Source organism: Panicum virgatum, chromosome 2K, assembly GCF_016808335.1.
Source record: "Panicum virgatum strain AP13 chromosome 2K, P.virgatum_v5, whole genome shotgun sequence".
Lineage (NCBI taxonomy): Eukaryota > Viridiplantae > Streptophyta > Magnoliopsida > Poales > Poaceae > Panicum > Panicum virgatum.
Window position 1 is genome coordinate 45,682,472 of NC_053137.1, and position 284,250 is coordinate 45,966,721.

Consider the following 284,250-nt stretch of genomic DNA (forward strand, 5'->3'; position numbering starts at 1 on the left):
ATGGCAATTGGGTGTTCTTCGTAGGTAAGACCTGGTTGAAGATCAAGTGACTCAAGGTCGACGGCGTCAGCTGGAACACGATGGCACTGCTTCAACTGAGAGATATGAAAGACATTGTGCACTGCGGAGAGTGATTGAGGAAGTTCCAATTGATAAGCCACTGCTCCAACTTTCTTGATGATTCGAAAAGGTCCGACATAGCGTGGCGCTAATTTTCCTCTGACTTGGAAACGGCGAGTGCCCTTAAATGGAGAAACCTTGAGATAGACATAATCACCAATCTTGAGATGGAGTTCTCGGCGACGACGATCAGCATAAGTTTTCTGACGAGATTGAGCAATGCGAAGATTCTCACGGATAATTCTGACTTGATCCTCAGCATCTTTTACCAAGTCTGGACCATAGAAAGGCCTTTCTCCCGATTCGGACCAGTTGATCGGAGTTCTGCACCGTCTTCCATAGAGAGCTTCAAACGGTGACATTTTGATACTTGCTTGATAACTATTGTTATAAGAGAATTCTGCGAACGGCAAGCAAGTAACCCATTTCTTCTCATAGATTAGAGCACAGGCTCGCAGCATGTCTTCTAAGACTTGATTGACTCTCTCGGCTTGACCGTCAGTTTGAGGATGATAAGCAGTACTATAAGTGAGATCGGTTCCCATAGCTTCATGCAGACTTCTCCAAAAGTGAGCAACAAACTGAGGACCACGATCAGAGACAATTTTCTTAGGAACACCATGCAGACAGACAATGCGAGTGAGATACAACTCCGCATACTGCTTGGCATGATAAGTAGTCTTCACTGGAAGGAAATGAGCCGACTTTGTCAATCGATCCACAATTACCCATATAGAATCATATCCTTGAGAAGACCTAGGTAATCCAGTGATGAAATCCATTCCAATTTCTTCCCATTTCCATGATGGGATAGGTAGGGGCTGAAGAGTACCAGCTGGTTTAAGATGCTCGGCTTTAACCCTTTGGCAAACATCGCACTCAGAGACATACCGAGCAATTTCTCGCTTCATGCGAGTCCACCAAAATCTTTGCTTGAGATCTTGATACATTTTTGTACTACCTGGGTGAATGGAAAATTGAGAACTGTGGGCTTCATCAAGGATAATTCGCCTGAGCTTATGATCCTTTGGCACCACAATTCGCTTCCCAAAGAATAGAACTCCTTGATCATCCGTAGAGAAACACCGAGCTTTGCCCTCATTCATTAACTCCCGAATTCGAGCCATACCCTTATTCTTCTTTTGGAATTCCTTAATTTGATCATAAAGATCAGATCTGACTGTAAGAGTAGCAAGATAGCCTTCTTTGACTATAGAAATTCCGAGTTTCCGAAGATCATCACAAAGAGTATGCACAGGAGGAGCTATGGTCAAGCAGTTGCATTGAGCCTTTCGGCTTAGTGCATCGGCGACGACATTCGCCTTACCAGGATGATAGTGTACTTCAATGTCATAATCCTTGATTAACTCAAGCCATCGACGTTGCCTCATATTGAGATCAGATTGAGTAAAAATATACTTGAGGCTCTTGTGATCAGTATAGATGTTGCAATGATTACCGAGCAGATAATGACGCCATATCTTTAGAGCATGGACAACAGCCGCAAGCTCTAAATCGTGGGTAGGATAATTTTCTTCATGCCGTTTGAGTTGACGAGAAGCATAGGCCACTACTCGGCCTTCTTGCATAAGAACACAACCAAGACCGATGCGAGAAGCATCGCAATAAACATCGAAACTCTTGGAAATATCTGGCTGAGCAAGAACTGGAGCAGTAGTGAGGCGATCCTTAAAGGTTTGAAAGGCTTCTTCACAGGCTGGGGACCACTCAAACTTGACCCCATTCTTCAGTAACTCGGTCATAGGCTTCGCAATTTTTGAAAAGTTCTCTATGAACCGGCGGTAATATCCCGCAAGTCCGAGAAAACTCCGAACCTCATGGACATTCTGTGGTTGCTTCCAATCCAGAACATCTTGCACCTTACTAGGATCTACAGCAATACCATCCTTGGAGAGGACATGACCAAGAAAAGATACTTCTTCAAGCCAAAACTCACATTTGCTAAGTTTGGCATAAAGACGATGCTCCCTAAGCTTTTGGAGGACAATATGAATATGACGAGCATGATCTTCTTTGGTCTTGGAATAAATGAGAATATCATCGATGAAGATGATCACAAAGACATCAAGTTCCTCCATGAAGATGCTATTCATCAGATACATGAAATAAGCCGGTGCATTGGTGAGGCCGAAAGACATGACGGTGAATTCATAAAGACCATATCTAGTAGAGAAAGCCGTTTTCGGAATGTCTTCAATTCGAATCTTGATTTGATGATAACCCAACCTTAAATCAATCTTAGAAAAATAACGAGCTCCAAAGAGTTGATCAAACAATATATCAATCCGTGGAAGAGGATATTTGTTCTTGATAGTGACTTCATTCAACGGACGGTAATCAACACACATCCGCAAACTATCATCTTTTTTCTTCACAAAAAGAGCCGGGCATCCCCAAGGAGAGGAGCTCGGACGAATAAAACCCTTGTCCAATAAAGTCTTGAGTTGTTTCTTCAATTCTTTCAACTCATTGGGAGGCATTCGGTAAGGCTGTCTAGAGATAGGAGCAGTTCCGGGCTTGAGCTCTATGACGAACTCCACCTCACGATCAGGAGGCATACCCGGTAATTCTTCTGGAAAGACATCCGGATACTCACAAACCACGGGAATATCTTCCAACGCCGTGGGTTTGGTACTCGCCAAGGCACATACACAAGGTTCCACCTTGGCAAGAGACAACACAACTCTACTCCCAGAAGGGTGCAAAAGATCAATGGTACGGGGCCCACATTTGATAATTCCGTCATGCTTACTCAACCAATTCATCCCAAGAATCACATCTAACTCTAGCTTGTCTAGAATGAGAAAATTGGCTCGAAAGGTAACTCCCCCAATGAGAATTGGAACCTCACTAGCAAAGTGTTTGGCAATGATTTCCCCACCCGGTGATTCTATATGGTATGGCACTTGTAGGTTTTGCATCTCAAGCTTGTTATGCAGCATAAATTTCTTGCTGATGAAAGAAAAAGTTGCTCCAGAATCAAAAAGAACCATAGCAGGGTGGGAATTGGTTAGGAGCGTACCCATGAGTACTTCAGCATTCTCCGGAATTTCTTCAGCGGTGGTGTAGTTAAGACGGCCACGTTTAGGAGCTTGTTGTGGCTTAGCTTCTTGACGCTGTGCTTGAGGCAGAGGAGTATTGGGCCTAGGTGCATTGAAGGCACCACCACGCCTCGGAGAGGGGCAGTCCCTAGAGATGTGGCCTAAGCCACCACAATTGAAGCACGGACCCTTTGCGGTCACACCTGGGTTGTTCCAATAAGCACTGACCGGCCTAGGAGCTTGTCCTTGAGGAGGTTGAGGGTGACGCACAATCCACATAGGACGTGGAGCTTGAGCACCCGGCGCCCGAGGTGGAAAAGGAGAAGGCCCCAGACGTGGACGCGAGGAGCTACCGCCTGCTGAGGTAGGAGCGGGGCGCTTGTTCTTTGCTTCCAGATTCTTCATCTTGTGCTCGGCTCTAATGGCAATATTCACCAAGTCATTGAAGTCTTCAAACTTGGTAGTAGAGAGCTTGTCTTGCAACTCTGCAGAGAGCCCATCGTACAGGCGTTCTTGCTTCTTGGCATCGGTGGCCACTTCTTCAGGTGCATATTGGGAGAGAGTGTTGAAGGCATTGACATAGGCCATCACATCACGACCTCCTTGAGTAAGATTCAGAAACTCCTTCTTCTTGATGTCCATGATACCCTTGGGAATATGGAAGGAGCGAAAAGCTGTGCGGAACTCCTCCCATGTGAAGCGGTAGTTGGCAGGGTGAGATGCCTTGAAGTTCCGCCACCAAGCCCCAGGGGCATCATGAAGTTGATGAGCAGCAAAGAGAACCTTCTCATGGGGCTCACACTCAATAAGATCAAGCTTCTCTTCAATCACATTGAGCCAGAAATCGGCATCCAGAGGATCTTTGGAGCCACGGAAGATAGGCGGGTTGGTGCGGAAGAAATCTCCGAACCTGTTCACTTGAGGCTCAGCTCTTGGACCATTATTGCCGGAATTGCCCAACTGATTGACTAGGTGTGCCATGAGTTCAGTTTGTCGGGCCAGGACGTCCGCGAGGTTTGGGTGAACTGGAGGATTAGGAAGGGGATCCTCGTTGTTGCGGTGGTTATTACCACCCGAACCACTGGCACCATCCCTTTCATTTCCCGAACGCAACACCATCCTGCTAATAAACAAAACGGTTAGCGGTCAGGAATGAAAGATAGAGGATGATACACAAAGGCAGGGTGGAAAGACAATGTGTAGATAAAAATCTAACACATGATCAACACCGGAATAGCAACTCTAAGAGATAGAGCAGATTTGGTCCACTAAGATTAGCAAGAACGAGATCAGCGAAAACTAGACCACGACACACTAGATTAGTTAGATGCAGGTTTGAAAACCACAAGAAAATATGCATGCATGAGAGGTATGAATGCAACATGACGTCTCCTCACAGCGTGAGCACGCCTTAACGTTCTAACACTCACTTACGATCCGCAACAACCGCATTGTCCAACAGCGCTACAACCCACCTACTAGCGCTCAGGACAATGGGTGATTCCCACCTTCTCAACTCCGGTAAAAAGGCTCAAAAGGTTTCCAGCAGGTGAAAGGGTTTTCCTACGCTACCGCTACTCATGCAGACAAGAGAGGTTAAGCATATCTTAATTAAACAAGTGAAGCATTAAGGAAGAAATAGCTCTAAGACCAAGGAAGAAAGGTAGCAACCAGCCTTAAATTCAAAGTTTTAGCAAAAGTAAACATTAGTGCAAGTGATCAAATTTTATTTGACTCTCAACCCACTAAGCAAATTTTAGGTTCACTTCATGGAAACTCAGCTCTGATACCCGTTGTGAGAACCGCCCAATTTGATACTATTTTAAACGAACCGCCGGTCATTATCACCCAGATGAGAGTTAACACGTGCTTGCCGTAGAGCGTGCCACGTGTTATCCCACATCTAGAGACACGAATAACCGACACGTCATTCATTCAAAATAATACCAAATCCGGTAGTCCCGGTATGTGCTCCAACATACGCCCAGAATCAGCATATGCACATACCGTATACAATCGAATACATAGCCAACAATCCACAAAGAGCAGTTATATAAAACCAGAGTTCGAGACTTAATATTACAAGTTCAATATAGGTGGGTTTCAAGCTTCACTTTACAAGCCTTGGGCTCACGCGAGTCATATTAACCAGAGATTTAGAGCTTATTGAAAGTACATGCTCTCCCGAAGCTCAGCTACGATACAACTTACTTAAGATGATGATGCCTTGCTCAAGGACATCACCACAGCAGCAACAGCCTACTCTTCCCCCGCATTAGGATCAGCGGGGTAGAAATGGCCGAACACCACTTCTGGCTCACCTGCAACTAGGTTTAGAAAGCACCCTGAGTACAAAAGGTACTCCGCAAGACTTACGCGATTAAATAAACAAGGATCATGCAAAGGCTCAAGGAAAAGCTTTAAGTTTAAGTACTTATTGCATAAGCATAAGCTGCCTAGACTATCACCTAGCAAACTTAATTAATCTTGCCCAACCCCCAGAATTTTAGTTGATTAAGAGAGTAACACAATATACTTGACAGATCCTCAACATGACATGAAACCAAAGCCAACAAAACCGAAACTCTCTATGAAGAATTCGACGAACCAAGAGCTTGCTCATATCCGAGAGCGCGGCAATTCGAATTGATTAAATCCTTGCAAGGGTGTACTACTTTACCCACACGACACGAGGACCATGCGACTCACCCAACCGATCACGCCGGGCAAGGGGGTACTCACGTCAACCGTTCCCAACAAGGCTCGATCATTGAACCTCACACCTAGCTTACGAGTAGAGACTTAGTTCCACCAGGGACATCTCTAAACTTTCCTACACATAAGTCCACCTGGGGACACACTAAGCCTCTCTGCATAGCCTGTAGCCACGTAGCTAGGACTGCACATCAATGATCAAGTCAAAGAAGGTAATTGGCTCATCCGTTCCATTATATTGGATATGTGGTAGCACGGAAAGGTGCTCAAGGCCGATGGCATCAACTCGGTCCTTAATCGATCCAAGCGGACTATGCCCATGTGACTTCATTCTCGAGGCCCTACTATTCCGCTCGAATCTCGATACTACCAAACTCATACCACTAAACCAAACCAGTGCGATCAAGGGTAACCAGTAAGTGTGATCTTCCAGACTATTCCTGTCTAGTGAGCAAAAGAAGTACTCTAAGCCGGGCTAAGCATCTAGTCAGATTATGTTATTACTGACTAACTAGTGACAAGGACATGGTTAACAATTCAAGGAAGATAATGCAGGAAATTAGGTATAAGAATGCAATACATACATACTATAAATAACCCAACATTACCCGGTGATATAACTAACTCAGCTTAAGTAGGAGCAAGGAATCATGCTTAGCTGCTTGCCTGGGTTAACTTCAGACTCGACCACGAACGGGACTCCGGGTTCGGGCTCCACGGACTCGGCGGGTTCCACGGGTTCGTTCTCCGACGATCCGGTCACTAAAATGCATGAATGCGATGCAAGAATTAAGAAATGATCTTAACAACATGCATAAATCACGAAACAATTTGAGCATGTAGAGAACAAAGCAAAGAACTCAAGAAAATTGGTTTTGCAGCAAAAACATTTTCCTAGAATTAACCATAAATAAAACCGTTTTCAGCTACTCTAAGCAAAATAAAACAGAAAAGGAATGCAAACTAAACTAAACAAATCCAAGAAAATTATCTTGGAAACTAAGCAGCAACACAAAGCTAACAAAACTGGTTTTGCTATTTTATCACTTTCCAGCAAAAAGTTCTATACTAAACCACCTTTTGGACAGCAAGCACGAAATCGAAATGAAACCCTAACCAACAGCAAGGAAACACAAGAGTAAGATGCACCACTGAAAACTACACCTCACAAGGAGTCTAACAAAATTTGGTTTGACATTTTTCAAGCAGCACACAAATAACTAAGTAATAAACTCACTTTTGCAAGATAAAACTATAGATCAATATACAGCAAAGTAACATGCAAAATAATATTTTTCCTAAGTAGATCTCAGCTAGAGGAATCCAACAAAATAAGTTTCATAATTTTTGGAGCTATACATGATTTTCTATGGATTTTGCAAGCTTGCAGGAAAATAAAACCTAAAGGAACCCTAGCTAATTCGCTAGGTACACCCGGATCAGGCCACACCCGTCAGCCAGAGGCCGACAGGTGGGTCCCACGGGCCAGCGACCCACCCCAGGCCGGGTCAAGGTAGGCTGCGGCCTTGACCGCGGCGTGGGCGCGGCCACGACGTCGCGCGGCGCGGCGTGCGCAAGCCGGTGCGGCGAGGCAGGGCGGAGCAGACCAGGGGCGGCGCGCATGGGGAAGAGGAGGAGTAGGCGAGCCTCACCGGCGGTGATGCGGGCCAGGAGCGGTGACGGACCGGCGGCGCGACGAACAGAGGCGGCGGCGGGCGGAGGCGCTCGTCGCCGGCTCTGCAGGGAGGGAGAAAAGGCCGGATTAGCGCCGGAATCGGAGGAGGACGACGCGAGGAAGCTTCCTACGCGACGAATTGAGACGATGCTCACCGGAGACAGCGAATCGCGGCGGCGACGGGAGCTCGGGCGGCGCGGCAATGGAGGGGGGGGCTAGGGTTTGAGGCGGGGAACGGGAACGGGCCGGGGGCGGATAAGGAGAAGGGTGAGGAGAGAGTGAAAGGGCGGCACGGCTCACGACGATGGCCGGCACGTGGCGCGGAAGCCGAGGATGGACGCCGGCGGGCGACGCGTGCGGGCGGCGCGCTGGAAACAGAGAGAGGGAGAGAGGAGGCGGCTGACAGGTGGGCCCGGCGGGGATTTTCATTTTCTTTTCCCCCCTTTTTTTTTCTGGGGTGTGACATCCACATCGGCGTCCAGGGCGTCTGGGACGATCTTCTTCAGCTCCCTGAGCCTCCTCAGCACCATGTGCTGGAAGGGCCTCGTCCTCCTCGCCGGCGACGCCCCGCCGCCTTTCTTCTTCCTCCTCACTGTGAACAACATGGCTTTCCTTCTCATGTCGCCCCAGAGAACGAAGCCGCTCGATCGGCTATAAACTTTTGTATGGTGTCGTGTAGATCAGGATGTGCGGTGTATGACACGGCAAGGGGACATTTATAGGTGAGAGAGGCGAAGGATTTTTCACTTGGCCATGTGGGAGATGAGAGATGACCTTGGTTCCAACCAGTAGACTGAGCTGTCAGCCTGCAAGCATAGCTCTCACAAGTCTTGGCTTGTTGCTGTGCTTGTCTGACATGCGTGGATAGATCAGGGAAACTATCTGGTGTGTATGTCCGTGAGCAATTCGTTCCTAAGGTATAGGTGATTCTTACATAAATGCAATTTGCAATTTGTCTTTGTATCGTTGGAGTTGCGGCTCTCATTGGTTTAGACGTTGAAAATGCACAAACATTTGGTGCTGATGAGCTTGATTTGCTCTGACGAGCAAGTAGGCGAGCTTAGGACAAATCCCTTTTCCTAATCATAATCATCGAACGGTTTAGCATTATTCGCAATGATTGCAGGAATTCCCATGTGATCTTTGCCAACTTGCGTTATGCGTGTAAACTGCAAGAAGCTGCAACTGGTGGATGGCAATCCTTCAATCCGGCCAGCTGGGGCCTTGACAAATCGAGAACGAGCATATCTTATTAGTGTGGGGGAAGAACTCGCTTATCCGTGTAATACATACTTTAATTTGTCGTCCGATCCCTTGGGCTGTCGATATATGCAAAAAAAAAGAAAGTAAAAAAAAATTGTGTCGATTTGATGGGATAGTTAAAAAAAATCAAAAAGCTATGGCCATGCTTAATTGTGAATTTTTTTCTAGAACATGCTTGAACATATTTTATTAGGAGGACAATAATAAAAAAGATATATAATAATTCTTAAGAGTTTCGGGCCATATATAAAAGGAAGGAAACTGAAAGATTGATGGATTGAACTGGCCACTGGGGACACTACATGTGACCCATACATACATCTCGCCACTGCTCTGTTGCTGTTGCTGGAGACTAGAGAGAGGAACATGCATGGGCTTGGAGAGGCACTGCTCGCGAAGCACACAAAGCCAGACGCAAATGCCTCTCGATCTGCATTTTCATATTTAAATACGGCGGAACTATGTGGCGCTTGTAGCCACCACACGCGTCAGTTCTGAGGTACACATCATTGGAGTATTTTTTCCTTTCCAATCAGATTCGTTGATAATCCTTTTCCGGCCCTGTGTAAACAGTTGGTGAAAAGTTGTTGATTTTGATACTGTAGCACATTTTATTGTTACTTGACAAATAATATCCAATCATGAACTAATTAGGCTTAAAAGATTCATCTCGTTCTAATCAGTTAGACTGTGTAATTAGTTATTTTTTTTCAACTGCATCAATGCTCCATATATATATCCGAACATTCGATGTGATGAGTACTGTAGAATTTTTGTTGAGAACTAAACAGGGCCTCAATCCTGATTCAGAGCTGTGTGCGTGGGTACATGCTAGCTAATAGCCACACCTGCTTGATGGGCCCTATTTGGTTCCCTGCACTAGAGAGTGCTAGGAAACTTTAACCGCTAATTCAGTTTACAAAAATAACTCCAGAACCCCTGTGCTAGGAGCTCTGAAAAATCTAATGAGGCCTTTGATCGCGTGATTAGAGGATGATTACTGTAGTATCACTATAGCCAATCATTAATTAATTACTGTCATTAGATTCGTCTCGAAAAGTTATACCCATTCGTAAAAAAGTTTTGCAAATAAACTTCATTTAGCACTTCATGCATGCTAGATTCTTTTCTAGACTTGTGTGCACTAAGAAAACCAAACAAGGCAATGAACAGTCCAGCAGAGCTCCTCCCGATGAGCAGGCCCGCCCAATCACCCCTGTTCTGTTTCAGACTAAAGCTGCGCAGTCTTCTTTTTTAGCGAACGTGGTTGGGCACATATTTCAATAAAAGAAGAGGAGAGTACAAAGTTTATCAAGTCATGAACAACAATTCATGACGAACGGAACGGTAAAAGAAATGAAAAATTACATGGTACCACTAGAGCGACCTATAGGACGACCAAAAGAGAACCCACAGCTTGAAAGAAAAGGTTCTAAAGTCTTGAAGCCTGCCTGCACCCATGCAGTAATCTCCTCAAAAATCGCATGAATGATGTCTTCAATCGGACGATTGAGGTGATCAAAAGTGCGCCAATTGCGCTCCTTTCGGATGATCTAGGAGGTTAGTATCACTAGGGAGTCGAAACACCTGCGATCAACTTTCCCAAATCTTAAGGCACCAATCTGTGAGGGTGGAGGCAGAGTTTTGTGGCGCCACCATATGCCAGTGACCACGCAGCAAGACTCGGTACCAGACTTGCCTCGAGAAGGAGCATCCTACTAGCAGATGTAGACATCGTCTTGCTGCAGATTGTCGCGTTTTCATCTCTCAGCAGTCCAACAACGATTATGTAGAACTAACCAGCCAAAAAAAATTGCATTTCCCTGGCGTCCTGGTCTTCCAAAGTGTCTTAGCGCCAGCTACTGATAACTGGCCTAGGAAGACAGCACGATAAGGGCAGTCCCAATGGTATATTGATGGTAGTTTCTATTCCTCTTAATTACAGCGACAGCTCAGCAATTTATTGATGTGGCAAAGAAGTTAATGCAGAGAGAGATTATAGAAACAAGAAATCGTTTTCTATCGGAGAAACGACGTCTTCGTGTGAATCGATGCAGTAAGAAACGAGTGAAAGGGGGACTGAGCCGTGTGCTACGATTCAGTTGGTAAGGGAAGCTGGTGTGCTCCCTGCCCGCACGCGTTCGAAGCCGTGCGTCGACGCCTGGTGCCCACCAGGTGATTTATTTCCTGTTTTCTGCGATTGTATCTTCAGACGCCTACGCTCCACAATAGGAGGCGATGTTCTTGTCGCTAAGCGAAGTCTGATCTTTGTGAATATATTGTAGGCGTGTCTCTGTGTATAAATTTAGATCTAGCGTGCGTTTTAGAAATGTGTGTGTATAAGGTGCGGGGGTTGTGTGTGGTGTGTGTAGGACGTGTGTTCAGATCAGGGTTCTCCTTTTCGTTTTTGGACCGAATCCCGCCATCCGGCGGAAACGGAATTCCGGGCGAAATTTCGCTAAATTTCGGTAATTCCGACCGAAATGGGTTTTTGAATTCGAAAAACGAAATTTCGTTGCATTCCGACCGGAATTTCGGTTTTCCCGACCGGAATTTCGGTAATTTTGACCGAAATTTCGGTTTTGTCACCGTAAAATGATGCAAATTAACAGAAAATGATGTGTACATATGGAAAAATTGAAAATTTTGGCAAAATTTCCCCTGATTATGTGTATATTGACAGTTTATAATGCATAACATATATATAACTCCACAAAACAATGACAAATACACCATTTAACACATAACTCATGTCCAAAGTCCACACATACAACGTAATACATCCAAAGTCCATTACAATTATTACACATAACTCATGTCCAAAGTCCACACATAGAACGCAATACATCCAAAGTCCATTAGAATTATTACAATCCAAAGATACAAAAGAGGCAAAGGCATAGTCCAGAATAATCCATGTAGCATATTCTCTGCATTTAAATATTTATGTGAAATAAATTAAATAAGTAGAGGAAGCAAAATGTATAGATAATTTCTGTTGATAGGATAAGTACCTGCATTCTTCAGTCCTCAAATCTCTCTCCCGGTGGTCCCTCATACGGCTCGTCTGTTGGTGGCAAATACACGTACGTAGGTGGGTGATGTTGCAACTGTGGAGCTCCATATGGTAGGTAGCCGTGATAATCCAAATAAGGCAATGCTGCAACTGCCTGCGGAAGTGGCGGGTTCACCACCCCTGGTGGTGGCCACAGAAAGCCCCCTGCAGGGGGAGAAGTACTGTAAGGGTTGTAGTACTGACCACTGGAGGCAGAGTTGGAGCTATCTTCATCATATGCAAGTGGGGCCTGTCGACCATGTCGACTTGTCGATGTTGTTTGTCGTTGTGAAGTAGGTGCTCCATGATCTGTATCTTGTGTTGCATGGGTGAAGTCCTCCTCCCCAGTGAACCTTATAGTAGGAGATATACGATAACCACCACTTTCGCCATCACCATCATCATCATCATCACCATCATCATCACCATCACCATCATCATCACCATCATCATCATCATCATCATCATCATCATCATCATCATCATCATCATCACCAATGTCCTCACCACCACTAGGCTCAGGTGTGGTATCGTCACTACCTAACTCCTCCTCAGTGCGTGGTTTCTTCCCTTTTCTCATTTCGGGACCAATCTTAGTCTTCCTTTTTCCCAGATGTGTGTCCCCAATTGTTTCTTCGGCCCATGTCTCCACATCTTCATCGTGACCATGAGAAGAGCCTATGTCAGTGAACATCTGGCTCGGCAATGGAGTGTCAGTGAAGTCTGAGTCTTCATCAAGTGTCAGTGAACAGCATGGCACGCCTTCGCCCATGCCCTCCCTAGAAGCTCTCTTGATGTCCTCCCCTTGACAGTCCATGGGCCGGTATCAATCCTTTGCTGCCGTGGACCACTGCTCAACCCTAGATGGTAGTCCCTAACCCTCTCGGGGACTTGTGACTGGCTCCTTCTGAACATCGAAGGCAGCGGTCCACCACTGCCTCCAACACCACCACCCGATCCGCCACCCCTATCATATCGTGGCCCAGCTTGCTGCATAAATTCATACTCTTGGCGGGACTGGTGTAAGGCCGCTTGTAGTTCTGCATCCTCGTCGAGCCCCTGGCCTTCCTCTTTCTCTAGATCAATGTGCGGCCTCCTTGCAGATTGGTCCCTCAGGAGCTTTTCTCGGGCCCTTGCTTTAGCTCTAGCCTTGTTCCTGTCCAACTGCTCACTAAAGAAGGCCTTAACTTCGGCTGGAACCGAAGGGCAGTCCTTCACATCTTTCCCCCTATGTGCCAAATGCTCTTTGAACCTTGTTGCTCCTCCCCCACTCTTCTCCTCCCTGCAATACTTGCATTTGAAACCACCCCTGATCTTTTGGCCATGCTCCCACACTAGGTCTGGCATTGTCCTACAATTACAGAAAAATAGTAAGGTGTAAGTTCATGAATAACACATGAAGTAGCAACTCATGTTCTTTTTGATGAATACCTACTAACAACCCATGAATATCACATAAACTAACAATTCATTAAAACTACCAATTCATACATTGAGACTAACATGAAAAAATTCATACATATCAACTAACTGATTTTTTCTATGCTTTCTATGTCACTTGGTCTCTAGAATCTCAAATCAACTAACTTAGATCGACATCAACAAGCATCAACATAAAAAAAAACCGTCTCATACCTTAGTTCCCGGAGCCGAGGCGAAATCCGGTCGGTTTCACCGGTTTTCCGCCGAAACCGCACCGAAATCCGCCCGGATTACGGATCCATTCCGACAGCGTCTCCCGGGAACGGTATCCGCTACACCCCGCCCGGATTTCGCCGCCTTTCCGCCGAAATTTCGGTGCGGGGAGGCGAAAATCGCCGCCGGCGACGGAGGGGACCAGAGAGGAGAACGTGGTGGGGAAAAAAGAGCTCGGGCGACCGTCACCCCTCACGCTGACGAGCAGATAAGGTATACCTTGTTAACGGGTTAACGGGTCCACTCATCGTTAACGGGTCCGAACTCATTTAGTGATTTTAACCAATCAAATCAACTTATATTTGAACGATTTCAAGTGATAGTCGCTCAAAAATGCACCTAGTTTTTTATCATAATTTTTTCATATTTTTTTTACAAATTTTTTTGAATTTTTGAATTTTGAAACGAAATTCACCGAAAAGTAGCGAAATTCCACTTCCCGGTAACTAGCGGAAACGGAATTTTTTCCGGAATTTCGCCGAAATTCCGCCGAAATTGTGAACCTTGGTTCAGATATTACAACTTACAACTTGTACTCTAGGTCCGAGGAATGAAAAAAAACGAGTGAAAGTCCGTTGGGGAGAAACGAGCAGTTTATATCGTCCCTCCTTCAGATCTCCTGCGTCCATGCGGAGCCGGTCATCCTGTGCGGCCGCGGGCGGCCACCCATCGCATGTGCCCACCAGCCTTGTGTTCTACGGCTCTGCGTAGAGGATCCTCGGAGTGGAGATGCGAAAACAGTGAATGATTGGTCAGAGTTTTATCAGGACACTGGGAGAGATTTCTGCACTGGAGAGACTAGTTTTCTAACACGATGTCCTATGCTGAAGAAACTACATTAGTTTTTTTTTATTGGACTGCCCTAAGCTGAGACAGTGGAGAAGTTGTGGTCCGCTGTCCACTTCTAAAGGAATTGATCCATGATCTTTGCAGATTCATGTTTTCAACCAAATCCCATATCCTGAGGTAGTCCAAAAGAACCTGGACGGTCAGGTTGCCGGTAATAACTCTGTTCTGCTGCAACTAGCAACTAGCCAACAGTGTTTTTTTACACCAAACTAGTACCAGCCACCAACATCAACTAGCTAGTAGTATTTTTCTTTCACAATAAATCAGCATCAGCCACCAGCCACAGATAGCCAAACATGGTGAATATCTCTAACCCAGTTCCGTTGAAAGCTGCGCAGTCTGAAGCTGAGAGAAATAACAACCGATCGACCAGAAACGATCTCTGATTCTCATTTCTCTGCTGCATCACCCTTTTGGTTTTAATAAATTACCATGTGGCCGGGTAGATCTAGCTAGTAGTTTAGTATAGACCTGGGCATCCTCCGGACCGGGTCAGGTTCGGGTCGGGCCAAAAAAACCCGGTGTTTTTTCTAGCGGCCCGTGCTCGACCCGACCCGGTGGCCGGGCCGTAAAATTGAGCCCGCACCCGACCCGACAACCAGTCGGGTCGGGCCGGGCCTATGTAAAATGTCGGGTCCTTCGGGTTTTTCGGGTTTCGGGTCAAAATTTTTAGCCCGTGCCCGGCCCGTCAGTCATACCGGGTCAAAAATTTTGATCCGAGCCCGCCCATCAAACTCTTCGGGTCGGGTCGGGTCGGGCTATTTTCGGACGGGTTAGGTCGGGTCCGTCGAGTCGGGTAGCCCATGCCCAGGTCTAGTTTAGTACTACTAGTACATGCTAGCCGCGCGACGCATGCGTGCATGGGCGGAGCATGTAGTGCGTCAGATTAGGGCAGGCAGCTGCGGCGTGCGAATGACAACTCGGGTTCAGATACGAATCTTCCAGCAAGCAAGATGCGCGCAGAAGGCTGGCTGCTGACAGCCTTTGGAGACACCGGGGAGCCATACTACTACTGGAGAGCGACGACGTGGATAGATCGTCGGCCGCCATCGCGCAACAAACAACGCACGTGCCGGCCGACGATCGATCTCCTGCCGGTAGTGCTGCTCCTCTTGATTGACGGATGGATCGATAATCGATCGCGCTGCACTTGCACATGTGGAGTTAATTATTACCCGATCGACGGCTACGATCACGCGGCTCAGTTCAACCTGCATGGCGATGCTGATGAGTGTGTGGTTCACACTTAGCTTCACTTCACACCCGTTCGATCTGTCAGCTGGCGACGGCATATGGGCTGCGAGCCTGTGATACTGATCAGCCAGAGGTTGAAGACTGTTGGGTGGACCCATGGGAGGCGGGCCGGGGCATGGGCCACCGCCAGCTGCAGCCTGCAGGGATCCGGCAGGGGCATAAAAGGGCATTGCCCGTGCACACAAAATATGATAGGACCATTTATGTTTCACAAAAAAATCATAATTCCTAAAGAGATTTTTTTGAGAAGTAATTCCTAAAGAGGATGTTCCAATTAAATTCTGATGGCACCGTACGTTTATTTAAATGAGATCTTCAAAATAAGACTGCACTTATGTATGTTTAGATGATACTTTCTTAGAAATAAACTTTACTATATTTCTTACAATCAGAAATAAATGTTCCACGCCCATAAGAAAACATTCCACTCTTAAGATAAGTTGTTCCAGCAATAGAGAACTGTTCCAAATGAAATATAATACCTCCAGTTCAAACTAAAACTATTTTCATGAATAAAATTGGGTACACCTAAAAAAATTATGAATAATTAAAGAATAAAATTTTGTGCTAAAAAATTGGAAATAAAATTTTATATTAGATCAAATCATAAGATAAATTATTCCCCCTATAAGAGCGAATCTTTTCTTCTATTATTTCAGCCACAGAAAAATATTTGATAAAAAAATAATATACACATATAAAAAATTAAATGCATTGGGGAGTAAAAAACTATACATATGTAACAAATCATTCAGAACAAAATATATATAGATAGAACAAATTAGAACTTGTGGATTTTTTTTGAACAAACCATATAAATCATGAAAGAATATAGACATGGAACAAACCATGAAAACTCGATACACCTTGAACGAACGAACAACTCATGTAACAAATAATTCCCTTTCTCTACTGTAATCCCCGGTTCCCTGCTACTAACATAGCCCGAGTGAGTTTCGCGGCCTAATGAAGTCTCAGGGGATGATGGCGGTCACCGGTCAGGGCCTCAGAGGGGTTTAAAGCAGGAAAACGGGCCGAGAACGACGCAATGAGGCCTGTGTCTGGTTGTGTGAAGCCCAGCCCACTAGCTGCCGAGCCCATGTCTTAGCGTTTGCTGCTGCCGCCTCTGCCATGGCGCCGCCGCAAAGCATTGCCGCCGCCGCCGCCCTCGCCGCCACGGCCGCTGCCGTCGTCCTCTCAAGTAATCTCGAGCCCTTCTCTCGACAACTCATCGCTACCCACGCGCGTCGAACGCCGTCCTCTCCTCCCTCACCGACGTACTACCTGTCCCGCAGGCCTGCTCTACGGGCGAAAATGCGGCCGCCTGGCCGCGCGGGTTCGCGAGCTGGAGGCCGCGCTGGCGGCCGCCGCGGAGAAGGCTGCCTCCGAGCGCCGCGGCAGGGTGCGCGCCCAGCAGGTGAGACCCGCAGACTCGCCGCGCGTTCAGGCTTTGCGCGCTTCCTCTTTTTATCCGTTTCATGCTGCTTGTTTGCTGAATCACGCCTCTTGCTTGCAGTCGTTGAGGAGGGCTCTGAGCGAGCGGGAGCCCCGCTCAGGCGAGGCGACGCCGGCCAAGGCCGCCGCCGCCCCGGTATCATACCCGATGGCGCCCATCGGCACTGTCCAATCTTGCTTCTCCACTAGGTGCTGTCTATATGCCTTCGATTTTGTTCCCATTTTTCACGCCTTGTTGCATTCATGCAATTTCAATTTCAATTTCAATTTCACTAGGAATGGAACACCAAGGCAACCTTTGGTGGTGACGCTGGCCAGGGCAACTGTGGCGCTTGATCCAGCTCGAGTCCCAGCTGCAGCGCTGGAGGGACTTGCTAGTTACTCGCATTGCTGGATCCTTTATGTTTTCCATCTCAACACGGATCTTGATAAAATATGGAAAGATCCTGCCAGGTCCAAGCTAAAAGCAAAAGTATGTTTGTGTTCGCTGTCCTTTGGTAGTTTCCTTTTGTGATGAAAAAGATTCTTTGAACTGTTCTAGTGGATACAGGCTGAACTTGATGAAATCTTCTATTTTCTCATGGAAAGGTAAGGGTACCGAGACTGAAAGGGGGCAAGATGGGAGTTTTGGCAACTAGGTCGCCACACCGTCCTAATCCAATTGGACTCAGTGTAGCGAAGGTAAGAGTAAGCATTATAGAACTGAACCAATACTCCTCTTGCCGGTCCTGTGGCCTATGCACCGCAATGTTGAAAATATAGTCTGAAAGGATCTAATATTTATTTACTTTCTGCATCACAAATTGAGGATGCCAATTTTAGGATTGAAAATATTCATGAATGGACTTGTAGGTAGACAAGAACCTTAATAATCATTAAAATATGTGTGTTGCTTGTTATGCGTTGTGTTGAGGATGGTTTTGCACACATCCTTCTCCATTGGGATAAGAAATGTTTTCTTCTGCTTGACACATGCTACCATGTCACTTAAACTTTAAGAAAATCAACTAATATGCTGATTGAATTTTGATTCACATAATCTCATTAACTTACATACGGATTGATTCTCTATGTATACAATACTGTGTACATAGGCAATACAAGTTTATTATTTTCTTTGGACTGTTGCTTAATATAATTGATCTAGTTCATTACGCTACTGCGTTTTGAGTTTTCCATTTCAACTTTTAACAGGTAGAGGCGGTGGATGGGCATGCTGTTTTGCTTTCTGGAGTAGATTTGGTTGATGGAACGGTACCATTTTAAGTGCTTATATGGTCCAGCATTATACAGAGGATTGATATAATTTAGCAATATCAGCTGTGAGCTCTTCCTAATATGTTGATTCCATATGGACAGCCTGTTCTTGATATTAAACCGTACCTGCCATATTCTGATAGTGTTAAAGGTGCAGCTGTTCCTGGTTGGTTAGAGGTATGTACTAAGTACTATGTTGCATGTCAAGTCATGCATTTTTTTCTCAATTAAAATATGGAATGGACGCCTTATCTGGATCACCTTCATTGTGGACATGAGTAGACAGCATCTTATGAGTGTCTTAAGACTGATATATGTTAATTTATTATGTTTACACATCTAAATAAAATTGGCAGCACCCATTCTGAGTTTCTGACAGGAAAAAACTGTAGTTACTGCTTTACTTTTTGAACAGTTCTACACACTTTACTAGCTTGGTAAAATGTTTCAGCCATGATAAGGGGTTTCAAATGATACATTACAGTAAGATTTGGGTCCTAAAAACGTGTTATATCTCATTTGGAAAATGTAGGCTTAGAGCCAACTTGTTCAACTGCACTGAATGAATGGCTTGCAAGATTTTGTAATCTCTTTAAGTTTTTTTTTTCTCTTGTCAATATAGCACCATGTAGTTGAAGTCAACTCCGGACCTTCATGGAAGCTGGCTGCCATGCTACAATTGGTTTACCTTCATTCTTCACCATGTAGTAATGTTGATTTTTTAGCAGGTTGATGGTGCATTAGCCGTGGAGTCTATCCATTTTTCTGAACAGTTCATTTCTGCGCTTCCCCTTTGCTGGGTGCATGCAGTAAGTGTACTCTCCTGTAACAAAAACCTTGTTCTGAGTAGCAATTAAACTACCACAAAAAAGAGTAGCAATTAAACTTATGCCTTACTTTTGGAAAGAGAGAGAAATGACACACTTTATATCATGTTCACTAGGTCAATTGTAAATAAGTATTTTTGACTTACTTTTTGGAACCCATTTATTTGTTTCAGCAAAAGCAGTCACTCTATGCATCAGCAGATGAGTTTCAGGATCTGATCAAGCAGGTCCTCTCTTGGGACATCAGATCCCTCTCCCAGCGGATCCGCCCCCATCAAGTAAACATTGAAACCGAAACCAATCACCATTATGGTGAAGAAGCTGATGAGAACCATGTGGATGGAGCGTGTTCTGGCGTCATCTACCACCTCCATCTCGAAGGCATCGATGTGTCATACAGGATAGATCAAGGCTCCAACATCGTCGTTGAGGACGCCACCCTTCTTCCTGGTGCCGGGAACCAGAACCGGCACGGTTACTTGGCGTGGAGGGATAAACTTGGTTGTAGCTGTTTGTAGCATGGCCGTTGTTCTCTCTGTGTTTTCTCATCCTCCACGTGTGGGTGGATGTTGTGATGCTGAGGCGGTGACGAATGCTAATCTCTGAACTGAAAAATGTTGAGCAGCTCCACTGTTGTTGCCCCAAAGTTCCTTGCCAAAGGTGCGCGACTGTTGACATTGGAACGACCAGCGTCCAAGAAATTTATCACAATATGGAAATAGTGAAAAATTGTACTTAGAGTGATGAATTTTGTCATCACAAATGGGCTGATCCCTTGTAGTATACGATGGCGCCACTATGAATTCTCCTCTCTTGTTGGTTCATTTTTGTTTTGTCATTGCAAAGGTTGCCTATTCATTTGCCTCGATACTTCGACACCGCTAGCCGCCTCAACCCAACCCCACCACGCGCAGCAGACGGCCGGAGGATCGTAATTTCCTCGAATCACAAGCTCGTTGTGTGGGGACGGTGGGCGTGATATTCCTTACTTCCTCCGGCTGCAGCTGCTTCTGCTTCCCTGGCTGGCTGCCCACCTTCTCGCTTGCCTTGCCTAATCCACCTGAAACGCCCGTGGCGCTGGCAGCCGTACTCCGGGCGCTCATGCTTCGCTTCGTATGCTTAGCACGTGACTGGAGCGGCAACTACCCGTGATTCCGGAATGTGCGTGCGCGGTCGAGATGTCGATGGATTGCTGTGGATAGAGCGTTGTGCAATCGGCTGCAGTTGATGCAGCGCAGGTGTTCGACGGAATGCCAACCAGACGATTCTGTTTCTTGTTCATTTGTGTTTTTCTATATATTATTATGGGATGCAGTTTCTCTAACAAGGAGTAGTGGATGCGGTTTGGTACCACAGCAGTTTTTTTTTTCAGATTAGTGTCTGCATAGGCAATTTTCAAGTTGTTATCAGGAGATTGTTTCAAGTGTCACAATGGAGTCCTGACCAACAGTTGAAGCCAATAAAATGCAAATTTATTCACTTGCAAGTTGGGCAACCAGCTCTTGGCAGGTTGTTTACAAGAAATTCTTGACTCCTAGGATTTGGTGAGTTCATTGGCTTTTGGGACTGAGTTCATTGGCGGCTGAACCATCACAAGCAGCTGTGCTTGTGTGAGGATTTCTATTACGCATCTGTTCTGAACCAGTTTCCTCATGCAGCTCTTGGTTTTCTTCTCCATCTCCTCTAAACTGAACACATTCCTCAGTTACTACTCGATTTCCTTCTTGAGGCTCATTATTTTCTTCATCTGTTCTGTTTTCCCCTATCTGCTTGTTATCATTTTTCATGTTTGTGGACCTGTGCTGCTTCTTGTAGGCGTAAATTATCAATGCTATAAAAAGAGAAGAAGTTGAAGCAGCTCCAGTTAGGATGAACAGTCCCCTAAAGTTGTCAAAGGTGAGGCTACTTGAACCTGTGACAGGACCTACGTTCTGGCAGTCATTTTGATATTCAATCCATTTTTTCTCAATTTGAATCATAGTATCTCCCCCTGTTACATTGAGCATTGCCTTTGAGAGGTCACCAAGTAGAGGATTTCCCTTTGCAAGTGCCTGGACAAAGAACATAGCCATTTTAATGACTCATGCTACTATGACAGCAGTGGTTCATGTCTTGTTTTATGTGATGATAGTTAAACAATACTTCATTTTTGCTTATGTCTAGACTATAGACATTCTGATAAGACACAAGAATTTATCAGGCCATAAAAGGCTATGAGAAAAACTATAGGATGTTGTTTTTCACATGAATGCTATGCCTTTTTTTCCCTTTCCTTTTCTAATTAGTCAACAGACTGACTCATTCATAGTATCTCTAGAGATGTAGTGTAAAAGAAGCATATTAATTTGATGCAATTCAACTTACATATCCAAAACCTGCAGCCTTATAAATTGGTCCAACCATAGTGTAACCTTTGCAGTGGTTTGCAGGGAACAGTTTAATATATGGAACTTCATGCGCGAGAGCAGCAATACCACCATTGCTGCTTCCTCTTGAAAGTGCTTTGTGAAAATCATCAGGGGTATCATAGGGCTTGATCTTAGATCTATCAAAACCTATTTCTTCTAAAAGTCCCTTGACATACGAGCCACGATGGTATCCTACATTTTCTCCATTTTTTAGGAGTTCTTGGATATGATTTACAGTAGGTTGAAGCTGTTGTACGGTCAATATTGATGTCAAGTTTGCTGTGTAACTTGATGTAACAACCAGAAGAAAACACAGCCATACAATCATCACTATCCGAGATAAAAAGCGTTCCACGATCTCTTTTGCAACAACTATGATAAATTAGTTAATATTTTTACCCATGTCAAATGCAACTTTATGTCTGCAATATACAGATCATAGCAATTCATCTGGTAACTTTTTGTAATTACAGGACTGTTCACTGGTGTGAATATTCCTTGGTATAGTGTACGATAGCCATCATGTGCTTGCTCTCTTTTTTGTTGGCTGAATATGGATTATTACTTACTAAACTACAGATAATACAAAGTTACTAAACATTTGTTAGCCATCATTTTTCTTTTTGTGAGAGCCATTTACTTACCATTTGTAGGCTTGTAACTAAATTTTTTCTTGTCCACTGTCAGTTTCTAGTTGTAATTTGCTGTGCTGACTCACAGCATGTACTGCAGCACCATATAGAAGTTTAGAAATGGTCACATGTATTTTCTATACTTAAGAAAGATAGCACTAAGTAACTAATGTTACTACGTACTATGGCTATGTTATGGCAAGTGGGCCGGTCCCAGCATTAAGTTGCCAGTTTGGCAGCTTCGGGATAAAGTTTATTAGTTTGTTCAGGTTTTGCTAGCAGATAGGATTGATTCATTAGTTGGATAGGAATAGGATTTATTATTAGGTCCCTGGTCTATAAAAGCAGCCGATGATTCCTAGGTTCGGCAAGCAAAGAAGAAGCTTAATCTACTTAATTAGGTTACTCAGGGCCTCCTTCATGAGGGCGAGTATGCTTCTGCCTCTTACTACCCTAGCCAACCTATCTACCACATCAGGCTAATTATTAAGGATAGCGTACCCGAACTGCATAACAAGTTAACTCTAACAACATGATTCCTTACTCCAGGAATTTCATTATGTTGTGAAAATTCATTTAGATCCATGGTTAGAACATAAAAAAATGTGAAATAAGATAACCTTCAATGAATAGTAATTTTGCTACTAGATTGCAGTTAGTAGATACTGAAATTTCATATAACATAGTAGGTCAATAATGTTTGTGAGTTTTGTGGATATCACAGTTTTGAGAAAACCTGGTGATTAGATAAGAATTCTTTTTATGAAACTTATTGCAAGAATCTTAGTAGTAAATAATTGCAGTTAGAAGAAACTTTAGCATTGCGTCAGGCTTAACAACATAAAACAAATCTGCATGCATGTTCATGAACTTTCTTTTTATCGGATTGCAATCTGTAAATTTTTGTGTTTTTAATTTTCCTAGTTAATGTAAGATAGACGCATACTTATCTTTTTGCTAACACCAATGTGTAGCTCTCTTAATTACATTATGAACATCCCATAGAGATTTTTCATCTTTATACTAAATGTTGTATTTCATGATATATTTGGAGGAAAAAACTAATGTGACAAGTGCACTCAACTCTCTTCAAATAGGGAGAAAAAGATCATAATCCCGAGCTGTCTGGTAATTGGTCCACGAACATTCTTGTTGTTGCCTAGAAACTCCAATGATAATACCACTACACCAGTGTAGATAAAGAACACGATGCTCCCAAGCCACATGCCAGGTGTTAGTGGCTTCAAGAAGATCCATGTGTTCTTGTTTACAGGGTCCTTCACAGGAACCACCATTGCTATCCCTGATTCTGTGTATGGCACAGTAAAGTCAGCATAGAAAGTTCGGTTATACCTGATTGTTATATCTCCAATTACTATATCATATACCTGTAAGGCATAAAAAAAAGTTTAGTCCACTAGTTAGAACAAAATGCTGGGCTTAATGGATTTTTATTAAATATAATAAAATAATGTCATATCAGCACTCAATAAACAATTGTAGTATATGTTGTTCTTATGAAGAAAATAATTTTCTATCATAGATTCTTGCTATTCTATTGGGTTCTATAATCAACAACCTAGGATCATGCAGCTGATGCTATGCAACTAATGTGATTTTAGCCTGGAGAACTATATAGCGTGCTGATTTTCTCTGTTATGATTTAACAACAAAGAATGAAATCAGTATACATGAAAAACTATGTGCAAGTTTGGCTGATGCTTCAAGGCTCCAATGGTTTACAGTTTACTTACTTACTAAAGAAAGTCAAGTAGGACACATTTTGGTCCTAGACTTATTATACCTTAAGATAAACTTGATAGACAAAATCATCGTAGCTTCCACTACTTGTATCCTCCGGAGAGCCAAATAATACATATTCATAAGGCACTGTGTATGGAAGTATCTTTACTGCCTCTTCAAATACGTCAACTGAAAGGCCAGTTGCTTTAGTTGCACCTGTGATTTGATCCTTCTCAACCTTTATAAATTGTTGATATCCACTTGAGTGTACACCAACTCGAAGTTTCTTCCCATTTGCAGGAACCTCAAAGCCTCGAGCCCTCGAGGTATGTCTATGGATTCTCCTGGCCAGATCACAGGATTAAGATCTGGCAGTAATCTTGAATGTATTTTTGTTGATTTTGATTGATTTAATCTCCGTAAAAGTCCATTTTGTGCTGTCCAAAATCCAAATTCTCTCCATCCTCTCCCAATTATATTTATTATTTGAAATGTTGAAATGGCCAGCTGCCTATCTGAAAGGTCAAACCTGCCACTCAAACCTATAAATTTACTCTGCAAGATTTCCTTCAAGAGTTCTGGACCATTACTAGATGTCTCCAAGGTTTCCAAGTCTGTTGATTTTTGTTTGGATATTGGTTTCTGAAATGTGGTATTGGCAAGTCCAACCTTTTCTGCAGCTTGTGCTAGTGCCCAGATTGTATCATAGCCCCACAGTCCAAATATGCTCAATTTCAATGGTGGATCCGTCGGGTTGTCAATTTGGTACCTCATATTCCACCTTATAGTGAAGTTGTTCAGTTTTGTTGATTTGGGAACATAAAATTGGACACCCAAGGCACCGTCGATTCCACAACAGAAGGATGCAGAGAATCTATGAGATTGGATACTCCATCAGTTATGATCCATACATATCCTTTTTCCATCATTCCTACTTCTTTTGCCTTTATGAAGAGGGTGGAGGCCAACGCCGAGGACATGTGCACAATATAGACCCTTGTTTGCATTGTCATTAACTTGTATAGTTCTTTAGAAATTTGTTCACTAGTTGCTGACAGAGGAATCACACTGCGGTAGGGAACATTAACATTATCTTCTTGGAGGACATCAACAAGGTATGGTATGATACCTCTACCATATTCAGTGTCTTCATAGATAGGCACCGCCTTTCTCCATCCATATGCCTTAATGGTTGAGGCAATGCAACTCACTTGTGCTGAGTCATTTAATGTTGCTCGGACAAAATATGGAAGACTGCTAGGGGATATAGTTGGGCTTGTTACAGTGAACGAGATGATTGGAACATGACTTTTAGTTCCAAGGTCTGATATAAATATAGCCTGTGAAGATTTCTCAGGACCAATGATAGTTTCTACTTTGTAATTCTCCAGCAAATCAAGTTTCTACTTTGTAATTCTCCAGCAAATCAAGAGCTGCAAAATAGCATACAAAGATAAACTTTGCTACAAGATCAATCGTTATCAATGAAATTATGAAAATATAGTAAGTTGCACAATAAAACCCCTCAAATACTTGGAGTTGATTAGGAACATGACAATCCATGTTGCAAGGATGCATGCCACGAGTGAAACAAATCATAGCACATAAGTTCCTGAACTGCTACATGCAGAAAGTTATTGATGCACCTGCAGTGTCGGAATAGGCTGTTTGCAGAAAAAAATGCCACTTCAAACAAATTTAAGAAAGAGAAATAGGTAATTAAGGTTTACTCGTCTGTTGCCACTATGGTTGACTGATTCAAAGTTAGGTTAGTTTATCTTCCCCCTATCATCCTATGTACCGTGGCCTCTCAATGGCTGCATTCCCAATTAGTTGTTTACCTTCTATGCACAGAATGATTTTTTTGGTCAGTCTTTCTATGATCTCATGAAGTAATGTATTGTCTGTCCAAAAAAATGTCATGTTATTGTTAGCGAACAGTAGTGCTTCTTTGCATGTGTGCTCTCCCATGGCCACTTAGTCGTGCTGAATGATTTTTTATGGATTTATGCTTTAAAATAAAAGGATTGTGGACAATGGAGCAATTGTGGGTGCAACTTTCCATTCAGCAGCACCAAAGTAACAAAGTTATGCAATGCGCACACCGCAAGGTTTTAGAACATCTACCTTCAGCTGCAGCTCGGACATCATTGCTCATGGAATCCCTGATGTGGAGAACAAGCTTTGTGCTGTAGTTTCGGTGGGCAGAATAGAAGTCTTCTAGAGCCATTGAAATGCTGGTAATTGCTATTTTGCCGACCAAGGACCCCAAGTCAAGGATGACTCCAACATGTACCTCATGTGCTCCTCCAGAAGCATTTTGTGCAACACCAATGCTGGCTGATATCAGGAGGAGCAGGATGATTCTGTTTGCTATCTCCATCTGGGGAGTTGTCAGGTTTGCAGAATCTAATTGTAACCCCTTATCAGTTATATAGACTGTCTGTTTTAGACTTTAGTAGTCTCTTTCCGAGGTGTTTCTGCTAGCACATTGAGCTTGTTTAATTTATACAGTACAATGTTGCTTCGAACTTAGCAATCACTTGTGGGGCCTTTGTGTTGTTGCCCCTAATTTACATTGCAAATGTGATTGTACCCTCATTTTCCTTTAACTTTGTGATTTTGCCCTTGCTGTTCACAAGTCAACGCGATTTTTCCTCTAGTCAACAGTCAAAATAGGGGCAAAATCGTGTTGACTTTTGACAAGCAAGGGTAAAATCACAAAGTTAAGGAAAACGAGGGTATAATCAAAATTGCACATCAAATTAGGGGGCAAAAACATCAATTTCTCAACATTGAAAGATGATGATGACCTAGATATTGAAAACTTTGTTGTCATCAATTTGACAACCTATTAACGTTTTCTTCGTTGCAAGTTGTTGTTCCTTGACCATGTATTTGCTGATATGCTTTTACTAATTAACTTATTATTGGTAGTTGATCACATAGAAAGCAGTGCGGTAGTTGACATTCATCTGCATAGCTTGGGTTTGGCTCCGTCATTTGTCCTTCTCAAAGTCAGTTGCCTCTACTCCACGCCGTTTCCGTTGGCAAGTGTGACGGTTGACTTGACTGATCAGCAAAGTTTAAATAGTGTATGCTGTTTTGGTTGGCCCAGTGTGATGTTGTTTTCCTCAGCTGGCATTTGATATATTTACCTTTGCGATCACAGTGACAGGTGCAATTTCACCTTGGAAGAAGAAGTCCACCTACAGCGTGATCTGGCCATAAAAAATTCAGTTCTTTCTCCCTTGGTGGTGTATGGTGAAACTTCGAGGCAAGGATTGGCGAGAAGGTCAAGGAGATGAACCGATGAAGCATGCAGGTTTATGTATTTTGAGTCAATAACTGGATCATGCTCTGAAAAGGAAGGGGAGAAAACATCTCTTGGGTATCGGCTTTTGTTTGTCAAATACTCAAATGTCAATTCTATCCTTTTCTTTTTAGGGAAAAGTTCAATTTTCACCCTTGAACTATGGCAAAAGTCTGATTTTCAACCTTTAACTACAAAACCGGATAACAAATGCCATCCAACTGTTAAAACCGGACAAATTTGGCCCTTGGAGTAGTTTTGAAGGTGGTTTTGTATTTTCTAAAAAAAATAAATAAATCTAATTAGATCTAAAAAATTAAAACTAATTCACTTTAAATCAGAAAAATATGAAACTAGTACCAAAATTTTTCTAAAAATGTAACCTATCTATTATTGCTCCATTTGAATCTTAGTTATTAAAAATAATAGGCATAACTGCAAGCAACCAAATATTATGAACATAAAAAAAGATCTGAATAGCTCACAAGTCATGTGACAATAGATAGGTTACATTTTTAGAAAATTTTTGATACCCATTTCATAATTTTTTGACTTATAATGAATTACTTATAAAATTTTTAGTGTAAAATTGAATATTTTTAATTCTCACAAAATAGAAAACCACCTAAGGGGCCAAATTTGTCCGGTTTTGACAGTTGGATAGTCTATGTTATCCGATTTCGTAGTTGAAGGTTGAAAATCAGATTTTTGCGATAGTTGTAGGGTGTAAACCGAATTTTTTCCTTCTTTTTATCCTCTAAGAAATTTATCTTTTGTGTGTGTGTGGAATGGGCCTCTTGCCAAATGAGACAAGGAGAAGATATCAAGTTCCAGCAGTCAGTCGTGCGAGGGGGGACGACCTCCTCGTGCCGGTAGCCTGGCATACGCTGTTCGTTCTCGATTTCCCTTTGGCGTTGGCGCTTCGCGCTCGCGGCTAAGTTAACGGTTCACCAATTTCGTTATGAGCCGGTCATCTGAGAATACGTTTAAGTTAATTTGCTTTCTAATATTCCAAAAAAAAAAAAAATTTGCTCTCCAGTGTAATCGCCAAGCTACTTAAATTTGTATTTAAGGATGTCCGCAATGATGCTAGCTAGGTAGCTAGCTGACGTGGAGGTGGGAGAGGTGGGAGATAAAAGACTAGTATTTTATATGTTTTTGTTCCAGTGGCTCTCTTAGATTTTCGGAATACGCAAAATAGCTAGCCATTGCGTTCAGCTTAGACCTGGAAGTTATCGAGGAGAAGAACTCTAAATTTAGTTTCTTAAGCATTGCAGTAGCCATGGCTGATCTGCATCGGGACTGATCGTGTCGATTTGCTGGATAGTCCTGCTCTCTTTTGCTATCTTTTTGTTCGGCCGCTGCTCACACGGTCACACCACTGACTGCTAGGTGGGGCGAGGTGGGGCCATATCCGGTTTCTGCGCCGTTGAGTATAGGAAATGTTCGTGCCTTCCACTTTAGCAAAACTTTCGGTGCCCTTGGATCAGTTTTCTCTCTACCTTGGCGTTAGCACCCGGCGGTCTCGAGGCCGCGGCGGCAGCGCGACGACCAACCCATGGAACGGGACGCAGGACGCGTCCGGTAGCTGCTCCGGCAGGTTGCGGCGGAAAAGGTACAACGCGAGGCCTACTCAATCGGCGAAATTTGATCTGGCTGGGTTGTGGAGCACCGTCGAGTGGTTCAATTGACAGCGCAACATGGGGTTGGCCGGTTGGGGACGGGAATGTGGAGGGCCTGAGAGGCTAATGCGGGCTAGGTGTTTGCTAGAATGCCTGTATACTGAGGGATGTAGACTAGAAAGAGTGGAAGACAGTGTGAGAGCTCTCCAACCAACCTCAACCCTGCTGCTGTCCGGATCCACCAGATGACGTTGGGGGAAGCCCTTTCATGTTGATCAGCAGCAGGTCTACCTATATGATGTCGTGGCTGGTGCGCCGCATTTTCCATGTCAATAACACAAAATATCATGTGATTAAGTACGTGTACACGCGTACTGACAAATTGAAGCCCTCACTTTTTTATCGCAATAATATTCATAAGCCACGAATAAAGCAGAGCAAGCCCAAAGTTCCAAATTTCTAATATGGAAAATGAAAAAACAAAGTTCCAAACCCTGTTGCCGATGTCAATTTTTTCGCTTGAGCTTCCTTTTCATGGCATCATGAAGGAATGCCGCTCAGCTGAGCTAGTAACAAGCTGAACTTGATATAGGTGTCACTCTTGAAGTAAGATTTTTTTCGCTCCTATAAACAACAGCTGAACCGGTTTCTTCTTGTTTTTGATCATTTTGATCTCCGCCTGCTTCAAGCCGGTCGTTTTCTTCAACTCTGCCTCTTTTGTTTCCATCTTGTGTTTTGTAGTTTACTTCTACTCCATCTTTATTTTGATCGCCTTGGATATTGGTCATTCGCTTGTTTTTCTTTTCATGCAAGTAAATGATGACAGCTATCAGAAGGGCAGAAGTTGAGACAACTACAGAAAGCATGAATGGTGCCTTAAACCTATCGGTAGTGAGTTGATCAGGAACTGATTCAGTGAGCACATTGCTGTACTTCTCATAAGGTACACGCCATTTATTCCCAATTTGAATAATAGTCTCTCCCTGTACTATGTCGAGAATTGCCTTTGAGATGTCTCCAAGTAGAGGAGATCCTTTTGGTAACGCCTGCATGAGAATTAAAGACTTTCTGTTAGCTATTATTCTAGAGATCCAGATAATTCCTATTTTAGGCTGCTGTAGACAATTTAATGCCTGACGCAAAGCAAGGTAAAGTTGAATCAATGTGGCACATACTCCCTCTAGTCATCATTTGGATTATTCTGCAATCAACTATTTCACGTTTTGATTACAAGTCCTCTTGATCGGTGGATATTTGGAAATAATACATTTAGATTTGTATCTGAAACTAGTTTCAGAAAAGTACACTTTTGCTATGCATTGCAATTATATTATGATAAAAAATTGTGGTCAAAGTTATGTTTTGGAGAAAGTGTGGATGTCCAAAACGTAGCTTTCTTGCGAGTGTATGACTTGGTAAGACCTAAGAAAACAAAAGTGGCGTAGTAGTCCATTCTGGTGATTTATCAACATGATAAATAATAATGTCCTATTTGATTAGGAGAGAAGTCATCATTCATCTTTATTTGGTTCATTAGTTGATATCCCCTGTTTACATTTATAAGCTGTTTTTTTTCTTTGCTTCTTTGTCCTTGTTTCTTCTTATTTTTTTATTATTTATCTTCTTAAAATTAGTTTGTTTAAGCAGCCTCCATAATTTTGACTATGCTAACTAATGAGTTGGGTCCTTGTCTGTTAGCGTCTTTTAGAAAACACGTAGCTTTCCTACTCACAATGCTTTGCAAATACACTGAAAAGGAAATAACAGTTGAATTAAGTTGAACTGGAAATGCATTCTAGCAGCGCAGAAAGTACTATTGATCTGTGATGGTCAATGATCAATTCTAACCTTTAAGATGCCATAAAAGAGATCGTGATAGTTATATGAGCAATCAATAAAAGTGTTAAACCATTCGTCAACATTTTATGGTTCCAGGTTATCAGTATTACTTACAAATCCAAAACCTGCTGTCTTGTAAAGCGGTCCAACCATAGTGTACCCCTGACTGTGCTCTGCTAGAAATAATTTGAGGTATGGGACTTCATGCACATAGGCAGCAATACCACCATTTTTGCTTCCCATTGAGAGTGCAATTTCTATTTCATATCGGCTGTTATAGGACTTGATCTTAGATTTATCAAAACCGAGTTGTTCCAGTAGATCCGCAACGTAACTGCCATTACGGTAGCCTACACGTTCTCCACTTTTCTGGAGTGCATGGAAATCAGTTACATTTGAATTTAGCTGTTGTATAGTTATCATCGCTGTCAAGTTTGCAGTGTAAGCTGACCCAAGAAGAAGGAAGCAGAATACCCATACAATCAAAACCATCCGAGATAGGACACGTTCCACTCTGTCCTCTGAAAATTTTGATAAGAAATTAGTCATTTTCAGTGATATCAAGAGAAATATTCAGGAACTACAGAATATACATCAAACTTTATCTGCAGCTTTCTGGATGGTGTACTTTTTAGTACTATTGTTAGTTTTGCAGTCCAAGACTCCAATGGTTTCTTGAAATAAATAATTGTAGTAAATAAAATATAAATATTTCAATGAATTTCACAATAAAGTAGCTAGCAATGTTAATGGAAGAAAATAATGCTGATTGTTTCATGGAAAACTATGAATATTTGTTCTATCTTATGAATATAGAAGATCCTTCGTAATCTTGTTCCAAATCTTCAGGATAATGGAGCCATCATACTCCCTTTCCCATAGCATAAAAAACCTTATGCTCCCATTCAGTGGCTTGCATTGCTGTTGCTTTTCTTCATTTATTCCTACTAGTCTATCATGAGTTTTCTTTCCATTCTGTTACTGTAACTGCGACCTCTCGTCCCTTCCATTCTATAGTGTTAGCAAGTCATTACGACAGTGAAAGCTGTTTCTCAGATTCACCTCTAGTGGGTTGGGAACTAATTCTGGATCCAAATTCTGTTTGAAAGTAATTACAATTACAAAGTGGAGATGGAAGTTGAAATGCTCGAAAATCAATAAGATAAATTTTGTAGCAGCTAAGGAATCATCTCAAGTTTGGATCTGAGTAACATAGCTTCTTGCCCTTTGCTTTATGCACTCCTAGGTTCAACAGCTGGAACAAATCTAATTTATTTCTCTGCACATTCTGTTGAACTATGGATGTTTCTTGCATATTTTCAAACTTTATGCATATTAGATTGCAGAATTTTTTTTAAAAGATAGATTGCAGAGAATTGACCCAAGGTTTATTCCATATATTGGTTGTATGCTGATCTAAAAGATGCAATTTTACTTGTGCGGTTGAAAATAAACCAAACAACCAGATGCATGTGTTCGGCAAGATTGCAAAATGATATCTAGCTATGTAGCCTGCTTAGTTGTACCAAGATTGCAAAATGATTCTTCAGGCAGATTGTTGGGCTTAATACGAAATATTATATTTATGCATAGAATATTTTGATAATTGCACTCAACTGTCTCCAAACAGAGAAAAGAATGCTGTAATCCCGAGCTTGCCAGCAGTTGGTCGACGGGCATTTGTCTTGCTGCCTAGAAACTCCAATAACCATACAACAACCCCAGTGTAGATGACTAAAAGACTGCTGCTGAACCACAGATCACGTTTTAGTGGCTGCAAGAGGATCGATGGTTTTTTGTTGATGCTGTTTCTCAATGGAACAACCATCGCCACTCCTGATTCTGTGTATGGTAGAGTGAAGTCAACATAGGAAGTTCGGTTAGAACTGATTGTTATGTCCCCAATAGCTATGTCATATTTCTGAAACAGAACCAGAGAGAGGTTAGGTAAAGAAAGAAGCTTATTCTCTATATATTTTCTTTTCTATGAGCAGTAAACAGGACTTTCGATTTGCATTTAGGACCATGAAAATGTTCATGCAATCTATGTAATAAAATATATGCAAGAAACCAATGACAATACAATTTTTTCTGCAATAAAATAATGCTTAAAAGCACAACCAAAAAAACTGTTAAAGTATGATAGCTTGCTTAAGGGTGACTGTTTAACCAAAACAAAGTATCAAACTATCTAGGAATCAGGAATTGTGTACAGGTCTTGACTATGGAGAAATCAGCAATTATGTACAGGTCTTGATTATGGAGAAATCAGGAATTATGTACAGGTCTTGTTTAACATATCTCCCAAGTAGCAAATGTTGTAGCATATAAATCAGTGTTTATTTAAAATCTGGAAGCTGAATGCTGAAATCCTATGTTCTTTTTACCTTGAGATAAACTTGATAAACAAAATCATTATAGCCTGAACGCCCTGTGTCATTATTATCGTCAAATGCTACATATTCATAAGGTAATGCATAGGGAAGTCTTTTTACTGCCTCTTCAAAAATATCAACTGAAAAACCGCTTGCTTTAGTTGTCCCTGTGATAGGATTCTTTTCATTTGTCATAAATTCTGGACACATACTTCTGTGCACTCCAACTTGAAGCTTCTTCCCACTTACTGGAATTTCCCACCCTTTGGGTATCTCTGTTGATTTTCCTGGCCAAATTACACTGTTTAGATCAGAAATTGACTGGTTTTGATAATCTGCTTTGCCATGGTTTAACTGCTGTGAAATTTCATTTTCTGATGTCCAGAATCCAATTTTCCTCCACTCCTTACCAATAACATTTATTATTTGAAATGTAGAGACTCGCAGCTGCCTGTCTGAAAGGTTAAAGTAGCCACTTAAACCTCTAAATTTGTTTTGCAAGATGGTCTTTAAGAGTTCTGGTCCATTTGCAGAAGTTCCCAAGATATCCATGCTTGTTGAGATTCTGGGAACTGCTGGTTTTTGGAATGATGTTCTATTATTTATCCAAACCATTTCGACTGCTTGAGCTACCGCCCATATAGTGTCATAGCCCCAGAGTCCAAATATGCTTAGTTTCAATGGTGGATCATTTGGATTATCTTTTTGGAATTTTCTGTTCCATTTTACAGTGAACCTTTCAAGTTCTTCTGATTTAGGAACATAAAACTTGATGCCCAAGGCACCATCCATTGCTTCCACAACTGAAGAGTTCAGTGAGTCTATGATATTGGTTATTCCATCTGTCATGATCCATACAAATCCTTTGTTCATCATACCAACCTGTTTCGCCTTTGTGAATACTTTTGAGGCCAAAGCAGACGACATATGTACAAGGAAGACCCTAGTTTGCATTGTCATCAACTTATAGAGTTCCAGAGTGATCTGTTCACTCGATGCTGACAGAGGGATCACACTTCGATAGGGAACATGGGTATCAATTTCTTGGAGTGCATCAATGAGATATGGAATGATACCCTTACCATAGTCAGTATCTTCATAAATAGGCACAACTCGTCTCCACCCATAGGCTTTGATTAAGGAGGCAATGCCATTCACTTGTGCAGAGTCACTCAATGTTGCACGAACAAAATATGGAAAACTGCCAGTGGAAATGGACGGGCTTGTAGCTGTGAAGGATATGACAGGGACCCGAGTCTTGTTCCCGAGATCTGATACAAATGAAGCTTGCGAAGATTTTTGTGGGCCTATGATAACTTGCACGTTATGATTGTTCAGCAGGTCGAGAGCTGTAAGTTTCATAGGAAAACAACCTTAGTTGAAGACTTGTGCCTACAAGACAGCTTTTACTACAAGAAAATTCTCTGGATACCTTGAGGGTGAAAAAGTGAAGAAAAATATTTGCTGATCTATTATCTATATTTGAGCTTTTAGAGCATCTTATTATATGAAAATTTGTGAGTAGCAGGACTGCGAGTAATAGATGCAGCTGTACCACGCATGTTCCAGATGAATGGAATTACCAAATACTTCTGTCATGTTTACCTTCGTATGAATTTTGATTACAACCTGTTGTCATACCTTATGTTATAGAGATGCCATGTTTTCATTGAAATAATATATTCCGCGAATGTTTGAGTCCCGGCCTTACTATATATCACTGGTATACTATGATCCATTGATCCTTTTGGAGGGATTCTCTTGTTTGAATTGTTTATAGTTTTTTCCAGGGAAAAGTCCGGTTTACATCCTCCAACAATAGCAAAAGTTCGATTTTCAACCTTCAACTACGAAACCGGACAACATAGGCCATCCAACTGTCAAAACCGGGCAAATTTGGCCCCTGGGTGGTTTTGAAGGTGGTTTTCCATTTTATGAGAATTAAAAATATTCAATTTTACACTAAAAAAATTATAAGTGATTCATTTTAAGTCAAAAAATTGTGAAATGGGTATCAAAAGTTTTCTAAAAATGTAACATATCTATTGTCACATGACTTGTGAGCTATTCAGATCTAATTTTTTTTATGTTCATAATATTTGTCTACTTGCAGTTATGCCTATTATTTTTAATAACTAAGATTCAAATGGAACAACAATAGATAGGTTATATTTTTAGAAAAATATCGGTACTAGTTTCATATTTTTCTGATTTAAAGCGAATTAGTTTTGATTTTTTAAATCTAATTAGATTTATTTAATTTTTTTAGAAAATGCAAAACCACCTCAAGGGCCAAATTTGCCCGGTTTTGACAGTTGGATGGCCTATGTTGCCCGATTTCGTAGTTGAAGGTTGAAAATCAGACTTTTACGATAGTTCGAGGGTGAAAATTAGACTTTTCCCTTTTTTCCATTTTTCCATTAAAGGCGGACTCTTACTGGCATAATAGAATTTATGCAATACCTAAATGCAGAGGACTTTTATGATACACAATATACTACTGTTTGAAAATGACTCGTATGTAAACATCATCCGTATACACAGGCACACACATGCATGCTTCCAAGTGTGTATTACTTACCCAAATTGATTTCTAGCACTTTTTTTAGGAAAAAAGGAAAAGTTGATTTGAAAAAATAGATCATAACTTGATAAATTAAATGAGAGAAAAAGATATGCTCATTTTTTAATAGAAAATATGTGCGTTCAGCCTTTCCAATCTGAGTACATTTTCCAATTTGAAAATTACAACAAGAAATTGAATAAGACGTGACATACATTTTTTTAAAAAAATTACAGTTTAGGATTGCATCATGGATCAAAGAACCCACAGAAGGAAGACGAAACAAGAACGAACGCCAATTATCTGGCAATTAAAAAAAGTTAAAACTTGGAGGTCAATAGATTTTGAAGTTCTAAATCTAACACGAAACAAATGAGCATATGTTAATGATTGCTGTCAGTGATGGGTGCTTGCGGTGGCCGGCAGCGCGCTTGCGGTTGCGGCCATGCGATGGCCGATGGGCGATGGATGCTTGCGGTTGCGCTTGGATGCTGAAGAGATGAGGAGGTGGGGAGGAAGTAAATAATTGCTGTCAGCGAGAGATAGTGAGATGAGATGAAGAGATGGGAGGGCGAGAGTCAGATCTGAGCTTCAGTCCGAAAGATCCCTTTGCATGCTGCTTGCCTCTGTTAATTTTCTCGGGAAGAATCTTCACGGTTTCCTTTCTTTCTATCAGACGCCAGGCAAGATGCGTGGGCAGCAGCAGCGCATGTGGCCTCCGAAGGAGAAAACAACAATCACCCGAAACCAGAGAAAAAAAGAGGAGTGACGGAGCTGACTCAGGTCGCTGCTAGTTTGTCCGCGAGCGCGCGCACGTGGATGCTCCTACATCGCTGGCGAAGTGGCGAGTCGAGAGGGCGCGCCCCAATCCCTCCCCCCACCCCCACCCATCTCTCGCTGGCAGATCTCGCCAACCATGGCCGACGGCGGCGGCGGTCCATGGCTGCAGTGGTACGGGCCGAGCGCGGGCATGGTGCTGGTGCAGCTGTTCTCCGCGCTGGTGGACGTGGCGCTCAAGACGGCGGGCAGGCTGGGCATGCGCCCCATCGTCTTCGTTACCTACCGCCAGGGGATCGCCGCCGCCACGCTCCTCCTCGCCTCGCTCGCCGCCAGGGGGTGCACGCTGCGGCCCATGGCCGTCGGCGCCCGGGCCTTCGCGCTCGTCTTCGCGGTATCCCTAGCCAGGTGAGTGTAGTAGTATACGCAAAGCGAGCGAGCAAGGCTCCCCCGTGTATAGATGGCCAAATGGGTCGGCCCGGCCCGATCCGATTCTAGCCCTAACAGACATGATACAAAATAGACATGGCACGAGTAGGCACGATAGCTTAGTCGTGTCGTGCCGTGTCGGCACTGTAGGTCAACTCCTAGATCCAGACGCGACACTATCCGTGCGCAATCGTGCCGTGTCGATACGATAGGCACGATGGACACGGCGTGCTCATGCCGGCCCGCGCCATACCTCCGGTGCACGCGCGCTCGCCGGCCGCGGGCCACCGCCGCTATCAGGCATCTCCAAGATCCATCGGTAGGGAAGAGAAGGGAAGGGGCATCAGGAGAGAGATGGGGGATTGGGAGCAAGGGGCCACGCGAGGAAGATAGAAAGGGAGGTAGACATGAGGATAAGATAGGTCATGGGAGGAGTTGGGCTGGATTGTCTTAAGTCCATTAGTCGTGTCGAGTCAGATCAACACTATGGGTCGGAGTTCCGCCCTTGACTCGACCCTATCCATCGTGTCGGGTCGGCCCTGACCCTATTAGTCGTGGGCTGGATTGGGTTAGGATTGTGTTTTTTTGTGTCGTGCCTGATGCGGCTCATTTAACCCAGCCCATTTGGCCATCTATACCGCGTGTGTCCCCTGTTCCGGGACACCTGAAGCTGAAGCACGAAGGGAATTTCAGCGCTAATGATTGGGCTCACTCCTTGGCTTGTTCTTGTGCTTTCTGATGACTCGATTGGGCAGCACGACGGGGCAGTACTTCTACCTGCAGGGGCTGCTCCTGGCCTCGCCGTCCATGGCCAGGGCCACCACCAACCTCGCCCCCGGCATCACCTTCGCTATCGCGGCTGTCATCGGGTGCGTACGTCTACAGTTTTCTCCCCCTTCCGATATTAAACATTGAGTCCCCTGTTAATATCCCTTAATCTCAAAGTTGGACTTGCTCTTTCGAGTAAAGTTGAAAGTCAATACTCAATGCTAACTACTGAGACCTAGACCTTGCTATTTGAGCTAATCGTCAATTTCAATTTCGGACCATCTAGTTATCCTATTAGGGTAGAAATTAAATATAAATAACGCAAATGAACATAATTTTGTTGGTTCTTTGAATGAATTTCTTTCTAATTATTAATTGGATTCTACAAATAGTCTAAATTATTTGCACCAAATTTTATGAGCTTAATTTATTTTTTGGACCCAATTTAGGCCCCTCCAACATCAATCTAACGTAAGTGTAACTAAGTTATAACCGATTCACTCAATTTCCTCCCCGCATAAGAACGAATCAATGCAGCACACAGCAAGCCGTGAGCCTCTTCTAACTCCCTTTCCTGTCCACCTAGCACAGCAACTGCCGCTCCAGACCGCAGCAGCACATGCTCTCGATCTTCCTCAGCTCATAATAATGCTTCCCCTCATATCCAATCTCGCTTCCTCCTCCTTTGTTCTTGCATGCAACAGCTCACCCCTCCACATCCCTACTCCCTCGATCTGTCTTCGTGTTGTGCAAGCAAGAGCAGATCAATGAGCTGTAGCAAAGCAAAAGCAGCTAGCTCCCCTCTCCTCCGAATTCCAAGCATAAGACTTCGATTTGCCTTCCAAATCAGCACTATCAGTGCAGCCTCCTCTCCTATCCAATAAACGCCAACACCTTCGTTCTTTGCTATCCCAATCAGCCAGCTCTTCCATCTCCTCTGTCCTCTCCATTGCATAGCTGCTCAAGAGGCCACCCCCCCCCCCCCCCCCCCCGCCTCTACCGTCTCCTTCCCAATCTGACCACGAGCGCCCGTGCCGGCAGTTGCCTTGCCATCAGTGGCCCTGTGGTCGTGCCGTCGCGTAGCTGCGACCGGGTCAATGGGTGACGCGGACGCAACCGAACAGGATTAAAACTAAAATCGATGCATGTTTCCCTACGCGGCCAGGATTCGGCAAGCTCCTCCGCCACCATGGAGGCGCTCCGCCACGAGCGCTGTGGGCTCCGTTGTCGTGGGCGGTGCGTGCGGGAGCTGCGAGCTTCGTCATGCGGTCGCTTGACCGGGTGCTCCGAGCGGGAGATGCAAGCTCCGCCGCCGGCGTGCTGAGTGGAGTGTAACCAACGTGCTCCGTCGCCTCTAGCGTGGGGGCTCTCCGACACAGGGAGCAGCAAGATCGCCACGCCACCTGCAAGTTGCCCCAAGTCCCCTCCTCAAGCCCCAGCTCGCCCTGCAAGGCCACGGCCGCGGCAAGATACAGGCTCGGGTCCAGCGCAGCACAGGCGGGAGAGCTGCCTCGGTCGGCCGAGACCCATCCGTCCGCAGGCCCCGCGGCGGTGCTGGAGCTACGGTGTGTCCCAAAACACGTGTTCTTCTTTGTTTCGGATCCAGCGACCGGTTATCTCACGATTTTGACGCGCAATGACGGACCAAAGTCAATGATACGTCTACGATCTGCTTTTTATAAGTATATAGGTATATATAGATATAGATTTTGTTTTCTTTCCTTTTTTCCCCTTTTGTTTGAGCTGGCCCTGCACTTTGCGTTTTCTCGGACTTCTACTGGGGCCAGACTGAATTCTTCCATCACGGGCCTATTTGTTTCGTGGGCCAAGATAGTTGCCCAATGTCGTCAAGAACACCAACCCATTTGGATACAACTATGACCTTGCCCGTAGCAGCCCAAATTCTTACTCCCTCCCGCCTTTTTTTTTTTCGATTCGGCTCGCGTAGGTTAGAGAAGGTGGATATCAGAAGCTTGAGAAGCGTCGCCAAGGTCGTCGGCACCGCCATCTGCCTCGCCGGAGCGGTGTTCATGGCGTTCTTCAAGGGTCCTAAGCTCCTCGGCGTGGTTTTGGTCTCGGCGACCGGTGACTGGGTGAAAGGAGGGATCTATCTTGTCGGAAATGCTGTCTGCGTCTCCATCTGCTATATCCTCCAGGTAACCAATTGCTGTGATTGTGATGGTTGCAACCACTCTGCATCGGCAAAATTCAACACGCTATTTTTTTTTTTGGGGGGGGGGGGGGGTGTAGGTGACTGGTCTTGCAGGTGCCTATCTGCAAATCGTACCTTGATCCGCTATCTCTAGCGACCTGGATGTGCTTCCTAGCGACCTTGCAGTGTGCGGCCATGGCCTTCTTCCTGGAGCCAAACTACTTGCAAATTTGGAAGCTCAACTCGTTCTGGGAGTTCCCCTGCATCTTGTACGGAGTAAGTTGACCTGAATCCATGCTTGATCACCCTGCTAATAGTTTGGAAACCAAACCAAAATCACACCAAACTATTTTATTATTAATATACTTTAGAAACCAAACCAACTCCATCCACTTGCTATTCCACATAAACCAACCCAAACTACTTGCTCTCTTCCTCTAAAGCAAACCAAACCAATAGTTTCAACCTAAACAAACCGGTTTCAAACTACTACGTCAAATTCTCTCCAACTAGTTTAGTGGTTCTGCTCTTGACATGGGGTCCACATATAGTTCAAGCTACACTGCTTTGCACAGAGTAGAGTAGTTGTCAGTCATACTGAGCCATCTCTAAAAAATTTCAGTCAATTTCGATAAAATTTTATAGTGTGAACGCGAGGTTTTATTTCTAGGGTCCGACTCTTTACGTAGGGCCCACGTGTACTTCTAGCCACATAGCTTTGTACAGAGTAGCTGCTAGTCATACTGAGTCATCTCCAACAAGTTTCGGTCAATTTCGATAAAATTTTATAGTATGAACGCGAGGTTTTATTTGTAGGGTCCGACTCTTGACGTGGGGTCCACGTATAGTTCTAGTCACACTGCTTTACACAGAGTAGCTGCTAATTATACTGAGTCATCTCCATGAAATTTCAGTCAGTTTCGATAAAATTTTATAGTGTGAACGCGATGTTTTATTTCTAGAGTCCGACTCTTTATGTGAGGACCGTGCAAGAGAGCGAACCATACCAATCCAAACTAATTCAAATCGTTTGCACCTTGAAACCAATTCAGACCAAACCATATGTACGTAGAACCCACTTGCCTCCATCCAATCAGAATCTAGAGGCAAAACCAAACCACTCGATCTGGTTAGGATCCAAACCGTTAGCAGCTTGACTTGATCAATCATCTACATACTAGTCTGAAACTTTGAATTGCACCGCATACTGGTCAATCAAACTGAACACTTTTTGTAGGGAGTGTTTGGCTCCGGCATAAACTTTTTCCTCCAATCCTGGTGCATATCTGTGAAAGGCCCCCTTTACAGCGCAATCTTTACGCCCCTGAGTGCAGTGATCACAACAATATTATCTACACTCTTCTTGCATGAAGAACTCCATATTGGAAGGTACGCTCAATGTGATACTAGCACTCAGATAATCACTGCTCTTGTGCTTCTTCACAGTGAACATTGTTTTGTGCAGCATATTAGGAGCTATTACTATCATTGTCGGCTTGTATGTGGTGCTGTGGGGCAAAGCTGATGACGTGAAGAGAGAGAGTCCGGCAATCAATTCTAGTGGTTCGAAAGGGGGAGTAGATTCAGACTCTATCGGTGTTAGGGTACAGTCTCAGACCAATCTTTCTGAACCGTTGTTATCTGACAATGGTAATAGTAGTACTCATACATGCTAGTTTTTTTTTCGTTTTTCTTTCTAGCGTAAGGCTAATTTTATATATTTCACGGAGACACGGGAGAAATGCGTACCATTTTTGGAATTATAGTAATAATTGGGACGTTTCATGCTAATAATGTCAGCTTTCCAAAGGAGTTAAGATGAGCTATTTCATTCACCAGAAATGGTCCGATGCAACAGCCTGCAAGTATTTATATTCTCTACTCCCTCCGTTTCAAGTTAATTATATGAAACTTTACTTTCTTGGAGCTTCAAGTTAAGGCCTCTTTTAGTTTTTTAAGTTGCTATCACATCAAATATTCGGATGTCAATTCGAATGTTCAGATGTCAACTTAATATTAAACTAATTGCATAAATTGCAATTAGGGATCTACACGAATCTATTAAGTATAGTTAATGCATAATTATCAGATGATTACTGTAGCAATTAGTGGTTAAATTATGAACTAATTGGGCTTAATAGATTCATCTCGTAATTAAGTCACGGCTTATGAAATTAGTTTTGTAATAAGTTTATGTTTAGTACTCCTAATTGGTGTGTAAACATGCGATATGACGGGACTTATGACTTAAACTTAAAAAACCAAACTGAGCCTAATTATATGAAACTTTACTTTCTTGGAGCGTCAAACTATTTTTATGTTTGACCATAATTATAAAAAATGTTGCAAAGATTTATAGCACTAAATAGATATTACTATAAAAGTATATTTAATGAAGAATCTATACTTATTTAGTATGATAAATATTACTCCCTCTGTTTCAAATTGTAGTTCGTTCGACTTTTTTGACTCTAAGTTTGACCACTCGTTTTATTCAAAAAATTATGCAAAATATCACTTTGTTTGTTGTGGGTTGCTTTATCAATACAAGATCTTCAAGAATGACTTAAATTTGGCAATATTTACACAAATTTTTTTGAATAAGACGAGTGGTAGAGTCAAAAAGGTCAAACTAACTACAATTTGGAATGGAGGTAGTAGTATTTTATTGTATAAACTCGGTCAAACTTGAAATGTTTTGACTCTCAAAAAGGTTTGAATGACTTCAAATTTGGAACAGAGGGAGTAGTTAATAATGATTTTCAGAAGAGTATTTCTTAGTGGCAAGATTTTTTTAAACCTGTCATCATAGAACATTTCTTAGTGGAATTTTCCATCGAACAATATAGCTGGTGCCGGATCTTTCACTTCGTTTTTTGAAAAATCAAATCATTGATCTCAACTGTCAAATGGTATGCCGTGCTGTTGGGCAAAGCAGAGATGCAAAACCAAGTGACCGACTATAGCTTCTACTGTCTCCAACCCAGACGGTGTGTAAAAGTAGAGTGCCATATCAAAAAGCTTTCCGAACCGTTGCTTTCCAAACCTAGTTTTATGACCATTAGATTAGTTGATGATTGATAGGAACGATCGCACACCGAAGACGACGACAAGAAAGATGGTGGCGCCTGAGTCGTCTCTGGAACCCAAACAGTGGAAGTGGAAAGGGGGTGATATTTCAGTGCGTGTTAGGCTGGACTCGCCTCTCATAGAGCACCACAGCTCGAAGGCAGACGCGACTAGGGGCGGCGGCGTCGAAGGGAGAGGGCACGAGGAGAGGGGAGGGGGTTAAATTGTAAAAAGTTATAAAAGTTATCCTCAATTTATATTAAGTTAATAGTGACAATCTTACCTCTTGTAATGGACAGTTGAATCTTTTTTTACTATACATACTATACCAGGTGGTAGTATTGCACGCCGTAAAAGAGATCAAAATGCAAGGCTAATACAGTTCCGATACTTCATGAGATTCAGGATGATTCTTATGAATGGAGATCTTTTTGCCTCAAGGCCATCTATCGGATCAGGTTGGTGGTTCGTAATCGTAGCTCATGAGTCATACCGAAGTGTAAAAGTATCCTACCTCAATCAAATCATCACAAGCAACGGTGTGGACATTTCTTTTTGGAAAAGGAACGGTGTGGAGTACAGTGTGGACATGGCCTAGCTACACTGGCATCGCACTGTGGCCGCCTCTGCGGGTATTTCATGGCCTCATGGCCTATTAAATATTAATTATTAACCTCCGTTTTCAAATACTTGGTAATTTTGATCGAGACACGAATACCAAGGCAATTCACCTTTTTAAGAACGAAATGACCCAAATATCCTTGTATCTAGAACATTCATATAATAATCTTGTGAGGGCAAAATAGAAAATCATATTTTGAGGAACGTGAAGTGTCAAATATTTTGAAACAAATAAAGTGGTAAAAAATGACAAGTATTTAGAAACCGAGGTTGGTACCAGAAATTTATCAAGGAGTACGGGCACATCAAAGGCTCCTTGACGTGGCTACTTAATAATGATGCATTCATCTAATTACCACCGTTGGTAGGTGCATTCAATTTGACACACTCAAACGTAGCTATATTCTAGAACGGAGGTAGTTTGATTCCTTGAGAATAAGGTTCCGGCCGGTGTTGTATTAGATCCCTGCAGCCCAGCGCCTTCTCCAGTTAACACATGATGCCGTAGCATGCCAAATTGGCGGTGCACGACGAACGCCAACTTATCGTGTTTGGTCAAAGTTGTGCACAATTGGTAACCTTATCTGTGGCCGTAGCCGTTTTTGCTCCCCATCTCGCCAGTTCATCCTCCACTAGTGTCTCAACGATGCCACAACACGTGTGGGTGATCATCACAATGTTCGGCTACGGTTTCTTCACCACTGAGATTTCGCCCTAGGCGGTGGTGGTTTACTAGCTAGACATAGTCCTCTAGTTAAACATATATCCATACTCTCCTTAACTTGCCAGTAGATTGGCTATTGTGAAACATCATGTATAAATTCACCAGAAGAGTTTCTGCGTAGCATATACTTCCTAACTTCCATATGTATTATGATTTAAACCGATTATTAAAGTTGTATCTTGAATCTTTCAAAACAAGAAAAAAAGTTTATATCATGAAGAGACCATCATAAGAGCTATGCAAGGAGACAATAAAACATGTATTGACCAATGGGATGGAGAAGAACGTACAGTCCTATGCCTTCCCATGGCATACTGCAGAGCAATTACTAGTTACCTGCTGATGCAGCTTGGACGTTATTGCTATGGGAATCCCTGATGTGAAGTATTAGCCTTGTGCTGTAGTTTTTGTGAGCTGCATAAAAATCTTCCAGGGCCATTTGAATGCTGGTCCGGGCTAATTTTCCCACCAGCGTACCCAAGTCTAATATCACTCCAACAGCAACAGAGAATTCATCTCCTCCAGTTTTGGCTGCATTTTGAGCTGCACCAAAATGCGTGAAGAGTACTAGGAATAGGATGGTTTGAGTTGCTCTCTCCATTACCAGCGTTTGCGAAGTCTGAGTCTGTGAAGTGTGTTGCCCTGGTAGGCTAGGATCATGCACTCTTATAAGGCTACTTGCATGAGGAATTTAGGAAACATTTGTTTGAGATGGCCAAACTTCAATAATCCACGCAATCCTTCATATTTTAGTGCAGATGAATCATTCTGGCTGCCGAAAGTCAAAATGGTGTTGCGCAGCTATGCAACTTAAACACTATGGTATTGGGTGATGTATTTACAAGATATGTTGCAATGAGTTATATAACACTGTACTTTACGTCTGCAAGGTGCTACCGTACAAGTACTTTTGTACATGTTAGTAGTTCCTTTCACGAAATCATTCAATATATACGCGAGGTATTGATGGTTGTAGTTTACTATTCATATTCGTGCACGCAAAGGCTTATTTTCCAAAAAGGGGCTGACATCCCTCCACACTATTTTGTTTATTTAAGATCCAATAATTGTGCATTTAACCAGGACTGACCTAGTTCACAATTGAACAATTCTGACAATGGAACTTGTTGTAAGCGAATGCGCGTGTTGACTTGAGGAAGGGGCATGAAATTGTTCCGAGACTAGTAGTATATTGATGCAGGTGCAAATGTTAAATGCTGGTGTGAGGTCATCTTCAGAGCATCACTGTTTGTGCAAGTTTCTATCTCTCTAACCTTAACATATTACACACCAAAGTTATTTGGGATCCTGCACAAGTGTAGACTTGAGGTATTTCGTAAGTTCTTTCATCACTGATTTAATAAGCTCGTTTATGCCTTTTACATTTCTACCATCGTGCAAATACATTTTTCTGACTTCCCCTGTATTAATAATTAGGAAAAAATCCAATTTTGACCATCCAACAATTGCCCGAGTTTGATTTTAACCATGCAACTCCAAAACCGGGTATCTTTGACCATCAAACTATCAAAACCATTCACATTTGCCCATCCGATGGTTTTGCTGGGTGGTTTTGGTGACGTGGCTGACACATGGCGGTGGGGCCCACATGTCAGCCCATTTTCTATCTTCTCTCTCATCTCTCTGTTTCTTCTCTCCCTCCTCTCTCTCTTCGAGCCCCCTGCTCGCGGCTCTCGGCAACGTGGCATGGCGGGTGGAGCCCGTCTCCTCCCCGGCGGCTGCCCATGGCGGCAAGCGGGAGGGCAGGCCCCGAGCCCTCCCCAGCGGACCTGGGCCACGCTCTTGACACGAAGACTCCCGGTAGCGTGGCAGGCGGAGGACCCCGGCGGCGGCTGGGGTAGGCGGGGAGGCGGGGCTGGCCCATGGCCAAGGCAGCCCGGCGGGGTTGGCGCGTGCGGCGGCATGGCGCGGCTTGTGCAGGGGCGGTCTGGGACGGTGCGGCAGGGGCGGCGGCCGGCCGGAGCCATGTTCCAGCGGCGGCGGTGAGGGGAGGGGTGGGGAAATAGGTTGGGGAGGTCGAGAAGGATGCGGCGAAGCTCACCGCGTGCTCAGTTCATGCGGAGGAAGGCCAGAAGATGGAGGTCGACACACGGGACGACGGAGCTTCGAGCGGCCAACAATGGTGGACGGCGGTGGTGAGCCGATTCCGGCCGAGGAAGAGGTCGGCCAGGCCCGTGGATGCTTGGCGGAGGTGGAGGACGAGGTGTGGTGGCTCTTGGCGGGTGGAATCGAAGCGAGAGCGGCGGAGAAGGCCGGCACGGCGCCAGCGGTTCGCTCTGCTCCGCCCGAGCTGGAGGAAGAAGAAGAGAGGGGGTTTGGGATTGGAATGGGGCGCTGGGACGAAGAGGATAAGGTCGCGCTCACTCTGGGTGAGGATCGCTGGAGCGGCCGACGGCGAGTAGGCGGCGCGGTGCTCCGACGACCGGGGGGGGGAGGGCGGCGGCGGCGCGGTGCTCCGACATCCGGGAGAGAAGAGAGAGATGGGAAGAAATAGAGAATTAGGAGAGAGAAAAAAATAAGCTAACATGTGGGCCCCCACCGCCATGTGTCAGCCACGTCACCAAAACCACCCAGCAAAACCACCGGATGGCCAAATGTGAACGGTTTTGATAGTTCGATGGTCAAGGATACCCGGTTTTGGAGTTGCATGGTCAAAATCAAACTCGGACAATAGTTGGATGGCCAAAAATAGACTTTTTTCTAATAATCAATAAACGGAATGTCCTACCAGTTTGGGTTCAAATGTTGCTATTTTTCTCTTCCCCCCAAACCCTAGCTACACAGTGATGGTTTTTTTTAAAACTCACTCTGAAATTCACTCCTATGGGGAGTTGAATTTCGGATCTGAGGAGTGCTACTAAATCCATCTAAATAGATATGCCAGAGGCCCGTTCGTTTTGGCATTGCAAAGACAACAATATACAACCATTTATTTTTCAGTTTACCACTTAATTAAAGGGGAAGATAATAGGGGCTGAGTCCATTTTCATCAGTTTGGTAACTTTTTTTTTGCCTTTTTTTTTGTTGCAAAGTCAACGTTTTTGAACAATGTCTTGGTTAATTCTGGACCACCGACTATCCAGCAACCAAAAATTGTTAGTTGGGATTCATTTACTCTATCGCTCAACTTCTAAGGTCGATGCGCTATTTTTTTTCGGAACATGCAATAGATCTGCGTATCTTTTGTACCGAAGAGAGAAAGAAGAACCATCGTAGTCCTAAGAAAGCAACTGCATGACCTCAACCATGAGCAAGTTGCTATAACAGGGCATTATTTTTCAGTGTCCAAATGGTTTCTTTAAAAAGTCAATCGCTTGTGCTCCACTGGTCTTCTGTTGGCAAGTGTGACAGCTGACTATGGCTGATTGTTAAATGCTCTAATGCAGTAATGATCCACGCTCAGTGATATAGTTTTTCCCATTCAAGTGGCATATCGTTTCATCATTTCGATTTTCTCCCGTTGGTTTCCGAATAAGTCTTCCTGTTTGGTGACACAATCCCAGTTTTAATTATTATCTCTTGCTGATGCAAGGTGCAATTTCACAACAAAAGCAGAGAGAAAGTCCAATGACTCTTCCTTCATACGAAAAGAAACACATTTATACCCATCCTTATCTGAAAATATTTCTTTGTTTTTTTCCCGAGTTAGATTCTGATCTTCTTGTGTAGAACAAGTGACCTGACACTGTAGCCATCTATTGGAACATAAAAGTTCATGGTTAGTGTATTTTGTGATTCTTGACGCGTAACAGACGTCTCTTGGGATATATTCTTCACGCCATCACCTGTTGAGCATATGAGCAATGAGTTCCTTGGTGATTCCTGAGTTATCGTTCTCTTTCCTGTGGTGTAGGTTTCTTTTCAATGTAGGTCTTGTTTAGTTCTCTTGGGTAAAGTTTTTTAAATAATTTTTTTCACATTTGAAGTATTAAACATAGACTAATCACAAAACTAATTACAGAACTATGTAAACTATGAGACGAATTTATTAAGACTAATTAATCTGTCATTAGCACATATTTACTATAGCAATTTATTGTCTAATCATAGACTAATTAGACTCAAAAGATTCGTCTCCCAATTTATAGGCAATCTATGAAAACCGAGGAAAACCGATTTTTTTCGTCTACATTTAATACACTATGTATATGTCCAAACATTGATGTGATTGGTGTGTAAAGTTTTTGACGGAGAAGCCAATAAAATACGGGAGAGCAACTTGGTCAATTATTAAACTTTTTTTAGAGGAACCAGGATTTTTATTCATTATTTTTATTCATAATGAAACTGGAAGTTTACAACCCATCTTACAAAGACAAACTTGAAACAAAACGGAAGTTTACAGAACTACCTTTCCTGCGTGGACCAAAAGCTTCAAGACAGGCCTTACTGCCAGCCCAGAAGCCCACATCACGCCTAAACAGGCCGTAAGATATACGAGAGCATGTCAGTTTCAGTCCATCACCATTCCGACCGTGGGCCGTCTCATCGTGCAGAGCCCGCCGCCACGCGATGCATCGGCGAGAGGGCGCGACGGCCGGCGGACGAGCGGGCCCCGCTTCGCCGCTCTCCTCTCCACTTCCTCCCTCCTCGAACTCGATCCGCCGCCGAGGCGGGGAAAACAGCAGGCCACTCTGGGAGCGACGCCGACGCGTGCGCCACCGGGAACACGGAGGGTTGGGGTGGGCGTGCCGCCCTGCTGCCGAGGAGGAGGTGCTTCCCCTAACCATCGCTGGTCGTGGCGGGGCTCTCCCACGGCATGCCGCGAAGGACATCCTGGCATCGCGTCCGTCTGCAGTTCTTCACCGACCAAATGCAGGTGCAACCTCGACGGCGTACTTTCTCCGCCGCTTGCCCCTCTCTATCGCCGCGCCCCCCACCCCCATGTGATTAGTGGTAGTGCCACCTGGTTATATGCGCACTGGTAACTAGTTGCAAAAGTTGTTCCCTGATGTGAAAAAAGTTATATAGTAATCAATTTATTTAGGACCTGGCTAACTTACGGCCAGCCGTAAATTAGACGAGTCTTACGGCCTTTCCATTTTTGGAAATTGTAACCGTCCACTACTGTCTGCTTGCCTGTTCTGGCAAAATCTGATGTTTGGCGCTTTTTTTTTTGCATGCACACGTCGCTTCATCCATGCACAGGGGCCCACACAAGATTCCCACCAAAGAAACAAGTCTCAAGTTGAAAAAAGACGTAGTTTTAAAACTGAGCAACAAAATTCAAATCTAATTGTACCGCTGCGTTGGCCTCAACAAAAACTTTAAAATAAGATTTCACTTCAATATATTTCGATCTCTTTACAATGAGAAGCATTTTTGTTAAAATCTGAAAGCATATTATAATAACGTATAAGCAAATTAGAATAAATGTACAAGCAAATGAACATGATTCAAAGCAACATTGTTTCTTCACCAAAACAGGGCAAGCCAAGGTGAAATCCCAGTGAAATCCCTGTAAAAGGTAGCATTTTACTTCATAGACAGAGCATCCACATAAAAGTAGTTCTTCTCGTCTCATCGTTCTGCTCTTCTCATCCATATATCTTTCTGCTCTTCTCATCCACATAGAAGTAGCATTTTACTTCATACACTGAAAATTCATTTTTACTCAATTGACCGGCCAAAGTCAGCAAGTAAATGATTAAATAATGGAACTAGCAAGCAAGTAAATGATTAAATAATGGAACTAGAAAGCAAGTGAATAATGAAACTAGCAGTAGCATCACTACAACATGAAAATGAAAATTTTCCATATACCTACCTGACTGAATCCTTGCTGGAGTGCTTATCTGCTTATCTACCTAAGCTAATGATGACAGGCATTGTTGCTGTTGCAGTGACAAAACAACTCCTGCACCGCTGCTACTCAAACAAGAGGAATTGAGTTGTTATTCCTGTCGTCCTGGAGCAGAGAGGTGAAACTGTAGTAAATTGTAGGCAATCCAATTAATCGTGTTGGTTTTCAGTACATCAGGAAATCAAGGAAGAAAAAGAAAAAGGATAACTAGAATTTGAAAAATGGTGCATAGCATCGCTCAAATTCACCCCTTGCTTTTCCACCCATGCAAATCTGAATAAAAATAGTACATCCAGTCTTCATTTAGTATATCAGGCATCATCAAGTAAAAAATTTACACTCCTATTGTTGATATTTTCGTTGTTATATATGGGGAAAATGCTTATTGGGAACCATATTATTGCCCATCTATAATAATATTATTACCTAATTTCTACCTATAAATTGCCTAAATAAACTCCATGTTATTGGCTAATGTCCTTATCCTTTAATCTGAACACATAAAAAAGATAAGAAAACTACAGATACAGTTGGGTTCTAGGGGCTTTTAAAATCCATGTTATTACACACAACAATTATCTTACAACAAAAGTATTGCCTCGCAAAAAATAAGACACGTAACTTGCTACCTTACAACATATTTTGCAGATAGTATAGCGATACTGATGACAGTGCCTTCCCCCCATGCAAATCCGAATAAAAGTAGCACATACAAGCTTCATTCAGTACATCAGGCATCATCAAGTAAAAAAAAATTGCACTCCTAATGTTGATATTTTTATTGTTACACATGGGGAAAATGCTTATTGTGAATCATATTATTGCTCATCTATAATAATATTATTGCCTAATTCCTACCTCTAAATTGCCTAAATAAACTCCATGTTATTGGCTAATGTCCTTATCCTTCAATCTGAACACAGAAAAAAGACAACAAAACTAAAAGATAGAGTAGGGTTCTATGGGGCATTTAAAATCCATGTTATTACACACAACAATTATCTTACAAAAAAGTGTTGACTTGCAGAAAATACTAGGACACATAACTTGCTACCTTCAACATATTTTGCAGATAGTATAATGATACGTACCATGGTAGATGATGACATAGTACCTTGTTAACGCTTCTGCCATCTAGCCATTGCATAAACTACAACTAAATAAGAAAGAGAATGGAAGGCATTAGCTTAAAGCTTAAAAATACAATTAAAATATAATTTATGGTTAAGATAGCGCCAAGGCTTGTGAATCAGCAATGAGCACCAACAGTGCTAGGGAAAGAACTAATAAGCAAAATAAAGAACTTAAGAGGTTTGACAGGTCATATATGAAAACCATAACCTAGGAAAAAGAATATATAAAAAGCATTTGGTGCATGTACATCTATTACTAGGATTTGTACTAGTAGATCGGATACTCAACCAGTTAGTGAACAAAGTAACAAGCATTTTAGGCAAATACTGTATACATTTTAGTGATATCTGTTAAGCATTTTAATGAGAAACGGAGAGGTGGCAGCAAGGATGAAGGAAGGGGAAAAAAGATGGCACAACCTTGTTACAGTTAAAAGATCAGATAGTTAAAAGTCACTTAGATAATAGTTAAAATCATGTGAAACTTTTCTAATGAATTCGTTTCATCAGTAGTTAGGGGATACAAAACAAAAGTAAAGAAGACATACAAGTGGAAAAAAATGCAGAATCAAAAGGAGACAAAAATACACCCCCATAGGGCAAGATACAGTGAACATCAGCAACCGTACTGTAAAAGCAAACCATCAATATCAGAGTGCATGTTAATATCCAAGTAGTACCATCGTGCGTGATGTTTGATCCAGATGACAAAGGACTCGCACGTTCATTGTTCCACTGAATCTTGTGAAAGATGTTCATTCAAAAGAAGAAAATCTAGTGAAAGATTGACTCACCTTCCAATGTATCTCAAAGATTTAGGTGGCGAACCATCTTTGAGGTATTTACACTTCTCCACAAACGTGACATGTATGGTCTAAATTTTAGCTGGAGCTTTGTTTCATCAAAAAAAGGCTGGGCAGTCTTAGGTAAGGTAGCACAACGAGAACATGAACGATACATACTTCGCAACAGCTGCATCCCAATTTTTGGCATTCCCTTCATTGACTGAATAAATCTTTCCCATCTTAAGTATCTACACAAAGTGAAGGATGAATGACACGGTCATCAGTATTGTGTTGCCTGAACCATAAAACAAAAAATGATTTAACCACAGTAGGTGTCTCAAATTAACCTTGATGTCTAGATGAGTCAGTATGAACTCACCAAGTGATGGGTCAAGTGTGAAGCCATTGACACCACTCCCAGTGCTCAGAACAAGCTGCAGTAGATTAATTGCACAAGTCAATTTCAGATGGGACACTTAAAAGAAGATTGTGTTGAGGGAAGACGGGTTTAAAAGACTTGATTACCGTGCAGGAACTGCCACACATGCAGTATCCCGCAGCAAGCATGTTTGTGCCAGGCTGCAGCACAACCTCAAAATCTTGACTGTGCGTAGTTTGTTACAAATATTATGATAAGTAACTGATGAGGAAAAATCAAATTGGATGCAGCATGTACTTCTGTACGGTCAGTGCTGAAATTTCCAGTTATTCCAGAGATAACACCGGTAAATCTAGGAAACCAGGTGGCGATAATATGAGAAAAGGAACTGCCCATTTGCTAAACTCTTGCTTTTGGCATCACTATCCTCAGATTCTGAAACAAAATTTCTACATTCCGTGAAAGGACTAAGTCGTATTCATACCATTCCGATTGAGACGCCACAGTCGATGTTGGAGGAGCCGTCGGGCGGATCAAAGCAGACGCAGTACCTGGCAGAAAATCGACCCATGCATTACAATCTTCAGGGACAGAGTAGCAGAAGCTAAGCTCACACCATGGTAGTAGCAAGCAGTGCTCACTTCCCACGCAGTGCAGGATCCACGAACGTTTCCTCCTCGTCCTCCTCCGACACAAGGACGCACTGCATGCGTGCACCGGCGCCGGGTCAGAGAACAACACACTAGGAACTGGAACGGACGAGGGGAAATGGACAAGGAGGATTCTGGATTCGTATGGTGCGGCCACTGCTGACGAGGGCCCTGACGAACGCCGTCTAGCTTCTTCTACTCCTCTCCCTATCACACGTCGTCGCACCAAGTTAGGCAGCTCGATCTCACAAGAGAAATTTGTGAGCGATCCAAGGGAGGCGATCGATCGAGGAATATATAAGCCTGCCGGCGCACTTGCCTGGATGTTGGTCTCGCTGGAGAGTCCAATGAGCTTCACGAGCCCGGCCTTGTTGACGGCGAAGGCGACGAACTTGCAGCCGAGGACGATGTGGGAGAGCAGGATGGTGAAGTCGCCGCGGGACTCAGGATTCCGGCCCTGCTTGTGCTGCTTCGCCCCCACATCCACACTGACGACCACGGGCCGACGATGAGGAAGCCCCCTAGGTGAGATGCACAGATCTGAACCCAGGAGCGGCGGATCCGGCCCCCTGTGACCGCGGCCGGTGGTGGGATGACCGCGGCGGATCCGAACCCATCAGGAAGGACGCGTGGCCAGGGGGTGGGCCGGGGTGGGGACGGGGAAGACGACCACAACTGGGGAGCACGCAGATCCAGGAAGGGGGAGAGCATCCGACGACCAAGCGAAGACCAGCAGCACGACCGGCGATGAGGTACCATCCATGGCGATCTAGGTTTTTTTTGGGGGGGGGGAGGTGGTTGACCGCGCCGGCGGCCGGCAACGACTGGAGCTGGCCGTATGGAGGTGGGGGAGGGGAGGCGGCGGGCGGCGGTGCGTTCGCCACTGAGCCGCGCCGGGGGTGGGGTGGGTGGGGGATTGGGTCGTGTTTGGAAATGTTGAAGCGCCCGGTCAATTTGCAGGTGATGGACGCGCGAGAGGCCGGTGGAGGGAAGCGGCCGTACAACTGGACAAACGCACGGCCGGCTGGAATAGAGTCTTTACCATTTATTTATCATGTGGAAACTCAAGTATGCAGCGCTGGCATTGTTTACCAACCTATGTCTGAGACTAAATTAATTGAAAATGGGATAATCCACTCCTTTTCGGGTTCGGATAAACCATTTGATCCAAGAGAACCAGGCGCTCTGCTGCTGACCTTGGAGCTTCAAACATCAACTGAGCCTAGGTTCATTTTGTTGTGAAACTAAACTTGAGGCACTTGGTTACCAATGCTAGTTCTGTCTCCCCTATGAGCTACTTGTGAACCATAATGGGTGGATGCTGTTGCCTTGTTATTTTGTGTGCAGTCCTGTAGCTGATCAGTATTTGTGTTCCGACTATAAGGCATGGATATTATTGTTGCTTGTTTCTCTATATCATTGCATCCTTCATTATCTTTATTGTTTTGGTCTTCTTTTTGAATATGCTCATTTTCTTCTTGTTGCCCATGTCTGTCCTGACTCTGATCATCCATGTTGATCCCTGCCTTTTGTTGACCCCTTCTGTAGTGGTTGGTCAGCAAAGATATAGAAAGGGAGCATGTTGTTACAAATCCAGTTAGGAGGAATAATCCCCCAAATTTGCCAAAAGTGATAGCACCCGAATCAGCAATTTTTTCCTCATTTTGACAACTGTTTTGATCAGTCCATTTCTTCTCGATTTGAATGATACTATCTCCTTCTGTTATGTTGAGGATTGCCCTTGATATTTCAGTAAGTAGTGGAGATCGCTTTGGAAGTGCCTAATAGTCGAAGAGAAAGTTCTTATTAGCTTGATTATACTAACACTTAAAGAATACTACATTATATCTGACTCTGTAATCTGTAGGAGGCATGAAAAGTTAAATTTCTGAATCTCACCTGATTGATCTAACTTTTGGAGCTTAAGTGCTACAATGGAATAAGGAATTTAATGCACCACATGAAGATAATATTTCAATGTTAGATTTTCTATCTTAACTTAGTAGACATTTTTTTGACATATTTAAGAGAGCTCTAAATAATTGGCTAACAAAGAGTAGCTGAACTTACAAATGCAAAGCCAGCACTTTTGTAAATAGGTCCAACCATTGTGTAACCTTTGCAGTATTTGGCAAGAAACAATTTGATGTATGGGACTTCCAGAACGAGAGCAGCAACACCACCATATTTGCCTTAGAAAGTGCACCATGGAAGTCTTCAGGAGTATCATAGGGTCTTATTCTTGATCTGTCAAAACCAATATCTTCCAATAAACCCTCTATGTAGGAACCTCGGTGGAACCCTACATACCCTCCTTGCTTCTGGAGTTCATGAATGTCAGTCACCGTTGGTGAAAGCTGCTGTACAGTAAGCATCGATGCAAAGCTTGCTGTATAACTTGATGCAAGCACTAGAAGAACAAACATCCATACAAGTAGAACTATTCGAGACAGAAAACACTCCAGCTTCTCCTCTGCAGAATTAACCACAAAAAGGTCATATTTGTCATACACTAAGTCAATTTGTAAAGCAGAGGTACAGGTACCACAATGAATACTACTAGTACCACAAAGATGGAATGTTCAATATCTGTTATTTTAGATGGTAAGTTAAGTCCTCATTCATCAAGACTACTTGATTATTAGTTTAATTTTAAATAACATCTAATATGACTTACCTAAGATTTGTTTCCAAAAAGTTAACACTACTGCTTTGTTGAGGAATTCAAGATAAGTCAGAATGCATTGTTCTTTATAAAAAAGTATGAAGCTTTACTTTCACAATATTTCTTGCAGATCCTTTTCAATGCTTTTAACTTTTTTAAGGAGGTTCAGTGTATGTTTATCTACAAAAACATAGATCAATATATTTTTGTCACAAACAGTCATGGTTGTTCGAAATATGTATATAGCAACAAAATTGGTAAGAAATCTGTTAAAGTGTTTTACTCAACTCTCTTCATATATGGAGAAAAACATCAGAATCCCAAGTTGTTTGAGAGAAAAGGGACCATGAAGATACCCATTGCCATTTAGACGCTCTAACAGCCAGACTACAAGTGCAGTATATATAAAGAACATGATGCTTCCAAACCACATTCCTTTGCTTAGTGGTTTTGAGAAAATCCGCATATTATTGTTCACTTTTTCCTTGACTGGTACAATCATCGCCACTCCTGATTCTGTGTATGGTACCGTGAAATCGACATACATCGTTCTGTTGTATCTTATTGTTATATCTCCAATTGCTATGTCATATCTCTGCATTGGCATCAGTTAGTTATATTTGTTTGTGATTTGCAAATTTAAAAGGAAATTCTACTTACTATGTGATATGCACTACAACTGATCTAACAATGCATGCTCATTTATTTAATAAAGGGAAATAACTAGTGATCAATTGATATTTACTTTAGGAAAGAAAGATATAAACCATTCTCGTTTATATCCATTTAGTAGACCAACAGCAAGGTTTGATTGTGATTGAAAATAGTATTATAGTTTTACGCTGGGTGGAATTATGAAAATTATAAAATATATTCAAATGCGATTGAAAATAGAACTATAGTCTTACTCTAGATGGAATTATGAATACTGTAAAATATATGCAAATGCAAATTGTTGTTCCTTCACGTGGTAGATTGAGAAATTGAATAATATCTTTTAAAAATTATTTCTTACCCGAAGATAAACTTGGTAAACAAAATCATTATAGCTCCCTGTACTTGGTGTATCAACTGTATCAAATGCTTCATATTCGTAAGAAAGTGCAAAAGGCAGTTTCTTTACTGCCTCCTCAAATATGTCTATTGAAAGGCCACTCGCTCTTGTTGCACCCGTGACTGGATCCTTCGATGTCCTTATAAACTCCGGATATGCACTTGTGTTCACACCAACCCTAAGCTTGTTACCACTTGCAGGAAGTTCCCAACCCCTTGGTATTTCTGTTGACTCTCCTGGCCAAATTACTGGATTTAGATTGAGCACTGAGGTTGACCTTGTTATTTCCAAACCATTTTGATTTAGCTGGCGTAAAAGGCCATTTTTCAAAGTCCAAAATCCAATATGTCTCCAACTTCTCCCAACCACATTTATTATTTGTAAGAAAGAAACTTGCGGTTGTCTATCTATCACGTCGAAGTTTCCACTTAAGCCTCTAAATTTGTTTTGTACAATTTCTGTTAGGAGCTGTGGACCATTTGTGGAAACAGCTAGCAACTCCAAGCATGTAGAATTTTTAGCGGACTGCGGTCTATTATTTTTGTTTCTCAATACCCTAACCTTTTCTGCTGCTTGAGCTAATGCCCAAACCGTATCATATCCCCATAGCCCAACAACACTTCGTTTATTAACTGGCGATTCATTTGGGTTATCTTGGTGGTACATTTTGTTCCATCTTATGGAAAAGCTATCAAGTTCTTTTGATCTGGGGACATGAAACCTTACTCCTATTACCCCATTCATTGCTTCAATAACAGATGGATCGAGCATAGTCACAGAATTCGGGGTCGATGTCTCGTCCCACGACCCGGGAACGCCGTTCCGATTCGAGGGTCGGGGTCAAAGAGGGTCAGTGTCCCATTCAAGGTTGGATCGCGTCCCGGTTTGAGAGGGGTCGTAGCCCCATTGCTAGCAGATTTAATTGGGATAAGAAGGTTATTGATAGCGGATTGATGTGGTTTTTGTTAGATAATAAGCTAAGTACGTGTAGTATGATCTAGATGTACTATTTTGTATGTTTCTTATATGCTTGTGCAGATTAGTCTCTTCATTAGTAGCACATATATATATATAGTTTTTGTCTTTTTAAAGACGCATCGACCCGAAGATATCGACCCGGATGAATCAGAGTCGCGTTCCACATAATAATTTATCGTTCCATAGAGGTATACCTCCTTCGTACCACAATTTTATAAAGTGACGACCCTCGACCCTATTCCTCGACCTGGTCGACCCAGGAACTTTGTGACTATGGGATCGAGTGAATCGATTATGTTTGCTAATCCATTTGTTATGATCCACACATATCCTTTCTTCATCATCCCTGCCTCATTGGCCTTTGTAAAGAGAAGGGATGCCCTGGTTGATGACATATGGACAATGAATACCCTCGTTTGCATCATCCTTAGCTTGTAGAGCTCTTGCATAATGTTTTCACTTGTTGCTGACAAAGAGATAACACTGCGGTATGGAATACGAGCATCTATTTGTTGAAGAGCATCAATGAGGTATGGTAGAATGCCCCTCCCATAGTCGGTATCATCATATACCGGTACCACCTCTCTCCATCCATAGGCTTTGATAAGAGAGGCAATACTATCCACTTGAACTGAGCTGTTCAATGTTGCACGCACAAAATATGGCATAACATCAGAAGTGGCTGAGGGGCTTGTTGCAGTGAAGGATACAATAGGTACTTGTTCTGTATTCCCTAGCTCGGATATAAATGCAGCTTCTGAAGATTTCTGGGGACCAATGATGGCTTGCACTTTGCAATTCTCCAGTAGTTCAATAGCTTTGGAATTGCATAAGAAAAAAAAACTTCAGTCAATAATATAAGCAAAACAAAACTGTACTCAGCATCTTTATTTCGTCAATGCTTTCATAATTCCAAAATGGAAAATTTTGGTATAGGACTGTGGTTTTTGCTGGTGGACACTAAATGTCTATGTCTATGGGTGACTCTCCTGCAAATGGATATCTGCACTTTTCAGAAAAATAGTTTCCACCAGCAAACACCAGTGTATCTTACAGCGCAATTTGACTCGGGCAAAAAGGATGGTAAGTTTTTTTTTCTATGTTTATGTTTGTTTGAGGGTTCTAATCTAGACTTACAATTGATACCCAGCCTCATGTCTCTCTCCAAATGATATGCTTTTTCTTTGTCTAAGTTTCAGGTTTTTGACATTCTTCTATGATGTTCATGATAATGCTGCAGCAAAACACATACCTGCTGAAGCAGCTTGGACATCGTTGCCTGCGGAATCCCTGACGTGGAGGACTAGTTTCCTGCTGCAATTCTGGCAAGCTGCATAGAAATCTTGGACAGCCAGTGAAACGCTGGTCCGTGCTACTTTCCCCACCAAGGAACCCAAGTCGAGAATCACACCGACATGGAATTCATTGGCGCTGCTTCCGGTGGTGTTCTGAGCTGCAGCGGAACTGAAGATGAGTAGCAGGAAGAGGACGTATTGAGGTGCTCTCTCCATTGCCCTTTTGGTGGAAGGTATGCAAGTCTTGTGAGAGCAAGGCAGTGGAACTGATATGTAGTCTATTATCAGGATTGCTAGCTGACTTTTTTTTTTTGAGTAGAGGATTGCTAGCTGACTTATGCACTGGTTCCTAAGGTCAAGCTGGAAGTTGCAAGGTAGTTCAGTCAATAGTTCCTGTGATGCAATGTCTCGCTACCAAGTACTCACCGGTGACCGAAAATTCTGGCACATGGAAACCCTCTTGTATCATTGTCCTCTTACATTTAATAATATTGGACTTTTCGTGTGCAGGTAAACCGGGTCCGCGGCATTCGACCAGGCAAAACTGCTGCATGGGCTTTCCCTTAAACTTTTCTTTCATTCATTTATTAATGACCTTTTTGAGGGTGGGTCCCAGAAATTTGTCGGCCCGGCAAACTGCAGATGATTTGCACGGCAACAGGCCCGGCCAGAGGAGAATGCTTGCGCTCTGCCCAACCCAGTATCAAAAACGAGCACATCCTTTTCCGCCACCTCCCCCTCTTGCTAATACCGCCTAGCCCACGATAACAACCGTTTTCTAGAAACCATACTATCACACAAATCCGTTAAAAATATAAAAATAAAAATTATTCTAGAATAAAATAAAATATTTCAAAAAAAAAGTTTTGAAACAAATAAAAATGTTTCAAAAAATATCTAGAGATGGAAATTGTTCCGGAACAAATAAAAATATTTTAGAAAAAATATTATCTAAATATAATCAATTGTGATAGTATGATTTCTAGTCGTATGTGCGATGAATAGACGCCACAGTTATCTAGGCTCATGTTGTGTTGTCTTCGTTGTCCGCCGCCGTCGCGACAGCCCCGACTCCGCATCCTTCGACGTGCGGCGCTGAGGCTCTCTCAGGACAAAGGTCGCAACGAGAGGGCCGAAGCAGCGGGTGACAAAGGTCGCCGAGCTGCTAGCTACTCTACTGCCTCTACACTACTCTACCGCCTCTACGCAATGGTGGATCTAGGATTTTAACACTATTCAAAATTATATATATAATTTTGTTAGTAATTCTCAATGTTTTCATAGAATTCGATTTACAAGAATAAAAATAAGAAACAAAGTTCTATTCAACCAACAAGTGTGAAGTTGCATAAACTAATTACAAATAGTTGGAACATATTAAGTGCAAAATAAGCAAAAGAGAAGCTTAGACACCTATAACTATTTAAAGATGATTGCTCTTCTTCTTGTTGTCTTGTCTACACTTTCCAAAGGACATGGAAGTCTTGATTATATCATCTTCATCCAAAATTAAATTGTTTAAAATGCAATGTCTTCGTTCGTCTTCATAATTCAATAATTCTACAAAATAAATACGCAAGAGTATTAGCAATAGGAAAAATCTAAATGGAGAGGCCTCTCCATTTAGTCTTAAAAGGAGAGCCCTCAAACTTTCTTAAAATGCAAAGTATAATTCCACTAGATTTCAAAAGAAATTGTCAATTTCATCTTAAAATAATTTTACAATATAGTAACTTCATAATACATTAATATTACAAAAAAGTAACTTCATAATACATTAATATTACAAAAATTAACTTTTATGATCCATACTTTTATTAAGAAAAGTAACTCTTATACTTCGTGAAAGTTAAGAAAAAGTAATATTGTAGTATATGAATTTTAGAAAAAGCAACTTTCTAATTCATGATAGAAAGTAATATAGCGATGGAGGAAGTAAGATTTGTTTTTTTAAAAGTAACTTTATACTTCGTGAAAGTTAAAAAAAAGAAACACTACAGTATATTAATTTTAGAGAAAATAACTTTCTGGTTCGTGACAGAAAGTAACTTGCTAATAGCATACATGGTATGAAGTGACTTTTGACTAGTTTATATGGCAAAGGAAGTATTTTTTTTTGAAAAAGTAACTTCACCACTTTGAGTAAAACATATTCAAGTAGGTCTTGTTTTGAAGCTCTAGTTAAAATGAACAGAATATAATCGAATTTTGATTTGGAACTATTGTTTTTTCTAGAGTTGAGATTTATCATGCAGTAGGGAAAAGGTGCGTCCTTTTTCTGACAAAGGGATGGTGCGCGCATCGCCGGGAGGGGAGGCTGAGTTATTTCCATTCCAATTTGACGTAGTTGAACAAAAATAAGAAGTATAGAGGGCTCTCCAGTTAATACTAAACGGACAGGCATCCCCATGTAGTTGCCTCTTTTTTAAAATACATATATATTATGTATTGTTCTATGTTGGGCCACATGGTATGACGTGGCCCAACCGGCATACCCTGTGGCTCTGCCTCTTCCTCTGCACTAGCCTTCAGCTCTCAGGTTTTCTCGATTCTATCTGGTACCATCTACGCAGTGCTCCTGAGTGTTTCTTACGGTGTTTCTATGTAGGCATAGTTTCCCGTGCGAACGTGTTTTCTCAACTTGCATTTCTATTCTTTTTGCTTAGTAGGGTGCTTGGTTTGAGGAATTGGGTGATCTATCGTCTTCTTGTCCCTCATATTTTTATTTTTTATTTTGAATAGAATGGGTTGATCCATCACCGCCTAATTACTCAATTCCTGAAACCAACAGTCGTTGATATAATTTTTCTCGTATGTCAAAAAAGAAGGGGTTCATAATGATCAATTATTCATGTGAAAAGTAGAAAGCACTCAAGGAAAAAATGTATGGGGATTGAGTGGCCTTGTTGTAACTCATGTATAAAATAAAACTATTTGAAAATTTACTTATTCGAACCAACATCAACATGGGGTCCCCTTCCCTGGAACCTTCAATGTAACATCAACTCTGCATGTCTCATTTAGTTCGGGAACTAAGAGCAACTTTGTGACATACTAGCTTCACCCTCCATGTGAATGAAATCTGAACCGAAATGAGTTGTCGCTGTCACCCTGTTATTCTGTGTGCAATCTCCTAGCAGGTCACCATTTCTGTTTGGACTATGAGGCACCAATATTCTACCTTGATTATCTATGTCTCCGCAGTCTCCATTTTCTTCATTACCTTCATTGCCATCTTGAATATGGCTATTTTCTCCTTTTTGCGCATATCTTTGATTATTCGGCTCATCTTGTTTGGTCAGTACCTTTTGTTGATCTTTTTTATAGTGATTCATCAGCAATGCTACAGGAATGGAACAGGTTGTCACAAATCCAGTTAGTAGGAATAATCCCCCAAAACTGTCGAAAGTGATAGCACTGTCTGAGCCATCTATTTTTTCCTCATTTTGACAATCATTTTGATCAATCCATTTCTTTTCGATTTGAATGATAGTATCTCCTCCTGTTATGTTGATGATCGCCCTTGATATTTCCGCAAGCAGTGGAGATCGCTTGGGAAGTGCCTAACCAGTAAAGGGAATGTTTATATTAGGTTGAGCATATTAAACTAAAAAAGAATATCATATTGTATCCGATTCAATACAAGCCATAAAAAATAAATTTTTACATCCTGATTTATCTAACGAAAAGAAAACTCGGCCATTGGAGGAGACTCTCTCGGGCTTTGTTCTAAGAAGATGTGGAGCTTCAATTTATCTAACTTTTCAGTTGAAATTATGTTGGAATGTGGAATACATTATAGAACATGAAGATAATGTTTCAAAGGTACATTTTCCATGGTAGCTTATTAGTTATTTTAAAGGGAAAAATAGAGATATCGAAATACTTGGATAGTAAGTGTAGCTGAACTTACAAATGCAAACCCTGCACTCTTGTAAATAGGTCCAACCATTGTGTAACCTCTGCAGTACTTGGCAAGAAATAATTTGATGTATGGAACATCAAGAACAAGTGCAGCGACACCACCATGTTCGCCTCCATTAGAAAGAGCAATGCGAAACTCGTCAGGAGCATAAGATCTTATTTTTGATCTATCGAAACCAATATCCACCAGTAGACCTTCTATATAGGAACCTCGGTGGAATCCTACATATCCTCCTTGCTTTTGGAGTTCACGAATGTCAGTAAACATTGGTGAAAGCTGTTGTACAGTAAGCATTGATGCAAGGCTTGCTGTATAACTTGATGCAAGTACCAGAAAAACAAACATCCATACAAGTAGAACTAATCGGGACAGAATGCATTTCAGCTTTTCCTCTGCAGAAAAAACAATAAAGAGGTTATTTTTATAATTCACCAAGTTAATTTGCAAAGCTGAGGAACAACAAGCATGCTAGTATGGGATTTCCAACAAAGCATTTGTTGTTTCTTTACACTGCACATCCAGACTTAGTTAATTAAGTCTATTTCCTACATTATTTTTCTGCATTTTAATACTTTCTAATTTGGCATTCCTAAGACTCATTTTGCATTAATAATTTAAAATCTTTAAACTACCTTTTTTGCTGAGGAAATCAAGATGAGTAAGAGTTGCTTTCTAGTACAATGGAGCTTCAGTGTCACAATCTTTCTTGCAGGAACTTTTCAATGTTTCTATTTTTTAAACAGGTTCAATCTTTCTTGCAGTTTCTATTTTTCAATTTTTACATTAAGCTTATTATTTGCAATGCTTGCCATGGTTGTTCAAAAATTTGCACAGATAAATCAACAAGAAAGAATTATATTGTTTCGGCATTTTACTCAACTCTCTTCAAATATGGAGAAAGACATCAGAATCTCCAGTTGTCTGAGTGAAAATGGACCATGTAGATGTGTGTTGCCATTTAGATGCTCTAATATCCAGACAACAATTGTTGTGTACATAGTGAACATGATGCTTCCAAACCACATTCCTTTGCTTAGTGGTTTTGAGAAAATCCAGATGTTTTTCTTCACTGTTTCCTTGACTGGGACAATCATTCCCACACCTGATTCTGTGTATGGAATCGTGAAGTCAACATACGGTGTTCTGCTGTATATGATTGTTATGTCTCCAATTGCTATATCATATCTCTGCAATAGTATTAGTTGGATTCAATAAAGTTAGATCAAAGGAAGTATTAAGTTATAGATCTCAATTAGATCTATAATTTCATATATATTTGTTCATTCTACTTGATATGAAATAGTTATGAATTTTCAAAGTAAACCTATAAATTTGGATCAAATTTATATTAATGGTGGTTCTTAGGCTAAAACATGTCATGCAATTATCACAGTTCGTTGATGGATAAAACCGATTATGATGATCCATTGGTAAATTCAATTCGTGTGTGAACCGATTTTGTTGCAATTTTGACATGGTAGTTACACAAAAACTTAATGTTTTGCTTTGTAACTGATTATATGAGCAAGTTTTGCACAAGTGATAAACCGGCAACAATGCATGATTATACTTTGAAGGCAAATAAATATTTACACTAGGTAACACTTCAAAGAAAACAATAAATAGGTTGTATGTTGTCTCAACCACCAGAATATATTTGTACAGTACAGCATGTGTGGCTTGTTTCTTTACTAAGCAGATCTAGGAACTGAAAAGTATTCTTTCCAAATTATATTTACCTGAAGATAAACTTGGTGAACAAAATCATTATAACTTGTTGAACTTGTTGCATCAATTGTATCAAATGCTTGGTACTCGTAGCTAAGTGCAAAGGGTAGCCTCTTTACTACCTCCTCAAATATGTCTATTGAAAGCCCAACTACTCTTGTTGCATTCGTGACAGGATCCTTTGATGTCTGTACAAACTCTGGATATGCACTTGTGGGCACACCAACCTTAAGCTTATCGCCACTTGCTGGAATTTCCCATCCCCTTGGTATTTCTGTTGATTCTCCAGGCCAAATTACTGGATTTAGCTCAAGCATTGAGGCTGGCCCTGTTATTTTCAAACCATTTTGATTTAACTGTCGAGAAAGTCCATTTTTCAAAGTCCAAAACCCAATATGTTTCCAGCTTCTACCAACCACATTTATTATTTGTAGTGCATAAACCGGTAGTTGTCTGTCAGTAAGGTCAAAGTTTCCACTTAAGCCTCTGAATTTGTTATGTAAAATTTCTTTTAGGAGCTCTGGACCATCTGTGGAAACTGCCAACAAGTCCAAGCTCGTACTATTTTTACTGGACTGCAATCTCTTATTTTTATTTCTGGATACTCCAACCTTTTCTGCGGCCTGTGATAATGCCCAAACTGTATCATAGGCCCATAGTCCAAATATGCTTGGCTTGTCAAGTGGCAATTCATTAGGATTAAATTGCCGGTACATTCTGTTCCATCTTATTAAGAAACTAGTATCATGTTCTTGTAATCTGGGAACATAAAATCTTGTTCCTATTACACCATTCATTGCCTCAATGACAGACAGATTGAGTGAGTCGACGATGTTTGCTACTCCATCTGTAACGATCCACACAAATCCTTTGTCCATCATCCCTGCCTCCTTAGCCTTTGTAAAGATAAGAGAGGCCCTAGTTGATGACATATGAACGATAAATACCCTTGTTTGCATTGCCATTAACTTGTAGAGTTCTTGCATTATGTTTTCACTTGTTGCTGACAAAGGGATTGCACTGCGATATGGAACATGAGCATCAATCTGTTGAAGGGCATTGACAAGGTGTGGTAGAATGCCTCTCCCATATTCAGTGTCATCATATACTAACACCACCTCTCTCCATCCATAGGCTTTGATAAGAGAGACAATACCATTCACTTGAACTGAGTCGTTCAATGTTGCACGGACGAAATATGGGAAACTATCATGAGTGAGAGCAGGGCTTGTTGCTGTGAAGGATATAATAGGTACTTGTTTTATACTCCCAAGTTTAGATATGAATGTAGCTTCAGATGATTTCTGGGGGCCAATGATGGCTTGCACTTTGTAGTTCTCCAGCAAGTCAATAGCTTGAGAATTGAATGAGGGAAATTTTGGTCAAATAATATTTGTGAAATACAATTCTCCACATATGTGTATTCCTAGTGCTTTCAAGATTGGAAAATAAAAATGGAAGCTTGGCCTATTAAGGGTTATAAATGATTTTAGTGATTAGTGTCAACATAGTCATTTTGGCTAATGTGTTTTACTAGTATAATAGGTTTTAATCTAATGAAACTGAGAGAATTAAACGCAAAAGGACACAAAAATGTCAAATGCGATTTTTACATGACATCTATAATGGTCATCATGTTTAGACAATGATCATGTGGAGAACCAAGCAATAGCTTGGATGCTTAGAGGTGGGTGTACCGTATGCTTAGGGATCAAAACCCAGATTTTCCATCTTGTGTCTCATTAATGTAGCTTTTTCAGTGATAGGCAACATGCTCATTGATAATAATGACTTCATCAATCTTAAGATCTAACAACGTAGTCTCTCGTAGGTTTCATTTGGCATAGGATGTATGTGTGTAAGTTTATAGGGATGGATGTGTGAGCTTATGCGGTTGTACTCTATGTGGGTATGTGTGGCCCTTTATGTTTTGTAACCAAGTTTCTATAGGTTAGGTTAGTTACCTAGTTTGACCGTGCTTACCTAGTTCTAATATGTTGAACTTTTATGTTTCTTCAACATTATTAATATAGCAGTATTGTTGAACTCAATGAGAAAATGTTCAAATATATGCACGAAATAATTGACACTGAGGAAACGGTACATGAGGCATTGAGGATGTCCATGTTGTAATACATTAAAGAAATTTGTTGACACAAGACAGTACTAGAATATTTCTTTGAACATGTTTGACCTAGGTATAGCAATTTGGAAGAGCTAGATTTTCTTTGAAGGATCGGCTCTACAGATTGTTAAACCACATGATTAGATTGGAACATATCTCATATACACAATCTAATCATGGTATGTGACTCGTATATGTGTGTTGGGGACTAATATAATTTGGCTTCACTAAACTATCATGTTTGGTCATGGTCGGTGACATGGTTTGAGAGTCACGGGATTTTTTAAAATGGTGCAATAATTTTAACACTTGGAAGTGGAGTACATAAATAGGTCACTACCCTCTAGTCTCATTATGTATTGTGAATGGCACCAGTGACAATATGTCATGGAACTTTTTACACACTTTTTGAATTTTTTTTAAGTGGGAGCGCTTGAGCACCAAATACATTTTCACTTAGAAGGGCTAGCGATGGCTAGTAGTATTATTGAGGCACCATCAAGCAATGCAGGTACCATGACTATCTATGATGAGGCCACTAGTGGTCGTATTCATGATTTTAGTTGGTACCCCCTTTATCCTGAAATATAAGGGACTCTAAGTTTTTCCAAAAAAAAACAAGCTATTTCAAATTTGATCAAGTTTGTAGAAAATAATAGCGATATTGTGATATCAATGAGCATAGTTGGATCAATATAAAATGTATTTCCAAAGTTTATTCTTAGATGTTGTTGAAGTTAATACTCTTCTCTATAAACTTGGTAATTTAGAATGTTTGACATAGGAAAACTTATGATCAAGATAGAGGGAGTATTGCTGATGAAGTCTAACCATTAACACAAAATCTAACCCTTCTAGGTTGGCCTGAGGGGCCAGCAGCAGCCTCTGCCAGCCACCCGTGGTAACACTAGTGTCCGGTTGAGACAATTCGTGTGCTGATAAGAAGGGATCTAGGGAAATTTTCTTCAATCAACGGCTAGTTTTTAAAAGAGACGCAATAATACACCCTCATCTAGCTATTTGGAGCTCAACATCATATTTGAGACTTCTTCCTAGCTACCAAAGTCAAAGGTATTGAAGATCATTGTGATTGTCATAATAAGGATTATCTAGTACTAGATTAGGCTTGCTAAGTATGCATCTTGTTAGGTTATTAGCCTAGGATTATATCAAGTGCTCACCATGTGTCTTGGTGGTCTAGTGGCATCAAGTCATGTGAGACTCTCTACTTGTGTTTGTGAAGTATCTGGCAATATCTTGTACATGAGAAGAGTGGCCGATACTGGAGTTGATGAAGTGTGCTCATGAATGAAACAACGGAGAGCAATAAGGTCAAAGACACTTAATTAGTTACATTATGCATTTACCCTTTCGTATGTATTTTCAAATTGTCATGTGTAATTTATAAGATTAAAACTTAGGCTCCAAAACCAATTAGGTTCTGAAAACCTTTGTAGCAGTAGAGAGCTAGAAATAGAAACATATATAAATGAGCTCTTTTACAATGATTGTAAAGTACCAAAGGGTACTTTCGGGTACTTAGTCCCTTGAATTTTTCCTGGTCGTTGATCTATGGATATTAAATTAAATCAGTACTTGGTCCCACCATTTTTGGTACTTGGTCCCACATTTTGGAAGTAGCAGGCACTTTATCCTAGGTATTTCTGGGTACTTTCTACCTTCACCACCATAGAATTTTATCAGATGGACAGCTCATATTTGTTTCAATCATTGTAAAATTTCTCATATAAAATTCATAGCACAATTATAGAAAACTTATGTAGGTTTTTATATGTGAGTCCTCAGTCTTTTCTAAGCCTAATACAATTTATCCCTCCTAGAGCATCGCAGCCACCTCAAAGGTTAAGGCAACTTTACTTTTAGCTTTTTGTTCATGTTAAGCTAGCTAGGTTTCTAATTTGGCATTCAGTGATACCCAACTTCATGCCTGAATGCTATATATTTTGTCTTGAGTGACCGCTATTTGACACATGTCATTGTCCCCTCCTGTACCTTTATATGCCATTGGCACTCAGAAGTCATTTGTCTTGATTGTGATATATTTGATTTCTGATATAAAACATTTTGAGAACATTTCTAGAGGATTATATAAATTTATATGACCGAATTATTTTGAACCATAAAAGAAATTTATCTACTTCAGTGATTTTGTTTGATCAACGTACCTGCTGAAGCAGCTTGGACTTCATTGCCCATGGAATCCTTGATGTGAATGGCTAACTTCGTCCTGTAGTTTTGGTGGACTGAATAGAAGTCTTCCACAGCCAGTGAAATACTGGTTCGTGATACTTTCCCCACCAATGAACCCAAGTCAAGGATCACCCCTACATGGAATTCTTCTACCTTACGTGCGGTGCTATTTTGAGCTGCACCAAAACTGAAGACAAGTAGTAGGAAGAGGATGGTTTGAGGTTTTTTCTCCATTACCGTAGCTTCAAGGCTAGTAAATTTTTACGCTCCTGTGCAGCATTTATAGAACAAATGGTCGAGGACCTAGATAGTTCTTAATATAAAAAAGTTCACTTTTCAATCTTTTAACTATATATAGCTTCAGTGGAAACCACGTAGAAAAAATTTATCCCTCTATTATCAGGTCAAATCAATTAACGTTTTTACCAATGACTTCTCGATACCTAGCTAGCTCTTATACCAGTTATGTGTATGTTGATTATTCTGCATCCTGCCCTAGTTGACTTCTGGTCTTTGTTTCTTTGGTAGTCCAAGCATCGGAAACTTCAGCTGAGTTGCAGCAGGATATATGCAAGTCAAGTCCAAACCAACTGTGGTTAGTGATGGAATTTATTCTCAGGAAGAAAAGGGTGTGTTGCAAAGTGGAACTTGCGAGGCAGTTCAGAGTAGTTTCTGTTATCTAATACTCTCACACTACTTATAATATTTATCAGTGACGAAAACCACAGTTTAGAGTAGTTTCCGTCACTGAGCTTCAATTTTGATTGGTTCTGTGTAAGTGATCGGTTGCTCTAGCCTAAAAAGCAAAGGGGATGAATTAGGCACTTTAAAACTTTAACTTATGGCTCCAACTAGTTTGCACAAAAATTTAATCTAAAGCATGCTATCTAGATATGCACCTAAAGTTCTTCTAGTGTGAAACCCTCATCCCAAAAGAGTTTAGCAGCCTATAGCCAATCTAACAAGATATTACTATATAAAAGTAAAGGCACAAAGATTGCAATATGAAATGCGGAAGCTTAAGTGAGGGATGAGAGGAAGCAAACTCTCGACACGAAGATTTATCCCGTGGTTCGGATTGCCACAAAGGCGCCCCTACATCCACGTTGTTGAAGCACTCACAAAGAGTATCACTTCCCGGCAATCAAGTCTCTTTCGTGAACACAATCACGGTCACCTTGATCCGCTTTCCACTAAGGGAGCTTGCCCACGAAGGAGGAGTCTCTGTCCCTCGCACAATGTTATCGACGCTGCTCCACACCAAGCCGGAGGGTCGTTGACGTGCCGGCGAGCCACCAATGCTCCAAGGAGGTCGGCGCACCGAAATACAAGTGTGGTTCACTCTAGAACCAAATCACAAGGCAGCAACACCTTGCTCTCTCACTCACTTAGGAGCTAACCTAGCACTAACACTCTCAAAGGTGTGCTAAGGACTAAAGATTTGATCACTAAGCTCTTGGATGGCTTGGAGGTGTTCTTGGGTGTGTGTGTGATGTCTTGGAACTCCAGCAAGCATCAAATGGCCGGGGGGAACACATATATATAGCCCTCCAACTTGAACTAGCCGTTTAGAGCCGTTGGGCACTTTTCTGCGTAGGCATCGGAACTTCCGGTGCTAGGGCATCGGTTCTTCCGGTCACCATACATTCTGAAGTAGCCGTTGGCTTCTCTGACACAACTGCAGCAACTTTTGGGACCATCGGTTAAACTGATGCTTGGGGCGTCGGTTAAACCGGTGACACTGGAGCCGTTGCACTCTTCTTTTCTTGCTGACGTCATTGCACCGATGCATTGCACAGATGGGGTATCGGTTCTTCCGGTGCTGAAGGCTGGGCTGCTGCGCACTTGACATCGTCTCTGGACAATAGTATGTTGAATGCACCGTTGCCTGTGTTTGACCCGCCGGTTAAACCAGTGCCTAAGAGCTGTTTTCACTTGATTCCATTTGGCACCCAGACTTGCACCGATGCTTGGGCGTCGGTTCTTTCGACAACCATCGGATGCACCGATGGTGCAATGTCGGTTTATCCGGTGCTGCAGATTCTGCATTCTTTTCGTCCAATTTGTTGCGACGATCTTTTGGATCCTTTAAATATCTTTCTCTCTGGATTTTCACTATACTTTGGCACCTCTACAATTGATTGGACTTATCATCTTGATGGTGGATTGGACGTTGCGTCTCAACAATGGATTGAACGTTTTGACTCATATTCATGGGACCTAAAAATCCTACAAGTGTGATCTCACAAATTCGTTAGTCCCATTGATTATGTTGTCACTCAATCACTAAAATCACAAACTTAGATGGGGCCATATTCCTTACATTCTGTAAGATGGCTTCGGTTGTTGTGTTTTTTCTTGCCTGAGCCCTGCTGGGAAATTCTGATGAGTTGCAGCAAGCTACATGCAAGTCAAGTACTCCAAACGAATTGGCTCTCAGGAAGAAAATGGCAAGTGTTAGTGGGTAGAATTTGTTCTCGGGAAGAAAAGGGCATGTTTACTTTAATTTGTATTTCCTTTTTCATCTAAATAACGGTCAGCCAATTAATCACAGTTCTCTCGAAAGAAACCTGAGAATCTTGCAGGTTGAAGAATGGCTTTACCATAAGTAACTTAGAGAAATTTTACGGTGGAATTATTATAGCTGTCCATGAGCCTCGACTCAATGTTTTTTTTTAAGAAAAGAAAAGAAACCTCTTACAAGGAACTTAAGTAGTGGGCCAGTACCTAAAATTTTGTGGGCTACGAACTAATCTTAAAATTAAGATATAGGATTTTTATCCTCACATAATCAAGAACAAAATGCATAAATTTAGTTCGTACCACTGAACAATATATGTACTTGTTCAGTTTCTTTAACCTTATACTATTTGGATCAAACGGTATGCCTTGCCCTACTGTTTAGTGGGGAGGCGTAGACATAGCACCATATGGCACATATGCCATCGGCATATATATAATCTTATCAGGGTTATGTCGGCTCATTTTCTTTTTATTCCCGGAAGCTAAGGCGGTGCGTGAATGTACTTGCACGGCACATAATCAAGAATCTTGCATTGGTTCAAAAGAGAAGAAATTAGGAACTGAAGAATATGTGAAAACGTCAGCACCATTCAGCTGACATGAACAAGATCTCCCTCTCTTTCGTAAAAAGACTAATCAGGGTCCCTTATCAGAAACTTCGTCGGAAGGATGCAATGAATCCGATGCCATCAACTCTAATAACTTATCTGTGCAGCAAATGAGCTTTTATGTCCTTCTGTCAAAAAGAGGCTTCAATTTCCTGCAGATTGAAGAATGGGTGTGCCAGAAACATTTTACATGACAGCAATAGCATGCAGTCAAGTCAATGTGGCTCTGTTGTCAGGATCAAGTCCAAACTCGCAAGTTGGTTCTCAAATAAAAGTAGAAAACCTTCGTCGACATGCAACTGACAGACACGCACGGTGTTGACTGCTTCAGAACCAGATTGCTGGTCATCTAAGTCTGCTGGTTCCATTGGATGCCCAAAATTTTTCCATTGAGTTTTGCAAATTGTTTGACAGAGAGATATTCAGTTGCTCGGTGCCGGTAAGCAAGAATATTCAAGAGGATGCTTTTGCGACGACATCTGATCCATGAAAATGTGTTCGAAGTCAAATTAGAGGGAAGGATGACGGGCCGCATCTTAAACTGATGGAAAAAGTCATTTTTGTCTCCCTAAACTTTGGGCTGAGTCCGCTTTTCCTCCCTGAATTTTGAAACCGGCCGACCAGCCTCCTCGGACTCCCGAAACCGGTCGCAGGACCTCCTTGAGCGGTTTTGAGGGCGGTTTTACTATTTTTTATGTTTATTTTAACTGAATTTTTGAAAAAATCATAGTAAATCCTACAAGTGTGATCTCACAAATTCGTTAGTCCCATTGATTATGTTGTCACTCAATCACCAAAATCACAAACAATAGTTTAGATGGGGCCATATTCCTTACATTCTGTAAGATGGCTTCGGTTGTTGTGTTTTTTCTTGCCTGAGCCCTGCTGGGAAATTCTGATGAGTTGCAGCAAGCTACATGCAAGTCAAGTACTCCAAACGAATTGGCTCTCAGGAAGAAAATGGCAAGTGTTAGTGGGTGGAATTTGTTCTCGGGAAGAAAAGGGCATGTTTACTTTAATTTGTATTTCCTTTTTCATCTAAATAACGGTCAGCCAATTAATCACAGTTCTCTCGAAAGAAACCTGAGAACCTTGCAGGTTGAAGAATGGCTTTACCATAAGCAACTTAGAGAAATTTTACGGTGGAATTATTATAGCTGTCCATGAGCCTCGACTCAATGTTTTTTTTTAAGAAAAGAAAAGAAACCTCTTACAAGGAACTTAAGTAGTGGGCCAGTACCTAAAATTTTGTGGGCTACGAACTAATCTTAAAATTAAGATATAGGATTTTTATCCTCACATCTGATTATACTGAGTTTTTTTAGTCCTGATGCATGTTTAATCATCTCATCTTGAAATCTGTACATCCATTGTCAGGACTCAACGACCACCGAGGAAGCACTGGTTCCCCTCAAGCACCATAGCAAACCTTCAGCTTGCAGGTTTGCAGGTGTGTTCATTGGTTGAGGATCAGATGGCTGGTTATCGAAGTCCGCATGATCTGCAGGGTCCACTACGTAGCCAATTTTTGCTGGCTTTAGCAGATGTTAAATTCAACTGCTATTTGGCCTTTCTTTTGGACAGTGTCTCCTAATTTTAACCGTGTCTCTCTTCTAATCAAATAGTGATGACTATATAGTCATAGTGGCCACACCAAGCATATCAACTTGGGACGGTTAGATTCCCCGTGTGATGTAGTGGAAATAATTTGCAGTATGGGAAAGAGATTGGTACCGTTTACATTTTTATAAATGTCATTTTGACATATCATTACTTTGTTGGGGGCCAAACGAAAAGATTTGTTCCCTTGCTTGCAAAGTATTATGGGTACTCAAGTATTATTCCCTTGCAAATGTATTTATACATAGCTAGGGAACAAAGGAGGAAACTAAGATAGGACTCATCTAGTTTTAGGAAAGTATAGCTGTGTGCACAAAGTAGGGTAGCGAAGAATTTATCAAAGCTGCATAAAAAGAGTATCTCTCATGCTATGAGAATTGTGTGAGATAATTACATGAAGGTGCTGGATGGCGCGCTCTCTCTCTCTCTCTCTCCCATGAGGAGGGTCATTTCTAATAACAATTAACTAAAAGTAGGCCTGACAGAATAATTATGTGACAGATAAAATCTATATTTGTTGGTTTTAAGAAATTCGTCCAGTAATAAGGTATAAGAGAAAAGTCCGTTTGACCCCCTGAAGTTATGTGCGAGTTTGAAAAAAAAACCCTCAACTCCAAAACCAGATATTATACACCCTCATCTCTCAAAACCAGGCAAATTACCCCCCCGACCAATCCAAAGCGGTTTGTAAGGCGGTTTCGCTGATGTGGCACATGTGGGTCCCACATGTCACTATTTTTTGCCACATCACCTCCCCTTCTCCCTCCTTCATAGCATGAGCTGGGCACACCGTCGTCCTGCGCCGTGGCCCGGCGGTCGGCTGCCTCATCCACATTGCTCTGCCTCCGCAGCTCGCTCCCTGCCGCTCCCCACCAAGCCAAGCTCCTCTCCCCCTCTCTCCCTTCCTCCCTTCTCCTCCCATGTTCAGATCTGACCACTACCATTGCCGGCCACTGAAGTTCTCCGGCCACTCTAGGCTCCAATTGGGACCTCGGTGAGCGTCATCTCCACCTCCTCTTCCATTCCCCTTACTCAATTTAGACTCCCCACGACCCCAATAGGTCGCCGCAATGGCACCATGGCGCTGCGGAATAGGGGTGGCACGACAACGCCGGCTACAAGAAGCTGTGGCCAAAATCCCATGAGTCCAAGGGTCGGGGAAGGCGATCGGGATGGTGGAGCAATTCTAGGCAGCGGGAATCGACCAGAGGGGGGCCAGTCAGGGTGGATTTGACCGGCGGCATTGTGCCTGGAGCGTGGCGCGACGCAGGGCGGGGTTGGGCTGCCGGCGCCACACGAGGTGGAGATGAGCAGCCAGCGTGGAGCGAGGCAACGGAGGCTGGCAGGAGCGACGCGAGGCAGAGATGAGCAGCCACCGTGGGACCGCCGTGGCACTGTCGGGGTCTTGCATAGGAGCCCCAGTATGACCAGCGCGCGCTTTGCTGTGGAGCCCGCCGGCCTGGACACCGCCACCGCTTCTGCCATCGACGCTGCGCCGGAACCAGCCTCGTCGCTGCCTCCATCTCCCTCTCGACCGCCCGCAGTGCCGCCACCACCACCTCCTCCGCCTCGAACTTCTCCGCGCCGCACGCCTCTCTCGCCAAGTCCACCGCTGACCTGGCGCCATCGTGCTGCTCGTCGTGACTACCGGCGGGTGTGGGCGGCGGCAGACAAGCTAAAGGTGGCGGCGGCGGCGGGAGAACAGAATGAGCGAGAGAGACAGAAAGCGTGGGTGCCGGCACGAGTTTCTAGGTGACGTGGAAGGGTAGCGGTGATGTGGACGGCGACCGGGTAAAAAACCACTCTAAGCTGCTCTAATCTGGTCTGGGGGGTTTTGTGGTTTTGGAGTTGAGGGGTTTTTTTTCAATCTTGCACATAACTTCAGGGGGTCAAATGGACTTTTCTCAAGATATAAAGCTAGATTGAGTTTGTGATCCAGATCAGTATGCTCTGAAGTAGAATGATACAGCTAGCTCGATCTAGTGCTGCACACAATCAATTATACTTATCAAAACCATGCTTTTGTCTAAGCTAAGCCTGAGAACCAAACAATAGGACATAGGCATATATACCTGCGTGTGCAGAAATAATAACGCAAAATCTAGTCAAATGGCGAGAGAACAAAATGCATAAATTTAGTTCGTACCACTGAACAATATATGTACTTGTTCAGTTTCTTTAACCTTATACTATTTGGATCAAACGGTATGCCTTGCCCTACTGTTTAGTGGGGAGGCGTAGACATAGCACCATATGGCACATATGCCATCGGCATATATATAATCTTATCAGGGTTATGTCGGCTCATTTTCATTTTATTCCCGGAAGCTAAGGCGGTGCGTGAATGTACTTGCACGGCACATAATCAAGAATCTTGCATTGGTTCAAAAGAGAAGAAATTAGGAACTGAAGAATATGTGAAAACGTCAGCACCATTCAGCTGACATGAACAAGATCTCCCTCTCTTTCGTAAAAAGACTAATCAGGGTCCCTTATCAGAAACTTCGTCGGAAGGATGCAATGAATCCGATGCCATCAACTCTAATAACTTATCTGTGCAGCAAATGAGCTTTTATGTCCTTCTGTCAAAAAGAGGCTTCAATTTCCTGCAGATTGAAGAATGGGTGTGCCAGAAACATTTTACATGACAGCAATAGCATGCAGTCAAGTCAATGTGGCTCTGTTGTCAGGATCAAGTCCAAACTCGCAAGTTGGTTCTCAAATAAAAGTAGAAAACCTTCGTCGACATGCAACTGACAGACACGCACGGTGTTGACTGCTTCAGAACCAGATTGCTGGTCATCTAAGTCTGCTGGTTCCATTGGATGCCCAAAATTTTTCCATTGAGTTTTGCAAATTGTTTGACAGAGAGATATTCAGTTGCTCGGTGCCGGTAAGCAAGAATATTCAAGAGGATGCTTTTGCGACGACATCTGATCCATGAAAATGTCTTCGAAGTCAAATTAGAGGGAAGGATGACGGGCGGCATTTTAAACTGGTGGAAAAAGTCCTTTTTGCCTCCCTAAACTTTGGGCCGAGTCCGCTTTTCCTCCCTGAAATTTGAAACCGGCCGACCAGCCTCCTCGGACTCCCGAAACCGGTCGCAGGACCTCCTTTAGCGGTTTTGAGGGCGATTTTACTATTTTTTATGTTTATTTTAACTGAATTTTTGAAAAATCATAGTAAATCACAGAAAATCATAAAATAGAAAATTCAATTTTGTTGGACTCCACATGAGTAGATATACGCAATGAACATACTATATGATATACTTTAGTATAATTTTTTTTGCTATATCTATAGATATATACTTTTCTGTAATTAATTTATAGCTACAATTTGCGTCATCCAATTAATGTGAAATTTGTATGGTGGACTAATCATTAAATGATTGAGCTGTAGTAAAAAATTTATGATTATTGAATCACGTATGACTGATTTATTGATTTATCTAGGTTTATCTATAGATTCGTCTAGATTTTTCTATAGATTTATCTAGTTTATATAGATAAATCTATAGATCAGTCAAATATTATCCAATAATTATAATTTTTTTTACTACATCGCAATCATATAATGATTAGTCCTCTATAAAAATTTCAGCATAGTTGGACGACAAAAACTGTAGCTATAAATTAATTACAGAAAAGTATATATCTAAAGATATAGCAAAAAAATTGTACTAAAGTATACCATATGATATGTTCACTGCGTATATCTACTCATGTGGAGTCCAAAAAATTAGATTTTATATTTTATGATTTTTTTGTGATTTACTATATTTTTTTAAATATTCAGTTAAAATAAACATAAAAAAAATAGTAAAACCGCCCTCAAACCCGCTCAAGGAGGTCATGCGATCGGTTTTGGGAGTCCGAGGAGGCTGGTCGTCCGGTTTCAAAGTTTAGGGAGGAAAAACGGACTCGGCCTAAAGTTCAGTGAGGCGGAAAGGATTTTTTCCTAAACTGGTTGGGTGGGAGAGAGGAAATATGTTGGGTTCGGCATGGCCAAGTCTAGTATTTATTAGAAGGAAAAAGTCCATTTTACAACCTCCAACTATTGTGCTCGTTCGATTTTCAACCTTGATATACAAAACCAGAAATCTTGCAACCTCCAACTATCAAATCCGTTTGGATTTCAACCTTATCACTGTTCTAGTGCGGTTTTTCCTTTTTTTCTCTCTCTCCAACTTTAATAGCAAGGGAAAAATAGTTAAATGGGTCTAAAAATTATGAAATTTTTTAGAGAGGTAGAGTAGGTGATAGGTAACCTATTTTAACTATTATTTTTAGTTGAAACTCAAAAAATTTTGAAATATAAATATTCTAATATGGGTAAAATTTTAAAATTATTGAATTTTTAGGGCATCAAAAAGTGCTCCAAAATTTATCAAATTTTAAACCTAAGGTTCATTTTAAATTTAGTTTACCATGTTAATTTTATTTGACTAATATTCCATACCAATATTGTAAGTTTGTTCAAAAAGGCCAAATTTGCACCAAACTTGATTATTTTAATAGATTTTGAAAAATTTCCACAAAACATGAGTGAAATGAAATTAACATGATAAACTATGTTCAAAATGAACCGTAGGTTTAAAATTTGGTAAATTTTGGAGCATGTTTTGATGCCCTAAAAATTCACTGAAATTTAAAATTTACCAATATTCAAATATTTATATTTTATTTTTTAAAGTTCCAACTAAAAATAGGTTTCCTATCACCTACTCTACCTCTATAAAAAATTTCATAATTTTTAGACCCATTTAACTATTTTTCTCTTGCTATTAAAGTTGGAGAGAGAGAAAAAAAAGGAACAACCGCCCTGGAACAGTGATAAGGTTGAAATCCAAACGGTTTTGATAGTTGGAGGTTGTAAGATTTCTGGTTTTGTACATCGAAATTGAAAATCAAACCAACGCGATAGTTGAAGGTTGTAAAATAGATTTTTTTTCTTATTAAAATTCCTTATTAGAACTGCCAGTACCCCTAGGCCCGGGCCCGCTTCCCGCGCCCAGGCCTGGCCCACATAAACGCGGAGAATGGCGCAGCCGACCGCGCCGCCGCGGCGGCGGCCTCCGCCACGAAGCAGCCGAGCAGCCGGGGGTGGCGAGTGGCGACGAGCGGTGCGGCCTTGCATGCTAGCCGGTGGAGGACCCGAGGGCACACAGCCTCCACCGGCGGGCCTACCCTTCCCGCGGGAGGCGGGGGCTCCTCGTGCTCGTCGGCGCCCATGAGATTAGATGTCAGGTGGGCGCAAGGGAAATCTGCCAGTTTCTTTTTTGGTTGTTTTATGAGATTTTACTGCGCGTGCCGTCGTCCATTGGTGGACCCATACACATGCCAGATTGTTCGCATGCTTGTTTTTTCTGTTGGCATTATGGAAGTAGGAAGTTAAGCACAAAAGAATTTAACCATCAGACAAGTTTATTCAGTCTGGCAATTCCTTGGATCACAGGAATGGTATGGCTGGTTGATGTACATTTGATGCCTGACTAGACTACATATGGAATTAGCTTATTGTTTGGTTCCTGATTTTCTGATTTGAGATGCAGTGGTTCATCAGTTTACATAGGCGAGTAACTTACTGTTGGGTTGCTGGTCAGCTGGTGTGCTGAATAAAATGCAGGGACGCACATATCAGCATGCATATACTTGTCACGGGCAAATTCTGGAGAATGGAGGCATGGAAATCTTAGATTAAGCTGACTTGTCATTGCACAACAAATTGTTGCCTGGTGTCTCGCGAGATGCAAAATTAGGACTTGGTTGGACCTCTGAACCAGAGCTTGTGAATTCTATGGATATTTCAATCTCTTGTTGGCATGTACCATCTTCCAGATCGTTTGGCACTATCACCTGCATGCTCCGGGCCTGGTTGTAATCTAGTTCTCTTTCTTGATTCTGTCTGTTTGCATGCTCTGATCCATATCCTCCCTGAGTTTGGACTCGACTTATACTGTTTCTTATTTTGTGCTTATTCTTGTAGAGTAACATCACCAGGGCTATTAAAAGAGCAGAAGTTGAAGCAACTCCTGTGACCAGAAAGAGTCCTGAAAAACTTTTGAAGTTTAGACTGCTTGGACTTGCAATGGCACCATCATTTTGACAGGCATGTTGATCTCCGATCCATTTCTTTTCTATCTGAATGATAGTGTCTCCTTCTGTTATGCTGAGGATTGTCCTGGAGAAGTCATTGACCATAGGGGATCTCTTGGGGAATGCCTACTCAGCAATTAAAATAAATTCAGTAATATACATATTGATAAATGGCTAGCATTCTAGGATTCTCCATAAAGATAAAAAAAGAGAGAGTAAGATTAATGAATTGAATGGTAGTTCCCAACTTTTGCAAATAAATGTTTGTGGTTAGAATGATTATTTTATTATTTACAATTCTGGTTTTAAATCTGTGAATGGCTGCTATTTACCTTTTTGTTTCCCCTTATCTTAATTGAATTGGGATACGTTTTTTTATTGGATTGAACAATTTTTTTCACTGCATATGCTCATACTCTATTATACATATATTGGAAGATAGAACCGCCATGCCACGAAAAAGTTTCTTACAACCATATGACTTACAGTAGTCACATAATACTTTTTGCGATAAATGATATTGTGGAAGATCCATCCTGGCTGGCCTTGTTGAATGGATTTGTTTCTTGTTATCTTGGTTATTAGCCTCTTAACAATGTAGCCCAGAATAGCTTAGTTAGTTTAAATTGCTCTTTCCATGTGTGCTCCCTTTTATTGAGTATTCTTTCAGGTTCTTCTTAATCCTGAGAAGCTCTATTTTTAAATATTTTGCACAAAATATATCTGGTGTAGTTAACTTACAAAGCCAAAGCCTTCGGATTTGTAAATCGGTCCAACCATTGTGTAACCTTTGCAATGCTTTGAAAGAAATATTTTGATGTATGGAACTTCATGTATGACCGCAGCTATACCACCATTTTTGCTTCCTTTAGAGAGTGCATCAGCAAAATCATCTGAAGTTTCATATGCTCTGACCTTTCTTCTGTCAAAGCCAAGTTCTTCCAATAGATCTCCCACATAAGAACCGTTATGATACCCTACATATTCACCTTTTTTAATGAGTTCATGAACATCAGTTTCTGTGGGTTGAAGCTGTTGCACAGTGAGTATTGATGATAGATTGGCTGTATAACTTGACGTAATCACGAGGAGTACAAAGACCCATACAATGACAACCAATCTAGACAATATACTGTCCACCCTCTCCCCTGCAAAATGGTGGAAATCAAATATGAATGAATCTAAGTTTGATGGTATCCTTCATGTACATTCTTAATTATATATGTTCAAACATCTATTATCTATGAAAAATGATTATGTGGCTATAAACTGCAGTGTGATAATAGCATAGTTCTAAAGGCGTCGAGGCAGACCCAGCTCGCCATGGGCAACAGCCACACTTTGTCGCCTAGGCGCCGCCTAGGCGTCCAGGCGGACCCAGCTCGCCATGGGCAACGGCCACACTTTGTCGCCTAGGCGCCACCTAGGCATCCAGGCGTACCCAGCTCGCCTTGGATCGCCTTGTCGCCTCATAAGTCATAATAGGTTACTTATTTTGCAGTCCCTGCTTTTTTTTAATTCTAATAATATACAGGTTAGATTTGTGTCTTCTAAAAGAAGCAATTTACTAGTTGTGAAAAATGCGATTTTTCGTATTGAAAGAAGAAATTCCAATATCATAACTCACTATCTGCAAAGAAGGAGAAATATATTGCTATCCCAAGCTGGCGAAAAAATGAACCAGTCAGTTCAGCATTATTGATGCGTCTCTCCAATAGCCAGATGACAATCCCTGTGTAAATAAAGAATGCGATGCTTCCAAACCACAAGTCAGTAGTTAATGGCTTCAGGAAAACCCATGCGTTCTTATTTGTGTCATCCTTAACTGGCACAATCATTGCTACTCCAGATTCAGTGTAAGGTAGGGTGAAGTCTGCATAGGAAGTTCTATTGTACCTGATGGTTATATCTCCGATTGCTGCATTGTATACCTGCAAGAATGACCTTTGGTGTTATATAAGAACAAAGCCATTTATTTATTTTAATTACTGGATGATCAGTATGCCCTTCCTTAAGCACTGCATGCATTGACAATTATGAGAGCTCATGTACTACAAAAATAGTAATAGCAACAGTTACAATGGGGAATTAATGTCCCAGAAAGGGATTAATGTTCTTATGCTTTGAGATAACATCTAGTGAGTCTTGCCTTAATTTGCTGGTTCATGCAATTGATAATGCTCCTTGATCTTACTGACAAAATAAGAACAGCAATTCCTTACCCCAAGATGAACTTGGTAGACAAAATCATTATAGCTCCCAGAGTCTGCATTATCAAATGCTACATATTCGTAAGGTATTGCATACGGTAGTCTCTTTAACACCTCTTCAAATACATCAATGGCATATCCAGTAGCAGTTATTGCACTGGTGATAGGATCTCTTTCCACCTTCATAAACTCAGGATATCCACTTGTCCGTACACCTACACGGAGCTTTTTTCCATTACTAGGAATTTGCCATCCCTTAGGCACCACATATTGTTCTCCTGGCCAAATTACTGGATTAAGATCAGACATTGAGTTTACATTTGTTATTTTTGATCCATTTTGATCCAGCTGCCTAATGATCCCATGCTTTGCTGTCCAAAAGCCTATCTCTTGTGAACCTCGTCCAACCACATTAATTATCTGGAATATGGAAGGTTGCAGCTGCCTATTTTCAAGGTCAAAATCACCGCTTAGGCCTCTGAACTTATTATGTAAGATTTCATCTAGGAGTTTTGGACCAATTGTAGACGTAACAATAGTTCTAAAACACGTTGAGTTCTTCCTGTGCCGCTGCTTGTGAAATATGTCATCTACCTTGCTGACCTTCTCTGCTGCTTGTGCCAAGGCCCAAATAGTATCATAACCCCAGAGTCCGAAAGTGCCTAGCTGAGATGGCGGGTCATTTGGGTAGTCTTGTTTGAACCTCTTGTTCCACCTTGTAGTGAAATCGTCAAGTTCCTTTGATTTAGGCACATAGAATTTCACACCCAGTGCACCATTCATTGCATCAAGAATTGAAGGGTTGATTGAGTTAATGATATTTGCAATTCCATCTGTCACAATCCATGCATACATTTCACTCATCATTCCTAACTCCTTGGCCTTTGTGAAGAGAGTAGAGGCAATAGAGGATGACATGTGCACAATGTATACCCTTGTTTGCATTGTCATTAGCTTGTAGAGTTCTTGTTCAAGTGGGTAATTGCTTGCTGATACAGGGATTGCACTACGATAAGGTATATAAGCTCCAAACTCTTGGAGGGCATCAACCAAGTATGGTATGATGCCCCTACCATAGTCTGTGTCTTCATATATTGGTACCACTTCTCTCCAACCATAGCCCTTAATGAGAGCAGCAATGCAATTCACTTGAGCTACATCACTTAGTGTTGCACGCAAAAAGTAAGGAACAGAACTAGATGACAGAGTGGGACTAGTTGCAGTAAAGGAGATAACCGGTACTTGACTCTTATTCCCAAGATCAGAGACAAAAGTAGCCTCTGAAGATTTTTGTGGACCAATAATAGCTCTGACATTGTAATTCTCCAGCAGGTCAACAGCTGTGTAATTGAACAAGGAAAAACTGATTTGATGAGAGATTTGTCTAGATTCTAGTTGCAATTAAGAACTTCTGATTTGACATAGTGGAATGACAGGGGCTATCTAGTCATTTCTTCAGATGGTGGTGGATTCAGAATTTCTGACATGGACACAGCAGTAGTGAGCTTGCTCTACTTTGTAGCAGCTATATTTTGTATGAATTTAACTTTCAATAGATGTTGGTTTTTTTTTGTAAAACTTTACTGAAACTTGCTCCTTCAAATGGTTTACGATGCACAGATTTGACCTCATTATGACGAACAAACCCAAATACTAGGGATGCAAGTCCCATATTTTTTGGGTCATTGGGTCGACCCAAAACTTGATAAAATGAACTAGAATGACATGCTACATAATTAGTTTGGGAGATAAAATGAACTAAAATGAGAAACCCAAAAACACCAATGGGTACCCACTTGCATCCCTACTTGCATCCTGAATAAAATTTAATGAAAAATTTATGTAATACTAAATGTACCTTCTGATGCAGCTTGGACATTGTCTGCATTGGAATCTCTGATGTGAAGAACGATCTTTGTTGTATAGTTCCCATGGACCACATAGAAATCTTCCATGGCCATCAAAATGCTGGTGTGTGCCATCTTGCCCACCAACGACTGCAAGTCGAGGATCACTCCAACATTGAGTGTTGCTGCTCTACTCACAGTAGCCCTATGAGCAAAAATGACATTAACGAACAACAAGAAGAAGGTGGTTCTAGCTGCTATCTCCATCCCTTGAGCTTTGTGAGTCCTGGAGAATGTGTGCTGCCAATGCAGTATTATATGGAAAGGCCGATAAGTCTGGATCTTTTGCTTTGACTTAGTCCAGTCACACTTCAGTAAGTTCTCAATTAAAAATTTGAACCTTCCATTATGTATTGTTTCTCCTTGTGAAAGCCGCTGACATTCTGTTTATATATATACAAAATTCAACGTATCTGAATGCCTCATTCTGAAGTTGATGACTCTGGAATTTCGAAGAAATTCGTGGTGACAACACTAAGTTTAAGAATGATATGGACAGCTGTAAGCTCTGAATTAAAGTTTCAAAACTTCCACCATGCCTTCTCTTTTCCTTGTGAAACAAGCTAATAGACTGTCTGTTTATTATAAATATATAATAATCCAAAGTGTCTGAATACCTGCGTGGTGAAGTTGATAGCTGCGGAAGGAAATTCTGGTGACAACAAATAATGATATGGACATGTTCTTTGGTCAAGCACATGTCTGATCCTTACGGAATGGAATCTCAAGAATAAAGTCAAGAGCGACTTGCAATTGGCAGTTTGGCACTCCTGGGGCTTGAAGCATGAGATGGCCATCCGTGCATAAAGCAATGGAGAAATTGTTGACAATGAGCAGCCAAGTCAATGGGGCTTTCTTGTGAGGGAAAGAACTGACGGATGACCTTGAGGAAATTGAAGTATCAATGCTGTGCATTAGAGAATCTTATCGCTTGCTGTTGAAGTTTGAAAGTTTTATTCATTAATTTATGCATCTGGTAGTGGCGGAAAATATACTTTCTCAAGGTAGCACTTGAAAATGTCACGGAAAAATATTCAGAACAGTGATCGATAGTTGCCATCTGTTTCGCCCATGCATACGTGTTCAATTGTTGCTGCTGTTGTTTAAACAATTAGTACAACTGGGGATTCAACTTGCGCCAAGAAATGCCTTCTGATCTACTTTAGCTCAAAACAACAAAACGATCCGCCATGCCCTGCTTCCAGAGGTGGCAGTGGCGGAATATTCTCATCTGGGTTTACCGTTGACAAGCCCAATAGCAAAGTTCAGAGACCGCTCATCATCTCCTTTTCTTCCTCGACGCGGCAGCAGCACGATAGCCCTTGGGACTGGTGATTGACAGGGAAAAGGTTTCAGAAGATCAGTCATGGTCAATAGATGCAACATTTTATTTTGATTCCAATTTCGCCACACGGTTCAAGTCTTCAAGAACTGAACCCTTCAGAATATAAAATTAGAGAAAAGTAATGTATTAGTTAGATGGCAACGTGTGAGAGGGGGATTTGCAAAAATGTGATTACCTAATCCAACGGCGGGCAGTTAATTGTAAAATTACCTCACTCCTCATGCCCCTTGGATCTTGATCCGATGGTCCAGATTGGAGTTTTCATAGTTTGCATACGAAGGTGGTTTGCATAGCATATGTTGCCTAGTTAGATGGAAACATATCTAGCATACATTGTGTATCATCATATCATCTACATGTGTGATTTTTGTGATGAATTTAGTCGATTTTTTTGCCGTGGTTTGCACGAGTTTTCATAAAAATTAGGTTTGCACTAGATATGTTCCCTAGTTAGATAGTTAATACAAGATGAAGAATAGTTATGAAGAACAATCCTCTTAAGCTGCTTATGAGCAAGCTGGTTATCTTTGGTCTTTACTAGGTTGGAGGAAATTATTTCAAAGAGTCCCAACAAATTTATGTCCAAGCAAAATTACCAAATTTGAGTCTCGGCAAAAGAGGGTATAAATTACACTAAGTCAGATTCTTTTTATTATTATTATTTCGGCAGCAAAAGCCGTCCACTGTTTTCTACAGCTTCAGTTTCGTTGATCGCGGTGCGCAACTGCGCAACGTTTCCTGATGCAGCGTCAGCGGGGAGCAATGGGAGCTCCACAGCCAGCACCTGCTCCTCTGGTCCTCCAAGATTTCGGACTTCTGGCGGTGGCTCTACACCGTCATGTCCTGCTTCTGGCCGTGCCACACCCTCTTCAGGCCTTCCATCTGCAGGCTGTAGAGGATTACCACGCAACTGAATAACCAGATGGCTATCTCTGCCGATGCGCCAGAGGATACTCTCGTCTCCGTTGACATGGACATGCTCAATAGCAAGTTCAGCGACTGCTTCCTGGACTTGCTCTTCTTGTCTCGGTCGGAACCAAAGTACTGTGTAGATGATCCCCGCAATGGCCCACAGACCAATGGTTATGAAGAACACTCCTCTTAAACTGGTCCAGGTAACAACGGAGGCTGACTCTATGGCGTTTGCCTGGCTGTTGCATTCCAATTCCCCTCCGAACCACTTCCGCTCAATGTCGATAATCTTGTCTCCTTCCGTCACCATCAGTATGGCCCTCGACACATCTGCAACGAGCGGAGAGCCCTTGGGGAAGACCTGTCAGTTGCCAGAGACACCAGAATAAACTGAAACATGCAAACATGACACGTAGGAAAATCACACTGCTTGTTGAACATCTGTAATGAGTCATAAGTGCTCCTGTCCAACCAGTACCCTAAGCCACTGATCCATATATTCCACGGTTCATAAAAGGCAGGCTGTTTTCGACGTAGTAGGTTTCAATATGTCAAAGCTATAAGAGTGTTGTTCATTCAGCTGTCTTTTAACTTCCAAATGGCATGCATTGTGAGGCAGAAGTCAGGACAGAAAATTGGTGAATCAGAACAAAAGAAAAAACTTACATAGCCAAATCCACCAGTCTTGTAAACACGACCAACAATGCTGTGGTTGCTGCAGTATTTGGACATAAACAGTTTGAGGTATGGTATCTCATCAAATACTGCTGCAACACCACCATACCAACTCCCTTTCATCAGAGCCTCAGCATACTGATCTGGAGTACTGTAATTTCTAATTTTGTGCTCCTCCACTTTATGGCTCTTCAGGAAATCCTTGACAAAAGAACCACCCTGGTAACCAATGTAATCTCCATTACTAATAAGTTGATTCAAGTCAACAACTGTTGGCTGGAGTTGTCGTGCAGTCATCATGGAGGTCAAGCTTGCACTATAGAGTTTCTCCAACAACCAAACCAGCAACACCAAGTTTATTAGTGCAAATTTCAATAACCATTTCTTTAGTTTTGGGTCTGCAAAAATATATAGCACAAACATATCAGGCCAATGACTTAGGATTTTGGTTTGAAAACAAAATGCCCTACAAATCTTACTAAAGTCCAATATTACCAAAAAAGTTTTCTATCATCAAATCAGTTCCCTGAGAATTTGACATGGTTTGGCTACAAAATAAGCTTCAATGCCAGTGAAAGGAGAATAATAACCTCAGTAAGACAGAATAAGTGAATTTAATGTCAAGTCAAAGTTGCCATGTCTAATGTTGATTGTTGCAAAACAATTGCTTAAATTGATCTCATCATATATTGGCTAAAACATAGAGACCATAATGTTAACATTTGTGTTTTAAACTAATCAGTGTGTATGTTTGTTATGGTCGTCCAAGTCTATCGGAGGAGCCTAAGCCCAGCCACATCCAGACGCTCCCACTACTTGTAGTTAGTTACTTTTGCATTTGAATTCTGTAATCAGCAGTTGTCATATGACTACAAAAGCATGTACTGAATGTTAATGAAGTAAGCTTGGAGATCAATCTGATCTCTCGGGCCTCTTGTGTCCAACTTCCTCTCTGCAACACGCTCCTCGCTGGCCGCCGGCCGCCAGGACGGCGCTGCAACCTCGCCGCCGCCGCCGGGACGCGAGTCCCCGTCCTCCAGTCACCCACGAATACAACCTGAGGTACATCAATCCTAACAATCTGGTATCAGATTCCACGATGTCTAGGCACACTGCCGCCGGCCCTTCCACCTCCGCCACCATATCCACTGCCGTCCCCATCACCTCCGCCCCGCCAACCACAGCTCCGCCCCCGACCACACACCCAGAAATCCCCATCTCCGTTGCTCCGGCGACCGATGGCAACTCCGCCTTGCACACGCTCACCACTGCCATCTATGGTCTCCAGCGGCAGATGAATCAATTTGCGACCCGTCTTGCCACCGTGGAGGGGCGACCTCCTCTGTTTTCCGACGAGCCGTCCGTGACCGTGCGCGACGCCCTCCAATCCGGCGCACCCACACCGCCGTCGTTCGGCCTGCCAGGATACGGCGGGATCCCGCCTCACCAGTCCACGCCCTCCGTCGTCGACGCCGCCACCGCATCTATCTATTCCAGCGCCGCCGCACCATCGCCCCACCGCCCCACCGCCATTCGCCGCCGAAGCACCTGCCGCCGCGCCGTACTCCGCCCTGGGACTCGGTGCCCTGCCCTTGCCACTCCTCCAGGGGGCACTTCCGTCCTCCGCCCTCCACTTCGCCGGGCCCTCCGTTCCTCCTCCGCCAATACATGGCATGTATGGTCCATCGGGAGCGCAGGCTACTACATCCAGTCCGTCACCGCCACCTCCCCACCCACGGACCGCGATGGCGCCCGCGAGCCTTCCATGTGGCCTGTCGGGCTACGGCGGCGTGCCCCAAGCGCCGCCGGCCACCGCCGTCGTCGTCCACGCATCCACAGCAAGCGGCCCCATCCCAATTACACAAATCCCCTTTCCACACTCCCCATCCCCGATTCCATCACTGCCTTACCAGCACCCAGTCCACCAAGCTCCTGCAGAACACTCAGATGGAGCTCTCAGCATTCCCCGATTTACCAAGCTTTCCTTCCCAGCATTTGACGGCACAGCAGACCCTCTCGGCTAGCTCAATCGCTGTGAGCACTTCTTCAGAGCACAGCGTACGAGAGACAACGACAAGGTCTGGCTTGCATCCTTTCACCTCACAGGAGTTGCTCAGCATTGGTTTTACATGTTAGAGCGAGATGCAGGGGATATCAACGCTATTTCCTGGGCCTTGTTTCGTTCACTCTGCCAGCAACGTTTTGGACCTCCGTTGGGCACTAATCATTTGTCCGATCTAGCAAGGCTGCAATTCAGAGGATCAGTGGCAGATTATCAAGAAGCTTTTCAGAACCGGATGGCTCATGCAGGTTATTTATCACCTGAACAGCAAGTCCAATTGTTCACAGGCGGCTTACCGGATCCCATTCGCACGGATGTGGAACTTCAAGCCCCAGCTGATCTACAACGCGCCATGTCTCTTGCTCGTGCATATGAGCGACGTGCCTCTTTGCTAGAGTTCACCTCATCCAAACCTCCAAGACCACCACAACAAACACCAAATCTGTCTCAGCCACAGCAGCCAGTGTCCACCGCAGCTCCGTTGGCGATCACTGCAGCCCAGTCAGCTCCATCACGGCCATTCTGCCGCTTGTCCCCACAAGAAATGGTAGAACGCCGTCGCCAAGGACTTTGCTATAACTGTGATGAGCCTTATGTTCAGGGTCACAGGTATAGATGAGCAGAAGGCCCGAGGCCCGGTAGCCCGGCCCAAGCACGGGCGACACGGCACGGCCCAAGCACGGCACGGGCCCGAAGACACCGGGCCCGGGCTAGGCACGGCACGGGTCCCGGGCCGGGCTTGGGCTGCTAGGCAGGCCCGTCGGGTGGCACGGCACGGCCCGCAATTAGTGGAAGGCACGGTAGAGGCCCGTTAGCTTATATATAACTATAATTATATACTTATATATGAATTTATAACTTGTCATTTGTCAATAAGTTAACTTATAGGTGTAACTTATGTGTTTTTTTAATATTTATGAACTAAATAATATTTGAGAAATAATATTTAGCTTATACGATTCTTTAAATATTTGTGAAATTGATATCTTCATATATTTATGGGCTATTTGGGCCGGCCCGGCACGCCATTTTGGTCGGGCCATTTGGGCCGGCCCGGCACGAAAATAGGCCCATGGGCCGGGCCTGGGCCGTCGGCCAAGCACGAAGCCCGGGGCAGCCCGGCACGGTGGCACGACGGGCCAAACTTGGCTCGGCACGGTGGCACGACGGGCCAAACTTGGCCCGGCACGATCGAGCCGGGCCCGGCCCGGGCCCGTTTGCTCATCTATAGTCACAGGTGTCAGCGCTTGTTTTATTTGGAAGTGTCTGACTTTGATGAATCAGAAGAACTTGACCCTGAGAAAGATCCAGAAAATTCAGAGCTACCACCATTGATATCTCTGCATGCTATCACAGGAATAAGACCAGAAGAAACCATGCAACTTCGTGTCAATATTGGGAATCATGAGCTCACGACATTGCTTGATCCAGGGTCTACTCATAACTTTGTCAGTATGGAAGCAGCACGTCATATCGGATTGTCATTCCATGATAGCAAAGGTAAAAATGTAGTGGTTGCCAATGGTGATCGCGTCGCCTGCCGTGGCCTAGCGCGCAATGTACCAATCTGCATTGCAGGATCATTCTTCACGGTGGATTGTTACACAATCCCACTGGACTGCTACGATATGGTACTAGGAGTATCATTCTTGCGCACTCTAGGCCCAATCCTGTGGCCTAGGGGTGGTAAAGGGCCTAACATTTTGAACTAGAAAATCTAAGGATCGGGCCCTAAAAGGGCCGGGCTCTAAACATATGTATTTTTGAACTAAAAATTTTAAGGGCTTTATTGGGCTGTGAAGAGACTATTAGGGCCACGGCCCATTACCACCCCTACCTGTGGGACTTTGATGATCTCTGCATGGCCTTTTGGCATCACGGCCAGCGACTTCTTTGGAAGGGCATTGGGTCTACGCGGTGGGATATTCAACCCACTGGTCGACTTCATTCCATCAGCTCCGAATCATCGCCGTTGCTGAATAGCCTGTTGGAATCGTTTCACGACATGTTTGAACCACCAACAGCATTACCACAATCATGGCATTGTAATCATAGGATTCATCTCCTTCCTGACACGGCTCCAGTGGCCGTTCGCCCCTATACATACCCACAAATGCAGGAGGAACTAGAGTCGCAGTGTGCCACCATGCTCAAGCAAGGGATTATTCAGCGATTTCAGCCCAGCACATTCCAAAGCCTCATGAATAACGTGCTGCATCAATTCCTTCGCAAATCTTCTGGAGTTGTCATGGACCGTGACAAAGTGCAGGCAGTAGCAGCTTGGCCAGTACCAACATACCTAGAGCTTTCCGTGATAATCTCGTCCAAGCACAATCATATGCCAAGATACACTATGATGCCCATCTTCGCCAGCGGGAATTCGCAATCGGTGTCTTGCCTGCTCCAAGCTCCAGCACGCATCCTGCATTCTCAACTACGCCGTGGCGCTTGGCATATCCTCGTCAGGTGGACAGGCCTTGCAGATGCAGAAGCTACATGGGCAAAGGTGGACGCCTTCCGTGCAGCATACCCTAACTTCCAGCTCGAGGACGAGCTGTCTCCCGAGGGAGGGAGAGATGTTATGGTCGTCCAAGTCTATCGGAGGAGCCTAAGCCCAGCCACATCCAGACGCTCCCACTACTTGTAGTTAGTTACTTTTGCATTTGAATTCTGTAATCAGCAGTTGTCATATGACTACAAAAGCATGTACTGAATGTTAATGAAGTAAGCTTGGAGATCAATCTGATCTCTCGGGCCTCTTGTGTCCAACTTCCTCTCTGCAACACGCTCCTCGCTGTCCGCCGGCCACCAGGACGGCGCTGCAACCTCGCCGCCGCCGCCGGGACGCGAGTCCCCGTCCTCCAGTCACCGACGAATACAACCTGAGGTACATCAATCCTAACAATGTTTCTAACATTCCATTTATATATTGTTCCACAATTTATTAACTGCATTTTCTACATCCATATCAAAGGTTGTTTAGTATAATAATCTAAGCACAAAAGGATAGTAAAAATTTGCAAGCTATCCATACAAGTGAAGGAGGGGGATGCTTTTGATAATTCTGTTTAGCACACCTTTTGGAACAGCAAGAAGTGCTTGAAAGCTGAAATAAGCAATGTTGACAAGCTGCTTCCCAGCACTACCACCAAAATCTCTGCTTTCCTTGTGCTCAACAAGCCATATGACAAAACCTGTGAACACAAAAACAGCCAAGAAGGCTACCCATAGGATTGGTTCGATAGGCTTCAGAAAAATCCACAAGCTCGTGCTCCAGTTCTCCTTCATGGGAACAATCATCTGCACTCCCGATTCAGTGTAAGGTAACGTAAAGTCCACGTACGAGGAGCGATTAATGATTATTGTGGTGTCCCCAACCATCGCATCATATTTCTGTTCAACATAAATGAGTAATTAAATGAAGCAATTATCCGAGTTAATATGTATTGCTCATCTGCTTGCTTCCATGCTTCTCTTTTAGCCTACTATTGCTCTAAAAAATAATATTGAATCTTACAGATGAGATCAGGTCAACAACACACGTGCAACATTTGGTACAACATTTCTCTGCTTACCTTCAAGGAAACCTGGTGACATATCTCACTGTATGATATGGTCAAGTTGATGGCCATGTTAGGGTCCACAACAGGAATATACTCATAGGGGACAGCATACGGCATCTCCTGCATAACAGCTTCAAAGATATCTATACTGTATCCACTCACGTCAAATTTCCCAGTAGCCAAATTATTCTTAATATTCACAAATGGGTTAGGAGCAGGCTTTACTGGCACAGCAATCCTAAGCTTCTTTCCAGCCACTGGCCACTCCCAACCTCTGGGAGGTTGTGCTGAACCACCAAGCCAAATCACCATGTTCAGTCCAACATTATCACTTGCATCAGAAGAGGTAATCACTTTCTTGGTTAGGCCAAAATTGGGTGTCCAGAACCCAATACTTTGATATGAATTACCAATCACATTAAATATCTCAAATACTGATCCCTGCCTCTGGCCATCAACTAGAATAAATTCACCTGATATACCTTGGAACCTGGTGGTCCGGATGGAATCAATTAGTCCTGGGCCATCTTGTGATACACCAAGCATACTCAGATCATTTGAGTTGTTGATGTTCTGCAATGATGGCAATTTCAAGCCCAGTGCAAGGGGTCCAGCCTTCCTTAGGGCCATCGCGATTGCCCATGCTGTGTCATATGCCCACAGATGGAAAATATTTGGATTTGCTGGGTCAGGCGTTTCTTGGTTCTGTTGTCTGTACCGTGAAAGAAATCGAGCAGGGAATGTGAGGAGCTTGTCCGATTGTGGAACGTAAGGCCTCACACCAAGAACACCCTGCATTGAATTGATCGTGTTTTTGTCAAGGGTGCTAAACATGTTGCCTACACTGTCAGTCATAATCCAAACATAACCATCAGCAAGCATCTCAGCATCATGGGCAAGGACAAAGAGGCGTGCTGCAATGTTGGGTGACATATGCACGACAAAGACTCGTGCTTGCATAGTCTTCAGCTTGTTAAGCTCCACCTTTATCTGATCATCAGTAGGAACAGAAGGGATGATGCTTCGGTATGGGATGTGTGCATCAGCGTCTTGGAAGGCATCCACAAGATAGGGTACAATGCCTCTACCAAAGTCAGAGTCCTCATAGATAAGTATGACTTGGCGCCAGTTGAAGTATTGGATCAGAGAAGCTATTGCAGGGACTTGAGAGGCATCATCCAGGGCAGTGCGAACAAAATACTTGGACTGGTTAGCTGACAAGTAGGGACTAGTGGCTGAATAAGACAAGATGGGTACATTCGTCTTATTGCCGATACCAATGGTGAACCTCGCCTGCATTGACATCTTTGGCCCAATGATGGCTTGCACCTTAAAGTTCTTCAGGAGGTCTATTGCTGGAACATGAAAGAAACATGGGAGGAGGGGGTTATTTAAGCATACATTCATCGATTGGCCTTGGCCAACACTAGCATAGTAAAGTAACCACAGCAAACCTGTAATTATTCACCCTTATCACTTTATCCCTAAAATGGAGGTATTAACATTTGACGCCCCATCAACAAGTCAGCTGAACCAAGCTGATTTCTTGTATGTTATAGTGGCCTTGTCTGCTTAAAATCTTAAGCATTAGCCATAGTGACTAACTGAAAGTCTTTCCATCGGATGAAATTACCCGTCCTTGTTTTTTCCTTTTCAATTTCAATCAAGCATGCCTTTGCTAGTTTCCTCTCAGCCATGGTTAGGGTACATGCTCAATGATGCCGATAAAACTACAATTGGGTTCATGCCATTGTAATTTGCGCAGTTTTGATTTTTGAAAAATACTAAAACTACAGAATAGGGCACAATCATTCTAATTGTTACAGTGTCTAGCACGGTAACAACCCAAATTTAAGATAGTCTATGCCACAATCAGAAATTCTGCATATCCTGCAAGAGCTTGTGAAATTACATCCGTGTGGCGAAATATACCCCGACGCACTCACCTCGCTGATACTGAGTAGTGGTAGGAGCCACAGATCCGCCGGTACAGAAACGGCTTTCCGAGCCAGGCCTGGCGGGTGAGCCTACTCCCATACGGCGTCCGCTCCGCCGTCGCGCAGTCTGGCACTCGACCAGCGGCGGACTTTAGCCACACTGGGCACCGGCGGCACACTGCCCCCGCCCCGACAACTCCACTCTCCGCACTTGGGACTCCCTCCCAAATTCGGGTGCCCAAGGCTGGACGCGCGCATGGCGGCAAGGCGGCATCCCTGCTGGGCGGGTAGGCATGCGGCATCCACCGGCGCTGCCCACCCACCGGCCACCGCCGGTCCGCCTAGCCGCGACAATCTCCGGCGGTCGCTAGGCAACAACCATGGCTAGGCACGGGCCTAATGGACGGCATGGGCTCTGGCTGGATCAAATTGGAACGGGCCGGCCTATGGTCTATGGAAACATTTGTCTGGATCACGATCTTTTTCTCTTTTGCTAAAAAAACTGATATTTCTGTAAGACTCCAACCTTCTTCTATTAATACAATGATACACGCAGCTCTCCTGCGTGTTCGAGAAAAAAAACTGATATTTTTATTTTTTTTAGCAAAGTTTTTGTTTCACAAATAATGGCCTTGCCAATGCCATAACCCAAGCAATGCTAAGGGTTTTTTTTCTCCAAACACAAATACACAGGCGTTCGCATACAGGTAACCTACACTCACCACTATAAAGCGTACATAGGGAGAGTTTACTCCCTGTAAACCTGTACAACTCATTAGATAGATATACGGATTAATCTATGGTCGTACTCTCTCCATTTCAAATTATAGGTTGTTTGACTTTTTTTACTCTAAGTTTGACCACTCTTCTTATTCAATTTTTTTTGCAAAATATCATTTTTTTGTTGTGAGTTGCTTTATAAATATAAGATCTTCAAGAATGCATTAAATTTGGCAATATTTGCACAAATTTTTTAAATAAGACGAGTGTTCAAACTTAGGATAAAAAAGTCAAACGAACTGCAATTTGGAACAGAGGTAGTATCTCTTAGCTACCACTAAAAGAACAATTAACTGTGTAAATATGATGAGCATATATACTAGCATGAAGACCCGAATCCATGTTGGCAGGTCTCACGACAAAAGAACCTAATCAAGTGAGTGACATATTAAGTTTTTCATCACACAAAGACACAGGTGACAACGACAAATAATTCTTCATATTTCAAAATATCAATTAAATATTTATATCAAATCTTTGAAAGGATGGAAATGACATACTTGGATACAGTGTTAGTATCCAAACATCAATTTGAGAGGATGGAAATGACAATATGACATACTTGGATAATTTGTTTGTTGATTTTTTTTATCTATCCGCAATTGTGACCATTTATATGTATGATGGATTTAGCTATATTTCTTCAGAGTTAAGGCGTTCGGTTCTTGCCTTGGGAAATTCTCCATTCAGTGGACATTAATATTTCTATAACTAATTACACAGTCTAATTAATTAACACGAGATGAATCTTTTAAGTATGATTAATTCATAATTGGACATTAATTATCAAATAACAATAAAAATACTACAGTGTCAAAACTCAAAAAATTTTGCGAAACAAGGCCTTGAATTCATTCACGAACACAGTTTCCGGCTTCAGCGGCAATCGCCCGCAAAATGGAAGAGATCTCGTCATCCTTGCAGTCCGCGACGTGCAGCGCCGCCGTGGCGCCGCCGGAGCCCGGTGGCTGCGACGCGTAGAAATCCTCCAGCGCGAGCGAGATGGACGCCCGCGACGCCCTCCCGCCGGCGGACCCGAGGTCCAGCAGCGCTCCGACATGCACGACGCTCGGCGGCGCCGCCGCCGCCGCGTCCGACCGCTGAGCCCGCCCCAGCAGCCCAGCAGGCTGATCATGGCCGGCGAAGAGGAGCCATGAGGACAGCAGCACGAGGAGGGAGATGATAATGTTCCCACCCACCATGATCTTTCTTCGTTCCTTGCATGGACGACGACGATACTTCTCCGACGACCTTTGGTGCCCTTATGTACATACAAAGCACTAGCACGTAGCTACCAAAGCTAGCTGCCCGTGCTAGCTAGCTCCCATCCATGGCGGTTGACTTATTGGTGCCCTGATATATTGATTGGGCTTGGAGCAAGCCAAATGCTTTTACATTAGAGTTTGAGCAAGCTTAAAAGAAAAATCAAAATACATATCAGTTGTACTACATGGGAGACAGAGTTTGGCACCAAGCGTCAGCTACAATGCGATCAGTGCGCGGCCATGTACCCGGCCAAAGCGTCGCTTCTTCTCTGCAACTCGACCAGAAACGCGTGAGGGAGGGTTCCAAGCTTAGGAAAATCACGACATTGCAGTGCTTCCACAGCTGCCAGCATATGAGGAGAATGAAGCAGTCGGAGTGCTTTTGTAACATCCCGAAAATTCACCCAAGGAAATTACTCGCTAAAAAATGAATTTCACAAAAAAATTTCAAAATTCGTTTCGTGGCTGAGCTCAATTCGTTCCTAACTCCCCGAAACATTTCCCGGCGATCCGCCGTCCCGACACCAGTATCAATTACCATCCCGTCTCCCTGTTCTCCCTCGTTCCGCGGAACGCGCTGCGTGCCGCCCGACCGGCGCCTGTGCTCGTCCGGCCCCGCGGTCACCGCCGCGAGTTTCGCCGACGCGCTCTCTCTCTCTTTCTCTCTCCCTCTTTCTTTCTTTCTTTCTTTTTCTTTTTTTTCCTTTTCTTCCTTCTCTCTTCCTCCCTCCTTTCCCGCACGAGCAGTACGACGCCGAGCAGAGCTCGACGCCGGCCCCCCATCCCCACTTGCACGGCCGCCTCCTGCTCACCCCGTCCCCTCCTCTGCACGCGCCGTGCCCCTTGCCCGCCTTGACGCTCGCGCTCGCCGCGAACGCCGCGAATTGAGCTCGCGTGGCCGCCGCTCATCGACCCGCCTTCGCCGCCGGCAGCTCCTGTGCTCGCACGTGCGCCCTGTACACCCACGCGCTCCACGCGTCCGAGATACTCGCTGCACCCTGCTCGACTCGTCCCGTTGTCCCTGTGCCGCCTCGCAGCCCGCGCCGCCACTCCGCGACGCCGGGCACCATTAAAGCCACCCCGACGAGCTCACCGGCCACCACCGGCGCCCCTCCTCTCCACCGCCTTCCAACGCCTATAAATAGGCCCCGACGCCGCCCACCACCACCACAACGCCGATCACCGCCGCTTGCCCTCCACTCCTGCACCCCAGCGCCGCCGCCACAAGCTCCTTTGCCCGCCGCCACTGGCCCCGTGGGCAGCCCTCCTCGCTGTGCCCAAGCCCGAGCCGAGGTCAGGGTTTTTTTATCCGACCGTTTGGACCGAACCGCCGGCGCCCGGTTCCGGCTAACCGGTCCGGTTTGACCGGTTACCGGTAAAAACCGGTCAAACTCAAATTTGAATTCAAAACCCGCAGTTATACCGGTTTCGAACGGCTAACCGGCCGGTTAGACCGGTTTACCGGTCCGGTTTGACCGGTTACCGGTCGGTTTGACCGGTAACCGGTCGGTTTGACTGGTAACCCGCTAAATTCAATTTTTTTTTCTTTTTTTGTTTAAATTCAAATATCCGCAAAGTATACTAAATGAATGTTTGTATAACATGTTTTAGCCTAAATGAACCCTCCAACCCTTTTTTTACTACTTTTACATTGTATTTGTATACTTTTGTATGCACATTTTTTTGTTTAACTTCAAATGCTCGCAAAGTATACTAAATGAACGAATATTTGAAAAAATTTGACATCATTAGATTCGTTGCAACTTGAAGTATTTTTAAATTTTTTTTGGGATTTTTCCATTTTTTAGAATTCAAATTTAAAATTTGAATTTGGTCCGGTTTAAAACCGGCCGGAACCGGAACCGGTCCGGGCCGGTTAGACCGGTAACCGGACCGGTTCCGGCCGGTTTGATGAACCCTGGCCGAGGTAGGGGATAGGATCCTCTTGTTTCCCTCCCGCTTTTTCCCTCCTTCTTGACCGCCGCCGAACCCCGCAGTGGCGCCACCACGGCCGCCGCCGCCCGCTGCTGTGGCCAAGCCTCCACAGACCATCTCCGCCCGCAGCTCCCTCTCCATTTTTCTCCTCCCCACGGCCGCCACCGCGCCTTGGCTCGCCGACAAGGCCGCCGCCGGCGCCGCCCCTTCCCCTCCCCTATTTCGGTTATGGGAGAAAGGAAGAAGAAGGGCACTTTTGCCCATACCCCCTGCTATTTCCCTGTTTTGATTAAGAACCCCCCTATACGTCCCTTTTTAGAGAAAACCCCTCCTCTTTTATTTATTTAAGAACTAGTCCCTCCACTATATAAACATAATTTCAAATATACCCCTGCCCATTTCCGGAGTAGCCCAAATATTTTCCAAAATTATAATCAAGCCCTTGCTAGCTCAAACATATTTACAAAGAGGCCCTTAAACCCCGGTTTAGCCCCTGAATCCCTCGTTAACTTATCATTTCATGCGCCAAAAATCCTCCAATTGCCTTCAAATTCGACCACGCCATTTCTAATATAGTTTTGGCCGTGCCATTAGAAAATCACCCAAAAATATTATTCCTATCTCCATATTTTAATTTTCTCTGATTTGAGCTCAACGATAAAACATTTATTTCTTTTTATTTATTGTGTGTTTATTTGTGTGCGCTGTAGACACCGGTGTGAACGAAGGAGAACCTGTCGAGGAGATCGCCGAGCAGTACCGCGAGCCGGAGCCTGAAGAACCGTACCGCGAGCAGGAACTCTCGGAAGGATTCGAAGACGGCAAGTTCATTCTCATCCTTTGATTGCATATTTCGACCCAGTTTTATATACACAACCTATTGGCCTGTTTTACAAAATTGCATATGTTTTTACTGCTGAAAACATGATTGGACAGCCACCCCTTGACTTGTTATAATCATTCCTTGACCACCTAGATTAATGTCTAAATATGATTTATTGTTGTCGGTACCCTGTAGCAGGGATACCCACTCTTACTGCAGCAAGTCAGGACTTGTGTAATCATCTGTAACTACGCGGTAAGGGGCAGAGCTGCTGGGCCCCATGGGTCAGGCACTTACCTCGTCGGGCCAACGGCCCCAGGCCCGTTCCCCGCTCTGGGACAGGTCCGGTGACGCCACGTGTCCCTGAGGTGGGGAAGTTCCGAGCCAACCGCCGAGATCTCGGACCCCCCATAGGGGTCCGGGACCTCCTCGCGCCCGTCCGGACCTCCCACGCACGTAGAACCAACATACCGCCGGGGGGGTCCGGAGCCGCCACGTGGCCCGCAGGCGCGGGCGCGGGCGCGGGTCTTCCGCTGGAAGACTCGCCCACCCACCGCATTCAATGCAGGTGGTTGAGGCGTGCTCTGCCGCCGCGGCATGCGGGGCAGCCTTTGTCAGGCCTCACTGTAGACCGCATATTACCAAGGTACACAGTGCAGCCGCCTGTGCAGCAGCCGCGCAGAGCCCGTCTGCCGCATTAATTGGATACGACGGCACGGTACTTTTCCATCATGCCGCCTACGCCGCAAGCTACACGGCCCGTTCAGCTACACTGCACCTGGACATGCTGAACGGAGGATTCCAGTAGCAGGCAAGGAAATCCAGGAATGAGATTTCCTTCGCTTGCAACGCCATAATATATGAACAGTATATTATTTTATACTACATCGTTTGGGCACACCTGTCGGGGTCCCAACGGCCATGTACACGCCTCCCTTGAGATATAAAAGGGAGGCGCTCACTGTACACATTCAAGCACACACAGACGCACGCTGGACTCAGCACCAAGCTCACTCAGATTCAAGCAATACAGCACACAGTGGACGTAGGTTTTTACGCTCCGGCGGCCCGAACCACTCTAAACTGGCTGTGTTCATCATGTTCTTCCAGGAGATCGAACTAGTCCTAGCTAACCCCCGAGTACTCATCCTCTGGACTTAGGCGGGTGCATTCCGCCACCCGGCTATGGTTTGCCACACCACGACATTTGGCGCGCCAGGTAGGGGTAGTAGCGGGTTTCAGTTCATCTCTTGCTCGTCTCCATGGTTCGAGTGGATGACGTGGAGATGACAGAGGGTGTGGCGTCCTCTGCGCCACACGCCTCTCACCTTCCTGCTCCAGGGGCAACCGTGCCTGTGGAGCAGCCACCGTCAGGGCGCCCGTCAAGGGCCCCTCTCAAGCTGCGAGCGGCGGAGCGCTGGCGGCAGTTAGGGAGTTGCTTCGCAACCCTCCAGCTGCTGCAGCCTCGCCAGACGCCCTGAGGCAGTGGCGGGATGACGTTGAATGTCTCCTCCATCTGGCTCAGGCCTCCCTCAGTTCTGCAAGGACTGGGCAACGACCTCCTACTGGCAATGCGGTGGTACCCTACCACCGGCGCCAGGGCGGTGCGTCGGCCTCCGTGCGCTCCCCCACAGTGAGGGGTGCACGAACAGAAGACCTGCGGGCGGAGCTCAACCGCAGGCGCGCGGGTGAGGACGCCCGCATCTCCGTGGAGAGGGCGCGAGAGCGCCGCCTCAACATTGATTGCCGCAACCTCAACGCCGACTTGGACGTGGCGGCACCCAAGCCTCCGGTGAACGCCCGGATACAGGCGGGCACCGCGGTGGCTGGGGTGGGCTGCGCCGCGCTGGCGGAGCACCTCCGTGCGGTGGCATGGCCGTCCAAGTTCCGCCCGCACCTGCCGGAGAAGTACGACGGTACCACTAACCCATCGAAATTCCTGCAGGTGTACGTTACCGCCATCACAGCAGCTGGTGGTAACGACGCCGTCATGGCGAGCTACTTTCATGTAGCCTTGACTGGGCCAGCCCGGACTTGGCTCATGAACCTCACTCCTGGGACAATCCAGTCCTGGGAGGAGCCCTGTGCGAGGTTCACTGCGAACTTCGCCAGTGCATACCAGCAGCATGGTGTGGAGGCTCACCTCCACGCCGTGAGGCAGAAACCCGGGGAGACGCTCCAGGCATTCATCTAGCGCTTCACCAAGGTACGGGGTACCATTCCTCGTATCTCTGATGCATCTATTATCACTGCTTTCCATCAGGGGGTACGTGATGAGAAGATGCTCAAGAAGCTGGCGACGCACGAGGTGGAAAGCGTTACCACGCTTTTCTCCCTAGCAGACAAGTGTGCCAGGGCCTCTGAGGGCCGCGCATGGCACTCAGCCCCCCAAGACGGAGACGCCAAAGCTGGTGGCTCCGGTGCTACCGCCCAGGACGGTGGCAAGAAGAAGAAGAACAAGAACCGGAGTCGCGGGGAGTCGCAATCCGGCGGTCCAGCCGTTGCAGCAGCAGCACCAGCTGCTGCGGCAGCGGCTGGGGGCCAGAATGCGCATGGCAAACGCCCGCGCCCGCAAGGTGGCAGCGGAGGTTCATGCCCAGTGCATCCCACCGCTCGCCACAGCGCCGCTGACTGCCGCGAGATCCAAAAACTCGCGAAGCGGGTCAGTGGGTGGCGTGAGCAGTCCTCCAAGGACGGCTCACCCCCTCCTCGCCATCGACCTGGCAAGGAAAAAGCCTCCGACAGCAGGACCGCTGCCGGGGAGAAGGAGCTGGGGTACCAATCCCCCGCTCGGGAGCTGAAGGGCGTGTACCACGATGACAACTCCGACTCCGACAACGACGACCGCCGCAAGAAGCTAGGAGCTTGTCTCCCGGCGGGACGTGAAGACCCTTCGCCGAGAGGTCCTTTCGGTGAAGCTGGGGGTCCCGAAGGCGGCGCCGCACCACATGTGGATGAACACCACCATCTCTTTCGGGCCGTCTAACTGTCCAGAGAATATGGCTGGGGCTGGTGTACTACCTCTAGTCACCGCCCCTGTCATATCCAATGTCAGGCTCTATCACATGCTGATAGACGGTGGGGCCGGCCTCAACGTCATCAGCTATGCAGCGTTCAAGCAGCTGTAGATCCCGGAGACCAAGCTGACTCCCTCTCGCCCATTCTCTGGAGTGGGCCCACATCCAGTGTTCCCTTTGGGGAGCATCACACTGCCGGTCGCATTCGGGACCGAGGAGAATTTCCGCACAGAGAGCGTTCAGTTCGATGTTGCGGATGTGAACCTCCCGTTCAACGCCATCATTGGCCGGCCGGCTCTGTGCCGCTTCATGGCCATTGCCCATTACGGGTATTTGGTCTTGAAGATGCCTTCCCCTGCCGGTGTCCTCACCGTGCGGGGTGACTGCACCGCTGCCGTCGCTGCAGTTGAGAGACTGCATGCTCTGGCGGCAGAGGCGGCACATTCCGAGGAGGACTGTAACACCCTAATTTTAAATTTCAGTATTTAATAATAAATTAATTGGCTTTAGTTAAATTTTCTAAGGTTTATTGTGTTTAGTTGGCATTTAATCTAATTTTTGTTCCTAATTAATTAAAATTTACCATAGGTTTAAATTTTTTGTTGCATTCATGCTGGTGCATAATTTTATTTGAGTGTGGTTTGAATTCAAATTCAAATTTGAATTCAAACTTTGTTTGAATTAGATTTAGAAAGGAGAAGAGTAGGAAAAGAAATAGAAGAAGAAAAAGGAAAGGAAGCCCAGCCCCCCACTTCGGCCCAGCAGGCTCAACCCCAGCTCCGCGGCCCAGCTCTTTCTCCCGCAAGCAGCCCAGCCACTCCCTCTCTTTCCCACGGCCCGTCTCCCCCGGCCTGCCCCGCACGGCCGCCACCCGCACGCGCGGCCCAGCACTCGGCTCACCGGGCCCGCTCCGCCCCATCCCGCGCAGGCCAGCTCGCCAGCACCCGAGTCGCCCCGCCCCGCCTGACAGCCCGACCCCACCTGGCGGCGCAAGCCAGCCCGCTCGCCCGCTCGCCCGCTCAGCTGCTCGCAGCACGCCCCGGCCGCTGACCCGTGGGCCCAGCCTGCCAGCATCGGCTTCCCCCTCGCGCAGCTACCGCCGAGCATCTCGCCGGAGATCTCGCGCCGCGCCCTCCACGGTGCGCATCCCCAGGATCCCCGCCGGCCCCTTTAATTGGCCCCTGCGGACCCCCAAATCCCTCACCCTCCACGCCTAGCGCCGCCTCCAACCCTAGCCGCCGCCTTCACGCCGCTCTGCCCTGCCGTTCCCCTGCTCCACCGTGGACCGACCACGCTACGGCCTCCCAGCCTCCACCGGCCGCCGCAGGACCCCCTTCGTGGATCCAGGAGCGCCTCCGGCCGCCTTCGCGTCCCCATTGCTCCGCGGGCGCTCGGGATTTTCCACCGGACCCGCCCCAGGTGAGCGCCGTCGCCCCTGCATTTTCCTCGCCGCCGGCAATCACCAAGCCTCTCTGACCCCCCTCGGCACCGCTGCAGGACCGCCGCGAACCTTCCCCGGTGGATCAGCAGCACGGGAAGCCCCTTCCTCGACCCCGGCCACGAGCTTCGCCACGCCATCGCCGTCGTACCTCGCCGCCGAGCCCGCTGCGTCACGTCTCCGGCCGCCACGACCCCCGGTGAGCACCGCCCGGGCCCCTTGACCCCTGTGCGCTAGATTCCGTAGGCCCTGGCGCGCTCTAGGCGCCCAGGCACCGAGTTCCGACGAACTCGGTGACCGCCGAGCCGCCTCCACCGTCGAAACCGCCGCTCCGGCCCTCCCCGCGCCCAGCAAAAGCCTTGGGTGGATCACGCATGTCTCGGTGATCATCCCAGGCCAAACCCCACCCCGAACCAACCCCTGAAGCCTCGAAATCGCTGAACTCCGGCGAGTTTTGCCGAGCGCCGCCGCGGGAAACGTCGCCGGCGTTGCCCCGCGCCGCCGCCCACGCCTCATCCATCCAGAGCCGCCCGATCTTCGTTGGACGCCCGGGATTAGATCCTGCGTACCGGTTCGATCTGACCACTGGATCATGATCCAACGGCCAAGATCTGCGCGTACCCCTTCGGCCTGGTGTTTTTGCATAAGAGCCCCTGACTTTTGTTAATATCAACCCACAGTCCAGCTATATAGAAAAGTAATTACAGATTAGGCCTGTTTTATTCACTTAGGCCCCTGAGCTTTCCCAATTTAGTACCCGCCGTCCAGCCCTGGTTCTTTTGCGAGTTAGACCCTGGAATTAGTGTTTTATTATGTTTCAGTCCTCAGTTTTTGCAGAAAACCCCCTGGAACTCTGTTTTTCTTACAAATAAGCCCCTGAACCTTGTTTTTGGCCTAGATTACGCGTTTTAGCCCCGTTTTTTAGCGTTCTTTATATCCACGCGATCGTTGCAACGCGTAGAACAGTATTAGACTAGTTTAGTGTGCTGTTTTCAGGTATTGATGTACTGTTTCTTAGTTTTTGTTAATGTTTGTTTGTATGCTTATTTTCGTGCATTGTTTTGGCCATGTGTTCGTGAGTAGACGTTGATCCATCTGAGGAGCCTCAGTACCAGTACCAGGAGCAGCCTTCTTCCGAGCAGTTCGAGCAGCAGCAGGAGCAGTACGAGGAAGGCAAGTATAACATGAACAACCTATCACTTTAATTACAATTTCATACTGCATTTTAATACTGTATGCCTATAAGGATTTCCTAGCCACTTTATATCCTTTATATATACCTTTGGGTTGCATTTTGGTTAGTCGTGCTAGGTTGCTGCGCTATAACACACTCTGGTCCTTTTTAATTAATTTGATTAATGGTATACTTGAACTTAATTCTGAGAGTGGCACTCTGTGTGGCTTGAGTGGCTCACTTCTCGTTAAAATTGGCTTTTGTTAGAAACATGGTTTAGGGGGCCAGCACGGTGCTTACTGCCTGGTTGGCCACTCTCCATAAGGACCGGTTCATAGAGCGACAACCTGGGACAACAGCGCTACCACAAGGCTAGAATGGGATAGACTTGGCGTAATAACTAGATCTTTTTGGTTTGGAGTAACTTACCTGCGGGGCAAGAGTAGTAAGCTTCAATGGTCCCTGCTCCTCCGGCTTGGTCTGTGCTTGGATTGCGCTCCTGTGCTTGTACCCCCGGAGGTGGGCCCCATCGTCGCCGACCTAACTCTCGCGGTTACGCCTTACCAACGAGATTCTTTTTAAAGGCCTCGTAGTGAGTCGCTAGTCATCTCACCTAAGGAAGTGTGATGAACAACTGGCGTAGCTCACGACTTGTGGGTAAAGATGTGCAACCTCTGCAGAGTGTAAAACTGGTATACTAGCCGTGCTCACGGTTATGAGCGGCCCAGATCCTCCTTTTGATTAGTGAAGTTATCTCCTTCCGACGAGGGAGGTGCTTCTCGGGGTTACCTTGGTGGCTTGGTTTCAGTTTGGTTCTCAGTAGTAGTATAATTAATTCTGATTAATTACTATGTAACTGGGTTAATGGTAATTCATCAACTTGTAGTAAATAGTTTTAATAAAACTTTGCCAACACTTAAAAGCTAATGCAGTTGAGTCAGCCAGCCTAGAGCCTCATAGTTTGTGTTATACTTGTTGAGTACAAGTTGTGTACTCACTCTTGCCTCTTCTCTACTTTTTTCCTCTTGGCTACGCTACTGCTGCTCAGTTCCTGCCGACACGAGGGAGTTCGTCCAGCGCTACCAGGACTACGAGGACTTCTAGGTGCTTCGTCTCCCAGTCGACGTCCCTGTGGCGCCCTGCTTCAGCTTCGGGGAGCTTTATCGTATTTTGTACTTCGCTTCCGCTGTATCAGACATTTTGTCATTATTGTAATAAATAACATTCGTATACGCTTTATTATATCTATTTACGTGATATGTGCTATGATATACTGTTCATTCTGTTGTATATACGTGTGACTTGATCCTGGCACGTATATGATTGCTCGGTTTATGTTCTTTTATAAACCGGGTGTTACAAGGACCCATCCACCTCGCAAGCCAGGGCGCCTGCAAAGGCACCTAAGGTTCAGCCGTCTGATCCGGACGATGTTCCCGTGAAGACGGTGCAGATCGGAGCGTACTCCTCTAGGACCACCCGCATCGCGGGAAACCTGGAGGAGAAATAGGAAGACACGCTCATCACTTTCCTCCGGGCAAATGTCGACGTGTTCGCCTGGGAACCGTCACAGATGCCCGGGATCCCCAGGGAAGTGATCGAGCACCATCTGAGGATCTACCCCGACGCCACGCCGGTGCGCCAGAAGCCTCGGAAGCAGTCTGTGGAGCGGCAGAACTTCATCCGTGAAGAAGTCCGCAAGCTGCTACATGCTGGCTTCTTCGAGGAGGTCCACCACCCCGAGTGGTTGGCCAACCCGGTCGTCGTCCCAAAGGCCAACGGGAAGCTTCGGATGTGCATCGACTACACCAGCCTCAACAAGGCATGTCCTAGAGACCCCTATCCTCTTCCACGTATCGATCAGATCGTGGACTCCACCTCCGGGTGCGACTTTTTGTCTTTCCTAGATGCATACTCTGGTTTCCACCAGGTTCAGATGTCTAGAGAGGATAGGAAGCATACTGCTTTTGTAACAGTGGATGTGCTTTGTTGCTATATTGTCATGCCATATGGTCTACAGAATGCCTTACCCACGTTTGTACGAGCTATGAACAAAACCTTCTGTAATCTAATTAGAGATATTGTTGAGGTGTATATTGATGACATTGTGGTCAAGACTAAGGTAGGGTCAACACTAGTTGAGGACCTGTCCCTCATCTTCGACCAGCTGCGCACCACGCGCACGATGCTGAATTCCTAGAAGTGCATCTTCGGAGTCTCGGCAGAGAAGCTGCTGGGTTTCCTGGTCTCACATCAAGGCATCGAGGGAAACCCATCCAAGATCAAGGTGATCGAGGCGATGAGGCCTCCTGGCCGCATCAAGGACGTCCAGAAGCTTACTGGATCTCTCGTCGCTCTTAGCCGCTTCATATCGAGGCTGGCTGAGAGGGCCCTCCCCTTCTTCAAGCTATTGAGGAGGTCCGATCCATTCTCTTGGACCGAAGAGGCTGAACAAGCCTTCCAGGAAATAAAGCAGCATCTCACCTCACTGCCAGTATTGGTGGCTCCAGAGCCAGGTGAGACGTTGTTTCTATATCTTTCTGCATCTGTAGAGGCGGTCAGCATGGTGCTGGTCGCCGAAAGGACGGAGCAAGCTCGCCAGGGGGACACCAGGGTCTCCCCGGCCAAGGATGGTGAGCCGGACCACGCACATGGGGGTCCGGCGGCCACTCCTCTGTCTGAAGGTCCGGACCCCGAACAAGGGGGTCCGGAGGAGCCTCATCCCAGTGGGAACCCAGAACCGCTAGGGGCCCAAGGACCTGACGTGGTGGAAAAAGGCGAACCGGACCCGGTCGTCAGGGTCTGGACCGTCCAGAAGCCGGTCTACTACGTCAGCGAAGTCCTCCACGAGGCGAAGGCCAGGTATCTTGAGATGAATAAGCTTATTTATGCAATACTTATTGCGTCCAGGAAACTGCGCCATTACTTTCAGGCACACCGAGTTGTCGTAGTGACCTCTTACCCGCTAAGAGCGATCCTGCACAACTCCAACGCCACGGGCAACATCGCCAAGTGGGCAGCAGAGTTGGCTGAGTTCCAACTGGACTTCCAGCCTCGCCATGCAGTCAAGAGCCAAATCCTAGCTGATTTCATAGCAGAGTGGACTCCTTCCCCAAGCAATTCTGGGGGTCCGGACCTCAACGCCAGACCCCCGGAACCGGAAATCAGGACACCAGTCTTCACCGAGCCCCACTGGACACTCTTCTTCGACGGGTCCGTCCGCAAGAAGTGGGCTGGAGCTGGTGTGGTCCTCATCGACCCAAACGGAGATCAGTTGAAGTACATGGTGCACCTTGAGTTCAAGGCCACCAACAACATGGCGGAGTACGAATCTCTGATCTTTGGAATGACACAAGCCCTGTCTCTGGGGGTCTGGCAGCTTCTGGTGAAGGGGGACTCTCAGCTAATCATCAAGCAGGTCTGAGGGGATTGCAGCTGCAACAATCCCCAGCTCGCGGCATACCTCATCCACGTGAGGAAGCTCGAGAAGGACTTCGACGCCTTGGAACTGCAACATGTTCCCCGCGAACTCAACTTAGCAGTAGATGTTCTCTTCGTAAGAGCATCTACCTAGGCACCCGTGCCCGAGGGCATCTTCGAAAGACGGTTGCTGAGACCTACCGCCCAGCCTGCCGAACTGGGTGAAGGGGATCAAGCTAGCACCTCGAAGCTAGCGGTCACGGCGGCATTCCACCTGTGGTGGCCGCCCTGGGTTGTGAGCTCTGTCAAGGATCCTGGAGACCTCGTAGAGCCACTCCCACCTGCTCAGGGAGCTCCCGATGCATGGATCTCCGAGATCCGGGACTACCTGAAAGACAATATCCTTCCTGATGACGATGTGTCCGCTGAGCGCATAGTACGATTGGCTAAACGCTACGCGGTGGTAGAAAGGGATCTCTACCGCTGTGGCGCTAATGGTATCCTCATGTGGTGCATTTCTCAGGGAGAGGGCTGCGAGTTGCTCGCGAAGATCCATGGAGGCGAGTGTGGAAGTCATTCCTCATCTCGCACGCTTGTTGGTAAGGCCTTTCGGCATGGCTTCTACTGGCCGATAGCACTCCATGATGCGGCTGAGCTGGTAAAGTCCTGCAAAGCATGCCAGTTCCATGCAAAGCATACACACACACTGGCTCAAGCCCTGCAAATGATCCCGCCCTCATGGCCATTCGTCGTATGGGGCGTGGATATCCTGGGGCCGTTCCCCCGGGCCGTCGGCGGGTACCGGTTCCTCTACGTCGCCATCGACAAGTTCACAAAGTGGCCGGAGGTTACCCCTGTGGTGAATATCACTAAGAAATCAGCAGTCGCATTCTTCAAGTCCATTGTGTGCAGATTTGGGGTCCCAAACCGCATCGTCGCGGACAACGGGACCCAATTCAAAAGCAGACTCTTCCAATAGTACTGCGAGGACATCGGCATCCAGCTATGCTTTGCGTCCGTGGCACATCCCCGCAGCAATGGACGGGTCGAGAGAGCGAATGCAGAGATCCTCAGGGGACTCAAGACCCGCACCTACAAGTGCTTGAAGAAGCATGATGCTTAATGGGTTGACGAGCTTCCGTGTGTACTATGGGGCAACCGGACCACACCCAGCCGAGCCACCGAGGAGACTCCATTCTTCCTGGTCTACGGGGCTGAAGCATGCCTTCCCCCAGAAATTCACCTGGGCTCACCACGGGTCCAGGCTTTTGACGAGTCCATGCAGGAACAACTGCGGCGTTACGATGTGGACTTCGTCAACGAGCGAAGGTGGCGAGCAGCAATCCGAAATGCACGCTACAACTAGGCGCTCAGGCGCTATCATCAACGGTTCGTGCACAGTAGGAAGCTCTGGGCTGGCGACCTCGTCCTGAGACGGATCCTGAACCGAGCGGGGCTCCACAAACTCTCCCCCAGCAGGGAGGGGCCCTATAAGATTACAGAAGTATGCCGGCCCGGATGCGTTCGCCTTGCCACAAAAGATCTGGTGCCGCTACCCAATCCATGGAATATAGAGCATCTGCGTAAGTTTTACACTTAGGCAGAGTAGAGAAATGAATTTTTCCTTCGTAATAAGATAGAATCAGCGTGCGGCCCAGAGCGGTTGGGGTCCGCCCCCGTAAACCCGGCATCTGTCATCCATCGCACCGTCGGCTAGCATTAACGCGCGGCCCAAAGCGGTAGAGGTCCGCCCTCATAAACCCGGCCTCTGGTACCATTGCGCAAGCCATGTATATGAAGTTGCAAAGGAAAGATTTGCCTTGGTTCTGTCTTTGTGTCAAAATTTTGTTTCGCTTTTCGATTCTCGAGATTTTACTTCTCTAACCCCCACGCGGACTTTTACCCTGGTCGCTACAGCTAAGATCTGTATTGAGTTGATGGACTGCCGTACAGGTCCGGACCCTCTTGCTGCTGGGAGAGGGGTCCGGACCCCTAGGGACCTGCTCTGAGGAGGGGGTGCTTGTTTCCTGGGGTGGTCCGGAGTCCTGTGTAGCCGCTTAGCCGGTTCCGTACCCAAAGCCTACACACTCCACCACCCTGTAACGAGTGCTCTAGTACTCGGAGCTGGGTAATTAGGGGCCCGGACCTCATTCTAACTCAAGGGTTGGCTTCCTAAGTCCTACACGGTAGGTCCAGCTCCATATCTCAAAGGATCGAGTATGACAGAATGACCTCACCTACTGCTAGGAGGGGTCTGGAACGTCGGAGCCAGGTCCGGTAAAGTCGTGTTTGTTTCCTGGAGTGGTCCGGAGCCCTGTGTAGAGCCTTAGCCAGGTTCTGCACCCTAAGCCTACACACTGCACCACTCTGTAACAAGCATCGAACTGCTCGGACCTATGTATCCGGAGCTCCGGACCTCGTACTAAGCCTGGGGGCCGGTCCAGAATAGGTCCAGCGGGCCTGCTACTAAGCTGTGACTTTGAGTAGTACGCAGGTTAAGCCTTGACTGGTGGTAGCTAGCCTCAAACCATTGAGTCTACCTACCAGGGGGTCCCGGCATCCGCTTTAAAGGCTTCATGCAGATCGAGGTCTAGTCTCGGTGGTAGACAAACTCAAAACAACTGAGTCTGGCTCCCAGGGGGCCCGGAGCATTCGCTTTGAGCCAACACATCACGGATCGATTCTGCATGCGATAAACAGCTAAGTTGCAGTATCATTACTACCATACAAGCTTGTTTGATTCTCCTCTCTATAGTTCTTTCTGCTACACAGGGAATAAGACGGTCGTTCGACTTGCAATTTATGCTACACCTATGCCCAAGGACGCTTGCTCAACCTCGTACGGGGGTCCGGAGTGTCTTCTTCGGCTCCAATGGCAGATAGGTCCTAACAACTGAACCTATCTGCCAGGGGGACAGGGCGCCGGGGTGCTGCATACCGCAAACCAGCAACTGACACAGCTAAGTTGAAATTTTCTTCAATTTAAAATTTCAACATGTACAATGTTTTACATCTACAAAAAACAAAACAAAAGTACAATGTCCAGCTCAGGAGTCTGCAGGCTCCCGCTTGAAGTAGGCGGCGATGAAGTCGACGACGTCCCGCACGCCTTCTCGAGCAGAGGCCTCCGTCTCTGCCACAGGGCCGTCGATCATGGGGGCTAGCGAGATGGCTAGGTCATGGCTCCGGAGGCAGGTCAGGATGTGCTCCGCCACCATCCGGATCAGCTCGCGGCCCTCAGCTTCAAGCTGGCCAGCAAGGACCGGCTCCAGACGCTGGAGCCTATCCGAAGCGGAGTTCAGCACTAGGAGGGCGTCAGCAATCGAAGCTGGCGGCTCCGCCACTTGAATTGGACTCATTCCAAGTGGCACCAGAGCTGAGCTTGCTTCGCTCGCCCAGTTGACGATTCGCTGGGCCCCCACGCGCTGGTCCTCCTACAGCTTCCGGACCACCTCCTGCACCCGGGTGTCCAGTGCTGCCTTGGCCGCCTCCACCTCGCGGGTCCTCTCCTCGAACTCGGCCTTCTTCTTCGCCGCCGACTCCTTCAGCTTCTTGATGGACTCACGCTGGCGCTCAAGCTGGAGCTCCATGTTGGTAGTAAGGGATTCCCGCCTCGCGAGGGACTTCCTATCCTCCTCAAGCTCCAACTCGGCAACAGCTTGCTTGCTAGCGGCCTCCTGCAGCTGCTCGCGCCACCCTTGCAGGGTCTCAGAGAGCTTGTCCAGCTCCTGCTTGTGGATCTCGAGAACCTGGCTGCGAGTCTCAAACTCGGACCGCTGGGCCGCGAGGCGAGTCTCAAGTTCGGACTACTGAGCCGCGAGGCTGGCCACATCCTTGCCAAAAGCCTCCTCCCGCTGCGCCAGGGCCTTTTCCTGGCTCGCTACCGCAAACTTCCAGTCGAACACCTTCCGAAGATTGGCTCGGTAGGCCTCTTGGTCGGCCTTGAGTTCGGACCGGACACGCGCAGCAAGGGAGGCTTCGGCCTTCGTGCGCGCCTCCAGGCGGGTGTGCCAGTCGCCGAGGCGCTGGCGCTCGCTCTCCAGAGTAGCCCACTCCCGCCGAAAGGCCGCCTCGGCGGTAGATGTCGCCTCCTCTCTCAACTGCCGAATCCGGACCAGCACCTGGGGGAGGGGAGCCACTTCCTCCTTTGGGGGACCCTGCAGGAGCCGGCTGCCAAAGACCTCCTCCAGCTCTTCCTCTGCCGCAGGTTGAGCGCTGGGGGAGGGGACGTCTGGTACAGGCGTCGGGACCTCAGGAACCGTTGTGCTTGCCGTTGCCGCGCGCGTCGCCGCTGCGCTCACCGACGCTAAGTCTGGTGTCGGCGCGACTGTCGCCGTAGCCGAGGCCTCGGGGGTCACCGCGTCGGGTGTGGCTGCGCCCGGCACTGGCGCCTCCGCCGCCGCCGCGTCGGGTGTGGCTGCGCCCGGCACTGGCACATCCGCCGCCGCCGCGTCGGGTGTGGCTGTGCCCGGCACTGGCGCATCTGCCGCCGCCGCGTCAGGCATTGCTGTGCCTGATGCTGGCGCACCCGCCGCCGCCGCGTCGGGCACCACCGGGTTAGCGGAAGTCGCCGCAGCTGAGCTCCCTGCACCCGCCGTCGCTCCTGCTGTCGCCACCGAGGCCCCGGTCACCTGGACCCCTGCAGACGGGCCAGCGGTGGTGGAGGAACTGCTTGGGCGAGAGGCCCTGGCAAACAAAGAGAAGAAACCTTCGGTAAAAATCGGAGCACAATGAATAAGGGAAGTGAATGGAAGAACACTTACCCTGAAGCGCCGGGTCTCCAGCGTCCACGGAGGCTCGGCAACTGCTTCTGCTGCTTCGGCTCCCATGGCGGTGGTAGAGGCGCAACCCGTGGCTGCTCCTATTACTACTGCTGCTCCCGTGGTAGCGGCGGAGGCACAACCCGTGGTTGCTGCTGCTGCCGGGGGAAGGCATCTACCGGCGGTGGTGGTGGCACCGCAGCTGCTCCGGGGGCCCGGGAACTACCCTGGCCTGTGTCCTCAGTGGTCCTCTGACGCTTCACGGCGGGCTCCACAACTGGGGTCCCGTCGCCCCGGTGCAACCTGCGCCGGCCCGCTTCCCCCGAAGACACGCCGGAGCTGCTCCGGGCCTGGCTGGGACCGCTCGTGGTGGCGCTACCAGCCACGGCCTGCTTGCCCTTGGCAGTGGGGCTGGACCCCGCGACGCTCGGCACGGCTTGTTCCCCGGACGCGCCAGGGATCCGGATCCCATGGTCCGGGTCGCCTCCAGTCTGGCGTGCCGCCAGCCCACCGTCGTCGAGGGTCGGCAGGGTGGCCATCACCGCGGTCCTCAGGCGTGAGTCCTCGCAGAGAGGGATGACACCCTGAGGAAGGATCAGGTGCTCCGGGATAAAGATTTCCCCCGTCCCCGCCCGCACCAGGACCTCCAGGGCTTCCTGGGTCAGGTCGCTCCCCTCTCCACGGTGGGTCTTGCTACAGTCGTTGGGGCCGGTGAAGCTCCAAGCAGGACGCGACCGCTGCTTCAGGGGGCGATCCGGCGCTTCAGGAAGTCCCCGAGCACGTGCAGCGAGGTGAGGCCGCTCTCTGCCAGCGTCTTGATTTTGCTCAGCACGGAGTCGAAATCCGGCGGCAGGGACGGCTTGGCCCTCCAGGACAGACGGTCAGAGGCGGGCCCCCCGGTCGGCATGACCAGGCGCTCGTTAGCATCAGTGGTGGCGATCACCCACTCCCTGCGCCACTCCTCCCACTTCCCGCCAGTGAGCCCGGGGATGTACGGCGTCCGCAGGTCACTCCTCGTCTGGAAATAGTATGCCCCCACTTCGTCTTTGCCCTTCCCGGACTTCACCAAGACGAAAAAGTGGCGGAAGAGGAGGACGGAGGGCCGCACCACCACGAACATCTCGCACAGGTGGACGAAGATGGCCGTCAGGAGGATGGAGTGCGGCGTGAGGTGTTGAAGCTGGAGGCCGAAATCTTCCAGCAGCAGCAGAAAGAATGAGGAGATCGGCAGCCCCAAGCCGGTGGAGATGTGCGAGATGAACAGCACAAACTCCCCGGCGCGCAGGATGCCGAGGGGAATCGAGCCTGCTCGAATCCCCCAATCAGTCTCCTGTGCACTCTACCCAAGCAGGCGGCGCACCGTATTCTGCTCTTCCTCAATCTGGAAACGGCGGGGGCGAGCAAGGGATGCCATCTCGCTATGGAGGCGAGGAGCAATCTACGCAGGAGAGCAAGCTGTGAGGAGGCTCGAAGGCAAAGGGGCACAAAGGTTGGAAGGAAGAAGGCGAATGCGGGAAAGTAACCGCGGTATGTGGTTCGTCCCTTTATGAAGCCTGACCCAACTGGCGCGCCCCGGAACCATCGCTGGAACCCAAGCGACGCTCACGCCTGGGGTTAATCGCCCAGTCCATGACAAGGGGGCCCAGGCCCGCCTGTCAGGGAGGGCGGGTAACAAACAAAGGTGTGAAAAAGCGGAATCTGAACCATCGCCCGCGCGCGAAGCGAGGCGGAAGCTGAGCTGACGTGCGCGCATTAAGCGCTGGCATGACCAAGCTTTTCGGGAACTGCGCTGGTGGTAAATATCCCGTTTACTCCGACCGCAACAATGCTGAGCGTCGCACGCGTGACTAGGTGAACCACTGTGTGTGGGGGCCACGAGTCAGTAAGCCGTTGCGATGTGATGAGGCAGCGAAAAACCCGATGGATGGTCAAGGCCGGACAAGACTCCCGCAGTAAGAGGCTTCAAGTTATGCAAAGCCAAATCGCAGTAGTGGCCCCACCTGCGGGTTCGTCACCTCTCCCGAGGTGGGCTCGGGGGCCACTGTCGGTACCCTGTAGCAGGGATACCCACTCTTACTTCAGCAAGGCAGGACTTGCGTAATCATCTGTAACTACGCGGTAAGGGGCGGAGCTGCTGGCAGCCACGGGTCAGGCACTTACCTCGTCGGGCCAACGGCCCCGGGCCCGTTCCCCGCTCTGGGACAGGTCCGGTGACGCCACGTGTCCCTGAGGTGGGGAAGCTCCGAGCCAACCGCCGAGATCGCGGACCCCCCATAGGGGTCCGGGACCTCCTCGCGCCCGTCCGGACCTCCCACGCACGTAGAACCAACATACCAACGGGGGGGGTCCGGAGCAGCCACGTGGCCCGCAAGCGCGGACGCAGGCGCGGGTCTTCCGCTGGAAGACTCGCCCACCCACCGCATTCAATGCGGGTGGTTGAGGCGTGCTCTGCCGCCGCGGCATGCGGGGCAGCTTTTGTCAGGCCTCACTGTAGACCGCATATTACCAAGGTACACAGTGCAGCCGCTTGCGCAGCAGCCGCGCAGAGCCCGTCTGCCGCATTAATTGGATACGATGGCACAACACTTTTCCATCATGCCGCCTACGCCGCAAGCTACACGGCCCGTTCAGCTACACTGCAGGCGACGCCGCAAGCAACGCCTGGCGCCGTTTTAACAAGACAACGCCTGGACATGTTGAACGGACGATTCCAGTAGCAGTCAAGGAAATCCAGGAATGAGATTTCCTTCGCCTGCAACGCCATAATGTATGAACAGTACATTATTTTATACTACATCGTTTGGGCCCACCTGTTGGGGACCCAACGGCCATGTACACGCCTCCCTTGAGATATAAAAGGGAGGCGTTCGCTGTACACATTCATGCACACACAGACGCACGCTGGACTCAGCACCAAGCTCACTCAAATTCAAGCAATACAGCACACAGTGGACGTAGGGTATTACGCTCCGGCGGCCCGAACCACTCTAAACTGACTGTGTTCATCGTGTTCTTCTAGGAGATCGAACTAGTCCTAGCTGACCCCCGAGTACTCACCCTCTGGGCTTAGGCGGGTGCATTCCGCCACCCGGCTGTGGTTTGCCACACCACGACAATTGTATTTGGATGTCAATCGCTGTTAGAATGCCGCTTAGGACCTTGCGCCGTTTTATTATCCTCAAAATATGGTTACAACCTGTTTTATAAAAAGGAAAATGCGTGAGTTCTGTGTAAAAGGAAAATGGGATATTTGATAAATTAAAGAAAAAAATGCTAGGGCGGGATGGATGGATGGCACTTCTGTGTGGATTGCCATATCGGAGGCTCGTACCTTTGTGGTTGGGCGAGAAGGTTGGGAGATATCCATCTCGTCACCATTAAGGACCGAGTTGATGTGTCAGCTTGCCTAACTCGACTATCGTGCAAACCACTCGACCGTTGTATGTGGCAACGGCTTAGCATAAACCCCACTAGTTAGTCTGACAGCCATCAGGAGAGCTGAGAGCAACGGGTGACCAAGGAGAAGGGATAAGGTCGTGGTGACTTATGCCCCGGTTAAACCTCAGTGTTAGGTCAATGGTCTCTTTGTGGAGTCCGTGTTGGCTAGTAGGTCTAGCTAAGGTGGGTAATGGTTTTGATGGGATCTGCACCGACACTAAGGTGATCGTGTTGTGGTACCCCACTTTGGGTAAAGTTGCACACCTCTGCAGAGTTTAAAACATATTCGAATAGCCGTGCCCACGGTATTGGGCGAGTTACGGTTTGGTCACACAACTAGCACTTCTTCTGGGATTGGTTGGGTTGGTGTGAGTGTTTTGGAAAAGTGTCCGGCAGTTGTGCCGTGGGCTACTGCAGACGGGGAGTCCGGTAGTATTAAAACTTGGATCCTTTGTGTAGGATCAACCCCACTCAATATACGGTCAAGTAAAGAATTGTTTTGAGAAAACCCTTTTTAAAAATAAACCCTTGTATGAGTAAAATCTAGCTTTACTACAAATAAACATCAGCATTATCCTTGATTTACCCTGTGCATATCTGTGATACCCCCCTCCGTGGATGGGGTTGGACTTGTTGAGTACTTTTGTACTCACCCGATATATATTTGTGGTTTTTCTTCAGAAGAAGATCCGGACTTCGTGGTTGAAGACGTTGAAGACGTTGAGTAGAGGTTGCGTCCGCGCCCAACCTTGCCTGTGGTATTGGTCCCCTGCAAGATGCTTCTGCTAGCGCATTACTCTGAGCCCGAGCTGGAGACCGTCTGGGTCATACTTTGGTGTATCACCGTAGCTGTTTTACTACTTATTATCGTTTGTATCGAGTGTCCGTCTCCTCGGAGGTTTGTACGGTGACTGTACCATCTGTTGAATAAATATGTTATCAACCTTCTAGGACTGATATTTGTATCACATTTAATCTCTACTTATGTGAGGATGCTTCCGCTTCTCTGGCACAGCACCCAGATGAGGGGCACACTATAGTTGCCGCACGCTGCAGCCAGTGGTGTCGACGTGGAGTCAAGCCCAGACGCTGGACGCGAAGGGGCATTTGAATATCAGGTGGTCACAGTCCTCCACGTCGCCCCTACAAACCTCACAGGTTACGTCTTGCACCACGTTCTTCTTCAGGAGATTGGCTCGGCACTGTATGCGTTCTTGCACGAGTAGCCAAACAAAGAACTGGACCTGGGGGGCTCTGTTGCCCCAGAGGCATGGAAGTCGCACGGCAGTGCGCCCGTCACCGCCATGGTGAGCTTGTAGGCAGGCCCAGCGCGTAGAACTCCCTTAGCATCGCAGAGCGATGAACTTCTGCGATCGTCGCCGGGGAGGAGCCGCACCCGAGCCAGGAGCTGGTGGAGAAGCTCCAGCTCTGCAGCCGCCTCAGCGGTCAGTCGCGGTATCAGGTAGCGTTTCAAGCCCGTCGCCCACAGCCATGGCGACCGAGATGTCTGGCATCAGGTAGTGTATGCTGGATCTGATCTCGCTGTCCTTTCGAACGAGGGGAGGATGACTGGATGATGAGGATGCGTCGGATCTATGGCGCCGCCACGCAATTATTGCTTGAGCGACGCCGCCATGCATGTCCCGTCGTCGATGACGGCGGACGGCGGTCGCCGCCTTGGTCCCTGGAGCCTGCTGCAGCTGCAGGCAATTGGTTTGACGCAGTCAAGAGGGTAGGAGAAGAGTGGCCGGCCGAAAACATCCCGGGCTGGTGTCTATGGGCTAATTCTGACTGGTCAACGGCCCAGGTTTGGTTGGGCCCCCAGCAAAGGCCTCACGGCTCAAGCCCAACTCTGGATGCAGTCAGCAATCATCTCCGCGTGTACGGAAACGGAACCTTAAATGCTGCCAATTCAGCATTCAGACTGCGCGGAAATTCTTCTCTCTTAGCCTCGCCAAGCAAGCTGCTTCAGTGCTCCCTCGTTCGCCTTGTCTCGCCTCGCCTGAGCTCTCTCTTGCCTCTCCTGCCATGGCCGGCCGCGCCCGGCACCCTCCCTTCCGCCACGTCCTCCTCCTCCTCATCCTCCTCGGTCTCGCCGCGCTCAACCCGGCCACGCCGCGGGCGCAGCAGCAGCCGCCGCCGGCGAGTGTCACGGTGGGCCTCATCATCGACGCCGACTCGCCCGTCGGGAGGATCGCCAGAACCACCATCCCGATGGCGCTCGACGACTTCTACGCCGCCTTCCCCAACGCCTCCGCGCGGGTCCGGGTCGTGCAGCACGACTCCGGCGGGGACGTCGTCGCCGCCGCGTCCGCCGGTATGGACACGCCGCGCCCCACCCCGTCCTCGTTGCTGCGTCCCTAGCTCTCGCGCGGTTTCCTGACGACGCCTCGTCGCGTGCTGCGTACCCGCAGCGCTGCAGCTGATGACGGCCCAGGGCGCGCGCGCCATCCTGGGCCCGCAGTCGTCCGTGGAGTCGGCGTTCGTCGCCGACCTCGCCACGCGCGCCGAGGTCCCCGTCGTGTCCTTCTCGGCGACCAGCCCCTCGGTGTGCGCCTCCGCGGCGCCCTTCTTCGCGCGCGCCGCGCTCAGCGACGCGGCGCAGGCGGGCGCCGTCGCCGCGCTCGCCACCTACTTCGGCTGGCGCCGCGTCGTGCCCATCTACCAGGACGACGACTACGGCGCCGCCTTCGTGCCTTTCCTCGTCGACGCGCTCACGGCGGCGCGCGCCGAGGTCCCCTACCGCTGCGCGCTTCCCGGCGGGGCGTCCAAGGACGCCGTCGCCGCCGCGATGTACCGCCTCGAGTCCGAGCAGACGCGCGCCTTCGTGGTGCACGCGCGCCCGGCGCTCGCGGAGCTCGTCTTCGCCACCGCCGTGGAGGCCGGGATGATGGCGCGGGGCTACGCGTGGGTCATCACCGACGGGCTCACGGGCCTCCTCGGCTCCATCCACCCACCGCAGGGCGTCATCGGGCTCGTGCCGTACGCGCCGGCCACGCCGCGGCTGCGCGACGTCCGGCGGCGGTGGGCGCGCAAGTTCATGCGCGAGCACCGGGACGCCGATCCGGCTCAAGCCGAGATGGGCTGCTACGCATTGTGGGCGTACGACGCCGCGTGGGCCGTCGCGTCCGCCGCGGAGCGTCTAGGCCCCAGCGACTTATCATCGCCGCCGGGACTGGTCGGCGGCAGGAGCGGCCCCACCGACTTGTCCGGACTCGGCAGGTCAACATCCGGCGAGAAGTTTCTCGCGGCAATAACCAACACGACATTCGACGGCCTCGGTGGAAGGTTCGAGCTCGTCGACGGCGAGCTCGCTGCGCCGGCCTTCCGGGTCGTGAACATCATGGAGGACGCCAAGGAGCGGAGCCTCGGGTTCTGGACGCCCAAGCACGGGCTGCATCGCAGGCTGGGCGGCGGCGCGAGCGCGTCCAACAGCGGGCTTGCGCCGGTGATCTGGCCGGATGAGTCGACGGTGGTGCCGATCGGCTGGGTCCAGCCGACGAGCGGCCGGAAGCTGCGGGTGGCCGTGCCGGGGGACGTCGACCCTGGCTACGGGCCGATCGTGCACCTGGACGTGGACCCGGCGACGAACCGGACGGTGGCGGGTGGGTTCGTGATCGAGGTGTTCGAGGCAGCGGTGCGGCTGCTGCCATACGCGCTGCCGTTCGAGTACGTGTCGGTGAGCTCAATGCCCTACGACCGTCTAGTCGAGAAGGTCGGAAACGGGGTAAGTGCAGTATCACATCTGAGTTACTTCTACTACTCTGCTTGTTTTTGTGTTATATACATTTTTGCATGCATTGCGGAGATCGATATTTTATTGAAACTTTTTTTTCGAATCACAATATAGACGCAGACACTCACAAACGTACGCACAATCACCTTATGAATACATGCACGCAATCCTACCCTATGGATGCTTTATTTGTTATATGAAAGTTACATATTATGCAATAACTTTAACCAAACATTCGTTGAAATTCACGTGAAATGAGGATCAGATCGAGTTTCATGCACGGCAACACGGTTTTAGATCTTGATTTTGGCAGTGTCACGCAGTGAGGTCCACTATCTATTACAGTAGTAATCGGCAGATGCTGCACATGCCATTTTTATTAACGGAGGCATACTTACGGTTTCTACACCAACTAAAATGCATATATATACAATTAAACTGATAAAAATATAGTACTCAATTGGACACCATTTGAACCCTTTTGGGCAACTCTTACTGTGCAAGATGCACAGCTTCCCCCCTCAACCCCCCCCCCCCCCCCCCCCCCCCCCCCCCGCAAAAAAACTGATGAAAGTGTTTAGGCGATACTCCTATTATTAGTTTTCTTGCGGGCAAGTATTCAAATTGTCCAAAAGTGAAACAGTTCGACAAGAGGAAAATGGTTAACCTGTTCGTAGGCTAAACTTCACCATCCCTAGCATAAATAAAATGACCATGCATGATTACATAAATTTAAGTAATAATTGAAATCAATAACCAAAAACAGATCTCTAACACTAGAACTTATTACATGCTTCCTAGTACAACTCTAGCATGCACTAAAATCAGGGGGTTTTTTGCCATATGTAAATTAGCACCCATTTTTTGACAGCTATATCCTATTCTTAATTTTATTCTCCCACAATTTATGTGGCCCTAACATTATTTGAAAGGAATCGTACCTGCAATCTACATCCATAGACTAGTTTTTGATTGACTTTGAAAGAGCATGAGGGCAGCGTACGTTGACTTCAGATTCCAGAGCAGAGCAGGCTTTTTGGCCAAGATTTGCCACACTTGTGATTAACTAAGTTTAACACTACTAGACAAGTCAACAGACAAGTTTCCATGCACTTTCAAAGTCGTTTTCGTCAATAGACAAATAGCCATTGTACCCCATGCTAATCCCAACATATATACCCGAAAAAGACTTGTATTTACAGAAGTCAAGCAATAATAACCTACAATGCTACTCCTCCGTCCGTTCCATATTATAGTTTGTTTAACTTTTTTGACCTCAAGTTTGACCACTCGTCTTATTCAAAAATTTATGAAAATCACTTCTTTTGTTGTGCTTGTTTTATCAATACAAATTCTTCAAGAATAATGACTTAAATTTGACTATGTTTGTGCAAATTTTTGAATAAGATGAGTGGTCAAACTTGTAGTTAAAAAAGTCAAACAAACTATAATTTGAAAAGGAGTGAGTACTAGCTAGTAAAGCTAGTAAGGACTCCGTATACTGACTAGACGCAAGGTCGCATATTTCACAAACGTCGTTTTCTTTGTGTGAAGCTTTCAGTTAGTTAAAACTTCTCCGTGGACCCTAGATTTTGAATTAGAAAGCATTGACCAGTTGACCGATTCCATGACATCCGTATTGCACAAGTTGGATGCAGTAGCCCATGGACTTGGAAAAGCTTTGTGTGACGCCCGGCTAGCTGCTGAAAGTGTGAACCCATGCGCGGATATGATGCGACATGCCGAATCTGTCTACACGCCGCCGGTAGGAATCAAATCGTTATCGGTCCTGTCACTGACTGTGTTTGCTGGCACCTAGCTAGCAACTTCATGTCAGTCGCCTAGTAAGGCTTAGGTTTACTTACTTCAGCTTAATTTACTTACCGGTAGTGCATTATGTATTAGGAGGGACTGGCAAATAAAGTAATTTATTTATTTTCCACCCCAATCCACAGGTATTGATATGGAATGAGTTTATCCAAACAAGACCTCCCGTATTTAGTTCCATTTTTTCTTTAACTCAACCCCATAAAAAAACTGTTGTACAACAATTCGGCCGAAAGTCAGGCGGCCAGAATGTTGGCCCAACTTTGACTTGCATGCATTTATTGTGTGGTCATAATCTAAGGTCCAACTGAGTTGGGCTTGAGCCTACAAAAGAAGGCCCAGAACACCTGGGCCAATAGTAAATTTGAACAGTTTCAGGTCAACTTACTTGCCGCGCGCCTCTCGCGCCCTTGCTTGTGTGTGTGTGCGCGTCACAGGACTTGGACGCGGCGGTGGCGGACATCACCATCACGGCGAACCGGTCGCAGCACGTGGACTTCACGCTGCCGTACATGTCGTCGGGGATCGCCATGGTTGTGCCGATGCGCGACCAGCGCAGCACCCGCGCCTGGGTCTTCCTCAAGCCGCTCCGCTACGACCTCTGGCTCGTCAGCTTCGTCTTCCTCATCTTCACCGGCTTCGTCGTCTGGGCCGTGGAGCACCGCGTCAACGGGGAGTTCCGCGGCCCCCCTTACTACCAGATCGGCACCCTCCTCTACTTCGGCTTCTCCACCCTCGTCTTTGCACACCGTGCGTAACCAACCTCCATCTTGCATACCATCACCATGAATCCTCTATTTATCTTTTGGCATTGAGCGCGGCCATTATTAATTGGTGGTGACGTGCTTGGAAATTGGAATGGGCGGTGGACGCAGGGGAGAACCTGAAGAGCAACCTGTCGCGGTTCGTGGTGGTGGTGTGGGTGTTCGTGGTGCTCATCCTGCAGTCCAGCTACACGGCGAGCCTGACGTCCATGCTGACGGTGCCGCAGCTGGAGCCGGCGATCCGGGACTACGCCTCGCTGTGGCTTGGCGCCGACAAGGTCGGCATCATGAACAACTCCTTCATGCGGGTGTCCATGACCAGGTCGGGCTTCCCGCCGTCGCGGCTCCGGCCCTACCGCGCCGCGCACAGCTTCCACGAGGCGCTGCTCGACGGCACCATCGGCGCCATCGTCGACGAGACGCCCTACCTCAGGCTCTTCCTCAAGGCCTACTGCGACAACTTCACCAAGACCGCCCAGACCAACAAGACCGGCGGCTTCGGCTTCGTAAGCGCACGAACCTGCTGCTGCTATTCTCATCGATCGATTCAGAAACTGATCATTCGTGCATGCTGGACGATCGAGCAGGCGTTCCCCAAGGGGTCGCCGTACGTGGCGGACCTGTCGCGGGCGATCCTGAACCTGACGGAGAGCGACGGGATGAGCGCGATCGAGCGCAAGTGGTTCGGCGACGCCGAGGGCTGCGCGGCGCAGGGCAGCCCGTTCACGTCGGACAGCCTCAGCTTCGCCAGCTTCTGGGGCCTGTTCCTCGTCACCGGCGCCACCTCGCTCCTCTGCTGCGCCGTGCACCTCGCCACCTTCCTCGTGGTCGAGCGGCGGTGGATCTGGGAGGTCGCGTCGGCGCCCCACGTGCCCTTGAAGGGCAGGATCTGGATGCTCCTCAAGCGCTTCGACCACAAGGACCTCTCGTCGCACACGTTCAGGACCAAGGACGGCGGCGCCGGCGGCGGCTCGGTGGCCGGCCGGAGCGCCAACGGCGCGGGCGCCGCGCACATTGCGGCCGGCAGCCCGCTCAGCGTGTCCAACCACACGTATGACATGAGCGAGTGGTCGTTCGACGCGCCGAGCCCGGCACCTGCATCCGCAACAGGTGAGAGCGTCGAGCTGGCTGCTGGCGATGAGGCGGCGGCGGAGGTCGCCGCAGCTCCCAATCCCAACCTCTCCTGTGATCAAACAGACACAGGGAATCTGGCCGGTAACTGATTGCCATTTCACGGCTTCTCCAAGGAAATGGAGACAACGACTGATCAGTGATATGTGTTCTGGAAGGTAATGTAATATTGATGGTAATGTCATCGTTTCAAAAAAAAAAAAATGATGGCGATGCCAACACAGCATGAGCTGATTAATTGTAAGAACTTATTAAAGGATACTGTACTGTCTATATGCTTGTAGTTGTAGCTAGCTGGGGCAATTAACTGTGCATTGTAAACTTTTCGTCTAAAACGAAATTAAACAGGTATGATGGAGTTGGCTGACGGCGGCCAGGCGGAGGTGGTGGTGGCGGTAGCTCCGGATCCTGACTGACGGCATCTTACGTGTTGAGATGGGATAAATTCTGCATTGCAAACCTTCTCGCCGTCCAATGGTGCCGATCAAAACAAAAAGGTCGAGTAGTGAAATCTGGAAAAGGTTATGTAGTACAGTTAGTTTGCTAATTGTTCCTTTTTCAAAACACAATATAGACGCACCACATGCTCATATACACGTGCGCACACTCACATGTTACATGCACGTAAAGTTACCCCTGTGAATCTTCGAGAGATTGGACCGGAAGGTCTTGAGATTGATGAAGTCACCACGTGCATCTCGCTATAGATAGCCATATCGCCTCGCCTAGCACTGAAAGAATAATTTTGGTAAAATCCTAAAAAAAACATACAAAAAAGTATGAGCACTCATATCGAGTCAAAAACTTGAATCCGAATAGATAGGAATCTTATCAGTTGAGCTACGCTCAGTTCGCATATTACACTCTAACATTCGAATTAGGTTTAACCCATTTGTCGGTGTTCCGTATCACCAGCAAGTAGATTTATGTGCGCGTCACAGGCTCGGATGGTAGTACAAGCAAAGACACAACGATTTATACTGGTTCGGGCTGAATGTCCCTACGTCCAGTTCGAGCTTGTGCTCTTGTACTCAAAAGTTTGCAGTAGGAGTTACAAACGGACGAGAGAGACCAAGGGTCCCAAGTCTCTGGTTCGAGTGTGTGTGTGTGTGCGCGTGCGTGCATGAATGCGAATGCGAATGTGAGTTTTGTTGCGGATGCCCCTGCATGAGGCTCGCCTCCCCCTTTTATAGCCCAAGGGGTGAGGATTTACAGGGGGGAGAGAGAGAGAGAGAGAGAGCAGAGGGCGGGGTCTGGCAACTCCCGACCCTCTTTCGTCACTGAGTGGTGGCCCCTTCCGTACGCCTTCTGACAAGATTCTCCCCGTATCCGGGCGGAGATGGGATATCCGCCTGCCAACTCAATTCCCGCCTGGCTTCCGCGTCCCTCGTGCCCAGACTTTGACACCGTATCTTCCTTGACGTGGCCTATGGCCTTAACCCGGCGTGGGTGGGCTCTGACAGCAGATCTAGGCCTTGCCTCCGCCTGAATCTGCGCGGGCCGGATCTGTTGCCCACTCTCCGTTCGCACCGGCGGAGAAGGCTGTCGTGTCCCTGACTTCCCGAGATCACTCTGGGCTGCCCATCCTCACCCGACAGGCTTCCCGTCTTCCCGGCGACCCACGCCTCTTGGTCTCGGGCGAGGCGGACCCTCCTCCGTGAGGGTCGGGCGAGGCGGACCCTCCTCCATGAGGGTCGGCTCAGAGTTGGGCTCCCATCATCGGGGTGGGCCGTTCTCTTAGTTTTGGGCCTCACAGTCCGAGAGCTGTTTTCCTGGGCTTTAATCACCTCATGCTATTCTTTCGTCAGCTTGATTCCTCTCTAATGAACTAAGTTGGGGTACTCATAATTCTTACCCCAAACAGTAGCCCCGACCCCTACGGGTTTGTTAAAAATGCGTGGGGGGGATTTCTCATTTCTGCGCCCTCCCATCGGAAAAAGTTTTCGGGGTGCGCGCCCTTCTCTTATTTTATCTTTGGTGACGGGACTCGTCGGTGTGCAGGGCGAGACCGAGCCATGATGGCGCTCGCTGTCCCGCGGCCAGTGCTGACACTGCGTGGTTCAGCTGTCAGGGGTTCGGCTCTGCCCCATCCGGTCATGTCGCGGTGCGCTGGACGATGGCGCCATCCGCCCGTTGGGCACCGAGCCTTCACGATTGCTTCAAAATTCGCCCCTGCGGCTGGTTCAGGCAAGATGCCCTTTCTCGGCTATAAATAGGGGTCCTTGGACGCCCTTTCCTCATCAGTTTTCCTGCTCTTGCTTCACTCCTCTCCCTAGCTTATAGTGTCTCTCTCCATCTTCCGCGGCTGACCACCGGACTGGGTGGGTCGGCTTTCTTAGGTTTTGATGCTAGAAGAATGCTTGCGAGCGGCGGGCAATACTTGGAGAGAGCGTTCTTACCATCCCCCAGCTCAGTGGACACAGCAGAAGAACATAGGACCCGCGAAGGCCCGCTTCTGCGGTGTCCTCCAGCTTGTAGAGGCGCCGAAGCGCCACAGGCATGACGTCGGCACCAGGCTTTGTCGCTGTTCTTTGCACCGCCCCTATCGGTGACAAGGTTGCTCTCGGAGAGGTGGCGTCGAGGGTGCTGTTCGCTAGCTTGACCCCCCCACAAGGTCTTCGGTGGAGGAGAGCCTAGAAGAAGGCTTACGAGGAGGGCATTCCTCCGGACCTGTGCGGCCCGGGGTTTGCTTCTCGTGCTTTCTGAGTAGCCTGGCTGCCATATCCGCCAAGGACTCGTTGTCCTTTATTGGCGGTCACTCCTCCCCAAAGACAGGCAAAGTTGCCACTTAGGTGGCGATGCTTTTGTATCTTGTAACGGCTTCGAGCCGATAACCCTTTGTAATCTTTGTTCGCAAAGCAATGAAGCTTTCATTTTTCCGGCGTGGTTTTTCTTCTTGTTTGTTCACTGGGGGGCTCCTCGGGCCGACCCCCATTCTTGTGTCGCCCCTCCATGTGCTCCTTTTGCTTGGAGCGGGAGGGCTGCGCATGTCACGCTTTCCGTAGGAGGCGAAACGTGATGGCCTCAGAGCTAATAATGGGTTAGTTTGATTGGGGCCCTGCTCCCAGTACGGGAGGGGGGGAGGGGGGGGGGGGAGCGAAACAACCAGGCTTAACGGCCGACCCCCATTCCCTTGTTTCCCAACCCGCAAAGTTACCGGGGTTGTTCGGCCGACACTAGTGGCTTGCTGCCTCCCTCTCGTGGGGATCCTGGGCTGGTAGTCGTCGAGACTCAAACGCAAGGTCAGGATCTCTGGATCGCGTGGTCGCACCCAGGATGAGGTCATGTGACCCTTCCTTTGCTCCACCTCACTCTTTTGTTCTCCGGGCAGTTGCCGAACCCTGCGGCGGGCCAACTTTCGAACCCTAGAGATGACGTGGGGCGTCGTGGCCTTTCTCGGGCTTCCGCTTGGTCCGGCCTAACTTACCTGGGGGTAACTCCATATTTTTACCCTGTGTCCGATTTGCCCGTTCCCCAACGGGCTGTGACTGTTGGAGCCGCGGGCCCACATCTGAATGAGACGCGGCGCGTTGGGCGCAGCGTCGCCATGATGTGGCCGCGAGATTCGAGGGGTGGTTCGCCTGTTCCTCCTCTTAAACAGGGCCGGTGGAGGCTGTGGCGGTGCACCCGTTCCTGCATTCAAGCCGAGGCCGAAAAGTGAGAGAGAGACAGAGCGCAAGTCAAGAAAAGCCTCACCGCCTCCGCCGCCGCGCCCTTTCGCCGCCGCTCGCCTCCGTCGCCGTTGCATAGCCCCTGAGTCTTCCCGCGGTTCTCCCTCGCTCATCATGACTTAGTGGGCGCGATCCACCGTCTCCGAGGCGGATTTGGAGGGGCTCGTGGCCCGGGGGATGCTTCTCCCTCGCACGGCGGCCATGGAGTGGATTGCCCGTGGCGGCGAGCGATCGCAGTCGCCGCCATCGGGCTACATTGTCTCCTTCCTCGAGTTCCACGAGCGAGGCTTTGGGATGCCCGCTCACGACTTCTTCCGTGGGCTGCTATATCACTACAAGATCGAGCTGCAGCACCTGAATCCCAATGGGATTCAGCACATCTCTGCCTTCGTCGCCCTGTGTGAGGGCTTCCTCGCCGTCCCTACCGTCTTCGATCTCTGGAGGTACTTCTTTGCGGTCTCAGTCTACCGGCTGAAACTCCATGGCACCTTCTACGATTTTCCGGCGGACTGCGCGAGCGTACATCTATGCAGCGGCGGCGATCAACGCAAGCGCCAGTTCATCGAGATGGGGAAGATGAAGACCTCCAACAAGGGGTGGCACAAGAAATGGTTCTACCTGAAGAACAACAAATCGTCCCCCCTCCCAGGCTACACCGGCTGGCTTGTGACGGAAGCCATAGCACCTGGGGGTGGGGTGCGCCGGCCAAGGAGAAGAAAAGGTTGGCAGGTTATTTCCGGACACTCGAGCAGCTGCGGGAGGCCGGACTCAACGGGTGCGGCGTCGTCTCCGCATACCTCAAGCAGAGAATCGCGCCTCTCATGGCGTGGACTCTTCTGCTCTTCCACATGGTCGAAGGTGCCGACCTCTCCGGGATTGTGATGTCCTCGGAGCGGATTGACGAGGCAGAGGTGCTACGGCAGTTGAAGGACATGTTCGACCCTCCAATAGTGTACCCCGACCCCCAGCCACCGGTGATGCTTCCTGACGAGGGGGCTCTCGCGCTCATATGTTTCTTTCTCCCCCTCCTTCCTCCTTTCTCCTTCTTTTCTTGTTGGGCTCTATTCCTGACCTTTGTAGTCGGTACATCCTCACAGGACAGGAGTGATTTCTTCTCGTCCGTCGCGCCGCTACCGGAGGATGCCGCTCTGCATGAGAGGAATCGCCTCGCCGCTGAGGCGAAATTGGCGGAGAAGAGGGAGAGGGAGAATCGCAGGGAGGATCAGAAGAAAGCTGTTGAGAAAATCCGGAGCCGCAAGTCGTGGGGCCTCATCTCTTCCAGCGACGAGGCTGAGATGCTCAGCAAGCTAGAGGAGGATTCTGACAGGGTGAACAGCGGCGGCAACACGGATCCAGAGGGCGGTGATCCTTACAAGGACATGGTGTTCCTCTACGAGGGTGCCGGAGGCGACAAGGGCTCCTCATCCGCCGCGGCGGGAGAGGGTCGCTCCCCTCTGTCGCGGGAGGTTGACGCGTGGCGTGACATGGCGCCCGATGCGCGGAGGCCGGCATCGACGAGGAGAAGCGACTCCCCTCCACAGAGGTCGGGGTCTGCTGGGCGGGACCGTTGCCCTTCCCGGCATTTGGAATCAAGGCGGAGGAGCCATTCCCTTCCCCGGAGATCGGGAAAAACTTCCGACCCCCGAAGCGGGGTGTCAAGCCGTACGCCCGTGGTGTCGAAGCCGCATCAGTCGTCGTCCTGTGGAGAACCCACGGACGGCTCCGCTCGCTCCACCCGAGCATCGACCCCGCGAGTGGCCGCAGAGGCGTCGAAGAAGCGTCTCGGAGGGGTGGTTGTGTTGCCAGTTGCTATGCGGGCTCGCTTCGACTCTTCTCAGTAAGATTTTCTCGATCTGACTGATGGTGTTTTTCTCTTTCGCGTTTGGTTTGACATGGATAATCTTGCTGCTTGTCAGGTCGGTTGTCACCTCCCGCTCGCTGATGATCGCCCCCTGCAAGACCTTGGCCAAGCAGAAGGGGGTGCCTGCGACCGCTCCTCCAGCGGGGCCGGTCGAGACAAGAGTCCGCTCCCCCGGGTCCGTTGCTAATCCGGACGTCGTGCCGCGGGATGATCCCATCGACTAGGAGCGTCCGCCTTCTCCCCCTCCAGCGAGTGCGAGCCTCGAGGGGACAAGGGACGGCTCTCCCAATCCCGCGACCGGGCGGGAGGTTTCTTCTCCGTCCATTAACGTGGATGGAGAGTGCGCAGCATCCTCACCTCCCAACAATGTTATCGAGCTGGACTCGCCCGAGAACCGGGATGCCGAGGCATCCGTAGAGGCCCTTCCTTCCAACGCTGAGGTCGTGCTCCCGGATGCGGGGACGGGGTCAACCGAAGAGGAGAGGGGTCCCTCCGCTGAGGAGACTGCGGTGATGGGTTCCGGCGTGACCCAAATCGATTCTGGGGCCGGCCGCGTCCCAGCGACAAGTATCAATGACCTGGACTCTGTCCTGGCGAGGAGCCCTCAACCTTCCCGGGACAACGCCGCCTCTTCGCCTGACCCTAAGGCGAAACCCCCGGTTATGAGCGAGGTTGCCACGCGGCCTCTGGACGTCACATCGAGTCCCGCTCCTGTGTTGACCGAACCGTCATCAATCGTTGTGCCGACCTCGACTACTGCGACGACGATGGCGGCTACGGCCGGCGCGAGGGCCGAGTGCGCTGGCGACGCAGGTGTGGTGACTGGAGGCGGGCAAACTAGCTTGGGCAGCAGGGAAGCCCTCGACCTTCTCACGTCCAAGTATGGAGGCTCGAATGTGGAGCTTGCCGCCGCCAAGCGGAACTTCGAACGGGGGGACCTCGAGTTTGGGCGGCTCTGCAAAGTGGGAGCGGACATCATCACGGTGATGCGCACACTTGTCCTTCCATCATTTGTGGTGAGTCTGTCGGCGTTGGACTTGATTTTTTGGCGATGTTTTGCTGGGCACTCTTCCTCTTTTATGAATGCTAGCCTTTCTTAGGAAACGGAGCTTCGGGAGGACGAGCGTCTGAGGCTGCAGGCCCAAAATCAGCCGCTCCTGGAGGCGCGCCAGACCACGGAGGAGGAGCTAGCTTCACATCGCTGAGCACTCGAAGACGAGCTCCTGGCCAGGGTGGCGGATCACGACAAGGCCAACCGGGTGCTGAACGAGACACTCGCCCGGTCCTCTTCTGTCAGCTCGGAGCTCGAGCAGCTTCGAAAGGAGCGCAACGAGCTGTGCGTCGGGCTTGAGGTGACAGAACAGGCACGTGAGGCCACGGTTCAGGAGTGCAGCGTGGCCATCCAGGAACGTGACCTCGCAATCTAGGAGCGCGACGTCGCGATCCAGGAGCACAACACGGCGACCCAGAGGCACGACATCGTGCTCTCAGCTGTGGAGGAGGCGTCAGAGCGGGAGAAGACCGCGCTTTTGAGCTTGCAAAGTATCTCCGACCCCCATTCGGTTGTTGCTTGGTGCATGTTTTCTCACTTTACGGTGCTAAACTGATTGTCTTCTGCAGACGCCCGTAATGAGTCCGAGGACCTGTGCCAGGAGCTTGCACGAGTTGACGGCCAAAGGAAAGAGGCGGAGGCGGCGGTGGCCTCATTGACCATTGATGTTGCCACCCACCGCGTTACGCAACAAAGACTGGAGACCACCATAGTGCGGCTCCAGAACGAGGCAGCCGGTGAGCACCTTTATCGCACAACCCCTCTTTGGTTTCTTTTTGAAGGATTGCATAAATGAATGAGTCATGTTTCCTTAGCAGCCACAAATTCCCAGCGCCGAGAGGCAGAGTCGAAATTGTTGGAGATGAAAGAGGCGCTCGAACTCCAAGTGACTGGCTCCGACAACCTTCGCCTCACAGTGGGGCTCGTGTTGGATGACCTCGGTGTAGTGGCCTCCGCTGCACCGGGTCAGCTTGTTAGCCAGCTCCTTGAGGGCGTGGATGGACTGAAGCAGGAGGCCCAGGCCACCCGTCAAGAGGTTGAGGCCGCGTGCCAGGCAGCGAGGGACGCTGTGTACACCGGTGTGCAATACGCCTTCGCTGTTGCGCGCATCCATTACGTCAACATCGACCTGGAGGAGCTGAGCAAAGGATACCCGAGGGACTATGCTAACGCCGAGTTTGATGCCTTTGAGGAGGAAACCGCCCCATTCACCCGGAACCTGACCGACAAGATGTTGGAAGACAACGAAGATTAGTAGTTGGGTCATCAGGGGTCAGGCCATACTTTATTTTTATCGCAACTTCTGTCTCGTGGATGCATTGAACAGTTTGCGATGTGTTTGTAATATAAATTCGGAGGGGTTTTTCGATAAGGATTTTCATTCTTTGGGGGCTGGAAAAGCAAGCGTGCATCAAAGATTGTTAGAGCCGAAAACCTTTAGCCACGAGCGAAATGCTGCGATTGTCGAGGTATTGGAATTTGCTCGATTCGAATGGCAATTAGGGATCACTCTGTGGTCCAAAAGACTTGGCTTGCCTGACTCCCAAAGGGGGATGATCCCCAGTAGCCCCCGAGTGGTTTTCGACCCGAGCTCGTGCAAGGGTCGGGAACAACTCAAAGGAAGTAAAAGATGACAGGGGAAAAAAGACATCTTTGTGGGAGTACAGCTTTACTTCATATGACGGTTTTTACATCAAGTAGAACTAAGGGTAAAATCGACGAAGGTGCTCGATGTTCTAGGCATCGGTGAAGACTTGGCCATCGGCAATCTATAACTTGTATGTTCCAGGCCGGAGCACTTCCGCCATGATGTACGGGCCTTCCCATGGTGGTGATAGCTTGTGGCGGCCCTTCGTGCTTTGAACCCATCGGAGCACTAGGTCTCCAACATTAAAGGTGCGTCCTCTGACGCGATGGTGGTAACGTCGTAATGCCTGTTGATACTTGGCTGATCGAAGTAAAGCGACATCACGCGCTTCCTGGAGCTGGTCCAGTGCGTCCTCCATGGCAGTATCAGACCCCTGTTCACTGTAGGCCTTCACCTTTGGGGAGCCATACTCGAAGTCGGTGGGTAGAATGGCCTCCGCGCCATAAACCATGAAGAACGGTGTAAAACCCATTGCCCGACTTGGGGTCATCCTTAGACTCCACAGGACGGCTGGGAGCTCCGCAAACTAGCGTCCGGCGAATTTCTTGAGCCTGTCATAGATTCTTGGTTTGAGTCCCTGGAGGACCATGCCATTTACCCGTTCCACTTGGCCATTTGTGCGTGGGTGTGAGACCGCTGCCCAATCAACACGAATGTTGTGATCATCACAGAACTCAAGGAAATGTTTCGCTGTGAAATTGGAGCCATTGTTCGTTATGATGGAGTTCGGTACTCCGAAATGATGGACAATGTCTTGGAAGAAAGCAATAGCCTGCACAGATTTTAGCGAGGTGATCGGCCTTGCTTTGTTCCACTTTGTAAACTTGTCTACGGCGACAAGCAAATGAGTGTAGTCCCAGGGCACTTTTGTCAAGGGGCCAACCATGTCTAACCCCAAGACCGCTAAAGGCCATGTAATGGGGATGGTTTGGAGCGTTTGTGCCGACATATGTGTTTGCCGAGCATAAAACTGGCACCCTTCGCAAGTGCGCACAATTTGCTCGGCGTCTGCGACTGCCGTCGGCCAATAGAACCCTTGGCAGAACGCGTTCCCGACCAATGTTCTACGTGTGGCGTGATGTCCACATGTTCCACCGTGGATGTCTGTCAACAACTCTCTTCCATCCTCAATGGGGATGCATCGTTGTAGGATTCTTGTGTGGCTTCTCCTGTAGAGCTTTTCTCCGATGAGGACATAATAAGATTTGGTTTGTCGAGCCAACCTACGTGCCTATGTCTTGTCACTGGGGAGGACGTCACAGAGGATGTATTCCAAGTAGAGTCGCCTCCAATCTTCTGCGGCGCTGGGCGTCGGACCCTCTTCCTCTTCTAATTCCAAGACCTCGAGGTCGGATGATGAAAGCTCCGATCCCTCGGCCCCCGATCCCTTTTCGGGGGGATCGGGAATGGCTGGGGTCGGGCTTTGGACCTTTGATTGATCCAGTCGTGGGTTCGGGTCGGGTATGATGGGCGCCTTAGGTGGGGCCGCGACGTCGCGATCTGACGTCCCCGCCTCGGGTTTCTCTTCCTCTGGGAGTCGGATGGAGGGCTTGTACTGATCGTTGGCGAAAATGTTGTTGGAGACCGGTTCTCTTCCCGACCCCATTTTCACTAGCTCATCCGCCGCCAAGTTGAGGCGTCGAGGGATGTGGACAAGTTCTAGCCCATCGGAATTTTCTTCAAGCCGGCGCACTGCCTGGCAGTACGCCGCCATCAATGGGCTTTCGCAGGAAGATTCTTTCATGACCTAGTCCACGGCCAAGCGGGAGTCCCCCTTAATTTCTAGGCATCGGATCCCCAGCTCTGTGGCGATGCGCAAGCCATTGATGAGGACTTCATATTCTGCGACATTGTTGGACGCCGTGAAGTGAAGGCGAACGACATATCTCATTCGAACACTCTGCGGGGAAATGAAAACAAGGCCGACCCCCGTCCCCGGCCTCCTGACCGACCCGTTGAAGTACATAGTCCAGTACTCTTGATCCACGGGGGCGGGCGACAGCTGGGTTTCCATCCACTCTGCGACAAAATCAGCAAGTGTTTGCGATTTTATGGCAGTGCGAGGGGCGTATTCAATGCCCTGTCCCATGAGCTCAAGGGACCACTTCGCGATGCGTCCCGTAGCGTCTGGGTTTGGTACCACTTCTCCCAGTGGAAAGGTTGTGACTACAGTGACGAGATGTGACTCAAAATAGTGTCGCAACTTGGGCTTGGCGATAAGCACTATGTAGAGAAGTTTCTAGATTTGGGGGTATCGGGTCTTGGTTTCGCCCAAGATCTCACTCACAAAGTACACCGGTCGTTGTACTTTTCAGAGTGTGGCCCTCCTCTTCCCTTTCTATGACCAGCGCAGTGCTGACTACCTGAGTGGTCGCCGCTATGTAGAGGAGGAGGGGCTCCCCTCCGCAGGGGGCACGAGGACCGGTGCTGTGGTCAGTAGCGACTTCAGCCCGTCCAGGGCCTGTTGGGCCTCGCTGGTCCAAACAAAATGGTCGCTCTTTCTCAGGAGTCGGTACAGGGGAAGACCCCGTTCTCCTAAGCGGGATATGAAACGGCTGAGCGTTGAGAGGCACCCAGTGATCCGTTGCACCCCCTTCAAGTTCTGGATCGGCCCCATGTTATTAATGGCGTTGATCTTATCAGCATTCGCCTCGATCCCTCGCTGGGAAATGATGAAACCCAACAGCATGCCGCGTGGTACCCCGAAAACGCATTTTTTGGGGTTGAGCCATACTCCATTCGCGCGGAGCCTAGCAAACGTTGCCTCGAGGTCTGCTATGAGCCCGTCAGCTTGCTTGGTCTTGACCATGATGTCGTCCACGTACGCCTCTGTGGTTCGCCCGATGAGATCGCCAAAACACCTGATTATGCACCACTGGTAGGTTGCGCCAGCATTCTTTAGACCGAAAGGCATCGTAATGTAGCAATACGAATCAAACGGGGTAATAAAAGAGGTTGCGAGTTGGTCAGATTCCTTTAATGCAATCTGATGATACCCCGAGTAGGCATCGAGAAAGCAGAGGGTTTCACACCCCGACGTCGAGTCGACTACCTGATCTATGCATGGCAAAGGAAACGGATCCTTTGGGCATGCTTTGTTGAGATTCGTGTAATCAACACACATTCTCCATTTCCCATTCTTCTTTTTACAAGAACAGGATTAACTAACCATTCAAGATGATATACTTCCTTAATGAAACCTGTGTCTAGCAACCTAGCTATTTCTTCGCCGATGGCCCGCCTCTTCTCTTCGTCGAAACGACGCAGTCGTTGCTTGACCGGACACGAGCCTGCTGTTGACGCTCCTTAGCGCCCCAATTTATATACCGCAAGCACACGAGATCGTGTAGCTTTTTCCTTAGAGTATTCCCCCAAGGTTTATCAATCCGTGGATCGATAAAGAACTACCCAAGGTTTTCCATCTAATCTAACGGATCTATCCTAACATGAAACATGAATTGCACATCTAGAGTAACCTTTAATAGATATGAGTGTTGTGTAAAGGTTGATCTCATCCATGAACATAGGCGTAACCATAGCAAAACCAAAGACATGACTAGGCCTATTGTCATCTAGTTGTAGTTCAAGCTAACGAGCAAATAAATCATGCATCTCAATCAATGGCATCTTTAAACCCAAAATCTCCAATTCGATCCTTCGATACCCCATCTACTTAAAGCAACGCCCTATCACGACGCCCCCCTTTGGACGAAAGCACCCTGAAGCAAGTCGAACCCCCTTTGGTAGTTCCGCCATGAACCTCTAGCCACCATGACTAAAAGATCATGCTAAGCGATCTATCTCGATAATAGATCTAGGATGAAGCAAACCCAAAGAAAAGAATAAAATCGAAAGAGAGAACATGGTCGCTAAAAGATTCGGAAGACATGATTATCATTACTCACATAATAGATTCGTTTGGATCGTCACCACAGAGTACATACCATTGACGACTCCAACTAGCTCATGAACTCCACCATGGCACAACCACGTAGGGAGGCCATGGCGGCTAGGGGCGGCCTAAGCCATCTCCTAGACAACTTCGAAGACTTGCAGCAGCCGTCGTCTCCCTCCGGTCTTGGCCCTAGGTTTTTGTCGAGTTCTGGGTGGATGGATGCCGCGAGTTGAATAAGGTGCGAGCTATTTATAAGCCGAGGAAGCCATTGGTCGAAGGGGAGGACGAACCGCCTCGGAAATGGGCTAGGCCGGCCGGCCGGCCTACCCTCTTTCGGGACTGCCTCGGTCTCCTCTTTCGCGTGTAGACTCCTCGCATCTTCTAGAGTTTATGTTCTTCACGATTGCACCCCTTTGGACGTTGTTATCTTGGAGATATCTTCGAGGAAAGGATAGGATAGGGAATCCTTCCTTAAATCTTCATGTGCTTTGCTTAATCCCAAAGTATCTTGATCTCATCTTCGTGGGCTTGGTCTTTTAGGCTCTCTTGGAGGATGGATGTGCATGAATGGGCTTGGAATCAACATGGGCTTTGGTCCTTCCTTTGGGCTTTGGCCTTCTTCTTTCTCCGTGTTAGCGCTCGATCACGGGCCTCGTCATTTCATGCTCCAAAATAGGCCAAAAACCTGCAAAAACGAAGTTCCTCCAAAATATATGTGCAAATGTGAAAATGACCAATAATTAGGCCGGGTTAGGACGGTTAGTGATTTTGATATTAAATTCATGCCAATATCAAGGATAAACAAGGGATAAAATGGGTACTTAAGTAGAGCCAACACCTGCTCTGATGTGAAGCGCGTGCTCGGCGACCTCCCTTGGTATGACTGGCATACCAGATGGCTTCCAGGCGAAGATGTCTTTATTCACTCGGAGGAAGTCGACGAGCGCGCCTTCCTATTTGAGGGTCAGTGTTGTGCTGACCCTCAGCTTCTTTTCACCCGACCCTTGGGGGTCGAGAGAAATTTCCTTGACGCCCTTCGTGGGCTCAAATGATCCGACCCTTCGGTTGGAGTCGAGCGCCTATGCAGGGATGCTTTCCCTGATCAATGCGAGTTCTTCTACCGCGAGGACCGCCGACGCCAACTTGCAGCTCTCCACCTCGCAAATATATGCGTGCTGATAAGTGGATCCCACAGTGATGACTTCGTGCGGCCCGGGCATCTTCAGCTTTAGGTAAGTGTATTTGGGTACTGCCATGAACTTCGCGTAACATGGCCGCCCCAAGATGGCGTGTTAAGCTCCCTTGAATCCTACCACCTTGAACGTGAGGGTTTCCTTCCAGAAGTTGGAGGGGTCCCCAAACGTTACCAGCAGGTCAATCTGCCCGAGCGGCATCGCTTGTTTTCCGGGCACGACGCCGTGGAAAGGAGCCCCCGAGGGCCGGAGGCGAGCCCGGTCAATCCCCATGGCGTTGAGGGTGTCGGCATAGAGTATGTTGAGGCCACTCTCACAGTCCATGAGCACCTTGGAGAGACGTGTGCTGCCGATGATGGGATCCACGACCAAGGGGCACCTCTCTGGTCGTGGCACGCTGCTGGGGTGGTCGGCTTGGTCGAAGGTGATCGGCGACTCCGACCATCGGAGGAATTTCGGGGTTGCTGGCTCGACCGCCATCACCTCTCGGTGTGAGAGCTTCTGCTTGCGTCGTGACTCGTACGCGACGGGTCCTCCGAAGATCATGAGGATGTCATGCTCGGGGTAGCCCTCCTCTTATTCTTCCTCGGCGCCACCCTCGGACTTGGGTTTCTTCTTCGAATCGCTCCTCTTTAGGTTGCCGGCGAGCCATTTTTTCAAGAGGCCGCAATTCTTCATGAGGTGATTCACCCGTGTCTGGTGGTTGGGGCAGGGCTTCTCAAGCATCTTCTTGAAGTGATCGTTAGCTTGGCCCATTGGCGCCTTGCCGGCCTTACGATCGGCCGCGGCTACGAAGTTCCCACCCCCTTTCTTCTTATTCTTCTCGTTCTTTTTCCCAAAGCGGTCGGATGGGCCTTCGTCGACCGTATCGTCCCGCTTCGCCTTTTCTCCCTGGACACGGTCGAAAATCGCGCCCACCGCCTCCTCGCCAGAGGCGTGATTGGTTGCAATGTCCTGGAGCTCCTTGATGGTGCAAGGGCCCTTGCGACCCAGCTTGTGCACCAGTGATACGCACGTCGTCCCTGAGAGGAAAGCCCCGATGACATCGGCATCGGCGACGTTCAAGAAGGCATTGCATTCCTTCGAGAAGCGCCTGATGTAGTCGCGTAGGGACTCTCCCGGCTTCTGCCGGCAGTTTTTGAGATCCCACGAGTTGCCAGGGCGTTCGTAGGTGCCCTGGAAGTTCCCTATGAAGATCTCACGTAGATCTTCCCAACAAGCGATCTTGTCGGCGGGAAGGTGCTCGAGCCAGGTGCGAGCAGAGTCAGCGAGATATAACGGGAGGTTGCGTATGATGAACGCATCGCTCTTCGCTCCTCCCGTCTGGCATGCGAGGCGATAGTCCTCAAGCCAGAGGCCGGGTTCGGTCTCCCCACCGTACTTGGTGATGTTGGTGGGGGGTCGGTACTTGCTCGGCACCCTGGAACTCCGAATGCCAAAGGTAAACACCTTGAGACCCGGCGGTTCCAGGCTCATGCTCCGATCCTCCTCGCTATCGTAGCGGCCACCCCAGCGGGGTCAGTAATTCTTGGCAACCGACCCCTCCTCGTCGTCGTGGTAGTACTCGCGTCGACGGGCGTTGATGGTGTGTCGCGCATCACGGTTCTGGCCGAGCCGTTGCTTGCTTGACAGGCCCCGCGTCCCCCATCGTGGGCGCGATGATTTGAGCGGGAGTCATCTCGTTGCGGCCCGCCGTCATGCAGACCACCCCGTCATGATGGTGAACCACGTGCTCCGCTCGCCCCGTGATGTCCAGGCTGGCGCCCTCTGTCCCGTGAGGCAGGAGCGTCCTTCATCTCAAACACTACGGGTCGGGGTGTCGCGCCTGGTCGTAGCATCATCGTGACACTGAGCTGTCCGCCTGTTGGTCAGCTGCGAGATGTAAGTGCTTGCACATTTTCTCGTGGGCGCATTGCTCCTCAGGCGTCGCGGACGCAGGGAGCGCCTCGAGCAAGGCAGCTGCCGCAGTGACATTTTGGCTGGCCCGGCCGAACACCAGGGAGCCTTGTCGGTCCTCCATTATTTTGCGATTGACTTCGCTCGCATGGGCATGAGCGCGTCCCCCGTCGGTGCGCCGCCTAAGCTCCCGCTCGAGCTCTGTGCGTTCCTACTCCAGCTGAGTCTGGGCTTCCTCCGGCTATTTCTAGCGAGCGATGAGGCTTGCCCGCCACTGGCCAGCCTGTTGCCCGTTCCCTCGCCCCGATGGAGGGGGAGGAGGTGGCTGCGCGGGACCTCCACTGACCTGTGCTGGTGCAGGGATGGGCGTGGGCGTGCGGTCTTGGGAGTGCCAGGGTGAATCCTCGGCATCCTCCGCGTATCCATTCGGGGTGCCCGTGGTGAAGCACTCCAACGAAGGGTGGTGACTCCCAGTGCAGGACCTGGCATCGGACCCTAACAGGGAGTCGTCAGCGAGGAGGTCGTCGTCAAAGTCGTCGGTGAACTCCGTCACCCCGACAAGTCTGCCTCCTCCGAAGTGGTTGATCACATGCGGTGCCACGTGGTGCTGCAGGTGCTGCGCCACATTTCCCATGCCGAAGGGGAATGTCGTCGTGGCGTGGTCAAATAGGACATCCGGGGGTAATGGGCTGCCCCCGGACAGCTGTGTGGCCACATTGCCGAGGAAGTAGGCGATGCAGTGCAGGTCGTCCTTCGTCGGCTGCGGCCCCAGGAATGTTTGGAGCTGGCCCTCCAAACGCGCGTTGTCGAAGATGTTGGGGCTCGGGACCGCAGGGGCGTCCAGCCTCTGGCTCTCGAGGCATGGATCCTGCACAATGCCAGCGGCACCATCACTAGCGGGGCGTACGGGTGCCTGGACCTGCACTAAGCTCCCGTCGAGGACGATGATGAAGTCGAGTCTGCCAAAGCGCACGCGCGCTCCCGGAACCCAGCCTTCGGCGCAGCTAGCCATCCGAAACCTTGCTGCGAGTGACGCGCAAAGGCCCCTACCTGGCGTGCAAACTGTCGGTGTTCTGTATCACCGGCAAGTAGATTTATGTGCGTGTCATAGGCTCGGATGGTAGTACAAGCAAAGACACAACGATTTATACTGGTTCGGGCTGAATGTCCCTACATCTAGTTCGAGCTTATGCTCTTGTACTCAAAAAGTTTGCAGTAGGGGTTACAAACGGATGAGAGAGGGAGCAAGGGTCCTAAGTCTCTGGTTCGAGTGTGTGTGTGTGTGTGTGTGTGTTTTCGTGAATGAGAATGCGAATGTGAGTTTTGTTGTGGATGCCCCTGCATGAGGCTCGCCTCCCCCTTTTATAGACCAAGGGGTGAGGATTTACAGGGGGGAGAGAGAGAGAGAGAACAGAGGGCGGGGGTCTGGCGACTCCCGACCCCCTTTGGTCACTGAGTGGTGGCCCCTTCAGTACGCCTTCTGACAAGATTCTCCCCGTATCCGGGTGGAGACGGGATATCCGCCTGCCAACTCGATTCTTGCCTGGCTTCTGCGTCCCTCGTGCCCAGACTTTGACACCGTATCTTCCCTGATGTGGCCTATGGCCTTAGCCTGGCGTGGGTGGGCTCTGACAGTAGATCCAGGCCATGCCTCCGCCTGAATCTGCGCGGGCCGGATCTGTTGCCCACTCTCCGTTCGCACCTGCGGAGAGGGCTGTCGTGTCCCTGACTTCCCGGGACCACTCTGGGCTGCCCGTCCTCACTCGACAGGCTCCCCGTCTTCCCGATGACCCACGTCTCTGAGTCTCGGGCGAGGCGGACCCTCCTCCGTGAGGGTCAGGTGAGGCGGACCCTCCTCCATGAGGGTTGGCTCGGAGTTGGGCTCCCATCATCGGGCTGGGCCGTTCTCTTAGTTTTGGGCCTCGCGGCCCGAAAGCTGTTTTCCTGGGCTTTAATCACCTCATGCTATTCTTTCGTCAGCATTCTTTCGTCAGCTTAATTCCTCTCTAATGAACTAAGTTGGGGTACCCATAATTCTTGCCCCCAACACCATTTGAAATACCTTTTTCTAAGTAATGATTCTCTAAGAAGTTTGCTGCCTTGAAAACGGAAAAAGTTTAGTTTACACTCTTGAATTACCATAAAAAGTATAATTTTCAACCTTCAACTGCAAAATAGTTTAACTACTTTCAAGTACAAGATGATTATTTTAATAAAGGCATAGTATGGCATTAATAGCCTATTACATTCTCTCTCCCCCACAAATATTTCATTGAACAACTTGGCAGCAAAAAAGCATATTACTAACCCCCTTATATATTATTGGTACTGTGCCATAAGCATGCTAAAATTGGTAGCGCACAGAGATGCTAAAACATACCCACAGATCCCATCCCATACACACGGGAGCTTAAATTAAATTACAACATAAATTGTTGAAAGGACGCATCAAATCTACAGAGCTTTTTCCATACGAACCATTTGCATCCTATCCTATCTATGCATGACGAATCTCGCAGTAAATAGGGAGAGGTAAAATCAAATTATTTTGTCCATCGTCGGGCACCATGCTGTTGTATCCGGCCAGAAGCTTGCCGTGCGCTTGGGTCAGGGCTGGAAGGGCAGGGAAGCCCCGGCCGCCAATTTTTTTTTTGCAGCGACTATAGCCAGCCTCTACGGACGGGGTGTCCCTAATTTTACCCAGGTCACTGACACGTGGGTCTGAACTTATCGTAACCTAAATGCAGAGAAATCAAAGTTAGAGGAATCATTTCTTAGGTACAGGATTAGCTAATTTTTTATATAGAAACAAAAAGACCAGGTTTATAAAAAGTCTGGGATATAGCTGCTTGTCCAAATATGGAGGCAGGCATGAGTGGGTGCATTCTGTTAGGCAATGACTAATCTAGAATGTGAATTTAGAGGACTTATTTTCCTCCTCTTCTTCCTCTCTCCTTCTCTTTCTCCCCGTTCTTCATTTATGGTTGAAAATAGTAGGGAGGGAGGGTGCTTTGTGGGCTCCATGGGATAGGGGGGACTGGAGTCCCCGCACCCCCTGATCCGCCCCTGCAGTTAGGCAGGAACGCCACAGATTGTAGGAGAGATTTGGAGGTCTCCATAGTTTAGGAATTTAAACAAATGGCATGTTGGAGTTGTTTTCTCCACCCTTCAAATTTGCGGTAGGAGGTTTGATAGAGAGTCTGCAGGAGTTGCTCTAAAATGATCATTTTGCTCATATTTATTGTATATATTTGACACTAATTGATTCTTACATGTACTTTTCAAATAGGGTAGGATGACTTATTTTTTGAGACAAATTTTGAATCCTATAATAACTTGTTTTTTTATGGAGGGAGTACTAAGTATTCAAGAATCCGTTTCCTAAGGCATCCGTGTTCTCAAAAGGGCAAAGTTACCACAACAGCCTTTGCAAATTAGTATTTCAGAAAATTACATGTCCGAGCTAGACAAATTGAATAAAGTGACTTGCAAAAGGAAAATGAAAAGAATTAACAAATACTTCACGAAAGTGAGAAACTGAATACAATAGCTGAGACAACTAAGCTCATTTTCATTTCGTTTTTCAGCAAAAAGCTAACAAGTGCACTTTGCAGCTTCAGTTTTGTTGCCCCTGGCGCCGACGATTCAGCCATTCAGCGTGGACCACGCTCTTGTTGTCCTTGCCGCTCTTGAAGTACTTGAGGTCCTGCTACTGTGCTGGTGGTGGTGGATTACCACGCAGGTGAAGCACTAGATGGCCATTTCTTTCAATTGGCCATGCTCTTTCATCCCTGGCATCGCCATTGGCATGCTCAATAACAAGTTCAGCAACGGCTTCCTGGACTTGCCCTCTACCTTGCCACCATGGTGAGAAGTTGATGACCATGTAGATGATCCCCGCAATACCCCACAGACTGATGGTTATAAAGAACACTCCTTTTAAACTGCTCCAGGTAATTACAGAGCCCATCTCAAAGGCGTTAGTCAGGCTGTTGCAGGCACCCTCGTCCAGTCCCAACCACTTCCTCTCAATGCCCACAATCTCGTCCCCTTCTGTCACCTTTAATATAGCCCGTGACATATCACCAACAAGTGGAGAGCCCTTGGGAAACACCTGACAGTAGGAATTAGACAACCGGTTCAAATATGAAGCCTATCGATATGGTGTGTGTAAGAAACTTGAACTGCTTGGTGAACAGCCCTTAGTGACAAGGTATAAGCAGTTAAGCACCACCTTTCTTCGTTTCAAATTATTAGTTGTTTTGATTTTTTAGATATATAGAATTTGTTATGCACCTAAACATACATATATCTAGCTAGGTGCATAGCAAAATCTATGTATTCAGAAAAGTCAAGCTTACTATTGCTAATTGCTGATTGGAGGCTCCTTTTGAAGTTTTACATGAAGCCGCCTAAGATCTTAGGTGGACACTCTAAAAAAAAATAGAGAAATCTTAAAAATTCTCACAAAAATCAGAAACATCCGGCCGATAACTCTAATTATTATAGTCATTGGATATGTTATCTTTCCGAATAAATTATCCACCACTATCATTATAAAAATAGACTAAAGTAATAACCCTAAATTACTCACCTTTGACATTATAAAAAAAACTAAAGTAACACTCTAATCTTTGTGTAAATTATCCACCTATGCCACCATAAAAATAATGTAAATAATCCTCTAAATTTGAATATAAATTATCTAATTATATCATTATTAAATGTTAAAGTAAGCTCTAAATCTAAACTAAATTATATAATTATAATAAAATATTAAAATATGTCAATATAAAATTCTAAATTACTGTTTATATTATTAATATATTATTTATGTTATTATTTATATAAATATAGTGCCCACGATATGTGTCACCGGGTATTCATGTATAATGGAAGATATAAGAATATCAATTAACAAATAAATGGTTGAACTAAATATATACCAAACACCCACATGGAGGTGTGATGCAAAATAAAATCTATTGCAATTAGATAATGATAAATATATATTTTAGAGTATGTGTTAGAATACTTAATAGATGAAAGAGGGTGTGAGATGGATAATTAGAATTACTAGTTATAAGTCTTATTTTTATATTAGTTCTAATTAGCACGTGCGGGAGCACGGATTGATAGGCTAGTACGACTAATAATTTGGGACAAAGGGAGTAGCCTACAGGGACTTGAAAGTTGAGACTACCATATGCAATGATGGACAATATAAATTATTAACTTACAAAACCGAATCCGCCAGTCTTATAAACACGACCAATGATACTGTGGTTCCTGCAGTGCTTGGACATAAACAACTTGAGGTACGGTATCTCGTCAACTATTGCTGCAACACCACCATTCCAACTCCCTTTCATCAGCGCCTCAGCATACTGATCGGTTCGGTAGCTTCTAATTTTGCGCTGATCCACATTAAGGCTCTTCAGCAGATCTTTAACAAAAGAACCACTTTGGTAACCAATATAATCTCCATTACTAATAAGCTGATTCAAGTCAACAACCGTTGGTTGGAGTTGTACTGTCATCATGGAGGTTAAACTTGCACTATAGAGTTTCTCCAACAACCAAACCAGCAACACAAAGTTTATGAGTGCAAATTTCGATAGCCATTTCTTCAGTTTTGGGTCTGCAAAAATATATACCACCAACTGGTCAACCCAAAGTCTTAAGGGCCTGCGTTTGGTTGGCAATCAGAATGCACAATACAAAATCTTGCCAACATTTTCATTAAATTATTTGCCTAAGATCTCAGCAGGTTTTCAGCAGCAAATGAACTAAAAATTTAACCAGCGAAAGGAGAATGATAACCTTATCAAATAATTTTGCAAAAATAATTTTTTGGTATTTTTCAGGCAAAATTTAATGTAAGCTTTGGCGTCCGTGTCTAATATTGCAAAAAATAATCATAAATTGTATATATTATTACCATCATATTATATGTTTAGCTAAAATGCAGTTACCATAGTGTTGAATTGAGTTAAAGCTATCATTATTGATATTTGTTTTTAATGTTCCACACTACATTTATTTTTTTAATGTAAACACTACAGTTATTTTTTTCCATTTCATTTCCATAAACCTATTGTAAGGTTGTTTAGTATAATTGAAGTAATGAACTATCAAAACCCAGAAAGATAAATGATACTTTCAACAACAAATGTTGTTCATCGCCAGATATCTGTCGAATGAAGTAACTCACTCTTTTATTAATTCTGTTTAGCTCACCCCTTGGAACGGACAAAAGCGCTTGAAAGTTGAAGTAAGCAATGTTGTCGAGCTGCTTTCCGGCGGTGCCACCAAAATATCTGCTCTCACGGTGCTCAACAAGCCATATGACAAAACCAGTAAAAAGGAAAACAACCAAGATGGCTACCCACAGTCTTGTTTCAATAGGCTTCATAAAAACCCACAAGCTCTTGCTCCAGTTCTCCCTCATGGGTACGACCATCTGCACCCCTGATTCAGTGTAAAGTAAAGTAAAGTCAACAAACATAGAACGATTGATGATTATTGTGGTGTCCCCAACCATTGCATCATATTTCTGTTGCAAAATGAGACATTGAATCAAATACGTGATAGTATAAATATTAAGAAGGTAACAAAAGAGAATCCTATGTATCAATAACTGACAGGATATTTAATTAGCAGCTGAACTCTCGAATCTCAACTTCTGAATGCGCACCCAGCCCATTGAGTAAAGAAAATGGACTTTTCTTCCTTTTCCCCATTTTGTCATCGGCTCTTTTATATGCTTTTTTTAGACCAAAGGATGTTCTATTTCACTAAGAATATGAATAAGGTCAACTATGGTTGAAGTATATACTCCCTCCGTCCCATGAAGAGTGCAATTCTAGGTTCTTCAGACAGATTAGCGGTGGTGTGAAAAGACTCGCATGCCCTCAATTGTTTGCCACATATGGTTAGTTTTGGTATGCAATTCAAATCTAAATACTAAATTAAGCAGGTAATTAAGATCCAATATCTAGAATTGCACTCTTTGTGGGATTTTTTTCAAACTCAGAATTCCACTTTTCATGAGACGGAGAAAGTAGGTATCAACTATGGTTCTATGGTTCAACGTGAACGCTATATGAAATAGAGTTTTCATGTTTAAGCAAAACTCCTCCTAATATCTTCAGTTATATGTTTTCCAAAAAAAACTTCCGTTATATCATATATATAAATAAAATTGGTTATGCAGTGTACATTAGAGACGGAACCAATTTATTGCACCCTGGATATTTTTTATTCTGAAAAGGCTACACGTATAATTCAGGTGTGAACTTTTATTGCTCATAGGGGGAAAAGGTGCGCCCCAACATATCATGATTTTAGAAAAGTTTTGATCATGGGGGAAGAAACGGAAGAAAATCTTACAAATTCCAGAGGTGAAATTCAGAATGAGCTTACCTTAAGGGAAACCTCATAACATATCTCACTGTATGACAGGGTTATGTTGGTGGCTATGTTGGGGTCCACAACAGGAACATACTCATAGGGGACAGCATATGGCATCTCTCGCATAACAGCTTCAAAGATATCTATGCAGTATCCAGTCACGTCAAACTTTCCAGTAGCCACATTCTTCTTTACATTCACAAATGGGTTGACAGTAGGCTTTACTGGCACAGCAATCTGCAACTTCTTTCCAGCCACCGGCCACTCCCAACCTCTGGGAGGTTGTACTGAACCACCAGGCCAAATCACTGTATTCAATCCAACAATACCACTTGAACCAGAAGATACAATGAGGTTCTTACTTAGGCCAAAATTTGGTGTCCAGAACCCAGCATTTTGATACGAATTGCCAATCACATTAAATACCTCAAATACTGATGCCTGGAGCTGACCGTCAGCAAGAACAAATTCACCTGATATTCCCTGGAACTTAGTGGCTCGGATGGCATCAATAATCCCTGGTCCATCTTGCGACACAGCCAGCATACTCAGATCATTTGAGCTGTTGCTGTTTTGTGGTGATGGCGTCTGAAAGCCTTGTGTAAGGGGACCAACCTTCCTTAGGGCCAGTGCGATGGCCCATGCAGTGTCATAAGCCCACAGATGGAACACATTTGGATTTGCTGGGTCTGGTGCACCTGGGTTCTGTTGTCGGTACCGTGAAACAAATCGAGGAGGGAAGTTGATGAGCTTGTCCGACGGTGGCACATAAGGCCTCACGCCAAGAACTCCCTGCATTGAGTTGATCGTTCTCTGATCGAAGGAGCTAAACATGTTTCCTACACTATCAGTCACAATCCAGGCATAACCATCAGCAAGCATCTCAGCATCATGGGCAAGGACAAATAGGCGTGCGGCAATATCAGATGACATGTGCACGACAAAGACTCGTGTCTGCATAGTCTTGAGCTTGTTTAGCTCCGCCTGTATCTGATCGTCAGTAGGAGCTGAAGGGATGACGCTTCGGTATGGGATGCGTGCATCAACATCTTGGAGAGCATCCACAAGGTATGGTATAATGCCTCTACCGAAGTCGGAGTCCTCGTATATGGGTACGACTTGGCGCCAGTGGAAGAGTTGGACCAAAGAAGCAATTGCTGGGACCTGGGAGGCATCATTCAGGGCAGTGCGAACGAGTACTTGGACTGCTTAGCTGACAAGTAAGGACTCGTAGCCGAATATGACAGGATGGGTACATCTGTCTTGTTGCCGATGCCAATTAAGAACCTTGCTTGTGTTGATGTCTTTGGGCCAATGATTGCTGGCACTTTGAAGTCCTTTCACTACCGGAAAACAGGAGGCTCCTGATGGGTTTTTCAGTCCGACGGGAGCCCAACAGACGGCCACCACAAAAATCCCCACCCAAGTCATGGCCCGTCAGGAACCCATTCCTCATTCCTAGAACCCTATCTCTTCTCCCCTCTGCCCGCCGCCGCCGCCACTTCGCGACTCCGCCTCGGCGCGTCCGCGCCCCCACCCATCGCCGCGCGGCTGCGCGCGCGCCGCGAGTCCTCTCCGTCCTCCCTTCTTCCCTCCCAGCCCCGCCTACTCGCTCGATTCCATCGGCACCAGCTCGTCGATTGCTTCGCCCGCCCCCATCCTACCCACGCGTTTGCCCGCCGCATTGAAGGTCGGAGATGGGGAAGGCGACGCGGCGGTCTCCGCCTCCCCCACGGCCGCGGGGAAGAAGGTCTGGGAGTGGGCGTCCCTGGTGACCAGGTCCTTCTTCGTCGCTAAGTTGCACCTGCTCCCGGCCAGCGTGCTGCTCGTCGCCTTTGCGTGCCACGCGGCTGGAAGCAGCCCTCCAGGTGGGAGGTGTGGCTTGCCATCCCTGCATTCAAGTTCATCAACGCCGCCTACACGCAGATGCGAAATTGCAGCATGTATGTTTTACATCTGAAAGTTGTAAGCTTGTGGCGGTGTGTCCGATTCTGGAATCAAGCCGTGTCTGTTCTTGCTTGCTGTCGTAGGGCTTCCTCACGGAGGGATTGCAGAAGACGCCGGCTGGGCTACAACAAGGTAAATGAGGCCTTCTTTTTTTGCAATATAAATATAGTAGTGCTTCCCTAGATTGAACAACTGACACAATAAAGTGTGTTACCTCAGTTGAGATATTGCTAAATGTTCATAGTTGAGTGTGATTGTTCAGATTGCATTTAAAACAGAGTAATTATTTTGGTTAAGAACTTGCTGAATGTTTAAGTTGACTGAATGAACACTAGCTCATTTGATTGCCATCATCCTTTTTGATATAATTATATATCTGGATTTGTTTCCGTAGAAGATAGAACTAGTGTTGATACAATCATATAACTTAATCTTCTTGAATTATTCTCATCTGTTACTTCTTTCGGACTTGTGATTTTCAAACTCATTATTTCTTTCCCTACTCAACATAACAATGGCCCTGCTTGTGGGATGAGAATTGACTCTTTGTTTTGTTCTTGTGGGATATATCCTAGAATTTATATGTATGGCATCTTCATGTAGATATCTGATCTAATGTAATTTAATTTCAGGGCAGCAAATTGATAGTTGTGGGACCCTTGTAGCAGGTGTGGTTTGTCATCTCATCTCTTGATCAGGTAACAACACAATATGATTGCATTATCATTGCATTATGTGTATGTCTACTGCTATTCATTTGCATCACTTGAACCTTGCTCCTGCTGAATAAATTTTCTCACACGCTGAACTCAGGTCAAGCATCTTACGCTTTAACTCCTACTGCATGTTCAGATCTAGAGTTAAGCAAACAGTTATGTGCACAGCTATAAACACCAAGCATCTTATATTTGTTAATTCCTATTGTGTGTTCATCAATGAAAAAAAAACTAGTTTTCAGATAGTTAGGAGTTTTCCTATTAGTGCAAATCTGTTAATACAATCTTTGTTCAGGGATGCCGATATTTTTTTGTGAACAAATAGATCAGCACTTTATTTGTTGTTGAGTTCATGAATTTATAGAAGGACAATTGACCTTGATGTTGGCAGCAGACTGGATTGATACTTCCATCATTACTAATTCTTTTTTATTTTGACAACTTGAACATTATTGGCTGCCATCTGATTCATTTAATTTGGTCATTTGATCAGGTACAAAAATACAATGGGATGGAGCTGCCAGAAAGTGTCATCTTGCTTTAGTTTACCTGCCTTAAAGTTATACTGAGCTTGATTACAAGTCCTCAAGCTGATGTGGTACGATTCTCACCCTATCTTAACTGAAAATTGTAACACTCTCCCTAGAGTAAAATAAACTATCATGATGTACTGAGATCCAATAGTTTATATTAGTATGGCATGAGAACTAACTTTGTTTCTGTTCTTAGATGATAGATCTTAGAGTGTAATTTCAGGGCATGCATGACCTATTTGATTGATTGGTAGAATTCCTCTTTATGGCATGCCAAAAATAAGTTCTTAGTTTATATGGTCATGTGAAGGATCCTCAGGGGACGTGGCACAGAGAGTTCTTTTGATCAGTTTTGTTAACTTGAACATGTACGGCCAACTAATCCAATTAATTTGGTCACTTGGTCAGGTACAAAAATACAACACAATGGTGAATGGAGTGCTGGTGATCTTCATGTAGAGAGGGATGCTGAGATACTTAACTTATTCAACTTCAAAGGTGAACTGAAGTTTAGTTTTCTGAACCTAGCATTGTCTTGATCTGTATGTAACTTTTGAAGACTAGACATGAGTCATATACAAGGACCTGTAGATCTGAAAAGTTATATATATCTTGTAGTCATTTATTCATTCTAATCCAATAGCTTGCTGGATGACAAGTCTGATATATGTATATGATGGACATGTATATGGAACTAGCATACAAACTGAATTTAATGTATGTAGTTCCGTATGTGTAATTTTTTTACTGCTCATAGTTGATTTCCTGACGGCCAAAACCACTATTCCTGACGGGTAGCCATCTGGTATTCAACCAGACCCGCCCTCCCATAGACTGTCAGGAGCTCCCGTCAGGAAAACTTTCCTGTCGGCCAACCGTTAGGAAAGGTGGTCTTTCCTGACGATGAAGTCCTGTCGGCACATTCCGGACAGTTGGCCGTCGGGAATTTCATTCCTGTCGGTAATCCTGTAATTCCTGACGGTTTTTGGCCGTCAGGAATAGTCCATTTTCTGGTAGTGTTTAGTAGGTCTATTGCTACAACATGAACGAAACATGGGAGAAGGATGTTATTTAAGCATAAGGTCTTGTTTAGATGCATAAAGTTTTGGGTGTAAAACACTGTAGCACTTTCGTTTGTATTTAGTAATTATTATCCCGTCATGGGTTAACTAGACTCAAAAGATTCGTCTCGCAAATTACAGACAAACTGTGTAATTAGTTATTTTATTTAGCTATATTTAATACTTTATGTATGCGTTAAAAGATTCGATGTGATGGAGAATCTTGTAAAGTTTTGGAATTTTGAAAGAAACTAAACAAGGCCTTGCTTCCGAAAATACTAGGTTGGTGAGTAACCACAACAAACAATGCATTTATGTATGCTGCAGGGCACTTGTGACGTTGTGCCGCAGGCAATTTCAGATTTCTGCTGAGCTTATTTCTTGTATTGTTCAGTGAAATGTCCTGTTCAACTGAAATAAGAAGGGAAGAAGGGATCTTAATTTTGATTCCAACCATAGTCACAGAAAATGGGGTCGAAGGTACGTTCCTTGATCCGGGAACATCGATCCGTCCTGGGATTATGGCAGCAAGAAAATAACTAGAACACGGTAGGTAGTAAAGAAACAAAAAGGAAGAAACAATAGACTACACCGTACCACCCTTAACATTAAATTCGATTCCAAAATATTAAGTCGGATCTCGCTAGTATATAGCCCAAAAAACCTAAATGATTGCTGAAACAAGGAGCATGGATGAGGACATTTCAGGCATTATAAATTAGATGGATATTTGTCCGGGTTTTTCAGACCTAGCCACTCCTAAGCTATTCTCACCAGCGCCGCTGTTTGCATGCTGGATTTTTGCCTTACACGAGGACTGAATTATGGGCCGTGGGCCGGTTGACGAGTTGCTGTTGAATTAAAGATAATAAACTACCTACTCCCCCGGTCTAAATCGTAGATTATTTCAATGTTCGCCTAGACGGTCGTTTAGCCCTTAAACTCTACACAGTTGTACACCATTTCCGTTTAATCAGTTGTTTTGATCGTTTAAACGGTCGTTTTTCCCGTTTAAACACCCGTTTTGTCCGAATAATGGGCTAAACGGTATGTGACCAACTGTTTACTATTTAGTGTTTAGGATAACACCGGATCATTTTAATTTTTCTAGACACATATTCTTATCATGCTTTTAGATATACGCTATGTCTATATACATAGTAAAAATTATATATCCAGCTAAAACAAACTATTATTTGGAACGAAGAGAGTATCTACTCGAATGTAGATAGGAGCTCCCTCATTTAGGACCGAGCATGGCATTGGTTTTGTAGGCTAACAAGGGAAAATCGGACCAATCAGAAACATTATATTAATTATTTTCACACTAATAAAAATACTACATCCGTTCTAGAATATAGCTATTTTTAGATTTTCTCCGATTCAAATCGTTTAAATGTTGACTGTAGATGGTAAAAAGATATAAAGAATGACAACATAAAAGTGATATCAATTTATTCATAACGAAACCAACTATCACAATATGTAATATTTTCTATTTAAAAATATTTATTTTTAAAAATATTATTGGTCAAAGATAAAAATATTTGACTTTGTTCAAGTCAAAGTTGTTATTGAGACGGAGGTAGTAGTTGACAATATCCTGGCCGAGCCAAGCCCAGTCTGGCTTAGGCCCGACTTTGACAGCCCAACAAAATTATTGGTCGAAGTTGTGCAATTAAGATTAATAGACCTAAAAAATTGGAACGAGCTGCTGTTGAATGACTGTCATTCGACTACAGAGGAACCGGTTATAAAAAAGTTGGGGTTTTGTAGACCCGGTTCGAGCCCTGCCCGACCCACAAAATGCTTAAGTCTCCCTTGAATGCCACATAAAATTCCGTGTTAACACGGAAGATACCGGATCCTCTGACAAACGGACATGTGAGGCCAGGCCGACATGTCTGACGTAACTGCATGTGAGAGACAGTGAGAGGCTCCTCCTCTCCACAGCAGTAACACAGTGCATATATGAATGTACGATGCGTCTATGCCATGGCTAATCGATAATAGAGCGTAAGGAGAAGGTATTGCGTGAAATCTATACCAGCCGAAGTCGCGGTGATCTCGTCGTCCTTGCAATCCGCGACGTGCAGCGCCACCGTGGTGGTGGATCCCGGCTGCGAGGCGTAGAAGTCCTCGAGCGCGAGCGAGATGGACGCCATGGTCGCCTTCCCGCCGGCCGTCCCGAGGTCGAGCAGCGCCCCGACCTGCACGGTGCTCGAAGGCGTGCTCGACCTCTGAGCTTCCCCAAGCTTGGACTCATGGCTCACGTAGAGGAGCAGGTAGACGAGCCAAGAGGAAATCAGCACGAGCACCGGGACGACGGCGCCATTTCTGCGAGTTATTATCACCCTGTCGGCTCCCTATCTCGATCAGCTAGTGATGAACGAGGAGCTTGGATGCATGGCCTTTGCCATTTGGTTTGCTGCCTTTTATATAGATCGTGCAGTGACAGGCTGCTAGCTCTTACGTATTAGATTGTAGTCAAGTGGGTTGTTTGTTTGGTTGGAGTTCACTTAGTGATCACCCACACCACACGGTTATGGCGACGGCGATGATCTCTGCACGACCATGCCCGAGACTTGCCTAATTAAGTGCTGAAGTCTTGTCGGATTGTTGCCATGCATGATTGCGCTATTATTAGGAATTTAGGAATTATGATAGGACTTGGGAGGTGCGACTTTTAACAAATTAATGTACGGACGGTGTCCCATCGGAAGGATTTGCTTCACTTCGGCGATGTCATGTGGAATGATCTAGCACTAGTGGCGCCCATGTTCCATCGTCGTCGATCGTGACGGGGTGCTGAAGCAAACTGGTTTGACATAGTCAGATTCGGACAGTGATGCATGCATGCTTTGTCATGACCAGGTCGTCATTGCGGGCCGGTCTCGTGGGCCGTGTGGTGTTCTTGACTTAGATATGCTTGGCTCATAAATGGAGCAAGACTTTAGGTAGACCTATACGAGAACATATGAGGTGCAAACCAACCTATTCGTATAAATTATAGAAATTTAAATCGGAGCCATCAGATCAACATCCAAGTGGAGGGGCGCAGAGAGGTGGGAGGAGAAATTTGCAAAAATATAATTATCCAATCCAAGGACAGGTCCAGATTGTAAAATTACCAATTCCCCATATCATTTGGATGTTGATCCAATGACTCAGATTGAAATTTTCATAGTTTGCACGGAGAGGTTGATTTGCACCTGATACGTTCCCAACATATATACAGCTTTTGTAAGTTTTCCTCCTCTTATAAAGCTACCAGTATTTGAAATATCCGTGTTATTATATATATACCTCATCCGTCCACTGAGCCAACCATAAATAAATATCTAACCCTCATAAAATGTTGAATTAGCCTGTTTGAAATGTTGAATTAGGATTGGCATATTGTTGAATTATGAGAGCATCTTCAATAGTTTCCTATTTATCTTTCCCATCATTCTTTTTCTAGAAAAGACAAAAAAAAGTCTTCAATAGTTTTCTATCTTAATTTCTCATCTTCTAACAATTGGCAAATTGAACTCCCCTGTGCCTAAAAATACGCACTCCTTACGACTCCTGATCGCCCTCTCCGTTTTGCTTTTTGTCGCGCGTGTTTCTTCTTCGCGCCATCATTGTCGACGATCCCTTGCGGTGCCAGGCCTCCTCGGCAACTCTCTCTCTCTCTCTCTCTGTGCAATATATCATATATGGCTCTCTCTCTCTACAATATATGGCCTGGCCGGCGAGCGGTTCCCTGGCGCCTGCGCCTTGGCCCGGCGTGGCCTGTGACCCTGTGTATGGCCTGCCCGCCTGCCGCCGTTCCTGTATCTGGCCTACACCTTGGCTTGGCGTGGCCTATGGCCTGTCTGCCGGCATGCTGCACGACGTGTGCCCGTGTATGATCTGATGACCAGCTGCTGTTGTATTTTTTTTGTCAATACATCATACTAGAACATTCGGCGCGCAATGCGCGCCCTACCATTTCAATAGTTAAATCCAGCAATAGAATCAAATAAATATTAGAGAGCAAGAATGCATGCTTCTTGTTTAAGCATTTGAGGAATGCTCAAGTTTGGAAATTTCTTCAAAGGGTTTGTTACAAGTAAATCAATCTCAATGCATACCGTCTATCCTCTGGATGCAACAACTTCTATTGGCAATTTACCAGCCTGTTAAGAAACCACACGAGAAAATTAGAAATAAACATAGGAGAGCAGGAAGAATAACAAAACCAGGGGCCTTCTGTTGCACAATGAGTACAGGATACATGCATTATACTCCAAAGTCAAAACCTATCACAAAGATCACAAATGAGTATAAGTAACTACAGGTGCAGGGTGTGCATTATGGTACTTGTGTACTCTATACAGCACAGTGGCAATCTAAATTGTGCATATGTACTCAAACTCCAATTGTTCCTGGGATGTGAAAATAATGAATGGCTTTTTTCTAACATAAGGATGACAGGTGCATGAACATTTAGATCAACACCTTTCATTTCCTTTTCAATTTTCTTTGCTGTTGCATGAAGGCATCATCTCAACTTCAGTATTACAAAGATATGCAACGTCCACAAATGCATTAGTGGATTTATTTTAATGAAATTTAGGATGATTTCCACACATTTAAGAATAAATTCTCAAACCTTATATCATAATACTTCTAAAAATTAATATTTGAAAACCACGATTGCTATCCTCAAAGAGTGTAATTTTGCCACATGTAAGAACCATGGCTAACTACCATAACACAACCAAAAATTCATCAAGAGCATGTGGCAATGAAACAGCAACCTAACAAAAAGTTTTTCTTCAGAGTGCTATAACATTTGAAATTTCCAAATTTATAGGAGAAGAGAAGTAACTGCACATACCAAGTCCTAATGCTCTAGTACCATCTTGATTCAATGCATTGTTACTGCCAAAGTATAAATTTAATTCGCATATTCCATCCTGCAATTCCTAATGCAACAAAACAGCGCAACTCTGAGGCAGACCACACTGATAACATTGCTATTGCCCTGGCTCATGAATCACGAACCACATGTTGTAAAGTTACTAATTTCAAGAACCACATGTTGTAATTTTGTGACTATGCATATCCAGCATGCATAAATTTCTATGGGCGGAACTACAAGCGTCCAAGTAGGTAAGAAATTCAGACTTCCCAGGATGCTAGACTCTTCATGTAGGGAGGAAGTTGCTCGTACTCCTCCTTTGACGCCCTTATCATTTCTTTGAACGAACTGCATTCATGGAGTTAACAGTGAAAAAAATCAGAATGACCAAGATTTGATCTGTCTTTAAAACATCCAAGACATTCATGCTAATAACCTTGATCATTTCTTTCATTTTGGGGAGCTATAAGTTGAGGTTCCTTAATGATATTTTGTCCAGCATCAGCACTGAATAGTATAGAGCATTCAAAAATAAATTGGGATATTTTTAAAATGAGACTAAAATAAGGAAAGGAAAATTAGAGGTAAACAAATAACAGTGGAGAAGCGTGAAAGGTGATAGCTATAGATAATGAATGGATTTCTTTCTATTGCATTTCAGGATTCTTGTAAAGCTTCTTCGGGTTTCACTATAATCTGTGACTCCAAAATCCTAGCAAATTATCACTATTCAAGCCAGAAATTAGCAGCTAACAAGTAATACTAATACCTTCCTAGTTCCTACTATCTGGCTCCCAAGAGCCTGAATTTGAAGGCGCAAACTTAGAGCATGGAAGGCTGAAAAGCTAGGAACATTCAGAACATAGCAGAGTAGCAGATTATACCACGGCAACATAATAGCAGGCGAAAGATTATAGAAGATAAATCGATTTATCTCTCCATGATCCATCCATCATCAGGTAGCAGTAATTTTAATGAGCAAATGACAAGCCACGATTAACAACAAAGAGTAACCTTTTTTTTATCCAAGATCTAGCAAACAACTGGAGACGAGAAAGGAAAGCAAGAGCAAGGCACACCTGAAGAGCAACTTGCCGGCGACGAACCCACTGCAGGCGAAATCCGTGACCTGCACGAGCAGCAGCAGGTCCGAGGGGCGGAACCCATCGGTACCGAGTCCAGCGGAGAGCTCGCCTAGCAGCTGCGCGCCAGAGGGCGGGGCCAGCGGCGAGCTCGTCCAGTAGCGGCACGCCGGAGGGCAGGTCGAGGAGCTCGACGTCCGCCAGGAAGTCAGCCAATGTGGCCACGAACACCACGCCCTCGCCCGTGCAGGCGATGCGCAGCCGCCCGCTGCCTTCGTCGCCGACGGCGATGGCTGGCTACCCGTTCGAGCGCCTTGCAGCGACGCACCTCACGCTTGTGGCGCCGTCACCGCTAGTCGACGCGCCGCCGAACCTCGTGCGCTGCGGCCCGCTCCACTTCCTCCGCCTCTTTCCACACGTCTTCCACCTCTCTCTCTCTCTCTCACCCCCACCGCCGCGGACCTCTACGCCGTCACCAACTCTCCCTCCTGCTGGCGATCTGGATCTTGCGAGAGCGAGCAGCGAGGGCAGAGAGTAGGAGGAGCGCCGGCAGGGAGATGCGACGAAAGTAGGCGGAGAAAGGAAGGGGAGTGGAGGCAGAGAGGGAGAGGGAGAAGGGGATCAGAGTGGAGGTGGCGGCGGGGAGCAGGAGAGCAAGGGAGTGGGCTGCGGCCGGGAGGAGGGAGAGGGGGTAGGGTTCGGGTGTGGTGGAAGGGCATAAACGAAAAAGTACCTGGGGGGTTTTTTGCAAACACAACAGTGTTATCAGATTTTCTCTTCTTTATGTGGAAATAAACATTAGTTTGAGGGTCTGTGTGAAAAATTTACGAATGTGGGTACTGTGCACTCCGTGTGGAATGGGTTTATCTATAATTTTGAAAAAATAGGTGTACTTATTTGCAAAATTGCCAGAGCTCCCGGTAACGCGACGCATCCCGTTTTTCCCGTGGGATGCGAGGAGAGGAGCGCAGAACAGTGGACTTTAACCATTCCGATGCTCGCGTCGATCAGTTGTTTTTAAGCAAAGTTCGCGCCGATCAGGGAGGGATGGCAGCAGATGCTCGCGCAGCAAGGGCGGCGGCGGCAGGTGATCGCACCGATCAGAGGGCTGGTCAGGGAGGGGCGGCGGCAGGTCGTGGCGGCAGAGCGGCTGAGAGGCGCCAATCATATGCTAGCCAGAAGGGGGCGGCGGGCGGCAGGATTGCAGCGTGCGACGACAGTTTTTTTTTCCGCGGAATTCACGTTGGGCTACAATTTCTGATTTTTAGGGAATAAAAATAGGAAATTATTGGAGATGGAGTCTGTTTTGCCTTCCCATATCTATTTAGAGAGTTAGCAAACAACAAATTTTGGAAAGAATACATAGACAACTGTTGGAGATGCTCTAAAGAAAATACTGAAGTGTGTATCAGGCATGGTAAAATCTATGTGAGGTGGGGGAAGCAAAGTCATAAATGAGGACCTGGATCCAGTGCAGTTGTTACTGCTACTGGAAGATAAGCAGTCATTGCATCTGAACCATTGTAGCAGCTTTCTATGGCTAGGATCACATCCATTCTTTTCCACCTTTCATCCCACCTTTTGTTGTTAGTCAGTAAGCCAAAACAACACCAAAATAGAGAAGAGAAGGCATGCCTTTCACTGGAAACTGAGAGTTTAATGCTCTGCAATTTACATTTCCAAAAGAACATATACTAAGCTGAGATTCTCTTGTATATACCAAGATTCTCTATTTCTATTCATATACAAAAGCTTGCATCACCCAGGTTTACATTCACAAAAGAGCATATGCTTAACACAAAAGAGCATATGCTAAATTGGGATCCTTTTGCATATGAGAACTCTCTAAAACTTGCATCATCCACTAGCAGCCATGGCTTCAGTACACAACCTGCTAACAAAAAAAATTAGAGATCATGACTTGTCAAGACAATTGAACATGTATAGTTGACCTACACTTACATTAAAGTGCTACTAAAAATACCAGCCATCTATCCCTTCCAAGGAGTGAGGGTTATTGACATCTTGAGCAACATTTGAACTCTGAAAAAAAAAGAATATAAAGAGAGAAACATAGAGAAAAAAATAGCACGGTCAGATTAAATATTGGCATTCTATTTTTATGAGAAAAGAGAACTGTCAGCATACCATTAAAACTTGGGTAAAACTACGAATTGATTCATATTCTTGTGATTCCGGTACAGGACTTTCACATTCTTCATATTGTGCATGCTTGCTCTTTTTCTTCTTGTTTTGACTTTTTCTTCTTTTTCTTGGTAAGTTTTTCAACCCAATTTTTCATTCTTTTTGATCCACCCTTTTGCTTTCTTTCTTCTTTAGACCAGCAGCATGCGCATATTGTTCAGGCAAGCTGAATGTTTCTTGAACACTAGACTTTTCAGTATCCATGGTAGGAGTTCCTTTGATTTTTTCATTCACCTGCTTACTCACACTATGAAGTGCATCTTCCACAAGCAAGTAGCAGTCTTCGAAATCAGCAGCTCGTGAAGCCAATGAAATGAACATTTTGCAAAGATTTTGTAACGTAGTGCAACATCTAATTTTGGATTTTCCACTATATCCTTCCCATGCATATCTTGGACAAGCCCTGACCTTGCATCTCGAGTCCATCGTTTCATAATATATCTTTCAGGAAGTAGCTTAATGTTCATCAAATCAAGATCTTTTAGTGCATGCCTACATAATATGTCAATCCTCTCAAAGAGTCGACAACTACATGAGACAATCTGATGAGCTGGGTTGACAATAACCCTGCACTCTTCTTCAATTGTCAATTTCCCTCCAAGAGCTCCGATTGCAATGACAAACTCATTAGTTCCATTTGAACTAACTATGTAGGCTGCCAGGTGCTTTTCATATTCACCTTGGAAGACTTCAAATATTGCAGGTGTATAAATCATGCTTGCTTGTAGTAACATAGGTGCCATCATCTCAATCCTTGGTTGTTTCTTTCTAGATTCGAATTCAGATTGTACCTCCTTCTCTCTTTTGTCTTGAACAACATGCTCCACACGCTTTAGAAACCTAATGATGTCAAGATCTGATTTCAAGTGGCCTTTCAGTGCATTATTCATACTCTCGCTTAGTTGTGTACTTCGCATTCCAATTGAAAAAACATCTATCATGTAGCACTCAGCCTACTTATGTTTCAACATGTAAATGCTGTCTAGCCAAGTTGATTTACTAACTTTTAGTCTCATAGCATCAAATGCTTCTTCAAAATCTGCCTTTTCTTCGTATTGATATATGCAAGAACTGAAATCTGATAAGATACTTGACTCTTCCTCGTCCTCAGACTCTTCTTCATTCTGAGAACTCAAGTGTTTTACTGCATTTTGTGATATATGCCAATGGCCAAGTACACAAACCATGCCATGCACTATTGAAGACCTCAGCCACTGCCTTTCCCATAGCAATATCCTGATCAGTGTAAATTGTTTGAGGTTGCTTTTGATTATGTGTTGACAAAAATGCATTGAACAACCACTTGAATGACTCAAGTGTCTCATCATACATCAAAGCTGCACCAAAAACCACAGTCTCCCTAAACTGGTTGAAACCAACAAACATACCAAATGGTCTATATTCTTTGTTGGTTCCAAAAGTAGTGTCGAATGTGATGACATCACCAAAATGAGCATAGTCCACAATCATCTTTGAATCAACCCAAAATATATTGGCTATCTTTTCTTCACAATCCATTTGTATTGCATACTGAAAAGAGGGATTCTCTACAACTTTATCTTGAAAATATTTTAGCAAACTTCCAGCCTCACCATACAACATCTCTCTTTGGCGTTTAGTGCGCAGATAATTCTTATGATCACGATGGGTGTACCTGAGGTTAGCTGATCCACCAACATATCGACCAAGAAACTCATGAGCTGCTTTAGGTGCAATACCAGAATCATCAGCCAGTGTTCAATATCAATAGCTTGATGCTTAGAAATGTTTCTCTGTGATGGCATCAGATGACTAGTTTGTGCAGTTTGAAGAATGCGGTTATGCTCAACAAATAAATCATGCACTTTGTATATCTTATTTTCTCTTTCCAAAGTAATGCCCATGCGAACTACGCAGCATGTTCTTGTATGAGCTCGATTACGCTTAACAACACAAAACCTTTTATCTCCAGCATGAGAACCCTGATTTGAACAAACAAACCTACTTGATGTCACCAATCCATCAAGATTACTCGTGTTTGTGTAAGACTTTCGAACATCAAAACCCATCCGACCACCATATGTCACCCAGAACTCCCAGGCTTCATCCAAACTACTAAATGTCATACCAAGTCGTGGAATCCAAAAAAAAGTTGCAGCAACTCTGCAATCGTGGGTAATAGGTAATGCAATCAACCATTTTGCTCATTTACGGTAGTACTTCCTACACAGAAATTAGTAATGTAGAGCACAAACCTTGTTGGCAATTCCTCAAGCAGCTGTTGTGCGTCATCCATAGAGCCACCAGCCTCAGATGCAAGCGATTGCACAGGGGTGCGGGGTGGTTGCGCTTCCTTGAGCAGCTGCTGGGCATCATCTATGGAGCCACCAGCCTCAGCTGCAAGAGATTGGACAGGGGCGCGGAATGGCTGCTCAACTCCGGCAACAGATGAAGAAGCATGCGGGAGAGGAGGTTCCATGGCGCGCCGGCCGCTCGCACGGTCGCCTCCCTGCCCACGGCAAAGAATAAAATGGCGCCAATTGCTGGCGCTTTCCCTCCAGTCAGCGCCGTCACGCCCTTTTTTCCCTCCAAGAAGTACTAGTGCTTTCCCCGTCTGTAGCAGCCCTTCGATTAGTTTGGGACGCTCCAGATTCTGCGACTGCTAAAGTTGCAGTCTCTATAGCAACCGCACCCAATCTGTGTCCCATAAATGAATATCCAACCCCGTGCAATTTTGAATTATCCTATTAGAAATGCTAATATTAGGTTCACAGATTGTTGAACTAAGTATAAGAAAATATTGAATGGCAATCCATGGAAGGAGATTGATGAGCTGCAATGATTGTGCTAGATGGGTCTAGTGGACTTTAAAGCTTCTCTGTTCACTGTGCTGTGGTTGATGGCTGGTGCTGATTTATTGTGAGAGAAAAGTACTGCTGCCTGGCTGGTAGCTGCTGCCTGGTGTTGGTTTGTTGTGAGAGAAAAACTCTGTTGGATGAATGCAGCGAACAGAGTAGCATATTGGAGCTCCAAGACTTTAGTCCCTAGCTTGATGGTATGAACCTAGCTCTTTTGCACGGCCGGGCGCTACAAATTTTTTTCTTGCTTGTCACCAAAACAATCTCAGGGCAGACGCTTGCAGCTCAAGCCTGCATGGATTGTGGAGAGCCAACCAATCATGTTTAAGGAAGGAATATGGATACGTATAGCAAAATTACGAAATTTGAAAAAGAAACAAAGAGAAAAGGAGAAAGAAAAAGAAAACCCGTCGCTATCCAGTTTGTAATTAGCTTTTTTATTTTTCTTCTTCTTATTTTATTTTATTTTCCTTGGTATATTCCTTTTCTTTTTCTTATTTTATTTCTAATTTGTTTACGACGCAGACATATTTGTTTTTCATGTAGAATTGTTTGTTATCGATACTCAACTACTTTTGTTTGCTATATACAATCATTTATTTCTAATCAAAATATTTATTTCACTGTATATAACAATTTGCTCATGCACACATAATTTGTTTTTGATATTCAATTTCTATTGTTTGTCCTATACAACTAAATGTTCATGATATTAAATCTTTTTGTGCACTATACTATTAGGGAACATATCAGGTGCAAACCAACCTCTCTGTGTAAACAATGGAAACTTAAATCTGGGTCATTAGATCAACATCTAAGGGGAGGGGTGATTTGCAAAAGTGTGATTAGCCAATCCAAAGGCGGGTCCAGATTGTAAAATTACCAAATCCCCCATGCCCCCTTGGATGTTGATATAGGTTCCAATCCTATAAAATTACACAAGGTAATATATATAGGAAAGGTAAAAGCGGAATGTAGGCCCAAAGTAAATGCAGAAGCAAGTGAGGTAGAGAATGCAAACTCTCGGCATGGTGACACAGTGATTTTTACCAAGGTATCGATAAGCAACACTTTCCACTAGTCCTCATTGTTGGAGCCCCTCTCAAAGAAATGCCCACAAAAGGGCATAAACTTCCCCACGGAGTAACTCCATGGATAACCGACGGACCTTCCCCACGAGCAATTGGGTCCCTGCTTTGCCTCTCCCGGATGGTCCGCGTTGTCTTCACTAGGTAGAGCTTTGAAAAAACACCAAGGGCCTCTCCTCCCTCTCACAAGTACCGGCGGCCTCTCCACAAACTTGGATGTAGGGTCTCGCAAGACTTACAAGCCCCGGATTTACAACTCTTTGTGCGCGCAAGCACCCAATACAAAAGGAGGTATGCGAATTAAACCTAGTCTAACTCTAGGTTAATTCCTAAAGCAATGCATTAAAAGACCTAAACTAGCACTAATAAAAACTAAGCCTTATACTAATTACTTAAATCTTCTCTTGAGCACTTTGGTGGCTAGAGCACTTGTGTGAATCTGGAATGCAAGCCTACAACTTCTCCAAGCTCTAACACACTTCAAATGGCCGGGCAATAGGGTATAAATAGCCGTACACCAAATAAACTAGCCGTTGCTCCAACCCTACTCACCTGAAAACTGCACTAACCGACTAAATCGGTTAGTTCATTTTGCACGGGCCGATTGATTCGATCAGCTCTCCATTGGACATGACCGAATGAGTCACTTTGGACATGACCGAATGAGTTTGTCATTCCAGAGCCGTTGCTTCTTTTAACAGCATCACTGACTAATTCGGTGCTCCTTTGTTTAGGCTGATCGAATCAATCGGTCAAACCAGTGGCTTCATCTTTTGCTGCTCTTGATCACCGATTGATTCGGTGCATGCTACTTCTGTGACCAACCGAATTGATATGTCATTTGCTTCACTCAGTGCTCTGTACTTGTTTTGCTTCATTTCTTCGTGAGTCTTTTATACTTGATCATTTGAATGGCTTCCATTACATCCTTGGAACCTAACAAACTCTTTCAAAGATGCATCTTGACAAAAATATTAGTCCCAATAGTTATGTTGTTATCCACAATAATAAATCACAAATAATGGATTAGGGGCCATTTTCTTTACACTGTACATGGGATAAAATAACAACCTTTTAAAATACTAGCAGGATACTGACTGTCGCCCATGCCCTACAAGTCAAAGCTGAAGTCACTGCCTCGATAGCTGGACTGACTGGAGAAGGGGTAAGAAGAAAGAAAATCAACCAATTCCTCACTGCACTCGTCCACAAATTCCTCATTCTCCTCCAAGAAGAATCACCATCGGTAGAATAGACTGCACGTTTAGTCCAGGATTATTGTGACTACTCGTTCGCTAGAAAACTCCCATATCATGCCTAATCCCGCCGGGTAAACGACCGGCGTCGCCGTCGAGTTCGTTCGGGCTTGGGCTTGTACTAGTAACTAACTTTCCTCCACATGCATGTTACCTGCCGTTTTAATTCGCAGGGAAGGGGATCGATCGATCTCTCATGGTCGCTCTCGCTCCAGAATATTGAAGATTCCAGCTTGGCGCCGCTAGTTGCCTAATTCTGTGCCGACACGTGAAGCAACAACGACGGGTCGACGGCCGCCGGTGGTCCCCCCCCCCCCCCCCCCCACCAGTCCCGGTGTTCCTTGGCGAGGACCACCACCGGCCGGACGACGAAGCTCGATCGCTCAACGACTTTGACCGCGCCACGTCCACAGTGTCTGCTGGTTCCTCGCCAGTCGCCTCCTCTGCCCGCTCACGGCTCACCATGTCCGCCTGTCGAGGAGCTACCTACACGCGGCTCCCGCGTCGCCACGGCCACGGCCGGGTTGAAGTTTTCTTTCTCGCCCCGGCCGTCAGGCCGGACGGTCACGCCGTGCCGACACGAAACGACGAACTTGTAATGTGTATACTATTCATTCATGCGTCGACGACAGAATAGATTGGGTAGCCTCCCACGGCACGGGCAGCCCGTCGCTGTATGGCTGTAGAATTTCGCGGCAATGCATGTCTTCGCCACGGCCACGCGGTTCAGCGCTCGCGGGCGGCGACGGCGACCGCCCTCGGCGCGGCGCGCGGCCGGTTGTGGCACCGCAAGTCATCGCCCTGACAGGCGCGTGTACCTGCTTGCCAGAACGCCGTCGTGCCGCTCACGCAAAACGGCAGGCACCGTGCCCCAGAGAGGGCAGCTATACTAGTCGCCTAGCTGTCTACTGGTACGGTGCTGCTTTCTCCTTTAGGCTTTAGCCATCGTCAGTGAATCGAGCAAGGGCCCCCCCATGAAAGCTGGGGCGGCTCGTCACCAGCTGGTACTGCCACTGGTAGCGGGCGCCCGCTCGTCGTCGTCCGGTCGGGCCGCGGCACTCCCCCCGTCTCGTCTCCTCCTCGCCGTCCTCGTCCTCTGCCTCGCCGGCGGGGCCGAGCGGGGCGAGGGGCAGGCGGCGGGGGAGACCGGCGGGCGGGCGGTGGACGTCGGGGTGATCCTGGACCGGACGACATGGCTGGGGAACGTCACCTGGGCGTGCATGGAGCTGGCGCTCGAGGACTTCTACGGCGACGCGGCGCGCGCGAGCTACCGCACGAGGGTCAGGCTGCATCTCAGGGACACCAGCCCCAGCGCCGTCGACGCCGCGTCGGCAGGTAAGTCCGGCGAGCTAGCTCGATCGCTTGCGCGATCATCGCACACACATCTTGTTGTTAACATACTCATTTCGTCCCTTGTGCCAACCTCTCCACGCTTTGACATTTGACGATTTTAGTAAGCTCGTGCGTACCGAACTTGCATGTGTTTGTTGGCGCAATGCGAGCGGTTCACAGATCGAGAGTTTTTCTTTTTCTTTTTGCTCCGATATATACTATGAAGTACGAACCCTCTAAACCGCATGGATCTCTATTTCGGCACAGTGACGGTGTGCTAGCTAGTATCAGAGAGCTGGAATCCCTGTTCTGCTTCTTCAACCCATGGCCATCCGAGCTCGGTTCGGGTAGTAAAGCGAGCAGAGCAAGCTTGAGCCTTATCCGGAGCAAGTATATATATATATATATATATATATATATATATATATATATATATATATATATATATATATATATAGAGAGAGAGAGAGAGAGAGAGAGAGAGAGAGAGAGAGAGAGAGAGAAAAATATATATATATATATATATAGAGAGAGAGAGAGAGAGACCTTCATTATTAGTTACTTCGCTGCGATCTTGAGCAACCAAGTGCTCCACACACACCTGCACGTGTTCAGTGCTCTCGCCATACAGCACACTGAACCAAGTGCTTAAAACTAGGTTTTATTGGACAAGTCACGAGCTTACATGGATATGGCAGCAGGGTTATATGTAGTCTTTGGCGGCGAATGCGTCCATTGGACTCTGTTGGCATCCATGGACTAAACTTTAGGCCTAAAGTTTAAAATTTAGTTCATTAGGTGATCCAAATAGGTGGACTAAATTTTAGACTAAAGTTTAGTTTCATCCCAACTAAAGTTTAGTCCATTAATCCATAGAACCCAAATCTAATTCGGGCTAAAAGTTTAGTTTCATCCATTTATGTATTTCAAATTGTTTCACCTAATGTTTAGTCACCTAAAAGTTTAGTAGTCTTAGGTGATCTAAACGGGACATTATTTACGCTCGACAGTATATGACATCAAAAGATTTTTCAAGTGTTTTCTTAAATAGCCAAGGATAATTATATTGTTATTCTTCACAATATCTTATTAGTTGTCTGAAGTTTTTCTTGTCTAATTCAGATATTTTCTCAAGAAAATATAAGATAGCATTAAAAAACCACCAACAGAAAAAACGTGGACCACTGGAAAATAAATATAGGGAATGCCTCAGTTAAGCTAAAACAGCTATGACTATTTGAGAAAATTGTAAAAGATCATAGAAAATTTTTTGGAGACTCAAATGATATATGGATTATGCAAGCATCAAACTTATAGGGCTGTTCTATATATATCTCCATAAATTTATGAGCTTTTGCTTGCATAAACATCGGCCATTCCTAACTCCCAAGGCCATTTTCAATGAGGGCATTTCATGTTGAGTTTCCAAAATGTGATATAAGTAAAAAAACATTTAATTCATAGTTCAGTTTCAAACAATGTATTGTTTCCCAGTCTATATGTAAAATTATTCAATCCCTCATACCCCTTGGATGTTGATCCAATAAATCAGATTGAAGTTTCCATAGTTTTCATGGAAATGTTAGTTTGCACCTGATACATTCACATGTAAAAAAACCCCAACTATCTTGGTAGCACGGTAACAATGTATACATAATTTCATCACCCGTGAAACTCATTTCACAATTCTCTTTATTGATTCTTTTCCACGTTATAAAAACGCTAACACGACACTCTATTGAAACTTTCCAAGTGAAAATATCCTAATGACACTTTCGAAGAATAGGAAAGAAAATAAAAAATCTTGTGGTGCGAGCCCAAGGCGGGAAGCCCCAAACGGAGCAGCAGCTCGGCCCGACGCGACGGCCCAGCAAATTTGAGCCCATATCGCAGCAACATTCCACCAGCATCGCACCACGGCTTCTCTCGCCTTGTCCGTTCCGTGGCTTCTCTCGCCTTGTCCGTTCCGTTCCCATTCCTCCCTGCCGGATGCCCGCCCGGATTCCTGAACCCCGCGTGGAGCGGCGGACCGCGTCCTCCGGCGGCTGCACTGTGCACTGCCGCAGTCTCCTGCGCCGTTGGCGCCCAACCGACCGCTGCCTTCCTCGCCGGTTCCTTCCCCCCTGGTTGCCGCGTCACCAAGCTCCGCTCCGCTGCGTAAGGAGAAGGTACCCCGTGTCCCCGGTTGGGTGTTTCTATATATACTAGCGATAAATGAATCACCGAAACCTTGCAATGCCAAATCCATCCGTGTAGCGAAGATGTCACGAGTGTAGTATGAAAGTTATAGCTTTCCAATGGATCCGTGGACGCCTGATACCTACAATGGCCAATACATAGGGTCCCTGTTCGTCCCTGCTTTCAGTTAGGATAAGACCGAAGTTGTGTGCTTTGAACCATGTTTTTCTGCCCCCAAAACAAGAACCCACATGGTATTTCGTTGTATCTGAAGTTCCACTTTTGCTGCCTAGTCTCAGAATTCCTGGATCTGCTGCTGGATTGAAACCAAATTTTGTCCCTGTGAAGGTAGAATGAATGAGCGCCACTGAACTTTTCAGTACTGTTTACTTACATATATTTGGTAAACACTGCAGGTGTTGATCTACTAAGAAATGTTGGTGTGCAAGCAATTGTGGGGCCACAGACATCAACTCAGGCCAAATTCCTTGCAGAGCTTGGGAACAAGGCATCGGTCCCAATCATTTCGTTCTCTGCAAATAGCCCATCCCGGTCGTCTAGTCAGACCCCATACTTCATCCGGACAGCATGGAATGATTCTTCTCAAGCAAAAGCTATCGCCTCGCTTGTCCAGAAATTCAACTGGAGGGAAGTCGTACCTGTTATTGAGAATGATGATTCCAACACTAGATTCATCCCTGATCTTGTTGATGCCCTGGGACAAGTTGGTACTCGTGTTTCGCACAGGTGCAGGATCCATCCTTCGGCTGGAGATGATGAGATAAAGGGTGCTATCTCTAGTTTAAAAGGCAATTGGACCAGTGTATTTGTTGTGCGCATGTCATACCAGTTAGCCCTTAAGTTTTTCCAGCTTGCCAAGGATGAGGGGATGATGGGCCAGGGCTATGTATGGATTGTGGCATATGGTTTGACGGATATTTTTGATGTAGTTGGTTCTCCTGCACTTGATGTGATGAATGGTGTTCTTGGGGTTGAACCTTATGTTGAAGACACCGAGAGACTTCAAGATTTTAAACAGAGATGGCAGGAGAAATACAAAAGGGAAAATCCAGGCACAAAACTGAATGGGCCTATACTTTCTGGTCTGTATGCATATGATACTGTATGGGCATTAGCGTTAGCTGCAGAGAAGGCCGGATATGTGAATTCAGACTTTATGCCGTCTGAAACAAATAATGGATCCTCTGACTTTGACAAAATTAATACTTCCAAGGCTGCCGAGAAACTGCACGATGCATTCTTGAAAACTAGTTTCTATGGCATGACTGGGAAATTCCACATTCAGGACTGGAAATTGGTATCGACAACTTACAAGATAATAAATGTAGTTGGTCAGGACAAAAGAGTAGTTGGGTTTTGGACTCCAGGATTCAACATATCCAGAAATCTAAACAAGAAAGCTGATCTTTACACCATTGTATGGCCAGGTGGCAGTGACAAGGCACCTAGAGGATGGCTATTGCCTGCAAATAAAAAACTCAAAATAGGAGTACCTTTTAAACCTGGGTTTAGCAATTTTATTCAATTTGAAAATGGAAAAGCCACAGGTTTCTGTGCTCGTGTATTTGAGGAAGTTATTGATGCATTACCCTACGAAGTACCCTTTCACTATGAGGAGTTTGGAGATGGCAAAGGAGAAAGCAATGGAACCTATGATTCACTTATCTACAAAGTTTATCTTAATGTATGTTTGGACTTGGCTTTGTTCCATTTTGCTATTTGTCATGATCAAACTAAAGGAGTAAGGAGTTAAACTTGGTGTCCAAACTAGCCAATGAAACAATCTATTACTCTATTAGTTTATTAGAACTGATCTAGACTTATCTACAAAATGCTGTCATTATGCTCTTCTTGAGTACATAAAACTGGTTGTATGTGATTATTTTTTTTATCGATCATCAGTCATGCAAACATGTAAGATTATAAGCTTAATTAATGTCTATGTACCTTTTCATTCTATATTTCTGTACTATGAATATGCATAATCCACACAAAAGATCAGTGTTCGTTGGCACTTATGTTTGTTTTGCACTGGGTCATATTCCTGCTTTTGTGCAATTATCTGATTTGTAAGTTTTCTACATGGATATTTTATTTTTAGGAATGCAGTGGTGATTTATCTGAATATATTCCAACTAGAAGGCAGTATCTCTATTATTAATCAAATCAACTTTAGTAACTTGTTTACAGACTCCTGTCATCAAAATAACAGAATTCCTCCTTTATTCAATTCTGAAAAAGAATTGTTACCTCCTTTAAGAGGTTAAGTCAGTCAAATTCTTTTGTGTAACTATTATTCCTAGTAGTTTGTTCAACTTGTAGAAATATGTTGTAAACATTCGTAGCCTCTACTATAAAGTTTCTCAACCAGTTTTATGTGAATTGCTGGCAGGAATTTGATGCAGTAGTAGGTGATGTGACAATTCTGGCCAACCGTTCTTTATATGTGGACTTCACTCTTCCTTATACTGAGTCAGGGGTACGCATGCTAGTTCCTGTTAGGGATAAGAGACAGAAGACTGCATGGACATTTCTAAAGCCTTTGTCAGCTGATCTATGGTTAGGAACTGGAGCCTTCTTTGTCTTCACAGGTTTTATAGTTTGGTTTATAGAGCACAGAACAAATCAGGAATTCAGAGGACCACCAGCCAATCAAATTGGATCTATCTTCTATTTCTCTTTCTCAACCCTTGTATTTGCTCATAGGGAGAAGATTGTGAACAACTTATCAAGAATTGCATTAGTGGTTTGGTTTTTTGTGGTGCTAATATTGCAGCAGAGTTATACTGCAAGCTTAAGCTCAATTCTCACGGTAGAACAGCTTCAGCCAACAGTCACCAATTTAGATGAAGTTATCAGGCGAGGGGATTATGTTGGCTACCTCAGTGATTCTTTCTTGCCTGGGCTTTTGAAACGGTTGAAAATTAATGAATCAAAAATGATCCCATTCAACTCTCCCGAGGAGTACAATGATGCCTTATCAACTGGAAAAGTTGCTGTCATTGTTGATGAAATACCATACCTCAAATTGTTCCTTAACAAGTATTGCCACAACTACACTATGGTTGGGCCAACTTACAAATTCGATGGATTTGGTTATGTAAGTGATTTCTATAGTTTTTTTCCAGTACAGCTATACAATTAATCAACATTTGCATCTACTTTGTTGCAGAACCCTGCTATGTTACTATATAATTATTTTGTAAATTTGGTGCTGTGATCAATTATTTGGTCTTTAGATTCCTGTATCGTTATGATGTAAAAATGCCCAAGGATGAGAAGCATGGTTAGATTCGTCTTCTGGTGGACTGAAAAAAACTCAAGATCATGTGTATGGAAAGGTGTCTCCATATTATTGGTTCACAGCTTAGGCACAAAAGATTTAATGCTTTTAGAAGTATTAAATAACACAAATAAGTTCAGTTTACGAAATTAATAACTCTGCGTAAGTGCCTATGTTGTTTCAACATAGCGCCTCCCAAGCCCAGATAAAGGAGGGGTCCCTTCCACATAATGGGGATGGTTGTGATTTGCTTGGCGAACCAACTTAAAAAACTCGGCCACTTATGGAGATTGTCGTGCAGTTAGCTCGTAATTTTGTGCAATATTCATTATGTTTGTAGTTGGATTTTTAACCATTGTGATTGCGATGTGAAAATTATGATCAACATAATATTCCCCCTTCATCATGCGTGGTTTGCGCAAATGGTCAATATAACTGGCTCACTGTCACACAGTAGGGCTTCAGCAAATGATTAATAAATTACCCTGGTGTTTTGTAGCACTTGTGCTCTAATTAATTGACATGTTTTACGTTTTTCTGTTTCTGTTCTATTCTGCAGGCATTCCCTCGAGGTTCTCCACTCACACCTGAAATTTCACGGGGAATACTGGAATTGGCATCCAAAGGCAGAATGGCGGAACTGGAGAAAGAGTTTTTATATGTTGATACAGTGTGCCCGGACAAAGATGACTCCCAAACCTCAAGCAGCCTTACATTGCACAGCTTCATTGGCCTGTTCATGATCACAGGGGCATCTTCATTGCTGGCTCTTGTTCTGCATGTTGGCATAACCCTTTATAATAATCGGACTCATTTGATTAGTGCCTGCAGTCAGGGTTCATGGCGTGGATCGCTTGTCATTCTCTCCAAGATTTTTCGCGAGCATGAGGATAGCTCCAATACTCCAGATAAAGAAGAGACCAGAATTGCTAATGTCGATCTGGCAGTTGAGAGCCCATGGAGCATGTCTAATCACATCATCGAGAATTTTGATTCAGACACTGATACGGGAAGCCCAGCAGGAGAAGAAACCCCTGGTAGGGAAGTTTCGAATCAGGATCTTGGTCCACCATCATTTGCGTACATGCATTCTGAGAGGTAGTGGAGTAGCATTCTTTTATCTCTTGCCGCTGCGAAGCACCAATAACTCTGGTCATCGCATACTATTCAGTATAATTGACTCATTTGATGTACAGATGTAGTCTGCTTTTAGTTTCATCATTAATACATGTGTCTCAACCTGTAGTGCCAATTGTTTTTACGACAAGTTAACTATAAATTTCAGCATAGCAAAATCTTTGGAAAGAGGAGCATGTGCATCTGAGAGAATCCTATCTGACGAGTTATTCTGAAATAAACAGTAAACGAGTACTTTGCGAGCGTTTTGGCGCGCCCAGTGTTATCCTAAACGCTAAACGGTAAATAGTCGGTCACTTACCGTTTAGCCCATTATTCGGGCAAAACGGGTGTTTAAACGGGGAAAACGGCTGTTTAAACGGTCAAAACAACCGATTAAACAGAAACGGTGTGCCACTGTGTAGCGTTTAGATGGTGTTTAAACGGGCTAAACGACCGTTTAGACGAACAATGGGCGCGCCCGAGCTTTTTAAGCTAAACTACCAAGTGATATTAGCATTTATTTGTAATTTATTATGTACTAATAAATTACATATGTAGGCATTACTTTGATGTCGGATGAAGGCAAAAGTAAGCTGGGTACAATGTTCTTGGACATATAAATGTTATAGCGGGGACATATAAATGTTATAGCGGATAGTAAGTTACATAACATCTCTAATTCTTTGGAGCTTCTGGTGGTTGTAGAATATAATGCGGTGATTAGATCGCCTGCAAGTGATTTTTCCATTTGATTAGTGTGAAACAGTGTGTGACATGACTTTCACAAAGTAGAAGGCGGAGCTAGTTTAATTCATACCCTCCTGCAACATGGTGATGCTGTTTGTTTTTTATGATAAATAGTGGGAGATATGCTTGTCGTTGGAAAAACTTCCCGGCAGTTGTTGAGTCAAGTAGCTTTCTAGCAGCCTTCCAACTGTTGTAGTCTTGTAGAGCAGCTCGGCACAGTATAGAGCACTAGAACATTGCCACAATTCGTTTAAAACCCTCTGCCTGCAACCATAGACCAGTTTCAGGTAATAGTATCACTCAGTATCTGCATCACCTAGCAAATTAAGGTATAGTGAGGCCTGTTTGCTATATTAGTACTCATGTATCTCTTGGTGTACCATGATACTACATATGATGTATTACTTCTGACCATGGTGGGGGACAACATGGTTTAAATATTACAGTAGTTTTATAACCCGTGACTGGAGTATATTATGCTGACGGATGGAAGCAGATGCAGTAAAATACAACGATCACCATAGCCTCTACAATAGAATTATGCTGGATGATTGAAAGCAATCAAGCAGAGCTACAGGCCAGTATTTCATTTTTCTAAGAAAAATTAATTTTAGCCGCATAAAACAACTTTAAGCAGTGCCATTCAGACATTTACTTTGTTTGGATGGGTTCTTCGAGTCTTTGATCAGAACATGCAAGCCATAGCTGTCTTTAGATGCAGATGGGCAGATGGATGACAGAGTTGAAGCATATAAGATACCAAAACAGAGAGGCAAATACTCCCATGTCCCTCACCACGCTTCCGGATATGCCAACATGGATGGTTCCAAAGTTGCTGCTCCCCTACATGATTCTAATCCTGCTTCTCTAGGGTGAGTAAACTGTAAAAGTTAGAAAATAGGATATCAGGCCTTGTGGAAAATAGATGTACTCCCAATCCCAGTCTCCTTGCTAAATCCACGCATCATTAAATCCTAGTGGGCGCAACCAACTATTTGTGCAAAGGTATAAGCAAAATAACCAATTTAGTATCCAGTTACCTATCTGATAGAGGAGAAGGTACGGAGCCGTGAACTGATTGTTCAATCAAAGGAGTTTTGGGCAGATCCACGATGACGAATCAGGAAGATATTAATATCCCTTCTGCTCACGGGATTTAAAAAGATCTACTACCTACACAGATGGTCCACACCTCCATGAGAAATCAAGGAAGAGAGGGAATCGGATGGAGGGGATGAAGGGCAAGCCTATGAAGAAAAAGGTATATGTACCATAATACACAGTTGTAATTGCAACAATGTTGGTGTATATTGAGCTCATGTGTATAGAGGCCCATCTAGAGGCCCATGTATAGCTATTATATATACCCACCCTTCTAGGGTTGGAGAATACATCCATTATTCCCGCCTACATGGTATCATTAGCCTAGGGTTAGGGTTCCTCTCCTACCCAGCCGCCGGCGGCGCCTCCTCCTCTCTTCTCCTTCCCTCCCCTCCCCTCCTCTTCCTCTGCTGCTGGCGCTCCCTCTGCGCCGAACGCCTGGCCGGCCGCTGCGTCCTCGGCAGGCGCCGCCGCCTGGTGCCCTGGCACCGCCGCATCTCGACCATCGCCGCCTGGACCTCTGCTCCGCCCGGATCCGCCGCCAGAGGGACCCCTGCCGCGGCCGCCGCCGCCCTGGTGGCCTTTGCGCCCCTGCTCGACCCCACCGCCGCTGGTGGTGGTGGTGTGGGCGCGGGGGCTGCAGGTGCAGGGGCCGCTGCTGCTGGTGCGGAGGGCGCGGGCGGCACGCACCCACCTGGGCCCCAGCCTTAGGCGCCGCCCAGGCCGCAGCCGCAGCCGCCGGTCCTGCCTGGGCCGCCGCCTGCGCCGCCTGGGCCGCTGGCGCCCGCTGCCGCAGCCGCCGCCGCCGCCGCCGCCCATAGCGCAACTGTCGCGGCCGGCAGGCAGCCCGCCATCGACGCCGCCCTTCCTGAGGCTTCTCCCGTGTGGACTGGGCCCGGGATGCCGCCCGAGGATGCGCCGCTCGCCGCCACCGCACTCTGTGGGCAGTCGGCCGCCGCCGCTCTCGCTGCGGCCCTCCTCGCCGCCAGGTCGGAGGCCACGGTGGCCCAGGAGCGGGTCCGAATGGCCGCCCTCGCTTGGGAGCGCGAGCGCGCCACGGCCGACGCTCTCGCTCGCCGGGTCGCTGAGGCGGAGCACTACATCCTCCTCCCCGGCCCGCGGCCCGCCGTTCCCTTCGTCGAGCATGCCGCCTCTTCCTCCTGCCAGGCCTCGCCCTCTAGATCTGGAGCGCGGTACAACCCAGCCGATCCCATGGTCGCCCAGCTCCACATCCAAGCCACCAGCGTCCAGAACATCCGGGCCCTGGTCACCGTCCTCCTCGACCCGACGTCCTCCTCCTACAGACGATGGCGGGACCAGGTCCTGCTCGCCCTCCGCCGCTACGCCCTCGATGACCACGTCCTCCTCGACACGCCGATCGAGGCACAAGACGTGATGTGGCTGCGCCTCGACAGCGTCGCCATGTCCTGGATCTTCGGGACCACCTCCCTGGATCTTCAGGACCTCGTCAGGACCCACGGCGGCACCGCGCGGCAGGCCTGGGTGGCACTCGAGGGGCAGTTCCTCGGCAACGCCGAGTACCACGCTCTCCAGCTCGACGCCACCTTCCGCACCTTCGTGCAGGGGGACCTCTCCGTTGGTGAGTACTGTCGGCGGATGAAGGGCATGGCCGATGCTCTTCACGACCTCGGGGATCCGGTGGCCGATCGGGTCTTCGTGCTAAATGTCCTGCGGGGCCTGAGCAGCACCTATGACCACCTGAAGAGCTGGATCGCCCACCAGAGGCCCTTCCCCTCCTTCCTGCAGGTCCGAGACGACCTCGCCCTCGAGGAGATCACCAGGGGTCTCGTGCCCGGATCGCCCTCATCCACCTCCACCGCGCTCGTCGCTGCTCCACCGGCTTCCTCCGTCGCCCCTGCCACCTCTCTTCTTGGTGCTGCTCCCGCCGGGCAGTCCGGAAGTGGGGGGGGGCGGAGGGGCGAGGATGTCGTCGGCGGGGGGGGGGGGGGATGTGGTGGTGGTGGCACCGGTGGGGGCCGTCGGGGCGCGCCGACTCCGCCAGCTTCGGCTCCGACTCCCGCTTTTGCCCCTGCCCCTAGAGGTACGCCCTAGCCATCTTTCAGCAACCCATGGTCAGGGCGCATCTCGATGTGGCCGTTCCAGGGTCCGGGAGGGGGCCTCGTCCTCTGCTCCAGCCGACGGCCATGTTCACCGGCGCTGCTCCACTTTTCGCGCCGTCCTGGACCCCACCCGCTCAGCCCAACCAGCAGCCGACCTAGCCTGGGGGTGGGATCAGGCCGCTCTGGCATAGTCCTTTAGCACCATGGGACTGACGCCGCCGGTCAGCACCGAGTGGATCGCCGGTATCCTCTCTTCTGTCCGACCCCCACACCCCTCTTGTCCATCTTCTATCATGGTTGGTGATGGGTCTTGCCTTCCTGTCACCGCCGTGGGTTCTGCTCCTCGTCTTCCTAATGTTCTTGTTGCTCCTCAAATGGTTCACAACCTTCTTTCCATTCGCCAGTTTACTGCTGACAACTCATGTTCTATCGAATTTGACTCTTCTGGTCTTACTGTGAAGGATTTGGCTTCCCGGCGTCCGCTCCTCCAATGTGACAGCCCGGGGCCCCTTTACACTCTCCGGCTTCCTACTTCCGCTGCTCCGCCCTCGACTTCTCCATCGTCTACTGCATTTGCCATGACACCTTCTTCCACCACCTGGCACCGCCGGCTTGGTCACCCCGGCCGCGACGTTTTGGCTCAGCTCAACCGTAGTACCAATGTTCCATGTACTAGGGCTCCTGCTAAGCACCTCTGTCATGCGTGCCAGTTAGGTCGTCATGTTAGACTTCTATTTTCTTCTTCTTCTTCGCATGCTGCGCATGCTTTTGATCTTATTCACTATGACCTGTGGACATCTCCTGTACTCAGCATGTCTGGCTATAAATATTATCTGGTCGTGGTGGATGATTTCTCGCATTACTCTTGGACTTTCCCTTTGCGCGCCAAGTCTGAGACTTTTCCCACCCTCCTCCACTTCTTTGCCTGGGTGTCCACTCAGTTCGGCCTCACCGTTAAGGCCGTCCAGTGCGACAACGGGCGGGAGTTCGATAACTCCACCTCCCGTTCTTTCTTCCTCTCTCGGGGTGTCCAGCTGCGTATGTCTTGTCCGTATACCTCTCCCCAGAACGGCAAGGCTGAGCGGATGATTCGCACGACGAACGACGTCGTGCGTACCCTTCTGATCCAGGCCTCTCTGCCCCCGCGCTTCTGGGCTGAGAGCCTCCACACCGCCACCTATCTGCTCAACCGTCTTCCGTCCACTACTTCTTCTGCTCCCACTCCACACCACGCTCTCTTCGGTACCCTCCTCGCTACGACCACCTTCGGGTCTTCGGGTGTGCGTGTTACCCTAACACCTCCGCCACCGCTTCTCACAAGCTGGCGCCCCGCTCGACTCGTTGTGTGTTCCTATGGTACTCCCCTGACCACAAGGGGTACCGATGCCTTGACCTCACCTCTCGCTGTGTCCTGATCTCCCGACACGTCGTCTTTGACGAGTCGGATTTCCCCTACTCCGCCGGCTCCGCTCCTTCTCCTGACCCCGAGCTGGAGTCTCTGTTTCCGACTGACCCGGTGGTTCAGCCACCGTTACCTGTTTGTCCTTTTCCTGCATGTTTTCCCGGCGCACCGGCACCGCTTCCGGTGATCCCTGCTGCACCGAGCGCAGCCCCAGTTCCCACGGTCGCGCCACGCGCGGCCCCCGGACTTCCGGTCGTGCCGCGCGCGGACCCGGTGTCTCCCGCTGCGCCACGCGCGGCCCCGGTGCCTTCCCCTGCACCTGCGCGGTACGCTCAGCCGGTGCAGGTGTACCGGTGTCGGTCGGCGCCGACACCGGCGCCGCAGCGGTACGCTCATCCGGTGCAGGTGTACCGGCGTCGATCGGCGCTGACACCGGATTCGCCTCCTGCTCCGGAGGCTCCTGCGACGCCTACACCGGAGCCGTCGCCGCCACCGTCTCCTCCGGCTCCCTCTCGAGCCGAGCCAGCGGTGTACCACCCGCCAGTCATCCATCGGGATCCTCGGCATATCCATCCCATGGTGACTCGGCGGATGGCGTCTCAGGCCACGACTCTCTCCGCCACCGAGGGAGAGCCGCGGGTCTCTCCGGTACCCTCCTTTGTCCGCGATGCCCTGACGGATCCTCACTGGCGTCGCGCGATGGAAGAGGAGTATGTGGCTCTCCTCGCCAACCAGACGTGGGACCTCATGCCGCGTCCGTTTGGTTGCAATGTGGTGACTGGCAAGTGGATCGGGACGCATAAGCGTCGGGCTGACGGCACACTGGAGCGCTACAAGGCTCGCTGGATTCTCCGGGGGTTCACCCAGCGGCCTGGTGTGGACTATGATGAGACCTTCAGTCCAGTGGTGAAGCCCGCTACGGTGCGCACAGTCCTCACGCTTGCGCTCTCGCGCTCTTGGCCTGTGCACCAGCTGGACGTGAAGAATGCGTTTCTTCATGGCACTCTGTCAGGGACTGTCTACTACTCTCAGCCTATGGGATTTGTGGACTCGAGTCGTCCGGATATGGTCTACCGGCTCAACAAGTCTCCCTATGGTCTGAAGTAGGCCCCTCGGGCTTGATACGTTCGGTTCGCCACGTTCTTGCTGACATTGGGGTTCACCGAGGCCAAGTCTGACACGTCTCTCTTTGTCTACCGCCGTGGGGATGAGGCTGCATATCTGCTGCTCTATGTCGATGACATTGTGCTCATAGCCTCCAGTCAGCAGTTGCTTCAGAGTGTCATCTCCTCTCTGCAGCAGGAGTTCGCTATGAAGGATCTTGGCCAGCTCCACCACTTCTTGGGCGTCACTGTTGAGCCTCGCCCGTTTGGTCTTCTCCTTCACCAACGGCAGTACGCACTTGATATCCTGGAGCGGGCTGGGATGACTGATTGCAAGCCCTGCTCCACTCCTGTTGACACTCAGGCGAAGCTGTCTACTGATCTGGGTGATCCGGTGGCTGATCCTACTGCCTACCGGAGTCTTGCTGGAGCCTTGCAGTACCTAACTTTCACCAGGCCGGACCTTACCTACGCTGTCCAGCAGGTCTGTCTCCATATGCATGATCCCGGGAGTCACACCTTGCTGCGCTGAAGCGTCTCCTCTGCTACGTCCGTGGCACAGTGGACCTCGGCCTGGAGCTTCACCGCTCGTCCTCTGCTGAGCTGGTGGTCTACACCGATGCTGACTGGGCTGGCTGCCCGGACACTCGTCGCTCCACTTCCGGCTACGCCATCTTCCTGGGCGGCAACCTGGTCTCCTGGTCGTCCAAGCGGCAGCCGGTTGTCTCCCGCTCAAGTGCTGAGGCGGAGTACCGGGCTGTTGCTAACAGCGTGGCAGAGGCGTCCTGGCTACGACAGCTCTTGGCGGAGCTCCACAGCCCGCTCGCCAAGAGCACGCTCGTCTATTGCGACAACGTCAGCGTCGTGTATCTCTCCACCAACCCCGTCCAGTATCAGCGGAGGAAACATGTGGAGATTGACCTACACTTCGTGCGCGACAGAGTCGCCTTCGGCGATGTTCGGGTACTCTATGTCCCGACTACCTCCTAGTTTGCTGACATCTTCACCAAGGGGCTGCCCTCCTCGACCTTCTCGGAGTTTCGCTCCAGCCTCAACGTAGCCGGTGGCTAGTTGTGGTTGCGGGGGGGGGGGTATTAGCCCTTTGTACTCTTTTCTTGTCCAATTTTGAACACCGCTGCGCCGGTTGTTCAGACTGCGGGGGGGGTGTTGGCTTTCTTGTTGTCCAGTCTTGAACACCGCTGTGCCGGTAGTTCAGACTGTGGGGGGTGTTGGTGTATATTGAGCCCATGTGTATAGAGAGTCATCTAGAGGCACATGTATAGGTATTATATATACCCACCCTTCTAGGATTGGACGAATACATCCATTATTCCCTCCTACAAATAATACACAATTCAATTGAATGGAGAACTTTATTGAGAATTAACTAAAAGAAGGAACAATAAAGGAACGGAAACAAAGGAAAAAAAGAATATCAAAATTTAAAGTATATAGGTGATAACAACTAAAGCCAGCCCAGTAGCCATCCTTAATTTGCAATATCTGTCTATTGAGGAAAAAAACATCTATATTTTTTACTACATATTTATGTAAATGCATACATATATCTAAAGATATATCTATACATATATATTGTTGTATACATGTATCTATCTCTTCCTATGCATGCATGTATCTGTATATATGTACATGTATTGAAACAGAGGAAGCACTGCTTCTTAGAACATACACTGAAACTTACTAAGTAGGTGCTAGTTACTTTATAAGGGATCAACATTTTGAATAGACTTTCTATAGATTTGCAGGCAATAATTGGGTATGTGAAGTAATAGATTTATCAAAACTTACGATATGTGGAAGGAAAAAAAGCTATAAAGCATCCCTGATTAAGGAAGGGAAATGTAAAGCATTCCTGATTAAGAATAGTGTTGTTACCTTTACAATTCATCCAGAGCACAGGAGGGATTATTCTTTGCAAAGCCAGCACAATGCTAGAGATGAATTAATGGGATCAAAAAAATATAACATGTCATTTCTAGGCAACCAGAGCTGTACATGTAGCTAAACTGTATGCATCATGAAGAATAAAAAATCTAGATATGGCGATATGAAAGAAAGGAGAGTACTCACCCTAGCAAGCCTAGATATGGCACTGCATCCTAACTATCCAACTAAGCAAGCTTAGTTTAGGAAAAAAAAAGCTTTAATTTTAGATTAAAAAGCAATTGGATGCTGCCCTTTATGGGTAAAGTTCATAGATTAGTAAAAGAGACCATGCGACAGCCTGTACAATATAGATTTGACTTAGGCAACATACTATTATTTACATGACAAATATAATCCATAATCTTTCTATTGAATTTAAAATTCTCATTTGTAGCATAGCAATGACAGCGCAATGTATTTGGTCTCAAACAGCCAAATATGTAAAGCAGCAAGCCTCACGGTCGATGAATCTATATAGTAGGAAGCAGCAGAGGCAATAATGCGCAACCTTGAACTGGTACAGCCAGCATTATTTTTTTGGGCTCGAAATGTTGCCACTGCAACAATAGCCCCCAAAACACATTAGAATCAATCTCCACAAAGTTGATAAATGAGATACTTTGTACGGATATGTTATCTATAGTTAATATTGGTATTAGAAAGTTAATGAAACTAGCAGGAAATTATAAAAGACTGATTCTGTTAAGCTGAAACTATATCAGATGTGGACATAGTTGCAGCAAGAAAGAAACAGGAAAAGCAAAAGTCATCATAGACAGGCAAAGTGTTTGACAACGCTTTCTCTGGGGATAGGGCGTGTGCTCAGAACCAACAGTGTATGAGCTGATGTCATAAGCAATGATCATAGAAAATGATCAGAAGCCTAGGATCAAGGAGAACATATCTATCACTTCACAGGCAATAAGCAGAAGCTCAGATTGCACAATTATATTAATTATGCAATTGACATCACAAGCAACATCATAAGCAAGTATGAGTGCAAAAGCAAAAGCAATGATTATATTAGGCAAAGGGAGAAACCATAAGAAACAATGACATCAGAAGTTGTAAATTTCAGTTCGGGCTCCTGCGAACTGAAATTTCATAATTAAGAGATGACCCCAATAAATAGTAGGTCCCATTGGTGGCTCCAGAGTACACAAAATAGAATAGGTACAAACAGAGGGGAAAAAATGAAACCAATAAATTGACCATTGTTTTAGTTATCATGGAAGAAATAGAAAGTCTCCAAAGTACATAAAATAGAATAGGTACAAAGAGACGGAAGAGATGGAAGCAACCAACTGACCATTGCCTCAGTTATCATGGAAGAGGCAGAAAGAGCTGTAAAAAATAGAATTAGCACTGCAGATTGTCACTGCGTCAGCTATGAACAGTTATATAGTAGAGAGATGCAAAAGCAGTGGCGGACCTAGGGATTGAAAGGAGCCTGGGCCAGTCTTAAGACAATTCTATTGCAATCTCTAGTAGAAGAAGATTGCGATCACAACTGATCATGTTTGAACCGCTAGTTATTCGAAATGATTCTAGTAACTGGTCTTCCTTTTATAATTTTCTAGTCTCTAGTGTTGATTTGAATACACACGTACTGACTACTACTTGCTTTGCTTCTCTTTAGTAGTGACCAATGCACAAAAGAGCTTCAAATATACTAGCATTAGCTTGTTGCACGTACAAAGGGAGCTCGGGCGAGTGCACAGGGTCGCCGGGCCCTGGGTCTGCCGGTGTGCAAAAGGAACCATGAAAAAAAAACAGAACCAATCAATTGACCATCGCCTCAGTTGTCATTGAATAGGTAGAAAGAGACGGAAAAAATAAAATGAACAACTGCTCATGGTCATTACATCAGTTATGAACACAGTAGATAGGTTTGAAAGGAAGAATCATTGTAGTTCATGAGTAATGCCACAATTATATAGAAAAAGAAAGAGGTATAAATTGTGGAGCGATAGCTCAGGATCACTGCATCAAACATTAAACACATTTATTGTGTATTCATCACAGCACTACCCCATTCTCTCAAATTAATCTAGCAGCAAGAGGAAGGTGTATTCATCATTGCATATGACCAAAATCATGGACACTGCAGTAGTCTCAAGATCCAGCCGAACAGAGCAGGTGGCATAGAAGGCAAGAAAAAAAATGCAGCAAGGCAATAACCGTTGAAAAAAAATGCTGCAAGGTAGTAACCATGTAGATTGATAAGAGAAAAGTGGGACAAAAATAGAGCCAGGGTCAAACTGACTCTGGCTTGTTGAATTGCCTCCAAATCGAAGAGCAATGCGACTGAAGATAGCAGATTCACTGTATAGAGTACCCGGGGAGGGGAGGAGCGTGAGAGGGAGAGAGGCAGAGCAAATCAGTGAGCGGATGGATCGAGAGAAAAATGGATCCGCGCGGACGGTGTACAGGAGGCCGTGCGGGGGGAGCGGGACATCGGGTAGTCATCACGCCGGTGGCCGTAGCTAGGGTTTCGCGAAGCACAGCATCAGGCGTGAAACTACGGGAGCAGGCAGCGCCGGGAGGGAGGGCAGCAACACCGGCGGCCACCAGCAGGGCCCGCTCGTGCGGCGCAGCGGCCGGTGCTGGACACCGCCCGGGGCACGCGCTTGGTGCCACACCGCAGCCCGGTGGCGCCGTCGCTGCCTGCCACCGCCTCGCGTGGTGAGGCGGCGGCACGGGGATGGGGCAGCGGCGGGAAGGAGGAGAGAGCCTATGGTGAGAGGAGGCCGCGTGAGCGCCGCGCTGCGCAGGAGCGCCGAGGAGGAAGGGGAAAGGAGGACGAGGGCCCGCACGGCGCCGGCGCCGACCTCAGTTTCCCTTGTCGGTGGCGGGGAGGAGGCGGTGGGAAGGAGGAGGAGGAGCCTGGGACAGGGATGGCGACGCGCGAGCGGCGCACTGTGCGGGAGCGCCGAGCTCGCTTGCCTTGTGTCGGCGGCGGGGAGGAGGAGGGGGAAAAGAGGAGGACGGCCCGCACGGCACGAGCGACGCCGGCGCCAAGCTCGGTTGTCGTGTCGGCGGCGGGCAGGGGGGAGGAGGAGGAAGAGGAGGAGGAGCCGGGAACGGGGTGGCGGAGAGGGTGAGGAGAGGTGGGTCTGCGGTGGGGACGAGAGTAGGGGAGGACAGGATGACGCGAAGATTTTTACTGCTGCAGTATTGCGGGGTGGGGTGTATGAGAGCCGCAGATTCACCATCGGACACTTTAAAAAAATTACTATCGTGGATAGGCTCATAGCCCACCGAGCCGTGCGCGTTTAACATATAGAAATTCGTCTCGCTGTTTTTCTGATCCCCTGAAACTTTACCAAAATTCCTAAATACTTCCAAATGCGAACTACCATTTACTGCTGCTGTTTCCAAGTGCTGTTAGTCTGTTACAAATCATCAATCATGGGAATTACCTGACATTAGATTCAGCACCCATCGATATTTCAGATGGTTTTTGTTCACTGCAGAACTACTGCATACAAAGTTGATCCTGAATTTGTGGTTGAAATCAGTGTATGCCCCTAGCCAGATTCATATGTATCTCACCAGTACTGACAACATACACATATCGATATTTAAATATTCAGAAAAGAAAACTATTGAACTGTACGTAATGTACATATTCACATATACACCCGAATGATGCACACCAGATATGTATTCAGACTGAAACTCTATCTACTCGCAATACCATATCACACGTTCACAAAACTAAGCACTTCATCAATCTACTAGATAAATCTAACACATGCTACTAATACCGCCTGTCTGCAAAGCTTCTAGCACTGGTTGTATCCTTGCACGTAGTCATGGAACACTGAATCCACTCCAGGAGTCGAGCAGGAGCTCCAAGAACCAACGCTGCCGTCCAAGGCCTCATGATCCATTGCTCTGAAGCATCCGTCTATGCCGTCCACCGCCTGCTCGTCGCCGATTTGGCCGCTCTCCCCGAAGCACTGAATCTGCCGGAGCAGCATGTCGATCTCGTCGTCCATACTGCCAAATGTTGCTGAGGCGGAGCTTGCTGTCGGCGTCGAGCTCGAGCTCTCCACGCCCGCCGCCGTTACCGTCGTCTCCCCGGTGCTCGTCGACAGCGGCGGCGTGCAGGTGCCGTCCATGTTCTCTTGCACCCCAGCGCATGCGTAACTGAAACTGCTCGGCATGTGAGACCAGCAGAGGCCGGAGTAGCCGGCGGAAGTCGCGCCGGGGAGCTGCCGCGGCCGCATCTCGGAGCCCTCACTCGCCGTCGGTGATGGAGAAGGCGACGGGGACGGGCTCGGCCACAGCGGCGCGCCGCTGATGTTGCCGTAGTTGTACAAGGTGAAGGCCGCCGCTGGGCTGTGGAGGTGAGGCCGCTGGTGCAGACGCATGCTCACCTGCATCCTCTCGAGCGCCGACGAGGCGAAGGAGCTGTGCTGCCAGGTTGGGCTCGTGAGGAGCTGGAGGCGCGTTTCCGCCCTCGGGCGCCGGCCGCCGCCGAGCAGGCGCCGCTTGAGCTTGGTGTTCCAGTGGTTCTTGACGTCGTTGTCCGTCCTCCCCGGGAGCTGCGCGGCGATGGCCGCCCACCTGCCGAGAGCCCAAGAGACATGAGGATCAGTGGAAGGATCCCTCAGCTAGCTGATTATTGACGATCTACTAACTCTGAGTTGCAGTTGTTGGAAAGGTGCTTGAATAGTTGATGAATGTCTGAATTCTACGCATGCACTCACCTGCTCCCGATGCTGATGTAGAGGCTGCAGATCAGCCTGTCCTCGTCCTCCGTGAAGCCGCCGTGCCGGATGTTGGGCCGGAGGTAGTTGAGCCACCGGAGCCGGCAGCTCTTGCCGCACCTGTTCAACCCTACAAAATTAACCAGCAAATAAAAAGGTTAACGAAACGATCCCATCCAGCGTTCATAACCTGATCGAGTCTCTTGATTCTCTTCTGCAGCTGAGGTTAGGCAGATGATCGATATACAGGCCGGTGCTTGCACCTACCGATCTTGTGCGGGAGCTGTATCCAGTTGCCGCCGGCGCCGTGCTCGTCGATGTAGGCCTTGAGCACGGCGTCCTCCTCCGGCGCCCACGGCCCCTTCTTCACCGTCGCCTTGTCGCAGCACGGCGCCCTGCCCATCTCCTCCGCTCTCCCTTCGCTGCTCGCGCCTCCCGGCCGGCGGCGGTCGAGTCTGCTGAGCTCTCTGGAGTGGCTCGGCCGCTCTCGGAGATGGCGAGTGCCGTGGCGCAGCACTGCAGCTCTAGCTTGCTCCAGGCGGCGTGGCTGATGCCTTGAGGTTGAGGGCTTGAGGCCAGGGTTGGCTGGATTGTTTAATTTATAGGAAGGGACCTTGATGTGCAACGACATTAATTATTTTTTTTTCTCTGGCAATGAACAGTCGGTCGACACGATATATATTTATTAGTATTAGCCTATCAGGGTTTGCAGCAGTTTAAAATTTCTAGGCTGCGCTTGTGAATATATATATAGGAGTATGAAGTACGGTAAACTAGACGGTATTGTAATTTTATAGACCACAGGATCTATTTAATTTTGTACCACTTGCATAAGTACGTCGACTAGATATTTTAATTTTAAATGATTGGGGCTAGTTTATAGCTAAAATCCTTACATCACACACACTAACACTGTTCTAGGCTGCCTCAGTTTAATTTTTAGCCTAGCTTTTCCCCCTCTTGAGACATAGTGCTCTTTTCACAATTCAATTTCGTTTTTATATATTTTTAACTATATGTGATAAAAGCCCGGCCCTTATATTGTCTAGGATAAAATTTGAGGCCTTTACTACCACTAATAATGAACAAAACATGGGTTTTTCATGTATATATATTCTCAGTATATAATTATAACAATTTATTTAACGGTTCTCATAAACACTAACCTTGTAGCCAGCCAGGTCTACTATATGACTGGCTCTTGCAACTTGCCAGACTCTTTGACACGCATTTGGGGGTGCTTCTCTCTCAAAGTATTCTTAAGTAGTTGCGCTCAAATATCTCTAAGAAAACATATATAAAGAATATCAAAACATTTGATGGCCTATGATCTCGATCATGAGAGGTCATTAACCGCTTAGATTTTTAGTTCCCGAATGTTGTATCCCTGCATCGACAGGGAAGACCGTACCATTTTGTTTTTTTCATTTGTAGACTTAACTAAAGCGACGATTCAAGTCAACTACTGGCAGTGTTACGGTTCAATAATTGCAGTTTTTTTTAGGGAAGCACCATATTGCAAATGCAATACATTTAAACTGATTAGTTGGAGAAGCCATGAGGCAATTATATGGGATGACGCCACAATAATGTATTAGAAAAATGTATTTTTCATTGAGTATAATAGTATATATCCATTTATGACACTTCTTATCTTGGGCGAGCATTCCATCTCATTACACTTTGTCTATTCAAATTTGCAGGTCCACTTCGATACGACTAGTAGCAACTGATGATGGTAACAAGCACTGTCAAGACACATATTACTTCTTAAAAACATTATGTTTGTTTTTGTTACTTTCACCACTGGAACAAAAGCTGAATTAGTATTAATTGGTACAAATGGAGTTCTTAACGACTGATACTATATTTACTGGGCCAGGCTGGTTACTACCGGTACCCCGTTAACACTATATACTACCTTAGTTCCTTTTTGGCAAAATCATTTAGGAGAATACTAACCCAATTTATGATAAACAAGGTAATAATGAGTAGGAAAAATAATAAAAAGCTAAATTTAGTCTAGGATTATTCACAACATTACAATTAATTCCCTTGATCCGAGTGTATGTAGATATCAGTAACATCTCAACATCAAATCAGACACGATTATATATTGAAACCAATTTTGTTGGATGACAAATAACTTAGAGAGTGCCAATTAAAGAAGCAAAATTTAAGTACACACAAATTACATTCCTTTAACTCCAAGACATATACAAACTGAACCTTAGTATAAAGAATCAGCTCCAGTTGTCCAACATTATGTTGATGACGGCCTACGTATAGATACCAAGCAAACAAAAGTCAGCTGTGTGTTTCTAACATACGCGCGCCAATACCACATCGACAACAGCATTAAGTTATATACTGTCAACTGCACATGTATATATAACCAGATCCTTATCATTTGGAAACATGATGACCACATACAGAAATACACACACGATAGCGGCAGCAAGTTAACAAACTATACATTTGCTTATCACCGTGATTATAACATGTAAGTCGGCAACCGTACGACAGCGACGTGCAATGATCATTATTTGGCCATAGGCTGGATATTTTGATTGCCATGCAGGTTGTAAGCAGGGCTGCGACTCTGCAAGTCAAAAAAGCTGCAGGACATTTACAAATATATGGTGAATTTACAGCGAAGATTTCTTTTTGGCAGTAATGAATGGCATATTATATTTCTATCTACGGTCATTTTTCCATTTTCATATTTTGCGCAATTTTTTACCACTTATCTGTTGCATGCGTAGTTCTTTTTTTTTTCCTATTGCGAGCGGCTATGTTAATTGATGCTTGAAGGCAGGTGGCTATTTTATCCATTTTAGTCCCATCTCACCCACCATGTTCTCTTCTGTCCAACAAGTAAACCCTCCGTACATGAAGCAATTGAAGAACTATGCTGCAACCATGATGCTTCCCTTGTCCCTTAGTCTATAATTAAGAATCTTGGCAAGAAGATTTTGATATTCAAGACATGTACCTTTAATTTATGTACAAGAGATGTACCTTAATTACAATATTGGTTCGACAAATTGCAGTATACCAAACCCTATCATGGGCATATCAAGAAACAACCAATATATTGGTTCACTATTACTTCGCAATCACACACTTGAAAACCAGTATAATTGCAGTTGGTCCATTCGAAGTTTCTTTCAATACACAAGTGCCCGTCATTTGTGAAAGCGGAAACATTCTTCACCCCCTATAGGCTATAGCAACCACTTGTGGTACGGTGAAAAAGAAAGGTCTGCTGAAGCTTTTCAAACCAGGGATTAGCGCGGTAGAGCCTTTACACCAATAGTCGCTGCAGAATGCTCAAGACTCTTTCCGCGAGAATTGCAGTGAGAAAATAAGGTCCTGCGGCCAGCGTATAAAGTTGCTGCGGCGTCCATTTCTGTCGTGTTTTGACCGTTTTGGAGAAAACGCCACACGGAAATGTCGCAAAGCTTGTGCATAGTGGAGCCGGCCACTAGCGACTTTGCCTGCAAGCTATTCACCAGTAGCAACAAGCTACCTAGCTTTGATCTTTTTCCACTGCTGCATTCTTAATTTGATGGTTCAGATCGATATCACAGCTATCGAGTTATATTCCGCTGAATCGTGGGTTCACACACCCCAACCGTACAATTTTGCTGGTACGGATTTGATACTATATATTGTTAGTCGATCTGTTCTTGTTCCAACATGTATGAGATTGGTGTGACTAACACAACACAAATACATGGTGGCTTACGGTTTTTTTTTTGTGAAATGCGTGGTTAGTAAAAAAATTTGATATATAAATTCAACGAGATCGAATTCTGGATTTTTTTTTTACTTGCTTAGTGATGGCACTTAACTAGGTCGTCAAAACAAAAAAAAATGTGACAACACGCAACTCATTAAGTTTGATTATTCTTAAAATAGTAGTGCTTTTCAAAAAAAAACATTGAACACACACATCCTATTTGAGGAACTTTTCCAAATCGAGCTGAGGTGCAAAATCTACGTGGAACGTATTATTGCTTCGAAATCCACTTTCCAATGAAGCAAAAACCTCTCAACAGCCAGAAGCAAACCAGTACGACCATTTTGCTTCCATGGAAAGCTCCTTTTGGAGAAGAAAAAAAAACCCAAAGCAGCAGCCACTCGCGGACAACTTGTTCTACTACATGCGTAGTGCAGCCGACGTACACACTCCGGCCATGTGAGCGTGACAATTCTTTCGAGCTGTTCTGCCTTTAGAATGAGAAGATCGGCAAGATCACTATCACTTTCTTCAAAAGAGGTGACGAACCTAGCTGGGGATGCCGATCCGTATACCGTGACAAATCTGTCATCAGAGTGAGTGCTGTGAATAAGTAATCGCTGTCATTGATCGACAACTTAGCTTTCAATTTATATAACAATCAAATTCAAGTCAACTTGTCCGAAGATACTGTAGCTCTCTGCTTATATATATCGTCACCCAAATGCATGCTTGGGTAAACAGTCATTATGGTTAGATTCTAGTTCTAGAAAAAAAGTATGTTTTGTGTTTTATTTTTCTTATATACCAAATTTGCGTCAACGTGGTAAAAAAAATCTTATTAATGGCAAAGTCCATGTAGGTCGTCCTATAGCTAGCACCTACAGTTGCGTTCATTAAAAAAATATTGTAAATTCGTACGGCTCCAAATCCCAAATGGGACTGAATTAGTCACTTGCTCTCTGTTCTATGATCCCACGTGGCTCGACCCAAAATTTGTAGAAGGTAAAAAATGAAAGTATCAAGACAATGTTCAGGAATGATTGGACTATTGGAGCTTCGCCGGCCACATACATCACAAGTGGATGTGGATGGAGATTCACATCAATTTAGCCAACCAGCTGAAGAACCCCCCAAATGAGAACACCATGCAGCTCCGGGCACTTTCATGGATACCATACCATATATACCAGCCGGCACAAAAAGAGGCTCGCATTGACCTGGTTTAATTTGTGCTTGAAACGAGCGGAAATGATAGGCAGATAGACGACACCGATCAAAAAGGCAGTATCATTGCCATCTTTTTCCAAAAGGAATGTGAGACCGGAATGATGCATTGATCGATTGTGTCTTTTTTTTTCACTCAAAAGTGATCAAAGTGGTGGAGAACTTGTGTTTTTCTGAGCCTTTTCTCCTTGTCTTCGCCTGACCTAGCGTTTGGAGTTAGGAATCCCATGGAGCTCTGTGACTCCTTCCAAACAGTGATCAGCCATCAGCATGGTGTCATACGTAATCTTGTCAATAATGGCAGCAAAAAGTATTGACATTGTGCTGTTAGGATAAGCTCGGATTAATCTATCTTCTTATTTCTCGTCGTTGTGAACTCTTAGGTACTAGCTGCTTCCTGCCTGAACCATGTAGAGTCATAGAGACTGCACCTGCTATGCATGACTTCATTTCATACAGTCATGGCATGCTCTTAGTCTCAGGTCTGAGTAGTAGATGGCGAATGGGAGTTCAAAAGATTAGCAAAGAATGATAGCTCGGGAAAGTCAAAAGCTCTTGTTTTTACCTTTTTTACCATTGGATGATTTGACCTGTCGATGAGCAACAGTAAAGCTGGGAAACGATTGCCTTCACTGTTGTAGAAATAATGAATATATATACTCGCTGAGATAATTATACCTTTCATTGAACATGTACAATAATAAATAAATTGAAAGCGACCAAGTGAACAATTTGAGAATTCTTTTTGTGAGGCAATTCAACAACATGATTATTTCTGCACCAGAGTTAGATATCCAAGCTACCCACTTGACTTATGATATCCTAGTTTATCCATGGATAGAAGTAATTTTTTACTTAATTTTATCTCATTAATATCATCACGACAGTCACTTACGTGGTTAACTATGCAGTTTCACTCATTAGGATGTGACAGACAAGTTAAACGAGCCCAACTTGACGAAGTTCCTTTCGTCCTCTGCGCGAAATCAGCTTGACGTACGTAGTACTGAAAAACAGTTGAGTAGTTAACCAATGATACTAATCTTAAGGCCCTGTTTAGTTCTCAAAAAAAATTCTACAGTACCCGTCACATCGAATCGTTACACACATGCATGAAGCATTAAATGTAACTGAAAAAAAATAACTAAGTACACAGTCTAACTGATTAGCACGAGATGAATCTTTTAAGCTTAATTAATCCATGATTGGATATTGTTTGTCAAATAACAACGAAATGTGCTACAGTACCAAAATCAAAACCTTTTCGGGGACTAAACACATGATATTCGAGGTGTGCAACCTTTCTACTGCACTCATTCAATGATTTTCATTTTCAGACTATAGATCAGTTACTGTCTGAATTGTTAAAGCATATCATTGCGCCGGCCATGATTTTGTTAATCTCTCCTAGATCGTAAGCAGAAAATGGTCGTGAACATGTGACGAAGTCAAAGCTTTCTCTTTTTTTGTCACTTTATGCAAGTGAAAACACTGAGATATTCCTGAGAAACTTGTGATTATAAATTAAATGTCTATGTCGATAGTCATACATATAGAAATTGGAGAGTGACCAGACTATGCAAAGTTTAAACCCCTGATGGTGGGTTGGTGGCCTAAATATGATACTAGGGCTGGTCCCTTTCAGAGATCCAACTGCATTGAAAAGATGAAACGTGTAAAGTTTTTTTTTTAAAAATTGTTTCATAAAAAATGCGGTTAGAAATTTGATTCATGTGTTGACAAATCAGCAAAACAAAGTCAAGCTGCATGGTACATCGGTACGGTTGATGGTAGCAGGAGAAGACCTTTGCACGCCTCTTTGTAGGTTTTCTAGTGTTGTGCTATATATATAGACAAAAGCACGGGCAGAACCAATCAGTGTAATCATGTGAAAGTACACACTAATCAGTCGATGAATGATGGTGGAATAAGGAAAATAGAACCGTCCAAAGAGATGGTCTCCTAGGGGTATAGCTTACCAATTTACTACCACCCTGGGAAGGGGCGAAGGGCTGCCTCAAGGGTTCGTGCGACAATTGTTTTTGCTAGCAAAATGTTCCCTAAATTTATAAGTAGAAAATTACGTTTTCCCTTAAAATAGTCATGATGTTTGGTCAATCATACCTGAGACCCAGTAGGACTGTAGGTTACCAAGGCTGATTTTATCAATCATAACAGATGACTAAGTCAATGATGACATAATATGCAATTATGCCTATGCCCTGTTCCATTCTGTTGATGCATTCAAGTTTATTGTCATAATTTCACTTAAACTCAGTTGTGTTAAGCGCATCGACAAATTGATTTGAGTTCCAGCAGCTCAGACACTGGATATAAGATAAACTAGAACTATCTTGTCTACAGATAATCTAACCGAGAGAGACTAATCAGCATTGATAACACAATCTCAATAAGTATGAAATCAAACTCTAACAGTCAATAATAATACAGCACGAATAGCAGTGGAGTCCACACTTTGGAGGCTATACTAGTACACCGTTACATCGAATTGGGCAATAATGCGGACAGGCTATTCATTGACATGATCCCTGTATAATTCCCAGTTCCACTTAGACACTTGGTACAGGTTGCCTCAATCCAATCTACTCCTCCCTTGTTGAAGGAGCCATTCCTGCTGAAGGGCTGTCTGCGAAGTACTCAGCGTGTTTCAAGTTCACACCATGCTGCGAGAAAAGTTTGTTGTGAGTATAAGATCATAAATGAATCAAATGTGGCAGAAAGTGATCCAGCAACTATTATCGGTATTTACTATGAAACAAGATGACTTTAGCCTAAAAATTGACCATGTTCACTGCAGTGTTAGATGCTTCATTGAATATATTAGCATTTGCCATGGGAGTACAAAATGCTACAATCATCTTCAAATTGCAAAATTAGAAGGATGCACTGCTCGTAGACTAGGGGAACATATTAGAAGGATGTACCTAAGCCTAAATTGGACAGGTATTTTAAGAATTAAGATTACGGTTAGCAGTAACTCTATTCCAACAATGATGCCCTAAGAAGATATTGTTCAGGAATGTGGAAACTTCAAGTTAAGAGGTATGCTAAAGAAGCACCGTCTTACCAAAAAAAAAATCAGGATTTTATCAAATCCAAGTTCTAAGGATGTCTCAAAGGTGGATACTGAAGAAACCCTCTATAAAAATTATGAACTATGTATGGTACAGAGCATGAAAAGGGTGCCCTTTGTGCATGGTTTTGATGGAAGGTACAGTTATTCAGAACATAAGAAAGAACAGAAACAATACCATCACGCTTAACAGCACTGGCATGGTACTAAATGCCTTGATTGATTACTAAAGTTCAACCAGAAAAGATGCATTGGTGTGGAAAGATACACTGTGGCTTCGAGATAGCCTTACAGGTAGTGCTAATCGGACTGACAGATTTAGGACAAATTGAGAAAGTGGAAATTCCAATACATTCGTGTATTACTGTTTTCAGTGAATTTCCTACATTTTAGATTCTGGAAGTGTTTACTTCCATGAATATAATGGTTTCTTGTCAATGGTTTTGCATAACCATTATACTTACAGGGGTATTGTCACTAAGGTGGTCAGCAAATGCAAGGTTAGATTGGCAATTTAAAGTTTGACTGCCAGCTCCATTGTTTCACTGATTTCAGCATGCACATATGACACATTTACAAGGGAAACGGACTGTGATTTCTAAATCTTTAGTAACATCAAGAACCCAGTTTTCTTCCTTATAATGGCAGTTATGTTGATAATTTTGGTTTAATAAGTACAGGCAAAGAAAATCAGTATATTCTGATCTCTGATGTCCACATGGCTTAATGGCTTTGTATATTTAGGTGCGTGAGAAGTGTCAATAGCAGAAGACGGTGTGGAGCTCTCTTGCAAAAGACACAGGTCATCTGGGACTTGATTTAGCTGCTGGGTTGCTGGAATTGATCATATCTACTCTAACATTCTTGAATGGAAGGAAATCAATCATCATTAAGATCTGCAAATGTGCAGCCCAAGGCATGACCTCATGCCAATTTCATGTATCGTTAAGTCTTTGTTCATGTACTCTTTTAACTGCTGCTAACAGTTGTTTCTTCCTTATGAATTTTGGTAATTTGTGAGGATCATGGAGCATATCAAACTGACTCTACATAACCTGTTTAAGTTTGAGGAAACAGCAAGGAGATTTCAGTCCTGAGGAAACTAATTGCTAATATGCTATAGTGTCTAAACCAAATAATGCGCTCCTGACTCATTTTTCACTCAACCGGATTCAAAATAAGAAAAAGAGGTAGTAAGCGGTCAGCTGATGCCTACAAAAGCAAAATTGCAGAAAAAACAAAATTAAATGGGAACTTGTTACCTCACGCAAGGCTTTAGAAAGATCATCCATAGTTAGTACAAGACGTCTATCCTGTAAGTTATATATAATTTTTTTTGGAAATGTGGTAAGTAAGCATAAGGATACTTGAAAAATTAATGCTAGGAACATGAAAAGTTCAACTAGAGAGTAAATTCACCTTTGGTTGTTTGCTCTTATTATCTTTGATTGGTGCTGCTACCCTGGCCTTGCAGTGCCTAGTTGAAGGGAAAGAATAATGTAATAATCAAATTAGTGCACGAATTATGACACACCAACAGTGTATATCACACATACTGCTAATGATATCCTTACACTGGTTTGCTATATAGTGAAGAGTAGAGAATGTCATACAGTGACGGAAAAGAAACAATAAAACAGGACCCAGATAAATTTACAACATAACCCCCCAAATGGCACAAGAATACCTAAGCCTAAAACCTACATGGTTTGAACAGATAAATAGTTAAATACTAATCTTTTGAGAACACCAAAACTCTTAAGCACACTAAGAAAGCTTAACTATGAGATGACGATAGTTATAACAAATCACGTACATAGTATATGCATATCCATTAATGACGAAGAAAATAACTCCTTTAGTGATGAAGAGCCCAGAGAGGGAGTCAGTAGAGGCAGAAGGATCCAGGAACACTCGGATAGTTTAGGAAATTCCAAAGAGGAGCATACTATATTTTTTAGGAAAGATGTTATCACTTACCAGACTACAAAAGAAGGTACATTCGTGTCTACTTCGAAATATCGAAAGGATAAATCCATCAGGCCATCACTAGATGGCATGTTAAATTCTCAGGAGCAGCACACAGTGAATAGTGTTTCAGCAACTGGGAATTTTACAGAGGTACAACTATTATAAATGCAAATTCAACAATAACTAGGAGCATAACTGCAAAACTTTTGCATATCATTCCGATATTACACTAATCGTGAATGAATAATTCCACAAGAATAGTACATGCAACTAGGGACAGGGATTTAGATTGAAGTCAAGTAAACTTACGGAAACAAACCAACATAGGCAACTGCACATTAGATGTGCATTGGCATGGAAGAAAGGAACACGACTGTTTTATTCTCGAATATGCAGAAGGACACCAAATTTTTTTATATTAAGAAGATAATTACATTACAGAATAATAACGAGACTGCATATTAACTCACTGAAGAGAATCGCTTGCAATGTCCGAAAGGAACTTCTGGGTGGCTACAGCAACCAATCTCGTTCTGTAAAACACGACTCAGATAATGTAAGCAGGAGACCAAGAAATTGCTATTTACAAATACAATGAATCTAGGCACTGATAGCTTACTACTATCAATAAAGTCTACTAGGGGGGAAATAAGCCTTCCTGGGAGAGATTGGCAAGCAAATGAGCACTTACAAGCGGAGATCAGGGCAGTGGAATCCGCTGCGTCCGAGGTAGTGCTCCACCAGCTCATCGGGAATCTTCAGCACCACCGAACCAAGCATCAGTGCTAAGCCAAGAGACAGAAAAGTAGAGAGAAGGCGAGAGGGGGCGGCGGCACCCTACCGTGGGGGTGTAGTCCATGAGCAAGGAGAGGAACTCGGTGAGCGCAGCCTCGTCGTCGTGCCGCCCGTCCCCGCCTCCACCTGTGGGCCCGCCCATGCCCGGACCCATGCCCCCGCCAGGGCCTCCGCCCCCTCCGCCGCTGTTACTGCCCATCATCCTCACGCCCCGCTGCCCTCACCGCAGGAGCAGCTGGTAAGATCCGACGGGGTAAGAATCACGCAGATCGCTGAGACGGAAGGCGACGGGCAGCAGCTCACCGTGGGAGAACACCCGCCGGCGGCGACTCTGGAAGCGGCGATAGGTGTCAGCGACGACGGCAGCAGCCGCTTCGACACAAGAGGTGAGGGGGCTGTGCCTGGGACGCGGGCCACAACTGGACCCACTTGTAAGAGAGGTGGGAACGCGTTTTTTCTATTTTTATATTTTTTAAAAACGTTTTTTTACAGAAATATATTTTTGTTTCATAATTTACAGTTTTATACCCCTACCGCCCGGCAGGGGGCGGCAGTGACCTATATATAATTAAAATTTAAGTTTTATCGCATGGAGCCCCCTACCGCCCGGTGGAGGGGCGGCAGCCAGGCCGACCGCCCGGCAGGGGGCGGGTAGGCTCCCCCGATATAAAAGCTGAGGTCCACCACCTGCATTTGCAGCAAACAACATTCATAGAGGGAAAAAGGAGAGATGTGGGGGTGAGGGAGGGAGTTGCAACAACGAAGCCCTGCCGGATTCCGCACTTGTGATCTGCAGGTAAGTTACGTATGAATCCATTAATATTGTAAAGTAATTTAATTTAATTAATGCTATAGTATTAAAATTTCATTTCAGTATTAAAATTTCAATTTATTACAGAATTGTTTCTAAATTAATTATAAATTAAAATAGAATTAAGTTTTGGATAGTGAAATATAGTATTAAACTTGTTTCTAAAAGGAGAGACGTAACTTACCTGCAGATCACAAGTGCGGAATCCGGCAGGACTTCGCTGTTGCAACTCCCTCCCTCACACCACGTATCTCCTTTTTCCCTCTATGGATGTTGTTTGCTGCAAATGCAGGTGGGGGACCTTAGCTTTTATATTGGGAGCCTGCCGCCTCCTTGACGGGCGGTCGGCCTGCTTGCCGCCCCTCCACCGGGCGGTAGGGACCTCCATGCGATAGAACTCAAATTTTAATTACATATAGGTCCCTACCGCCCAGCAGGGGGCTGCAGGGGACCGCCCGCCCCGTCTGCGGGACGGCCGCCCCTGCCGCCCCCCTGCCGTGCGGTAGGGGTATAGAACTGTAAATTGTGAAACCAAAAATATATTTTTGTAAAAAAATGTTTTTAAAAAATATAATAAATAGAAAAAACGCGGTGGGAACACGATTAAACGGGCCATATTTGGGCCACGGTACTTTTCGTGAGGCCCATATTTGGCCCAAAATCCGCGGCGATCGCAGCCCAATCAGCCCACGGCCGGCGAGCTCCCTCGCTTTATCCACTCGCACCGCGCGCTCGTGCTCTTGACACGCAGACGCAGCAGAGGTCGGCGGCAGCGGCAGCGGGCAGCGGCGAGAGAAGAGATGATGCTGGTAAGGCCGCCGCGGTTCCTCTCCCCTTCGCCCGCGCCGGGGCCGCGCGAGCCACGCCTCCGCCGCCCTGTCGATGCTTCCAGGATCTTCTCGTCCCCTCGTCCCCCAGGGCGCCGCCCGCGCCCGCGCCCCCGGGCCGCGTCCCCGTCCACCGACCTCCGCCGTCTCACTGCCCGCATCGTGGAACTCACCCGCCGCAGGCAGCTTGCCCAGGTTCGCCTCGTGGGCCTCGCTCTCCGTCTACACCTCCGGCCGTCGGTTGCTCTGCTTTTTTTTTTAGAGTTTAGGAGAGACCAGAGGCCTGCCTCCCGTGGTGGCTCTATTTTTAGCCCAGTGCTGACTCGGGGGTTTGGGAGGCGCAGATTATGGAGGAGGTGGAGGCGGCGCGGCGACGTGTGCGTGCGGGCGGGGTACCCAACACCATCGTCATGAATGCAGTTCTGGAGGCCTTTGTGCGCTGCGGCGACGTCGACCACGCGCTCCTGCTCTTCAAGGAAATGCGCGGGCCAAGGGGGTGCGGCGTGGACGGCGTGTCCTATGGCATCCTGCTCAAGGTGCGCAACCGTAACGCTTTGTATACAAATTCATGAGTTCAATTGTTTGTTCTAACTGGTTGTGAGTACTGGTATCTGGTGGAATTGGGGAGACGAACTGAAGAAGAATTATTTGAGTTAACAACATAACCTATCATAAAACTCTGTGATAAGAATATGTATCCAGTGAGTTCTGTTTGGCATTCATAGAAGGGAAATTGTATGCATACTTAAATTTGTTTGCTACTCCTTTACCAATGGTTTGTGTTCATGTGTAAGTTGGGAACTGGATTGACTACTGACTGATTAGTGCTAATGCGTCAATTTGCTGGAACCCCTATGATTTGTTAGAAAACGGTATGTGAAATATGTAGATATGTATGCAATTCTTTCGATAGAAAACCTGTTTCGATGGCTGTTAGAAGGATTGAAATTTTGGGGTTCGTTAAGATCATGTTTTCGGTTGATCAGTGACACATTTGATCTAAGCTTCTAGTGTGTGCGTGTGTATGTGTGTGAAGCTCCTAGTTTTGTACCTCTTTTTCCTTCTTCAATGAAATGATATGCGACTTACCTTTATATTCGTGAAAAAATAGAAAATTTGTTTGTGTCAAACAAAAAAGCATGACTTTACTCTGGAAGAAAACACAGAAATATTTACATTCTACTGTCAATAGGATTTATGCTTCAGTTCCTTTTCTTTTCTGAAGAAACAATACTGCTACACCAAGGAACAACCACATTTCTAAAATTTAGGTAGATTATATCCCAAGCTACTCAAGGAAACTGGTATTTGTTCAGTGTTTCTCCATTGGTAATAGTAAATTCAGTAATCAGGAGTCCTCCCATTTGGATCTTGCATGCTTGCTTTCACTGTCCACCTATGAGCATCCTAAAATCAATGACGAAACCATTCTCTGTCCACAAGCAGTTCAGGCATGATAGCATCTAGGCCTTTTATACTATACAATGGCTAATAGAGCTATCTAGGAGCAGTTACAGTACATTACTTATGTTTATTGTTGAGACTTAAGCTGTAGTGCTTTTTTGAGCTTCTATATGATGATAATCTAAATTCATGAATATTTCCATCAACTTAAGTTTTGAACAATGCATTTGGCAGCAAAAAGAAACAACTCAGCACCTTTGAAACCTGAAGTTCCAAACTTCCGTTTTTTTTTTGAGGAAAACTATGGCAACCCAAAGGATAAGACTTCCAGTTAGGGTTATCATGTTTTCTTTTCATTTTCTAGAAAGTAATAAGGTAGTAATTTTCCAACTAATATAGAATTGTCCACTCTTTTATCCCCTTGTAACCTTTTACTAAACTTACATATCAGATTGTCTGAATGCTAAACATATTACATATCAACTCTTAATCATCAATTGCCTTCTTATTGTTACATTCAGGATTTCATTGTTTAGAATACGTTTTGCGTCCTTCGATAAATGGACTGATGTTTTATGGTATAATTTTGAATGTGTTTGTTTGCATGATATATGACCAAGGTTTTTTTTTCCAAGTATATGCTTCAATTTAGGAGCTGAGTTATCTTTATGGTGCAAATGTTTATATTTTACGTTGCTATCCATTGAAGGGCTTGGGTATAGCGAGAAGGATTGATGAAGCATTTGAAATACTGGAATCAATTGAGAAAGATTCTTCGATCGGGAGTCCTAGGCTCTCCCCTCACCTCATTTGTGGTTTTCTAAATGCGCTTATTGAAGCAGGTTGGTACAAGATTGATCTTTTAACCTTCATGTGATACATGATCCCACGGTGATGCCCATGGAATACAAGGTGTTGGTTAGATTCTACTTAGTGTAATGTGCGGATACTAATTAATATAATTGACTTGAAATAAGTATAACAAGACAAGTAATCACTAAAGTATCAACTCTCTTTAACCTGGATATTTTTTTTTTCATCATTTCAATTCCCAAAGTATATCTAAGAGTAAGTTTGAACAGGAACCTGCCAATTATTCTCATGTCAAATGCTCCAGTTCCAACTTCAGCTGGCCATTTACTGATGGAATTTAACTTCAACTGATCCAGGAGATATGAGGCGTGCCAATGCTCTTGTCGCCCGTTTCCGCAAAGTCCTTTATGAAGGTCACTCTGTCTTACTGTACAACTTACTGATGAAGGTACAATGTGACTGATTTTCCATTACTGTTAATATGTCTACTTTCCTTTTCATCAACCACTGTAATTATAAAAAAAATCCAACTCACACTGCAGGGATACATTAAAAGCAACTTCCCTCTTGGAGCTTTGACTGTTAAAGATGAGATATTGCGTCAAGGGTTGAAACCTGATAGATTGACCTACAACACCATCATTTCTGCCTGTGTAAAATCGTCAGAGATTGATAAAGCTATCCAATTTCTTGAAGATATGAAGGTGTCACACAAGTGTTGGAAAGGCCAGTTTTAGCCACAAAATTGTTTTGCTATACAAGTAATTGACTTGTGTAATGAAAATGAGTTAATTCTATTACAATGCAGGAAGAAGCTAAAAGGGAAAGTAATCCTGAACTCCTTCCAGATGCTGTTACCTACACAACATTACTTAAGGTGTGTTGCATGATACTGAACAGCAGATGGTGTTATTTCTTGGTTTGATTGTAACAATTACAAGCTTATGGCTACACTCTGTTTCCTTTTTATGTTATTGGACGATGCTGTTGTAGTGGCTCTTACACTGCATCATTTATATTACTTTCATGACAGAAAATTATAGTATCTGCACTATACTTGTTTTTTTATTGACAACTTGACAATGTTAGGCAATGCTATTAAAGTGGTTGTTCCATTTCTTCATTTTTTTACTCTTGAGAACCCTTCATCTTCATCATCAGAAAGGAAGACATTGTAGAAAATGTGTTACAGACTTCAAATTGAGAAATTTGATTGAATTTCCGAAGAGTTTCTTTAAGATAATGAATAAATAGTTGGATCACTCTTTGTGTTTGCTATCGTTTTTATTTTTTTTATTAATTTTAAAAGTGATTGAAGCATGCTGCAGGGTTTAGGAAATAGCCGGGACCTTTATTCAGTTTTGAAGATTGTTGTGGAGATGAAATCTTCACTTCTTTCAATCGATAGGACTGCATATACTGCTATGATAGATGCCTTGCTAGCTTGTGGATCCATTGATGGTAAGCTCTATAGCATCTTTTTAGTGGCATAGTTTTGCGCTAACATTGCATTGAATTTGCAAGTTGTAAATAACATCAGTGTCTCACTAAGACTAACAAGTGATCTAGCACCCCCTTTCATCCTCTCCTTTGATTTTTCCAATTGGCACATGTTTGCAGTATTACAAGCTAGCCTCCTTTTTACCCTTTTGTATCCGAGTTGCCCAAGTTGCACAACTAATCCAAAATACCTAAAATGTTGGAGCTTTTCTTAGCCTGTGGTATTTGTTTTAACATTTATAATAACTTGACCAATGTGTCTAACCGAGCTGTATGTAGAGGTGGTAATGGATCGTGACCCTAGTGCTCCCTTCACAATCCAACTCGACGCTTATGTATTTGTAGCTCAAAATAAGGGCCCGGCCCTCAAAAGAGCATCATGTACAGGGATTAAAATTTACAGCAAAATCATTTTGTGAACTACAGATAATTTTCTATTAGTATGGTTGATTTCTACATTACTGTTGTGCAGAAGCAAATTACTTGACAGTACTTGATGTCTTTGCCTACTAGATGCTATTATTGTCAATCAATTTGAATAGGATCAGACCTGGTTTTTCAGGCCATGCCTTAAATGTTATGGTCCATGAAGGCATAATATTCTTCATATTTTTGTTAAGCTAGTGCTTCATTCTTTTCACTTGCGTAGTAACAAAGTATCAGAACTAGCATTATTTTTCTTAGCTTGGCCTCTTTTGTACCCAAGCTCTGCTACTTGGTCTATCCTAATATTTTGACAACTTACCTCTAGCTTATATTCACCATGCCTTGATTTCTCTTTAATGATTGATTGAGCACATCTATAATTCTTTATTCCTAATTGGTCCTGGAATGACAATGTTATCTCGAGGACACCTGAGTTTAGTTTTTTTACATTTGTTCAAAATACCCCCCAAGTAATTCACACTTTGTGTTAACATATGCGCACCTACAATATTTGTGGGGAAAAAAACATACCTGGACTCTGTAAAAAAGGAAGCTAGAAATAACTATTACAAATAATAGCATGAAGTATGAGTATGTATTTATTGTGAATTGTTCACTGTGTAATGTACAGACTAACTTTAGGTGTACTATAGTTGAGTGAGAAACTCTTGGTTTTTGTTTAACTGAATATACATGTGGATGAGGCAACCAAAACCCTCATGCTGAACAAAGGCAATACTATTTCATTTGTTTTTCTAGATCATGTATCTTGAGGGTAATCTGTTTATGAGATAAAACTCTCTTGCTTATGAATTATGATAGGTGTACACATTTCTGTACTAATATGCTTTTGACCTTTTTGGTGGTTATTGTAGGGGCCCTTTGCATTTTTGGTGATATAATAAAGCAGGCTGGCAGCAACAAAGATCTGAGACCTAAACCTCATCTTTATCTTTCAATCATGAGAGCTTTTGCTACCAGAGGTGATGTTGATATGGTCATGAGATTGAACAAGCGCATGTGGCCAGATTCAGTTGGATCCATTAGTCCTGCAGCAAAAGAAGAGGCATGCGAGTTATTAATGGAGGCTGCTATAAATAACAATCAGGTGGAAATGAAACCTAGGATAAAATATACTTTTTTGTCAATGTTGATTTGGATTCATGTATATGCAATGTCTTGTCTCCTTTGGAATTGAGATTCATTCTAGGTAACAAAAGTATTAAACACTAGTCTGTTTTTGTGTTAGGTGCTTGCTCTTGAAATGCCCGCTAGTTATTTATAGAAGTGTACGCTATTAAAATGTTGTAGGTAGAGTTCTTATGCAATGATGTCTCATTGTTGCTAAGCCCTTCCAACAATGTATGTTGCCATGTGGTATCAATCAGTAAATTATTCACTGTATAGCTTGTAAGAAGAAATGAGAATGTATAAATTTCTTGTTGAAGTGTTTTCCTAGGTCGAAGAGATCTCATTGCGCTCCAGTGCTGCTACAAGTACATCTTTTCCCATTTTCATATCGATGGATACGTATCAATATACAATTCTGAATTTTATGATCTTATGAAAACTTAGTATTAGTATTGCATGAGGTATAAAATCTTGGGGAAACTAAGGGTTCTAGAAATGTCAAGTCCACTGATCAGTTAAACTGCCTCCTTTATATTGTCAGATTTAGCCATGTTACCGTATTCAAGGTAGCTGCACCATGCAGCATGATTATGCTTATCTATCTATATTATCGTTCTCCTTATGTTTAACTTTGCTTAGTCTTTAACATTTTCAATAGGTCATGCCCCCATTTTATTATAGCTCCCTGATTAAATCTTTTCAGATAGATTTGGCTAGAGGGCTTCTAAGAAGAATAGTGAATGAGAAGAAATGTTTCTCTTGGACGAGTAGAGTAGGTCTGGTATGTCTCTTCTCCTTGGATTTTTTTTTATCTAAAATACTACATGCTTCATTCCTGGAGCAGCACTATGGTCTCTTTGACACGATTCTGTTATCAGTGTAGTTTCTGATTCTTTCTTGTATGTTTTGCCACCTTAATCTATCTCTGCTTCCTCTACCCCTCCTTTATCCTACACTTTAGCGAACAACAGTACATGCACGAAATAGTTTCTTAAGAATGTCTTTAGTGTTGTGTTAGTATTCGTAGTTCTAGTTTTCTGACATGAACTTTATGCTATTGGCATGTTGTACTGCTTTAACTGAAGAGGATGTTGTCCCTTCTTTAGTATTAGATTGAAAAATTAGAATGTCTAGTCTGGCCACTGATGAGGCTCCCTCCCACTCTAAAATATGTAAGTACCTTGTTTTGCTAAGTTGTCGTGGATTAATGTAGCACTTTCCTGGAATCTATATGCATTGAAGATTCAAGAAATACTTCATATTGGTCAAGGAATATCAAGTTGTGATCCATAATCTTTTCTATTTTGGTGATGACTTAACCACTCCGTCTGTCTGGCGAAGCATCATGTCTTAGTTTATTATGTGTGAAAATTGAATTTGCCCGCTTATATAGTTTAAATGGAACTGTTTTGTCTTATGAGGATAAAAGTCCAACAGGCTGTTATATACCAAGTATCAGATGGAGAGCCGTGAACTGCACCTGGCTGATCTACTTTTGTTTTCTTTCTTATGCAAATGGCAACTTGGGTTCTGAAATACAGGACCGACATGTAGGTGGCAATATCTACTTCATAACGGTTCTCATTTGTTGAAATGTATGGAAAGCCTGATGAAAATTGAATTTTTGCATGTGGTTGTGTATCTGGATACAATAAACTGGAATTTAATTCGATATTGGGACTGATACCAGGATCTAGGAGCATATGGCAAATATTTATGCATGTTTTGCTAGTTTCTGCAAACTTGAATGTATCAAAGTGAAAGCACAGTCACCTTTTAAGCTAATTTCTTGTTGTTGGTAACAGGTTGCCATTAAAGTTGAAAGCTTATCTGGATTCACCAACTCTCTTCTAAGGCCCCATGTATTTCCACAGGTAGTTTGTTTGTTACATTGTTATCTTGTATCCCTTCACTTTACTCTGTTAGTCTGTTTGTTCAAATCTGAAGTTCTGTCCATTGAAATTGTAGATTATCTTGAATGATCCAGTTGAGAAGTATATGGTTCCATTTCAAGAATCTCAACCATTACCTGCTGACATAATCTTGCGCAAAGTTATGATGCGGTTCTTGAAAGATCGTGCAGTTCCTCTTGTTGATGATTGGGGAGGTTGTGTTGGAATCGTTCACCGTGATGATTGTACGAAGGTATGTTCCGCTGTCTCCTTCAGTCCATGTGAGCAAGATTGTCGATTCTTGTACACATGATTATGATTTGGCACTGTTTTTAGCTACGGGGACAGTGATTTGACAGACCAGAGAGTTTGGAGATTCTTTTTTTTTTGTCATGTCAGTTTCTTAGTGACGTATAATGATTTTTGTCAAAATTTCCTATTTCTATGAAGAAAAAAGACATGAAAAACTGTGCACCGGCTGCTACTAAAGAGCACAAATGCATCTTTCACTAAGAAAATAGCAGAAATGGATAATACTTATCTGAATCGAATGAATCTCATCACTATAAACATCATACCAGGCTACAATGAACACCATAATAATTGATGTTTCCAGTGCTCTTGTGATTCTAGACTAAGTGACTAACATTGTTTTCCTTTCTCAGCTGGACGCTCCTCTTCTTTCTATGTCGAGAGGACCACCACTGTGTGTGCCTACTTCAACAACCGTGGAGCATGTCATTGACCTCCTCCTCAGAGAGAAGTCCGAAATGGTGATCGTGGTGAAAAGCGGTAACATGTACGAAGGTAGCTACGCATCCAGCTCGAGGCCCCTGGGGATTTTCTCCCTCGCCATCCTGTGGAGCTTCACCGGCGACTACTCATCAGACATCCACGACGCGGGCTCCCTGGTAACAGCACTCGAGCAAGACACTGGAACCTGCAATTGTGGCTGATTCCGCAGCAAGTTTTGTGTGCGCGCGTTTCTCCATTTCCCTAACATGCAAAACAGTCATGTAATGGTCCAGTGGTTTCTGGTTGTGGGTGTCCAGTTCGACAAGCACAGAAAAAGTTTTGGCGCGAAGGAAGCCGCTGGGCTGATCCTGACCTGTGGATATGCATAATGTTTTCTGATGCCCAGGGCAAAAGTGACAGCGGACCCGAGATTCTCCCGCAGCCTTCGGTTGAGGCGCCAGCGCGCCGGGATGGTCCTGGCGGGTTCGGTGGCCTCCGCGCTCTCACTGGAGGCTGCGGAGCAGCGGAGGTGGACCTTCGCATAATTGCATCTGCCCTCGTCCAGCCTTTGATCCCCGCCGGGACCGATGGTGAAGGTAATTGGTCTGCAAACATGTTCAGTAATCAGTAGTACTGTTGCGCTGCTGCTGCTGCTGCTGGGTTGGTCGTGCACAGTTAGCTTTTATTTGCTCTGGGCTTCATATGGACGCCGGACAGATGCGGATGAACAGTCGAGATCTTCGATCGGGCATTGGGACACCGCATGGTACGGGCTTCAATCGAGCTTTCTGGTTAGGCCTCTAGTTCCCTATGCCCGTCTGGTCCAGAGTGCTTGCATTGGGGGTCCATACCCGCTGCATGCATGCCACAGCTGTGCCCTTGCAGTGGGGTAGGCGGTTGCAGAGAGACATACGGTACCACCTTCAAACTTTCAAAAAAAAAAATACGGTACCACCTCCGGCTCCCACAGAAGTAATAAGGCTGCAGCCCGATTTGGTGGGTGCACTGCGCTCTGGTGTGTCTCCCTCTCCCCGTACTTGTCGTCTTCCCCTTTCGGTCCGCGTGTGCATAGCTTTTTCTGGAACCAATTCGGGGACCATATATAGTACAGGGTCGGTGCGTTAATAGGAGCTGATGGTGGAGCAGTTTATTCTACATCAATAATTAAACTGGACAGAATTACTGAATAATTTTTTTAGTAGTTCGGTAACCGGTGAGCTATTACTGAATATTGTTCGGTAATTGATAAATTTAGTTTGGTAGTTTAATGATTATTTTTGGTAGTAATAGAAGGTATGTGAAAAATAATATTCTACATCTAGGGTCCTCAATGCTATTTACATCCACGTCTCCGTTAATGCTCAGTAGGGCTCCGATGTTGGATATGAAAGACGCGTGTTAAAGAACTTAGGAGATGTGGTTCACACGCGTCTCCGATCTGGTTTCTCAGTCTCCTAGAGCTTGTCATCAGAGAAGACGAGACGTAATTTTGGAGACGCGTCTCCTATAACACTTAACCTGCATGCGTCGTCTGCTAAGAAGACACCTTATATAGTGAGTATAGTACTTTAATTATGCAGCGGCTATGATATTTATAGGCCTAGTAACTAGCTAGCTGTCCCTGGGGCTGGTCCGGTCTCTACCGGATATGGAGGCTGCAACACATTATCCTGGTCCTCCTCGGTCCAAAAAAAAGGAAGTCACTTTGCTGGCACATGAAGTGCTAGTTCCTTACTTCTATTTTAACTTTTTTATAATATTTTTTCTATATATCTAGATGCATATCAAATACTATATATATCTAGAAAACACCTAAACAACTTATAATTTGAAATGAAAGAAGTATTGTCTTCGCATTAATTTCTCCCGGTGGTGGAGCCAGTAGTACCGGCGAGCCATGGCGGCCGCCCGACCTGCCGCTGGTGGGAACCCCCTCTGTGTCTACGCCTCGGGTTCGGACACCCACCTCGGGCTGCCGGCCAATGCCCCCCACCGCCTGAGCCCGTCGCCATAGGTAAATTCTGACGCTGGCCAGGCCACTAATTTCGCCCGCGCGCGGTGGCCGGACCATCGTACCAGAAGAGGCCATGCATGCCCCGATCGGGCCCGGTGGCCGGCCGGCCGGCTGGCCGTGTGGATATATATGGGTGGTTGCCGCGTGCGGCGTGCCTGCCTGCGACGCCTCTGCACCAATCGGGGCGATCGTGTCGGCCGGGCCATATATTTACATGCTCCATGCTTGCATGATGCTTGATTAGCTATAGGAGGGCGCGACCGTGAACCGATGCGCGTGCCTCTCTTCATCAAAGGATGCGTCGTCGGGTTTTGATCGTGGCAGATATATAGTACGGTATGCATGCCCCGAAAGGCAAGATTTTTTTCGTTGATCCAAAGGCAATCACAAAGGTTCATGTATGGGAAGAATATTTTCAGAAATTGGAGACTAACAAAAAGAAGGTCAAAAATGGAAGAGATGGAGGAGTTAGCTAGGGAGGCCCAGATGGAGGCAATGTAGGCACGCTAGCTGCCGATTTTCCTCACCAATCTGCCCATCATCAAGGAAGTGGCATCCAAAGAATGGGAGGAATTTGGTGTAATAGCAACACAAATAGAGGCGATGAAGGCACTCGTTGCCCATTCTAATTTGTTACCTATTTTGAGTGCAAGATAATGGGCTATATATGTCAAGTCGGGTTGCATCCTAACATCGATGCCTTGACTTCTGTGCATACATGTAACATGCAACATGCCTCTGTTACCTATCCAATGTAACAGTGTTTTCACATCTTACTAACAGGAATTTTTTTGCTTAAAGGAGCCTCCAGTAATCCTCACATAGGCGCTATAAACAAAAAGGATAAGTCTTAGAAAATTCTTGCGAAAATCAATAATTTTGTTTGACACATCGATCTGATACTCCATCCATTCAGTTTTGATTGATATATTTTCATATGACACAATGACCAAGGACACCATATCTAATAAATGTCACAAACTTTTTTGTTGGTCCTCTAATGTTTTAACTGGAAACTTCTTGTAACTAGTGCTATTTATTGCCACAGTCCATGCCAATAGTAAATATAGCTATCATTTTTTAACATTTAAGTTTTTGAAATATAGCTATCAAAAGTGAATGGAGGTAGTAGATTCTAATTATCAACATCATCATCATCATCATCATCATCCTAAATAATAGACATTAGATTATTAAGTTTCCTAAAAAGTAACCACTTCTTCCAATATAAAAAAAATCTAAAATAACCTCTAAATCTACATATAAATAATCACTTCCACCATAATGAAAAATAAGCTAATTAAAGTAACCATGCAATCTTTGTCTATATTATTCCCTATGTGCTTAGTGTCAAGAATCTGCTAAATTTGCATCTAAGGGTGTGTTGGTGAAAAAGTTTGGATTTTGATACTGTAGCACATTTCGTTGTTACTTGACAAATAATGTCCAATCATAGACTAATTAGGTTTAAAAGATTTATCTCATGCTAATCAGTTAGACTATACAAATTAGTTATTTTTTAACTACATTTAATACTCCATACATGTATATGAAGATTCGATATGATGGGTACTGTAAAAAAAAATTTGGAAACTAAACAGGCCCTAAGTTACCCATATCTAGTACCACCTCCGTTCTTAAATATATGACACCATTGATTTTTTTTTCATTCATTTGGCTATTCCTGTATGCAAATAAATAAATCAAAAAGCTAAATCTAAAATATTATTGATGATAGATGTAGTGTTACTTATTTTACTTGATTAGAACGAATTCATTAGACAAATATTATTGGTCAAAGTTTGTATAAAAAGTTAATGGTGTTATATATTAAGAACAGAGATAATAATATTACTTAAGTAGCCTATAAATATGTACCTATCATTAATGAGGTGCGATGTAAAGTGAAAAAAAATAACTATTATATGCTTGTGGATGAAAGTGTATTGGAATGATATCTATCTAAAGCATATATATATATATATATATATATATATATATATATATATATATATATATATATCGCAACCCGATAAAGACAACTCTGTTGTATCTGTAGGAGTCTCGCGTTAAAATATTCAACAAATGAAAAATAGAGAGTAAAGCTAGTAATTAACTTTGATTCTTGGCTATGTCCCTCGAAATTACTAGTCCGCAGGATTTGATGGGTGGCTACTATTGCGGCTAGCTGTGCCCACGCCCCTCTGGTTATTACACTGCCTGGCGGCTGGCGCTATGCATGCATGGCACCGCCGCAGAAGGCAGTCACGGTCTCACGGATCGCGGAGGCACAGAGCGCGCATTCGCGTCAATGACCCTCTCGCCCAACGTGCTTGCTCGATCTGCGGCGTGGCCCGGCTTTAACTTGGCACGAGTTCCTCAGCTCGCAGGTCATTGGCTCGTGCAGTCGTGCTTATGTTCGGTCGGGCCAGCGGCGCGTCCTCTTGCCAGCCGGCCAGCTGGTTACGTACGTATAGCCAGCAGCGAGCATTTCTCTGCACCAATCGATTGATAGATCGTGTGTAATAGTGATGGGAGCTAGCTCATCTGTGAACTGCTGCTGTACGCGTGGTGCACGCCTTTTTCTGCACCAATAATAGATGCATTGATCGATCCATGCATGGGGAGACCGAGGTCGAGATTCCATGGCCTGTTGTGGTTGCGCATCATCAGGGCATGCACCCCCGAATCGTTGCAAGTTAGAACTCAGCTATTTCGGGGGTCCATTCCTTTTGGACGCCCTCCGGCTTACATGCTACATTGGGTTTGCATGATGCTCAAGAATGCATAGCGAGTGAGCATCACTTGCGTTCAATATGTTAGAATTAGCCAAACTTAAACATCATAGGCTAATAAAACCCAAGATCTTAACATAACCTAGTTCATGACAGATCTATCTAATACGGAAAATGGTAGACATTATACCAGCATTAGCAGTTGAAGCAGCAGCCATGTGTGCCTCCTGAGTTGATGACGCCCGAGCCGTAGAGAAAGTAGGCGTTCTTGTTGATGCAGATGCACGAGTAGGGTAGCGGCAGACTTCCGGACGCCAGCGACACTGCCCTTGAGGGATTGGCCTTCCGAACCTCTCCAGTGCCCTTAGCGATCAGACTTGGTGGCTAGGGTTTATCTAATAACGTGATTGAATGGTTTAAAGTGCTAACCACGACCTTAATTTATAGGCACTGTGGGGCTGGGGGTCAGCCTCTGGAAATAGGCCTAATGGGCCTGCTGATCACAGCCCATTAGGGTTTTTCATTAGGTTTCCTTAATCGTGTTTAGGTGGTTTAAACACTTTCCTTAACAGTGAAGATCACATTTTCTTAACAGAAATATTTATTTCCAACATTCTCCCACTTGATTGAACAGTTAAGCTAAATGTTCCTATCACACTTAAAGTTCACCCTCAGTATAACAGTAAAGTACCAGACCAATGCGTCGTCAGCAGCTTGATGCACTACTGGGACCCCATTACCCACAGTCTCACTGAAATACCTCGGTAGAACAATTATTCATGAATAGAGAGATCATAATGGCCCTAAACCAGGACCTAAAGACTATCCACTAAACCCATATTAGTTCTTATGTGCTCAATCTTAATGGTTCGATCCTGGCATCTTTCTTTCACAACATGATACTTAAGGTCAATGTGTGAAAGTGATCGGGTGCTCTAGCCTAAGAGGGGGAGGGGGTGAATTAGGCACTAATAAAAACTTAGACCTATGGCTCCAACTAGTTTGCACAAAACTTAAACTAAAACATGCTATCTAGATGTGCAACTAGGTTGTTCTAGTGTGAAACCCCTATCCCAAAAGAGTTTAGCAACCTATAGCCTTTCCTATCAAGAAACTATTCTATGAAAGAAGGCACACAAATTGCTAGTATGAAATGCGGAAGCTTAAAGAGCGGGATAGGAGATAGCAAACTCTTGACGCGGGTGTTTATCCCGTGGTTCGGTTAGCCACAAGGCACACCTACATCCACGTTGTTGTAGCACTCACTAAGAGTATTGCTACTCGGCCACCAAGTCTCTTCCGTGAACACAATCACGGTCACCTTGGCCCCGGGGTTCCACTAAGGAGCTTCTCCACAAAGGATGGGGGTCTCCACGTCCCCCGCACAAAGATGTCGTCACCGCTCCACACCAAGTCGGAGGGTCGATGACGTTGCCGGCGAGCTTCACGCTCCAAGGTGCCGGCGCACCACGGTCTTGTTTTGGTTCGCTAATGAACCACAGCACAAAGGCTCGAAGCCTTGCAATCTCACTCACTAAGAGCTAATCCTTTACACAACACTCTCAAAGTGTGCTAAGGGCTAAGGATATAATCTTGATGCTCTTGTATGGCTTGGAGATGTTCTTGGGTGTGTGTGGGATGTTCAACAACTCCAGCAATCTTCAAATGGCCGGGGTGAGGCGTATATATAGGCCACCAAGTCTTGTAGCCGTTGCTCCAACGGTCAGCAGAAAATCTGCGTATCATCGGATGAACCGATGCCTCTGGCAGGGGTAGCGTCGGTTCATCCGGTCACTCTAAGACACGAAGTAGCCGTTGAACTTCTGACTGCTGACATAGTGACCACCGGTTGAACCGATGGTTGCCCGTCAGTTAAACCGGTCACTCACAGCCTTCTTCTCTTCTGCTGACGTCAATGCACCAACGCAATACTCCGATGCACCGTCGGTTGAACCGGTGCTGAAGAAAACTTCTCCTGGGCACTTGACATCGTGTCTGGTACACAGTACGCGCCAATGCACCGATGCCCTTTCTTGGACCGTCGGTTCAACTGGTGACTATAGGCTGACTTGGCTTCGATTCCCTCCTGCACCAAACATCATAGCGTTGGTTCTTCCGACAAGCGTCGGATGCACCGATGCTTAGGCATCGGTTCTTCCGGTGCTCCTGATCCGAAGAGCTTTCAGGGCGCTGCCTTGAGACCCGCGAGGGGCGGCTCCCCCTCGACCCCCGTCCGTTAACCGGGTAGCGGAACCCCCGTAGGGGCGGCCCTTCGGGCCTTGCTACGCCTATCTTCTCTTTCTCTTTGTCATCACTTGAACCTAAAAGTCTGAGAATGGTCATCTTAATAATTATATTAGTCTAAGTGTTGTATTGTCATTCGATCACCAAAATCACTCGAAAATGGCATAAATGGTGCCATGTTCGTTTCAATGTGTTTGGAAGCGCCACTTGACTTGTTGTTACTCGAAAAGAATACTGCAGACTGATTATCGCAGTATAACATTATAGGTTCCGTAATGCTATCAATAACCTTAAGGCCCGGAATAAAATTCTTAAGCCACACAGCCTTTGCTTCATAGCATGCCACAAATTCAGCTTGCATCGTCGATGCTGCAACCAAACTTTGCTTAGAGCTTTTCCATGATATTGCTCCACCGGCTAACGTGTAGATATATCCTGATGTAGATTTCCTACTATCCACACAGCCCGCAAAGTCAGCATCAATATAACCAACAACTTCAAGGTTATCTGATCTTCTATATGTGAGCATGAAGTCTTTGGTGCCTTGGCAGTAACGCAATGCCTTCTTGACACCTACCAAGTGGACCTTTCCGGGATTTTTTGATATCTTCCAAACATTCCGGTAGCACATGCTAAGTCAGGACGCGTACAGACTTGTGCATACATCAGGCTTCCAACAACTGAAGTATAAGGTATGTTCTTCATCTCATCTAATTCCAATTGGTTCTTAGGACATTGAGCTTCACTAAATTTATCGCCCTTCGCTAATGGAACAGGTGTGGCCTTACTCTTATTCTCTTAAGCATTCTCTCAATATATGCTTTTTGAGATAATTCTAGTACTCCTTTGGTCCTATCTCGATGATTCTCAATGCCCAGAACATAAGAGGCCTCACCAAGATCTTTCATATCAAAATTGGATGAAAGAAATCCCTTTGTCTCATGCAGCATACGCTTATCGCTACTCGCTAATAGGATATCATCCACATAAAGCACTAGAATTATGAATTTACCACCCTTTATCTTAGTGTAGATACAATTATCTACATCATTCTCCTTAAATCCGAATTTCTTAATCACTTGATCAAATTTAAGATTCCATTGTCTTGATGCTTGCTTAAGTCCGTAAATAGATTTCTTTAATTTGCATCCCATATATTCCTTGCCCTTCATAGCAAAACCTTCCGGTTGTTCCATGAAGATAGTCTCATCCAAGTCCCCATTAAGTAACGCAGTTTTAACATCCATCTGATGTAGCTCTAAATCATAATGAGCCACTAGCGCCATGACGATTATGAAAGAATCTTTCTTAGACACATGGGAGAAAGTTTTATTATAATCAACCCCTTCCTTTTGTGTAAAACCCTTAGCTACGAGTCTTGCTTTGAATTGTTCGACATTCCCTTTAGAGTCACGTTTAGTCTTGTAGACCCATTTATAGTCTACTGGTTTGACTCCGTCAGGAATATCTACCAAATCCCAAACATCATTAGAACTCATGGACTTATGCTCTTTTTCCATGGCCTCAACCCATTTGGCAGAATTCTCACATGATACTGCCTCCCTGAATGAGTTAGGATCATCAACTTTCCCAACGTCATACATATCTTCACTCAAATATGTCTCATAATCAGGGAAGATTGTCTGTTTCCTAGCCCGCTGTGATCTTCTTAAGGACTGAACAGGCTGAGGTTCTGGTTGAGGTGCAGCCTGATGCACCTCGACAGGGTTTTCATCTTCAGCATTAGGCGCCACTTGCTCTGCTTGTGGTTCGCTCGCAGGCTCAGGAGCTACTACAACTGGCGGAGCGGCGCTAGTACTCTGAACAGGAGGCGTAATCTGAACAGAAGGTGTACTCTGAACGGAAGGAACAAACAGCGGCACTAACTGAGGTGTTACTGTTTCCTGAATAATCGGGATAGGAAGCTTAGCCCGTATTTCTTCAAGATTAATTTCCCTCCTTGGAAAGCTCCCACTGATCCCTGAATCCTCAAGGAATACAGCCTGTCTGGTCTCAACAAACTTAGTGAAGCGATCAGGACAGTAGAATCGGTATCCCTTAGACTTATCAGGGTATCTGATGAAATAGCAGCTCACCGTCTTATCATCTAATTTCTTTTGTTGCGGACTAAATAACTTAGCTTCAGCTGGGCAGCCCCACACACGCAAATAATTAAGCATCGGTTTGTTCCCAAACCACAATTCATAAGGTGTCTTAGGAACGGATTTGGAAGGAACCCGATTAAGTATGTGTGCGGCTGTCTTTAGCGCTTCCATCCACAGTTCCACAGGCAAGGTAGAATAACTAAGCATGCTACGTACCATGTCCATAAGTGTACGATTGCGATGCTCAGCTACTATACTGGGCCTTTATACCATGTCCATAAGTGTACGATTGCGAAGCTCCCAATGCCTTCAACCTTGACCTCATTGCCATCATCCACTCTTAGGCTTCGCTCCCCCTCTCTTATAGTTCGGATTGAACTGAACACCTGTAATGAATTGGAAATGTGCACAGTGGCACCTGAGTCAATCCACCAAGTATTAGGAGAAAAATTTACTAAGAATGATTCATCAATGAAAGATACATAATCAATAATTGTACCTTTACTTTTCAGCCAGTCCTTAAAACCATGGCAATCTTTCTGCTCATGGTTAGGTGACTTGCAGAACTTGCACAGCCTCTTCTCAGAAGTCTTCTTATGCTGCACAGCCTTGCCCTTATGGCCCTTAAACTTCTTCTTATGCTGCCTGCTGCTGCCAGACTCAGCCTGATGCTTAGGAGTGTTGCTGACGCTAACACGCCCAAAGCGCTCGCTGACCATGTTGACATCATTTTTCATCCTTTCAGCTTTCTACCTTTCTTCTTCCTCAACACAATAACTAATGAGCTCAGCCATGCTCCAAGTCGCCTTCTGTGTTGTAACTTATTTTGAAGAGACTATACTGTGCAGGAAGCAAAGTCATAATGAAGTGCACCAGAAAACAATCAGAGATAGACATATCAAGTGTCTTCATCTTATTGGCCATGTCACACATGCTCATAATGTGCTCTATGATTCCACTTAGCCCATCATACTGTGAAGTCAGCATCTTCATAATGAGAGTGCTAGCATAAGTATTGGACGAGCTCTTGAAATTCTCTTCCACCTTAGCAAGATATTCCTTGGCTGTCCGAACATTACCATCCTGGTCCTTATCAAGAATAGCACCACAGATGGCAGGCGTGATCGTTTGCTTAATGATCATGGTAGCCAACCTGTTACATCTCTCCCACTTCTCAATGGCAGTCCGATCACCATTGGGATCAGTGGGCGCTGCTGGCTTATCCTCACATAAGGCGAGATCATACTCGCACACAGCAATGGCCACCTGAACATCATTATACTAGTTGGGGGTAGTTGGTGCCATTCAGGGGCTCAATAGACTTCAGGTAGCCCGTCACAGTGTTCACTGGAAATCATGAGAACAATAACTTCATTAAATTCACAATTAAGATGCTCATAAGAAGTATGAAATTAACCCTACGATGGTCTGATCAAAATCATACATAAATTTCAATTTGCATCACCGATGGGGAAAACAAACGAAATTTATCATTAAAACTCGTAATTAAAACAATGATGGTCAGAATTAATTACAAGTGCTCTAAATAAACTTCCCGATGGTTCTATTTAAATAGAGTGCATCTTAATTGCTTATGGTGGATAAACATAATTTTCATTGAATAAATGCAATTAAAACATCATAAAAACATTTACATAACTCATGGAAAATTAAATAAATATAATGCTGGTAATATTAAGGGCAACAGAAATAAAATAGAGCCTTTACACATGAACAGTAATTTAATAATCTTAAAACAGTAAAGAATAAGCTTAAAACATGAAAACAGTAAAGGAAAAGGTTTTATAACTGAAACTGGGCTCAAAACTCATTAAACAGTCCACAAACTCAATTTGGCCCGTGAACTGCTCCTCCGCGCGCGGCCCAAATGCGCGCAGCCGGCCCAACCCGCGGAAACCCCAACGCGGATCAATCTGGACCATTCATCATCAGGATCCGGCGACCAGGAACTAATCTGGTGCCGTATATATGGATGAGCTGCTGTCTAAAAACCTAATCCAGCAGCCTCACTCTCGTTTCTTTTCTCTACGGTCACGAGCCGCCGCCGCAAGGGCCTGGCCGCCGGCGCCCCTGATACGCACGCCCGGCCGGGATGTCGGCTCCGCGTGCACCGCGGGCTGCGCGCGGGCCTTGGGGCTGCTGCCGCCGGCCGCACACACGAGCGCCGCGCGCTGCGCGTCGGGCCACCGGCCGCAGCCACGGGCCGCGCGACCTCCATCATGCGCAGACCCGAGGCCGCCTCCTCACGCGTGCGTGCCGCGCGGTCCATGCCGGTGGGCCCAGCCACCGCCTGCGCCTCGCAGCTGTCTGCGTGCGGGAGCAGCGTCGCCTGAGTCATGGCTCTGTTGGCCGCGTGTCCCTTGCTACTGCCGCATCTGATGAGCCGCCTCCTCATGGCGTGCGCGCGGCTAGGGGCAAGGCAGCGTGCCTCGGCGGCCGGTCTTGGCCGTGCGCCGCGCAGGGTCCCTCGCCGGTGGGTGCGTGCATACTCATCGCGCGCACGGCCGTCGATGGCTCCTCGCGGTGCAACTGGTCAGACCAGTGCACTCCTGATGCGCACGACTGGTGAGTTTGAGGTAAGAACTCATCCATTAGGGTTAGGGTTCATCAAATTTGGGGATTTCTTGATGCGATCTGAAATTTGCCATTCCCCTTCTTCTATATGCTTACTGATGCATCTAATTTCATGAATTTGGGCTTTAATTTGCGGAATAAAACATTAACAGGGGCTAATTTTGGGGGGAAAATAGCCCAAACCCTAGAACCCTAATTGCATAACTTAATCATGACATTAACTTAATCTGATGCATTACTTAGGTATGATTGCATCTAATCCGGTACTTAAACATTAACAGATCAAGATTTAATTAAAATTTGACTTAAACCGAAATAGATTAGATCTAATCTCGTGATCAGGAACATAATTAACCATGATTTCAATCTAATCAATTGCATAAACATCGTTGCATTCATGAAACATTTCTGCAGAGGCATTATAGCAGAAACACATCTAAAACTTGAACCTTTAGTGTGCAGACGAATATAATCTGCACACTCATATGCATCTAAACCAACAGATCAGAGGCATAAACATGGCTTGAAAATGACCGTGCATTACTAGGTTAAGATGGCTCATGATACTGATTGTTAGAATTAGCCAAACTTAAACATTAGAGGCTAATAAAATTCAAGATCTTAACATAACCTAGTTCATGACAGATCTATCTAATGCGGAAAATGGTAGATATTATATCTGCATTAGCGGTTAAAGCAGCAGCCATGTGTGCCTCCTGAGTTGATGACGCCCGAGTCGTAGAGGAAGTAGGCGTTCTCGTTGATGTAGATGCGTTAGCAGGGTAGCGGCGGCCTTCCAGATGCCAGCGACACTGTCCTTGAGGGATTGGCCTTCCGAACCCCTCTTGTGCCCTTAGCAATCAGACTTAGTGGCTAGGGTTTAGCTAATAACGTGATTGAATGGTTTAAGGTGCTAACCACGACCTTAATTTATAGGCACTGTGGGGCCACGGGGCCAGCATCTGGAAACAGGCCTAATGGGCCTGCTGATCACAGCTCATTAGGTTTCCTTAATCATGTTTAGGTGATTTAAACGCTTTCCTTAACAGTGAAGATCACATTTTCTTAACAAAAATATTTATTTCCAACACAATACAATAGACTCCTCGGCGCAGCTTAATGCAGCTGGCTCAAGTTCTGTTAGGTTTAGAGATACATCGGAAACTGATGGTATAGGGAAGGATGGGGGCCGTCCTCATCTACAAATGGATCTGGGGGCATGGGTATATTTCAGAGGGAGACGGCATGAAAGCGGCGGGTGTTGGAAAAACGTGTTCAGGCCCGGTCGTGAAAAAGATTACCAAGTGGCTCGTGTCGGGCTAATTTATTTTCTGACAAGTTCAGTCCTTCCTTCACCGGCCACAAGCTGCAGCGCAAAGGCCAGTATCGGTGAACCATCCCAAACCCTAATCGACAGTGATCTCAGAGCTTTGTCTACACGTACGTAGACATCATTACGTTTACGAACCTGGATAGTCAATTGTACAAATGGAGTGAATTAAAATAAGCCAGCAGGGGTGTCCGGCCGGCTCCAAATTCCATGCAATACTGTGTCTGCTTAATTAAGTTCAGTCAGCCAGGCCAGCAAAGCAATCACGCACCCCCCGCTGCCCCCTGCCATTTAATTTCTCGCTGTCGATCGATCGATGATGCATGGCGCACGCCTATAACGAGATACGTGGTGGCCGAGCTGCCCGTCGTTGTGCTCCGCGCGCTGACCGGGCCGGCGACCACACAATTAGGTCGCGTTCGTGTGTACATCCTCTCTCGACTCTCGCCCACAACTGCGCGCGGCGCTGCCCGGCCGTCGGTCAGAGGACAGCTCTAGCGGCCGGCTGACACTGCTGGTCGGGCCGCCGTCATCGCTTCTGCACTTGCGCGGCTAGGTTGTCTTTCTCCCCGCAGCATCAATCCGGCCGGTGGCGGATCGCTTAGGATGCCGCAGGAAGGTTAGCCGCCGGCCCGCCGCTCTGGCGAGTGCTGTGACTATGACATCTGCTCCGCCGCTGGCGCCGCATGTGACGTCGTCGCCGGATATGTCCGGACATGGTCCATATAATTAGTCCATGGTCAGCTGCGGGGTCTGGGAACGAAGGCATCATTGCATTCTCCAATTTTTTTTTCTTACTGAGAGAAGTGCTCCGAAGGGCGGGCCTGGTGCAGCAGTAGAGCCTACCGTCTGTAACCGGAAGGTCCCGGGTTCGAGCCCCAGCCTCTGCACATTTGTGTGGGTAAGGCTTGGGGCTTAAAAACAACACTTTCCCAGACCTCGCACAGTGCGGGAAGCCTACGGCACTGGGTACGCCCTTTTACTGAGAGAAGTGCTCCCAGCAAGAGCCCGTGGCACTAAGGGGACGAGAGAAAGCAAACTCTCGACACGAAGATTTATCCTGTGGCATCTGTAGCCATTAAGTCATCCTTAGTTTATATTGTTGAAGCAATCAAGAGTATTTGGTTCTGGACAATCAAATCTCTTTCGAGGATACCTTGACTTGCCACTAAGACTAGGCTACCAAGGCTCACGCCAAGTTTCCAGTCAACTTGATCTTGCTTTCCACTAAGGAGCTTTTTCACGAAGGATGGGGGTCTCCACACCTCCAGTACAAAATATGCCAACGCCGCTCAGAACCAAGCCGGAGGGTCAATGACTTGCTAGCGAGCCATCATAACTCCAAGGGGCCGGTGCACCAAGATACAAGTGTGGTTCACTCTGGACCAGCTCACAAAGCGGCAACACCTTGCTCCCTCACTCAGTTAAGAGCTAACCTAGCACTAACTCTCTCAAATGTGTGCTAAGGACTAAAGATGTGATCAATTTGCACTCTTAGGCTTGGAGAACTTGTTTGGTGCGGGTGTACCTTCACTGAACTCCAGCCACCTCAAATGACCCAGGGTAAGGCTCTTATATATCCCTTCAACTCGAAGCAGTCGTTGCTCCAACGACTAGCTGAAAACAACAAAGTGATGGTTCAATCGGACACCCCCCTCCCCCAAGCAGAGTTCTCTTCAGCAGCCTAAACAAGCTCTCTAGACAATAACTAGGTCATTGCACCGACACCTCGTTAATGCACCGTCGTTTTAACCGATGCCACTTGGGTTCTTCACTTGTCTCAGCATTTGCACCGTCCAATGCACCAACGCTCAATGCTTTGATACCTTCGGTTCAATCGGTCGGCTGTCTTAAGCTGTACTTGAGCATCCAATGCTCAAAAGTCAAACCAATACACCGACCTGTTCATTTTCAATACTGTCGGTTTAACCGGTCGCCTAATTTCTACTGACGCTTGTTCAATTCGTCTCGGCTATCATTTGGACACCTCAAATATATTCTCTCTGGAATTTCACTATGATTTGGACATCTTGACAATGAATTGTACATCTTGGATATGTTGAACTTCATCCATGGGACCTAGAAATTCTACAAATATGATCTCACAAACTTGTTAGTCCCATTAATTATGTTGTCACACAATCAACAAAATCAAAATTATGTTGTCCCATTAATTATGTTTTAAAATATGGCCTAATGAGATCATGTTTCTTGCACAAATGAATCAGCGATCGCCATCTCGCTGCTGGTGCCAATCTCATCTGCCTGAATATATAATGCACATGCACGATGGTGTTAGATGACAACAAATCATTGAACAACCAAGTAGCGCGAGAGCTAACTCGATCTCATTGCTAGATCGATCAGGTTGTGGTGTGTATCATGAGCAAGGTGCCATGGCAAGATTTGATTATTTGGACTTGGAGCTGCATGCATTATTATTGGTAGCTAGCTAGTAGTTGCATTGGACAGAGATCGATCGATGCATGTGTCAATGGGATCAAGCCTGATCTTCATTTATTTGGACGGCCATCGCGATGTACACTGCTTCATGTCCGTTTTTGAGAGGCGAAACTATAGTATCTCGTTGGGTTGTCCATTCGGTTCAGGCCCCATTGATTGCCACCTCTGAGTTAGTACAGACCGTCACAGCAGCGTCTCGCTTCACGACAGTCTCTGCACTTTGCATCACTCCGATCCGCGTGGTCTCGCTTTGGTTGCGGGAGGGCGATATTTTCTGCGCTGGCTGACCGCAGTCCACAGCTCTGCGCGTGTGCGTGCGTGTGTGTGTGTGTGTGTGTGATCGATCGATCATCCAGCACTGATCGATCACCGGGACTGTGACTGTTCACTGAAGTCGAGCTCACGAAGATGTGTTCGTGTCTTTGAGAAGATTGGTGATCGATTGTTGACCTTTCACATCCTGTGAGTTACTGAAAGCAGAAACGGCACTTACCGGTCATAAACGTGGCGTTTTTCTATCGAGTAATCTATCTATGGAGGTTGAGGAAGATGTATGCTCACTGATCAAAGATTCCATCTCTCAAACCGCACGCAAGCAGTGTGGCTACACAGTAAACGCACGTGAATAATTTGCATTGGCATCCAACAATGACGATCTTGCACCGGTGAACTAATTCTAGACTTTACTTTTCTTTGTGAACGCAGATCTCGATCGATGCAATCTGCAAACACCATCTATCTGAAGTACGTACTTTCGTCTCTCTTCTAGTAGTAGTTGCTTGTGATATGCAATGCAAAAAAACCTCTCGCCCGGCTGCTAGGCACTTTCTGAAGTAAGTGGTCCGTCAATTAGCCTTTGAGATCCTCCCGACCCGCTTTTTCGCAAGATTTATCCGTTATCATCGATCAAGCCATGAGCTAACATGATCATCAATATATGTCGCGATGATCATATATTACCAAATAATAAAAAATCTCCAATCAGAAGTCATATATTGCTTGAGAGTATAAAAAAGATTCTTCAGTGTTCAAATCTCTGATCTCCAGCTTCCCATTATTTAACCAAAGGCTGTGATTTTTTTTTGCGAGAAAAAGGTTGTGATTTAACATAGTACATCAACGTGTTCTGTTAAACCTTGTTTTTCATATTGAAAAATTTCTAACCTACAAGTGAATTATGTTTTCAAGAGTGTGTACCATCTTGCCAAGAGAACCTAATCTATGCATTTGACACATCAATTATAAGATGATCACCATTATCTGTGTATTGTCACTTATTAGTTTTGTGAATTTCGAAGCTAGCTTCAAATGATACATATCAATTTCAATATGACACAAAATTATATATCTAAGTTCTTTCTCAACTAGCTAGTAACCAAATTCAGATAAAGGCGGCATAAGTACTTTATTTGTGATTTTTTAGTTAACTTTATTTGGCTGATCACAGCAAGTATTTTAATTTCTGTAACAATTTAAATTTCAGGCAAAAAATTTTCAGGGAATTTTTTTCGAATAGTAGAATTTTGTACTGTGCCAATGAAACTTCAATTGGGGCTCCAATGTTAATTTGCCGAGTAATTAGTTGTTTCCAATATGAGCCAATTAAGGACTGAAACCATAAAAAACATGAAATTATGGAAATGTCTTTTATATAACAAATTAGCTAGGTCATACGAAATATATACTGCCCTACACAACACATCTTGATCATATCCTTCTCTTTTGGTATCCATGCAAAACTAAAATCCATAAGTTTCTTTTTAATTCCTAAAACAGTTTTTATACACTATTTGTTTAGAAAGCATTGCGGTTCCATTTGAAAAAAAAGAGCTTAACTATTGCATTTATTACAAAATGCATGTGTAAAAAATTATAAGATTTCGAAACTAATTTATTTGGTAGCCACATATACATATAAAAAATAAAAATTGGAGCTTAAATATCACATGTTAGAACGCACGCGTGTGTGTGTGTAGAGAGAGAGAGAGAGAGAGAGAGAGAGAGAGACGTCCACCTTATCCTCGGTCTTTAGACAATACATGCATGGAAATTCCTAACAGGTCAAGGGCATGTAGACAGTTCCGTATGCAGATGTGTTTTTATTAGTGTTGGTCACCGAGGTCTGAGAACAAGCTAGATGGGGTAGGGTCACATGATATTGTACGACCAGTAATGCAAAACTCCTAAATTTATCGTGGAAAAACCTAGATTTAAACCACTGTTCTTGCACATGCTTGTGTCGTCTTATTCATAGGTATATTGCATTTTTGGAGGATTTTTCAATTTTCATGATCAAAGTGTTTCTATGATGGTGGACGGAATTAAAGATCATGTTGAGTGTTGTAGTTCACCGCGGCATGATGTTATTTCATTATTCTGCCATCCTAGTTATGTTGAGGTCAGGAGGATATCCTGCTGCAATATTATCACTGCACCTTGATCTAATTTTCTTGCATCAATAAAATTTCCTTTATCTAAACATTAAAGACCACAATCACACTAGGAATCCGCTAGCTATTTAGAGTCCGTCATTATTTAAAAGAAGATACAATAGAACCTAGAGTCTAGATGCACGTAAATGGAATAAACAGAAATACCCGAAAGAAAAAGGACAGAAATGTTTCCAACCCTCAATTTGGTACTAGAATATATTGCTGCTGACATCACAAATAGTGAATCAGTAAAAGAATGTATCTATACTTGGATAAACAAAAGGTTCCATTGCTACTTCTTGATAACTGGAGTCCCGTAGTAGTGCACCATGTAGTTTTGTGTACTCTTTCTTATTTAGCTCTCCAATTTGGCGAATGAAGCATTTGATAAATGTTCTGAAAGATTACTGTTAGATCTTGTTGATTTATGACAAATCCTTCACAAGTGGGTGTATGACACTACTACATATCTTTTCTCTAAGGTACATGGTTGAGTGGAGATGACTCGTTGTAAATTAAATCGATCTCTTGTGCATTGTCACCTGAATTGGTTTTTGTAGGGTTTCTTTTTTTTAGAAGCGGTGATGATCTTCAGTATCCCATATTCTTGTGGTTTTGATCTACTTGTTGTTATGCTTATCTAGCAAAGTTGATATTCTTTAATATTGAGTTAATCATTGAACATGTTCCCATTGGACCAAGTCTACATGACTTGGAGTTCATATGTTCCCAGCATATTCGGCCAAATACACATATATATGGACAAATGCATTGCAAGGTCAGCTCTCTATGTGAAGCTTCAAGTAGTTAGGAAACTATTCTTTTGTAAATACTAGGCATGAGGTTTCTAGTGAGACCGTTTAATCTTTCGTATAAACAAGAAATTCCTGAGACAGCCTCTGTTATACTTGCTTTTGGGGAAATGAGAGAGAGAAAATAACAAGGAGTACCATATGAAAAAGTCGGTTCATCAAATTTACATGCATTGCATCCCTGAAATTTATAAAATGAATTACACTGGATCACAAGTTCTCCTATTTCAAAGCGTCATGTTTGGAGTTAGAAAATGCAAGGTGCATGCATGTGTTTATCATAGGGGAAGCATGCATGGGAATGCACCCCTATAAAATTTATTTGCTTCGATGGGGATCCTGAAAAGTTCTAGCTAATAAATAAGAAACGACAATAGATACCCACGCTACTAGTGTGCGGGTCATCATCGTTCTAGCATGCACAGAGAGATATATATACTGGAAGTCTGGAATCAGAATAATATATGGGGCAGGGGCACCCGCCCGAGATATGATTAGAAGTATACCTACTACTGCATTACAAATTGATCAGATCACTTTGACATGGCAAATATGTATGCACAATTTAAGATCAGATCACCTGATGAAGAATTAAGCTCCCAACCAGATTGTTTCAATTAAAGATCGATGCCTGATAAAAACTGAAAGCTCTAATAATTGAGAAGAAACATCAGAAGACAAGACACAACCGAAGAGCACACCAAATACCACGCCCTTTGGATAGCATAGCAGGATGGAGTCGACCGGCAATAGTTCTTGCCGATAAATTCCATGAGAAAACACAATTATATTACACAACTAGTACATGAGGATCATGATGGAATCCAACACTGACGCACGGTTACCTCGAAACAGCTGACTATCTTGCACTCATACCATGCATAAAGATCGAGAAATCAAATTATCTAAGCAAACGCGGGGCCACTTAAAGGTGGAGGGAGGATCGAAGAGGAACCAATTAAAGCCTGAGGGTGAGGTCCAGCTCGTCGGCGCGCTCGACGCCGTAGACATGCTCCGACGACCTCCTCTTGCTGCTCGACACCGGAGCGGCGGCAACGGCGTCAGCAGGCTGCAGGTGCTCGTCCATCCTCGCCCTCTTATCTTCAGCGAGGACGACTCCGGCGGCGGCGATCTCCCTCCGGCGCTTGGCCAGGCTGCGCTCGTACTTGTGCGCGTTCTGGTGGCCGCCGAGCGCCTGCGAGCTGAAGAACTTGCGGTCGCAGTACATGCAGACGAAGTAGCCCGGCAGCTCCGGCGAGGCCGGGGCGTGGAAGAGGGTGAGTTCAAGGTTGAGCTCCTGCTCCATTACACGGTATGGCTTCTGTGCGAGGTGGGTATGAGCGAGAGAGGGGAGCGAGAGCGAGCTTAATTTGCAACAGAAATTGTGGTACTAAGCGAGTGTTAAATATAGCGCTCAGCTGTTGCAGCACTGGTTCGTGAGATCAAGTTACTGGGGAGTACACAGCCAGTGGACGGGGGGTGCGCACGTTTCCATTTGGTAGGTCCGTGGCGACCAACGGAAGAATCAGGGCAAGCAAGTTGCTTGCCGCCGGAGGCCAGGAGCACACCAGTTGAGTCAGACAAAAAAATTTGGAAGCACACACCTAGCTCTCATGAAAGTCCAGCCAACGCCGTTGGGGCTGTTCGGCTGATTTAAAAGCCGGCTGATTTCGGCTGATTTAATAGTACCATGTGAGAAGAAATAAGCCAAAACAAGTCAAAATAAGCTGGGAAAAGAAAAGCGAACAGGGCAAACAGATGTTAACTTATTATATACTACAGTTTAATTTTCAAAAATTGTCTACTGCAGTTTTGCCCGCATTATCATTATTTCAATATACTAGTCTATCAACCCGTGCTCCCGTACGAGCTAGTTAGAGATATTAATAATTATCTATCTCACGCTCTCTTTAATCAATTAAATATTCTAATCAAGGATTGTAAAGATACATATTTATTATTATGTAATTGTAATAAATATGATAGATTTATTTACTAATAATTTTTTTTCTCACTTTGCATCACACATCCATATATATTTGATATGTATTTAATTGAACAATTTGTTTGAGCTATGTGAACAACATAAAAATTAGTATTTTTATCATTTCTCTTATACATGAATATATGGTGACTTATTATGGTTAGTATTTTATATAAATAATAATATAAATAATATATTAATAATGATAGAAATAGTAATTTAGAATTTTATATTGATGCGCTTTAAGATTTTATTATAATAATATTCAGATTTTGGGTTTATTTTAAATTTTTATTATGTTATCATTGGATAATATATATAAAAATTTAGGGGGTTATTTGATATTATTTTATAATAGTATAATTGGATAATTTACATGAAGATTAGGGGGTTACTTTAGATTATTTTTTATAATGACAGAGGTGGGTAATTTAGATACATGTTTAGGGGATTACTTCAGTTTATTTTTTTAATGGCATAGGTGGGTAATTTATTAGAAAGATCACAGATCCAATGGCTATTATGATTACAGTTGCCGAATTGATGGCTATATGTTTTTGATTTTTATGGAAATTTGTAGAATTTCTCTATTTTTTTAGACTGTCCATCTAAAATCTTAGGTGGCTTCGCCTGGAGACTTCAAAAGGAGCCTCCAATTAGTAATAATAAGATAATCGTTGTCATGCAGCAATTTCAAGGAGGAGCTAGCGAAGGAGGTAAAATTTAAGTTTTACCGCACGGTGAGAAAAGCACAAAGACATAGTTAATCAAAACACTATGCAAAGCAGCTGTTAAGCACGTACACCTGCTTGCAGCACAGTGACAAACAAGGAACGGATCCCACAGCGAATATAGGATCCCACCAGATGCAATAGCTAGCAACACGACAAGGCGTTTCACTACAGCTTGCTGGCTGATTTCGCAACGAAACAAAACAGCACATGCGGCCGTCGCCTTCACCTTCTCGCCCATCATCGGCGCGTCCTCCGGCGGGCGGCCGCAGGGGACCGGGTGTCGCTCTCTGGATCGCCCGCCAGCATATCTCGCGGCCCCCCCGTGCAGTCGGCCGTAGCCGTTTTGCTGCGTGCCATAGGGGGTGTGTAGGGAGGCACAGAGGCCGTCGATCGGCTATTTGCTTTCGCTGTGGCTGTATGCACCGCTAGAAAACAGGCCAAAGGTTCTGGCCAAAGGTACCGGGTTAAAGCATCACCCGGTACCAAAACTTCAATATAGGAACCGGTTAGTGCCACCAACCGGTACCAAAAGCACAAGGAGGAATAGGTACCGGTTGGTGGAACCAACCGGTGCCTAAAGGGTGGACAATGGCACCGATTTTGCCATGGCCCGGTGCCGCCACGTGCCCACAACAAAGGCACCGGTTAGTAACATCAACCGGTGCCTATGCCTTTTGTTTGGCACCGGTTGTTGAGCACCAACCGGTGCCTTTGAGCCACGCCTATAAATACCCCAACCCCTCCCCCTCCAAGCTGCCGTGAACTCACTGTTCATGGCAGCTGAGTGAGGGGAGGGGAGGCGATTTTTTTCTTCAAAAAAGGTTAGTTATTTTTCTCCATAATTAGCAATTGGTTTTTAGAACCAGTTATCATTTAATTTATTTGATAAGTGAATAGTATCTATTTATTATAGTTATAAGCATTATCAATTATATATTTGAATTCAAATTTATTATAGTATGAGTGTATTATTTGTACACTACAATGATGTATATAAATGTATTGTGGACCTAGATGAGTCGGCAATGGATGTACATGGCCGATCGGCGTTCAAAGGAGTTCATTGATGGCGTGCATGAATTCATAGAAGCGGCCGAGAAACACAAGTATGACGGTTTCGTTCGTTGTCCATGCAAATTCTGTAAGAATGAGAAGGATTACTCATCATCAAGAACCATCCATAGTCACTTGTTCAATAGTGGTTGCATGCCGAACTACTATGTTTGGACCAAGCATGGCGAAAGAGGAATTGAGCTGGATAATAATGTAGAAGAAGAGGACAGGATTCCTGACTTTGCAGCCAATTATAATTCCTTTTTCAACGACACTGCAATGGGTGAGCCTGAAGAAGATACTGAATGATACATTGTAGAAGATGATCTTGGTCCGATGCTGCGCGAAGCTGAGGAAGGTTGCGAAACAGAAAAGGAATCGAGAGATCTGAAGCGTATGTTGGAGGACTACAGAACATTGTTGTACCCTGATTGCAAACAAGACCAAAAGAAGTTGGGTACCACATTGGAATTATTGCAATGGAAGGCATCAAATGGTTTGTCTGACAAGAGATTCGAGGAGTTGCTGAAACTTATTAAAAACTTACTCCCTGAGGGTAACACCTTGCCGGAGACAACATACGAGGCAAAAAAAGTTGTTTGTCCTTTACGATTAGAGGCACAGAAGATACATGCTTGTCATAATGACTGCATCCTATATCGAGGTGAGTATGAAAATTTGGATTCATGCCCTGTGTACAACGCATGCCGGTATAAGATCCCTCGAGATGATCCAGGCGACGTTGAGGGGATGCGTGTCAAGAAGAGAGTGCCTGCCAAGGTGATGTGGTATTTTCCTCTAATACCACGTCTGAAACATTTGTTCATGAACAAAACGAATGCTAAATTGATGCGATGGCACAAAGAAGAACGTAAGCAAGACAATATGTTGAGACACCCCGCTGATGGGTCGCAGTGGAGAAAAGTGGACAGAACATTCCCAACATTTGCAAATGAAGCGAGGAATATAAGGTTCGGCTTAAGTACGGATGGCATGAATCCTTTCGGTGAGCAGAGCAGTGGTCATAGTACCTGGCCTGTAACACTCTGTATATACAACCTTCCTCCCTGGTTGTGTATGAAGCGGAAATTTATTATGATGCCGGTGCTTATCCCCGGCCCGAAGCAACCCGGTAACGATATAGATGTGTATCTGAAACCACTGATTGAGGATCTTCTATTGTTGTGGAAAGATGAGAGTGTTTGTATGTGGGATGCGCACGCAGAGAATCATTTTAACCAGCGTGCATTGCTTTTCGTAACCACCAACGATTGGCCAGCACTAAGTAACCTCTCTGGACAATCCAATAAGGGTTATAGGGCATGCACCCATTGTTTAGAAGAAACCGACAGCATGTACCTCAAGCACTATAGGAAGATCGTGTATATGGGTCATCGTCGATTTCTTCCGATCAAGCACCCATTAAGGAGGAGGCATGCTCACTACGATGGAAAGGCAGATCATCGTACCAAGCCTAGGCACCATTGTGGGAAAATGGTGTTTGAAATTGTCAAAGATATAAAAGTAGTATTCGGAAAAGGACCCAACAACAAATCAGTGCAGAGTGATGATGGACGTGCACCTATGTGGAAGAAGAAGAGTATTTTTTGGGAGTTACCTTATTGGGAAGTCTTAGACGTCCGCCACGCAATTGATGTGATGCACCTAACAAAAAATCTTTGTGTGAACCTTCTAGGTTTCCTTGGTGTCTACGGTAAGGCAAAGGATACATTGGAAGCGCGGCAAAATCTTCAACGTATGAAACAACGGGCCGCCCTACATCCAGAAAAAAGGGATAAAGGACGTCATTATCGAGGTCCTGCGTGCTACACTCTTAGTAAGGAAGAGAAACAAAGTATGTTCGACTGTTTGAACAGTATCAAGGTCCCATCAGGCTACTCTTCGAATATAAAGAGGCTACTGAACTTGAAAGAGAAGAAATTCGCACACGTAAAGTCCCATGACTGTCGCGTGTTGATGACGCAATTGATTCCAATTGCACTTAGAGGTATTCTACCATCTAATGTTCGAGCAACAATCATAAAGCTATGCGCATTTCTCAACACAATTTCTCAGAAGACAATCGATCCATCGAGTTTAAGCAGGCTACAAGAGGATGTTGTCCAAAATTTAGTCAGTCTTGAAATGATATTTCCTCCATCATTCTTCAATATTATGACGCATCTTCTAGTTCACCTGGTCAAAGAGATTGGTATTCTCGGCCCTGTTTTTCTTCATAATATGTTCCCTTTTGAACGATACTTTGCAGTATTAAAGAAATACGTTCGTAATCGGGCTCGTCCAGAAGGAAGCATTGCGAAGGGTTATGTCACAGAGGAGGTCATTGAATTTTGTGTTGACTATGTGGAAGAACTCTGCCCAATTGGGATTCCAGTATCACGTCATGAGGGGCGGCTGATTGGAAAGGGCACACTTGGAAGAAAATCAGTAAATGCCACAGATCATGCCACGTTGAGCAAAACACATCTCACAGTTCTGCAACAATCAGCCTTGGTGGCTCCATACATGGAGGAGCACATGCAAATTGTGCGAAGTATATACCTTTTGAAGTCTGAGACATGGATTACAAAACATCATAACGATACATTCGCCACCTGGTTGCAGAAGGAAGTCATGGCCAACGATCAAATTCATGAGCAGCTAGCTTGGCTGGCCAGGGGTCCGGCAAATTCAATCCTGATGTACCAAGGATATGAAATTAATGGTTACACATTTTATACAAGAGCCCAAGATAACAAGAGCACAAATCAAAATAGTGGTGTCCGTATAGATGCCACCGACTCTAGTGGCCAAACGAACTCATATTTTGGTTACATTGAAGAGATCTGGGAACTCGACTATGGGCCGTTGAAGATACCTCTATTTCGTTGTCAATGGGTTAAACTCACAGGAAAAGGCGTCGATATCGACGAGTACGGAATGACAATGGTAGACCTCAAAGAGCTTGGCTATCGAGACGAACCATTCGTCCTAGCTAAAGATGTCACTCAAGTTTTCTATGTGCAGGACATGTCTAGCAAAACGAGAAAGGACAAGTCTAGGAATAAATCAAGTTTTGTAGGTGCCGGAGATGAGGCAAAGCGCCATATTGTTCTGGCAGGAAAAAGAAAAATTGTGGGAGTCGACGATGTCACAAATGAAGAAGAATGCAATAAGGTTGAAGATATGACTCCGTTCGCAGTGGAGGTTGACACAAGTATTCTTTTAGCCGAAGAGGAGGCTCCGTATGCACGTTATGATCATAATGAAGGGACGATTGTAAAGCGAACCATCGTTAATATTCTCTTAGTTGAATGATTATGTCTTGTAATATTTTATGTGAACATTATTAGATTTCTTATGCAATTATTTGATTTATTATGCAAATAAAATAATTAGTTATGCACCTAAATGATTTATTATGTAGTAATTAAAATTATTGTACATTTAAATGATTTATTATTGTGCACCTAGAACCATAGTTAATATTTTCTTAGTTGAATGATTTACTAGGCAGTTAATAAATTTATTGAGCAAATAACAAATTTATTAGACAATTATTTTAACTATTAGACAATTATTTAAATTATTAGATCATTATCTGATTTTCTAGGAAATTATCAGATTTATTATGCAAATATCAGATTTATTACGAATTATGAGGCAATTAATAGATTTACATGAGAAAAAGAAAGGGGAAAAGAAAAGATAACCTTTGGTACCAGTTGGAAAATCCAACCGGTACCTTAGGGTCCTATTTGGGTAAAAAAAAGTGGGGCGTCGCGCGGGAGTCGAACCGTGGCCGCGAATCCCAAATTTCCGCGAGTTACCATTGAGATACTGACGAATTCCGTTCAAAGAGGGTCAAAGAAGATTGAAAAGTGAACTTCAAAAGGCGTACCGGTTTTGTTAATCCACCCGGTACCATAGGGGCTTTTCATTTCCCGCCCGTTGGGCCCTAAGGCACCGGGTGTGCGGAGAACCGGTACCTAAGGCCTCGCCTAAAGCACCGGTTGGAGATACAACCGGTACCTAAGGCCTACATAGGTACCGGCTGAATTTTTGACCCGGTACCTTTGGCCAGGGGTATAAACCCGTTGCCTTCTTCCTCCCAATTCTCCACTGCTCCTCCATTCCTCCGGTCGACCGCCGCCGCCCTCCATCTCCGCGCGCGCACCGCCGACCTCCCTGACCCCTCCACCGGCTTCGCAGCTCGATCCCGAAGTTCCCCGTGGAGTCCAGAGGCCTGGAGGACCCCTGCATCGACCCGTCCACGAGCACCGCGCACGGGATTTTCCCCGGAACTCCGCGCCGGTGAGTTCTATGCGCCGCCGCGATTACTCGCCGCTGGCGATCCCCCGGCCACGCTGACCCCTTGTACACATCCGCAGCAACACACCGCATCGATTCGAGGAGACCGGAGGCCCGGAGCAAGCCCTGCAGCACCCCTTCCCCGAGCTCCGCACCATCCTCGCCGCCGGAGCTCGCCGCCAACCCTGCTGCGTCACGCCCCTGACCGTTTCAAGCCTCGGTGAGCACCCTCTAGTCCCCGCCATGCTTTTACGCTAGATTGCTTTAGCCCGTAGCGCACCCCAGCAGCCTGCACGTCACGCGCCGGCGAACCCCGCCGCGCAGGGCCGTCGCCGTCGTAGCACACGCCGCCACGGACCTCCCCGAGGCCCGCAAAGGCCTCAAGTGGACTACGCATGTCGCGTAGTCCCTTCCCGACCCAAACCCCAGCTCGATTCACCCCGGAAACGCCGAGTTCGAACAACTCCGGCCGCGCTCCACCGCGATTGAAGGCCGCCGGCGAGCCCCGCCGCCGCCCCGCGCGCCCAGTAGATCCCAGCCTCCCGATCCTCAGCCCACGGACGAGATTAGATCACATCCGGATCTAATCTGAGCCGCGGGATGATCCAACGGATCAGATCCGCGCGTACCCCTTCGGCATGGACATTTTGCTAAAGAGCCCCTGCACTTTCTGAGTATCAACCCACGCTCCTGTCCTATTCAAAAGTATTTGCAGTTCAGCCCAAAATCTTGCACGGACCCCCCTGAACTTTCCAGTAATAGAACCCGCCGTCCAGCCCTTGTAGTTTTGCGAGTTAGACCCTAGATCTATGCGTTATTTACGTTTAGGTCCTCGGTTTTAGCAGAAAACCCCCAGAAACTCTGTTTTTCCTACAGTTAAGCCCCTAGATCTTGTTTTAAGCCTAGTTTTTGCGTTATAGCTCCGTTTTAAGCATTCTTTATGTCCATGTGATCGTTGTAACGCGTAGAATAGTTCTAGCATAGTTTTGGTTGCTGTTTTCATGTAACTCGTACGTGTAACGACGACGAGTAACGACGACGAGTAATTTCGTATTCGCTCTCTAACTCGCAACCCTGTTCCTCGACCCCGTTCCACGACACACACACACTGTCTAATACACTCTAACACACACACACTCACACTAACACACACAGACACACACACTCACTAACTCTCTCTCTTTCTCTGTCCCTCTAACATACACACACACACTCTCTCACAAACACATATTTAAGGATCTCCTGCTTCATTTAAGGATGGACACATACTCTAACACATATTTACGGTTTCAGTTAAGGATGGACCCCTTCGGTGATGAGCAGGCTGCCGGGCAATACATGTTGGATGCAATAAACGAAGATACGAGGGCTAACACCACCCAGCCAATTGCTGAAGAAGATGCTCGGATAGCTGATTCGTTCCTGAATATGTCTGGAGATGCCGATGAAGAAGATGATGACTTTGCGCCGCCGCCCAATCAACAGCAGCATGTTCCAGTACGAATCTAAAAACTATATGCATCGTGACTTCGGTAGATTAGTTTTGCGATTAACATATATTTTCTGTAATTTAGTCGACCTCCGCATCGACTTCGTTGAGCCAGTCAAAAGGGAGACGCCGGCCAACCAAGAAAATGGAGGGAAGATAGGTCGTCAGAGAAGTGGACGCAGAGGGCTGTCCAAGTGCTCCAGAGGATGCTAGCACAAAATTTGTCAACCAATGTGGGGTTATTGTTCGGGCAAGAATTCCGATCACCACAAGACTATGGAATGTTATGGGCAACACGCCGTGCCTGCACATCAGAAGGAAATGCTATGGGCAGAATTCAAGGATATGTTCACTCTTTCTGAAGGAGTTGACCAAGAACTTGTGAAGAAATGTGCCTTGAGAAAGATGGCCCTTGCCTTTGCAACTTTCAAGAAGAAGTTGTACACCAATTACATCAAGAAGGATAAGGAGCCAAACTGGGACGATCTTCCTCAGGTTAAACCATACTGGGAGGAGTTCAAACAATACAAACTCTCAGAGGAAGCCCAAAAAAAATCCGAACAAGCCAAGGTGAATGCTGCAAATAAGAAGTACAGCCACCACCTTGGGGCTGGCGGGTACAAGAAGTCAGTTAAAAAATGGCAGAAGATGGAGCAGGACCTTATAGATAGAGGCATCATGCCGACGACTTGGGATTGGCCGGATAGATCCAAGTGGTGGTTATTTGCTAATGGCGTGATACTAAACCAGTTGGATGGAAGTTTGTCATGCCCGAGCATATGCAAGAAGTGTCCCGCGATCTAGTCGCTGCAATAGATGAGACTCAACAAGGAACATTCCATCCTCAAAGGGAGAATGATGAGCTGACAAGGGCATTAAAGAATCCGGAACACCCTGGACGAGCCCGCGGCATCGGCGTGGTCCCATGGAAAGTTGCTTGGGTCGGAGATCCCTCTTACAAGACTCACCGAAAGAGCAAAGCCGAACAGGAAGAGAAACTTCGTGCCATAGAAGAAAAGATGAACGAGAAGGTTGCGTCCTTGGAATCTCAGATGGACGCCAGGGTCAATGAGGCGGTGCAGCTAGCTCTGAGCCAAAGGGGCACTACTGGGTCGCACCCGGATGTTGTGATAAGCCTGGCCTCTCAGCGACGCAGCAGCTGTGCATCCACGGCGGCGCCCGACGTACAAGCGGAACAGCAACCCCAGATTGAGCCAACGGCGGTAGATGACCAGAGGTATCCAGTGGATGATGTCACCATGCCGACACCGTGCGAGCTTCTTGTGCGAGCAAGAAATATATCCATTCATGTCGCATACGGGTCAGCCTTGCCCCTGAATCCTTCTACTACAATTCATGGAAGGCCGATACCTCCTGGCTACACCTCTGTCACAGTCGAGCAGATAGTTGGAAACAATGAGGATCTTGAGCTCGACTTCATTGGAGGGGATGGAGAGAAGACATTGGGAGACGCACTGCATGGGGTCGTTCTATGGCGCAAGGCCGACATCAAACTTACTGCAAGCACAACGGCTCCCGTGCAGACCGATCGCCCGTCTCCGCGGCCTACCTCACCGCCGTCCCCACTACCACCTCCTTCACCACCGTCTCCGCCGGCGCAAAGGGCCACGAGTACTCCAACTCCTCCTACACTAGAAAAGGGAAAGAAAAAGACAGCATCCCTCCCAGCGGCTGGACCCTCAAAGAAGAAGCAGAAAACGGTCGAAAGACAATTAACCTACGCGAAAACCGCTGAGGAGTTGGAAGAGGAGACTGCTCGATATATAAAAGAACAATTGACGCCTAAAGTCCCCCCGCCGAGGGAAAAGGTACCTCTAGAACTAGGGAAAAAGCTTCTCGTAAACCTAGACAACCCACCAAAACTGAAAAGCTTACCCTCGGACTATGATCGTACTCTGACAAAGGCACACAAGGTGAGAAATCTGAAGAAAAAATGTGGCAAGACCATTCCTCAGCTTGGCACACAACAAAAAGAACTCGAGCCCCTCCGGGTGCCAAGGTTGTCACTCCTACACCCGACGGACGTACAACTCCAGGCGGACCTACAGACCGCAATATTTCTTTCTAAAACTGGTTTAATGCTAGAGGAGGCAACAGGGCATGTGGAGGCAAAAATCCCTGTCGCTCGCACTATTACTCCATTCCAACATGGAAAACCGTTTGTCACTGAGAAAGAGGAGAAAAGTCTAGGCACGCAGATGTTCAATTTGCATAGATGGTACCTGCGAATGGCGAAAGACGAATGGAAAATGTTTGGAGTCAATTATCGTGACCATGATTTCTTCCGCGGGGAGGACGACTTCTGGGTGTACTTCCAAAATTTATATCACATTTACCATCGACAAGCCCTCGACGCCTCTATCATCACCATTTGGGTTTTGTAAGTATCACTTACCTCTACATTAATACTTTTTGTTAACAAGAACATAATTATATGTGTGCATTATAAAATTTGTATTGCATCGTTTAGACAGGAGATCCAAAGAAGCCGAAAACATGGATGGCACCATCAGATCGGCTTCATGTCTCCTTTGCTAGTCAACCAGAAATTGATCAACGAAAGTTACAAGGAAACGTGCGAAAACATGTACGATTCGTTGACTAGGCAAAGTTATAAATCCTATATATTCATACCATACAACTTTGGGTAAGCCTTGATCGACTCAAACCTCTGTTATATTACTAAATAAATACTAAGTTGTCTAATACATTTATGTATATATCCTATCTATATCTGCAGTTATCATTGGATTTTACTCATACTTTCCGTAGAGACCGGCAATCTTATAGTCTTTGACTCAATGAGAAATCCATATTCCGCAATCCAACATATCATAGACCCCTTGAACAGGTAAGTTCAGTTTGCACAATCAAATCTTTTTTCTGTTAATAACAATTCCTGAATATCAAACTTAACTTTGAGCGAAGGGTTTGGAAAAAAATTGTGAAAAATAACAAAGGACATGGTCAATGGAGGCCCGAACTGAACGTTAACATGGATTATCCGGTATGGTCATTCATAAAGATTTGTCTAGTTAAGTATATAATCCCAAATTGTTCTAAATTGAATAATTTATTTGTTTCTTCTTAAGTGTGCGAGACAACAAGGAACTGATTGGTGCGGGTACTATGTATGCGACTACTTGCACATCATGACTCCATGCGGAAAGGCTACTGATGAAGAAACGAGAGTACGTCCAAACCGTTCACTAGTATATTTTCATAATTGTACTAACGCACAGAATGTTAATGCTTTTTTCCTAAATGATAGATGTCTCAAATGGGGGATGAATGTTACTCTACTGATCGGATCAACACCGTGTGCGAGCAGCTCGCCGGATTCATTTTGAACGAGATCTTGGATCCTAGAGGCGAGTTCTACCACGACGGTCACATCGATAGAGGACTTTCATCGACATCCTGAGGGGACTAGTAGTTGGACGGCTAACATGACTTGTACATTTGTAAATATTTTTAAACATTATGCCTTGATGTTTGTAAATTTGTAAATATATTAGTTCATGTAATTAGCTTAATTATATGCTCGCATTTCACTTTTAGTTAGTTTCAAATATTCTCTGAAAACGAACGCGAACAACCAATGAACGTAGAGTACTGTAGAGCTTGAGTGTGTTTAGCAATTATAAAAGAATAAACAGTAATAAATAGAACAAACAAAACTGGATTTTGGAAAAAAGGGAAAAAGTCATTGGTACCGGTTGGAAATACCAACCGGTACCAAAGGGGCTGCCACCTTACGTCAGCGAAGCAGCCTCTTTGGTACCGGCTGGTATTTCCAACCGGTACCAATGGAGGCCTAAGGCACCGGTTGAAAAACCCGGTGTCTTAAGTAGAGGCCAATGGTCGCGGTTGCGGGGCACCGGTTGGGAAACCGGTGCCTTTGGCCTTTCTCAGCCGGTGCCCAAGGCCCGTTTTCTAGTAGTGATGTGAGCTAGGGAGCTAGCTGTGCCTTTTTCTTGCCCCTTACCTGTGCCGCGCATGCACGGCCTCGATCCAATGGTGAATTCTTTAGTTCCTCTTTTGGATGAGCTAATAATAAGCTACTTTTGGAACAGTGTGTACATGTGTGTGCACATGGAAAATGAAGCATTGAAGAAGCGTGCCATCTGACCATGGAAAATGAAGCATTTTTTCTTTCTAAACACAGTACTGTAATACATATGCACAACCTACCTTATATATGAAGGGCTTAGAGCATCTCCAGCAGTCCCCAACACTACTACAAAAACGTTGATTTGTCCCGGTTGGGAAACCGCTGTTGTCCCGGTTTCCCAACTGGGAACGCCTGTCCGGGACAAAAGGGGGTGCCCTTTTGTCCCGAGTGTGGCAACCGGGACAAAAGAGGACCTTTTGTCCCGGTTGGTAACACCAACCGGGACAAAAGGTGCAGCCAGCGCCCACGTGGCTGGCGCACCCTTTTGTCCCGGTTGGTGTTACCAACCGGGACAAAAGGTCTCTTTTTTTTCATGTTTTTCTTTTCTCAATTCTTTTTCTATTTCAATTATACTTTTGCATTTCAATTAAACTTATGTATTGGAATTCAGTGTGTATGATCTCCACTAATATATACATATATATAGTTACTTATATAATATTTGTCCTAGATAGTTTTCATATATAAATTAATTCACTTATATATATATATGTATACACATATCTATACATGTGAATTCCTTTACATATGAAAATGTCTAGGACCAATATTATATAAATATATATATATACACATATATATTATTGGAGTGCTTATATATATAATACATACATACTCCATCATATTTGCATAGGTATATTCGTTCTTAATTACATAGTAGAATTCGCCTTTTGGAAATTTAATACATACATACATACTCATAAATAGAAATTTAATACATAGACACACATATATATTTACATAGTTATATTCGTTCTTAATTACATATATACACGTATATTGTCATATTTACTGTGATTGTCAATATTAGATATTCCATCATAGTAGAATTCGCCTTTTGGATCGAGGACTTGCTCAACAATAAATCCGGAGAATTGTTCTTGAATCGCCATAATCTTTTCCTCCGGTATGAGTTTATCGCGCATCTCCCCGACCTATGGAAAAAGGGGATAATTAATTTCGACTAATTAAAATACGAGTTCAAATATTAACAAGTTTTTTTACTTACTTCCGCCTCCCAATCTGTCCAGCCCTTTGGAGGACCTACCAGACCATGGATGTTCTCGCATACATAGTATGCGCACAATACAGTGCCTGGTTTCTGCCTCATACACTTTAAGAGAGAAGAAATTATCAGGTATTTACATGAATATATAATAAAACTAATGAATCGTGCAACGAATCATCCAAGCGCGTACCGGAAAATCTGTCTTGATCTTCAATTCCTTGTCAAATTTGCCTGGATGATTTTTAGCGAATTCTTTCCAAACCCTGTGCATGATTAGAACAATTATAGTCAAGTAACAAAGTGATTCAAATTATCGGTCATGGACGGAGTAGTGGTAGAATTACTTTTTCATCATGTTAAGAAGATTTTCGTATTGTTCTGGAGGTCTCCTCAATGAGTCCATAACCACGAGTAGGCTCTTCTCGGGAATTATGACAATTAGGACAAAGTGTTCACTGCAAGATTATACGGAGGCAGTTCTTGGTAGTTAAGGTTTAAACAATTCGATTATAGAATAGAAAGAGTTAGACGGAAGGAATCACTCACGCAAAGTTGTAAGGAAACAATATCATTTGCTTGTTGTGATGAACGCTTATGTACTTGAACAAGTTTTGGAATATGTCATCGGGATTGTCCCGTAGAAGCCTCCAATTACAAGTAATTGGGTCGATGAAGCCGAGGTGAGAGTATCCCTTTCTTCTGCAAGTATGTATCTCCATTCTACATGATACCGAATAAATCAAGAGATCAGTATGTTGAGATCATGCAAAATAATACGTAAGGAGAGTAAAATACTTACAGAACCCACAAGCCGACCATAGAGATGTCGAGGGCCTCCTGATGGAATAGTTGGTAATTTTCTTCCCAGTTTATCCATATAATGGCCTCCCCCCGTAAGAAATCGTCATCTTTAATCTTTGCGCCCTGCATGAAGATGCAATCGGCCATCGTACGCATGTAGTGCTGGTGCAACTTATACATTTGCGTTGGAAGCACAGACACTACTTCGGGGGGTACAAGAGTTTTGCCGATCTCAAACATCCATTTGACGACCACATCGGCCTTTGGAATATCTTCTCCCCCTGCAATCTGAGCGGCCGTCAGGTTTGATTCTTTCAGAAATGTAACAAAGTCTTGTTCTTGCGTCGTCTGTCCCACTACGAGTGGCTCTATTGATTGTTTCTTTTGGGCTCCGAGCTGTGGAACGTCGGACGACGACGACTTTGATTGTCTCTTCTTTTTCTCAGTAGTTTTGATAATTGTGTGTTCGTAGTCTGAAGGGGGGTCTCTCGGAATGAATTTTCTCTTATTTGCTTCGCACATTCCCTTAAAAAATTTCAAATCTATCGGATTTATGACTTTCTCGGGCTCCGGCTTCGGCTTCGGCTTGAAGTGCTCTTTAACTCTTTCTTGAGTTATCCGATCGCATTCTTCAAGGCTCATGTCCCAGGGTTTAATAGGAGCCTCCTTGGTTTTCTTCTTCTTTTCCTTCTTCTTTGGAGGCTCCCTAGCCGGTGCAGCTACCTTCTTTGCCGGCGGCCGTTTCTGCTTCTTTGCCGGCGGCGGAGGGGGTGACCATGGAGGCGACGGTGACGCTTGAGTGTTCATCGGCGCATGAGATGATGGTGATGGAGAATGTGCCGGTGAACCTTGCCGAGACAGTGCTGCCCTTGGGGAGTTTTGCGGAGATGCCGGTCTTGGAGAGGCATGCTGAGATGCCGGTCTTGGTGTTTGATCATCCGACTTTAGGACAATGTAGCGCTTATCCCATAGGATGTAGCCATGAATGGCTTCTGCTAGTGTCCTCTCCCCATCGCCTCCAGGAATATCAAGCTCGAGCGTCTCCCAACCCTGGCACACCTGCTCCACGCCAACTCTTGTGTATCTAGGCGGAATTTGCTGCCCGTGGTACACGTCGCCTGGTTCGGTTGGCATGGCGGTACCGTACGCAACAGTGAACATTAAGTTCTTAACGGCAGTCTGCAGGTCACAAGGTGTCCGGTGGGTGATCTCATCCACTGGAAATCGCTGCGGGGCCGACGCTTCAACTGCGGCCTGGATCCCCGTGGGCTCGGCAGCGGCGACGTCTGTGGAAGCGCAACTGCTTTTCCGCTGAGACAGGTGATCGGCTGCGACACTAGGCTCTGGAGACAACATTTGCGCTTGCTGTTGCTGGCTCATTGCTACGGCCACTTGGCGTTGAACCTCTTCCTCCAGTCTTTGATCGTGTGACATGAGCCGTTCCTCTAGCCTTCGCAGGTGCTCCCGCTCATCATTCTTTCTTCTTTGCCGGCTTCTATATGAATCAATGTAATCCCTGAACCCATACTTCCACGGAACCACGCCTTTGCCTCTTGTGCGGCCCGGATGCTCTGGATTCCCAAGGGCGTAAGTCAGCTCATCCCTCTCTCTATCCGGCTGGAATGTTCCCTCGGCCGCTGCTTGTATGGCCTCCTGTAGTCTCTGGGCTGCTCGCTGGATGTTTGGCCCATAGATGCAGTCACCAGTCAATGGGTCCAAGCTTCCCCCGTGACCATAAAACCAGGTCCTTGACCTTTCAGGCCAGTTCATGGTCGCAGGTCGGATGCCTCTGTCAAGCAGATCCTGCTCCATCTTCTCCCATTTGGGTACTGCAAGCTTGTAGCCTCCTTGGCCTAGAGTGTGATGGTACACTTTCTTCGAGGCGTTGTCTTTGGCCTTCTGCACCTTCTGAAGCCCAAGCTCTGAAGACTTGTATTCCACAAATGCATCCCAGTGACCCCTGAGCTTTTCGAGCTCGCCGGTAAATACGGGTGTGGTCCCGGTCTTGATATATTTCTTCGTCAAAATTTTCTTGAATGATCGCAGTTGTTCGGCCATCTTACTCAGGGTCCAGCGCTTGCATATCTCTTCGGATTCAGCTGGAACCGTGAAGTTTTTCTTAAGCTCCCGCCAGCACCATTCTTTTTCTCTTTCGGGTACCGCATCCCGTTCCTCGCTTGGATTGGAAGCTTTCCAGAGCCTAAAGCTGATCGGGATGTGGTCCCTGACAATACATCCGGATTGTCTTATGAATTTTTTGGCGGCAGCTTCTAGAGCGATCGGTTCGCCATCTGGACCAACTTCCGTTATAATGAACTGCCCTTCCAGTTTTTTTGTTGGGCCTCGCTTCGTCTTTTTCTGCTGCGACGATGATCCAGACGGCTATAAAAAAAACATTCATAGTATTCATATAGATTCAGATGAAAATATGATTGTCACTACAAATAAGTATAGTTTTGATATGTACATTAGCACTTTGTTCAGCAGCAGCGTCATCCTGAATAGATGGTGCCTCAATTCCATCACCGGACATATTCAAATATATGTCGGTATTGCTGCCATCATCAGCTTGTTCAGCGACATCTCCTTGACCTTCGCCAATCATATTCAACAGGAACTGTTCGTCTTCCGCGTCTGTGTGTCGCGGGTCCATCGTAACTAAAATATGAATACAAATAAAACCCTTAAAAATTATCTAAATAATCCACTCCAGAAATTTGCGGCTGGGGATAGGCGGAGGGCCGAGGGCCGAAGGCGAAGGGCTCAAAGCCGAGGGCCGGAGGCGCACTGGGGCGAACGCGGAGCCGGGGGGGGGACGTGGGCTCAGGGCGAGCTATGAGCAGAGACGGAGAGAATGATTCTTTTGCATTTGGGGCTTCCTTGCTAGGCTTTATTGAATTGGGTCCATAAGTTGTATATGATACTCTCTCCATGTCAAAATAACCAAGAAGGTTGCAAATAACTCAGGAACTTTGTCTAGTTAACCAAGAAGGTTGCAAATAACTATCAAAAAAAGAAGGTTGCAAATACAGATTCATGTACAATATTTGACGTGATCCATCAAAAGATGAGCATACTATTCATGCACATAGAAAAGCAGAGTAGTGTTTTACTTTTTCTGCTTTCAAAACTGTGCCTTTCATAAAAAAAATTCATGAGCGGGATATGTACAAATATGGACTAATAAGAATTAATAACTCATGATGGTTTACTTACAATTCACAGGTATATGATGCTACCTATTTCCGGTAGTTCTGTTTCTAACAATACCTAATGCCTTGCTAACATTTACTACATTCGACAATTGCCAGAATTCTGGTAAAAATTATCTACATAGTTATTGTTCCACAATGCTAGATCAGTGATCCATCTATTAGTAGTACCTTAATTTCTTCTGGTAGCATGTTACTGCTCAACCTTTAAATAAATTACTTCAAAGCTCAAGACGCTGAAAACAATAATTAGCTCCTGATCATAGTCATTCATCAATCGATTCTAACACTATCAGATCCTCCATGTCCAATGCGGTGCACAATACCAATAATACGATGAAAGACGAATTTTTTTACAACAGCTTGCTAGTATACCAATGCGCGCGCGGAGTGGAGGCCGGGGGCGGCGAAGACGAGGGCGGCGGACGTCAACGGCGGCGGCGCTCGCAGGGACGACGGCGCTCGGTGACGTGGGCTCGCGCGGCGGGGCTCTGGGCGGCGACGTCGACGGCGGCGGTGCTCGGGGAGCTCGAGCGGTGGGGGGAGCAGGGGAACGGACGGCGGGAGGGAGGAAGGGCGAAGGAGGGAGGAAGCTAGGAAATATATGGGGGGGGACTTTTGTCCCGGGTGAAGCCACCACCCGGGACAAAAGGACCTTTTGTCCCGGGTGGTGGCTTCACCCGGGACAAAAGTCCCCCCCTTTTGTCCCGGGTGAAGCCACCACCCGGGACAAAAGGACCTTTTGTCCCGGGTGGTAGATTCACCCGGGACAAAAGGGGTTTTTGGGCGGGCCGGGAAAATTCCCAGCCCGCGGCCCACCTTTAGTCCCGGGTAGATCTACCACCCGGGACAAAAGGGGCCCGTTTTCCCTCGTTCCCGCCTAATGTTATGTTTGTTTTTGTTTTTTTTACTTCTCTTTTAAAATTGGCTTTCATTTGTTAATTCAGTTAATAAAATTATGATTCCAAAAATTATGGAACAAAATTTCTTATCTCTATATAAACTTGATACACGCAACAAAAATAATTAATTTTCATTCAAGTGATTGGGTCAATGAAATATCTAACTTTTTTGAAATCATATTTGTTATTTTGACCATGCAAAAATATATTAGGTGATTTTTTTTTTCAAACTGTTGCTTTTCGATAGAAAGTGGATTCTATCACGATATTAACGTTTAAAAAGTGAATTTTAGATAAAATTAAGCAATTTCATGATATTAATGAGTAGTGTGTGAGTTTGAGAGATAGTGTGTGTTAGTGAGATTGTGTGTGTTAGTGAGAGAGTATAGTGTGTTAATGTGAATGTAATTTCATGAAATAAATAAAATTAGTTGAGTAATCCATTATTGAATGAAAATTATAATTGAGTCTAGTAATTAAGTGAAAAATATATAAAATAATATAAATAACACATAAAGTATAATTGTACAGTACATATATAATAAAAGTATTCGAATTGCGATTATGTTTTTATACAATAATATAAAATGATTCAAGTACATGAAGGATTAGCGGTAACAGACTTTCTCTTCACAAATGTCCCTTGATTATGATCACGGCGTAAGTATGGAGCATCATCATTGGCTAGCAGGATGCATGGATCCGCATTTACTTCGAAAGGTGGAATGGCAACAAAATTATTATATTCTTCTGAAAAGTCTGTCTTGTCCTCCACTCCAACGATGTTTCTCTTTCCTGATAGAACTATGTGTCGCTTAGGCTCATCCTTTTGCTTGTTGATCCCCTTCTTTGGCTTGCTGGACATGTCCTTAATGTAGAAAACCTGAGCGACATCCTGGGCTAGGACAAATGGCTCGTCTCTATACCCAAGATTGTTGAGATCAACTATTGTCATCCCATACTCATCTTTTGTTACCCCTCCTCCAGATAGCTTAACCCATTGGCAACGAAATAGAGGCACCTTGAAATTGGGACCGTAATCCAGCTCCCATATCTCTTCAATGTAGCCGTAATATGTGTCTTTTTTTCCATTATTGTCCGTGGCATCCATACGAACACCGCTGTTTTGGTTGGTACTCTTTTTATCTTGGGCTATCGTATAAAATGTGTTTCCATTTATCTCGTACCCTTGGTATGTTAAGATATTCCAAGATGGTCCCCTAGCCAATAAGAACAGTTGTTCACTTATATCCATGTTATGCATTAGATGCTTCCGCAACCAGCTGCAGAAAGTGTTCATGTGCTCACGTGTAATCCATGCCTCAGACTTTTCTGGGAAATTGGAGAGCAGAATTTTCTTGTGTTCCTCGATATATGGGTCAACCAAGGATGATTGTGGAAGAACCGTATAATGCGCTTTCTTGAATGAGAAATCATCTGTGCAGACATAAGATTTTTTTCCTAATGTACCCTTTCCAGTTAGTCTCCCCTCATATTGCGATTCAGGGACTCCAATCGGTTTAAGGTCATCAATAAAGTCAACACAAAAGTCAATGACCTCCTCAGTTCCGTAGGCACTGGCGATGCTTCCTTCTGGACGAGCTCTATTACGAACACATTTCTTGAGTACCCCCATGAACCTTTCGAATGGGAACATGTTGTGTAGAAATACTGGTCCGAGAATATCAATCTCTTTGACAAGGTGCACTAGAAGATGTGTCATGATGTTGAAGAAAGATGGTGGAAATATCAGCTCAAAGCCAACAAGACATTGCACCACATCGTTTTGCAGCTTTATCAAATTCTCCGGGTCAATTATCTTCTGAGAAACTGCGTTGAGGAAGGCACATATCTTCACGATGGTTAACCGGACGTTATCAGGCAGAATCCCCCGCAGCACAACCGAAAGAAGTTCGGTCATAAGCACATGGCAGTCATGGGACTTGAGATTTGTAAATTTCTTCTCTGCCAAATTTAAGATTCCTTTTATATTGGATGAGTATCCAGATGGAACCTTTATACTACTCAAGCAGTCAAACATGGTTTCTTTCTCTTCCTTGCTAAGAGTATAGCTGGCAGGACTTAAGTATTGTCGTCCATTATCTCGCTGTTGTGGATGTAAGGCATCTCGTTCTTCCATACGTTGCAATTCTTGACGTGCTTCTACTGTATCTTTTGTCTTTCCGTACACTCCCAAGAATGCTATCAGGTTGACGCAAAAATTCTTCGTGAGGCGCATCACATCAATTGCATGACGAACATCTAAGACTTCCCAATATGGTAGCTCCCAAAATATAGATTTCTTCTTCCACATGGGCGCCATTCCGTTTTCGTTCGGAACAAGTTGGCTACCAGATCCCTTTCCAAAAACAACTTCTAGATCTTTTACCATGTTGAAGACGTCTTTACCACTACGGTGCATCGGTTTTGTTCGGTGGTCCGCTTGGCCTTTGAAATGCTTGCCCTTCTTTCGTACCGCATGCCTGATGGGAAGAAACCGACGATGACCCATGTATACAACCTTCTTACAGTGAGTCAACCATATATTATCGGTATCATCTAAACAGTGTGTGCATGCTTTGTATCCCTTGTTCGAATGTCCTGACAAGTTACTAAGAGCAGGCCAGTCATTGATCGTTACGAACAGCAATGCTCGTAGGTTGAAGTTTTCCTGTTTGTATTCATCCCACATCCGTACACCTTCATCGCCCCAGAGCAATAAGAGTTCTTCGACCAATGGTCTTAGGTACACATCAATGTCATTTCCGGGCTGCTTTGGACCCGGGATAAGCACTGGCATCATGATGAACTTTCGTTTCATGCAGAGCCATGGTGGAAGATTGTACAGACAAAGAGTCACAGGCCAAGTGCTATGACCACTGCTCATCTCACCAAAAGGATTCATGCCATCCGTACTCAAACCGAACCTTATGTTTCTCGCATCCAAATCAAATTTAGGGTACGTTCTATCTATTTTTCTCCACTGCGACCCATCAGCGGGGTGTCTCAACATCGAGTCTTTCTTGCGTTCCTCTTTGTGCCATCGCATCAACTTAGCATTATCTTTATTTCTAAACAGACGCTTCAAACGTGGTATTATAGGCAAATACCACATGACCTTCGCAGGAACTCTCTTCCGGGGAGGCTCCCCCTCGACATCTCCAGGATCATCTTTTCTAATCTTGTAACGCAATGCACTGCATACGGGACATGCATCCAAATTCTCGTACTCGCCTTGGTAGAGGATGCAGTCGTTGGGGCATGCATGTATCTTTTGCACTTCCAGTCCCAGAGGGCAAACAAGTTGTTTGGCTTCATACGTTGTGGCAGGCAATTCATTGTCCTTAGGAAGCATTTTTTATTAAGTTTGAGTAATTCACCAAATCCCTTGTCGGATACACCATTTGTCGCCTTCCATTGCAGCAACTCCAAGGTGGTGCCAAGTTTCTTAAATCCATTTTGACAATCTGGGTACAACAACTTATGGTGGTCCTCTAACAACTTCTGGAACTTCAACCTCTCCGTTTCACTCTCACAGTCTGCCTGCACATTGTGCAATGCTTGCCCCAGATCGTCGCTGGGATCATTTTCTGCTACATCTACTTCGGGCTCTTCCATGGGAATATCGTCATCGAATGCACCGATTCCAGCATTCCCGGGAAAGTGGTCGTCAAAATCTTCTTCTTCATTGTCTTCCATGGTAACCCCCTGTTCTCCGTGCTTCGTCCAACAAACATACTTTTTCATGAAACCATTTGCGAAAATGTGGCTGTGTAGGATTCTTGAAGATGAGTAATCCTTGTTATTGTTGCAATGAACACACGGGCAGCACATAAAACCATTCTGCTTGTTTGCCTCAGCCACAGACAAAAAATAATGCAGGCCATCAATGAATTCTTTCGAACGTCGGTCAGCATTGTACATCCATTGCCGGTCCATCTGCATTTTAAATAAATCGATTTGAATTCTTTACACGTATCGAATAAATAAAATATATCAAACCTAAATTAAACTAAATGTAACATAACATGAATAATTAAAAGATATGCAATATCCATCATACATCTTGATTAATTAAAAGGGGTACTTAATCCATTACAGAACTTAACAAAGGAGTACTATACATGAAATTTAAAAATTCGGTCAACAACACATAGGTTTTCAACCGTCCTTGCGTTGGAACGCAGAATGTTCTAACGGATTTCTTGCTGGCGCAGAATAAGATGGCGGAGCTGAAACCTCCGAGTTTGGTGGTGACGAACCGTAACGCCGCAATAAATCCTCAAGATCAAACGGAGGTTCCTCGCCCCTTGCCATGCATTCTCTATATTCTTTTTCCAAATAACGGAGCGCTGCCCTATGAAAAGCACTAGGTTTTTTGGACCGACGACCTACTCGAGTTGTGCCCTTCTCTCCAGAAGGACAACGATCACCCCCACCGGCGCCACTCCCTCCAGCTGCTGAAGCCATATTTTATTGAAAAATACCTTTATTTTCCACAAAATTATAAATTCTTACCATTACAAAGCAAAAATTATTTACTATTACAATTACAATGATCAGATTAATAACTCTTGCAAATAACAATGAAATTATATAAAAAAGACGAAATGTATCATTAATCCTCAAGAAATCTCTAATTAATTGAAAGAAATCTCTATAACTTCTAATTACTTTGACACCCTTCAGTTCCAGGAGTACACTCTTTTCAATATCCAGAAACCCTCTAGAAGAAAAATAAACCTTTATTTCTGAAAATGTATATGTCAGTAACCTCAACCCTGTGGTGATGACACTGCCTTTCGGGGGGACACAGTGCGGTACAAGGATGTCACCAATCGGCTAGTCACAGCACCAACATTTACGATTAATAGGCACAGCACTTGGCACAGGTAGCATGCTCGTTCATATGCTCTCAGTACAACAACGGCATGCTGACTGCGTCAAATGCTGTCTTCTTATCAATCGGAAGTGCTGGTGATGCGACCAACCGATTTGCGACGTCCTTATAGTGCATCGTGTATCCCTGAAAGGTAGTGCCATCACCGTTGGATGGAGATTAACGACGTATACTTGTTTCGAAATAAAGATTTTTTTAGCTTCTAGATGGTTTCAATGTGAGCCTGATTAAATACATCACTAGAGTGTCAAAATAATCCATTCATAATACAAAAAATTCTATAATATACTCATTTCATTAATTCATTCACGAATAAAAAAATCAACTATCCACAATATGGTCATATATACAAGTACATCACATGAAGTATCTACACTCATTCTAAAAATTTCTACTATCCATATACTCATCTAAATCTAAAAGAAAATTACACCTACATATGCAATCTAGCTAGCTAAATGTCCAAGAAATGAGCTAGCTACACATTTTCTCTATTTCTAAAGTATGAAATGAGCTATACAAGCCAAGGAAGAAGAGAAAAACAAGCCCCAAACCTTTAGAGCAGATGGATGGACGGGGAATCAAAGATCTTCACAAATGTGGTGAAGAAATGAGCAAGAACTCCTCTATCCCGAGCCAAGAACGGCAAGAAAACAAGTGAGCTGAATGGCTCGGGCGGGGGGAGAGGGAAGGGGATAAGGGGCGCAAGGCCTTTTGTCCCGGTTGGAGGCACGAACCGGGACAAAAGGGGGGACTTTTGTTCCGGTTGGTGGTTCCAACCGGGACGAAAGGCTACGCGGGCCTTTTGTCCCGGTTGGAACCACCAACCGGGACAAAAGGCTCCCATTTTGTCCCGGTTGGTGTCTCCAACCGGGACAAAAGGCCCCCGTCCCCCCCGCTGGCCTGGCTAGCCGTTGGACCCGGGACAAAAGCCACCTATTGTCCCGGGCCCAAAGGCTGCCGGGACAAATGACCAGGAACAAAGGCTTGTTTTGTAGTAGTGCAATAATTCTTTTCCAATAACCGGTATTGAGAGATGTCCCAATAGAAATTTTAGGATTATTGGAGGTTTGCTTTTGCAGTCTCCCAATAACCTTATCCCAATCCAACTACTTTATTGGGAGAGTCACAACTCTCCTTTTATTTAAGAAGAGTTGGGATGAATTATTGGGTTATCCCAATAATTATTGGAAAAGGGGAAAGATTTTGGGAGACTGCTGGAGCATTATTTTTCTTATCTACTCTCCCTATATGATAGTTGGATTGGGGATTGGAGTTTGAGAGAAATTAAATCCCTAGTAAGTCAACCCCCCCTCCCCACCCACCCAAATCCTCCTAGTAGAAAAACACATTAATCATATTGATTACGTAGAACAAACGAGGTCAAATAATATATCTTATCTATTTTATTAATTTAAACTGAAACCAAAATTGCACTTTCAAACTATATATAGCCACACTTCATGCTAGGAAAGTATGATCAACTTTAGCTTTATTAAAATATAAATTAAAACTAAACAAGGAAATTGAAGCAATGTGAAAAAAGTTATAAGCTAACAAGAAGAAAAGAACAACAACCACTGGACATTTGATTTTTACATCATCGAAGAATACAATATGCATCGCCGTATCTGGATCTCATACAAAATACAACCATATGGAAAAAGTACAAGAAAGTTACATGGTGAAATTAAACTATTAGGCGCGAAAGGGCTTGACAAGAGCTTCGGTAGTGCCTCAAGTCCTGGTTTCGACTCCCCATGGGAGCAAATATTTTAGAATTTAAAGGCGTTGCACATTCAGTGGTAGGCGACTTTCCCATCGACTGCATGGCGCCTATGGTGACTTCGTCAATCTCGAGGATTTGTCGGCTCGGTCTTCGAAGATGCTCATAGGGGTAGATTTGCCTACGGTGTTCATTGGAGTGTGAGTGTGCATGTGTTGTGAGTGTCTGAGTTGTACTGTGAATATCAAAAAAACAGAAATTAAACTATTAGACCTAATAAATCAATCTAATACTTGAGTATTCCTTTTTTTACCGCCATGATGATCTACAAAGCTAAGTTAGGAACATGCATTCACAATATTTGTTTTTCCTAATACCGGAGTGTCATGTAAGGGTCTAATTGTCCCTTGCATGCGCTTTTTACTGGTACGGTGCCTGCGTATAAAAATCTTTAATCTGCAGAACTGAAGCGTTTGTCGACAAGCATTTTTGAGTTTTTGACACAGGCATTGCCTTTTCCCTGCACCGCTGACGTACTGCATGGCTAAATTGTGTAGGACCCCTGTCAGCCACCTGCAAGGACCGCGCTGCCTCGGTCCGTACGATGCGGTGTCACTCAATGGGCTGAGCGTAGAGTCGACGATGTGATCCCTGTCGCTCTGCGGCACGTGATCGTTATTACTTATAATCCGACTCTGGCTGGCTGCTCCTCTTTGTCTCATGCACGCAGGCGCTGACCATCGATGCCTCTTTGCATTGGCCTTATTTGGTTGGTTTTTTTGTTAGGAATAATAATATTTTGACCGCTAATTACAGCGTCAAGCAAAATTAATTTAAAAAATCAACTTCAAAACTCCTGCGCTAAAAACCTGAAGAATACTCCAATTTACAAAGCCATTGTCTCATGCACGCAGTCACGCAGACGACCCATACTCATGCATACACCACCAGCTCGGAACAACTCGGCGTCCCCCGCGCTCTCGACTTTCGATTCGACGACGATGGCCTCAGAAACTCGCAAATCAACCCCTGACCTGACCAGTACCATTTTTTCCCTTTGGAAATTGGAAGAACTGACCTGACCATGATGGGTTTCGTAGGTGATGCTTAGTTAGTAGATAGATCGGCAGAGGTAGATAGCGCCAGTAGCTACACGTCGTCCTTTTTCCCCATTTGATAATAAAACTACAAAAAGGGATGAAATGCGTGTATCAAAGTAGAGTAAAATGAACGGGCCGATCCTCGAACTTGGCTGTCATCTAGATCCTTAAGCTTCTAAAATACATATTTAGGTCCACAAACTTACTAATTGTATCACGTAAAGTCGAAATTGCCATTTTTAGGTCATAAAGATGAAGTATTTGTGTTCATGCGGAACTCATACGTGGGCCCAAATTTTATTCTTGAGTTTTGACGCTCAACTCTTATAGTTTTAAGATTTTCTCCAAAATTTTGTGTCAAAACTTTATGATTGGATATTTTTTCCAATGATTCCTCCAAAATTTATAGTTCCTTATTTTCTAATTTTGTTACAAATTTTGTCATATGATTTTAATTTTCCTGCAAAAGTTTTATATGGAACTTTTGTATTTGAACATATTTGTACAAGTAAATTTTGTTATACTATTTTTGCATGTATATATTTTGCATATGGTTTTGTATTTAAACAAATTATATAATTTTTATTTAGCTTAAGCTACTATGATTTGGATCTCACGTGATAATATTAGGAAATTTAAGGATCTAAATATATATATTTCAAAAATTTGGGGACTAGGATAACACCCTAAGCTAAGGCTAGGTTTGGTTTTTTCAGTTTAAGTCATAAGTTTTGTCACATCGCAGGTTTAGACACCAATTAGAAGCACTAAATATAAACTTATTACAAAACTAATTTCATAAGTCGTGACTTAATCACGAGATGAATCTATTAAGCCTAATTAGTCCATAATTTGACCACTAATTATTATAGTAACCATCCGCTAATTATGTATTAATTATACTTAATAGATGTCTAGAGCCCTAATTGCAACTTATACAATTAGTTTTATATTAATTTAGCATTCAAACATTAGAATTGACATCCGAGCATTAGAAAACCAAACAACCAAACAAGGCCTAAGTTTAATTAAGGTCCCGCCGTGTTTTTACTAAATCAAACTATGGCGCGCACTGGATCTAGCAGCAGGGCCTACGACAATGCTATAAATGCCTTGGGCCTACTTGCACCAAAACCCACAGATCCACTCAATCTAGCTACCTAGATCTCTCACTTTACGGGTTATGTGTTCATGATGGACCAAACAAGAGAGCCACCACTTGTGTGGGGGCGGCGGGTGAGTCTTGGATTGGCACACTAGCATCATAATAATATTATTTCTTGCTCTAGTAATATTTAGAGTCATGCATGCCTTGTACGGCTATCTTTAAAATCTGAGTGTGAGAGCAAAAATTATAAGGTGACGTAGGCGGCAAGAGTTGCCACATCAGATTTGTGGTTAGTTGGAGGAAAGATAAGGCCAGACTCAATAGAGGTTTCATGGAAAGTTTGATGATATTAAATTCTTTACGCCACATCATCAATTTTGCTGACATGGCGAGGAGAGAATGAGGATAGATGAAAGAGGAGTTTCATCCCTATAAAACTCACATGGCACAGTTATCTAGTTCTCATTCTAGTAACTGTGCCATGAAATTGTGCGCTGACACTAGTCTAAGAGAGTCTAAGAGAAGTGGGATCCTAGCTTACAGACGAATAATGCACAGGTTTCTAGAATTCTTGTGAAGAACTAGGTAGGCCGTGCATTAATGATTTACTTTGTACACCTATAGCTACACTACTATATATGAGTGAGTTTTTAGTTGGTTGGGCTCGTTGTTGGCTGTATCATTGGTCATGCTCTCATATGGAGGAAATATTACACATCATTCACTTGAGGAAAGGCTAGGTTGATTCTCATTTTACGCATTGTACGACTTGAACAAAAGCTAATGAAACATGATGCCACATATAGAGCTGAGATAAAGAATTCCTGTTTGGAGCTCAAAGTCAGGAACTGAGGATGGAACGGACTCTCCATGTGTACGACAATATACTCCATATATGGGAAGCAACTCCTCTGCAGTACTCCCCCCTCACTGACGTGTGGGGTCGGGCCCACACGTCAGTGACTCAACTGCAGAGGGTAGTACTGCAGAGGATCCTCCCGGCATATATGCGAGCACTAGGCAAAGAGGTAAAGTTGGGGATCGAGTTGCACACACCCGGCATCTATAGCCATGTACGCCGCTCGATCCGTCCTCTTCTGCTATAGCTATAGGTGCCTCTAGCCTAAAAATTGGCTAGGCACACGATGAACGATTAATTCAAGGGATTTTGACCACCATTTTTTGAAGAAAGGTTTGACAACCATTAGGATCACGGCGATGCCCCCGATTGGGGGTGATATATTGGAGACCACCGGCAACTAGTAGCAGGCCAATTTCTCTCTCCATGGCAATGCTATCAGCACAAGTGCCTACAAATAAGAAGAACAGGTATCAGCAGCCATAATGATGATCGATATGATCTAACATGGGTAGGTATGTACCACCTTTATCTAAAGGTTCACGAAATTAAACATTCTGATTATGATCCTAGTGTTCTCTTCACAATACAATATGTTACGTATTTATATATTTTTATCTCAAAATTGTATAATATAAGAAGCCTGATTTTTTTAGAATCCGGCGCCCCTTAGATTATCTAGACTAAAATTTGAGACTCTTTACCACCCTGGCGCACAATCCTCCTGCCACTGGTAGATCCCTGTTCTTCCCAATCATAATAGTCCTTTTTGGCTGTGCTGCTCACTTCCCAATTAGTGAGTGAAATAAATAAACAAATGAAACGAATTAAAATCTATGGACTCTGAAGGAAAACAAGCCAAAGTAAGGTGGGATTAGTCAATTTTGTATGACACGGTGGTCTCAAGTAAAAGGGAGGTTTGTTCTCTGATGTTGCAAACTTTTTATTATTACTAAGCGCAATATTGTTTTTCAAGGAATCGGAATTCTGAGCAAGCTACAGGTTATTGGTTTTGGTGCTTCTTTGTTCTGCTTAAATATTTTCTATTCAACAAGGTTCACTGGTGTGGTGGCAAACTTATCAAGGAGAAATACACCGTTCCAATTATTTCAATTTGTACGTTGTCAATTTCAGAAAATTCAGCCGGTCAATACTATAATTATTTCAGAAGAAGCTCGTCCAGTTAGGTTGCCAAACTGACTAAAATTGAGTCTTGAACTTCTGTAAATTTTAAAACACCAAAGTTTATGGTTACATCAATCATGAATATTGGTCCCCATTTTTTTTAAGATGGGTGATAAATGAAACCTTTGGTCCCTCTGCACAATACATTCGCAAACATGTAATTGTTACTCCCAACTAATGTTTGTTTGCCAAATTGGACCACAGTGCAAGCTGTGAATCGATATTTTGTCTAACAAAATGATCTAATGTGTTGGGGATCACTACCTCCGAGGAGGGCACGCCCGAAGGTTGGGCGATGTTTCGGAGCTCCTTCACTAACCTTAGCTTCAAATACTAACATAACCCTTTCCTACCAGCTTCCCTTGGTGTTATGGCCTTGCATAAATAAACTTGCAGGTGATCAAAAGTTCTATAAGAGCTTCGCAGAAGCAACGTGACACCTGAGGAGCCTCCGAGCCCGTGAGAGAGGCCCAAGGGCTTGTGGGGATCCTCAAGGGCCTTCTCGCCTGGTAAAGATTTATCACTATGAACAGCCTTCGAGGATTCAGGGGCACCCCACCCTTGAAGGTTGCGGAACGATAAACACGAGGGTCCAAAGAAGCTATGGAGGATGAAATCATCTTCAAGGTCACGAAGTGAGATCTTGTAACAATAGTCACGTTGTACACGCCGACTCCTGGAAATATCCTTTCACCTGGAATGTTCCCTATGTATCAGGGACAGTTGGGCATTCTTGGGAACAAGTAATGGAGGTTGGGGGTATAAATACCCCCATTGCCTCCATTGTAGTAGGCTGGATCTTTTCTGTCATGCTCGGTTTTGAAAAATAAATCAAATGATAATTATATGTGCGTCAGGATCAAAATTACACACATATGATGACAAAAGTGAGTAGCAATAACAATGTCATAAAGTATCATAATTGTTTATTACAAACCAAACCAAATATCATGAATATAAATAAATAAATAAATAAGTGTTCCAGTTTGCATTTATTCTAGCAGTGGATCACCCAAACTCCACAGGTAGCTAGCTAATTGGGGAACATACGCCTAGTGCTCCTAAAAATCCTCCGGAAAGTCCTCAAACTAACCTTGTTGGTACTCAGTAAGCATATTAGAAGATAAATGACATGCAAAGTTAAAATTAGGATAATAGCTGGCTAAATAAAGTGTTAAGCATTTTAAATAATAGTTGAAAATTAACAACCTATTTACTAAACCATGAGTTAAACCTTCTAACATTTACGCAAATAAAGAGATTGCTGAGTATCAAATAAGTTTGAAATAATAAATGATTGAATTATAACACAGTTTCAATTATCTTGTTATGCGAGGGTCCGAGCCGCTCTTGATCGTGAGCACAACTGATATAGTCCTTTTGGTAAGCTACTAATAACCTAGAAAAATCTAATTAATCAACCATGATCAGATCCATATAGTCCTTGTAGTTGCACTATTTTTTTTGGGTGGTTCTCCATGGTTTAAATTAATTATCTTTATCAAACCATCACAATGTTTCCAAAAGATATAAATCATGTATCTGAGTAATGTTCATTAACCACCCGTAACCATATAGTTTAGCAACTAAGAAAGCTACCCAAAAGATGTTACAAAAGTAATGCAGCTATTCAACGACATAGATGAACAATAAGGATATAATAGGAACCCATCAAATCAATGCATGAAAGCGTATAATAAATAAAGGTTATTGGAACACAATATGATGATCAAGGAATATACTTGCCTTCCTCAATCACTTGTTGTTACTCAAACTCTTCAAATGGTTGCTCTTGGAAGTTCTCAAACAGCTCCTCGTCTACTCGTCATGAACAAGCCAAGCTACACAAGTACATACAAAGCAAGCAATGTTAATAAATTAAAATAGTACACCAGTAATTGGAAAACAGAGACAAAAGGCTAAAAAAAACTAGTTCTAGGCGTTACAAAGACAAAAAATGATATAAAGTGCTAAAAACATACTTAATATGTTTAAGACGTGCTAAAAGTGGTTCTACAAGAGTTTATTCATGAGAAAAATGATTAAATAGGGTAAATAGAAACAAAACAAGAGCTAAAAAAATTTGTAAAGAAACATGGGTCTAGCGTGCAAAAACACTAACCATGGATGGCGGGTCCTATTTTGAAAGAGTGCAAGGGGGTTTTGTGAAATAAAATGGATCTAAACATAATTATTAAATAAGGGTGGACAGAGGGTCGATTTTGGAAAAAAAGTGGAGGACCTTTTTGAAAAACAACCAAACCCGACCGGCTGCTGATTGAGTTGACCGAGATAGATCCAATTCGGTCTGTCAGCCAAGATCGGATGGCTGAGAAGTGCCCGGGCATGGGTGGAGGTAAAAGACGCCAGCGCGGTAGTGCCGACAGGCCACATGGCGGGGGCTCGCCGGCAAAAATATCACCGAAGGGCGCTAAGGCACGGACATGGAACAAAAAGGCTGGTGCAGGGTTTAGAGGGACTGAGACGGCCCCAAGACGGCTCATGGCGAGCACTCACGGTGGCCACGCTCTAGTGAAGTCAAAAGCGCGTGCTAAGGGGCTGAAAATGGCAAGGACGCACTGCGGTGCTCGAGAAGGTGGAGACATGGACAAAGATGGCCTAGAGCGGCGGATCGGTGGAGGGGAGCTTGGTGGCGGCGCTATGCGACCCTAGGGCACAAGCGAGTACTCCATGAGGCAAAAAGACGACATGGAGCAAGGGGTGCAACGCGGCTCCGAGGAAAAGGGGCTCGAGTCATGGTAGAGCCGCCTTAAGCGTGCGTGCCATGGGCTCGGAGGGTGCTCGGGTCGGACTCGAGTCCGAGCCTGGCTTGGGGAAGGAGAAGGCTCCGATAGGTGGGGCCCACCTATTAGTGGAGCAGGGAGAAGGGGAGAGGAGAGAGGGTCTGGTGGGCCAGTTTGGACCAAAAGGAGGAAAAGAAAAGAGGAGTGGGTGAAACCCGTCCAAAAGGGATAAAAAGGGAGGGAAGAAGAGGGTTGGCGGCCTAGGTAGGTAAAGACAAAAGAAAAGAAGAGGGAAAAGAAAAGGAAATAAAGTTTTTCTTTTGTCCAGAAATGATAGAAATTTATAGGAAATAGAATTGAATCCAAAAATTTTTGGGAAAAAATCTTGGAGGCTATAGGACTCAAATACAATCATACAAAAATAAAATATGCACCAAGATGAATGCAGTAATTCAAGATTATATCTATGATGAGTTTTAAATATTTCAAAACTAGTGCTTTTGAAGTTCGAAAATTATGAAATTAAGCTAGACACTTCCAAAGGTAAATTTTAGGGTGTTACATGTTCGGAATTGTAGTACACTTTTATTCCCGAAACCTCCGTGTAGGCAATCCACCTCCCTTTCTGTTCGGGTTTCGCAACTTGGATCCCAACACAATATATAGGAAATACTGACCATTAACATTGTGCTCTGAACGCTTTGTCTATTTTCTTATAAATAAATAAATTTTGTTATAAAAAGAGTGCCTATGGAAATCTGAAGAAATAATAATGCATGATGTCCACTGAGTTTGTATATATGTGTACCCATGCCAATTGACCTGGCAATGTACCCATGCCACTGAGCTTGCACGATCTTTGTTTATTATTTGTATTTTGTAGACTATCATGCTTTCCGATGCCTTCTCCTCAAATTCCATCTTAGATTTGATAGCTCTGTTAGTAGCCCCCTATTGGTCATCTTCCCCTGTCGCTTTGCTGACAGAAAGATGGCCCCTGGTCCCTAGGAGACGTCGCTATCCCAATGCGTTGTCGGAACCTCAGCGCTTGGTGGCTGCGGATTTTCTTTTCTCTATTATTTTCTGGTGGCTCCCGTTGGCTCAGACTACTGGCCCATGTACAGCCCCATAAATTCCCGTGAACATCACTTCTGAACACTTGTGAGACGCGACAAAAGAAAGTGCTCGCTCGTTTCTTGAAAGGGGAAGTATAAGAAATAAAAATGTTTTATTTTGTGCCAGCTTTTGTGACGCAGGATTAAATTTCTTTTCCCTAAACATATGTATTTGTCATTGTCCGGAACCAATGTGCACGTGCATGCGATATTATTTATTTATTTATGTATAAAAGAAATTGATTCTGATTTTGATATAAAAATAGGAAAAGATTCACTGTTGGAGAATGGTACATTGGTACAGCACGTTAGTGCCGGTCCAACAGGAGCCGGCACTAACGTGCATGAACCGTACAAAGCGGACACGTTAGTGCCGACTAGAAACTCCAGCCGGCACTAATGTGCCATCCCCCAACGGTCAGCTCGTCTGCCACAACGGTCAAAAGACACGTTAGTGCCAGCTGGGGTTTCTAGCCGGCACTAACTTGGTCAATTGCATATTAGTGCCGGCTGGTAGTTCTAGCCGGCACTAAACGTACACACTTAGTGCCGGCTAAAGCCACCAACCGGCACTAACTTGCCTCGCATAAGCCAATCACTCCTTATTCCCCAGCCCGACCATTTCATTTGGCCGAGCTCCTCCTCTCTCATGGCGTGTTAGAGGGGAGGTGCTGCCCATTTCCCTCCAAATTTGTGAGGATTTCACCCATCCAAGTGCACCAAAAGTTAGTAGCTTCTTTCACTCTTCTTTCACGGTGTTTATTTTTTGTTTCATGCTTTCTAGATAAAGAAAATAGTGATTTTAGGGTTGAGGAAAAATGAGCATAATTTTCCGATTTGTTCATTAATTTGAGAAAAATAGAATCAATTTGTTACTTTTTAGAGAAGGTTTTCTAGATAGTTTGACTATGACACATTTAGAATGATTTTTTTTGAATTATTTCACGGGGACATGTATATATGTTATTATGCAAAATTTTAAGGATTTTAAGGATGAGGGAAAATGAGCATGATTTATTAATTTGTTCATTAATTTGAGCAAGGTAGAATTGATTTGTTGCTTTTTAGAGAATGATTACTATATAGTTTGACTATCACACATTTAGAATGTTTTTTTTTTGAATTATTTCATGGTGACATGTGTATATGTTATTGTGCCAATTTATTTTGCTATTTAGTTTAAATTTACTAGATAGGTGGCCTATGACACATTTACATTTTTTTTTGAATTACTTCATAGTAACCTGTTTTTACTTTTTAGGGATAATGAGCATGATTTTTTTTAATTTGTACAGATGGACCGGCAATGGATGCACGGAAGCCGGAGCACCTCGGCGTGGATTCAGGGTTTAGATTCTTTTCTCAAGGCGGCAATGGCAAATAGGTCGCCAAAGGGTTTAATGTGTTGTCCATGCAGTATTTGCGAAAATAAAAAGGAATTCCGAAAAAGAGATACTCTATGGAATCACCTGGCCTTGAATGGTTTCATGAGTAACTATAGCCTTTGGACTAAACACGGCGAAGTTGGAGTTATGATGGAAGATAATGAAGAAGATGACGATGGTGATAACAATCTTCTAGATTGGGCATGGGTTCATGAAGCAGGTGGCTTTCAAGATGAACCAATGGACGAGGGTGAAGCAAATGTTGCACAAGAGGAGCCACCTGACGAGCTAGGTCAGGCGTTGCTTGATGCACAGAAAGACAGTGAAACTGTGAAGGAGGCATTAAAGCTCGAGAAGATGTTGGAGGATCACAAAAGGCTGTTGTTCCCTAATTGCAAACCGGAACAAAAGAAGTTGGGTACCACGCTGGAGATGCTGAAATGGAAGGCAACTAATGGTGTAACCAATAAGGGATTTGGTGAGCTATTAAAGATTGTAAAGAACATGCTTCCTGAGGGTAATGAACTGCCGTCAACAACATACGAAGCTAAAAAGATGGTTTGCCCTCTTGGATTGGACGTGCAGAAGATTCACGCATGTCCTAACGACTGCATCCTGTATCGCGGCGAATACGAGAACTTGGAAGCTTGTCCTGTTTGCAGCGCATTGCGGTATAAGATCAGGCGAGATGATCCAGGTGATGTTGATGGGCAGCCGGTAAAGAAGAGAGTTCCCGCAAAGTTGGTGTGGTACTTCCCTATAATACCACGTCTGAAGCGCTTTTTCAAAAACAAGGATAACGCCAAGTTGATGCGGTGGCACAAAGAAGACCATAAGGAGGATCACATGATCAGACACCCAGCAGATGGGTCCCAGTGGAGAAACCTTAACCGAGAGTATCCTCAATTTGACAACAACCCAAGGAATATAAGATTTGCTCTAAGTGCGGATGGAATGAATCCGTACGGTGAGTTTGGCAGCGCTCATAGTACATGGCCCGTGACCCTATGTATGTTCAACCTTCCTCCTTGGTTGTGCCTGAAGCGTAAGTTCATCATGATGCCGGTGCTTATAGAAGGGCCAAAAGAACCTGGCAACGACATTGATGTGTTCCTGCAACCCTTGATGGATGATCTCATACTACTCTGGAAAGAAGAAGGTGTACGTGTGTGGGATGAGTATAAACAGGAGTCCTTCAACCTCCGAGCTTTGCTTTTTGTGCAAAACTTTCGGGACAGTCGAACATGGGATACATGGCCTGCACCCACTATTATGACGAGACCGATAGCATTTATTTGAAACACTGTAAGAAGTGCGTATACATGGGCCATCGTCGATTTCTTCCTACCAATCACCCCCTAAGAACCGAAGGGAAGCATTTCAAAGGAGAGCCCGAAACTCGTCCTAAGCCTCTATTCCGTAATGGAAAGCGTGTGTTCTCGATGATCAAGGATGTGAAGGTAGTATTTGGAAAGGGTCCCGGTAGCCAACCTGTTCCCAAGGACAACCAGGGACATGTTCCAATGTGGAAGAAGAAGTCTATATTGTGGAACCTACCTTATTGGCAAGTCTTACAGGTTCGCAACGCAATTGATGTGATGCATCTGTCGAAGAATCTTTGCATGAACCTACTAGGCTTTCTGGGAGTGTATGGTAAGTCAAAAGACACATTGGAAGCAAGGCGCGACATGCAGTAGCTAGCTGGACGACAAGGCTTGCAACCCGAGAAGAGAGACAAATGATGCCACTATTTAAAACCTGCCAGCTATAATCTGAGCAAAGAGGAGAAGGAAAGTATGTTCGATTGCTTGAACAGTATCAAGGTCCCGTCTGGGTACTCCTCAAATATACAGGGCATAATAAATGTGAAAGAGAAGAAAATCCAAAACTTGAAGTCCCATGACTGCCACGTCCTGATGACACAATTACTTCCGGTTATACTGAGGGGTGTTCTACCGGAAAATGTGAGATTGGCAGTTGTAAAGCTTTGTGCGTTCATGAATGAAATTTCGCAAAAAGCAATTAATCCAAATAATCTAATAAAGCTGCAGAAAGACATTGTCGAATGTCTTGTCAGCTTCGAGATGGTCTTCCCACCTTCCTTCTTCAATATTATGACACACCTTCTAGTTCATATTGTGACAGAAATAACTATCTTGGGTCCTGTTTTTCTACACAATATGTTCCCTTTTGAGAGGTTCATGGCCGTATTGAAGAAGTACGTGCGCAAACGTTCTCGCCCAGAAGGATGCATTGCTAAGGGCTATGGAACAGAGGAGGTCATTGAGTTTTGCGTTGACTATCTTCCTGATCTCAATCCGATTGGGCTCCCCGTGTCACACCATGAGGGGCGACTAAAGGGAAAAGGCACACTAGTAAAGAAATGTAATATGAACATCTCTTGTAGTGAATTCAGCCAAGCAAACTTCACGGTTCTTCAGAATTCATCCAAGGTGGCTCCATATATTGATGAGCACATGAATATTATACAGTCTGAAAATCCACAGAAGAATCTTGCTTGGATTACACGGCAACATATAAAAACTTTTGACGGTTGGTTCAGACGAAAATTATTGGGCAACAATACAGTTGATCAAGAACTTCAATGGCTGGCTAGGGGACCATCAATCACTGTCTAGCAATACCAAGGGTACGAAATAAATGGGTATACATTTTATACGAGAGCTCAAGACAAAAAAAGCACCAACCAAAACAGTGGTGTCCGTATGTGTATAGTAAACAGTAATGGAGAAAAGAACAACTACTATGGTGTCATAGAAGAGATATGGGAACTTGAATATGGACCCATAGTTGTCCCTTTATTTCGTTGTGAATGGGTGGCTGGAGGAGGCGTAACGAAGGACCGGTATGGGATGACCATAGTTGACTTTAAAAAGATTGGATATAAAGATGAACCATTCGTTCTAGCCAAGGATGTGACACAAGTGTTCTATGTGAAGGACATGTCGAGCAAACCGAAGAAGAAGTCGGATAAGACGCCTGAAGCAGACAAGGCTGGAAATGAGCCGAAACGGCACATAGTTCTTCCCGGAAAAAGAAAAGTAGTTGGAGTTGAGGATATTTCGGACAATTCGGAAGATTATGACCAGATTGATAACCTTCCTCCATTCTCAGTTGACGTTGACCCTAGCATCCTCTTATCCAAAGAGGACACACCTTACTTACGTTGTGATCACGCTCAAGGCACTTTCGTCAAAAGGAAGATTATAAATGTTCCAGTAGATAATAATAATGAGTAGTAGTTTTATATAATTTATATATTGATTTCTCTCAATCAGTGATGTAATGTAACGCACCGCGTCGTATTTGTCTCAATTCTCGATACTATTCGTCCAATTAGAACACAATATCATCTTCAGATAATATTATATTTTTGCATGATATAAATATTATTTACTTTCACTAATTTTGCATTACTAGGAGTGTTCAAACATTAAATTACAAACAAATAATCAAGTAATTTGCGAATTGATTACATCATTGTATAGGCTATTACTGAAAAGACTTTTGAATATTTTTGCATGGATCAAACTGATTTTTTTTTGATTTATTACGAATAATAGAAGCATACTAACATATAAACTCTATAAGCTACACATAATTGATAATGGCAGCATATTTGTTAATTTACTTCAATTGCTATTATTATTGTGTAGATATAATTACTATAATTATTGTTCAGCTTAAAAAATTAAGATATAAATTTTTGTTATATTATTCTAATTATTAAGTTTGTTATGAATAAATTTAAAAATATTAAAAATTTAGTGTAAATGGGAACTGATTGGCCATTTTTCATAGAACATGTTAGTGCCGGCTAGCCTTACCAGCCGGCACTAACGTGCCCTCGTGACGTCAGATTGGCACGTTAGTGCCGGCTAGGATTACTAGCCGGCACTAACGTGCCAATCTGACGTCACGAGGGCACGTTAGTGCCGGCTGGTAAGGCTAGCCGGCACTAACCAAGCCATCCCCCGCCCAACAAATTACCCCCTTCGCCAAATTTTTCAGATCGCCCACAAAACCCGCCCGCGTGCGCCGCCGCCTTCTTCCCCGGCCGCCTTCTTCCTCGCCCGCGCCGCCGCGCACCTCGGCGTCCTCGCCCCACGGTCCGTGCAGCCGCCCCTCGAGGTCATCCCCCGCCGTCGCGGCCGCCCGGCTGCCCCCACCGCCCCCCGACCACGCCGCCCCTGCCTCCGCCGCCGCGCGCCTCGTCGTCCTCGCGCGCGGCCCGTTTCGCGCAGCCCGGCTGCCCCCGCTGCCCCGACCACGTTGTACCTGCCCCGCCGCCGCGCACCTCGTCGACGTCCACGCGCGCGGCCCGTTCCGCGCAGCCCGGCCGCCCAGCTCTGCCCCTGGCCGCCTCGAGGTCCTCCCCTGCCGTCAAGTGGACCTTCTACCGCTACTCCTGCAAAAGCTCATGCAACTCCGGTGAGTATATTCATATATTTGATTTGGTTGCTCTAGCTTTCATTTTATCAGTGCCGTTCTTCTAGGTTCCAATGAAACAATCAGTTACATTCCATATTTGGTAGTCTTTTTTTATGCATTGGAACATTAGTACAAAAATATGGACTGCTATGGCTTAATTGTCTTCTAGGAACATAAATACAAAGGAATGCGCCATATATTGGAAACATCATACAACGTGACAATATAGGTCAAAGTATGAAATTCCTGGAATTCCTGGAATTATTAGTTGCTAAAGAGTATGAAATTTTGTATAGGTCAAAGTGCAGTGTCCTTACCGGCACATGGCAGAACTGGGAGAGTTTCTCCTTCACATTATCCTCCAATTCCTGTTAAGACACAGTTTCAGTTTATAAGTAGTGCTCAGCAAGGTTGACTCATAGTCTACCAAGATGGTGTGCAAAAATAATTAGTTTGATGATTAACCTTTGTACTGCGGCAAGCTAAAATATTTGGGGTGAGCCAAGTCCCCTTAAACCACGTACACTATGCTGAGTCGGCTTTGTTTTCTGCAGGAGCAAACAACACATATAGAGACTTAAGGTCAGTGGGCCCAAGCAGATTTGTCCAAACAATAACATGTAAATCTTATGATTAGTAACTAGACAGTGGGACATAGCTAATGGCCAAATATACCTGCTCACCAACGACATTAAGAACTGGAACAAGACTAACATGCACCTGTCAAACGTCAAACAAAAATAATGTAGAAGTGAGACCATCACTCCTGCTTACTCACTGAAGATGGACACTGTATGCATCAGACTGTGAAGCTTCTCACCAACACGATAGGAGAATTGACCCAAAACTTCGATAAAAGGCATAGATTCAATATCCCCTGAAGATGTTCAAAATGCAATCAAACAACAGGTAAACCAGCTCTAAAATGCTAAAGGGAACAACTATAAACAAATAAAAAATATTTTTTTGGAGGTGATCAGTACTAGAAAAAAGAATAAAGGCAGAAGTTACCCAGACAGATGAAACAAAATCAAGTCCGCATCACGTGATCCAAAATACCTGGACAGTCTTTCCCAAGTATTCCCCCTTCCTCTCCTAATTTTTCATGTACAGAAAACTATCACGCTAGACACTCAGATGACATATCATACATTTCGCAGCAGAGAGATGCCCATTTCAAATGTTATTGATGCTAGATCATTGTCTAGTTATTTTGATCACATGCATCAAATATAGAGCAAATGTTTCATTTGGTCCTAACTAATAAGGAAGAATAATATTAGTTAGAGTACAGCTATCTTTTTTTATGAAAAAAGCAATACAGATTTTTGTCAACAATTATTTTAATGCTTATTGTCAAACAACAATGTAGATCATAATTGTGATTTAAGCAACACACAATTGAAACAACTGATTAATATATTTATGTAGCAAGGGAAGAAAAAGATCATAAACTTTTTTGTTGCATCACCACCAGATTTATGAAAGTACGTCTATATTAGTCTTCTTAATTTCCAGTATTTTTATTATGTTTGTAGATCTTGCTATTATGATCATAATTGATTTTAGATACAGCCATTTACATTAGGCAAATAATTATCCATATATCGACGGTACTTCCTACATTAAGAACCAATCGAGTTTGATTATGCAAAGCTGGTCCTAAGATGACTTTACTGTGTCCCTGGTCCCCTTCCTGTCTATACGACCTAACTAAACTTGATCCCTAATACTGTGTAGTTTCTCATTAAGGATAAGTTATTTTTCTTCCAGAAAAGGGTAACCATGTTTTGCAACTTGAAAGAATATGATATTTTTCCCGTCCAGTGTGTTAAATATGATATTTTCAGGACTGAATTAGTTTGCTGCAATTAGAACATGCATACCAAACATATAAATTTCTCTTTCCAGTTCCATTCTATTTCTGAATTTACATGATATAGGAATCATAAGGAAGAAACAAGATAACCTTTGATTTAATAGATGCTTTGTAACCTCATATAGTATGTGGCTTGCTGTTTTTTATTGTTTCAGGTAGTGGAAATGGATCCTACGGACAACCAAGACGAGTTAATGCACGAGCTCATTCGTGGTAGTACTGGGCACATAGCTCCAGAGTTTGATGAGGACGAGAACGATGGCAGCCAATTTTTAAACTTGCATTATCATGATAATTTTCGATCTGGAACCCTTGCTTGCGGGTTATGAAGGTTACGCATACCTGCCGCGACATCCACTAGTTGCTAGCAACCCGCTTGATAAATTTGCGATTCTTTCAGGCATCAGGATCGACGAAGCCTAAACGGAAACGTGGCTCCAAGAGGAAGATGGTAGGATGTACGACCATCACGGAGATCAACGAAGCAACCGGCGAGCCACTAGCTCCTGGTCAAATTAAGACAACATTTGTAAATCAATTGGGATATCTTGTTAGGGAATCTGTCCCCATAAAGTATAAGCTTTGGAAGAGAAATAAAGTCTCTGATCGACCTGAAGATATCGTGCCAGATTCAGAGAAAGATTTGTTATGGAAAGAGGTGTCATTGCACTTCAACTTTCCCCCAGGCAAAGCTGACAAAATAAAGGGATGGGCATTTAAGAAGATGGCAATTCAGTTCGCCTCGTTCAAGAAAAAATTGGTGGCAAACTTTGTCAACAAGGGCCTCACACCAGATTTTGATAAAGTCTGGAAGAAGCAACGAGAGTGGTGGAATGAATTCATGAATTACAAGCACAGTGCTGACAGCATGGCAGCCTCGATTCAAGGCAAAATGAATGCTAGCAAAAAGAAAAACTTCCATAGACTTGGGCCCGGAGGTTATAAGATTGCCATTCCGAAATGGGAAAAGATGGAAAATAATTTAATTGTAAAAGGAATCGTACCGCAAACCTTGAGTTGGCCCAAACGAGCAAGGTATTACTTCTATGCTCATGGAGGCACACTAGACCCCGACACTGGAATGTTTGTGACTAGCGACGTACTAAGAGAGGCTGCCCAAAGACTCGAGGACGCAATGAGGCGTACCGAAGAAGGAACCTTCCAGCCCAACAGAGAGAATGATGAGCTGACTTACGCTCTTGGGAATGCGGAACACACTAGACGGACCCGAGGCGTGGGCGTAGTTCCATGGAAATATGGCTTTTTCGGAGATCTCGAAACCTACCGAAGCCGATGCAGAAGCAAGGCAGTAGTGGCTGAGAAGATTCATAGCCTAGAAAACCGGATAATGTCACTTGAGGCAGCAGTTGGGCAACGCTCGGACCAACCAGCTGCCAATGTGGAGATCAGCCCCTCTTCTCAGCGTCGTAGCAGTGTTGCTTCCACGGAGCACCCTAATTTGGGTGCCGACAGGCCGAGGGACCCCATTGACGACATCACCGTTAGGACCCAATGTGAGCTTCTGGTTCTTTATGGGAAAAAGCTTAAAGTTTGTGCTGAGGGTTATGCAGAAGTCCAAGAACAGGGCGGGACAATACATTGCCAGCCGATTCCTGAAGGATTCGCCAGAGTCTTTGTTGACCGAATTACTGAAGAACGCTGGGAAGACATGGACCTCCCGATCCCTATAAGTCCTGAAGAAACAGAACTACAACATGCCGTACACACATGGATCGCGTGGCCAAAGCGCGACATAAGATTGGTGCAAGCAGACACAGATTCCGCTCGGTGCTCAAGGCAAAGATCACCAACGCCAGCTGACAGGAATCCTAGTGTTGGCCCACCTTCTCCACCGCCTGCTCAGGACCCCAGCATGGATCCGCCATCACCAGCCGCACAAAGTGAGCCAATTCCGGCATCATCACCAGCCGCACAACAGAATCAGAGTCAGCGACAGAAGGCATACACGGTACCTTCGGTCCAGCCATCTCAAAAGCAGCAAAGAAAGAAGAAAAAGAAGGCTCCAGAAGAGAAAGAGGCAGAAGAATCGTTTCAAACCTTCTTGCTGAAGCGCAAGCTACTGAGGGAGGCTGCGAACAAGAAGCCAGAAATAGATCCGGTTGCAAAGGCACACTTTGTTAAACACTTCATTAAAGATCCCACCAAGGAGAAAGAAAGAGAGTCGGATTATGATCGGCAGATCAGAAAGTGCTACAGCAACCCCAAGAATCGCCTGATTAATGCAAAGACCGTTCCCCAGCTCGGAGAGCAGTCCAAACAATCGATCCCTCCGTTGATAGTGCCGCATGAAGACTGTCCCGATGAATCAAGAGATCCGTTGACCATGGCTGGGATGATATTGCAAACTGATCTAACAAGGGCTCAATTGCTTGGGGAGGCCCTACAGAATGCCCGCGGCAGGAAAAAATTTGTACTTGGTGAACCTTTGATATGGCCAGAGTTGCTACCATTCCTACCAACGAGAATGGCCGAGTTACACAAATGGTATGCCGTGCAATCTAAAGCTAGTAAATTAGAGATGTTCCCAGCTCGGATTAAAGATGAGCATTTCTGGCGGGGGGCAGATGATGTATATATCGAGTTTGCATCACTCTACGATTTATACCATCAAGATGCCCTTCACAAGTCCCTCGTCAGTGTATGGTGCATGTAAGTATTGTCTCTCGTTTCATTATTTTAGCCTTGTGTGTTGATTTATCCCCGTTTTTCTTGTGTCCCGTAGGTCAAAAATTCAAATTTGTCGAAATAAGAACTTCCATAACGTCGGGTTCTTCGACCCCGATATTATACACGAGAAATCGCTAGCGCTAAATCCTGGAGACATAGTCAATGTTATATACAGGGGGTTGCGTAAAAATAGCATGTGTCCCTTCATTCTCTTGCCATACAACCATCAGTGAGTCGTTCTTTGTTAGACTTTTTTTTCAATCCCTTCGTATTAATAATACTATTTAATAACTATTATAATCAACATTAATTGGTTATGCGTATGTATATGCACAGCTTTCATTGGATATTGCTTTGTATTCGGATTGAGGAGCACAAGGTCTTGGTGTACGACTCGTTAAGGCAAGATAAATCAAAGTACCAAGATATCATCGAGGTGGTAAATACTGCATGGGGTCGCTACCTCCACAAACACATAGGCTTGCCCATAGGTGAAATCGAGCCTCTTCATTGGGTGACTGATTTTCCGGTATGAATATACTCTCGCTACTAATGTCATTCGCAATAAACATCAGAAAAATTCTATATCGTAACCCACGTTTGTCCATAGTGTTGGAGACAGGGCCAAGGAAACAACTTATGTGGATACTACGTATGCGAGTGGATCAACTCTTTTGCAAGTGAAAAAGGGCAAATGACAGTGGAGGCATTCAATGTACGTGAGGACAATCACATCTGCTCATTATTTTAATTCATTATTTTTTATTCTCATATTTTTATCGAAAAATGTGACAGTGTTGGCGGATGAAAGAAGAACTCATTGAAATCGCTCGGATCAGGGCAATTCAAGAAGCTATATGCGGATTTCTACTCGATGAAGTCATAAATCCTAAGGGCGAATTTCATGGCGATCTCCGTCTAAGCGTCGCCCTAGAAGATCCGACGACGAGGAAGCTGATACGTTATTATAGTTGATGTGCGCAATAATTTGTAATATCTCATGTACTTTTGAATTCCTAAGTGTTCCATACATGACAAATATATATATATATATATATAATGTTAGTGTAATATTCTGTTCTAATAATACTGTGCAATGCAAAGAGTACGACTATGTAGTCACATACGCTAGAAATACGCATAGCCATATGTATAAAAATGAAAAGAAAAGAAACAAAAAGAAGAAAAAACATTTAGTGCCGGCTAGTAATATCAGCCGGCACTAACCTTGCTGTCAGGACTCGGGCGGGGGCGGGCACGTTAGTGCCGGCTGGTATTACGGACCGGCACTAACATACGCACGTTAGTGCCGGTCTGAGTAGCCGGTACTAACGTCTGTCACGTTAGTGCCGGCCATTTAGTGCCGGCCACAGGGACCGGCACTAAGCCGTCCTGTGACCGGCACTAATGTGCCGTTCTCCAACAGTGATTTTCTTAAATGTAAAAAAAATAAAAATGTAGCTAGCTAGTATGTAGCTCATATTGCACTCCCAACAATGCAAATGTGTGTGTGATTGTGTGATATCTATTGGAGAATCACACGCTTGAAATAAGTTGTGGCTATGTTCGCTGCCAAGTAATGTGTATAGAGGCAGGTTACTCATCCATCTCTCCAATATCTAATACTTCTTTTAATAATGGGAGGTGGTCCAGCAGATTACTAATTGCATCCCCAATAATAAACTACTTTTGGCAGTTACCAAAACACACCTCCCTCCTACTTGAATGTAGGGGAATTATTCTTTCATCTATCCTATATATGCTTTGAGTAATATGCTACAATAATGACTATCAAAAACATAAAAGTATTAATTGGTCAAGGAGAAAAAAATATAAACAATATGAAAGATGGCTAATCTGGTGGATAGGGGTGCAAGTTAATATCCTTCAGGTGCACCTCCAACCCTCTTTAGTTCAAAATATTGTACTAGTTTTTCAAAATATAATATTATTTTGAAAAAATAATACAAAATTTTAAATTAAAGAGAATTGGATATGCACTTTAGAGTCACCTCTTCGCACCCCTACTCGTGCAGATCCTGAGAGCAGCGACTATTGATAGGATTGATATGTATGCTCCGTATGTGGCGCCGAACAAAGCAAGTGAATGACGACAAACTGATCATCCAAATCCCTTATAGGAGATCACTGGTACCGTACCCTCGCCCCGCCTTTCTGATGGATTAATTAGTACACTACCAGAAAACGGCACATTCGTCCCTGCACGTTAGTACCGGGAGCACTTTGGTCCGGTACTAAAGGTCAATTTAGTACCGGGCAATACGCACAGTGTCCTGAGAGTTGAATAGTACCGACTGGAACCACCACCGGCGACGAGAAGTAACCGTTTAGTACCGGCTGGTGACTCCAGCCGGTACTAAGTAGCACCTAGAAATTTTAATACCGGATAGAGTCACCATCCGGTACAAAAAAATGTTGAGTTTGTACCGGACGTAGCCTCCGCCCAGTATTAACCGATCACGCCAATAAAAATCTTCTGACCATGGGCAGCCCGCGGCCTTATCTCTTCCCTAACTTCACCTTTTTCCCCTCATCTCTTCTCTCTTCTCTCAATCTTTCCTTGTTCTCATCCCATCTCTCCTCTCTCGCAGCAGGGAGCGGACCGGCGGCCGGCCGCGGCATGGCGCCGGCGGAGGCGCCCGGGTGCGGGTGCAGCCCGGGGCCGGTGGTGGAGCCTCGCCGACGGATGTGGCCTGACCCTCATCCCTTCTCTCCTCGGACCGGCGCATGGCGCCCCCCCGGCCAGCTAGCCGCGGCATGGCGCCGGCGGAGGCGCGCGGGCGGGTGCGCCCCGGGGCCGGCGGCGGAGCGGACCGGCGCATGGCGCCCCCCAGTCGGCCGGCCGCGGCATGGCCCCGGCAGAGGCGCGAGGGCGGGTGCGGCCCGGGGCCGGCGGCGGATGCGCGGCCAGGCCGCGGCGGCTCCCTGCGGTGGAGGCACGCCGGCGGGCGCGGCAGGCCGTGGCGAGCCTGCGCGGGCGGCGGCTCCCTGCAGGCGGCCGGGCGAGGGATTTTTTTTCATTTTTAGATATGTAGGTCAATAATGTTGAATCCTTTCTTAGAGAATCTGGTGTTGTATAATTTTTCTTATAATTTTAGATCTTTATCATCTTGGCTTGAATGTTGTGAAGCTTTTCCGGCTCCTCAACCCTTTTTTTTTTTGCTCTCAGTTTTCTTCATTTCCGCGGCTTATCATTTTTCTCTGTTCTTGAAGAACAGATGTCTGTTCTTGTTCTGTTCATAAAGAACAGAGAAAACTACGAGCAACGATGGTTGAAAGAAAAACAAGAGCAGAGAGAAAGGGATGAGGAGCGGGAGAAGCAATTTATTTTTTTTTGCGCCAAAATATCTTTAGTACCGGTTGGTGTTTTTTACCGGTACTAAATGCTAGCATATTTAGTACCGATCGGATGGTACCGGGCAGGGAACCGGTACTAACTAGGGGTTTCCGCCCGGTACTAATGGTTAGTTTTCTAGCAGTGGTAGTGGTGCCAAAATTGTAGGCCCAGCCCCCAAGTGCCATGATCGATCAGGAGGCAGAGATATAAAATTTCACTGCTTTTTTCATTAGAAGAAGCATGTTGTGATCCTGCGAGGCTGCAGCGTGGTGTCATGCATGTCTAATACCTGTAATATATAATTAACCACGCATCATGTTGGCATGACACGTGATGATTGATTCATTAGATTTTTAGGGTCATATTTTATCGATATGGGCGGGGTTCGGGTTCCATTACTTCTAACTACTAACATATTATCCTATGAGATGTGCGTGTTATGATGGTTGAGAGTCGTGATAACTATTCAGGGTTTTTTAAGCTCTAATATAATGGATGAAAATAAAGACACTGATATTAAACTGTGGACGATGGTGAGTATAAAATGGTGGACCCGATGTTTTAAAACTATAAGCGGAAGGCCTTAAAAAGGGATCAAGTGCCGGAAGGGTAGTAGTGTTAACATGGAGAATGATAGTCATGTTCTCTCATCAAATTGGTGGAGCTAGCAGCTCCAATTAATGCTCCTGCTGATCTGCTGGAATTTGTGGAAACACCGAAACGAAGTGATCTTCAAAAGTCTGCCCCTGTCCCACACCTACAGCAGATTCTGGCGTGCCTGCAAAGTTGAGGCTAGGATTGGAGCTGCGGATCGAAGCGTGAGGACTACTCTATGTGCCAAGCCTGGTGTACTGCTTTTTCAAATATGTAAACATCATTCTCTTCTTTTGGCACCTCGGTTTTTCCCTCACCTGCTGAAGATCCCAAGTGTAACAGCTTTTGGCTTGCTCAAAGCCCTTCAATGAAAATTCAGGTGGGGGACGATCCCCCCCTCCCCGGTGACCCTAAAAAAAAAAATTTGGTGGAGCATCAATCGTTCTTAACTGGGATTGTGGCGGACTGGCGATAAGGATTGAGATGCTCGAGCATCTTGTTCCCCTCCGATCTGCTTCGAGGGGGCCAACAGCAGCAATATAGATCACTCGGCAGAGTCCAGATGAAGCAGAGAAATTTGATGTTGGCCAGTGCTAATTCTCTCAAATCGAACAGTACTCTCGTTGTTGCAACGGCTGACTTAGTTTAGGCAATCATCTGATCCACAACGCATGTTGAGGCAAGTAGTTCCTGAACTGATGGCACGTTCCGTCGAACAACTTAAACTTGCGAAGTGGCTGGCATGGGATGGTGGTGTGCATCAGTGGCTGTGGCTAGAGTGTTGTGTCAGCCTTCTTCCATGCTGACATCGCTCCAAGCTCACCCACTGCACGCTGTGCTTGTAGGGTGCCGTCTCAAGTCGCAACCTTGGACCATCGACTGTGCTTGTCCGTTTTCAAAGGTTGAAAACGATATGCCTTCTCTCTCTCTCTCTCTCTCTCTCTCTCTGTGTGTGTGGGTGTGTGTGTTTTAAGAAGACAGGAGAGCTCGACCAATCTGAAATTCTGAACTATACAAACATTATTCCTATTACTGAATTGTCCTTGTTTTGATGAACGGTTGGAAATATTTTTGCTAGGAAGTACCCGAGGTACCGAGCACCGCACCATAATTAATGCATATCCCCTTTCGAACATATATTTATAACCTCTTGGCTTTTCAGTGAAATAATCATTTTCACAATGAGTCCTAAGATGATACTAGTTGCATAGGAGTATCTATCATGCATGTGGATGATTTGGAACCAAAGGAGTAGGGCTCAACGCCAAGCTCAAAACTACTTTTGCTCATTTCATTAACGAGCTGGCTGCGAGATGCTCACAAGCTAAGCAATTTGGAGGGGTTAAGGGAACCGACCCGAAATGGCCCATTCTGCTCGGCTCCAAAGTGTTGTCCATCTAGAGTTCTAAGCTAAAACTTGAGTTTTTACTATTGGCTCATGTTCCATAATAATTTTGTCATTATGTTATTGAAGCCTAATAACTAGAACTAATGTAATTAGATAGTCATTGATCGGTTGTAGTTCGTGTGGTTAATTTTGGAAGTTTGGCTCGCAAGTCTAATGAGTTAGTTTGATCTATTAACGGGCCGAGCTGAACAGCTAGTTTTGCTTTTAGTTAACAAGCCGAGCTGAACAGCTAGTTTTGCTTTTAGTTAACAAGCCGAGCCGAGCTGACTCGTTAGGTCAACGAGCCAGACCGAGCTAAGACGAGCTAGCTTGGGGTTCATCCCTAAAAAGGAGCAAAGCTTTCATTACCAAGCACGCTACTGCGTAAAGTTGAAAAGGGAGGTTTTAACAAGATGGCCGGGTACATGGTCACGGTGTTGGGTGCCAGCCTGCCAGGTACACCATTTGTACACCGTCAGAACATACCACCATGAAAAAGTTGAAGAAAGGCAATTGGAGGCTGGCACGAAGGTTGAGAAGAAGATGAAGCATGACGGCTCGGCAAGCCCTAATGGCACCGGCATTGGGATCATCATCCAACCGCCATCCTCCACAACCAAGGGGAGGAAGGTTCTGCGCCACCTCTCCACCCCTTCTCACTCACAAGGATGGACGACGACAATGGCTCATATGGCAAGGAGGGGTCCTAGCCCAATCGCTAGGAGGAGCTCTTCACCAACCGATGTTGTCATGATGGGCGGGTCACCGCACCAACGGGGAGTAGAGTCGCAACATGGAAGAGGGTGACTCAAGCCCTCCTGCAGACTAGAGGGATAGATGCGGCTCGATGCAATTGCTGCATTCACCACAGCCTTGGTGGGTGTTTACCATCGAGCTAGCAGCTAAAGAAGGCGTGCACAGGGCTGTGGGGGAAGAGCGAGAGAAGAAGCATCAAGGTGGGAAAGACCTAAATAAGGTGAAAGATGTGGCTTGGCCACCATTACCACCTTATAATACAAGAGAGAGCCCAAAAATCAGGACATACCCGGCATACCAACACGCAACATACACTTAACTAACGTTGGGGTCCACTTGCATTGACAGCCACCCATACGAAGGTTGGTGGGAGAGCTGGTGAGTAGGGTTGGCCGAATGAAGATAATTTGGAACAAAGGGCATAGTAGTTTATGGTTTGTGATGAACAATATGGTAAATGCTTATCTGTGAAACGAACAATTAAATTTTATACGGAGGATGAACAATTTGTGAGCATATTGATATAGATGTCTGCATTGTTTATTATTTATTTTTATGTGTGTAATAGGTCAATTTAAATGCATTAGTTCCAAAATGATTTTTTTCTTTAACACAAAATTTGTTTAAAAAATTGATTAAGCATTACCTTGCTTGTTGACGGCGCTTAAGTATCAATTTTACGTAGTCGATCCCTGCATAAATACATAAAATGTGAGCATCAACCTAATGGAAGGGGTTTATTACTGACCATTTTCACGAGTATTGGTAAATATTTGTATGTAGGTAAATTAAGAGAGAAAACACACCACAAGAGCAAGGAAACACACTCCTCGATCCAAGGTAAAATCATCGGCCAATCAGAACACGAGAATCAGGCTCAAATGGATCAAAAGAGGACTAAGTACCAAAGCAAACCAGTCTAGGGCAGGGCCTTGCACATGTATTTAGGACAAGGGACACCAGGACAGCCCACGGACAAAAGTTGGGGGCGGCTGGAGCCCCGAGCAGGACGATCGACTACCATGGTCGGCCGACCAAGCCCATGGGCCCCACCGCCTGAACTTTGCCACGTGGCAGCTCCTCACTGGCTCCCAACATCGGTTCCAAGAGGCATAGCTTCGAATCTCGGCCGGGCAAGCCATGGCACCCTCCTATAAATATGAGAGGGGGTCCATTTCAAGACACATCCATCAAGTGCTCACTCAAGCCTCCTCTTGCATTTAGAGTTGTCTTAGCCTAGGGAGAGCGTAGAGGTATTCAGGAGGGGTGCCGGTCTTTGACGCTCTTCTCCAAATTGTACCTCTACGAGAGTGAGGAAGTAGTGCGGGAAAAGTGCCGGGGTGTCGGCACTCTGCCCCAGCTTGTACCTCTACAGATGCTACTACATTCTTCGGGTTTTAGTAAGTATTCGTGGTTCCTATCTCTAGTATTTTATTTGGTACAGTATATGCTAGTAGTGCTTGAGTGAGATCAGTTCTCTTACTCACGGATTCGTTGCTTTGTATTCATACAGAGTGTTGTAGTTTGCTACGGGATATCATACGTAGTTAGACTACAATAGTAATCAGTAGCGTAGACGAGGTGTCTAGGCTAAAGGTTATCCTTCATTTGCCTTATATCCCACTATTTGTTAGAGGTAAGTCGTAGGTGGTGAGAGCCCTATTGGTCCTTCGTAATCCTCTATATTCGGATATAGCGTAGAGCTATTGGCCGGAGTCGCCTGGAAGACCAGGTGTAAGCCGGTTCCCGAAGCAAGTATTGTGCCCGAGAGATCAACTTTTAACTCAGCTATAGTGCTATCTTAGGAATCCTCTCTACTCTTGCCACTTATCTTGGTGTGTCCTTGGACGGACTAGAATAGAATGAGTGCACACACGTTCCTTGTGGATTTGATAACCCTTGGAATACTCTGAGGTGAAAGCTACAACGGTATATGTGCGCTTGCGGATTTATTCGTGACACTAAAATACCCAACATACCTAGACTTAGTCCACCTATAATTAGCTAGAAATGTGTTGTGATAAATGTAAATTAGGTTAAAAAGGGACCAAAATAAGATGCACAAATGTTGGGTCGAGATGGTTTATGATGTTTCTGAGATGTCTCATAGGTGTTATATATGTAATAACTCACCCAAGAATGTCGCAATCATGGTTTATTTGGGATGCTAAAATCATGTTTATGACACATTTCAACTGATCAATAGTCCGTAAATCTCTTCTAAAGAGTTTGAACTAGCATCATATTAGTCATTTATTGAACTCTAAGCTAAATAATATCAGAGAATAAACTATGTCACTTTCAAAAGAAAGCTCCAGTCTGTTCTATCTTACAATCAAAACAAAACTCCAACCAAGATTACTCCAATGCCACTTCGTCGAAGGAGACAATGATGGATTGACAACGGCATAGTGCTACCAGCAAGAGCGGCCTTGGATGGCCCTTCACCAACACGACCACATCTTGGGGCCTTCTCCTCTGCAACCTCCTCCACCACCACCTCATCTAACTTTCCTCCACCTCTTCCTGCTCCTCATTATCTCTACCATTGTCATCTTTTTCTTATTCTTCGCAAGCACCGCCATCATAGTCGTCCTCTTATTCAACGTCATCATTCCCTCAAGATTGGTCCAATGCTCCTCCAGTGAATTGAATGTGTGACCATCATTCTCATACTCTTTGGCATGGGGTTTTCTCATCTTCCTCAAAGGAGTAATTGGAAGAACGGCTAGAAGAATACATGGTTCTGTCTTTTGTTTTGAGAGAGGGGGGGGGGGGTTGATGGAGGGGGAAGCAACTAGGAAACGGTATATAAGCTTAATCCTTTTATTTGTAAACGGTGATCATAATATAGCTTAATCTTAAGAAGTTTTTTACTTTTGGTTTGGTTTAATCGATGAAATACCTACACGTGACGAGCCTTTCTATCACTTCTAGGAAGGCTTAGGCAGATATGGCCACTATTAATTAGTTTCATGTGTCATGTGAAGAAGCATCATATTTTTGAGTTGGGTCGAGTGAACATTAAAGCATGTTAAACTTCCCATGATATATAATGAAATATGATAGTATGCTCAATTTTATCTCTTGCAATCATAACTTTCAAGCTTTACATACACAATCTTCATATAAAACCACAATTATGGATTATTAGTTTTAATCCATTGCTTAACCCGTACGGCAATTGATGTGTGATTAGTTTTTATTCAATGCTTAACCCATGTGGCATGTTGATCTATGATTCTTTGATTTTGGTGTGCATGGTCTTTGCTAGCAGCTACTCTCGGAGTTTTTCTTTTATGTATGCTTATGCTAAAACCCTCATATGCAAGTGTTCCATCCATTTATTAAGATGAGTTATCTCATGTAGCCATAATTATGAATTTTGAATAATCCACCATAAGCATTTTTTTCTAATGAGTTTGGTTAGGTTTAAATCCTCTAGATGATCTACCTTTTCAAAAAGAGGCTTGGGCCGACAAGCCCAAGGAGCCAGGGCCAATTGGCTCTAGTGAGTTTTGCCACTAGTAGAGTTCAAGAAAATGTGTGGAGGTGCATGGAAATATTTCAAGGATATTAATAAAGGTTCTACCTACAAAGTATGTTGCAATCAAGTGAAAATAATTGTTCAAGTAAAAATGCACGGAATGAGGGGAAAAAAACTAAGTGTGTGCAGGCATTTATTTTTCACATTCCAACCATGTGGAATTCAGTATTAAGGATGACATTAGAGCCCTGAGATATATATTTGTTTTTTCTTTATTTGCACATGTCCACTATTCTAAATCTTCTTCTTGTTCTTACCTCACTATATTGTTTTCCTACAATGACCAAAATAATCTAGAAGGTAAAATCTCTATAGGGTTCTCTCCTAATTAAACAACAATTTAGAACTAATAATTTGGCCAAGCCCTATCCAAACTCCACATATAAGCCTTTCAATTTTAGAGAATTATCTTGGGACAACTGAGGGGTAGGATAGACACCTTTCATGAGCGATGTGCTAAGTCTTAGTATAAAAGAATCGATGTAATTCTCGCTGCAAGAAGATTATTTATTATTAAAAAGCCCACACACGAATGTTGTTCTGAACAGAGAGAGTCATTGGGAGGGATTTCCCCCATGGCTCTGAAATTGACCATCGCATCATCCTCTCTATTTTGGCAAGCCCTGCTGGCTTCTAACTCCTTGACATAAACCAACAACTCATCCTCATATCATCGGTGAGCCATAGTTTCCACTCTAGTACTCCTCCACCAACCCTTATGAGTTGTTCCCCTTATTATTGTGTATACCATTTTTTTCTAAAAGCAAATATGAGTTTTCAAGTGAGAAACAAATGGTCAAGCTATCAATATGTTTAGGGTACAAATGTTATGCCGTTAGAGCCATATATTTCAATAGACTTTATTTGACATACTATAGTGTTGTATGTGAAAGTATTATGGACTTTGTGAAAGCAAAGTCTAGTTTTGAAGACCAATTCAAAATAAAATGTCTTGTATTCTTGGATAGAGGAAGTATATGCTAGTAAAAACAAAAGATGGATTGAAGGGCCTAATAGAAATCTTTTGACAATAATAATTAATGCAAATGTTGAGACATATTGATAGTTCTGCATTTTGCGTTGAATGATCAAAATAGTCTAGAGTGATTATATATATACTGTTATAATAGAAAAAAGGTTGACATACAATGCATGCAATGCATGGATCTTTCAAAACAATGAACATTATTGTTATACATAATAATACATTAATAGCAAGATCCCTCTTCGTATCTCAACGTGTTGTAATTCTATATCACTTTGGTTTATAGAAATGGCCATAACTTCACATGTACATGACATAGAAAATTTCATATAGTAAATTTCCAACAAACGACATTTATTTATTAAATCTTCAGAAACAAAATAGTAAGCCTTGGATGAGTAATAAAAGACCCCTAAGCATTGTATCCCTTGACCAAACACTCTTGCATTGTGAAATTGTGTGTTTTTTTTGAAAAGGGATAACCCTGCTTTTATAGAAAGCAATAAGAGAAATTGTGTGTATGCCTATTATATATTGATCAAGCCTTGTTGATTCGTCCTATAGAAATAGAAGTTCTGACTCATGAGAATAGCATCAATCAAATGGCGTTTAGTTAATTGATGAATCAGAGAGATAGTTATTCCATTAGCATATATTTGAATAGTTACTAGTTATAGACACACAAAAATGCTATGTTCTTAAATTAATTGAACAACAATTTCAAGTAAAACACAATGTCCAGGCAGAATTTACGAAGCATATAATTCATAACCTGAGTTGCAATGGTTCAAGTTTTAAGAATAGGAAGAGAAAGGACTATACATAGTCTTTTCTCAGTCTCTCTCATTTATTTTATATGGAAGAAAAATATGGAGCATAAAGATCCTGATTTGTAGTTGATGTCTAGTATATATTATCTTGATTAGAAAATAAATGTATATTTATAGTATATCTGTGTACCCACAACTGTCTTACCTTTATGCAAATCCCTTTTTAGTTCTTTAATTCTAACTTCATTCTGCTAAATCAAATTTACCTTGTATCTGAACACTTCAGTTCTAGCCATCTTATTAGTTCTATAAATTTTCCACTAACATTGATTTCTGGAATTAAAAGGATCAACTATTATCACAGTCAATAAGAAAAGTGGTGTGACCTCAATTGCTTATAGACTTCAATTTCTTGTTTTTTCTTTCTTGTCTGTATGCATCAAGCATGCACATGCACTCCTAAAATTGCCCATCGAACTCATAAAGATATATGTAGAGATATAGATATAGCAGTCGGGCATATCCTCGCAACTGTGTGGCTCCTATATGTCCGAAAAGAAAAGAAAGAGAAGGGTGATAGAGCCATTACACTGAAATACTGTCGATGACAGCAACATGAAACTATTACAATTTTTCCCAACATATACCATTATTATTGTCCCCCAAAAAGGCAGCAGCGACAAAAACTCGGCCGGGTGGGGAAAGACCGCACCACCGGTATTAACTTAAGAAGAAGCCTCGACTTCCCCGACCGAGAAAATCTCCGAACCCTGGCCCCGCCCTGACACTGGGAGACGTAACCCCTGGGAATTGTGCCTGGGCCATATAAGGGTCCTCAGGCCGACCTGGGCCGTCTCACAACCAGTGCTTTGGCACACGGGGCCAGCGAGGGAATTTTTTTACCCTCAGACTGAAATTCGCTCCCACGGGGAGTCGAACTCATGACCTGAGGGGTGCCGCCGGAGTGACTAACTAACTGGGCTAGCATCCTTTGGCGGCAGCAGCGACACTAAAAAGGACTTTTAATATCAACAAATAATGTGATTATGTGTAGCTACACGACAGTTAATTTGAAGTTTCGAGATGGTCGGCTCACGTTCACAAGAAATGTAAGGGGAATTAATCTTTTATGCGCGCGAGATTACTAAATAATAGGGTTTAATTTACTTTCGTCTGGTCGTGTGGCTTATATTTTTTCCGCCATGCGGGCCCAAAATTTGCCCCAAAAGCACCCGGAAATCCAAAACGGCGATCGCGCGCGACAGCGCTTCGTGACAGTCCAGCCGGCCACGCAGCTATATGTGCGGCTGTGCCCACCCACGTGACAGTCAGGCTTGCTTTCGGTTTTTCTTTTCTATTTTTTTTCCTGTGTTCCAGCAATTATTATTTATTTTTCCAGATTTGAACTTTTTACTTTCTACTATTTATTTCTCTAGAGAGATTCTCTTGACAAAGACTTTAGAAAAAAATCTAATACAAATTATATCAAGCATTGTGCTTAGAATTTGTATGATGAAATTGTACAGTTATAACTTGTAAATATAAGTTTCTTTCTTTTTTTGGAAAGTTTTCTTATCCCGCATTTTTCTACTTTTGGAAATTTATAATTTGTAAATATAAGTTTTTAGTATAACTTTTGCGCGTAGAATAAACTATCATCATAACTTTTTATGATAGACATAACTTTTACGTATAATTTTTTTCTAGTAATTTGAGGAATAATTTCTTAGTATAACTTTCACGATACATATAAATTTTTAGCATAACTTTACGATCTATACAATTTTAATGCATAGATTTTTTTTTCAAATACTTATGGAGCATAATTTTTAGCATAACTTGTAGAATGTTGTCTTTATCAGGGAGATTCCTCTCACAAAAATTCTTGTACACAAGTTCATCATTCAACTTTTTACGTACGAAATTCATCATACGAATTTTGAGTACAACTCTCGGTATATTTTTTTAGATAACTTTTCACACAATTTTGATGCATAAGTTCGTCATACAGCTTGTGAAAATATAATTTGTCAAGATAACTTTTCAACACAACTTCTATGAAGGTGTAATTAGGAAGACTTGTTGGATAATTTTTTACATACAAATTCATCATACAAATTCTGAGCACAAATGCTTGATATAAATTTTAGTGGATTTTTTCTAAAGTCTTTGTCAAGAGAATTTCTCTAGAGAAATACATAGTAGAAAGTAAAAGTTATTACCTGAAAAAAAATTGAATAATAACTGCTGCCATTACGGAACACATGGGAAAAAATCGAAAAGAAAAAGAGAAAGCAAATCGATACCTGCCTGGCTGTGACCGGACGTGGATTGGATAGCTATGTCACCGGCTGTGCCTTTGCGCACCACGAAGCGCTGTACCATGTGATTGTGGTTTTGGATTTCCGGTCAAGCAGGAAGGAGAAAAAAACAGTTGATACATGGTAGGACCCACGTACGTGGGAGAAGTGGAGGCACCCGCACGCGCTGATTTAATTGAGCTCATATGTTGGACGCTTGATCACAGAAACCGAAAAAAAAAATGGACACAGATTCCTAAAATGAAAAGTTTCGGAGCTGTCGGAAATCCATTATTAGTTTTCTTCCTAGCGCGCGCGGGCCAACTAGCCAGCCCCAAAAGCACCAGCACAACCACCTGTCACTACCGCCGGGTCGCTTCAAATTATTACGGTTATTCGGTTGATATCACTGTTCGGACAATGACAAAGGGAGGTAATAAGACACGTGCTTTTATGCGCACAGCATTGGCAGCGACAAAGATGAGGCTAGAGACTGCTAGAGCTAAGGCCTACTGGACACCACACACGTAGACCCATCCATACACAGTCCACAGACTTCGCTTGGTTGGATGTAATGTAAGGATCACTCCATTAATGAGGATTAGCAACCATAGGCTACATTGCTGCATCTTACCTGCAGCTTCACCGCATACTTACTGACTGTACTGCCCGTCCGTATGCTGTGCTGCCTGCTAGTGTGCCTAGTTGCTTGTAACGGTAGCCGTTTCATGCACACAGTACACTGCTTGAAGAGGCTTCAATCTCTCCTTTTGTCCATGTTTCCATTTCTAGGCTTTACATGGCAATTAATGATAAGTAAATCTCATGTCCCGGTAGAATTTTAATAAAATGAAAGAAGAAGAGGTGAACTGGAGAGGAGATGGAGAAGAAGCAGAAATTAAGGGCAAGGGGTGGAGGAGGGGATCAAGGAAAACCATCAAGAACCTGCTTTGAGTCGATGCATGGCAAGGAAATTAATCAAAAAAGCTTTAATCATTAGCACACAAACATATATAACAAGAACTCTGAGGATGGATCGGTAACTGATTGCTTGCTCGAGCCTCGAGGTGATGATGAGGACCTCAAGGACGATGACAGGAGCAGGAACTCATAACTTGAGGGAGAGGTCGATCTCTTCGGTGAGATCCCTTCTTGCCTCCGGCGCCTCCCCGATCTGCTGTGTCGACGAGCTTGCCGTCGATCCCTGCGCAGCAATGCCCAGTTCCTTGCCCCTCCTAGCCTCCTCATCGGTCGCGCCGCCGCTCTCGCCGCCATGGCCCGCGGGGCGGCGAGCGGCGGCCAGCTCGCGGGCGCGCTTGGCGACGCTGCGCTCGAACTTGTGGGCGTTCTGGTGGCCGCCGAG

At 45.2% G+C, this 284,250-nt stretch overlaps 17 protein-coding genes, 7 long non-coding RNA genes and 2 pseudogenes across 47 annotated transcripts in view; 9 read left to right on the top strand and 17 right to left on the bottom strand.

Moving 5' to 3' along the window:
* Positions 1 to 11,616: 11,616 nt before the first annotated feature.
* On the bottom strand, positions 11,617 to 12,622 carry LOC120695712 (transcription factor SPT8-like). The gene is made up of 2 exons (XM_039978930.1): positions 11,850 to 12,622; positions 11,617 to 11,765 (listed from the first exon to the last, which is right to left on the bottom strand). Exon 1 carries the CDS (start codon positions 12,582 to 12,584, stop codon positions 11,859 to 11,861), a length of 726 nt encoding a protein of 241 aa, XP_039834864.1. The 5' UTR covers positions 12,585 to 12,622; the 3' UTR covers positions 11,617 to 11,765; positions 11,850 to 11,858.
* Positions 12,623 to 16,733: 4,111 nt separating this feature from the next.
* On the top strand, positions 16,734 to 27,472 carry LOC120695713 (putative S-adenosylmethionine-dependent methyltransferase RcsF). 2 transcript variants are annotated; one of them, XM_039978931.1, is made up of 10 exons: positions 16,734 to 16,889; positions 16,984 to 17,105; positions 17,205 to 17,332; positions 17,420 to 17,615; positions 17,732 to 17,824; positions 18,338 to 18,397; positions 18,503 to 18,577; positions 19,126 to 19,209; positions 19,401 to 26,408; positions 27,183 to 27,472. In XM_039978931.1, exons 1-9 carry the CDS (start codon positions 16,820 to 16,822, stop codon positions 19,743 to 19,745), a joined length of 1,173 nt encoding a protein of 390 aa, XP_039834865.1. In that variant the 5' UTR covers positions 16,734 to 16,819; the 3' UTR covers positions 19,746 to 26,408; positions 27,183 to 27,472. The 2 variants fall into 2 exon arrangements, with proteins under 2 accessions (XP_039834865.1, XP_039834866.1); XM_039978932.1 differs by having other exon boundaries at positions 16,735 to 16,889; positions 19,129 to 19,209.
* Positions 20,778 to 26,456, bottom strand: LOC120695355 (annotated as a pseudogene).
* A 5,479-nt stretch (positions 27,473 to 32,951) lies between the features above and the next one.
* LOC120695714 (glutamate receptor 2.2-like) lies at positions 32,952 to 34,563 on the bottom strand. The gene has a single exon (XM_039978933.1). The coding sequence runs from the start codon at positions 34,519 to 34,521 to the stop codon at positions 33,157 to 33,159; it is 1,365 nt and encodes a 454-aa protein (XP_039834867.1). The 5' UTR covers positions 34,522 to 34,563; the 3' UTR covers positions 32,952 to 33,156.
* Positions 34,564 to 36,601: 2,038 nt separating this feature from the next.
* Positions 36,602 to 41,665, top strand: LOC120695715 (WAT1-related protein At4g28040-like). The gene is made up of 6 exons (XM_039978934.1): positions 36,602 to 36,907; positions 37,684 to 37,797; positions 39,645 to 39,852; positions 39,963 to 40,124; positions 41,086 to 41,237; positions 41,314 to 41,665. The coding sequence occupies exons 1-6, from the start codon at positions 36,639 to 36,641 to the stop codon at positions 41,522 to 41,524; spliced, it is 1,116 nt and encodes a 371-aa protein (XP_039834868.1). The 5' UTR covers positions 36,602 to 36,638; the 3' UTR covers positions 41,525 to 41,665.
* A 7,919-nt stretch (positions 41,666 to 49,584) lies between these two features.
* LOC120695716 (fructose-1,6-bisphosphatase, cytosolic-like) lies at positions 49,585 to 53,804 on the bottom strand. Of its 20 annotated transcripts, XR_005683819.1 has the most exons (12): positions 53,353 to 53,800; positions 53,025 to 53,240; positions 52,868 to 52,934; positions 52,530 to 52,610; positions 52,352 to 52,438; positions 52,182 to 52,252; positions 52,014 to 52,079; positions 51,768 to 51,847; positions 51,178 to 51,242; positions 50,945 to 50,999; positions 50,051 to 50,210; positions 49,585 to 49,879 (listed from the first exon to the last, which is right to left on the bottom strand). XR_005683819.1 is itself a non-coding variant. In XM_039978935.1 (9 exons), the coding sequence occupies exons 2-9, from the start codon at positions 53,090 to 53,092 to the stop codon at positions 51,205 to 51,207; spliced, it is 558 nt and encodes a 185-aa protein (XP_039834869.1). In that variant the 5' UTR covers positions 53,093 to 53,240; positions 53,353 to 53,799; the 3' UTR covers positions 51,030 to 51,204. The 20 variants fall into 20 exon arrangements, 2 of the variants coding, with proteins under 2 accessions (XP_039834869.1, XP_039834871.1); XR_005683824.1 differs by lacking the exon at positions 50,945 to 50,999 and having other exon boundaries at positions 52,530 to 52,583; positions 53,353 to 53,804; XR_005683822.1 differs by lacking the exon at positions 50,945 to 50,999 and having other exon boundaries at positions 50,051 to 50,151.
* A 415-nt stretch (positions 53,805 to 54,219) lies between these two features.
* On the bottom strand, positions 54,220 to 59,286 carry LOC120695718 (annotated as a pseudogene).
* Positions 59,287 to 62,057: 2,771 nt separating this feature from the next.
* On the bottom strand, positions 62,058 to 69,248 carry LOC120695356 (glutamate receptor 2.8-like). The gene is made up of 5 exons (XM_039978630.1): positions 68,990 to 69,248; positions 64,690 to 66,032; positions 63,831 to 64,137; positions 62,939 to 63,342; positions 62,058 to 62,588 (listed from the first exon to the last, which is right to left on the bottom strand). The coding sequence occupies exons 1-5, from the start codon at positions 69,246 to 69,248 to the stop codon at positions 62,058 to 62,060; spliced, it is 2,844 nt and encodes a 947-aa protein (XP_039834564.1).
* Positions 69,249 to 78,771: 9,523 nt separating this feature from the next.
* Positions 78,772 to 79,876, top strand: LOC120695720. The gene is made up of 3 exons (XR_005683835.1): positions 78,772 to 79,014; positions 79,371 to 79,641; positions 79,754 to 79,876. It is a non-coding gene; the product is annotated as an uncharacterized LOC120695720 (long non-coding RNA).
* LOC120695719 (glutamate receptor 2.8-like) lies at positions 79,428 to 84,231 on the bottom strand. Its single transcript, XM_039978938.1, has 5 exons — positions 83,932 to 84,231; positions 82,086 to 83,413; positions 81,491 to 81,794; positions 80,605 to 81,011; positions 79,428 to 79,989 (listed from the first exon to the last, which is right to left on the bottom strand). Exons 1-5 carry the CDS (start codon positions 84,185 to 84,187, stop codon positions 79,465 to 79,467), a joined length of 2,820 nt encoding a protein of 939 aa, XP_039834872.1. The 5' UTR covers positions 84,188 to 84,231; the 3' UTR covers positions 79,428 to 79,464.
* A 142-nt stretch (positions 84,232 to 84,373) lies between these two features.
* Positions 84,374 to 85,052, top strand: LOC120695721. Its single transcript, XR_005683836.1, has 2 exons — positions 84,374 to 84,481; positions 84,587 to 85,052. It is a non-coding gene; the product is annotated as an uncharacterized LOC120695721 (long non-coding RNA).
* A 770-nt stretch (positions 85,053 to 85,822) lies between these two features.
* LOC120695357 (glutamate receptor 2.1-like) lies at positions 85,823 to 96,456 on the bottom strand. Its single transcript, XM_039978631.1, has 5 exons — positions 96,114 to 96,456; positions 92,550 to 93,892; positions 92,052 to 92,367; positions 86,904 to 87,310; positions 85,823 to 86,598 (listed from the first exon to the last, which is right to left on the bottom strand). The coding sequence occupies exons 1-5, from the start codon at positions 96,454 to 96,456 to the stop codon at positions 85,984 to 85,986; spliced, it is 3,024 nt and encodes a 1,007-aa protein (XP_039834565.1). The 3' UTR covers positions 85,823 to 85,983.
* A 7,535-nt stretch (positions 96,457 to 103,991) lies between these two features.
* Positions 103,992 to 112,831, bottom strand: LOC120695358 (neurofilament medium polypeptide-like). Its single transcript, XM_039978632.1, has 3 exons — positions 112,448 to 112,831; positions 111,821 to 112,054; positions 103,992 to 104,417 (listed from the first exon to the last, which is right to left on the bottom strand). Exons 1-3 carry the CDS (start codon positions 112,829 to 112,831, stop codon positions 103,992 to 103,994), a joined length of 1,044 nt encoding a protein of 347 aa, XP_039834566.1.
* A 5,631-nt stretch (positions 112,832 to 118,462) lies between these two features.
* LOC120695722 (glutamate receptor 2.8-like) lies at positions 118,463 to 124,574 on the top strand. The gene is made up of 5 exons (XM_039978939.1): positions 118,463 to 118,841; positions 118,939 to 120,251; positions 122,525 to 122,837; positions 122,963 to 123,357; positions 123,439 to 124,574. The coding sequence occupies exons 1-5, from the start codon at positions 118,553 to 118,555 to the stop codon at positions 124,072 to 124,074; spliced, it is 2,946 nt and encodes a 981-aa protein (XP_039834873.1). The 5' UTR covers positions 118,463 to 118,552; the 3' UTR covers positions 124,075 to 124,574.
* An 18,332-nt stretch (positions 124,575 to 142,906) lies between these two features.
* Positions 142,907 to 147,543, bottom strand: LOC120695359 (glutamate receptor 2.7-like). The gene is made up of 3 exons (XM_039978633.1): positions 146,623 to 147,543; positions 145,412 to 145,753; positions 142,907 to 143,311 (listed from the first exon to the last, which is right to left on the bottom strand). The coding sequence occupies exons 1-3, from the start codon at positions 147,541 to 147,543 to the stop codon at positions 142,907 to 142,909; spliced, it is 1,668 nt and encodes a 555-aa protein (XP_039834567.1).
* A 477-nt stretch (positions 147,544 to 148,020) lies between these two features.
* LOC120695724 lies at positions 148,021 to 150,553 on the top strand. 2 transcript variants are annotated; one of them, XR_005683838.1, is made up of 5 exons: positions 148,021 to 148,553; positions 148,641 to 148,689; positions 149,190 to 149,255; positions 149,767 to 149,871; positions 150,215 to 150,553. It is a non-coding gene; the product is annotated as an uncharacterized LOC120695724 (long non-coding RNA). The 2 variants fall into 2 exon arrangements; XR_005683837.1 differs by having other exon boundaries at positions 148,048 to 148,689.
* A 4,295-nt stretch (positions 150,554 to 154,848) lies between these two features.
* LOC120695725 lies at positions 154,849 to 157,227 on the bottom strand. Of its 2 annotated transcripts, XR_005683840.1 has the most exons (3): positions 156,838 to 157,227; positions 156,195 to 156,265; positions 154,849 to 156,106 (listed from the first exon to the last, which is right to left on the bottom strand). It is a non-coding gene; the product is annotated as an uncharacterized LOC120695725 (long non-coding RNA). The 2 variants fall into 2 exon arrangements; XR_005683839.1 differs by lacking the exon at positions 156,195 to 156,265.
* Positions 157,228 to 165,129: 7,902 nt separating this feature from the next.
* LOC120695726 (glutamate receptor 2.9-like) lies at positions 165,130 to 172,345 on the top strand. The gene is made up of 4 exons (XM_039978940.1): positions 165,130 to 165,561; positions 168,153 to 169,441; positions 170,150 to 170,857; positions 171,600 to 172,345. Exons 1-4 carry the CDS (start codon positions 165,201 to 165,203, stop codon positions 172,140 to 172,142), a joined length of 2,901 nt encoding a protein of 966 aa, XP_039834874.1. The 5' UTR covers positions 165,130 to 165,200; the 3' UTR covers positions 172,143 to 172,345.
* Positions 172,346 to 172,669: 324 nt separating this feature from the next.
* LOC120695727 lies at positions 172,670 to 183,354 on the bottom strand. Its single transcript, XR_005683841.1, has 5 exons — positions 180,490 to 183,354; positions 173,947 to 174,079; positions 173,562 to 173,787; positions 172,977 to 173,170; positions 172,670 to 172,888 (listed from the first exon to the last, which is right to left on the bottom strand). It is a non-coding gene; the product is annotated as an uncharacterized LOC120695727 (long non-coding RNA).
* A 679-nt stretch (positions 183,355 to 184,033) lies between these two features.
* Positions 184,034 to 185,824, bottom strand: LOC120679460 (transcription factor MYB36-like). Its single transcript, XM_039961052.1, has 3 exons — positions 185,526 to 185,824; positions 185,259 to 185,388; positions 184,034 to 185,115 (listed from the first exon to the last, which is right to left on the bottom strand). The coding sequence occupies exons 1-3, from the start codon at positions 185,659 to 185,661 to the stop codon at positions 184,329 to 184,331; spliced, it is 1,053 nt and encodes a 350-aa protein (XP_039816986.1). The 5' UTR covers positions 185,662 to 185,824; the 3' UTR covers positions 184,034 to 184,328.
* Positions 185,825 to 192,600: 6,776 nt separating this feature from the next.
* On the bottom strand, positions 192,601 to 196,519 carry LOC120679465 (transcription initiation factor TFIID subunit 10-like). 2 transcript variants are annotated; one of them, XM_039961064.1, is made up of 7 exons: positions 196,394 to 196,519; positions 196,137 to 196,325; positions 195,987 to 196,051; positions 195,766 to 195,828; positions 194,744 to 194,801; positions 194,587 to 194,637; positions 192,601 to 192,914 (listed from the first exon to the last, which is right to left on the bottom strand). In XM_039961064.1, the coding sequence occupies exons 2-7, from the start codon at positions 196,290 to 196,292 to the stop codon at positions 192,834 to 192,836; spliced, it is 474 nt and encodes a 157-aa protein (XP_039816998.1). In that variant the 5' UTR covers positions 196,293 to 196,325; positions 196,394 to 196,519; the 3' UTR covers positions 192,601 to 192,833. The 2 variants fall into 2 exon arrangements, with proteins under 2 accessions (XP_039816998.1, XP_039817005.1); XM_039961071.1 differs by lacking the exon at positions 194,587 to 194,637.
* A 1,122-nt stretch (positions 196,520 to 197,641) lies between these two features.
* LOC120679480 (pentatricopeptide repeat-containing protein At5g10690-like) lies at positions 197,642 to 206,011 on the top strand. Its single transcript, XM_039961080.1, has 12 exons — positions 197,642 to 197,923; positions 198,073 to 198,264; positions 199,842 to 199,974; positions 200,302 to 200,393; positions 200,488 to 200,649; positions 200,754 to 200,822; positions 201,274 to 201,406; positions 202,747 to 202,979; positions 203,706 to 203,783; positions 204,808 to 204,876; positions 204,971 to 205,147; positions 205,560 to 206,011. Exons 1-12 carry the CDS (start codon positions 197,702 to 197,704, stop codon positions 205,848 to 205,850), a joined length of 1,851 nt encoding a protein of 616 aa, XP_039817014.1. The 5' UTR covers positions 197,642 to 197,701; the 3' UTR covers positions 205,851 to 206,011.
* A 10,746-nt stretch (positions 206,012 to 216,757) lies between these two features.
* On the top strand, positions 216,758 to 224,493 carry LOC120679495. The gene is made up of 2 exons (XR_005677210.1): positions 216,758 to 217,324; positions 221,821 to 224,493. It is a non-coding gene; the product is annotated as an uncharacterized LOC120679495 (long non-coding RNA).
* Positions 224,494 to 224,951: 458 nt separating this feature from the next.
* On the bottom strand, positions 224,952 to 225,861 carry LOC120679485 (zinc finger protein 2-like). Its single transcript, XM_039961092.1, has one exon. The coding sequence runs from the start codon at positions 225,663 to 225,665 to the stop codon at positions 225,318 to 225,320; it is 348 nt and encodes a 115-aa protein (XP_039817026.1). The 5' UTR covers positions 225,666 to 225,861; the 3' UTR covers positions 224,952 to 225,317.
* Positions 225,862 to 264,553: 38,692 nt separating this feature from the next.
* Positions 264,554 to 265,720, bottom strand: LOC120696062. The gene is made up of 6 exons (XR_005684000.1): positions 265,635 to 265,720; positions 265,444 to 265,500; positions 265,299 to 265,343; positions 265,089 to 265,171; positions 264,941 to 264,991; positions 264,554 to 264,600 (listed from the first exon to the last, which is right to left on the bottom strand). It is a non-coding gene; the product is annotated as an uncharacterized LOC120696062 (long non-coding RNA).
* A 17,910-nt stretch (positions 265,721 to 283,630) lies between these two features.
* The window catches only part of LOC120696063, a 977-nt gene continuing 357 nt past the window's right edge, over positions 283,631 to 284,250 (bottom strand). Inside the window, exon 1 of the mRNA XM_039979222.1 lies at positions 283,631 to 284,250. This exon is cut by the window's right edge and continues 357 nt beyond it. Coding sequence (XP_039835156.1) covers positions 283,996 to 284,250 — 255 coding nt within the window. The 3' untranslated portion in view covers positions 283,631 to 283,995.

Coding starts and splice junctions, on each gene's coding strand:
- LOC120695714 (XM_039978933.1), bottom strand. CDS start 34,521: ATGAAACTTACAGCTCTCGACCTGCTGAACAATCATAACGTGCAAGTT.
- LOC120695713 (XM_039978931.1), top strand. CDS start 16,820: ATGGCGCCGCCGCAAAGCATTGCCGCCGCCGCCGCCCTCGCCGCCACG. Junction 17,106..17,204: donor GCAGGGTGCGCGCCCAGCAG/GTGAGACCCGCA, acceptor TCTTGCTTGCAG/TCGTTGAGGAGGGCTCTGAG. Junction 17,616..17,731: donor GGTCCAAGCTAAAAGCAAAA/GTATGTTTGTGT, acceptor TCTCATGGAAAG/GTAAGGGTACCGAGACTGAA.
- LOC120695722 (XM_039978939.1), top strand. CDS start 118,553: ATGGCCGGCCGCGCCCGGCACCCTCCCTTCCGCCACGTCCTCCTCCTC. Junction 120,252..122,524: donor TCGAGAAGGTCGGAAACGGG/GTAAGTGCAGTA, acceptor TGCGCGTCACAG/GACTTGGACGCGGCGGTGGC. Junction 122,838..122,962: donor CACCCTCGTCTTTGCACACC/GTGCGTAACCAA, acceptor CGGTGGACGCAG/GGGAGAACCTGAAGAGCAAC.
- LOC120695359 (XM_039978633.1), bottom strand. CDS start 147,543: ATGTCATCTGATATTGCCGCACGCCTATTTGTCCTTGCCCATGATGCT. Junction 145,754..146,622: donor GTTATGAGGTTTCCCTTAAG/GTAAGCTCATTC, acceptor ATTTTGCAACAG/AAATATGATGCAATGGTTGG. Junction 143,312..145,411: donor TAAACAGAATTAATAAAAGA/GTGAGTTACTTC, acceptor TCCTACTGTCAG/GTGTTTCCCAAGGGCTCTCC.
- LOC120695719 (XM_039978938.1), bottom strand. CDS start 84,187: ATGGAGATAGCAGCTAGAACCACCTTCTTCTTGTTGTTCGTTAATGTC. Junction 83,414..83,931: donor TGTCCAAGCTGCATCAGAAG/GTACATTTAGTA, acceptor TCAATTACACAG/CTGTTGACCTGCTGGAGAAT. Junction 81,795..82,085: donor TCTACCAAGTTCATCTTGGG/GTAAGGAATTGC, acceptor TCATTCTTGCAG/GTATACAATGCAGCAATCGG.
- LOC120679485 (XM_039961092.1), bottom strand. CDS start 225,665: ATGGAGCAGGAGCTCAACCTTGAACTCACCCTCTTCCACGCCCCGGCC.
- LOC120679465 (XM_039961064.1), bottom strand. CDS start 196,292: ATGATGGGCAGTAACAGCGGCGGAGGGGGCGGAGGCCCTGGCGGGGGC. Junction 194,802..195,765: donor ATTGCAAGCGATTCTCTTCA/GTGAGTTAATAT, acceptor CCCTTCAACTAG/GCACTGCAAGGCCAGGGTAG. Junction 192,915..194,586: donor TTTCTAAAGCCTTGCGTGAG/GTAACAAGTTCC, acceptor CTTTTCTCGCAG/CATGGTGTGAACTTGAAACA.
- LOC120679480 (XM_039961080.1), top strand. CDS start 197,702: ATGATGCTGGTAAGGCCGCCGCGGTTCCTCTCCCCTTCGCCCGCGCCG. Junction 200,823..201,273: donor CCTACACAACATTACTTAAG/GTGTGTTGCATG, acceptor AGCATGCTGCAG/GGTTTAGGAAATAGCCGGGA. Junction 203,784..204,807: donor GGACGAGTAGAGTAGGTCTG/GTATGTCTCTTC, acceptor TGTTGGTAACAG/GTTGCCATTAAAGTTGAAAG.
- LOC120695356 (XM_039978630.1), bottom strand. CDS start 69,248: ATGGAGAAAAAACCTCAAACCATCCTCTTCCTACTACTTGTCTTCAGT. Junction 63,343..63,830: donor TTTCTCCATATTTGAAGAGA/GTTGAGTAAAAT, acceptor TTTTTTCTGCAG/AGGAAAAGCTGAAATGCATT. Junction 62,589..62,938: donor AGAGTGCAGGGTTTGCATTT/GTAAGTTCAGCT, acceptor TTTACTGGTTAG/GCACTTCCCAAGCGATCTCC.
- LOC120695712 (XM_039978930.1), bottom strand. CDS start 12,584: ATGTTCACTGACATAGGCTCTTCTCATGGTCACGATGAAGATGTGGAG.
- LOC120695715 (XM_039978934.1), top strand. CDS start 36,639: ATGGCCGACGGCGGCGGCGGTCCATGGCTGCAGTGGTACGGGCCGAGC. Junction 37,798..39,644: donor GCTATCGCGGCTGTCATCGG/GTGCGTACGTCT, acceptor CGGCTCGCGTAG/GTTAGAGAAGGTGGATATCA. Junction 40,125..41,085: donor TCCCCTGCATCTTGTACGGA/GTAAGTTGACCT, acceptor CACTTTTTGTAG/GGAGTGTTTGGCTCCGGCAT.
- LOC120695357 (XM_039978631.1), bottom strand. CDS start 96,456: ATGGTGGGTGGGAACATTATCATCTCCCTCCTCGTGCTGCTGTCCTCA. Junction 92,368..92,549: donor GTCACCAGGTTTCCTTGAAG/GTAAGCAGAGAA, acceptor TATGTTGAACAG/AAATATGATGCGATGGTTGG. Junction 87,311..92,051: donor ACTTCTTGCTGTTCCAAAAG/GTGTGCTAAACA, acceptor ATATTTTTGCAG/ACCCAAAACTAAAGAAATGG.
- LOC120695726 (XM_039978940.1), top strand. CDS start 165,201: ATGAAAGCTGGGGCGGCTCGTCACCAGCTGGTACTGCCACTGGTAGCG. Junction 165,562..168,152: donor CGTCGACGCCGCGTCGGCAG/GTAAGTCCGGCG, acceptor TAAACACTGCAG/GTGTTGATCTACTAAGAAAT. Junction 169,442..170,149: donor TCTACAAAGTTTATCTTAAT/GTATGTTTGGAC, acceptor AATTGCTGGCAG/GAATTTGATGCAGTAGTAGG.
- LOC120679460 (XM_039961052.1), bottom strand. CDS start 185,661: ATGGGCAGGGCGCCGTGCTGCGACAAGGCGACGGTGAAGAAGGGGCCG. Junction 185,389..185,525: donor ACAGCTCCCGCACAAGATCG/GTAGGTGCAAGC, acceptor TTAATTTTGTAG/GGTTGAACAGGTGCGGCAAG. Junction 185,116..185,258: donor TACATCAGCATCGGGAGCAG/GTGAGTGCATGC, acceptor GGCTCTCGGCAG/GTGGGCGGCCATCGCCGCGC.
- LOC120695716 (XM_039978935.1), bottom strand. CDS start 53,092: ATGCAGTGCGTCCTTGTGTCGGAGGAGGACGAGGAGGAAACGTTCGTG. Junction 52,439..52,529: donor TGTGTGGCAGTTCCTGCACG/GTAATCAAGTCT, acceptor AATCTACTGCAG/CTTGTTCTGAGCACTGGGAG. Junction 51,848..52,013: donor TCTTTGAGATACATTGGAAG/GTGAGTCAATCT, acceptor TTGCTTTTACAG/TACGGTTGCTGATGTTCACT.
- LOC120695358 (XM_039978632.1), bottom strand. CDS start 112,831: ATGCCTGACGCGGCGGCGGCAGATGCGCCAGTGCCGGGCACAGCCACA. Junction 112,055..112,447: donor AAGTGGCTCCCCTCCCCCAG/GTGCTGGTCCGG, acceptor ATCCACAAGCAG/GAGCTGGACAAGCTCTCTGA. Junction 104,418..111,820: donor TCGAGGAGAGGACCCGCGAG/GTGGAGGCGGCC, acceptor TTTTCTATATAG/CTGGACTGTGGGTTGATATT.